The sequence below is a fragment of the Jatropha curcas genome, chromosome 9, assembly GCF_041381405.1.
Source record: "Jatropha curcas cultivar XTBG-Jc1 chromosome 9, XTBG_Jcur_1.0, whole genome shotgun sequence".
Classification (NCBI taxonomy): Eukaryota; Viridiplantae; Streptophyta; class Magnoliopsida; order Malpighiales; family Euphorbiaceae; genus Jatropha; species Jatropha curcas.
In genome coordinates this window covers 3,979,454-4,188,448 of record NC_143159.1, presented here as the reverse complement: position 1 = coordinate 4,188,448, position 208,995 = coordinate 3,979,454, and the positions used below count along the sequence as shown (strand labels likewise).

The window sequence follows — 208,995 nt, the reverse complement described above, 5'->3', positions numbered from 1 at the left end:
ATTTGAACCTCACCTCACTCCTCTTTAATTTGTAATCTCATTGAAGAATACTAAATTTCTCGCAAACATAATTGAGAAATGTTGCAACCAAATATAGAAAATCAACATATTGATAGAAGAGTATTAAATTTCTTATAATCTAATAGATAAATGTTGTAATCAAATATGGAAAAATCAATTTGTACTTGATAACTCTAGAGGAAAAAATCAACTATATCAATTAATTCTCATATTTACCATAAACAATATGTTGCATCCATTAAGTGATGGCACTTTTCCTTCCGCAGATTGCAAAGCAATGGCAAATCAACGTATTGATCAAAGAGTATTAAATTTCTTATAATCTAATAGATAAATATTGTAATCAAATATGGAAAAATCAATTTGTACTTGACAACTCTAGAGGAAAAAAATCAACTATATCAATTAATTCTCGTATTTACCATAAATAATATGTTACATCATAAGTGATGGCACTTTTCCTTCCGCAGAGTGCAAAGCAATGGCAAATCTAAAACTCCATTTATTTCTTTACAATAAATATTTTTTATATGTCTGTAATATACTCAATCTGTTCTAAAATATAAGTCATTTTTTGTATTTATTTTGTCTTAAAATATAAATTGTTTTTAGTATTTTTTTTTTTTTGAGTAGTAAATGACATTTTTCCACTATTAACCTTATTTACATTAAATACAATAACTATCTTTACAAAGTAACTCTTGTTTGAGATATAGGATAATTTGGTCAAATTAATCTTGATTTTGTCATAATTTAGGAGAATTAATTATTTTCTTAATCTCGGTGTAAAAATCTTAAACGACTTATATTTTAGGACAGAGTGAATACATAAAAGTGAAATTGGTAGGAAGAAAATTGGAGCTAGTAAAAATACATTTACTAAGTTTATGGATCAATAAAAATATCGTTAATATTTTTAATTTGATTGATTTGAAAAAAATAAATATAATTCAATTTTGATTGTTATATAAATTTTCTATTTAAATCTAAATTCTATTGAATAAACTAATAAATTATATTATATACTAAATAATGTTATATTAAATATGGTAAGAATATAACATCTTTAAGGATTTAATTTTATTGGTTGGAAAAACAAAGATATTTAATTTTAATTGGTTTTATTATACTATTATATGATGAGAATATAATATATTTAATTATTATTTTAATAAATCTTTAATTTGATTGGTTATAATTATTTTCTACAATAAGTAACTTATTCTACAAAAAATAAATACAATTTATTAATATTTATAAAAAATATATTATAAAATTTATTGTTTGATTGAAAATAGAAAATAAAACTCCCCGAAAATATATATAAAATATAGAATTACGTAGAGCCAGGAACGGTTTGATGTTTAACAAATGAAATCTGCAAATGCAAAGATATGATTGTACTCCTACTTATTATAAATAGCCATCATGCTTTATATTATTATCATCAAATGCATTCTTCAAAAAAATTTTTTGAGAAGAAAACAAACAAAATGGTGATGGCTTTTATCTTCATGTTGCTAGGGCTTTCTTCCACAAAACCAAATGTAGAAGCAGCAACTCCTTTGCAACAAGCTCATGCCACCTTCTACGGTGAAGGTAGTGGCGGTGCTTGTGGATATGCAAATCTTAATACCGATGGGTATGGATTCCAAAACGCAGCTTTGAGCACAGTTTTGTTCAAGAATGGCGCGGCATGCGGTGGGTGCTATGAGATTACTTGTGATTCTGCGAAAGACCCTCAATGGTGCATCAAAGGGAAATACATTACAGTTACTGCTACAAATTTCTGCCCACCAAATTCCAGTCTTCCCAATAATAATGGAGGATGGTGCAATCCTCCACTCCAACACTTTGACATGTCTACAGCTGCCTTTGAGACTATTGCCTATTACAAGGCGGGAATAGTACCTGTTCTCTATAGAAAGTGAGTTCGTTCTAAATAACTCATTATCATTATTTTTAATTAAAGGAAGAGAAATCTCTGCAAATAACTCTATCTTTGATTTGGCGAATAGGGTTCCATGCACTAGAAGTGGAGGCATAAGATTTACCATAACTGGAAAGAGCAACTTTGAGCTAGTGCTAATATCAAATGTAGGAGGACCTGGAGAGATCTCACAGGTATGGATGAAAGCGTCAGGATCAAACAAATGGGAATCCCTGACGAGGAATTGGGGGGCTAATTGGCAGAGCCTAAGCAATCTGCAAGGGCAGAGCTTGTCGTTCACAGTCCATGCAAGCGACGGGCGTTCCGTCACAGCTCTTAACGTGATACCTGCTAATTGGGCGTCTGGCCAGTCCTTCAAAAGCAATGTTAATTTCTAGAATTATATATATATATATATATATATATATATATATATATATATATAAATAATTTCCTTTTTCAGGAAAGCCTGATGGTTGGATGTAGTTCCTAGTGTTGTGGAGTTTTTCCTACCCTTTCTCTTAATCTTCACTAATAAAATCTTATTTTCTTTGCTGTTCTAAAAAAAAAAAAAAATCGTTTTCTCGAATCCATAAACCATTTGTATGTCAAAAATTAATTGACGCTTAATACAAGTAATAATGTGTTTGTTTGAGTAGAATTTTTTTATTTATTCATTTTGCACACGAACACAAAAGCAGGAAATTAAGCTCCAATTTGAATTTGCTAATGCAGGCAAAATTAAACCTTGCACTTTAATCAAAAGTTAATGCTTTGAATCTCTTACAAAAAAAAGTTAATGCTTTGGATTATTGAGGTTGTTAAATTTAAAACCTGATTTTTCGAGAATTAAAGTTTAAAAATATTGTAAATAAATTATTCACAATCATGTAACATCTCGATTTGGAGAGCGCCAAGAATGAAAGGTTGGAAATTATTTTCATTTAAGATTTTCTATTTATTTAATATTGTTTGTATTGAATTTAAACATGCTATGAAACTAGCACTTTATTAAAACTTTTTATCATGATGGGAATCAAGAAAATTTGAGTAAGACTATTAATATAATTTTGTAACTACAACTAGTTGGTGCATTCGAGTAATCAGAAGAATCTCTATATGAATATAAATAGAAGTTCTGTTCGAATTTACAAATTTCACAAATGAATATATTCATGATATTACTACACAATGAGTGTAACGATCTATAAAATAAAAATTTTAGAATCTCATGAATAAATATATTCATGATATTGTTACAAAATGAGTGTACCAATCTATAAAAATAACTTCTATGTTTAATGTTTAATATTTTGTAACGAGTGTAACTATCTTTAATGTTTCTTAAAAATAACTTCTAGTTTTTTTTTTTTTTTTTTTTTTTTCTATAAGAGGAGAGAGATGGAAGATTAATGAAGGTGTAGAAAAAAAAAATTAGAAATTAATTTCTTACCTATCTAAAAAAAGCATTACTATCTTTAATTTTAAATCGATAAATTATAATTGCAAACAAACTTTTGAATTGAGATACATTCATTTGAATTTTTAAAATAAAACAGTAAAAAACATAAAATCTATTCAAACCCATCAATCCTTCAAAAAAAACTTATATAAGAAACTTCAATTTACATTTATAAAAATAGGATTAGAGTTACTTAGACTCGGTCTACGTCTATCTATAAATCGAACCAATGAAAATAAGGATTTTTTCATAATAATATTACTAAAAACAGTACAACCCTTTGGCAGATTTGGAGAGCCAGAAATGGTTTGGTGTTTAACAATGAAATCTTTAAATGGAATGATATTTTACTTAGGGTTAATCATCATAATTAAGGGAGAATTCCAGATGGCAAAGGAAGTTGGTTTACTGAACTGAATTATGATTTTGCAATAATTGAAAGGCTTGGTTGATCGCACTCCTTCTTATTATAAATAGCCATCATCTTTATATTATCATCATCATCATCAAATACACTGTTCAAAAAAATATTGTTACTGATCTTTTTTTGAGAAGAAATCAGACAAAATGGTGATGCCTTTTATCTTCATGTTGCTAGGGTTTTTTTCCACAAAACCAAATGTAGAAGCAGCACTTTCTTGGCAGCATGCCCATGCCACTTTCTATGGTCCAGGTACTGGCGGTGCTTGTGGATATGCAAATCTTAATACCGATGGGTATGGATTCAAAAACACAGCTTTAAGCACAGCTTTGTTCAAGAATGGTGCGGCCTGCGGTGGGTGCTATGAGATTACTTGTGATTCTGCCAAAGACCCTCAATGGTGCATCAAGGGGAGATACATTACAGTTACTGCTACAAATTTCTGCCCACCAAATTCCAGTCTTCCTAATGACAAGGGAGGATGGTGCAACCCTCCACTCCAACATTTTGACATGTCTACGCCTGCCTTTGAAGCTATTGCCCATTACAAAGCTGGGATTGTACCTGTTCACTATAGAAAGTGAGTTCGTTCTAAATAATTAATTTCTCTGCCAAATAACTCCATCACTAGTTTTAAATTAACTTGTGGTTGCTTTGATTTGGCGAATAGGATTCCATGCACCAGAAGTGGAGGCTTAAGATTTACGGTAACTGGAAAGAGCAACTTTGAGCTAGTGCTAATATCAAATGTAGGAGGAACTGGAGAGATCTCACAGGTATGGATGAAAGCGTCAGGATCAAACAAATGGGAATCCTTGACGAGGAATTGGGGGGCTAATTGGCAGAGCCTAAGCAATCTGCATGGGCAGAGCTTGTCGTTCGCAGTCCATGCAATCGACGGGCGTTCCGTCACAGCTCTTGACGTGATACCTGCTAACTGGGCGTTTGGCCAGTCCTTCAAAAGCAAAGTTAATTTCTAGAATATGATTTGTTTAATAATTTTTTTTTTTTTGAAAGGGATTTGTTTAATAATTTTATAAATTCCTTTTCCAATATCAATAAAATATTTGTATGATTAAAATTACATAAATGTCAAAAATTAATCGACGCCTAATACAAGTAATCCTTTGTTTGTTTGAGCAAATTATTTATTTATTTTGATGAGTTAAAGTATACAAACACAAAAGCAATAAATTTCAAGTTTCTTAAGAAAATCATTAAATTTGTCTAAGTTATAATAAATTATTGAGTAAATTCAATGTATTACTCTTAATTTAATACTACTAATTATCTAAAAAAACCATTAAATTGAAGTAATAATTATTGGTCATATACAAAGTATAAACATGAAAAAAAAAACATTTATTACTTCTTGAAATCATAAATATAACAAGTATTTTGGAACAAACTATTTTCTAAAATGTGATAAATATTGTGTAACAGATGTAGTATTATTCATAATAATAATAATAATAAAACATCTAGATTTGGAGAGTGAAGAATAAAAAGTTAGAAAAATATTTTCATTTAAAGTTTTCTATTTATTTAATATTGTTTGTATTGAACTTGAACATGCTATAAAAATATAACACTTCTATGAAACTTTTTATCCAGATAGAAATCGAGAAAATTTAATGTTATAAGTAGCAAAAATTTTGACATAACGGGTGTAAGAATTTTCAGAAATATTTGGAATATTTCATTTACGAGCAGAAAAGTTATTCATTTGTATCGATATAAGAATGCATTTGCTAAATTAGTTATATTACTTTAAATAAAATTAATGTTATAAGTAGAATAGTATTTTGGTTTAAAAAAACCATTTATAATAACTTAAAAGTCATAAATAGAGTATCTATTACATTGGATTATTCATTTAATTTAAAACTATTTTTAACCTGGGAAAAAGATCATATTATACTGTTTCCTCCATCGCATAAAAATAGATTATTTTTTTCATTTGACTGAAACTATAATCCCATTTTAATTTTTTAAAAGAGGACAATCTTTATTGATACATCGTGAATTTATTAATCTTTTCACTTTATATAATCAACTAGAAATTTCGAGTTTGAATTTTATCAACCACAAAAATTTTACCGAATTAGTGGATCAAACCAGATTTGTTCCTATTATTTATCTTATAATTTTGTTCTAGCACGTTAAGCCTCTCAATAAATCAAGAAAAGGACAATCTTTGTGATCAAATCTCGAATAAATAACTAATTAAAACATATAACTTCCATTTTCTAAATTAGGGGGAAAAATCATAATTTCAGCTTTTTTCCCCCTATATTACATCTAAATTCAACTCTAAAAATAAAAAAAAATTCAGTTTCCGTCTTATATTTACTTTTCCAAGTTCTACTAGCAACCAAACAAAGTTTAACTCAATTGTGGCTCTCATCTTTGTTGGAATCTCATAATTTCTTCACAGTGTTCAGTCTTATAGAACTTAGATCAAATTCCACTCAAAAAAAAAAATAGAACTTGGATCGAATTATTTCCATATTCAGCAACATCAACTATTTGAAGAAATCGAGAGTAACTGTTTCGGTTATACTGCTCGATCTTGCAAAGAATACCTGTGCAGCTTAACCGAGTTAGTGCCGCATCTGTATGGAAGCATTCACTACCTTAAACAGAATAACTGTAATCAACTGCCCAATTTTAATTAGCATGCCACCACTTGCTTTCCCATCTCTTTGGTATTTTGAACAGGGAGCCAGTTCCTGAGCTTAAACATACAACTAAAAGAACAGATTTCTGGTTGAGAAGGAAAATATTGTAAGGATTGTGGCTGCAAAGGAAAATATTGTAAAGATTGTGGCTGCATTTCAAAACTATGAATGTCATTTATGTGAAACTTATTTTTAGTTTCTAGTTACTGCAGATAAATTGTATGTAAATAAACATCCTGTTAATGGCACACTTTTGCCTCAGGCTTATTTTCTCTGACCAGGCTAACAACTCTGAAACTGCTGCATCATTTTACAGCCAGGATGTTGTATAACATGATTATGATTCACTGGCTGAAGCAGCATCATCTTTGTGCTTAATCATGCCAGAGTCGACCAGAATTGGAACCTCTGCTGCTAGCCATGGAGCAAGACCCAAGCAAAGCGCATGTGCTATGCCAAACCTAGGACTGCCAAATCAGGCAAGATCCAAAATATTGTTGTTACGTAATTTTATTAGAGAAAAGCAAAGATTCAACCAAATGAAAAATATAAACAACATTTCAAAAAGAAAGCACAAGCAGTGAAGCAAAATTGTTAATCATCAAATGAAATTGGAGAGTTTCATTCTTCAAATTGTATAATGAGTTACACATATAAAGTCATAATGCAAAATTCAATTTGAGATCTAGGAAGAGGGTGACTATGGCACCTAGATCAGAACTTTATAATTGGCCAGTACACCTGCGAAAACACTGTGGAGGGAAGCACAAGCAAGCACACCCGACACACTGATACATGCTAGAGAAGCACTAAAGAATTGACGAATACAACCTAAAAGTGACGATGATCTAAAATTCATTGACATAATAAATTCTCAAAAAATCAAATGTGCAAATGAAGATAAACACAGTATCAAATGAAACAAGTAATGCAATATTTCGAATAGCCGCTATTATAAACAAGTGAAAGAAAAAATAATAAAAGCTCTCTCACACTACCATGCTCTATATTTCACATTCCACACACACAAAAATAAAAACATAAGTCAATTATGCCAGTCAGTTGGATTATGCATATAGAGGTTAAGGAGGTAGATATTCTGCGTATCCCTATCAAAAAAGAAGCTATCATTCACATTGCCAAAATTTTGTTCCTTTCAACCTCTTTTTAACACCTGAAAATATCATAACTTTCAAAAAATATCCAATTAACCAATTTGACATACATTTCAAACATAAAAATTAACAAATAATCATACCAATTTTTGGCCCAAAGTGGCTTGAAATGAACAGTCAAGCAAATCTTTCCTCCTCTATACATCTATAAACGCCACAAAAATAAACTAAATTAAAAAAATAGCCAAATTAAACACCTAAAAAAGGAAAGGAAAGGAACATCATCATAAAACCAGAAAAAAAATGACCTTTTGGGTCTTGCCATCGAGCTCAGGCAACTCGATCTCCGGAGCAGTAGATGGATAAGTAACCGGTATATCGAACTGGAGATCAAACTCGTATTTAAGGAGGTTGTGTACATACCAGCACTTGCCGGTCCAACGTGTTCCCTCGGGATTGGCTGCGGAGATACGGAACCAATCATTGTCGTTGGACTTGTTCATTTGAGTATAGGCGATCAAAGCCTTGTACTCTTCTTTCAGCCTCTGTGTCCATGCAGCTCCGTCTCTTGGCCCGGCTTTGGTTGTCAGTAGCGGGATCTGTGTTAATGTGGATTTAGTGTTTGGATCCCATCCCTCCATTTTACCCCTCTTTTATGAACCCTAACCCTAATTTTGATTTTAATTTTGATTTAGCAGTTTGCCTTTGCAAGGGTCAAGGTTGCGAAGGAGGGCCGCGGAAGCAAGGAGAGGAATCAAAGGGCTTTTTTAATTTTATGGCAAAGTCGCCGTTTTATCAGTTGACGACAACTTTTAGAGGAAACAAAGCTGTCTGTCGCAGGAGAATTTATCTGTTTGAATTATCGTCTCGTTTGAGTTCTGACGATAATTTATCTGCATAAAACGGCAGTTGTGCTGGTGAACGACCACGTGAAGAGCTTATATCACGTCGCATAATTAGAACCCCTTGTTTAGGTGACGAGTTTTTGTTCGCACAAAATGTCGGTCGTGTGTCGTTCTTGCGAAAAGGCAAAGAGATTACTATTGGCCATTAAAAACGGCCTCCTGCGTGTAGCTCCACAACTGAAATGGCCTGGTCTCGATTAACTTTAAATGGCTTTCCTTTGTAGTTTAGAACTTTAGATGAAAAAAGAAAAAACATTATATACACCAAAAAATCATTGAACTTAATTTATAATTATTTTGTAGTATTTTTTATTTTTTTAATAGAAGGAATAGGAACAATCTTTAAAACCAAAAAAATAAAGTAAAATAAAATATTAAGATGTACACATAATTGGCAGATTATTAATCACTGAGGAGATTGCTTATTCTAATAAGGCATTAGTGGTTGATTCCAAGCTTACATAACATCTAATTTCTGTTCATTTTTGCAAAGTTAACCATAAAATACATAATACTACAACAAACTGGATCAAAACAAGAGCATAATATCAGTTAGCTTAATTCTCAATATTCTCTTTTAACCATTAATTAAAGATTAATTTCTTTTCAATTTTTCCCAAGAAAAAGCTCCTTAATCAACCCATGCAGTATCTTCGCTCAATTATTTTAGTTATTCCATCCGCTCTGCACGAGAGTGGAAGTGGCCCAAAGTCTATATAACGACTTCGCATCACTTTCCCCTGCAAGATATTGCCAAACAATGAAGAGAAATATTATCAACAAAAGACTGCGGTAGAGACTGTAGCTAATCAAAGATTCAATCTTTAATTAGATCCCAGTTCCTTCTCAAACTTATTTTGCCTTTATATGGCAGACATAATTTTATCTCCACTTTTCCAAGTGGTTTTTGACAAATTAAGCACTCCACTGCTGGAAGAAATAGCCAATCGGTCTGGTCTTGGAAGAGAGGTCACTGCACTTCGCCATAAGTTGAAGACCATTAGAGCAGTTCTTGAAGATGCAGAAGAGCAGCAATTAGCTACCAGAGCTTTTAGGATTTGGTCTGCAGAGCTTAAACAAGTTGCTTTTGATGTAGAGGATTTCCTTGACGAGTTCTCTCCAGAAGCCATTCAAGCTGGAAACTATGATGGTTTTATTGGACAGGTACGAAACTTGCACCCTTCTTTGGGACAATTTGTTAATCGCATTGATATGTTTCCTAGAATAACCCAGATTAGAGAAAATTTAGAAACTCTGGTAGAAGAGAGGTCTAGTTTTCATTTAAGAGAGCGAGTTGTTAGACCAAGTAGTAGAAGTAGAAGACACACTGGGCCTTCTATAATTGAATCAGAAGTTTTAGGGAGAGAAGAGGATAAAGAGAAGATAGTTAAGCTTTTACTCTCTGCTGATAATGGGTTTAGTCCAGGTGGTATTTCAGTTTTGTCCATTGTTGGTTTGGGTGGTATTGGTAAAACTACACTTGCTCAGATAGTTTACAATGATGAGAGGTTAAAAAGACATTTTGATCTGAAAATATGGGCATGTGTAAATGATGATTTTGATGTGGAAAAAATTATGTTGTCTATATTAGAATCTGGTAGAAAGGTTAAGTGTGACTTCTCCGAAATGGATGCACTGCAATTTCGGCTTCAGGAACTATTGATTGGAAAGAGATACTTGCTTTTTCTAGATGACGTGTGGAATGAGGATGTGAATGAGTGGGATAAACTGAGAACTTCATTAATAGGTGGTGTGGAAGGTAGTGTAATCATTGTCACTACTCGGAGCGAAAAGGTTGCATCTATAATGGGCAGTGCTTATATTCATTATTTGGAAGGTTTGTCTGATGATTGTTGTTGGGGTTTGTTCAAGAAACGAGCTTTTGGTCAGGATGAAGACAAGCATAGAAACTTATTCCCAATTGGCATGCAAATAGTGAAGAAGTGCGGAGGTGTACCTTTAGCTGCAAGGACTCTAGGAGGTCTGATGCGCTTCAAAAAAGATGAAAGAGAATGGCTTCTAGTGCAGGATAGTAACCTTTGGGATCTATATCAAAATGAAACTGACATTTTACCTGCGTTAAGGTTAAGTTACAGTCACTTGCCATCCCATTTGAAAGCATGCTTTGCATTTTGCTCAATATTTCCTAGAAATTACGTAATCAAAAAGGAAAAGTTAATCCAACTTTGGATAGCAGCAGGCTTGATTCAATCACCTGAAGGGAGAAAAACATTTGAGTTTATTGGGAATGAGTACTTCAATGATTTGGTGTGGATGTTTTTCTTTCAAGATATACACAGAGGCGAAAATGGCAGCATTCTTGAGTGCCAAATGCATGATCTCATTCATGATCTGGCACAATCTATTGCAGGAAGTGAATATGTATGGGTGGAAATTGACAGGATGCCACAAAATTTCTCCCAAATCCGCCATTGTTCCATGATTTGTAATTTCAGCTCACATAGGATTCCAGAAGCTCTGTATGAAGCAAAGAAGTTGCGAACCCTAATCTTATTGTTGCCAAAAGGAGACCTCGGAGAGCTACCTCCTAATGTGTTTTCAAATTTCAGATATTTGAGGGTCTTAGATGTAAGTGGTAGCGGCATTAAAAGACTAAGTGAATCAATTTCCTCTTTCTTATTTTTGAGGTATCTCGACATCTCTAACACACATGTTAAGAACTTACCTGAAAGTGTTTGCAAGCTTCGAAATTTACAAGTGATGAACCTTTCTGGTTGCTATGATCTTGTTGAGTTGCCAAGAGACATAACCAAGTTATATAAGCTACGGCATCTAATCCTACATGGTTGTGACAGGCTCAGCAGAACACCAGCATCAATTGGAAAACTTGTATATCTCCGAACATTGTCAATGTTTATTGTGGGAAGGGAGAGAGGTGAAAGCATTAGCGAGCTAGGAAATCTGAACCTTGGAGGGCAACTGAATATTCTTCATTTGGAGCATGTGAAGGAGCCAGAACAAGCAATAAAAGCTGACTTAGTTGGAAAGAGAAACCTCCAGTCATTGGATCTATCTTGGGGAAGCGATCGCAATGGTATGGTCAGGAACAATGCTAATGATGGCAGAGTAGAGGAAGTGCTCAATTGCCTACAACCACATAAATATCTAAGGAAGTTGAGTGTTAAAGAGTACCAAGGAATGCAGTTTCCAGGGTGGATATCTTTTTCTAAAATCCCAAATATAACTGAGCTTATCTTGGTTAACTGTAGAAGATGCGAAAATCTTCCTACACTGGGCGAACTTCCCTTCCTTAAGGTCCTTTACTTGCAAGGAATGGATGCGGTGAAAAGCATTGGCAGTCAGTTCTATGGTCAAAAAGAGGGAGCATTCCCATCATTGGTGGAGCTAACCCTTCTAGATTTCCCCAATTTAGAAACTTGGTGGAGTTTTAATAGGAGAGAGGACTTTCCTTCTCTTGCCAAATTGATCATCAATAGATGTTTGAAGCTAAGAAGCATGCCATGTTTCCCCTTTCTTCAACATCTGGAGCTACGAAATTGTGACGATATGGTACTAAAGTCAGCATCAAATCTAACCTCCCTCACTGTTCTTGTCATTGATGAAATTGCTGAGTTGGTTTTTTTGGAGAACTTGCTAGAAAGCAATACTCTTCTCGTGTCTTTAGTGATTAGCTCTTGCCCAAAGCTCAGTTCCATGTCTCCGAGTTTAGTAAACCTGATAAATCTGAAATCCTTGGCAGTTCGCTGGTGCAAGGAGCTCCATTCTTTGCCACATGGATTGCAAAATTTCACTTCTTTGGAGTCACTGGAGATTGTTGAGTGCCATAGTCTTGTCTCTTTGCCAGAGGACATTCAAGGTCTGAGATCTCTTCGGTCTCTATCCATTGAGAATTGCAATAGCCTCACATCTCTGCCACCAGAACTTCAATTCCTCACATCACTCGAGCATCTAACCATCATGTACTGTCCAAAACTGGCTAATTTGCCTGATAATATGCAGCATTTATCTGCTCTTAGAAGTTTATCCATTTTAAACCTTCCAGAGCTGTCATCTCTTCCACAGGGCCTGCAATATGTCACTAACTTGCAAAATTTGGAAATTCGTGGCTGTCCTGGTCTAGAAGCATTGCCAAATTGGATATCCAACCTTACCTCGCTTCGATCATTGGCATTGTCAGAATGTCAAAATTTAACATTTCTACCCGAAGGACTACAACATTTAAATTCCCTTCAACATCTATCTATTCAAGATTGTCCTATCCTGGAGGAACGATGCAGAAGGGATATTGGTGAGGATTGGCCAAAAATAATACACATAGCTTATGTCTATATTGGATCACAGGAAAGCAAGGATCACAGTGCAGCAAGCAGCTCAAGAGCTCATTGAATTGGTCATGCTTCATCATTCAGGTATGTAATTCTACTCAAATAACTCGTTTGAATTTGGACTTCCTTTCTTTCTTTTAATAATGACATTTAGTTAATATAGTCCTTTTAGCAAAATCTACAATTAAGGAGATGCTTCGGAAACAATTATAACAATTGTATTGTAAATCAAACTACACAAAATTGCAGGTGCAAGCAGTACATATAGACAGTTGCTTGTGATGGAGTTACTTGTTTCCCAGCCTTGTCTTCAATTTGTGTTTGGATTTGCAGTGTAAAGATTTTGTCTTCTTTTACTCTGCTTTGAAGTAAACGACAGGTGCATTTACCTAATTAATGCGTTTCTCATGGTTTGTACTAATGGCTTGCAAAGTGATGGCACAGAGTGCTCCTCTCACTGATGTTATAAACGCAGCAACTTTGAGTTAAAACGATAATAATAAATTTTAATTATGGATTAATTTGCAATATTATCAACTAATTATTACTTATGTCCCTTTTCAGTAAATTTGTTTTTAATTGCATTTCAAAGTAGCAATTTTAACTAAACATACAGACACTGCATAATTATTATATAGCAGATCTTGAATTTCTTTATCAATTTTTGAATTCAACAATTTTGGTTTTGATTTGCTGTGGGAGACAAATATAAATAAGAAATCACGATATTGAAAACCTTAATTCAGATATTGAAAATTTAAAATTTTTTAATTAATTTTGTTGTGAATTTTTTAAAATATAGATAAACACTCTACTACTAGACTCTATTATTTAAATACAATGAAATTAAAATAAAATTTTTAAATATATTGGAGATGATGGTGTGCACTTATTTGGAATATTTATACATTGTTTTATTTGACTAATATCATATAAAAAAGTTTTTCTTTTTTTAATCTAATGAAATATTATTTAAAAATACGCTATAAAAAATTGAATTCATGAAAAAATGGCTATTTAGGCATATTTGTTATCTTTTTCATTTTTATTTTTTCTATATTAAAGATGAAATGATGAAGAAATTCAAGAGCTCTCTTATTATTCAATATTTCATTTTTTAATTTATGGAATTTCATTTATTTATATGGTTTAATTGGATGTATTTTTTAAAAATATTTTTTAAAATATATATAAAGATAATTAGACCTTTGATATTTTAATTTGTTTTAAAATAAATATACAGCTTTGAAAATTTTTTAGTTTAACCTCATATATATCTATTTATAAATTTTGGATGATTTTCCATTACCAATATTATTGCTTTTGCATTGATTTTTAAGTTACATATTAACATTTATTTATGTCATTTTGAAGTCATTTTTAGTAAAGAAAAAATATTTAAACAATTGGAATAAAGGCATTACATGTTAAATATAAAATTAGATATTGTAAAATTTTTAGTTTCCTTTAAATATGCTTTTAATTTAATGAGTAAAAATACTCTTTTTTTCAACGAGTTTAAATTTTTAGCACTCTTTTTGAAATAATAGTCTTTTATTTTTTATTTTATAAAGTATATTTATTAAAAGAGAGAAAAATAGTTTATATCGTTAATTTTAAACGAGTAAAAATACATCTTAATTTTTATTATTTTTAATCAAAATAAATAATAATGTAAAATAATGAGTACAATATTAAATATTACTTATTATATTTAAAGTATGTATTTTAAATAAAATCAAACTCAAAAGCAAATATAAATTAAATAGATAAAAATCTCCTAAGCATTTATACTACATTAACTCAACTTGAATAACTAAAAAAAAAAAAACACAAATCTAATTTAGATAATGATTATTAATATAATGTTTGTTAGGATTAGTGCTTTAAAAAGAATACATATGAAAAATGCTATTTTAAAATGGAGAAATATAAATTTCAGTTTCTTTTCAATTAGATGTTAGAGTACAAGACATGTAGCAAAAAAAAAAAAAATTTCATTGCGTAGATAAAATGCAATATAAATTAATCATTGTATTTATTATAATATAAATAAGAACTTGTACTTTAATATTATGTAAATAAAAAATTAAACGAGTTAAAATAAGTATAACGAGTAAAGTCAACGTGCAGTGCACGTCATGAAAGAAAAATTAATTTTATAAAAATGTACAAAAGTGAATTTATGCGAATAATAAAAAGAATAATTTTAGACCTTAACGCTAAAGAGCCTATTCGGCAGTTTTTAGTATTTTGACTGTAGTTAAAAATATATGTAACAACTGTTACAGGTTAGGGGTTAAATCCTTTAAAGTTTAGCCTTTTAAATTTTATTATTTACACTCTTATCTATGTTTTCTTGAATTTGGTACTCTTATTATTTATTTAATTTTTCTTTTTCAAATCTCAAAGAAATGTATGCCATTTTAATTATTTAAATATTTTATTTCTATTGTCTTAAAACAAGGATAAGAGCATATCTTAAAAAAAAAAAAAAAAAGAGTATGTTGTCAAAATTAAATGAAAATTAGAAAAGAATTTTTTTCCTCATATTTTCATTTTAATTTTATAAGAAATAATTTTTTGTTATAGAAGAAATTGAAATAAAAAAGATAATAATTTAGAAAAGAAAAAAAAAAACGCTTGTTATTTTTTATTAATTACTCAATTTCAATTCTATGGCCAATATTCTAAATTTTTTGGCATTTTAATTCAGACAATTAATCAAACGTCTATTTTTACTAAACAATTTTACTTTAAACCATACATAAATAGCTAACAACTAACAATTAATATCTAACAACTACTAAAACAGTTAAAAATTATTAAAACAATTAACAGCTATTGAAATAATTAATATTGCTCAACATACTCTGTCTTCTCTTAATAAATCAAAATGACGTAGGAATATTCATGAAATTAATTATGATCTCCGTCTTACTGCGGTTATCCGTTTTATTAAATCACAATTATTTCCTCCAAGAATTGAGGTTAATGATGTCAAGCCACGTGGCGACGGGTTTCTATTCACACAGGGATTATAGAGGTGGGTATCTAGCAAATTCAACCCATTTGAATAATACTTTTAATTAAATAAATAAATTGATTTATTTTGAATTAACCAAATATAATTGAATAATTTTGGTTGAAATAATTTTAATTATTAACTGCACTGAAATTAAAAAAATTAAAACATAATTAATCGATGTATTTAATCCAAATTTGTGATAAACTGATTTTAAACGAAATAAAAACAATCAAAATTACTAAAATAAAAAAGAAAATTCAGTTTGATTAATTTTTAACGGATGATTACAAATCTAATTTTCTTTAACTTAAGATTAGCCCAATATATATTTACGAATCAAATTGGTCAAATTGAGTAAATTAAACTATCTTCAGCAATAATTTTTAAACTATCATTTACTATTTTGATCAAATTAAAATTTTATTTCTATTAACTGTAGTATTCGATTTTTAGAGAATGAGAGAACTTTTTGTGCAATGTTAACAGTTATATAGCTAACAATTACTACAACTAGCTATGTAGCTATTAGATAAAAATAAATAGCTAACAGTTAAATATTAAAACTAATAAATAACAGCTAACAACTATTAATGGGTAATGGTTGTGTTCGGCAACAATAATTCTCTAAGTAGCTTTTAACATTTATCTATTATAGTGTTTGGTAACATAACGTTCGATTTTAACTTTAGGAAGTTAATATAATGTTTTATAGTTAATTATAACAGTTACTAAAAACAATTAATATTACCGAATAGACCATTAATAGAATTTGGTTTGTTCACCCCTAAGGAGCAGCGGTATTACTGATAAGAATATAAATACAGCAAGGATAATGATTTTCCTCTTAAATTATTATTTTATCTTTAGATATTGTTACAAACAATAACCACAACCAGCGCACGTTAGCGCGGAGCCTTTAAAATTTCTGTAAACTACGGTTCATCCACAAAACTGAAACCCGTGTCGATCCATCTATATATATTAATGACTGACAAAGCCCTACCTTCGGAAACGAAGTCATCACTAAAAATCACTATTTTATGAAAAATCCCGCTGTTTTTCAATCTCTGATTTCCACGCTCATGTTGTTTCCGGTGAAAGCTCACCACTCTTCTTCAAAACCCTAAAACTGTCTCTGTAGATTGTTGACCAATTTATAATCAGACATGGCTTTGAGGGACCAAGCGCTATCTCTTCTCACTGCAGCGAACAACCATGGCGATTTGGCGGTTAAGCTCTCTTCTTTAAGACAGGCAAAGGACATTCTATTGTCAGTCGAGCCGTCTTCAGCTGCCGAGCTTTTCCCTTACTTGACCGAACTCCAATTCTCACATGAGAGTCTCGTTCGAAAAATGCTTGTCGAGTCAGTTCAAACCCTAATTTATACTTTTATCGAATTCCTTGTGGATATTTTTTTTTTCTGTTTTAAGTGTGGAATTTGGGTACTCATTGTGTGATTTAACATTGCATGCTCTTTATTTTTTATTTGTTCTCTGATTTCTTGCAATTTGCTAATTCTTTTTAAATGCTGTTTAGTTTTGTTCCTCTCAAATAGCTAGCATTTAATGCACAGGCGCCCTTTTCTGTTCAAATTAAGCTTTTGATTTAATACTGTCGGTAAATTAAATCAATTTGTGAGATATATTGTTTTAATACCGATTACTGTAGATAAATTTAATTGATGTTGCTTTGGAAATTTCCTGGCATGCTTTGAGTTTTATTAAGCTCTGTTTCTCTTGGCTGGCAGGATAATTGAAGAAATTGGCTTGAAAGGAATGGAGCACTGTTCTATATTCATGCCTGTCTTAGTGGCTTTTTTGAAAGATACTGATCCTGATATTGCTAAGCAGTCTATTGTTAGTGGCACACATTTCTTTTGTGGTGTTCTAGAGGAAATGGCATTGCAGGTCTCCGCTCTCTCTCTCCCCTTCCCTTCCCTCCTCCTCTCACCCCCCCCCCCCCCAAAAAAAAAAAAAAAAAACAAAAAAAAAAAGGAAAAACTCTCTTCCTGGAATGGAACTGAAAATATGAACCACCTTCGGTTTATTTTGATCTTGGTTTTGGATTATAAGTGAATTGATTTTTGGGTATTAGTTTTAGTTTTACTTACAATGCCTGCTTTTTAAATGTAGGTTTGATTTAATTAAATGGTGTTGCAATAATGTGCAAATTTTCTTTCTTTTTTTAATTTGGTCATTTGTAATATATGCTATTGGAAACACATTTTGCTCATTTTTTTTTCATCCTTATCAAACTTAGCTTTATATATTTTGACTGGATTCCCTCATTATTATCCTCCTTTAATCTTGCATTTGTAAATAATTTCAGTATCATCGGCGGGGTAAAGTGGATCGATGGCTAGAAGAACTATGGCTATGGATGCTTAAGTTCAAGGATGCAGTGTTTGCAGTTGCAGTGGAGGTATATAATACTCTTCGCAAAATTAACTTAATGCAATTTTCCCCCTTTGAAATAATGCCTGGTCCTGGTGATTATAAGTCATCTTCTTTGCCCCCCACTTCCTTTTCAGAAGATGTGGTTCTTCATTACAGTAAATTTGTGTTACAAATTATCAATTCATTAATCTGTACATCCTGAAAGCTGTATAAGCAATATATTTGTGTGATAATTCTACATATTAACAGATTGTATAGTAGAAAGTTCTTCCTTTTTGTGTGATTAGATGAAGAAGCTGTTGATGAGAAAAATTCTAGATTTACTTTTGAAACTGGAATTCTCTTGATCAAGAACAGCTACTATAGTTTTCTTGTTGACATCCATGTTTAATGGCTTCTGGGGAAGGCATTTATTAGACTTTCTAAAAAACTGGTTCAGTTTGGACACTGGAAGATATCTGGGCTTGTAGAACTGTATAATCTGATCACTAAGCATTTGAAATCTTTTGCTAATCTTTTCTATTTATATTTTTTAACTTCCCTGCAGCCTGGTTCTGTTGGTACAAAGTTGCTGTCATTGAAATTTTTGGAAACATATATATTGCTTTTTACAGCTGACACCAGTGATTCTGAAAAACTTGTTACTGAAGGTATTGGATTCTGACCTTTAAGAGTTTAGATAGAAGTTTTATATGAGATGATATCACAATTGCATGTCCTTTTTGAGTTCTGTATTTTACTTTTAACAAATAACTGTCATTGCCTGCTGATTTGGCTCTACTTATCACAGGAAGTAGGCGCTTATTTAATGTTTCTTGGCTGGCTGGTGGCCATCCTGTTTTGGATCCAGTCGCACTTATGTCAGATGCAGACCGGACTCTTGGCATTCTATTAGACTTATTACAGATTCCCAGCAGTTGTCCTGGTCCATTGACTATTGCTGTTGTCAATTGGTGAGGCTTCACATACTAATCCTTAAATTATCTCGATACTTGCATTTATACTTTCTGATTAGTTTTTCCATAGATTCCTTCCTATTTCCTTTTTCAATTTGAAATCATTTTATAGGAGTTAGAGCGTTTGTTTTGTGTTTCTCTAACTTATAATGCATATCTAGGCTACATTTTACTATTTATACATACATCAGATATATTTAAGCTTCCACAAATTATAGATGCTTTTAAGCACACAAATGATTCTTTATTGTTCCATTTATGTGTTTCTGGTCATTTTTGCAAGGTCTTGAGTTGCTATCAAACTCAGATATGTAAGAGTTGAGCTGTGTTTCTGTTTTTCTCTAGCTTTTGCTTTCTATTTCCTTAAACCTTCAAACCGATATTTTATTTCTCTCATTTTCATAAGTTTGTGAACGCTCATTATCTGATCCTTAATTCAGCATACATGGTTGCTAAAAACCTTAGCTAAATTTTCAGTAGTCTTAAGAAATTTTGGTATGGGTTGACCTTCCAAGTTTTTGTATTATCACATTTCTTTACTCAGAGCTGCAAGTTTGAATAACTATTTTTGCTATTAAATTGTTAGGTTTGTTAATGAACAGTCATTTGTGTTTAAAGTCTGGCCTGCATTTTATCCATCTTACCTTTTGGGACATCACAAAGTTCTTGCCTCCTTAATTTTTAAAATTGAACAATAAATACTTGAATAGGATGTGGTAATTTTCAAATTGATGCTATCTTTTCTTTTTGCATATTTTATTGTTTGATTTGCCTTATTAGTTCCTTGACATTTTCTTCTGTGGTCAACGGCCATAACTTCGAATTGAATCCCTTTGTTCAGCTATGCTGAGACATGGTCTGCCATCCGCTGTTTTACTCTATTAGTCTTTGTTATTTGTTTTCATTTGGGCTAACTGACTTAATATTTGGTTTCTATTTAATAGATGATTTAAATGGTTTAAAAAGTACATTTTCTAGTGAAGCTATTATATTGTTGTCTTATGGAAGAAACTTATGAAATCTATATAGCTGTTTCTGGTCTTATATTTACAGTGTTATATGACTTTAGAGTTGCTAACATATTAAAAATACCATCACCTTGCACACTTTACCTCAAAGATTAATAGTGATTAACTGCAAAGGAGAGCGAAGAGAGAATTGGCAGAGCTAAGCATATGGTAGAAATCTCACCTGGTCATTTATCCACCTAGCATGCATTATTTTATTCCAAAGGTCATATGCTATGTTTTGTTGAAGATGTAAGTGTTTGTAATATGCCTAGATTTTTTATGCATGCTTACGTTTATAGTGTACTTATTATGCATATTATACCATATATCATGTGATAATGTAGTCACTTTGGAACTTTCTTTTGGTCTGGTTATGACATTAATATGGCTGTATAATTTTGTTTTGTGGTTTTCTGTACCCAATAAATATTCTGATACTTGTGGATTGGTATGCCATTTTGTTTCCCCTTTCACCCACCCCTTACACCTGTTGTCCCCTGGCGGGGAAAAAGTGAAGAAAGGAACAAGAATAGATTGTGGAAGGTCTATATGCTCTGAGTAAATGTGCTTTTGTTTACTCATCTGAAATCTTTTCAGCCAAATTGTTTTTTAGATCTTGTCTTAATTCCAAGCAGGATATGAACTACTTACTTACATTTCTAGTGTTTCATATGCAGACTTGAAATTTGATTTCAATAACTGTAAACATGCCTTGTATATTCCTGTTACTGATTTGTCAAGCATCATCCGATTAATCAAGGCCTTAAAATTTTCTACATATTGATATAGGGAGTAAACTACATGTTGCCTTAAACTTACACTATGTTGAAAATTTTGGAGGGATAACTGAAGCTTGGAAACAGGTTGTAGTACAAGTTCAACTGCTTGTTTGTGGTGTGATTGCAGCATGCTGACCAGCTCTCCTATGAGGAATCAGGGCTTGGATACTGCTGAATGATGGTTCAGATAATGGGAGTTACAGGGCTAGACAATTTTCTCATTGTTTGGGTACTTTTCAGCACAAGTGGCCAGTGATACTTATGGTTAACTGATGGTAAAATTGTCATCCCAGGTGCTGAGAGAGACTGGGTTGTCAAGCAAGACAGTTTATGCTTTGTAAACTGTTAAAGGGCCATTTACTTTACTGTTGTTTGAGTTTTGGCACTATATGTGCATACAGCTGATAATATCCAAATTGAAAATGTATTATTGTTCTGTTACATTTGATACACATTTAATCCTTAAGAAATTAAAAGTTCTTTTAACTGGGGATTACCTTCTATAATTCTCTTCTCCATTTGTTATGGTTTGAACTGGCCATCTTACTTGTCTTACTAGCCTTGCATTCTTTTTGGGAAGTTTTATCTATTTACTTACCAATGAAATCTCAGCCTATATACTGGATGGTTCTCCTCTTTTAGACTATTAGCTAAATATGAAGTTGATTACCATGCTTTGGGAGTTTGCAAGGTAGAGTTTGGCTTTCATAGACCTTGCTCCATCCACAAAGCCTTGATATATAGTATAATAAAGAGCACTTGCATTTTTATAGTTATTATTCAAATCAAGGTTCTTTTAAGTATAATAAATTTATAATAAAATAAGCACTTGCATTCCTACTGATCTGTCAGGAGCTTGAAGAAATAATTTAAGCTATGATGTGCTTGTAACAGGAAAAAGAAGTTTCTAGAAATGAGGCCACTAAGCAAATTCTCATTGCAACTCTATAAATTGCCATGTAAATTTGGTTGCAATTTTTAAAATAATTGAAGTTATGAACTATGTGAAGCAAAAATTCAACCTTTTTGAGTACCAAATGTCTTTTTGAGGTTCAATGTAAGGACTTGTGTCGAGTTTTCAGCAGCACATAATCACATGGAGAACATAGAACATTGTGCAGTTATAATATGTTTCTGAAACAAGGGACAAGAATGGAAGCCATGTTGTCGATTGATTGCCAAGAAAATTAACTAAAATTGATATTGATGTTTTCTTTTTTTTTTTTTTTTTTTTTTTCTAATTATGTATATGTTTTTTCTTGCTATTGGTAGCCATGATGTCTTTTTGTGGTACATTAGATGACAAAAAGGTGTTGTCTCACTTGCAAAGATATGTCACTGAGTTTATCATAGGTAGTTACACTATGCAAGTAAAAGTGTATGCTTCATTAGTTGTTTAATATTTTACATGAAGTAGAAGCACCCTTTTAGGCATGGCATTGCGTTTCATCATCATAGATGTTTTTGTTACTTTTACTAAAAATTTGGAACTTTGATGAGGTTTTGGTTTGTTGAGTTGAAAGATGAATGATTATGAATTTTTTATTCTACTTTTCTTTTGTTGATTGATTTTACTATGATACTGTATTGCTATGAACTTGCAATGGATGTTCTGATGCTTGATGTCTAGCTCATTTACCTTTAAAAAATAATTTCAGTTGGGATGTCAAGGTGACATATCCATTTAGGCGCTTTATATTTCAGCTTTCAACTGCTGTTGTTTACCGGGATTATATTGCACTAGGAATGGTATTTAATAGTTCTCCTTAAGTAGGCCTATGGCAAAACAGGCTTCTGTGCAACATTTACTTGTCTATTTGCATCTTTTTGGTTCCTTGTTGGGGAGGATGATAAGTAACGACATCTTCTTTGAATGGAACTTAATAGAAATTAAGCATGCTTTCGACGGTTGGTTATACAGACTTCGGCTCATTTCTGAGGATTTTGGTATCCATATATTCTGCTGTGTAACATGTATATGCTATTTTCAGTTTGTGTTGGCTTCTTTGCTTTGAGATTCCATTTTTTGGTAATGGTTTCAAGGGTCCATGAGATTGCTTGCTTTCTAAGTCTATTATTTTATATTGACTGTAGTTTAGCAGTACACAGGACTTTATTTATGTACTACAAGTCTCAAGTCTGTTGATTATGGTCTGTATGTTGATCAGTTATGTCAATATTCTATTCCCAGAATCTTTGTGAGTTGTTTAATGTTACCAGAAGGGCTCCTTCCTAGATGGGCTAGAACAGCTCATACATTGTGATTTCTTGAGATAGTATGAAGAGCGCAGTGATGATCAATACAAATAGAGTCTTGAATTTGGATCTTTCAGTTTTGAAGCCTTGACAGGCATACCAGGTCAGATTTTCTGAAAGTGAAAGATGGGAAACTTTGGAGGAAGATGATATTTGTAGCAGTGATTTTACACCTATAAATCTAGATTTACAGAGGACTGTCGAGAATGTTAAACTTTCTTGACCAATAAATTGTGCTCATGAATTTTATTCTCTAAGTTATAGATAAGAGAAGAATTGCTCAAGATTTTATGCTGTAATTCTCTAAGAAGGAGATAATGATTATGGCAATGATAAATATGTTTTTATAAAGCGTTCCAGGGTCATTGTGAAATCTAAATTGTTTTCTTCAAGATTTATTATTTTTGATATTGGATGTGCTGGCAGTTGTACTAGAGTTGAGGTTTTAAATTGTGGTTGTGCATGCAGACATGCGCGGTGGAGACATGTAACTCTGTCATGGCTTATGTGTACTAAGTTATTTGAAGTATATCGACTTCTGCTGTTAGGATTTTATTGATGTACTAAGTTATGGCTGATATTTAAAATCATGACTAGGGTGATTGCAGTGAGTTGATTATTGTCCTGTAAATAAAGAAGTTAGAATGCAGCACACGATGGAAGTTGTTGTTTTTGAAGACTTGGTGCACCATGGACTGCATATCATTGGGTGTGATAACTTTTTGATTCCTTTGGGTAATTATTGTAATGGTGTTCCTGGTAGCACCTTTCGAGTTGGAAATAAATGAATGTGTCACCGACCTTCGGGGATATTACATGTTATTTTTTTCTTTTATTTCAAAATTGCACGCCTTTGTAGCATAAAATATCCGTGCTCCAAATATTTGAACCACTATGGGATCTTCCTGCTAATGGGCCTTGTATTAGATAATGTGGACGGATGCTATTACTGAACTGTTGAATGTAGAAGCATGGTTATCATGTTGTAGCAGTTTATTGAGAGCTATGAGAAAGTTTGGGATGCCATGGGGCATTACGAGATATTTATAAGTATTAAGTATGGGGAATTGGGAGTCAGTTGTCATCTCATCTGTACTACATGTTCCATGTATCTTGTTTCAAGCACTGTTGTTGGATACCTTGTCCTGATACTTAGATAATTGGAAAAATGAATCCTGTATCTAGTACATTTTTCCTAACAAATATATAGTTTATCTTAATCTTGTTGCTTCGTTCAAACCTCATAAGCCCGAGTGTGAATGTGTGTTATGTTAATTCTTCCTTTTAATTTAATTTGTTGTCGTTTTGGTCTCCTGCTCTGTTCTTTTGTCTGTGATTAATCTCTAGTTACAATGTATAGTTATATTTCTATCATTTTCTTTTTCGTCTAATGACATACTTATCTATTAACAGTCTTGCAGCTATAGCAAGGAAGAGGCCAGTCCACTATGGCACTGTTCTTTCTGCATTGCTTGATTTTAACCCAAAATTTGAGATGTCGAATGGGTGTCATACTGCCAGCATCCAGTATTCCTTGAGAACTGCCTTTTTGGGATTCCTGCGGTGTACACATCCGGTCATATTTGAGGTAAAGTACCTTCAGTTTGCATTGCTCATGTTTTGAATTGGGTTCATATCTGTTTCCTACCTACTGATTTTGCTAAATTGAACTATTTTAAAACTACTTCTTGCAAGTTGTATTTTAAATGAATGGGGCTGTAAATATTCAAATCAGCTCGTGTTACTCAATATGGCCCTTGAATGTGAAATGTCTGCTTCATGTATTACTGGGCCATCATAACTCCTCGTTATGCAAACAGCCAAAAGAAACGCAATATCAGCGAGGAGAGTTATGAGGATGAGAAATTGATGTAGAAAAGGAAGCCTTGGGATTCTAGGAGAGTTGGGATAAAAGAAAAGAGTGGGCTCACTGAAAATTTCTGGATTCTACTTCCTAGTTAGTTTAGAATTTTGTTTGCTATTTCTATTAGTACTTATTTTAGAATTGCATACAATTTAAATAGACTTTTTATCTTTATTTTAAGCAGACTGGAAATTTAATAAACAGTATTTTCGTCAAAATTGTTTGAGTTTTGAAATTTGTTTCAGGTTATAGTCGCTTGCCATTTCCTCACATTTGCTGCATTATCAATTGCAAAAAGTAATAGGAGAACCATAATGTTCATTCTGAAGATCTTTGTTAGAAATCAACTTCTCTTTCTTACTTGAATGGTATCATCTCCTTTTTGTTTTAATAAGTAAATGACCACTTCTCTTCTCTCATTCATTGAATAAATGTAGTAAGTGAAAATCCAAAGAAGGTCCTTCTTAAGCAAAAAGTTCCTTAAACCCAAAGGGTGATATGAAGTTTTGTTAATACAGCTCTTTTGGGAACATTTCTTTATCGTAAAAAGTTAGAGGAATTGATGCATTAGGTCATTAATTATTAAGTTTAGTGGCTTCATAGTTGTGGTGCTGTATACATGGCCTTGTGAGTGGCAATTTATAATTTTCGTTTGGTTTCTTTCAGTCAAGAGATAGATTGCTTCGGGCTTTACGAAGTATGAATGCTGGGGATGCTGCTGACCAAGTTATCCGTCAAGTAGATAAAATGATTAAAAATAGTGAGCGTGCATCACGTGAATCCAGGTTCAGCAGGGTAATTTCTTGAATACGGCCTCACAATTTTTATTTGATTGTTTGAATCCAGTAGCTATTGTAGCAGAATTCCTATTTTTCCACTGAATTTAACTTCTCCTATATAGGATGATCAAGTATCAAACCAGCTGCCAGTTTTGGGAGATCAGCTAAGAAAAAGGTCCATGCCTCTGGATAATGAAGAGCTAGCTAATGGTCATGAGGTGTCATCCAAGAGAATTCGTTATGTTTCTAACATCTCGTCAACAATACCCGTGCCAAATGATTCTGAGGATGATTCTGTAGCAACCAATGGAGTATCCTCTAGTGCTGCTTTATTAGATAGTGATTTGACTCCTGCAGAACAAATGATAGCTATGATTGGTGCATTGCTTGCTGAAGGAGAGAGAGGAGCTGAATCACTTGAAATTCTCATTTCAAATATTCATCCTGATCTGCTTGCTGATATTGTCATCACTAATATGAAGCATTTGCCTAAGAACCCCCCACCTTTGACGAGGTCTGGAAACTCGCCAGTAATTCGTCAAATTGGTTCTCTAAGCAGTCCAGCTCAAGTTGTGGCACCATCTGCTCCTACAAATTCTTTTTCTTCAGTTTCCAGTGCACACTTAACATTTTCTGCAGTAGTCACAAACAATTTGTCACTTTCTGATACATCCACTATCAATAATTTTCCTGTCGATTCTAAACGTGATCCAAGAAGGGTAAAGCACAAATCCTTGTGATACTTTCTTTTCTGTGTAATTTCAGTTTATCAGAATAACTTATAGATCCGTTGTATATTATTACTTGTGATTATTATAACTTGTTTACTTTGAAATAACTTGCTTGTAATTGTTTCCAGGATCCACGTCGCCTGGATCCACGACGTACAGCAACAGCTGCTGGAATAGCATCCATGCCTGTTGCAGATGATACTGTTGCCACAGAACCTGAATTTGATGGTTCTGTTTCTTTGAGTAATGCTCTTTCACTGGCTGCAACATCTGTTGAGAACCCTCCTGCGGTTCTGATATCAAAAAGTGAAAATGATGACAAACCTCTAGAAAGTAAACTGGTGCCTGACAATCAATTAAGTTTGAAAGAGGAGATTTCCAGCAAACCTGAGGAAATTTTCCCCACTTCAGAAGTCAAGGCTTCTTCAGATCATACTATTTCTCCTCCCCACAATGTTGAGGAGGACTTTGTTGCCTCGAAGTTATCAGATATTGAAGTGGCACATGGGGCTGATTCTGCATCTTTGATGGAATTAGATCCACATTCTCCAACTGTTTCAAATGCATCTATGCCTGAAGAAACCTGTCAGGAGTTACCTCAGCTTCCACTTTACATTGAACTAACTGAAGAACAACAAAGAAATTTGAGAAAATTGGCTGTTGAACGAATTGTTGAATCTCACAAGCATCTGCCTGGATCTGATTGTAGCATGACACGCATGGCTTTACTTGCTCGATTGGTTGCTCAGGTAGGGGCAACATTTTTTTTGATTGTTGAACGCTTTTTAAACGTATCATTCTCTGACTGTTCATTGTTCTTATGCAATTATCCTTCTCTTGGATTCTTGTGATGTGAGAGTTGGTTTTATCAAGTTTTGTAAATTAGTTCACTTGTTTCATGTAATGAATGAGACCTAGTATAATAATTGAATTTGGATTCTTGATATTGTGTGATTCTAATGATTTAAGGTTTGTTGTTCCCACTTCTTTTGTAGCTATTGTTTCATAATATCTTCATCAGAAATAAAATGTTACAACTGATTGCAGCCTTAGTGCATGATGGTACAGTGCTGAAAAAAAGCTGAACCAAGAATATTTAGAATAAAATCCTGGGATGAATCTAAAAAGCAAGTCTATTAGCAGAACGCAAAATAAAATTGATGGACACATAATTCCTTAAGAAAGCCATAGAATGTCCAATGTCATCAAAAGCCTGCTATTTCTCCTTGCCCCAATAGCATTGAGAATCCTTACCAGATCAAGGTCTTCACAATCTAGCACTCAAACTTAACCTTGTCAATCTTGTATAACTCAGAAGACCATTTACTGCATGCTGTGGCTCGTGGATGATGAATGAGGAGACTGCAAACCAATCCTGTATTGTTTGCACAAGTTACACTGACAAACAACCTAAGTGTTTTTCTTGACTTGTAGAAAGTTCAATGGTACTAGGAAAGTGGTGAAGTAAAAATTTATACATTTTGAAGTTGATGCTGGAGATTTATTGATAATAAGGACAAGGAAAAACATGTTTACAAATAAGTTATACGTAGTTATATATGTTTTCTCTGTAGATTTTAGTTCCTTTTAGAATGAGACCTTTTTTGCTTATCTTTTATTGCTGTATACAATTGCATTTGCAAATTATATGTCCTTTTTTTTTTTGCTTCTTTCAGATTGATGTAGATGATGATGTTGTTGTGATGCTGCAAAACCATATTACTGTGGATTACCGACAGCAGAAGGTAAATGATTTTATTAACCTTGCAGTTCAATTATTTGTTACATATCTTCTGCAACACTTTTTATTTGCTGTACTGGTGACTCCTCTGAAATTTATTGGGTAAAATATTTCAAGTGTAATAGTCTCTACAGTGGGACTGAAACATGTAATGTGGCATTTTCTGTCTAACCGCTTTCTGGGTTGGTCTGGTAAATGATTATTAAAGCAGGCACTGGAACCTTTTGCCACCATTAACACGTCTTATGACTTCCCTAGGGTCTGTGTGAATTATTTTTATTTGTCTATTGAATTTCTTCGATTACAAATCATGTTTATCTGAAACTTGTGTTTTAATAGCATGTAACAGTTTATGGCATAGCAAGGTTACAAGTTATTTTACACAATTTTAAGATTTGGGAAAATTGCAAGAAAGATTTCTCTGCAAATCTTCTTCACAATTTTCAAAATACCATGAGTTTCTTTTCCTCATTCTATTCTTTATAACAAAATATTTAGAAACATGCTAGAGGATCCCTAAAATGATGGTCTTGTATATCATTTATGTGGAACAACGTGAATAATTTTTCTGTATTGAGTATATACCAAAACTGCTTCTGAATAGCCAGAAGGTGCTAGAACAATGCCCCCATGCTGCTATTCAATTTATGTAAGTCTGTATGATGTTCTCATTTCCCTTTCCAACATATTTTACAATTATATTTTCTTCTCAAGTTTAAATTCATAAAAATAACATATCTGCCTTTTTTTTTTGCATGGAATATTTATAGGAACATGCGTTTTGGTTTGTTGCATCAAGCTTAGCTGGTGTGTTAATTGATTCCAAACAATGTGATAGATAACGTTGTCTTTGCAATTAGAGATCTACAGATTGTTGGTTTTTGATTTGTCATTATGATTCTCTCTCTATAGGCATTACTGTTAGAGGTTCATGGAACGAGATCATATAGCCTTTGCGTTTGTTTCTTTAAATATACTATTTGTATCATGATTCTTTTCATGTTTATTATTGCCATCTTCTGTTTAATGTAACTAAAGCAAGGTGCTATGGTGCTTAGATGAAAACTTAATGCACTGTTGGAGTTTTAAGCTTTGTATTTAGTGTTTCTATACTTCTATATGTTGATGATCTATGGAGTAACAAATGGTTGTTTTGACAATAGAAATGGTTGAACTTTTTTGTCATTTTTTAAAAAATATCTTTTACAAATCGTTTCTTTTCTAACTTGTTCTTTTTTATGGTCAGGGGCATGAGCTTGTATTGCACATCTTGTACCATCTGCATTCTCTCATGATTGTAGATTCAGTTGGAAATTCCTCATATGCTTCTGTTGTGTATGAGAAATTCCTCTTGGGAGTGGTATGTAGCTTTTTAAATGGTTGAACCTTATCTTATTTGCCTGAGAAATAGATTTACATTACTCTCTCATTGTAGGCCAAATCTCTATTAGATGCTTTTCCTGCTTCAGACAAGTCCTTTAGTAGACTTCTTGGAGAAGTTCCACTTTTGCCAGAGTCAGCTTTGAAATTGTTAGATAATCTCTGTTATAGTGATGTTTTGGATTCCCATGGAAAAGAGGTCCGTGATGGTGAGCGTGTTACTCAAGGCCTTGGAGCTGTGTGGGGTTTGATTTTGGGCCGTCCAAATAATCGGCAAGCATGCTTAGATATAGCTTTGAAGGTAACTTGGCCGTGCAAAATCGCATAGCACTAATCTACATAGTTTGATTCTTATGTATGAATATGAAATATTCACTTCAAGTCAGTCGTACTCCTTTCTGAGATACAGTACTATATTTTAATTGTAAATTATTGACTATTGAAACAACAGCAATTGCGAAGGCGCTTTTTCAGTTGCGTTAAAACATATGGGCAGATTTCGCTTATTCAGGAAAAAGAAAAAAAAAAAAAAAAAAAAAGAAAAGGTGAAAGAAATTGAGACAAGAAAACCCTAACCGGTCTCCGGCTTAATACATAAACTAGTAAAGATTAGGAATGAGAAAAAGAGGTAAAAAAAGTGAAAACTATCTTCCCCTTTAGTCCATCTGTCAATGAGTTATCACTTTTTTTTTTATGCTATTTACTGGACAGATGTTTTTTGGCATGTTAATTTCTGAATTGTGAGACCTCTATATCATGGAAAATTACTTACTGTCAAAATTTTTTTTTTAGATTATTAATTACCTTATTCTTTCGTGTTCCTATTGCGGGGTCCGCTAACATTGGGATCAAGCATGGTACTTCATTTAATATTCAACACAAAGTTGGTAACATCCTGAAAATGCATTAGCCTTTTCTCATGTGAAAAAGGAAAAAGGAGAAACTGGTGAAGCCTTCATGAAACATATTATGGTAGTTTGCAGGGTTATTTAAGCATGTATGAATTTATAAATCACATTTTTTCCTTTTGTATTTCTGTCCCAATCGCAGTGTGCTATTCATTCACAAGACGACATTCGAGCAAAAGCTATCCGGCTGGTATGGTTTTTTTACCCATCAAAACTCTCCACACATAGTTGGTTTGGCTTTTTGTTCGAAAATAAATTCAGTTTCTTCCTTCCTGTGACAATTATGCTATTTCCTATTGTGTGTTCCAATAACCCTGCATCTTTCTATGTTCTGGACAGGTAGCAAACAAACTTTATCAACTGAACTATATAGCAGAAAATATTGAGCAATTTGCAACAAAAATGTTGCTGTCAGCTGTGGATCAACATACTTCAAATACAGAGCTTTCACAGTCAGGTTCCACTGACCAAAGAGAAGGGGAGGTATTTATAATTTACTTCTCTTATCATATTTATCCATCTGTGTAATTTATGTCAAATGTTCAATTCCTTAATTGTCGGTTGACTCCTTTGTGGAGTGAGGTGAATGTGGGATCATACAAGGAGTTGCTGTGGGCCTTTTACTAGAGAGATGGATAAGCTTTCCTCTATATCTAACAGCCGGCATCATGGCTGTCATTCAAATGATACTTCTGATCCCTTCATTCTTATAAGATTGACCTAATTGTATGGTAGCTTACACCTAATACGGACTAGTAATTAAAAAAAATAAAAATAAAAAAGTGCAGTCAGATAGAATGTACACATATTGTGCCTGTTGGAAACTTGGGGACAAATGTTTTGATCTATCAATTTACCTTGATCACTTATCCTCTCCTTTTTTTTCCCTCTGGAAAATGCTCAGGTTGGAAGCCAGGAGACATCAGTCAGTGGTTCTCAAGTCTCAGATACTGTAAACTGTGAAAATAACTCCATGAGGAGTGCACAACCAGCTGTCCAAAATATGTCCATGATATCATTATCTGAAGCTCATCGACTAATTTCTTTATTTTTTGCTTTGTGTACACAGGTTTGTGGTTTTCTGAAAAGTCATTGCAAACTTGATTTTCTGCTTTTTCTTTTATGAAATATGCTGACAAAGCCTTTACCCTGCCAGAGACCTATTCTTCTTCAACTTGTTTTTGACATATATGGGCGAGCACCAAAAACAGTAAAGCAGGTTTCTATTTATTTTTAGTAATTTCTTTTGCAACTCCAGTGATAGAAATGAATGCTTGCTTAGATTTTAGGTTTTCATGTGGAATGATAGTTTAACAGTATCTAACATGAGGCTTAAGTATTCCCCAGTCTTTCCCCAGGATACCTGTCCTCTTTTGGAGTAGATTTGATCTTGTGCCTTGCATACTTCTGGTAGTAAATGTAACTACAAATTCTGTTCATTGACTTCCCTATTTTAACTTGACTTTTGGAATACAGGCTGTTCATCGCCATATCCCTATTCTTATCAGGGCCCTGGGATCTTCTTATTCTGAACTGCTTCGGATAATATCTGATCCACCGGAAGGATGTGAAAATCTTCTGATGCTTGTAGTTTCCTTTTCTGGATTTACTTTGAAATTCTGTTTAATCCTTGAAATTTCTTGCTATTAGGCTCTATTTCTATTCATGGACGATATTGAAATTGGTTTTATTTTCTCTCAAGGTGCTGCAAAAATTGACCCAAGAGACAACGCCATCTGCTGATCTGATTTCTACTGTGAAACATTTATACGAAACTAAGCTAAAGGTTCTATTAGCAACCATATTTTTAATCTTTCCTCTTTCAAATAATTGTCATCTTGATCTTACTGTGGCATATTGTTCTGTTGCAGGATGCTACTATACTTATTCCAATTTTATCTTCACTCTCCAAGAATGAGGTCTGCTTCACTTTTTTTTTTTATTCCTTTCCTATTAATGATGTTGAATGACATATAATTCGCACGTGCTCATTTAGTGGCTAAACCTTTGGAAGTGGGGAGGATGTGACTGGACACTGCAACTAACTTTTTGGTTGATCAAACCAAAGAGAGTGGTATAATTTGGTTTACCAAGACTTAAACCCAGTGGATTTATCTTGTCCTCTAGTTAGTGTAAGATTTAGTGTAAGATCGAGAAATCACTGTCAAAAAGAATCCTGAATTTTGGATAGCTCCTTGAATTTGGCAAATTATTTTAGTTTTCGTAATTTAACACAGAATGAGTGTTGCAAGGAGGGTTCCATTTCAAATTGAGGCTAAAAAGTTAATGTGCTCATTTAGTGTAATTGTTGACCTGGGCATGACATGGAGTAGGATTAGACTATATAATATCAGAAAGTGATGTAGGAGCTCAATTACATGAATTTTGTATGGTTCTTTTGCATTGGGATTCATGTCAATTTCCACATGTTCAGTTCAGTTACTCTTTATATGGCACTCCAGATGATCTCTGAATCTCATGTCCACAACTTCTTTTTAGTTGTAAAATGTGCCTTTTTATTTTTGTATTATTGTTTCTTTTTGCCGCTATAGAGTTGTGTTTTAAATCATTTTTTGATTTCAGGTTTTACCCATATTCCCTCGGTTAGTTGGCCTTCCAATAGAGAAATTCCAAATGGCACTTGCTCACATTTTACAGGTATGTGTGAATGCTTAATGCTTTATATGGTTTTATGTTTTATGAGCTAAGCTACGCTGTTCTGTTATTTAAGCTTTTTCTTTTTCCCTTGTAAATGAAAATTTGCTAACAGTTCATGATTATTTATGGCAGGGTTCAGCTCATACAGGTCCAGCTTTAACACCTGCAGAAGTTTTGGTTGCCATCCATGACATCAGTCCTGAGAAAGATGGCCTTGCACTAAAAAAGGTAATGCATTTTTCTTTGTTCATTTCTAAATTTTGGTAGTTCTGCTCGTAACTTGCAATATTCTTGTTAGCGACTATTGATTCTTTTTTCCCTTTTTTTTTTTTTTAAAAAAAAAAGAATGATTCCTCCTGTTGTCATGTGAAGCCTTCTTTTGGTTACATGTGGCGTTATCTAAGTATTAAATCATCAATTCATACTGATCATTGATCAGTTTGCCAAACCATAGTAGACTTAGGTCAGACCCAGTTCAACCCATCAAATACGGGATATTCTAATGTAGGACCTTCTCAGCCTTTGCTGCTTGTAGATTACTTTGATGGGTCATAAAAGTTTTTTGGGCTATCAGTTAGTTTCTCATTCAATTTAATGTGTTTCTTCAGATAACAGATGCCTGCTCAGCTTGTTTTGAACAACGTACAGTTTTCACACAGCAGGTTTTGGCAAAGGCCCTAAATCAGATGGTATGTAAAAAAGATCATATTCTGGATGATGGACAATATTTAGCTCAATATTTTGTACTGACTATTTTTGTTGCCAGGTTGATCAAACTCCTTTGCCTCTACTCTTCATGCGAACAGTAATTCAGGCAATCGATGCATTTCCTACCCTGGTAACTTTAATGCTTCAATTTCTATATTTATGTTTAAATAGTTATTTTTTTGCTAATTCACGTTTGAGAGAGAGGGAGATACCTCATTAGTGCCTTGCAGCGAAATATTTAAGCCGTTTCAATTTAGAATATAGGGATATATGCCCCACTATCCAATGATAATAAAGATCCTTTAGGGCCCCAACTGTTTGATGCATCATGGAAAATAATATAGTTCTATAAGAAGATTTTCACCCTTTTTATTGACACCATATCTATGTTTTTATGGCCACGAGTTTCAGTTTCAGGTGGAATTTGTAAGATTTTTCATTTTGAGTTGATCTGTTAAGAACCAGGCTGGGTTTCTGCATGGCCCTTCCCTGTTTGTGGTTATGTAGGACATTTCTCTGTTTCTATATAAAGAGTTTTTACTATAGCGCGTGATATTCACAATAGTGAGTATTAAATGATGTGAAAGATCAACTACTAATCATGATAATTTTGCTTGATCTCCAGGTTGATTTTGTTATGGAGATACTCTCCAAACTTGTGAGTAGACAGGTAAGCTGGTTCTCTATTCTACTTAAATTGATAGAAAGGAAATTTGACCATCTTGCTTGCTCAATTATTCTTTTAGAACCCTCATCTTTTGAATATTTGGTATTCAGATCTGGAAAATGCCAAAGTTGTGGGTTGGATTCTTGAAATGTGTCTCTCAAACCAGGCCACATTCTTTCCGTGTATTATTGCAGGTATTACATGGTTTGTGTTTACCATAGATTCCTGTTACTCTTATTTATGTGTTCAAATTACATCTTTGCATGCTACTCACAGTTACCACCTCCAGTACTTGAAAGTGCCCTGAACAAGCACTCTAGTCTCAGAAGCCCCTTAGCTGCTTATGCCAGCCAACCAAGTATCAAAACTTCACTACCTAGGTATGGTTGTCGTGGAGCTTATCTATGAGTCTTTTACTCCTCGGATATCTTTTTGAGGAATTTATTTTAATTATGAAGTGGTTTTTGTTATGGTTTTTTTTCATTTGTGATACTCTTTTGATAAACTATGCAAGTTATTATAGCATTATCAGTTGAATCATGCAATCATTTTGGTTTTTTCCTCCCCTGCTTATTGGCTATCTGCATAGAGGAGTTGATTGCTTGTTCTGTTGGGATAAGCCTGTATTTTGCAGCATATTTGCTGCTAATATCCTGTTTAGTGTAAATGGAGACATTCATTTTGCTTTGCTCCTATGAATTAAATTTTATGTAATTCAACATTGCTAAATCAAAAATTTATCATTTGTAAATGAGTTCTATTCTTCAAAAGTTCATTTATGCTAAACAGGTGTAGAAGTGTGTTTGGAATTGAGTTTTGGTCATAGCTATACTCTTGTGGATGGTGGCACTTAATTTGTGTGGTTCATTTTTTTGACACTTAATTTTGCAGATCAACATTAGTGGTACTTGGACTTGTCAATGAATCGCAAATGCAGCAACCTCATGTGGCTTCTTTACACCCTTCTGACACAAGTTCATCTGTTCGTGGAGCAAATCTTACCTGAGAATAAAGTAGAGAAGAATCAGAAATTGACTAATTGTTCAGCAGGGCACTGTAAAGACCATTCTAGATGTTGGTCTTCATCCATTGGATTGCCCCTATCAAAGGGGAATACCAATTGACTTCTTCAACGGATACTTGACCGCTGACAAATGATACCTGATGTTTGGAAGTCAGCCCTGCAATTGTTCCCTTTTTGGTGAAGAAATTGCCTTAGAAGAATGCTAACCTTCCCCTTACCCTGCTCCTGCAAATGTACCATAGTTCTAGTCTCATTTTTTCTATCAGTTCTTAGTGTAATCTATTCTTTAAAATTTTGATCTTCAATTCCAGCCCTTCTATGGTGCAATGTTGGTTGGCATGTAGAACACGTAGGTGGAGGCATCGACTGTTCTTGTGCTCGGGTTGAAGGGATTAACAAGTGTGGTTCGTAGCTTTAGGTCAGAGCACCATGTAAATTGAAGGATGTCAATATGAAAGCACTGCTGGGTGTATAATCGGAGGGATTTGGATTTGGCCATATTTAAAATAGTAATACCATTTCCTTTTCCTTGTAAAACTGTCTAGTTTCTGTGGCGGCTCAGATACTAAGGATGTTTGGTCTTATTGTCAAGCCTTTGCAAAGGAGTTTTTAACTGGAATGAAAAATGAATTTTACACTGGAGATGCTTCAAGTTCATCTTGTAAATGATTAAATATAATTCAGTGATATTAGAAGTTATTTTTAAGAATAAATAAATACCAGTTTTATTCATACATCTCAACTTAGAATGGCTTCCAGTTTTATTTTTCGCGCAAACCAAATTAGTACCAGTACCACTCGTCCATTAAATCGAGTAATTGGCGAGTACGGAATTTCCATTGATATTCAAATATACAACTGGTAATAGACCAGCGGATTACAGCTGTCAAGACATGTTCAAAGCCAGTTTTATGGACGCGGATTTGCTACCAAGTATTGTACAGGAACGACACGCCCGCGAAGATGGGAAAGTATTATCTGAACCTCCGTAAAGAAACATATAAAAGACAATGGCTCAAATAACATCCCGCCGCCGCTTATTTTTGGCAATCAAAATGTAGAAACAAAAACACTGGCATTGAGATTAAAACTTCTTTTCCCTGAACTTGTTAAAAAAAAAAAAAAAAAAAAAATTATGAGATCAACATAATATCTTCCTTAATTTTCAAACCATAACACCCTATCAATGCTTGTATTACGATGACAGTGCCAGGAGAAGAAAAATCAAAATACAATTTCAAGTACAAGATACTATCAAACAAGTTACCCTTTCTTTGTTACTCGATTCTGATAAGAAACTACACTCAACATATAAAGAATATGTATCTTCAGCAAATATCCTCCTACACAGTACAACCACCTCCAATTTTGGAGGCCAGGTAAATTTCCAAAAATTAAGCAATTATATTCCCACCCACACTGCCAACCAGCAATCTACAACAGGACTGCATTTCTGTTGAAGAATAATATGCCAGGAAAATTCCGCAAACAAAAGTAAAGAGGAAAAAAAAAAAAAAATTCTTTTTGCTTCTTTGTCAATGTCTGCTTGGCATCTTTTGATGTTTGCTTGACACTGATAGTTGCATGTGAAGCCACACTAAGGACTACCCACAGTAAACATGGGCACAGCTGTTAAATGAGGAAAAATTGGGTGAGTGACTACATTTATTGCAGGTGAAAATATTATATTGTAGACAAAAAACAACTTTAGACTTGTACTTTTCTATTTGTCTCTACTTCTTTCAAAAGGCTAAAAATCATTCATCCACAAAATGTTTCCCCAATACTAACTGGTGAAACAGACCAAACTTTTCCCTTAAGGAGGTTGAGGCGTGATTGTCAAAATTAAAAAGTAAATTCATCATAGAAAGAAGCCAAACCTACCCGTCTTGAGAACAAAAATTGCAATTCAACACCTCCATCATTTGATGGGGAGAATAACATCAAGGTTCTTCTGAAATAGCCAGCCTCTCGGATAGACAAGATGATGGGCATCTAAATGGAGATGCCAATTCAGTATCCTTGAACATCCAGGAGGAACACTTTCTATTTGACTTTCATCTTCTATCACTTGCTCAATGAATGTGGTCTCCTGTGAAAAAGCACAAAGTCAGTGTGCATTACACAACTGTAGGAGTGTTGAATTCTTGGAAAAGAGCATCCAGAAAATACAGTAGGATGATGCATACTTGGAAACCCTCTTTCACTGTGTCTAACTGTCGAATTGCACTAGAAAATGGGCGCCGCCATCTCTTAGGATCCCACAAGATAGTGCTGTTGAAAGCAAATCCTGACATATCAACATGAAACCTTCGGAGTCTTTTACTTTTTTCGTTGGTGTGCCATCCAATTACATGACTTCCATTGCATACGGGACCTTCCAAAATAGCTTTGTTTTTGCTTTGGGCAAGCATCGCAACAGGCCAAGCACCAAATCGGCTATAAAACAAGTAGGGTAATATAAAGAACTTGCCAATGCAGGACAATAAATAACATAATAGCTATAATGTTTAAGAAAAAGCCTGAAGACAAAAAATCCACTTAAAGAGAGATTGGCTATAATTATATCTAGCAAACTCTAATGATACAACACTATATGTTTCCCATTGCTTTAAAGGAGAATAACAAAGTCATCTTTATCTTTACTAAACGAAAATTGCTTCACCTCAATGATTATGCAGCATATATTTTAAGGGAAAATACTATACATTGCAGCAAACAGAAACAACTCCACTTAGATATCAGAACTATGTTACATTGATGCCAAGTGATTTCACTCAGACAAAATACAATACATGGGAATTCGATCGACCAACTCAATTCAAAGCAAAGAAAATGACAGAAGCAAATAATGAAGAAAGTTGCAAACTACCATAGATCAATTAACAGACTGGAACTAACAACAATGATTCAAATATTTTCAGATTCCAATATAGAGGTGTTAATTACCTGATATCTCTTAAGCTCTCGAACAACTCAAGCGAATAAACATTATCATCATCGGCAAAGTAAGCAATACCATCAAGCCTATGCCTCTCTATGTGCTCCAAAGCCACATTCCTCTGGTGGACTCCTCTGTCTTTAACATTAGTCGAATTTCTCTCGCAAACCAAATGCCTATACATAGCTCCCGTCTTCCTCAAAATTTCTGCCGTCTCCACAGAGGCGGTTTTCATTTCCACCACAATCCACAGTAACGGAGGCTGCACTAGCCTTAGAACTTGCCCTAATCTATTCAGAAAGAAGGCCTGCAAAGCACGATTATATGTTGGCGTAATCACGATTAATTGCTTCCTCGGAACATAATCAAATCTCGAAATGTAATTAACTTGCGTATCAACCCCCAAACTCACAGAATTTAGGGCAAAAACGTCTCGCTTAATACCGCGATTATCGCCGCCGCCGTCATCCAATTGAACATTGACATGCGGCGGCTTGATCTCGAAGGAGAAGTCGTGATTCTGGACATCATTTTCCAAAGGACCAAACAAGAACAAACCCAAAAAGAACCCTACAGCAAAGAAAATCAAGCATCTATATAAAGATCTACGAAATCCTTTCCGTTTTTGAAAGAACGCGGCGGTGAGAAACCAGCGGAGGGGAAAGACGTTAAAACTAAACAAGGAGGAGGCAAACGGAGTGGAGTACTTAGTGCCGCTATTGGTGAAAAACTTATGAGACGGTGAAGAAACTGATAATGGAGAGTTGACGCCAGAACTGCCGTTTTGATATGTACGGTCGTGATAGGCGGGTGACAGCGTTCGACGAATAGAAGCCATTTTGATCGACTGACTAATTACATGATCGACGGCGTAGATTCATCGGAATCCTCGGCGAAACCCTAGAATAGGAAGGAATCTATAGGGAGATTCGCTTGAAATCAAGTAAAACCAAAATGGATATGACAGAAAAGATATGGAAATTGAATATTATGCCAAAATTTCAATGGGAATAATTTGCCAATTTTGGGTTCTTCTTCTAAATTCAAAGAGAGATTTGATTTTGGAAATGAAGAGATAAAAATGGAAATGGAGGAGCTGTGACTGGCGTAAGATAAGATCTGTAAAGGGGTGGGGCGGTTCTGTTTTCAGTTTTCGAGTTTTTTGGGTGATTTTACCGCGTAGAGGCAATGGTAGGAGTACGGAATACGCGCCAGCTGGCTACGGCGAGAACTAAAGTATGACGTAAAATGCTAAATAAAACGGTGCCCTCCATTGACAGACTTACGTATGCCACTTGCAGTGGAAAGTCGACGCGTCGTTGCTCATCTATTATTTTTCTTAATAATTATTCTTTGTGCTAAAGAAATTAATACTATTTAGCAAGAGACAGCTTAATCATTTGGTAATAATACTTATTTGTTTAATCTTACCTATTGGTATATTAAAAAAAAGTGCATTTAGCATGCTAAATACGACTATACGACAATAGCTACGATGGACATATAGACGCAAACGTAGCAATATGTGTTGCCTCACGTGGAAGCAAGGTAAATTTATTTTGACCCCAAAAAATAGACAACCTTATGAGGGAATTATAATTGACAGTTTTGCTTAATTGTTTCGTTTTGACCTTTCAATTGGTTCATTTTTGTGCTTTTCTGGAAACTGAATTAAATATACATGAAACAGAAAATTGGTAAGGCATGATCTTGCATACGGAAATTTGCTACACTCATTAACTATTGCAGTTTAGCTAAAAAAAAGATATAAACTAATTAAGTAACAGAATAGGTAGGCAAGCAAACCAACTTGGTTAAAAAAACATATAACAAATTTGGCAAAACTACCTCACTTGCTGCCGTATTGCCAAAATCAAACTTTTTTTCTGGCTTTCCATCTGAAGCTTTAAACTCTCTTAACCAACTTTATAAATTCAAGCCCAAATCCAAGAAGAACTATCGACTCAATCCAATTGATTACATTTCGATCAAAAGGAAGCCCAAATTCGCTGGACTTATTGAACCACAGGAACCGAACGATGATACAAACGTGGAGTATCATTGGGCCGGTTCATGATCAAGTGATTTAAATCTCAGCCCAACCCATTCTATAATGAGATTGGATCCACTTTCAGTCTAAATCTAACTAATTTCTCACTGTTATATAAATGGAAAGAGATTTCTAGTTTTGATGCAACTATTCATCATCTCTGGTTCCATTTCTTCACTTGCATTGCATGCAGAGCTAGTTAGCTTTGAAAGTTTCATTCATGGTTTATCTATGTCTTCAATAATAGAGAGAGAAAGTGAATAAGTGTTTTAGGTCTTACAAGGTTCGCGTCCCCTAAAATATTGAATCTGACAGGGTTCTTTCGTTTTCATATCATCTCAAAATCCAGCTAACAAGATTCGAAATCAAGAACTCATAATAGAGGATTCAAATTTCTAGGGCTAGAATGTCGTCTTAGGACATGAAGAATGAACAGATAATTAAAAGGATTGTACCATACCCTAATGTATTGGTCCAGCCCTGCGCAGTGTAGCCTTTTTCTTTTCTGAATTTTATAGGCATGTGTTGGTATAGCACAGAAACTTTCTGTAAATGATCAGGCGATTAAGATAGAGTCTATGGGTTGTAAAGTGTAGGTGAAGGTGAAATGTTTCTACCAGTTAAATATCCATACAATAATGATAGGTTGAAGTTGAATCAAGAATGTAGAGTGGTTAGGACATCATTGAGGCTTTGAGCTCCAGGTTGATATCCAATTCATTATCTGCACTTAGTTCCTATTTTCTTCCCTTTGTTAGTTGAAGACCACCTATTCCTTCACATAGTGTCCTGCCCTAACTAAATTAGTTAATCAAACTGCAATTACAGTACTTCTACTCTCCACTTTTTTGCAAGATTAGGGTAAATTCAGTTTATATGCTAGCTAGGAGCCTAGGATGCATTATTGTAATGCTGATATCTCTTTTTTTTTTTTTTTTGCAAATTACAAAATGGGATTTTGTGGGATCTATTTGGGATTTCTGTTTAAACTATTTGAAAAATGGGATTACATGGGATTTATTTTGTATTTTTTTTGTTTAGGTTACTATGATGAAGTTATTATTGATTAGATCATCAAAGTTTATTTTCAAAAAGTTGATATATTTTATCTAAGAAAATGGACGCCAAGAATATGGTTACTAAGCTCATCAATCCAGCAACTTGAGTTGACCATGACTAACTAGCTCTTTTCTAGTTTTCTACCAAAGGGACCACCCGGTCCTAGGTTGTAATTAAATGAATGAGATGGGCTTTTCATTGCGTGTAGCTTATGGACACAATAATATCTAATGTTTTTTTCTTAAAATTAAACGATGTTCGTATTTTTTTGGCCGCAATATCAATTTTTAGTGTTTGAGTGGTCAGTTACGTAGAATTCCATTCCCAGTTTGACTGGTCTTGTACATCCTCTTTTTGCAAAGAAAAGGAACCAATTAATTAGATTTCGCTCCATCTTTTAACTCATTTAAAAATAATCGAGCTTGGCTTGTTTGAATTGTGACTGAATTCAAAATCAGTTTATTTGATAATTTCATGAATTAAAAAAAAAAAAAAAAAACTCATTTATATATTAAGTTGATTTCAAGCTTGAGCTTATTTAAACGCTTTTTAGCTTGTCGAGACTCTAACTCGCAAGCTAGCTTATCTCGTGAGTCTCATTTTAAAGTTTAAATTCGGCTTATTTATGAAATAAGTTTAATAAATTGGTTAAAATCAGGCTTTTGAAATTTATCAAGCGAATTTTTTTAAAAAAGTCTCAAAAAGTTTACAAATGATTTGACCCGTTTAACTCTCTAATTACTAAATGCTACACCATAAATTCGTTTTTTTCATAAATTAATACAGATAATTTTCAGATTAAAAACCTATGATATTTATTCTTTTAGAAAATATCAATGATAGAAGAAATAACTAACGTGCACTTTTTTTTTTTTTTTTTTAAGTTTTCTTATATGCAACTACTGACAAGCCTTGTAATGTCATTGTTGAGGAAATAAATGGACGTTGGTTTCTAAGACGCAAACTTGGACTTGCATAAAAGGTTTTCCTTCGATGAGTGCTCATTGGTAAGACCACAATAATAATAATAATAATAATATAATAATAATAATAATAATGGCATACTCATTTTGTACATTATCACATAAAACAAGACAAAAGGTTATTATGATTTATGATGATCATATTATCATTAAACGTGAGAAAATTTCTCTTGTCGTTTCTATTTATATTTATAATAAAATGGAAACCAAACATCATATGTCATATGGGGTAAGAATTGCACTTTCAGTGACTTGTGTTAATCACAAACAAGCACATTTATATATATGTATGTATACATGTGGTTAATGGGTTTCGTATGACATAGTCTGTGTGCTTGAAAGCCTTTCAAAAAAAAAAAAAAAAAAAAAAAAAAGTCTGTGTGCTTGAAAGACCCAAAATCTTTGTCGTTCTCTTAAGACCAACAAGTGTCTCTTTTGACTCGGTCTCTTCAGTCTTGAGTAATTAACCATAATTTGACCGTGGAAAATATTGCCAACCCCACCACAACAAGGCATGTTGCTTCTTTAAGGATCTTCCTTCCATAAAACAAATAAATAAAAAAAAAGGACGTCGCCAAGGATGGATTACATTTCTAAACGAAATTAACTTATAAAGTCAAGAATTCAATATCAAAATTGAAATTTTTGGATGCATCGAGCCGAGGTAATGTACCATCAAATCATGTTGAAAAATAATCTAATTATTAAAAAACAAAAAAATAAAAATAAAAATGTGCTATACAACACCAATGATTGAGCTAAAATCAAGAAATGGATTAATTAGAAGAAAAGTCAATAATTTTAACCAATTTTTACTTGACTTTCAAATTCAATTTCATATAGAGTCAATAGCTTCTTGGACTCCTATTCCCACTAGCTTTACAAATATTCTAATTGGTTATGTGCTTCGTTCTTTTTTTTTATTAGAAGAAATGTCGATGTAGTTGAAGACCAGCTAAGCTAGCAATATATATATATATACAATGGTCAAACCCACCAATTGAAAAAAAAATAAAAGGGTCAAACACTAAAAATCATAAACAAACAAACAAAACAAAATGTCAAACATCACTACTAAGTGTTGAAGGAAGAGTTTTTTTAGTCATGTTTATATATATATATATGCTTCCCTTTCACTTCCAAGCAAAGGTACTCTGCTATCAAGCATCAATACATATGAAACTTAGTTATTTAACCCGTTTTAGCCCTAGCTATATGGTACACGTGTATTAGCATAAAAAGGACAAGTACTCTTACCATATGTCTTTACATATTTTCTTCCCGATATAAAAAAATTAATCTAAGAAATATTTATTTATTTCTTTTTGGTTATTGTGTGCTAGTGGCAAAAGGCGTGGCTCATCTTCCATCATTAAGGGTGGTTAGTTATCATCGTATTATTGTACATTGACCTTTTAGGTTTTTTAATTAGAATAATTAACTTGTTTTTATTACTATTTTTGCTTCAAACTATAATCAATTAAAAGTAAAAAGTATTGGATTAATATAATTATTAAGTGGACTGATATATTTATATTCGAAAAATAAAACCCGGAAATAGTAGACACGTCTGAATTTAGCGGATGATTTTTTCAAGATTAAGTATTAAATTTGTGAAAAAAAACTTACGAAGAAGAAGTGCACGGAGAATTTAAAAAAAAAAATTAGAAAACTGAAGAAAATAGTCAAAACAAACCCAAAAAAAAAAAAAAAAAGAGTCCCCCAAAATTCACTACCTCCTACCCAACAAATAACAACAGTTGTTCCCTCTAATGTGTTACCCAGAGCCCCCACTACAAGGTGACACTAAAAAAAAAGGGGGGCTTCAGAACGTGTCCGTCACTTAGTACACGTGCCATTAACAAGAATAAATTAAATAAAAAAATATACTATTATTTTATTTATGTATTTATTTATTTTTCTTTAGAAATGGTCCAACAATTCCACCATGCATTCTCTATCAATCTATAATCTATTATAGGGGACCCTTTTAGAAAGCCATTACGGAACTCACCGTGTCCTTCATATTATATACCATACGATTGGCATCTTTGAATGGTACAATACGTATATGTTATGAATAACTAAATTATATAAAACAGTTCCATCATCCATTTTCGTTGAACTAACCCTACAGCCCCTCCCTCTTTGAAAGTATATGATCGTTATGAATTGGGCTACAATTTAATTTAATTAGTCGATGAATTTTATTAAGGTAATTAAATAATTAAGTTGAAACATTGAAAATAAAAATGTGGTAATCAAATCTTGATTTCATTTTATGTGTAAAATTGCAATTTGCATGCATGTTTTTGTAACGGAGTACACAATAATGCATAAAGGCAATGGCTGCGGGAGACATGGGTCGTACGATGCACTAAAGGGGCAATAATTTTAGGGATGCTACTGTGCAGGCCAGGCATATATATATATTAAATTTAGAAACCGCACATCCAACATTTGGAAAATTTTCTAATTTTGAATCAAAGGGTATTATTTAATTGGCTGTATGTGTGGTTATTGTTGTAGTAGGATTAATTATTGTTAATTAAGTAATTAAATATAGGCTTTATAGAGCTTGAAGGTGGGACTTTCGGCCATGGAAGGAATCCAAAGAAGAATAGGCAAAGTTGTTCTTTTTTTGCGAAGATGAGGAGGTCGTCCTCCAACACTTGTTATGGTAAAACATGTAGTGGCCACAGCCTCCTTTCACTTATGAAGGTGATAAGGTGCACTTATAATTGCTCTCAATAAAAGAATTATGTGTTGGCTTTTGAAAAGACATTTTTAGGGAAAAGGGACATATCCCCGATACCAGTTTTAGGTATATGATTAGAGCTTCTTTTTTTTTTTTAATATGTCAATTTACTAAAAGAAATTCTCTATTAACTAAACTAGGTTTTTCTTTTTTGAATAAATATTAATTAAGCTAGTTAAAGCAATTCCTTTTAAGTATTTTCTATTCTTTTTTTTAGGGTTTCTTTTTGCTGAATTGAAGCCAACCACTATTCTCCACCAATTGGGAATTTGAATGGGGCGGTTTGATTGTGTTTTGTTTCTATTAAAAAAACCCTAATTGCAAAAAAGGGTTTTTTTATTATTTTTTTTAGTTTATCTTTTCTGTGGCACATAGAATGATGCTATTGGGTAGACTACTAAGTTTAAGAAAAAGTTGGATTGAGTTGGAAAACACATGTCGTATTATGATCAACTATTTTATCGAATAATAGACGATTGACAAATATTGTTCGTGCCACGTGGCCTAAACTTATTCGATTCAAAGTTTAACATTGATGTGCTGGACAATGATGGATATATCCGATATTAGAAGATTCCAACCATAAAGAGATCACCATAAATTATTCCAAGCTTAACAATAAGCGCACAAGATTTTTGTTCCTTTTCATCTTCTGCCCCATGCTGCCCTACATACATATATCAGCTTTTTTTCCTCTTTTCTTTTCTTTTTTTTTTTTTTCATAGAAAATTGTAGAATCCATTTCATTAATTTGATGGAAAATCATATATAAAAGAAATTATTACCTCAATCAATTTTATAATGTAATTATACAATGTTAAATGAAAAACCAATAAGGGCAGGGGGCCCATATAAATATGTATATATACAGTAGAAATGAAATTGGACTTTATATGAAAAAGAAAAAAAAAAAAAAAAAAAAAAAAAGAGTAGGACCGATATATATAATTCTTAATAGTACAAAAATTAAATTTGAAAGGAAGGGAGTTGTCCTGTTAGAAGGGGGACTGAGGCTGGAGGGGCTCCCTATTTATCCAAACTGCGCACATCTGTACCGATGTGCACGAACACTGACCAACCAACCCAACACTGTCTACTAGTTTCAACTTGCGAACAAATTAAAGCATCTCTCTTTCATGTTTATTATGTAGGGGAGCAAACACCCAACAAGTTCTTTTGTTGTCATCCTCATCTCCATTTCTCCATCAAAGGAACAATCACGAGGAATTACGATTATACATCATTAACTATGGTATTATACATAGAATGCCTGAATAGAATTTAACATCTGTTGCCATAATATTTTCAATTCGGAAATTAAATTGAAATTTCTAATTTAATAGAGTTGATTCTGCACTCGAAATAGAAGTTAACCCTTTTTTTTTTTTTTTAAAGTTAAATCGGTTCTGAAAACTGATTGAATTGAAAGATGATACAGTAAGACTTGATATCACACCAATCACCATTCATTACAACGACAATTCCATGCCACAATTACATATGGGCATACATGGAGTTATATACAAAGATATAGTTAGCTAGCTAGCAAGATAGAGACTGAGAATATATATATATACACACATATGCACATTGGCAAAGAAGATAAGGGAAGTGGATCGTATAGCACTGCCTTCACATACATACATAAGTATAGATATAAAATAAACAAATAATAATAAATGGGATGGCCCAGCCAAGCCTTAATTTGTTATCCCTCTCTCTGTGTGTTCTGATTTGTATGTGTATATATATAAATAAAAAGAGAGAAAATGAAGGTGGTGGGGTGTGGGGAAGTGGGTAACTCAGAGGCATCGGTAGTAAATTTGTCATCTGAGAAGTAGACAGAGGCAATAATGGCTGGATTTTGTTTCTTGAGTTAGAAGCAGGGCCCCCCCTCTCCTCCATATATCCATGGCCCCCTTCAGTAGATACTTCTCTACTGCTCCTTCTGCTTCTGCTGCAACAACATGCCCATTATCTTCTTATTTTACTTTTTTCTTTATTTTGTCCACTACCCTCATTCACTCTTCCCTATATTTTTACATTTACTCTCCCTCTTTTACTTTGTTGCTTAAATTAATATATTTACACCATCTTAAATTTGTAATTTACCTTAATTAATTCTGTTTTTCTCAATTTATATAAATGCTGTGGCTATAGAAGTAGATGCAGTAATCAATTACAAAATAATATCTTCCCTGTACAAATAAAACGACATTATATAATTTGGCCTGAAAATTCAACATAAATTAAATAAGAGTGTGACAGTAGCGAAAGGGTCGTCTCTATTTTTTCTATGTGTCATAAGATATATATATATATATATATATATAATAATAATAATAATATCAAGAGAAAATTGAAAAAGACATCCATTTTGTGGTTATAAAAGTAATGGAAGCAGGTTAAAGTGTGGCCAATATATCAAAACCAATAAAATATTGGCTTGCTAAGCTAATAAATTCCAAAAGAGAGTCTTTTCTTTCTTTTTTTTTTTTTTTTTTTTTTTTTCTGTTTTTGCCCCTATATGTGCAAGATATTAAAAGAAAGTGTAAAGTATAATGGCCCTTAATGTTGAACTATATGCATATTCTTTTAACAAAATGGAGGTCCATCAAAAGAAGAATCCACTGTAGTTTTTGTATATAAGGGGAATGTATTGCTTAAATTAAAAGATTACTGACGGTACTGGATTCCGCACTCATGTGTTGGAAATGGGGATGAGCAAATTTTAGGAAAATTTCCAAAATTGAATTATTTTCGGTTATTTAATTTCGATTTGAATTTTAGATTTGTTATTACAAAACACTTATTTTAAGTAAAATCGAGCGAATCAACGTGTACCAAATCGACCGGTTTGATTCAATTTTCAAATTTACTTCAATTTGATTTAGTTTCAAGCACAAACTATTATCGATTTTTGTAGAACTGAACTGCCTCTTTGTCCACCTCCGGTTAGAAGAACAAAACTTTATGCTTATATATTATAATTATTAATAATAATTAAGAGGCTATTGTTGAATAGGGTAGCTAGAGGAAGAGATTTTGGCAAAGTTTAGAAGGTATTATGCTAATTTTCCATTTTAGGTAGTCAAGGTTGTTACCCAATAGGGAAGGGAACAACAAGAAAGTTTAAGCTTTAAAAACAACCGACAGCTTAACCCTTTTTTTCTTTTCTTTCTCTCTCTCCATCTCTTATTCTTTCTCTCTTCTCAATGCCAATATGGAGAACTCCAAAAAGATAATGAAAAAGTATATTACTCTATTCTACAATGTTATTAATACAAACAAAGAGGAAGAAAATTAGAAAATCAAAGAAACAAAAAAGCCCCCATCTTCCAAAAAAGATAGAAAAAAAAAAAAGAAAGAAAAGGTTTTTAATTCTAGAGTACAAGTGGAATTTAATAGTGAACTCTAACAATAAATAAAAATTCACATCAGTTCCTCAAGAGTGGGGCAAAAATGGTGGTGGGGATCGAGTGGACTTTTAATTAACATTGCACAGTAGTTGTTGAAGATATCAGAAGAGGATCTGTTTCAAGTGAAGTTGACTTCACAAGCTCATCATCAATGCACAATATCTCTTCCCGATTACCCTTCTTCTTATAGTTACTAATTATACCCTCTTGTGGTTTTGAATCTTTTGACGACATTGGTAAAATTGAAGTAGAAGAAGAAGAAGAAGAAGTAGTAGTAGTAGTAGTAGTAGTAGTTTGTGTAAGCTCTTTTGCTCTTTCTGCTTGAACCTTCCAGTCAGTTTTCCATAAAACATACAGCATAAATGTAGCACAAGAGGCTTGAGCAGCAAGTAACCCAAGCCATAGCCCTGCGAACCCCAGTTTAGCTACGAAACCCATGAAAATTGCAACCGGAAAACCCACTAAGTAAAAAGAACCCAAATTGATATTAGCCCCAATGGTAGGCCTAGCACTTGCTCTTAAAGCCCCACAACCGGTTGTTTGCGGGCAATTTCCAAGTTCACATAACCCTGCAATTGGCAATGCTATTGCAGTAAGTTGAAGAATCTCGGAGTCGCTTGTGAAAAACCTTCCCCATTGATGCCTCATAAAAGTTGTGAATAACATAGCTAAAAGGCCTAAACAAACAGCACATGCTAAAGAAACGATCATTGAAATGCGGGCTTTCGCTGGACGATTAGCCCCTAATTCATTTCCAACTCTTGTTGAGACTCCAAGGCTTAGCGATGATGGGAAGACATAGACTAAGGAAGTTGTTTGGATAAGAATACCCATTGAAGCAACAGTGGCTTTTGGATTAACAAGAAGACCGCATAGCATTATCATAAATTCATACCACCACCATTCAAGACAAACAGAAACGCAAGTTGGCACTGCAAGAGCAAGCAAAGAAGACCATCCTTTAAGGCAATCCAAGCTTGGAGAAACCCATGAATCTTTATATACACCAGAGAAGTAAACAAAGGAAAAAAGAAGGAGAAAGACATTTAAATTAGTCCAGACCATGGCAATAGCAACTCCAGCAATACCCAATTTAAAATGGACAACAAGAAGGAAATTTAAAGGAACATGAAGAAGAACAGAGATAGCAGAACAGTAAGTTAATGGTAATGTAATGCTTTGAGTCCTAAGGTAAATTCGAAGAGGATGAAGAAGAGAAAGAAAGAAAAGGTCAGGAACTGAAAAAAGAATAAAAGTATGAGCCACTGAAGATATTTCTTGATCTTGACCGCACCATAAAAGAATCCTTTTCATGTTAATCCACATGAAAGAAATGGGAATAGAAGTGGAAAGAAGAAGAAGAACAGTTCTTTGAAGAGTTAATCCAAGAATCTTCCATTGTTTAGCACCATAAGCTTGTCCACAAATGGGTTCCATTCCCATGGCAAGTCCAGAGATAACAGAGTAACCAGTTATGTTAGCGAATCCGATAGAGAGGGAACCACCAGCGAGCTCAAGTTCGCCAAGATAGCCAAGAAAGATCATGGAGATCATAGCTCTTGAATAAAGAATAAGACCTGTAATTGCTGTTGGGCCTGAGATTTTCCCTAAAGCTTTGATTTCTTCTAAGACCTGAATAATGCAAACAAAGCAACAACATGAAAAAAAAGTAAGTATTAATTAATGTCCTCTATATTTTGACACTCATATATGCGTGTTGATGAAAAATAATTTACTACTATGAGTTTTTCTTTTCTTTTCTTTTTATTTTTTATTTACCTCGGAAGGGGTAGGCCATCTATGTAGTTCACCATCATCAGAATAAAGATCCATACTTTTGTTGTTGGGTTTAGAAAAAGAGGTTTCACAAAAGAAATGAGGAAGGAGATGATGATTTTGGGTTGCACATATAGAACAAGAACAAGGACAGAACAAGAAAAGGTAGACTATATCTTCTTGTGGATATATAAATAATACATAAAAACTAAGATAATGCTATGCTTATAAATATAAACCTTTTATACTCTGAAAGCTTTAATTTGGTGCGGTCTGTTTGTTTTAGAGGGAAGAGCTGTTGTGAATATGGATACTTGGGAAGAAGAAGAGGAGAAGTGGCTATATATAGTTGAAAGGAATGGGTCCTACTGTTGGGTTCCAAGAAACGTGTCGAGATTTTGAAGAGAATGCTATGAAAAAGTGCCTACTGAATAGAGAAAAATGCACGAGAGGTTGATAGAAGAGAAGGCGAGGAAGAGAGAGAGAGAGAGAGAGAGAGAGAGAGAGAGAAGGGAAAGGAGAGGGGAGGGGTCCTCTCCTTTCTGTCTTTCTAACAAGAAGTAAATTAGAGGTTAGTCACTTCATATAAAATTCTTGTTGCTTTTATGTTTTAGTGCAGAAGAGAAGAAGAAGCTCTAGGCCTTATCTTTAACAAGAGTGATTGAGTTATTCGATATATAATTTCAATTTTTTTTTTTTTTCCTATTTTTTTACCGCCATTACATGTATGACCATGAAACTTGTTTAATGGAGGTTCCTATTGGCATTTTCTTAATCTATTAATATTAATATTATTTATTATTATTAATTAACTTTGAAAAATTAGACAAAGTCTGGATAATTTAATTAATAAACCATAATTAGGTCTTAATTAATTAATTTGGTATGAAAAAGATTAAAAAAGTTTATCTTTTGGAGTAGTAGTGGCAAGTGGGAGAAGCAAATTCCATATCCTAGTTGTGAAATGACAGGAGCACATCAGCCCAATATAAATATAAATAGTGTGCTTGTATATATATATAAATTAATGGGTATATAAAGTTTTTTTTTTTTTTTTTTTTTAAGAATGGCATGTTATATAGATATTCTTTTGTGGGCAGAGAGATGTTTGCATGTCTAAGGCAGAAGGCATGCATGCCAAAAAAATTCTTTCTATAGCCACAGCCCATGTGATGAAACCCTCATAATCCTCAAAACATAAAAACATACCCTTCACAATTTGCCCAATTTCAGAGGTGACAAAGCTTGTGTTAATTTCTGCTTTTAAGGCCCCATCTCTTTTTGGCTTATTATTATATATACATATATTTCCTTCATTTCATTTTTGCTGTTGTTTTCAAGCTTATCAATTTTAAAGGGGAAAAGGGTAATTAAATTATAATACAACTCGTGGTGGAGTTTCTTTCTTCAGAAAGTGGAAATCGGATGGCTGACCACAGGATTGTTAAAAGAGATCCCCTTATTACTATAATATGTATATAAATGAATGACTAAATTAGTTAATTCATATAAAATTCATTAATTACGAAACACTGAACTTTCTGTACATGTTATGTAAGAAGACGATGAAAGAAAGATCCTTTTCCAACAGTAAATTCTGCTCGCCATTTTAATGTGATGTTCATTATTAGGACCATCCATGTAAGTGTAACTATCAGTTCATGAGAAAGGTGAAATAGGTAAATAATATTAGCATATCAGATGTACTTTATGGTATAAAAGGACACCTTGGGAATTAGGTCCCCTTCCTGCTATTTTTGTAAAAAAATAAAATAAAAAAAAAAATTAAACTTAAATTAGTTCAAAATGTTGGTTTTCCATATATTTCCCTGCCATGTTATGGCATTGAGGGAACATTATCATGTATAATATTTTTCCTGTAAAATAATTTATAGCAAAATAATTTGCTGAATAATAAAATTTTTTTAAATGACTCCCATCATTTGATTATAATATTAAAAATTAATTAAAAATATTAAAATTTTTATCTCATAAGACCATAAATAATAATAATAATAGAACTTTAAAAATTTTTATTGTTAAATAAGAGAAAAATACAAAAAAAAAAAAAGTAAATTATGAAAGTCACCGGTGGAAGATGGTGATGATCAATCGTAAATAGTGATTGGTGGCAATAACTATAATGATTAATAAATTAAAAAAAAATATGAATTTATAAGATTTCTTAATATCTGAAAAATATTTTACGCTCTTAGAAATAAAGAGTTGTTTTCTCAAAAAAATAACTTAATTTTCCTTTGACTAGAAAAATATTTTCTATTGATTTATTTTTCTAAATGCGCCAAACAACAAAAATTGTAAAAAATATTTTCCTGCAAGTTATTTTATAGAAACAAACAGAGGCCAAGTGAAACTTGTAATTTTGTTTTTTTTTTTTTTCCCTTTAATTTTATATAAAAGAAATAAAAAATGTTAAATTGATGTTTATAAGTATTAAAAAAGGTTATCTTGAAGTGAGAATGTGGAGTTAGGTGCTAGGAATATATAAATTAGTGAGAGAAAAAGGGACCACTAAAAGGAGAAGAAGAAAAGAAGTGTTAAATGTTAAACGATAATAGGTGGGTGATGGAAGAGGCTGTGACAGACAGAAGATGGCCGTATAGAGAAGAGGCAGATGGAAGAAAAGGAACACTGAAAGACAATTACGTGCTCCAATTGCAACCATTTACTTTGTATCCCTTTTTTCACAACAGAGATGAGTCTGTCTCTCTGTAGGGAGAGAGAGCTTTGGCTTTGTCTGGCTGGCGAGGCAACGGCAATACCATCATCACCTTCACCAAAAATAATACAAAAAATAAAATAAAAAATGGAATAAACAGTTAAAAAAAAATGTATTTTTGAGCAACAGGGTCAGGACTGAGCAAGTTGAAGACATCGTTGGTTATACTGTGTATAATATTTGCTACTCTGAAGTCCATACCGACGCATGTCAGATTTCCTGTGTCTCCAGCTCAATAAGTTGCTGTAGATGAGAGGTACGTATCATGAAATGGAAAATCCAATAGACAAAATATTTCATTAAATAATAATAATAATAATAATAATAATAATTAGTGTAATATAACAAAAATTAATGATAAATAAAAGAACAAATTTCGAATTTATATTCTAACTATAACAAAATGTAAAGATTCCACTACATTGTAGTAAAAGAAAATGACAAGTTTTAGGATCACAGGTCGATGCCATTCATTTCACTTATCAATACAACTGCTTCTGTCAATCAGAAAATCATTTTACAAGGATCAAGTTGTTGTTGTAGTGGAGATTTTAATATACAGGGGGAATTTTTTTTTTTTTTTTTTTCTCTTTCTTTTTTTTTGACATAAAATGATATCCAATGGTAAAATGCAAGTTTCAATGGAGGAAAAGGATATTGGAAAAGCGACAAGACCTTAGAGGATTTGACATTAATAAAAGATTATACTTTCTCCAGAAAAACAAGAACAAATTCTACAGATTCCATCCTCCTCATTCTACCTCTTTCTTTCTTTCTGCTTTCTTTTTTTCCTGAAAAAGCTTGAGAAAGTAGCAGTAGAGTCACTAGTAGGGGATACCAACAGCACATCTCTCTCTATAACCACACATGTCAACATGCTATTAAGTTTGCAGCTGGATTCGACCTGTCTACTAAAATTCATGCCATATGGGTTACCTACAAAACTGTATACATGTCCCCAATTCCCACTTCTTTTCCCAAGATTTCTGACATAGCAAAAAATATAATCTACATGCACTCTAAGCATATGACAATACAGCAACAGCACCAAAACTGTTATCATCAAAAATCATGACTGTGAGAAAAGAAAATTTCGATTATTCTGCCAGTTTGGTCTACACTTTCGAGATTGAACCAAAACAAGAAGTTCCTGCAATTTGCACCGCAGACTAGCCTTTTTTCTAGTGATTCTCAATTCCTCTACAGAAAAGCACTGCATGGAGGCATTGAAAGCAAAACAGGCTTTCTAGATACTGATAAGTGCATAAACACAAGAATTTATTCCAAGGTTCAGACACAAGCAATATACATATTATATATATTAATAAAAAAATTTATTATATATGAATACAAATAATAAAGGAGACCTTACATAAAAATCAATTGAACTTTTTGAAAAATCAGAGCACAAAAGAGATGTCTCCATCAAGGTTTCCATCAGCACAACTCATATACATGTTAGCTGATGGCACCAAGCACAGTTCACCACATTCATATAGCAAATTATGGCACAAAAAAATGCACACGATTCGTCCAATGCGTCATGACTGGACCACCGACTGGAAATCAAACATTTCGTATCTTTTTCTTTTATTTTTTTTTTCTATTTTTTGGGATAGTTTTTTTTTTATATATATATAAAATAATTCATAATGAGCAGCAACTTATCTTGTTGGAAAGAAAGTAGTCTAGTCTAGCTTGGCAGCAATCCTGAACATCACTTCTCCACTGCAGCAGGCTGGCAGGCTTATTTTCATTGGAGGAAATTCTTCACTCAACTTAATAAATTGTTTTACCCATCATTCAGTAACAGCTACGATACTCTTTCTCGCAATACACGATCGAGTTGCCATACAGTGTAAACAGTGTTTACATATGAGCTTGTTTTCTACCTTTCCTAATAATATATAGATTGTAGGGTGTATTGCAAGCACAAGACCTACACCTTGAATCTGGACTCTTCTTACTAGTTTTAACTACAGCTGACAATGCAGTTGGCCTCTCTGAATTTTTAACCAGTTCCCAAACCTTCAAAAACTTCCATGACTTCTCACATTCTCGAGAAACTCAGGCTTTTATTTTCTAGATGAAAGCACCTTCTGCTCAGAGTCAGCTCAAACACTATGCTGACGACCAAATGGATGATATTGCAACGGTTCTTCCACTAATTTGTATAACAGAGAAGGAGAAAAAATAAATAAATCCATAAAAGCAAACATAAAATATGAATCCATTTATTAATTAATAGATATTAAAAAGGGTAATTACAAGCTCTTGCCTCTTTTTTGACATTTTGCATAATCTGTGTAATAGATTACCGTCCCAAAAAATAAGCACAAAACATTACCTCATGGGAGGGGGAGGACCCTTGGCTTCTGAGGAGTAGATCGAGGAATACCCAAGATGGCAATAAGTCCACCAGAAAGGGCTGCCAGAGCTCCAACAGCAAAGGCTGGTGAGTTTCCACCACCAAATAGTTGATCCCATGGTCCACTTCCAAGGGACACAATCACCTGATTGCATCACAGATTTAATACCAGAATGGCTGAAAGGAAAATGAACTGTTTTCCAATAGAATTTTCAATCAAATTAAGATTATGCCACTGGGAAATTTACTCGACAAAGTTGCTTAAAATTATGCATCAGTGATAAGAACTCAGTGGAGGAAAAACGAAATCAAAGATCACATTTATTGCACAAACACAACCATAAATAAAATTATTATAAATTTTATTTGGCAACTAAAATACTCGTTTGTATTAGTTTCCCAGAGAGTTCAATATCTTAGTAATAAGTGACATAGAAAATCTAAAAGTTCTGCTGATCATGGTATTACAGTTGGTGTTGATTTATTTTGGACACAATGAAATTTACATATTCATAATCTACCCTGATGTAACAGTTCTTAAAACCAGGTCATTCAATGAATCAGAAGACAATTAAAATAAGCCAATTTCTCATACTGCCAGTTCAATTGGGGAAAAAAAAAAAAGATTAACCTTTGGTTTAACTTCACAATTATTGAAATGAAAACATGAACTTAAATTTCGTAACTTTACAAAAGTTTCAGCAAAAGATTCTGAATTTTAATGTCACGCTGCTTAATGATAACATGAGCTTGTACATTTGATAGAGGAAATCCTGCTTGCTTTAAATGAACTGAAATTAAAACGAGCAAGATTCACTGTTTTGGCAGATTTCAACACAGTGTTGAATACACTGGCAGGTCTCATTTAATGGAACTTAAAAGAGAAGACACAAGTGGTAGAGAACAATTTGCAAAATAACATTTAATTATTTTTGTAAAATTAAACTCCATTTTCTAGAGGAAAAAGCAGTTCTTCAGCATATCTCTATACTTCATATTAAATGATGTTTCTAACTGCTTAAGTAATTATTTGCAATAAGCATCCACTATTACAGTAATTACACTATAACCCCATTTATGATAGTCTATGGTTGTTTCCAATAAAATCATAGAAAGTTAGAAACAGTGTATTCAAATATTAACTAGCAATACAAGGTGGATTCAAATACTACAATTTAAGATGGATTCACTTTGCCCAAATATTTAAATATAAATTCACAACTTAATGTATTCCTGCATGGAAACACCCATGAACTATAGAACAGCAGGTCAAACATAAACTTGATTTAAAAAATCACTCTCCTGCACCAGAGACGACCATAATTTGGCCAAATGGCAGTCAAATGGATTGAGACATCATTTGGTGCACCAGATTTGGAGTGAAAATCAATTAAAATGAAACTTGAAGCTAAAATGCAAATCTCCAGTATCTATCGTGAGTTGTTTCGTTGCATATCTCTTATTTCTTTTTCATACATAACTGATAGGGTTATCTTACAAATGAAGTAATCTGATCATCTTAAATGTAAAATACTTTATGTATGCCCCATACATGCAAAGTACAACAATATAATGAAGCCGCAAATAGATGGCCATTAGTCAGAGGTGGGGCGAGACTCTCTAGGGTTAGACATTTAAAAATCTAATCGTTTGAGGCCATTCCAGCAGCTCAATATCAAGAAGATGAAGATTCTAGGGGATAATCTTTGTTACTTATCTACAGGAATACATGTACCAGATAGCTGCCTCCATGCATGCAATTAAACGGCATGACTTACTGATATTCCACAACTTTCAACTTGATTGTTTTTGTTTTTTGGTACATGTGGTGAATTCTAAGGTTCAAATCTAGGAATTTTTACCCAAATCTTCATCTCTTCTCACCAACCTCTTACCTAGCCCCAATTGGCAATGTAGTTCTAGAATTTAATCGCACATTCCCTCATGCTTCAGGTGAAAGTAAAAGCAATTCTTTTGCTGGTAAATTTACTAATTATGTATTTCATAAATATACCATGATGACAAGGACTTGTACTTTGAAATTAATGGTCACTAATGGAAATGTGCCACGATTCACACGTGCACAATTACATCTATCAAGAAACTGAAATATTTTTCCATTTCGATTCCATTTTCCTGAAGCAAAAAGATAACCATTTTGTCTAATATCACACTGGAAAAGAGTAAATACATAAATTCACAAAGGAATATGGAAGGGAAAAGAGAAACCTGTGGGACCACAATTGCCAAATTTAAAACACCCATTGATAAACCTGCAAGAAACAGTCACCAGGACAAGCAGGTCAACTTCCAAAAGAGAAAAGAGAAGCAAAATAAGATTAAGATTTTTTTTTTCCAATGTCAAAAAAAAAAAAAAAAAAAAAAAAAAAAAAAGAAAAGAAATAGATAAGGAATGGATAATCAAGATGTGTACTAAGAAAAAAAAGACAAGGGAAATAAAAAAAAACCAAGAAGATTCTCACCTTGGCCAAGTCCCAAAGGCTCAATACGTGAGGAAATCAATGCATATGGAACACTGTAAGTGATCTGCAATGAAGTAATTTGTGACATCAGTTTTCTTATGGTAAGAAGCCAGAGGAAATGCTTGGACAAGTATGCAAACAAAACCAACGAGTCTCAACCACTCTTGCTTGTAAACCATGTTTGCAAGCCACATGCCACTCCATAATTTAAACTTTCAGCTAGGGAGATCAACAACATTAATATCAAATTCCTTAAAAGTTGTGTCTATTAGCATGTGAAGGCCAGTTATGTATCTGATAATGCAGACTTTAGGTCTCAAACTTTCCTTTATTAATGTTTCTCTGTATTTATTATTTATTCATCTATTTATCTTTGCCTGCTTGATTCTTGAGCACATAACTACTTATGGCTATAAAAGTTTAATAAGACACCAGAAAAGCTTGGAGTTCAAAAGAAAATTAGGAACGTACTGCCAATGGAACACCAAGAATTGCAAAAATCACTACTGCTGCCGTTACAATGCCAGCTGGTGGTAGATCATGACCCATGTAGCCAATATGGGTTGCCACATAAGATATTGTAAGCATTGCAAGAAAGCAAAGAGCCATAACGATATTCGAAATTCCCCATATAAAACCAGCTCCCCACTTCCTGCAGAGCTTCTCCATCAGTACAGATGTTATTCCAAGAATAACTGAATTCAACATCAGAGCAAAAGCACCCGTTCTGACTCCTATATTATAATTCTCTCCTTCGTTTGGTTTGCCACCGTAGATTTCTCGACCCATCCAATCGGTGTCAAAGAGAAGAAATGGAAACCAACCAATCCAATTTAGAGCAGTAACTAACAATATTGTCCACACAGGCCATGGGAAATATCTAAATGTTCCAAATAGCTCCCAAAGAAAAGCCTCTTCCACATGGCTCGACTGTCCCAACACATCTTCAGCAATGCGTGCGGATCTATCAGACAAACCTGGAGTTGATTCTTGAGCTGCCGTGATGCTTGCATATGCAGTAATTACCATAAAAACAATGTCAAGATAGAAAGCAGACTTGAGATTGGCACAGTCAACGTTACATGCAGGGGTAACAGTAAACGGGAAAACCTTGACCCAATTACTGAATGCTCCAGTGGCAAAGCCAAGAACATTACCAACTGCCATGAATAGTGAGAAATAAGCATTTGCCACTCGAGTCCTACGGTGATCCTTTCCTAACATCACAGAAAATTACCAGAAGATAAATGTCAAATTGCTGCTGATTTTCTGGTTAATATTTTCTTTTCATGTAATATTATATCAAATTTGCAAGAAGAGGTAACAGCTGTTGTTTTGCAAAAGAAGGAACCATAATCAATGTATACTGTCATTTTATTGAAAGATTATATTTATTTGTGCGGTAAAACGCACGAGAAAATAATGAAGCTTATAAGAAAGTGGTAGATGAAAGTTTTGAAGTCTCTCATAAGAAATTCACCAGAAGGATTACATCTACTAGAATCTGGTAAATGGGGTCTCCTGCCTTAGATGATTGGTGTCTTTTACATTAAACAGAATAAAATCAAACGATTAATTCTTCCATTTTCATTCCTTCTCTCTGTTTGGGAAAAGCTGGGAATAGAGAACATTAGACCTTTGCGAACAGGAATCAATTCAGCCTTTCACCAAAGGAGTTTATACCCTACTATTTGCAAGTAGTCACTATTCTTGAATGAAATTAACTTTTGACCTATCTTGGTGAAAGATACATTATCAATATGGAGAAAATTCTAAATTAGTTGGATCTAAAGAGCATCCATGCGATACAAATTTGTGTCCTTCACAAGTTTTACAAGTTTAATCATGCAGTAACCTTACAATTAACATGGCAAAGATTTTTTTTTTTCTTTTTAAATGAAACTAACACATTCATTTCATGAACTGACATCTAAAGCTCCAACTTCTCATAGAATTTCACAACACTAAGCCATTTTATAATACAATCATTAGTTAAAGCATGGTTTCTAGATATAATATCTAGATATAATACATGGTTTCTTCTATCTACATAGCAAAAGCATGGGTCAGTTTTGCACTAGAACAAGGAATAATTTTTTTTTGGATATTGTGGTTAGGTGCCATGGGTCAGTTTTTGTAAATCATATAAGAATACTTCCAAACTCCTGTTAAAGACAAACCATCCATGTTAAAAACTAGATAATTCACAAGGAAGAGAAATATCTCCTTTGTGATCTCACCCAAATAATAGAACCCTATTCATTAATATGAAGAGCACAGACACTTGCCAACAAACTATAGTAAGGACTATAAATAATACCTGTCTTACATTCAGGGTTCCGTCACCTCACAAATTATGCTTCAACATTGAAATGTGAAATTCTAATAGAAAGTCTCAAAGGTGCCACTAGAAAATCCTAGTATGTGACTAATGTGAACTCAACTATATCACAATTGAATGGAAAATAAGAATATTTGAGTATTGAATAGTTCTCACTCAAAAGCCGTTGGCACTTGTAATTAAATAAATTTGTCATTCATTGCAAGAAGTTGTGACCAATCAACTTGAGAATTGCTTCTTTCTTTCTTTTCTTTATTTTCTTTTCCCAGTTCGATCCAATATATAAACAGCTCTCTACTTGTTATTCTCGTATTAGTGCCAATTGCTAGCTATTATTTAGCAGGCCTAATCATGAAGACCATCATGCCAACGGATACAAAAATCAAACCAATTGATATTACATATGAATTCATCCCTGCCTTATATCAAAGAATTGAACTAGATCCATGATATGGACAAGGACCTCTACTCCCAGTCACATAAGCAGCATGTAGCTTAGCAATGAAGTGCTTTATTTTTAAAATGCCCTAAAAACATTCACCTTAAAACCCATTCAACAACCAAATATACTATCTACCCAAACATCTTGAGAAAAAGGCTATAAATGCAAGATAATTTTTTATTATCGATTTATCATTACAGGTCCCTGTAAAGGATACATTGACATGGAAAAATCTTGTCCTGCACGGCTTTTCTAACTGCTCCATTATTCAATCAGTTAATAAAAATTTCCAATTCAGGATTCCAAAACCTTCTGATCGATACAGGGAGAATTCTTAATGTATAGGAAAAAAGAGCAGCGGTGATCATTCTTTTTTCTTCTTTCTTCTTAAACTTATGAGGAGGTTGTTTTAATTGTTAAGATTAGTACGCATAATTCGTTATTATTTTTCATTAAAAACAATACTACCTTTTGAAAGAAAAGAAAAAAGAAGAAAAACATCACTAGCCAAAGACATGGTGGCATGTTATATTAAATGAATAAATAAAAATTCATGGCATTAAAACTAAATTTTTAATTAAATAAATTAACTACGAACATATTACAAATGGATCAGCTTAATGTATCAGAATATTTAGAAATTTGTTGCCTCTCCTCAATTTCGATTTTTTTGTAACAATAACACCTTTAATTGCTATAAGGATGGAATTACAAATGAAAAAGTATTTCTACCCCTTTTTAATAATTACTAATAAAAAATTTTAAAAATATCTTTTCAATATCAAATTATATTCACATCTAATGGGTGGCACATTTATAGATTTAGAAATATGATATTCGAGACATGTGCAATTAAAATAATTAAGATTTTTTGAGGAAAAAATAATTTAAAAGTTATTTTTTTTTTATTAAATGAATAATAATTTGACTCTGTTATAAAATTATAAACAATTAGGATTTTTCATCCTTAAAATATAGAAAATATGAAAACAAAATATGTAATTGAAAAGAATTATATTTTATTAATTTAATTTGTATGCAATGCTTCGGAATTTTTGATAACTAAAAAAAAAAAATTAATGTTATTAAACTATTAACTAATACATGTATTTCAAAAATTAAAATTTAATCTGTAGAACATTAATTGAGTAGACCAACGGAATCTTTTTTCAAAGTTTTATTTTTAAATTTTATAAGTGTCACGTGATAGATCTAAAAATGATTAAAATACTTCTTTTTATTTGCAATTACATCCTCATTTGCAATTAAAAGTGTTATTACTACAAAATGTCAAAATTGGCGTAAAATTGACACAGTTCAAGATAGGGTGAAACTACAAAAGCCTGCAAAATTTGGAATATTCTAATCCATTAAGCCAAATGGATTCATCTAAATTAAAACGCATTATTAACAGGTGGGTATTAGATTAACCTTACAGCGTAAACGACAATCAAAAGTCTAATAAATAGGCCAAACCCACCGCGACAGACAATGTGTGGTATGATGGTGACCCTAATCGATCGCCTACCGGTCTCGACCCCACCAACCACTCAAAAAGCAATACTCTTTGGCTCCAGGACAAATAATCCATCGGCCCCAAACTCATTTTAAACACTTAAAAATAATTGTCCGTTTAGCTGGAAAGCTTTCCTTCCGTCAAGCCACTAGTTAAGCAATACTATAAACTTAAAAAAGATCAAGTAACATCAATCAATTAAAATTTAAATGTAAATAATAATAACAAGATGATTCATTGAGTCATTGCCTTATCTTTAAAACATGATAATAAGATGCCTAGTAAAGTAATTAATTATAATTAACTATCTAATCATCACTGTTAGGGTTTGATCTTTATTGTTCTAAACGAAGTAAATCTAAAAATTGAACCAATCAAAACAGAATTAATTCACATCCATCAAATAACGCGAAAATTTAAATTAAATAAATTGGAGCTCTATAATTACCAGTAAGATCAGCAAGAAGAGCTCTGCAAGGACCTTGAGTCATGTTATTTGCCACATCCAGAATCCAAAATCCGAAAACAAAAACTCCAATTGCTCTTGGCCTGGTGTTTCCCCTGTCCCCCAATAGCCAACCGATATCGGCGGAGTGACCGATGATTAAAACTGCAAGACAAATTAAACCCGAGCCCACAAGAATAAACGGCCTGCGGCGGCCAAAACGGCTGGTGGAGCGATCACTCATGTGGCCGACTAGAGGCTGCACGACTAGGCCCGATAATGGTCCGCAAAGCCATATAATACTGGCCCACTTATGCGGAATTCCTAGCTCCTGCACGTAAGGTGTTAAGAGAGAGAGCTGTAAAGCCCATCCGAACTGTATGCCACCGGCGATTGAAGTCACACGTAGTAGTTGCCGCAACGGTACTCTGCGGATTACCGGTGGTCTAGCTCTGGCTCGATGTGACTCCGCTTGTGGGATTGCCATCCCTTTTCCTCGAAAGGAACACGCACAAGCCCCGAACACTCACTATCTATGGCAATCGAAGTAACTGTTTCTGAGTTTGTGCGCGTCTGCTTATCTCAGTCTTTACACACACTCTCTCTCTGTCAAGTGTTTTTCAGCTTTTAGAAATCAGAGGACTGAAGAAAGGAAGAACTTGAGTGAATTGGCGGTTTTGTCGATCGTTGCAATTATAGAACTACCCTTATCCATTATGTAATATTACAGATAGATCTCATCGAAATAAAACGAGAAAATATCGGAGAGGCCGTGGATGGTAAATGACAAAGAAAATGAGGGCAAATGTTTGAAAAGGAAATATATTGTTTTAGTCTTTTAGAGAGGTTTGGGGTAAGCTAAATTAAACAGCCAAGTCGCCTGCAAGTGACGTTTGGAATATTGGAATTCTGAATCTAAAATGACAGGAATACCCCTAAAAAGATACAAATAGCAAGTCTGTTTTTGTAATGCGAGGGCGTTTTTATTGTTACAAAAGGAAACGTGGAGAGTGATGGTTGGACCCTTAGGCTAGGCCATTTGATGTTTTAGGTACATGAACCAATGGGGCCAACCGTTGTTAATATTAGTATGTTTACTAACATCTCTCTCTCTTCATCATTTATTTCCTTCCAAATGAATACATAATTTAATCTATAAATTTTGACATACAAATTTCATGTTATTTTAAATTTTAAAAAATCAAGCTTGTGGTATTATAAATTTTATTTTTTATTATTATACTAAATTTTAAATCTTTTCACGTTAACGACAATAATTTTTAAAATTTTTATTTATATATATATATATATATATATATATATATATAATATTAGTTTAATATATAATTAGTATAAATTTTTTAATAATGACTTTTGTGTTTTTTAATTAACTAATAAATGTTTTATAACTTGAGATGTTCGATGGATAAAATTAAAATGAATAAATATAATTTTATAAAATTGAAATATATAATAAATTAAATTAAAAATTTAAAAATATCATAAAATTTTTAGTGAAAAGTACAAGTTGAATATTTTTCTTCATTAGTTGTTAAAATGCATGATAGAGACGGTAGTTGTTAAAGTGCATGATAGAGACGTGTTTGTTAAGTAAATATCTTGGAAGTGGAATAGTAGTTGATTTTTCATATATTTATAGTTCGTTTTATTGTTTTATAAGTTAAAGACATTTTTTTTTTCTTTGAAATGCTAAACATTTATATTATTAGTCAAAAATAAATTTCAACAACTTCACCGGAGCTTTTCCTCCTTCAAATTTTGTTTTGTTTTTTTTTTTTTTTTATTGGCGGGTTTTCTTTTTTACTTCAAAATTTGCAATTTGCTACAATTGAATCCTATTTTTTTTATCCTGCCATTTGAAATTGTGCTACTTTTAATAAGATAAACTATTATATTTTAGTTTGATAATTTTATTGCTATTATATAATCAAAACTAAAATATATATATATATATATATATATATTATTTATAAAGAATAAGGTTAAACTTACGCAATGAATTTTAGCATAATATACAGTTTGTTCAAAAATATTTTTTTGTATAATTATTACACAAAATTTATAATAAATGAGCGAAAAAAAGACCTAATTTTTGAGAAACATTAAAGTAATAATTTTAATATTTTTAGCTTATAAATTATTTTTATCCTTTAATAATAATAATATTCAAAATTAGTATTTTATTCATTGACTCCAAATTAGATGGTTCTAATTATTTGGTGTAAAATTAGGGCGGAAGGGGTATAAAAAGTTAATTTTTAAATAAATTATATATCTTTCCCAAAATAAATCGGGACGAGTTGAACCTTTTTCTAATTATAAATGAAAAAATTATTTTAATATTTTCTTTAGTTTCTCCCTCGGTTCTTTTTTATTTTTATTTTTTTTTTTTTTTGAAAATTTCATTTATCTATGATTAGATTTTCCGTAAATGATCCCTTTTAATTTCTAATGGATTTTAAATAAAAAATTCATCCATAATTAGATTTAAATAAATTCATAAATTCAATTCGATTATTTCCTTTTTATAGTCACAATAACTGTGCGAATTTTTTTATGATTTATCAATTAGAGCATATCGACTATTGAGTTTGTCCAAAGAGTGAAAATAGCATTTCAAATCAATAATAAATAATTGTATCAATTTATTGTTTTTCTTTTTTAAGTATTGAAGATTCAAATTTTAATTATTACATATCGTATATGTATTTATCACTAAATTTTATTTTAGTGTGCTATTGACTTATTATTTATTAAGTTGAATTTCAAAAAAATTATACAATGAAACAGTGATTTCAGGTAGTGATTATTTTTTAAAATGATCCTACAGTTAGTTAATATTATTGATTTACCGTTACATATAAACATCCTCCATTGAATTAGGGTTTCAATGTCTAATAATTCTCGATTTAAGGCAAGGAAATTCTCTAGCACCACGCTGGATGTCTTATTTGAATGAGCATCTTTTTCTGAATTTGGTGACGTGTTTTGCTGTAAACGTAAAATTAATATAGGATATAGTATCTTATCATGAGTTGATTTGGAACTGTCCAAGGATTTAATGTATTTTCTCCTTTGGATTGGGATAATAATAAAAAAATATATACATAAATCATAAGATTATATGTTATTTTTTTAAATGTTTAAGTATAACTAATTGTTAATATTAAATACTATATTTACATGTTCATGTCACTGTCAATTATTTATAGAATTTTCTGATTAAGTATTCCAAAAACACTTTCAAATTAATGGATGTGAAAGGAAAAAATAATGGATATTAAAGTATAATCTTCCTTTATTTAATGAATAATGAGATTATTGATTGCAAACTACGATAAAATTTCATAATACTTTTATATTATATATATTGTTCTAACTGAGTCGTCGCTGTCCGTGAATTACTCAAAGTTCGACTTAATAAAAGCTCGATTGAGCTCATTCGTAAGTTTATTGAGTCAAATTATTATTAAACTCAATTTATTAACTTGAGACAGGACTTTTATCTAGCCAAACATAAATAAAAATTAATTAAAACTTATATTAAACAATATCATTTAGATTTGGTAGATTTCAAGCTCAAGTTTGAATTCCGCTTATTTATGATTATTAATCCGAGTTTCAACTTGGTTATTTTTAAATTAGATGAGTTCGAACTATGACTTTTGAATTTAAAAAAAGATCGAGCTGAATTTGAGCTCAATAAAAATTAATTTAGCTCGATTCGTTTATATCCAATATAAATAAGTGAAAACTAATAAGGAACTACTTATTTTCAAATTTAACATTTTATTTTTAGTATATTAGATTTGAATTTTTTTAATAAATTCTCATATTTTCTTCAAATCTAAGCCTTGCATCTGTTAATTACTATACCATAATTTCTTTTCATGGTATACATCAAAAAATCTATCTCAATGAGCCAAGTGAAAATATTTTATTTAAAAAAAATTCAGAAAGTAATATATAAATTGTAAATTTTTAAATAATGATAAGCTATCATAGCTGACAAGCGACATTTAAGAATTCTTAAAAAATATATTTAATCGAATCTGTAATGCTACTACAGCAAGGTATGCGTTGAGATTTTACGTACCAAAAAAGAAAAAAAACTATATTTTGATTTTGATTTGCAATGTTAATAATGGGCTTTCGATATTTTATTTGGGCTTAAGTCTGCATTATCTTCATTTTGAAAGGCCCGTCCTGTCTAATATTCAGCTAACCGAGACTTAGCTGCGTGAAGGCTGTATAGTTGTTCATGGACCGGATTTGGTTAAAATTTTGACCCAAATTTCATAGGAAACGCATATATGAACTCTATACGTTTTGCCTACCAGTATTTGAATTTTTGTTCATCCTTAACTTTATTCCAATAAAGATTAAACTTTTTTATTTATTTATTGTGAGGCCTAATGGGCCGAATGCCAGCTAAACATTAGGAGAATTTAAAATATTTTATTTTTTACATAAGAGAAGACTAACAAAAAACATTTAATCGGTATATTAAACTTTATATCGATTAATGAAAAGTAACAAATCTAAATTATTAACTATAAAAAATAAGATTTTTCCTTAAATTACAAACGATACTGGACTATCCCAAAATGGGAAAGGATGACCTGAGGCCTGTTGAGAAATTTTTTATAAAAATTTATTTAAAATAAATTAGTGTAAATATATTTTTTAATTTTTATTTTTCTTCCTCCTTACCTATGGATCCCTTCCGGCTCCTCTGGAAGTGTCGTGATGGTATGGTAGGCTGATCCTCCGCGTACACTCCGTGTCTGCAGTAATGAGCTAAGCAAAAATCCGGAGGCCTATCCCCATGTTTGTCGATGCTTTAGACCTTCGTCAAGAAGCAAAAACCAGTGCAAGAAGGACAAGGTAACCATTCGCCAGGACGTCTGGCTCTCATCAGCGTCAGTTAGCGAAACCACTGAGAAATCAAAAAAGTCAATGTCAATGACCTTCGAGCATACATAGGTCAACATGCTAAGAAAAAGTAAAGGAAAGAATAAAAAAAACACATAGATTTCACTTTTTAATAAATTTTTACATATTTTCTTTTTATTATATTTTTCTTTCATTAAATCCTTTCCTTTTCTTTTTTTTTTTTTTTGGTAAATAAAGGAGGAAAAGACAAGCTAACTGGCAGTTAATCTAGAAACAGCAACTCCTCTCGTATCCTGATTTATCAAATATATTTAAATGAACAATCTCTCTCTTTTTTTGTCTATATTTTGCAGATTGAGAAAATTGTTCGCTTAAATTTAAAAGAATTTAAGATAATTAGATTTGTTTTTCTAACATATTAGGCCTTGGTTTTATCTTTTTTTATAATTGAATAATGAACCTTCTATAAAAATTTAATATTTTCATAAAACAATATATTTTTTTTTTTTTGGAAATCAATAAATCTTATCTTTTAACTTACATAATATTTAATTCTTCTACTTAATTTATTTCTCTTAAAATTAATTATTCTAATAATAGTAGTTTTATAATTTATATTAATATTTATGCCATACTTATCATAATAAATTATAAATGTAATTATAAATTTTCTCATTAAATAAATAATATAAAATAATTATATATAATAACTCTAAATTTGCATGAGATAAAGTAAATTTATAATCTTCATTTACTGCATATTTATTTAATATTAAAAATTTTAGATATACTAATTTAATGAAATTTTATGCAAAAAATAGAATGTTTAATTTTTTTACCAATTTTTAATTCATATTTATTTATTTTAACTTAATTTATATATTTACCTCTCATTTTTTTAAATTTTGTTGTCAAGTTATACATTTTTAAATTCTAAGTAAACCTCAATAATTAAGAAAACGATATTGACTAGTCGACATGCTATTGGCGGGAAAGAAACCGCCTAAATTGCTAACCATTGTAATCATTGTGGCCCAAAATCATCCACTTGGCCCAAAATTGCTTTTGTGAGTGCTAAGCCGGTTGCTCCCTGTTCTCCTTCCAACAGCTCGCACAGGTGTCAACGCCTATGCAGTTCTCTAATCTGACGTTTTCAGAACGTGAAGTTATTCAAAGAATTTGCCGTCACTGACAAAACATCAATCTTTCCCTTTATAACGAAGCAAAATCGACAACGATAAAATTCAAATTACCGAGATTGCCCTCTCTTTCCTTCACTGTTGACTCTATATAATGGAGGAGTTTTGCTTGACAATGTAGCTTGGAATTCAAGGTCTATGTCCTAGAGCTTCAATTGCAGCATCAATATGGCGAGACCCAGCGAGAACTTTGAAACCTTCTTCAATGGCTGGCTCGATCGCCTACAAGCTCTGTCAGAGCAACTTCGCATTGCAATTGAAGCAGAAAATGCACAAAGAACAGAGTACCGTAAGTACTTGATCGACCAGGTTTTGTCTCACTATAAGCTTTATTACCAGGTGAAAGTGAATGCCGCCAGAGAAGACCCGTTCCTCTTTTTGAATCCTCCTTGGCTTAGCTCTTTCGAGCGAACTCTGCTTTGGCTCGGCGATTTCAATCCATCCGTTATTTTCAAGCTAATTGACCGCTCCGTTACGGATTTGACGCCTGAACAGATTGAAAGAATAAAGGAGGTGAAATTGGCGATAAGGAGAGAAGAAAGAGTATTGTCAGACACAATGGCAAGCATTCAAGAGAGTCTGGCGTCTCCGCCTATTTTAAACTTGGCGAGGCGATTTGGACGATCTGGACGGCTGATTGACGGGGAAGTATCAGAGATTGAGGTAGCTGAGGACATGCTAAAAACGCAGGTGCATAATGTCTTGGAAAGCGCCGATGCACTTCGTGGATTAACGGTGGCGAAAGTGCTGGAGATTTTGAGTCCAGTTCAAAGTGTTACGTTCATGATAGCGGCGGCTGATTTCCAGTTAAGAATGAGGAGATTGGGCCAGCAGACGGATGCGCTTCGAGTTGCCTCGAATGATTGAAAATGCAGGAAGGTTACGCAATTGAGAAATTTTAAATTTAAGAGCAAATTTACTGTATTTTGAAGAATTCAGTTTCTCAGAAAATGAATTATGAAAAAGAAAAGGAAGTCCAGAACTCATCCTCTAGTAGAAAATTTCAATTCTGTGAAAACTCCATTGCCTATTGGATATAGTTAGCTATCCAATGGGCTTATAGAGCCCAAATATTGTATTGTCCAATTTGTAGCCCAAATTCAGTCCATTGGATATGGAAATGTAAGCCGTGGGCATGGCCCGAGGTTCGTTTTGTTACATGGTGAAACAGAATTTGACTAGGATAATAAGAAGAAAATAGACAGAAAGTTCTTGGCATTTACCAACAGGGGATTCTTACTTTATAATTATCCATTCTGGGTCCCCGGTTTGGTTTGGTTTGATTTATTATATTTAGAAGAATCTGCTATCTTCGAGGATCAGCCTTCTAGATGATTTTGGACTATGGGTAGATGAGGATTCAAGGTGATTTGGATTTATGTGGATCGGTAAACGACTACATCATCATTATGACCAATTTTTTCAACGAATGGCTAATCAATTAGTTCCTAATTAATTTTATTTGAAGCAAAGATGAACTTTTTCTCTTGAATATTAATTCTTTGACTCAAACACTATTGTTTCAATTTGAATAGAAAATATTGTTTGTACAGCATCATGGTTCCATTTATAAATTATTTTCGTAAAATAATACAAAAATTAGAGATACACAATTTTCTTAAAAATAGAAATATAAAACAAGAAATGGTATACATGAGTAAGCTTGTGGAAGATAGAAGTATCATCAACCACATAGCAGAGAAGAGGCATTGTATTTATTATTTGTTCATATTATAATTCAATGAAAGCAAGGTTGGTTCAATTACTCCTCAATTCATTAACTATGATAAAGTCAATTGATTCTTTGGTATATTTACACATCTATTAATAGCAATTGGTATCTATATATCATAGTTTTAATTAGCTCAATTTGATACTGATACAATTTTCACTGTAGTGTTAAAATATTTAAAAAACTTCACGTTTATATTGCGAAAAAAATTAACCGTCGTTAAACCTGTCGGACATTATGAACTATTTGATGAGATTGAATAAAAAAGATGAATAGGCACATCAATTATTTGAAAACTATCATTTCTAAAAACAATTGTAGACCAAATCCACAGGAACAAAAATCAATTATTTAGCTAGAAAGTGGAAATTTTTTGAATAAAGAAAAGTATTGAGTTGGAAAAGGATCAAAGATGAGGTGGTCAAAGTTGGGGCTTGGTAAGTGGAAATGTGACAAACAAATACTAATGAGATAGATACTCTGCACCATTACATAAAGGAGTGGGACCCTGAAACAAAATGACCCAATATGGTCAACACTCAATAGTTGGGAGAGAGACAGAGATGAAGAAATGTTGAGGATCTAATGGCTTAGGTTTCAGAAACAGATGAGAGTGTGCAAAATGTGAATGCGTAGACCAAAGAGCCTATGGGTGGATTATGAATGCTCATGTTTCGCTTTGGAAGGACAATGATTCAATTATTTGATGAATCTCCATAGATAATGTATATATCTTTGTATGTAGTGCTTTCTTTTCAAATCTTCCCCTTTTCCCCTTTCTATAACATGAGATAGATACAAAACTCTAACACCATGAGAGAATATTTGACTAATTTTTAAATATATATTAGGTGAAACCTTTCATATTTAAATTCTCTCCACGAAAAAAAGTTTTTATTAATTTAATAAATTAAGTAAAAGTTTTATTTTTTTTTTCTCTTTTTATAATATGAGAACTTTTCAGAATAAATACGGTATTTCAATATAAAAAACAAATTAAATATCATCTAATTGGTTGAATAAATAGTTGAATAACATCATGAACATCAAATTCAATCACGGCCTCTGTTATTTCCCATTATTTAAATAGATTTTTTTTTAATGGGCATTTGGCTAACTCATTTATAACACTATTCACATTACAATTTTTATCTTGTACTAATAAGTATAGCCATTCACATTAATTCTGTCAGCAGTGTTACAGGATGGAACATTAAGGTGGCATTTATTAAAGAATTATTGCAAAAGAAATTCTTTTGTTATACATATAGAAGGGACAGTAGCCCTTTTACCAACTATATTCCAAATATATAATTATAAATCTCACTCCAACCTCTCTTATATTACAAAGCCTTCCGCTCATCATGCCACCTTTTTGCCATCAAATGATTCCTCATTTAATCATTTGAATGTGTATTTTGAATTTTAAAAAAAAAAAAAAGAGTGAGACAAAAAAACACTAGTAGAATAATTTTTTTTTTTCAATTTGTTTTTTATTATGGATATTTCAACAAAAAAATTAATTTTTGTAGATCTGTATTTGATTTTTTTTAAGATATTAATTTCATTGCTAGAATAAACCACTAGATTAAATTATCTTAAGCGATTACAATAAAGTGTAGAAGTTAATTTTCAATTTATAATAATAATAATAATTATTATTATTATTAAAATGATTATAAAGAACCATGGAGGTTAGGTTTACGTGAATGGTACATGTTGGTTTGTTCTAATTAAATCAGTCAGAGTTGCCAAGTCAGTTGATTTCAAAAAGAAAACTTTTTCAGTTGGACAAAAAGCTAATTGGAAAAGAAGCCTTTGTTGTAACGATGCATATTATTTTTGTCTTTAGGACCACGAGGATGAGGATGAAGTTTAATCACTGTGCTCAAAATTGATAATGCTCACGTCAGCATAAAAATTGAATGTCATGAAGGCCATTGTAATAAGGAGTACAAGCCCTAGATCGAAAGAATCCAAGTTCAGTTTACATAAAATATGTTGGGCAAAATTTAATGTTTTTTGTATTTTTATTTTCTTAGCTGTCACTAATATTAATATATCCTCTCAAGTTAATGATTTTTCTCTTCTTTTTTTTTTTTAAATAATGGAGTATAATTTATAGATTAAATACAAAAGAAATTTGTTGTAATTGAAGATACCAAAAATGTCAATCTAAAAATTCTCCAGACGCACGAGGGTACTACACATTGCCTTTAGAGGTACTACTTACCTCTTTCAAATTTGGAAAAAAAAAAAAAAAGAATAAAAAATATATATTTTAATTCGAATTCAGCTTATTTATGATTTTTCAATAATTAGAAAAATTATTATTTTACATATTTAAATTTGATTAATTTATTAAATAAATTTAATAAATAAGCTCAAATTGAACTCATTTTGTTAAGTTCAAGAAATTTATCTTAAATAATTGCAAATTAAATTTCTAGCAGCTCAGCTTCACTGATTTAAATTTGGTTTAAGATGTTTTTGCATCTGCGGACTAGAAGTACTTGCAATTTGATTAATTAGGATATGCGAATGACTTCCAGCTGTGTTGCGATTCACGTGGAAACAAAAACCAGAACCAAAGTCTCGTTTGTATGCCCACCTCTCCATATACCTTTCCTTACCTCGACATTTGTACACTAATAATTTCCTCTGTTTAATATCAAATCATAAATATAAATTTCCTTTTATTTATGAATTATTTTGTCTCAGCATAAATAATTTATTTTTGATTAAACTAAAAAGATAAATTTTAAAAAATATATGGAAATTGATTTCCTATTCGCTCAAGGCCGCCTAATTAGGAAAAAAAATATATATATATCTAATAGAAAAGGAACCATGCATAAAGGTAGTACACATAAAATTTGCATGGTTATACTTGTACTTGTGTAACTTTCAATGGATTTACATGCATATGCATTTGGTTGTAATCTTTATGGTTATGCTTTCGGATCTTTGAATTGACACACACGATGCCATCCAAACCATCTTTTTCTCAAGATTTTAACCTCAGATTTTTCTCGCTTGTCATTTTTAACTTCTGTTTTTTTTTGTCGGTGATGTGGATATTAATTTGTCTAAATTTAACTTCTAATTTTATGTTTTTATTTATATAATTTGTAAAATCTAATATTAATATTTTTTTATAATTGAAAAGTTCAATGAGCCGAAATAACATCATGGACTACACAACAGGGTATAGCTCTCTCTTTTGAATAACATTCATCCAATTAGTGATAACTTTGTGGTGGAGAGGACATTAACCAGACCACACCTGATTGGCTGACATTAAGATTTTTATTGTTATATAAATTAATGTTGAATTTTGTTTTATGTTATAAATTTAAATTTAATTATGTAATATATACAGTAAGTAGAAATTTAGAGAGGAAAATGAAATTAAACGAATTCATATACCTATAATTATGTCACATCTCATTTATCATTCATGAACTTTTTTCACATGATTGATTGTGATCAAAAAAATAAAATTTAAGAGCGAAATATATATATATATATATTTATATGTGCTCATGACTTATACGGTAGTTGTTGTCTTTCTTTAAATTAAAGATGACATGGATAACAAGTTTTGGTACGTCTTCTTTTGTAAATGAATCTGCTTTTCCAATTTGTGGTGTTCAAAAAAAAAAAAAAAAAGAAAAAGAAAATTGCAAGCTTTTCATTTTCTCTCTCTTTTTTTTTTTTTTTTTTTTTTGAAGGAGCCAACGTGAGAAGCAACATGAACATAACATAATAATAACAATAGTAAATAAATAAATATCACTCCTAAAAATATTTTTTGAATAAACTATAATGATTAAAAAAAAAAAAAAAAAGGGATTCATGGGCTTTTGTCAACTAATGGGACTAACAACTATTAACTAATATCCAATGATAAAAGAAATGAATCTAGTTGGACCACAATATGCATAATTATATACCATTATCTATTTTCAATTACCTTATTAATTTTTAATCCATCAATAATAATATTTGGGAATACATTATTTTCATTTATCATATTTATATTTGGTCAATGCGGGGGTTAAGCATAAATTAGTAATATGATTGAACTGAATTGATTGGTTCCGTTTAATATAATTTTAAGAAATTTTTGGTTTCAAATTGATTTAATAGCAGAACGGTCAACAATTTTTTTTTTCAATTTGCTTTAGAACTTCATTTTTTTTTATAAAACCGAAAATCTTAAAATGAAAATCAAAAGTTAAATCAAATTGATTTAGTTGTTTTTCTTTATATAAAAGTTTAATAATTTTTTTAAAGTTTACACTGTCTGTCTGATCGATCACTCTTACTTCAAATAAAGTTTAATAATTTTTTTATTTCTTTATATAAAAGTTTAATGATTAGAAATTGAAATTTTCTAATTTTTTTTTTCTTTCAAATAAAGAAATTGATGACAGGCATGACAATTATTGCCAGCCATTTTTAAGCCTACAATTTGTTTTCACATTTTATGGGCTTTTATTTTATTAATTAAAATGAGGGATGGAGATACATATTTTAATTCAATGGGGAGGTTCAGATGAGCTGAATGTTTATAATAAAAAATAAATAAAAGAAATAAAATATAAACAAATCAAAATTCCCATAATTAAATATCTAATGATGTATGTAATTTAATGGTTTTTGAAGTCACCGATTTTATTAAACTTGGTTAAATTCCAATTTAGTTGAACAAAAACACACGGTTGGTCTTGGGATTATGCACTAATTACCTCCCCTAATTATTCTCTGCCAACTATAATTTACAAATGTTCTTTCGCTCAACAAAACGACAGACAAACCCAGCAGCAGCCCACTAGATTCAATCAATTATTATTATTTAAAAAAAAAAAAAGGAAAACAATTACTCCAGAAAGATCGTTCAGGCGCGTGAGATCAGTCTCTCTATTTCATTTTTCTAGATGGTGAACGTCCCCACTGAATCGCATCTTCTTGGAATACCGCAGATTGATTTTGTCAGGGACCGAGGAGGAGGAAGTGAGGCCACGCGCGTAAAGGAAGAGTTTTGGAGTTGTAAACTTTTTGTGGTGACAGTCTTCTAGATAACATTATCCACGTGCCTACTAAACTAGCGAAGCAGATTAAGAGTCAACGTCGGCGGCTTGACGCTTCGGTGCTTTACCCACTCTTTCCCTTTCATGATAATATAGAAAAAATGCACTCTAATAAACTGCTATTTCCAAACCTGGTTTGGATATTTGCAAGTAAGAATTTCCATTTTTTATTTCCTTGAACACAGTTTTTTTTTTTTTCCCTTTTTTTAGTGCCTTGAAATACAAAACATGAGACTTACAATAAGAGGGAAAAGGGGAAAAAACACACCTGATAAGATTTTTTTTTATTAAAACGTGATATTTAATATTAATATAAGAGTATATTAAAAAAATATAGCTAAAATTTATTATTCATTAATATTAATTATTTTGTATTGATCAGTATAAGATTAGAAACAATATTCCTTATGGGAGTTGAGAATAATATTTTATTAGATTATTATAAAAAAAAAGCTAAATACATATCCAACGAGAATAATTAAATTGATAAGATAAATATATCAGATGAAAAAAAAAAAAGAATATTGTGAATATAAAAAGAACCATTTAAATCAAATCAATATAAAATTTGATATTCTATACTTGGCTCACAATTTTCTTTCTTATTTTTTATTTTTTCAGAATATTCATTGAAAGCAAAAAAATGGTTCTTGGTTGTTTCTCAGTATTTATTGTATTGTATCCTTCTAATTTTAGAAATTTATCCCCTGAAAAATGACATTCTTGCATTCTACCTAACTCGTCAATGTCTCATTTCAATGGGCTATTGGCCTGTTGTTCGTGGCATTGAGATAATGGTGGGTGGGCCATTTCCCCAACAAGCAGAAACAATGTCATTGGTTCAGATCCAGTCTTCACTGGTCTTCCACTCAGTCTCTTTGACTAGGATTCCAATTCTACCGCAATCATTGTCATTTTTCTTTTCTGTACATTTTAGAAAATGTAGTAACTAATATAATGATAATTTATGTGTTTTTCTTTTTTTATCTTTATTCATATGATAAATTAACTCTAAATTTATAAATATAATTAAATATAATTATATTAAAAATGGAGCTTATTGAAGGGTAAAATAGAAAAAAAATTAAATACAACTATTAATAAAAAGATACTATTATTTTATAACATCTCAAAATGGAACTGGGCACAATTTATATGAAACGGAGGAAATGTTTAAATTTCAAAAATATAAAAAAGGGATTTTAGTTATCATACATATTACTCAAAATCACACTCATTAATCCCCGCAAATGAAAATATGCAAAATAAATAGTTTACACCATCGTCATGTTTATGAATTGCCCATGCCATTTATTACTATGAGAAGTTACTAAAAATCAACCATATGCTTTTTTTTTTATACTATTTAAAAAAAAAAATACACAATTTTTATTCTTCATAATATCATTAATGGAAAATCTAAGATTTTCGCTATGACATAGCAAACACTTTTCAAATATAAATCGTTCAAGATTTTTACCTAAAATTAAGAAAGTAGCTATTTACTCCAAATTATAATAAAATTAAAAATAATTTGATCAAATTACTATTTATTTCAAAATTAAAAATAATCTATGAAGATAGTTATATATCTAATACTTGTTAATATCGAGTATAAATAAGATGAAATAAAAAAAAATTATTCCTTAAAACATTGGTTGGGATGGAGTGGTTAGAACTCTTTAATCATTTAATCAAAGGTTTCAAGTTCGAGATTTGGATATATAAATTGTTTTGTCTATAGAGTCACTCCCTGTCTCTAATTACTTGTTCTTTAATTATTGTTTTGTGGTTTTGAGAAAATTAAGAAATAATTAATTTTTCAATTAAATAATTATGTGATTACTGGTTTTTAAATAATTGTTCTGTAGTTTTGAGAAAATTAAGAAATAATTAATTTTTAAATTAAATTAATTATGTGCAGTAGAATGCAATTTAGTTACTAAATTGAGGAGTATTTTATTTATAATTTAGTTGATTTAAAAAGTTGAAGTGGCAGGATATTTTTTATGACAGATTGATAACTGATAAACAAACCTTAATGACCGTTGCAAAAGAAGACATAGTTAGCCCTTAAATAGCCATCGTAAGCAATCACAGAGGCAAACATAGCAGACACTAATGTGAACCCCCGGCCGCCACCTTAGTTAAAAATGACGTCTTCTCACTCGCTCTCTCTCTCCTGCTCCCTTCCTTCCTTTCTTCTTCTTCCTCTTGTCTAATTAAAATTCAAAATCATTACGACTCTCTGTTTCTAATTCACTATCCATTATCCAACATGTCAACGCTCTTTTCTTCTCCGTTCCTGCTCTGTTTTCTCTGCCTTTTCTCTTTTGTTAAATCCGACGAGCTTCAGATACTTTTGAATGTCAAAACCGCACTTCAGAATTCAAACACCGATGCATTTGATTCATGGAGATCAAGTAATTCTGTTTGTAAATTTACTGGAATTACTTGCAATTCAGTTAATTCCGTCGCAGAAATCGAACTGTCTCATCAAAACTTAGTCGGCGCTGTTCCTCTGGATTCAATTTGCAATCTTCAATCTTTGGAAAAGCTTTCACTTGGTTTCAATTCCTTGTCGGGTAGAATCACTGCTGATTTGAATAAATGCACGAAATTACAATATTTGGACCTTGGAAACAATCATTTTAACGGTCCATTTCCAGAGTTTTCCTCTCTGTTTCACTTACAGCACCTGTTCTTGAATCGAAGTGGATTTTCGGGTGTTTTTCCATGGAAATCCCTGGAAAATATTTCAGGTCTTGTTACTCTGAGTGCAGGGGACAATCCATTTGATCCGACGCTGTTTCCATCTGAGATTGTGAAGCTAACAAAGTTGAATTGGCTTTATCTATCGAATTGCAGTATAGGAGGCACAATACCAGAAGATATTGGAAATCTTCCTGAGCTAATAAACTTGGAACTTTCCGATAATAACATTACCGGCGAGATTCCTTCGCAGATAGGAATGCTCAAGAACCTCTGGCAATTGGAGCTCTACAACAACAGCTTGACCGGAAAATTACCATTTGGGATGAGAAACCTAACTAAACTGGAGAAATTCGATGCGTCGATGAATTATCTGGAAGGCGACTTGTCTGAATTGAAATTCTTGACTAATCTGGTAACTCTGCAGCTATTCGAAAACGAGCTCTCCGGTGAAATTCCGGTTGAATTCGGCCTATTTAAGAAACTAGTGAATCTTTCTCTGTACCGAAACAAATTAACCGGTCCAATTCCTCAACAGCTTGGTTCTTGGGCCAATTTTGATTTCATTGACGTGTCAGAAAACAACTTGACCGGTCCAATTCCACCAGATATGTGCAAGCAAGGGACGATGGAGGCACTTCTAATGCTTCAAAACAATCTCACAGGAGAAATTCCAGCAAGTTATGCGAATTGCACTACGTTGAAGAGATTTAGAGTCAGTAAAAACTCGCTTTCCGGCAGCGTTCCCGCCGGAATTTGGGGATTGCCAAAAGTCAACATAATTGATATCGAGTTAAATCAGTTTGAAGGTCCGGTGACTTCTGATATCAAGAACGCCAAAGCCCTTTGGCAGTTGTTCCTCGGAAACAACCGATTATCGGGTGAATTGCCGGAGGAGATTTCGCAAGCAACATCTCTGAACTCAATCAAGTTAAACGATAATCAATTTTCAGGCAAGATACCGAGATCAATAGGAGAACTTAATCAACTGAGTACCCTTTATTTGCATAATAATACGTTCTCTGGTTCCGTACCGGACTCATTAGGCTCATGTGTTGCTCTCAATGATTTGAACATAGCCCATAATTTACTTTCCGGCGAAATTCCTTCTTCCTTAGGATCTCTCCCGAGTTTAAATTTTTTGAATTTGTCGGAGAATCAACTTTCAGGGCATATTCCAGACAGCTTGTCCTCTTTGAGGCTAAGCTTACTCGATCTTTCTCATAATAGGTTAACCGGTAGGATACCTCAATCTTTGTCAATTGAAGCTTACAATGGAAGTTTTAGCGGTAATCCTGGCCTTTGTAGCCAAACAGTGAGTACTTTTCAGCTATGCAAGCCAGAATCCGGCATGTTGAAAGATGTTCGTACAGTCATAGCTTGCTTTGCTGTAGGAGCAGCAATCTTGGTTCTTGCCCTTGTCTACTTCTTGTATTTAAAGAAGAAAGAAAAAGATCAAGACCATTCATTGAAGGAAGAATCTTGGGATGTGAAGTCTTTCCATGTGTTAAGCTTTGGTGAGGAAGAGATTCTTGATTCTATTAAAGAAGATAATTTAATAGGAAAAGGAGGATCTGGAAATGTGTACAAAGTACTGCTCGCCAATGGTAAAGAGCTTGCTGTCAAACATATTTGGAATACAGATTCGGGTGGCCGGAAAAAGAGCTGGAGCACAACCCCAATGCTCACCAAGCGCGGCGGAAAATCTAAAGAATTTGATGCTGAAGTGCAGACCTTAAGCTCAATTAGGCATGTCAACGTAGTGAAACTGTACTGTAGCATTACCAGCGAAGACTCGAGCCTTCTGGTTTACGAGTACTTGCCTAATGGAAGTTTATGGGACCGTCTGCATATTTCGAAAAAGATGGAGCTTGATTGGGAGACAAGGTATGAGATTGCCATAGGAGCAGCTAAGGGACTGGAGTACTTGCATCACGGATGCGACAGACCCATAATTCACAGAGATGTCAAGTCCAGTAACATTTTGTTGGATGAATTCTTGAAGCCAAGAATTGCAGATTTTGGACTCGCCAAGATTGTTCAAGCAAATAGTGCCAAAGATTCCACACATGTAATTGCCGGTACCCATGGTTATATAGCTCCCGGTAAGTTAATTATGTCGATCAGAAATTTTTTCTGTTTTGTTTGTTAATTGATGTAACGTTAGTTAATTTAGTTACTTATTTTTTGCAGAATATGGATACACATACAAAGTTAATGAGAAGAGTGATGTGTATAGTTTCGGAGTGGTATTAATGGAGCTAGTGAGTGGGAAGAAGCCAATAGAAGCAGAATATGGAGAAAACAAAGACATAGTGGATTGGGTTTCTAGCAACTTGAAGAGCAGAGAGAGCGTGTTTAGCATAGTGGACTCAAGAATTCCACAAGTTTTTAAAGAAGATGCAGTTAAGGTGCTAAGAATTGCAATTCTGTGTACTTCAAGGGTTCCAAGTTTAAGACCTACGATGCGAAGTGTAGTTCAAATGCTAGAACAAGCAGAACCGTGTAAGCTGGTAGGCATTGTCATTAGTAAAGATGGTGCTAACAAGAAAAAGGAAGGGTTCAATTCTGACATTTAAGCCAAGGTTGGAGATCTTATGCTAGCCATTTCCACTAGAAGATGTATAACATATAATGTAAAATGTTAGAGTTGAGATTGGTTGTAATATATATTAGTTAAGACTTTGCAATGTTCATTGGAGATGTAGAGAGCTAAAGCTTTCTTTTTGTTGTGTTAGTACAATTGAAGGGCAGAACAGCAGAAGCAGATGCCAAAAATCAAATAAAAATTAAAGGTCCTTTTTGTTGTCAAGCACAAATTTATAGCATATTTACTCATAATCAAATAAAATTGATATTGCCAATCATGTGTGGTCTGATTAGTCTTTTTACCTTTCGTAGAAGCTCTCCACCACAATAGTTATCGTCAATTTGGTGAATGTCATTCAAAAATGAGGGCTATCCCTGTGGTCTACAATGGTATTTCGTTCCATTGGACCTTTTATATTTTTATAAAAAAAAAAAAAAAATCTTGAATTAAAATAAATTGAATTTGTGAGAGTAATATTTCAATTGGTTATAACCATAACAATATCTAACATCAAAATAAAATTTAAAAATAATATATAGTAAAATTTTAAACTCTATAATTCATATTTTCTTGTTAGTTATAACCAATATGTTCGTCAATGGAAGCCAAGCCATGACCAGGTCAGGTGCAGGATAGGAGAGGAAAACATAAACATTTAAATTAACAAAGGCAACCATAATTGCGTATACTTCAATTCTGGAACAATAGTTAGGTGAATAGAAATGAGGTCAAAAGGGTTTTTCTGCAAGGAGCTGTAGCTGATCAATCAAGCCAGATATAAACAAATCCTTGGAAGCTAAGTTCATTCATTTCATTTGTTTTCTTTTATCTGTTTATTTATTCTTATAATATTTGACTAAGAATATTTATATGTTACGATTTGTAACCAACAGCAAAAATGGATTGCCTCTTAAACGAACGTGAAACGCAATATCTCTAAAGAAGATTTAAATACTGAAAATTATTAGCTTTGACCTTCATTATAATTTGTTTATAAAGAATTACAGAATTAGTTAATTTGACAAATATTATATGCTTCTTTAATATTTTAGTCATTTAATAAAATATTAAAGCTGGTAAGAAAAAGACAATAACTATCAGGAAGTGAAAGCCGGCCTATCAGCTTCAAACAAATTGTTAATTCGATTGAGAATATTTAAACTCATTAGGAATTCTAATATCCTAATATATAAAATTGACAAATATTTTAAATTAATTTGGAAAACCAATAATTAATTTATTGCTAAAAATTTTGAACAATAAAAATTAATATTTGAACTCAATTAGTAATCTTAATAATTTTGTACAATAAACAGGTAAATATAAAATAAATTATTATACAATCAAAAAATTATAATGAACAATCTATACAAAATTCGGCTACGCTAAGCATACCAATTAAGTGGCTTCCACAGCCCAGCATATTAAGCCCAATGGACTTGCGTACGAGCCCGAAGAAGAAAAAGTAGAAGATAATTCTGTTCTGCGGTAGGGCTATATAATAAAATTGAGTTTGGGCCCAATAAAAAACCCTGTGTATAGCTTATGAATTTTTTTCCGACAAACAATTATAGAATTTCATTACCCAAAATCCAATTAGTACAAATTAGCTAATGGAGGATGTAATCTCTCTCTTAAAGACCAGATATGGATTATTTATGAATTAAGTTTGGTGGGTTCAACATTGCTATTGATCCCACTATCTCATGTTGATGAAGCTTAATTTTCATTAACACTCGTTTGGATTAATGGTATTTTTTTTCCTCTTTCATTTTAACTTAACACAACAAAGACATTGTGAAATGCCTCTGGATATTTTCTGTATATGAATTATGAGGAGTACAATAGCGTACTTACCTCCATTTTAATATAATTAGGAAGTATAAATCAAGCCTTGCTCGATTCTTGCATCCCTCTCTTTAGTAAGTATGCCAATTAGGGCTATTTATATTCGACTATTTCGTCATTCATATCTAAACATGGTATTTACTATTTGTCATTGACTTATTACTTTCGTCGCTTGAAAGATTAAATAGTTTAATGAAACTAAATTTCAGGAACTACGTTGACCCATATACTTTTAGTCGTAAGTATTATAAGTTGACGGTAAATGATGCTAAATGAATAAGGTAAATCTAAAACTATATGGAGGGAAGTCCTCTCAAAAGGTCTAGTACTTTTATACAAACCTAATTACGAAGAGAGTAGAATATAAATAAAAGATTATATAATTGACACTCCGACAAGTTTAGAATTAAAGCTCAGCCATTGTTATTGTTGTTAAAACAACACAACAAATAAAAATGAATTAGCACAAGTTATTTTAAAAACAAGTTATTTTAAAAAAGAAAATGGAAAAAAGAAAATAAAAAGAATCATCATTGCGATATTTGACTATCAGCATCGTCATCAAGCAATTTAGTGAATGATGATAGTAATGAGAGTCTGAAAATAGTATGCCATATATAGATTAATAAACCAATAATAACAATGCTAATGTGAACAATACCTACAATATTATTATATGTTCCTACTTTAAATATGCTCCCTTTAAAAATTAGGTATCAAGACCAACCCTAATGTTAGCTTATAGGTGCTCTAATTACCTTTGCTATTGATCTGAATGTGTTAAATTGCCAACTTAGCTAATGGTGAAATGCTTATTTAATTAACTTTAACAGTATTTTATGCAAAATTATGATTATGAATTGAGACTCTACAAAGCAAACCCCACATATGCTATCCTATAGAAAGAGATAGTGATACAAAAATAAGATATCAAGAGAAGAATTGACTCTACAAAGCACACATCCTTATTCTTTCTCCCTTTATATAAAGATAATGAAGAGAATAAGAAGCAATATGCTGGGACGCGGCTCTCCGCAACATGATGAAATCATCTGATAACATGCTTATGGCCAATTTTCAGCCCTTGATCACAGCTTTGATCAGTATAGACTTTTTAAAAATAGGAATTAGCTAGTAACCCCATTTAATGAAATGCTTGTCAATTTGGCGGTCACTAAAAGGCAAAAAGCCATTGCCATTTTTATTTTGTCAGCTAAGCAACTTGCTATTGTGCGCCCGTGATTCAAGCGCTTGTTAGCACCTCCAAAAGAAGATGTCGGTAAAAGGAGAATGGCTAAAGCAGCCTATTAGAAATTGCCATCTCAGAAATAAGAAATTCATTGCTTGCCAAATCAACACCCAAATGCTTTTGAGAGTTGTGGGCATCTTTGCTTTGCGTTTTCATCATTGAGCACTTCTATCCTACAGAGATTCCCATTAATGAACTGGATGGGCTGGACAATCACTTGGGCTCTTATTCGAGGGCCCATTATCCTCTATCATTCTCTTGTGAAAGGTTGTGTGACATCTGGCAAAATGCGGGACCAAAATATTCAGTGACCCTTCGTTGTAAAAGGCTCCAACTTTGGAATGAAAAGAATCAAACTTATCTTACCCCTTATGCGTCAAAAAGTAGAAACGAAATTATCCATTGTAGCAATAAATTAAGAAAAAGAGAAGAAGTTAATTTACTAATGGAAATGTGAGAGTGAGAGCTTCCACTTCTTTGCAGAATGAAAGTAACAGCAACAGCTTGCCCTTCCTAATATCAGGGAGAGTAAAAACAAGTACAGCTCCAATAATTGGATTAATGTAAACAAGCCCCATACCTGCAAATTAAATTAAATGAAATGAGATTAGAACATTGAAAGATTTGACTGACATCAAGGAAAGTAGGAAACAGTTTGAAAATAGGTAGTTACTGAACTCTTCATTGTACCTTTGCTTATTGCCTTAATCTTTATCAAGAAAACAACTAATTTGGAATATAATGCAAATTCCACAAACAGATCATATATGATGGAATAGTATTCCCACTTATATTCCCCCACCGGATAAGGAATTTTATATTTTCCAAGAATTTGAAGGTAAGGAAAAAAAATAAAAAAAAGAGTAATCCCACAAAACTTAATATGAAAATTTAAACACGGGGTGCTTGTGGATGGTTGAACATAAAAATCTACATTGGCCTAAGCTAAGGTGGTCTAAACTAAGGAATTATTTGATACTGTTGCCTCATTTGTTGTATATTGCCATATTTTGTTGATTAGACAAGAGCTGTCTTATGCATTGGGAAATGAAACTACTAGTGAAAACTTGGCCAAGCCAAATATGCTATAATATAAGAAGTCATTGCTTAATTGTGTTTCAACTGTACACAATCAATTGGGTTTGTGTCTGGCTCTTTCCTAGACCTTCTAAACAAGGACAAAGAACTAATGGACAAATTAGAGTTCAGCTCATGTTGGATAGGAAGGAAATTAACAAATGACAACGATGGGCCCTTGACGATGGAAAAAGCGCCTTCTACAACAAATAAGAGAGAAAAGCTATCTTATTATGCACTTGACAGAGAATACATATTTTACATGCTAACACAAAAAAGAGCTCCTTAATTTTTTAAGTATCATACAAGAGACACAGCAGCATGGGAATAGGTGCACAGTAGTTGATGGTCAAAAGGCTAAACTTTGAGCTGTGGCCATCCAAGAGAAACACATTGATCAAAATAGGTCTGAGTCACAAGAACCTACGGTGATTAAGATGAGTTGCAGTTTATCCAGAACATCTTATCAGGATAAAGTACTTGCACTCATGTTATTCTGTAACATAAGTTAGTGGGGTATAAGCATAAAGTCTCTTTAAGCAAAGATATGCATACCTCTCTTTCTTTCTCAGAACAATTGCGTGCACCTACTTTTTCATCATCAAGGCTTTGCACTATTGCAACCAATGATCCCCTCAATCATCTCATTTATATACTTCTTTGCTTCCTCACCTTCTTCTCTGCAACAACTATCTTAACTACCTTTCCCTCTTTCTCTCTACATATCTTTTTATAATATGGCTCTTAAATTTATTTTCTTCATTTTTGTGTTACTTATTTCTCTAACCCACAGTTCGCAGGCCATCAGTGTGAACCAGTCTCAGTTCTTCAGTCTAATGAAAACTTCTTTGTCAGGAAATGCCTTGTTTGATTGGGAGGTCACTGGTGGGATATCATACTGCAACTTTACAGGAGTTAGCTGCAACACTCAAGGGTACGTTAAAAAAATTGACATGACTGGTTGGTCAATATCTGGCCGTTTTCCAGTCGGTATATGCTCTTACTTGCCTGAGTTAAGTGTTCTCCGCCTTGGCCACAACCAACTCCATGGTGATTTCCTGCACAGCATCATCAACTGCTCTCTCTTAGAAGAGCTCAATATGAGTTCTTTGTATCTCACTGGAACACTTCCTGATTTCTCACCATTGAGATCTCTCCGGATACTTGACATGTCCTACAACATCTTTAGAGGCGACTTTCCAATTTCAGTGACTAACCTCACCAATCTTGAGTTGCTTAACTTCAATGAAAATGTGGAACTGAACTTTTGGCAATTGCCAGAGAATATTTCCAGGCTAGCAAAGCTTAAATCAATGATCTTGACAACATGCATGCTCTATGGTCCAATCCCAGCATCACTTGGAAATATGACATCTCTTACAGATCTTGAATTAAGTGGAAATTTTCTCACAGGCCAGATTCCAGCTGAGATTGGATTGCTGAAGAACTTGCAACAGCTTGAGCTCTACTATAATTATCATCTTTCTGGAAATATACCGGAAGAACTTGGAAATTTGACAGAGCTAATAGATTTGGACATCTCAGTCAATAAGCTGACTGGAAAAATTCCAGAATCCATATGCCGCCTTCCAAAGCTTGAAGTCTTGCAGCTTTACAACAATAGCCTCTCAGGAGAAATCCCAAATGCTATTGGCAATTCAACAACTTTGCGCATTTTATCAGTCTATGACAACACTCTTATAGGAGAAGTTCCACAGAACTTGGGGCAACTGTCACCTATGATTGTCCTAGACCTGTCAGAGAATCGCCTATCGGGCCCACTACCGACAGAAGTTTGCAAAAGAGGTAAACTGTTATACTTTCTCGTCTTAGATAACATGTTTTCTGGAGAGATACCTGACAGTTATGGAAAATGTAAGACTCTTCTGCGATTTCGAGTCAATCAAAACCGTTTGGAGGGCTTAATACCAGAAGGACTTCTAGGTCTTCCCCATGTTTCAATAATTGATTTGAGTTACAATAATTTTAGCGGTTCAATTGCAAATACAATTGGAACTGCAAGAAACTTGTCTGAATTTTTCTTGCAAAGCAACAAGATTTCAGGAGTTCTACCTCCTGAAATTTCTGGAGCTGTTAATCTAGTAAAGATTGATGTCAGCAATAATCTCCTGTCTGGCCCCGTACCTTTTCAAATTGGCTTTCTTAAAAAGCTAAATTTATTGATGTTGCAAGGCAACATGCTGAATTCTTCAATCCCCAAATCACTATCATTGTTGAAATCTCTCAATGTTCTTGATCTTTCTAACAATCAATTGACCGGAAATGTACCAGAAAGTCTTAGTGTGTTGTTACCAAATTCTATCAATTTTTCTAACAACCGTTTGTCCGGTCCAATTCCTCTCTCTCTGATAAAAGGTGGGTTGCTAGAGAGCTTTTCAGGGAATACTGGTCTTTGTGTTCCAGTCTATGTTTCTGGGGATCAAAATTTCCCCATATGCTCACAAACTTATAATCGAAAGACACAAAGTTCTCTATGGGTTATCGGAATTTCTATAGCTATCATTATAGTTGGGGCTTTCTTCTTTCTAAAACGTAAACTCAGAAATGAAAAGTTCAAGGAAAATGATCAGAGCATGTCTTCATCATTCATTTCATCTGATATAAAGAGCTTCCATCGAATCAGTTTTGACCAACAAGAGATCCTTGATGGCTTGATTGATAAAAACATAGTGGGGCATGGAGGATCTGGGACAGTGTACAAAATTGAATTGAGAAGTGGGGAAGTTGTTGCAGTGAAGAGCCTGTGGAGTAAGGGAACGAAAGATTCAGCTTCGGAAGATCAACTGCTTTCAGACAAGAATTTGAAAGCTGAGGTTGGGACCCTGGGAAGTATAAGGCACAAAAACATAGTCAAATTATACTGTTATATCTCAAATTTGAATCGCAGCGTGCTGGTTTATGAGTACATGCCAAATGGAAACCTCTGGGATGCCCTTCACAAAAATAAAATCTGTCTAGATTGGCCCACCCGACATCAAATAGCAGTTGGAGTTGCACAGGGATTGGCTTATCTCCACCATGATCTTTTACTACCTATTATTCACAGAGACATAAAATCAACCAATATTCTGCTAGACGTTAACTACCGGCCTAAGGTTGCCGACTTTGGCATAGCCAAGGTTTTGCAAGCTAGGGGAGGAAAAGATTCCACCACCACTGTTATTGCAGGAACCTACGGTTACATGGCTCCAGGTTACTTCCCAATCCAACTTAATTACAATTATGTATTTACATTCATATTAAATGAAAACATACGAGTCCACATTAGTGTCCATAACGATAACTAAATTCTATGCTGCTTTAAAAAGTTATACACTGGTATATATTTAACAAAATGCAATTTCCTTTGTCTCTAAATGACATGTGAATTCTGAAAACAGCAACATAACTAGTTAAATTATGATAGACTGCAATAGAACATAATGGGATAAATGATTACATTGCATTTCTCACGTTAATTTTCGTTTATCTTTTCTTAGATCCTTCACCAGTTAACCAATATATCTTTAGTTATCACTTGTTCTTTTAGTATAATCTGTTGTGTCATTTGGTTTTAATTATTTATCAAGCCTTTACATTCAATTTCGTTGAAACATGTGACAGAATATGCATATTCATCTAAAGCAACGACCAAGTGTGATGTCTACAGTTTTGGGGTAGTGCTGATGGAATTAATAACTGGGAAGAAGCCAATACACACAGACTTTGGAGAGAACAAGAATATCATATACTGGGTTTCAGGGAAAGTGGACACTAAGGAAGGGGTTATGGAAGTATTAGACAAAAGATTATCAGGGTCTTTCAGGGATGAGATGATACAGGTTCTGCGAATTGCCATCCGCTGTACCTGCAGTACCCCAGCCCTTCGCCCAACAATGAGTGAGGTTGTCCAGATGCTGATTGAGGCAGATCCATGCAGATTTGATTCTTGCAAGTCGTCTACCAAGAGCAAAGAAATGTCAAATGACTTTAAGATAAACAGTACAAAAGAATTATAATTGCAATAGGAGTATATGGGTGGGATTCTAGGTGAAGAAATATACCATCTTAGAATAGTATATATGTCGCTAAGTAACTGGGAGACTTATCATTATGAGCAACTTACCCTTTTTTTTTTTTTTCTTTACGACTAAAGTAGCTTGTAGATTCTTCTCTCTTTTCTTTTTCTTTTTAAATTTTATACTTTTTCATTTTGTTTTCTTGCGCTTGTATTTGCCAAATTTAATCAAATATGACTGCTTTATATGCATAACGTATATATTTCAAAGAGCTACCAATGAAATCACTCCCAGGCTTTTGAGAATTTTGTTTTTTCTCTTTATCTTTGCCAATAGTTTTTTTTTCATAAAGAAAGCTATCAAAGAAAAGAAAATTCCACATAAAAGGCACAATTATTTGCTAAGGGTGGAGGGTTGTGGTTCGCGATGGGCAATTACTTTTTGCACAGAAGTGGAGTCCTGATTCTGATTTTAAAATCAAGACATGACTCATATGGGTAGGACCAGTTTCACCATTGTTTTCCACTGGAAAAAAGACCAATAAGGTGATTGATTGATTGATTGACTCATTGATTGGCATCTTTGTCTCCATTTAAGTGGGGACAGAAGAGAAAACAGAAATCTTTTATTTTTCGTATTTTCCCTGTTCCTTCTTTTTTTTCTAAATGAGCTTCATCTCCATCTTGTAATGGAGGTCTAAGAGTGGAATAGCCACCATATTGGCTTCACTGTAGATAGTGAGCCAAGAACCTCCACTCACAAGTTGGAACTCTCTTTATGCGTTAAAAGATATTCTCAGCAAGACAAAAGATTCTTCCACTGCTCTAAAATATATTTTCAAATTTTATGTGATGAGTACTGTGATTATCTAACGACTAGGTCATGTTATAGACATTATCATGTTCAACTAGAAATATTTCTAGCTATTTTCTGTCATTTTCCTGAAGCAAATCAGGATACTTCCATTTCTCATAATGACAACGATACTATATTGCAGATAATTCTGTGTTGCTAATAATAGAAAATATGACTTAGAGCCAGCATTGAAGTAAACTATTAATTATGATCATTGTGTGTGTTTGTACAAACATACATATGCAAAAGGAAGCAACTTGCAACAAGCATAAAGACAAATCAGAACATAACGTGCGCAGGTTTTTGCCACAGTACTGTATGCAAAAATGTCAGTGCACAACTACACGTGTGTCGTATTTCAACTTCAAGAATGGCTGTGGGGTCCTGTAAGAAGAATAAGATTCAAGGAAAAAAAATATTTCTTTTATCATGGTGGAGACTCCATAAACTAAAAGAAAGATACAGACCTTGAAAGAATAGTTCTCCAACTGAAAAGACAGGGCATCAAGACATGCTAGGCTATGATCATGAACTTCAACCCAGGATAGGCATGTCCCCTATAAGCAAAGGATCAAAAACACCCTCTAATCGAAGGATCAAAAACAGGCATGCACAGCAGAATAATAATTGGGATAAATTCTTTAAAATTTATAATCTCAAAAGTCATAACCAGGTTATGTTTTATTCTTTTCGAAATTGTCTTTGCAAGAAAGAAAAGAATGATAAATTTCAAATTGCCCAATCTTTACAATTGAAATAATGAAGATTTACAAGGGAAAAAAAAATGTCAGCTGTTCGTACCACTTGGATGCTAAAGGGAATGGAAATGCCACTTCAGTTCCTGAAATAATAAATTAGTAGCAAATTACACAAGTGCAAACAACTCAAATAATAACAAACAATAATAATCATTATCAGTACGAACAAAAATGTAATTAAAAAATCTTAAGGAACAGTAAATTCGAGTTGATAAATTATGATGCAGTAAGCACACTCTTTGCATCCCAAATAAATTGGCTAAAGTGCATTATTTAAACGCACATAATCATGTCATCAACATTGTTGAATCGGACTCAACTCAAGATGAATCTGAACACTGCCTAGATGAATTAGTTAACTGAATACTTTTACAACCTTCTGTCACAGCACGGCCTGAAAGAACATATAAACGGAGTATAGTTAACAATTAGATATTGGAATTAATTGAGAGATTATAGCAAACATGTGATATGCAATTGAAATTATAAACTAATGAAAACTGATTCGTATTTAATTTTAAGCCTCTGATTATGCACGTCAGTTAAAACATTTGATGGGCAAATGAAAAGAAAGCTTTACGTTGAGGCACCTGCTTCATTCAAGGATCCATTTGTTCTGGTGGAAATCAATGACAAGCTTAGGTTTCTGATACCTTTTCTGCAATTTGTTAGCAATTGGACACAATGATTAGTAATACTGAACTGTTATTGAAAATCCGTTCATCTGATGAAAAACCATCAAAAAATCATATTTACAGGTTGATATATAAACTGTTGTCGCCGGTAGCCCCATCTCGTCGTCGCCGTTTGTCTAAAATTTTCCTCTCGCAATTCCAAATTGTGTTCTCTCTAGGCTGGTCCATTTTCATTTCAGTTGTGCAGGTCGAATGAAAAACACCGGCATGCAATGGGCAAGTGAATTAAATTTTTGTGGGCCAAGCACACGTTGGTTCACGGCCCAGGTTTATATTAGATTACATTTTTGTCCTTACATTTAGAAAACGATGGCCGGCTGCGGCTGTTTGCCTACTCTTGAAAGTTTCACAATGTGCAGTGCAGGGTATGACTAGCGAGACTTTCTTGTTTTTTTATTTTTATTTTTATTTATTTTTTATTTTTTTGACTTATTATTAAAAATTGATGCTTTTGGTTAGTTTTTAAGTGATCACTGATCTAATCTCCTTCTTCCATTAGCAATTCGATATCATACTCATCTGAATGCCAATCCATACTTCCATTAGCTTCTTCTTGTTGTTTCAATTTCAATAAATAGTTCATCACAGTTAAATGTCCGCTTTTCTTCTAAAAAAGACGACGAATTAGCCTTCTACAGCAGCTGCTTTAACTACCTCTATCTGTCTCTAAATATTGCTTCTGGGTTTAATGAATGGCTCTTCACTGCATCATCTTCGTTTCTGTGTTAATTATTTCCAGTACCTGTCCTCTGCATGCTGTCACTGCTTATAACCAGTCTGAGTTCTTCAATCTCATGAAAACTTTTCTGTCAGGAAAGCCTCTGTCTGATTGGATGTCAATGGAGGAAAACCATTCTGCAATTTCACCGGCGTCGATTGTGACTGTCAAGGGTAAGTTGAAAAGATTTACATTGCAGGTTGGTCAATATCCGGCCGCTTTCCAGTTGGTATATGCTCTTACCTGGCAAAGTTGCGCATTCTCCGTGTCGGCTACAACAATTTGTATGGCGATATCCTTCACAGCATCGTCAACTGCTCTCAATTGGAACAGCTGAATATGACTTCTTTATATCTAGAAGGAATGTTTGCTGATTTCTCAAAGTTGAAATCTTTGAAGGTACTTGATATGTCATACAATCTTTTCAGAGGTGACTTTCCAATGTCAATTACTAACCTTACAAGCATTGAATTGCTTAATTTCAATCAAATTGGAGAACTAAAGCCATGGAAATTTCCCAAAACCATTCTGATGATGGATCTCAAAGTTTTAATCTTGACATGCTGCATGTTGTACGGTCCAGTGCCAACAATAACAGGAAACATGTCGTCTCTTGTGAATCTTCTATTAGACGGGAATTTCCTCGAGGGCAAAATTCCAGCAGATATTGGATTGTTGAAGAACCTCTGACAGCTTAGTCTTCACAACAATCGACTTTCAGGCAATATACCTGAGGAGCTAGGGAATTTGTGTTAAAGGCTACAGCTCCATTGAAGTAAAATTGATGCAAGTGTTGTTGACAGATATTTGATGTATTTTGCTGATGAAGATAGTGTAGCTGATTGGATATTATTTTGTTGAAGTCATTTAGATTTTATTGTACTTTGTTATCTTGTAATCTCCATCTCTTGTATTAGTTGAAGTCAAGTAGCAGTAGTTGAAAAAATCTGTGATGTATCTTGCTTTAAGCTTTAGTTTGGAAGACAAACTTCTTTGATTTATGGAGGTTTGGTGAATAAACTTTAGAATAGCTCTTATATAAATATTTTCACTATGCTATAATGGAGATTAGATCTTTTCTCTTCACATTTACATAATTCTCTGCAGAATTTCCCTTCTCTTTCTTAATTCTCTGATCTTCTAAACCAACAATTTGACACAGCTATTAATTTTAAACCTGTCAACAAATAAATTAGCAGGAAAAATTCCAGAATCCATATGTCGCCTTCGCAAGCTTTTAGCACTGAATCTTTAGAACAACAGTCTTACAGGAGAAATCCCAAGTTCTATTGCCAATTCAACAGCTTTGCAGCTGTTATCAGCTTATAAACACTTCCTTACAGGAGAAGTTCCATTGAACTTGGGGCATCTGCACCTATGCTTGCCCTAGACTTATCAGAAAACAGCCTTTCAGGCCCATTACCAACGGAAATTTGCAAGGGAGGTAAACTGTCGTTCTTTCTTGTCTTAGATAACATGTTGTCTGGAAAGATACCGAATAGTTATGCAACATGCAAGACTCTTATGCGGTTTCGAGTCAGTCATAACTGTTTGGAGGGTCCAATACCAGAAATACTTTTAGGTCTTCCCAACATTTCAATACTTGATCTGGGTTACAACAATTTTAGTGGTTCAATTGCAAATACAATTCGAACTGCTAGAAACTTGTTAGTGTTGTTCTTGCAAAGCAATAAGATTTTGGGAATTGTACCTCCTGAAATCTTTGGGGCTATCAACCTAGTAAAACTTGATGCTGGAGATAACCTGTTATCAGGTCCAATACCTTTCCAAATTGGTTACCTTAAAAGGCTAAATCTACTTGTCTTAAAAGACAACAACTTAAATTCTTCAATTCCTGAATCAATTTCCTTGTTGAAATCTCTTAGTGTTCTAGACCTTTCCGATAACTTATTAACTGGAAATATCCCAGAAAGTCTCAGTATGTTGTTACCAAATTCCATGAACTTTTCTAACAACGGCCTTTCAGGTCCAATTCCTATATCTCTAATAAAAGATGGGTTTTCAGAGTGCTTTTTCGGGAACCCGGTTCTTTGTGTTCCAGTCTGTGTTTCATCGTATAAAAATTTCTCCATATGCTCACAAACTTATTATTATAATCCAAATATTATCATTTGGGTAGTTGGAGTATCAGCAATAATAATTATAATCGGGACTCTCTTGTTTCTGAAAAAGAAACTCAATAAAGAAGGATTGATGATAAAGGAACATGGTAAGATCAAGTCTCCAAACCTGTATTCATACAATATAAGAGCTTCAATGAAATAAGCTTTGAAAATCAAGAGATTATTCAAGGTATCAATATTGATGATAACATTGTGGGCCGTGGAGGGTTTGGGACAGTGTACAAAGTTAAATTGAGAAATAAATCTGTTATTGCAGTTAAGAAGCTATCCAGTAAGAGAAGGGAGCGTTCTGCTATAGAAAGTCCATTGCTTTTAGACAAACAACTGGAAAGTGAGATTGAGACTTTAGGAAAAATAACACTCAGGAATATAGTCAAATTGTACTGTATCTTGTGTACTCCTAGCAACAGCCTGCTCGTTTATGAGTATATGCCAAATGGAAACTTTTGGGACGCACTTCATGGTGAAAAAAAGAGGGTTGATTTAAATTGGCCTAACCGTCACAAAATAGCACTTGGGGTGGCACAAGCCTTGGCCTATCTCCACTACGACCTAACCTATCATACACAGAGACATCAAATCAACCAACATATTACTAGATGGTGAATATCAACCTAGAGTTGCAGATTTTGGCATAGCCAAGGTTTTGCATTCTGGAGGAAGAAATGATTCTAACACTACCGTTGTTGCAGGAATTTATGGTTACTTGGCTCCAGGTATGTATTAATGATTAATCTTGAATTAATCTTGCATGGTTTCCAACTGTTATTTAATTTAATCATTTGATTTAATGATTCTTGAAACTGAAAATGCATATTCATCGAAAGCAACAATAAAATGTGAACTGTATAGTTACGGGTTGGTGTTGATGGAACTTGTTACTGAGAAGAAGCCAGTAGAGGAAGAGTTTGGAGAGGGTCATAATATAATACATTGGGTCACAAGAAAGCTGGAAACTAAGGAAGGAACTATGGAGGCATTGGACCAACGATTATCAGCTTCTTTTAGAGATGAAATGGCACAGGTTCTTTGCATTGCAGCTCGCTGTACCCTAAAAACCCGAGCTCTTCGCCCATCTATGAAACTTGTTATCAGGTTGCTCATTAAATTATAACCTTGCATGGCCTAATCTTTCTTTTCTTTTGCTTTTTACTTTTTTGGAGTCATCCTTCTATTTACCAATATATATATATATATATATATATATATATATATATATCTGAAAAATACTGCAAAATATTAATTAAAAATACTTCTCCTCGGAAAAAAAATTGTCTCTTTTATCTTTCTCTTTGCGTCCCTGTTATAAATGCAACGGTAGATGTATAATTTACATTACAAAGGGCATCAAGACATGCTAGGCTATTATCATAAACTTCAACCCAGGATAGGCATGTCCCCTGTAAGCGAAGGATCAAAAACAGTCATTCCCATTAGAACAATAATTGGGATTTCTTTAAAATTTGTAATTTATAATCTCAAAAGTCAAAACCAGGCTATGTTATATTGTTTCTGAAAAATTGTCTTTGCAAGAAAGGAAAGAATGATAAATTTCAGTGAATTACACAATCTTCACAATTGAAATTACGGAGATTTACAAATGAAAAAAAACAAAAAAAAAGATCAGCTGTTCGTACCACATGACTGCCAAAAATATTATGACGTATTTTAAAAATACTGCAAAACATTAATCAAATTATAATTTGAGTGTTTATTGTATATTTGCTTGTAAGTTGTAAATCATGTAAATTACTACTTTTTTCATCATACATTTTATAAAAATCATTAGAAATATGTCGGAAAATAGGATAGGAAGTTGGGTTTTAGTTTTCTCAAAGCTTTCTCAGACACATATAAAAGCAAGAAAAGGTCAAGATGGACCCTTTTTATAGTGACAATAGTGCTATCTATCAATTTAACTGTTTATAGTATTCGTTTTTGGCTGCTCACTCTTTAGTCCTTTCTAATCATACTCCTCCGAATTCCAATCCATCCATTAATTAGCCTTTTTTGTGAATCGTTAGATCGTAACAGTCAGAAAGTATGGTTTTTTTTTTTAAAAAAAAAAAAAAAAGAAAAGAAAAAGATGGCTTAGAAAGTACATGTCACCCAACTGGCACTTTGACTCGTTTGTTTCCTTTGCCTACTTGTATATGCAAACCCTTAACTCTCTCTTGCCTGTTACTGCAACTAATGGCTTCCCATTCAATTCTCTTATTTTTCGTGTCAATTATTTCCACAACCTATTCTCTAGATGCTACCACCACTAATCAATCTCATTTCTTTAATCTAATGAAAACTTCTCCGTTAGGAAAAGCTTTATCCGGTTGGGATGTCGTTGAAGGGAAACCATTTTGCGATTTTAAAGGAGTCAATTGTAACAATAAGGGGTATGTTGAAAAGATTGACATGTCTGGTTGGTCCGTCTCAGGCAATTTCCCAACTGGTATTTGCTCTTACATGCCAGAGTTGCGGCCACAATATTCTTCATGGCGATTTCCTTCACAGCATCATCAATTGCACTCTCATGGAAGAGTTGAACATGAGTTCTGTGTTTCTCACTGGAACACTTCCTGATTTCTCGCAGTTGAAATCTCTGAAAATACTTGACATGTCATTCAATCGTTTCAAAGGCGATTTTCCAATGTCAGTGACAAATCTTACCGACCTTGAGTTGCTTTACTTCTATGAAAATAGTGAACTGAACTTATGGCGACTGCCTCGGAATATTTCCAGGCTAACAAAGCTTAAATGAATGAGCTTGGCAAATTGCAATCTGCACGATCCAATACCAGCATCAATAGGAAACCTAACATTCCTTGTTGTCGTTGATCTTGAATTAAGTCCAAGTTATTCTTTCAAAGGCCAGATTCCATCGGAGATTGGATTGCTGAAGAACTTGCAGCAGCTTGAGCTCCGCTATTATTCTGGAAACATACCTGAAGAACTTGGAAATTTGACAGAACTAATAGGTTTGGACATCTCAGGCGGTTTGACTGGAAATATTCCAGAATCCATATGCCGCCTTCCAAAGCTGGAATTCTTGCAACTTGACTACAACAAACTCTCATGAGAAATCCCAAGTGCTATTGGCAATTCAACAACTTTGCACATTTTATCAGTTCAAAGCAACATTCTCACAGAATTTCCACAGAACTTGGGGCAGCTGTCACCTATGATTGTCCTAGACTTGTCAGAGAATCACCTGTCGGGCCCATTACCAACAGAAGTTTGCAATAGAGGTAAATTGTTACACTTTAATGTCAAGTATAACATGTTTTCTGTAGAGCTACCAGATAGTCATGCAAAATGCAAGACTCTTGTGGAGTATCGAGTCAATGACAACCATTTGGAGGCTTAATTGCAAAAGGATTTCTAGGTCTTCCCCATGTTTCAGCCATTGATTTGAGTTACAATAATTTTAGCGGTTCAATTGCAAATACAATCCCCAACTCACTATCATTGTGGAAATTCTCTCGATGATCTTGATCTCTCCCACAATCGATTTAATGGAAATATCCCGGAAAGTCTCAGCGGGTTGTTACGCTATCGTTCTATCAATTTTCGTAACAATAGTCTTTCTGGTTCAATTCCTCAAATCTCTTCTTGGGTTTCCAGAGAGCTTTTCAGGGAACCCGGGTCTCTGTGTTCCAATCCATGTTTACTCAAATCTAGAATTTCCCATGTGCTCACAAACTCATAATCGAAAGATTATCATCATAGTTTCAGTAGTTATCATTATAATTATGGCTCTCCTGTTTCTAAAACGTAAACTCAGCAATCGAGAGGTCATGGAACATGATGAAGAGACCATGTCTTCATCATTATTTTCATACGACATAAAGAGCTTTCATGAAATAAGGTTTGACCAAAAAGAGATCATTGACGGTATCGTCGATGACAATATTGTAGGCCGTGGAGGGTCTGGTTCAGTGTACAGAATTGAATTGAGAAATAGGAAGGTAATTGCAGTGAAAAAGCTATCAAGTTACAGAGCTTTACAAAATCCATTGCTTTTGGAAAAAGAACTAGAAACTGAGATTGAGACTGTAGGAAAAGTAAGACACAGGAATATAATCAAATTGTATTGTATCATGTCCAGTCGCAGAAATCACCTATTGGTTTATGAGTATATGCCAAAAGGAGACCTTTGGGACGCACTTGACAATAACAGTAGGAGGATTGATTTGAATTGGCCAGACCGTTACAAAATAGCACTTGGGGTGGCACAAGCCTTGGCCTATGACGACCTAACACAACCTATCGTACACAGAGACATCAAATCAACAAACATGTTACTAGATGATGAGTATGAGCCTAAGGTTGCAGATTTAGGCATAGCCAAGGTTTTGCAATCTGGAGGTAGAAATGATTCCACCACTACTGTTGTTGCAGGAACTTATGGTTACTTGGCCCCAGGTACGTACTAATGATTCTTGAATTAAACTTGCATGATTTCCGACCCAAAAATTAATTTAATTATTTGATATTCTTGAAACAGAATATGCATATTCATCGAAAGCAACAACAAAATGTGATGTGTATAGCTTTGGGGTGGTGTTGATGGAACTTGTTACTGGGAAGAAGCCAGTAGAGGAAGAGTTTGAAGAGGGCCACAATATAATAGATTGGGTTGGAACAAAACTGGAAACTGATGAAGGAATAATGGAGGCATTGGACCAGAGATTATCAGCTTCTTTTAGTGATAACATGGCTAAGGTTCTTCTCATTGTGGCTCGCTGTACACTTGAAAATGCAGCTCTTCGCCCATCTATGAAACTTGTTGTCAGGTTGCTGATGATGTTACAACCTTGAATGGCCTAATCTCCTTTTGTTTCCCCTTTTCTCTTGGAGTCACGTGTCGAGACTTTTATTTTACAAAAGTATTGTATAATTTAATTGAAAAATACTACAAAGCATTAATTAAAATTTAATTAATTGTGATGTAGCAGAAATGCAAGTATAAAAGCCTTTTGACAATTTCCCTTCCCTTTATCTCTCTCTGTGTCCCAACTCTAAATGCAACAATGAATGTGCTTCCCAATGGTGAAAGACTTGACTTTGCAAAATGTGAGGTGAACTTAATTCAACTATATATTATCCTAGCCACTACAAGTATAATTAACACTTTGTCAAAATAATAATAATAATAATAATAATCTCCTTTTCTATAAGAAAGTTTTTACACTCTCTAAAAAAAAAGTTTTTAAAAGAAAAGTAAATTTCCAAAATTTTATTTAATTATAAATCTCTTTGTATAATGAAATAAGTTAACCACACCTTTGATATATATATATATATATATATATTAATTTTAAATATTTGCTTGAAAATTTTCTCGAATTGCAAACTATTGATATAACTTCAATTTGAAATTATCTCATCAACAAAGTAAGACATATTTACGCAAAAAGAATCATAAATACACTAATTTATAAAGATTAGTGAAGGTGATGGAGAGTTCTTACATATATACAAACTTAAATTCTTAATATTCACTATTATCACGTGCAGTTATACTTCCAGTTGAAGATTTAATTGACAAAACAAAAACTAAGATGTCATAAATTGAATTGACCGAAATTAAAGTAAGAGAATGCAACTGATTTGAATGTCAAAATTGCGGGGCAAATGAGAATTTCCCCTCAGATTCAAGAATTAGAAAGTAGAAAATAGAAACAACACCATCATTCTTCTCAGTCAAAAAGTTATGCTGGCTATCATGACTTTTGAGGCCCACTGTTTAGTCTTTTCTAATCATATTCCTCCGAATTCCCATTCATCCATTTATCAGCTCTTTTTGTGAATCATTAGTTCATTACAGTAAAAAAAAGTTTAGTTTTTTTGGGGGTAAAAAATGTTGGCTTAGAAAATACCATGCCTACTTGTATTATATATATGCAACACAGCTGTATCTCGCCTGCTACTGCCACTAATGGCTTTCTCTTCAATTATCTTACTTTTCGTGTCAATTATTTCCAATGCCTGTTCTCTGTATGCTACAACCAATAATCAATCTTACTTCTTCAATCTAATGAGAACTTCCCTGTCAGGGAAAGCTTTATCCGAGTGGGATGTTACTGGAGGGAAACCAGTTTGCAATTTTACAGGAGTTGATTGTAACAATAACGGGTGCGTGGAAAAGATTGACATGACCGGTTGGTCTATATCGGGCAAATTCCCAACTGGTATTTGTTCTTACCTGCCAGAGTTGCAAATTCTTCGTCTTGGCCACAACCAACTCCATGGCGAGTTCCTTCACAGCATCCTCAACTGCTCTCTCTTAGAAGAACTCAATCTGAGTTCTTTGTACCTCACTGGAACACTTCCTGATTTCTCATCTTTGAGAGCTCTCCAGATTCTTGACGTATCGTACAACAGCTTTAGGGGTGACTTTCCAATGTCAGTGACTAACCTCACCAACCTGGAGTTGCTTAACTTCAATGAAAATTTGGAATTGAACTTCTGGCAATTTCCAGAGAACATTTCCAGACTAACAAAGCTTAAGTCAATGATCTTGACAGCGTGCATGCTGAATGGTCCAATCCCAGCATCACTTGGAAATATGACATCTCTTACCGATCTTGAATTAAGTGGAAATTTTCTCATAGGTCAGATTCCAGCTGAGATTGGGTTGCTGAAGAACTTGCAACAGCTTGAGCTCTACTATAATTATCATCTTTCTGGAAATATACCGGAAGAACTTGGAAATTTGACAGAGCTAATAGATTTGGACATCTCAGTCAATAAGCTGACTGGAAAAATTCCAGAATCCATATGCCGCCTTCCAAAGCTTGAAGTCTTGGAGCTTTACAACAACAGCCTCTCAGGAGATATCCCAAGTGCTATTGGCAATTCAACAACTTTGCGCATTTTATCAGCCTATGAAAACACTCTTACAGGAGAAGTTCCACAGAACTTGGGGCAACTGTCACCTATGATTGTCCTAGACCTGTCAGAGAATCGCCTATCGGGCCCACTACCGACAGAAGTTTGCAAAAGAGGTAAACTGTTATACTTTCTCGTCTTAGATAACATGTTTTCTGGAGAGATACCTGACAGTTATGGAAAATGTAAGACTCTTCTGCGATTTCGAGTCAATCAAAACCGTTTGGAGGGCTTAATACCAGAAGGACTTCTAGGTCTTCCCCATGTTTCAATAATTGATTTGAGTTACAATAATTTTAGTGGTTCAATTGCAAATACAATTGGAACTGCAAGAAACTTGTCTGAATTTTTCTTGCAAAGCAACAAGATTTCAGGAGTTCTACCTCCTGAAATTTCTGGGGCTGTCAATCTAGTAAAGATTGATGTCAGCAATAATCTCCTGTCGGGCCCCATACCTTTTCAAATTGGCTTTCTGAAAAAGCTAAATCTACTGATGCTGCAAGGCAACATGCTGAATTCTTCAATCCCCAAATCACTATCATTGCTGAAATCTCTCGATGTTCTTGATCTTTCCAACAATCAATTGACCGGAGATGTACCAGAAAGTCTTGGTGTTGTGTTACCAAATTCTATTAATTTTTCTAACAATCGCCTTTCTGGTCCAATTCCTCTCTCTCTCATAGAAGGTGGGTTGCTGGAAAGCTTTTTGGGGAACACAGATCTTTGTGTTCCAGTCTATGTTTCTGCAGATCAAAATTTCCCCATATGCTCACAAAATTATAATCGAAAGAACAAAAGTTCTTTATGGGTGATTGGAATTTCTGTAGCTATCATTATAGTTGGAGCTCTCTAGTTGCCAAAATGTAAACTCAGAAATTGAAAAGTTTATGGAACATGATCAGAGTTTACCTTCACCATTACTTTCATATGATAAAAGAGTGACAGTGATTTTTTATAAGTGTATGAAAATCCCAACAAATAATATAGAATGAGTAGTATCATTTCCACAGATATTGTATATCAAATATCAAAATTATGTTAATCTATTATTTTTTAAATCGCAATAAGGGGAATTATTTTAAGAAATTAAATTAAACAAATAAAAAAAATACCAAAAACAAATCAAGCAACAATATTTGATGAAAAGAAAAATCAAGGATTTAAAACTACTAGAGATTTTGACTTCACTTAATTCTATCTAATTTATTTTATTAGTTTGATAATCAATTTTAATTGTTTAAGTAGGAAAAACAACCCTAAAACTCCCGACGTATTGTTAGCTATTTTAACTCGGTCTAATTACCTATCTTCCAATAGCACAATCAAACATGAATTAAATTATTAAGTTTTATGGTTTGTTTATGAATTCATAACCTAAGGTCATTAACTTATGAAAACCCCTCATGAGTCAAACCATATAGCTTCCGCATCAAGTTTTTATTCTCATGTACTTTATTACCATATTCATATCAAAAACCCTTCTCCCGATATCGATTAATGAAATAAGTCAATTAAATTCAATAATAAATTATATCATGAATAAGAAAAAACAAATCTAATATTATAAATTGTAATCAAAATTAAGCTATATCAAATCCCTAGTATTAGAGTTTTAGTTCAACATAGTAATTAAATAAAACTCAATTAAACTTGTAAGTATTCTCATAATCAACATAAATATTGAAAATAAAATAAGAAAAGAGTTTAGAAATAAAAACTAGTTAATGATTGGCTTGGGCAGCTTCTTGAATCTTGACACAAATCTTGAATACTTGAAATCTTGGAAAAAGAGAGAAAACAATAGAACAAAAGATAGAATATATAATGAATGGCTCCTTATGACTAGTCTCTCTATTTATATAGACTTTATGGAGTATCTTCGTGTTCGTTTAAGAAAGTGAATCTTTATTGAATAAGAATCTTTTGGAGATAGAAAACTGTTCAGGCTTTATATTTGTTCCCAATTAGAACTCTCCCAGCATCTAAATAGGATTAAAACTTGATTTTTACGTCAGGAAATCATCTCACGTGGGTCCATACAAGTGGTGCAGGATGGGCCGACGTTTTAGGCCTAAGGCAAAACCGGAACTTTGGCACGGGCGTGCTGTGAGGCACGGGTAGGGCGTGCCAGCCTCTGAAAGTTTTGCTTACTTTGCTCTTTTCTGTGTCAAAATCCTACAAATTTCCTTAACATCAAGTAAATTATGATTCAAGAAAATTTTAAACAAAAACATAAATAAAACTAAATAAAAATTAATTAAAGTAATTAAAACTACTAAAATCCTAATAAAAACTATATTAAAAATACTATAAAAATAACACCAAAGAGCTTCCTTTCCTTGGAATCACTTTTAACCAACAAGAGATTATTAATGGCTTGATTGATAAAAACATAGTGGCAATGGAGGATCTGGGACAGTGTACAAAATTGAATTGAGCAGTGGGGAAGTTGTTGCTGTGAAGATGCTGTGGATTAAGGGAATGAAAGATTCAGCTTCAGAAGATCAGCTGCTCGCAGACAAGAATTGGAAACCTAAGGTTGGGACCCTGGGAAGTATAAGGCACAAAAACATAGTAAAATTGTAATGTTATTTCTCAAATTTGAATTGCAGCCTGCTGGTTTATGAGTACGTGCCGAATGGAAACCTCTGGGATGCCCTTCACAAAAATAAGATCTGTCTAGATTGGTCCACGCAACATCAAATAGCCATTGAAGTTGCAAAGGGATTGGCTCGTCTCCACCATGATCTGTTTTTTTCAATAGGAGTATATATTTTCAGCAACTTACTCTTTTTTTCCTCTTTCCGACTAAAGTAGCTTGTAGATTCTTCTATGTTTTCTTTTTTCTTTTTACATTTTATACTTTTTCATTTTGTTTTCTTGCCCTTGTATTTGAGAAATTTAATCAAATAGGGCTGCTTTATATGCGTAGCATACATATTTCAAAGACCCACCAACGAAAGCACTCCCTGGCTTTTGAAAATTTTGTTTATTCTCTTTATCTTTGCCAATCTTTTTTTATTTCACAAGGAAAGCTACCAAAGAAAAGAAAATTCCATAAACAAAGGCACAATTATTTGCTAAGGATGGAGGGTTGAGATTCGCAATGGGCAATTCCTTTTTGCACAGAAGTGGAGTCCTCAATTCTGATTTTAAAATCAAATATGACTCACATGGGTCGACCAGTTTCACCATCTGGAAAAAAGACCAACAAGGTGATTGATTGCATGACATGTTTGTCTCCATTTAAGTAGAACAGAGGAGAAAGAAGAAATCTTTTATTTTTCATATTTTTCCTGTTACTTTTTTTCTAAATGAACTTCATTTCCATGTTGTAATGGAGATCTAAGAGTGGAATAGCCACCATATTGGCTTCACCGCAGATAGTGAGCCAAGAACCTCCACTCACAAGCTGGAACTCTCTTTGTTTGTTAAAAGGTATTCTCAGTAAGACAAAAGATTCTTTCACTGCTCTAAAATATTGTATATGATGAGTACTGTTATTATCTAATGACTAGGTCATGTTATTTACCTTATGATATTCAACTAGAAATATTTGTAGCAAGTTACTGTCATTTCCTGTAGCAGATCAGGATACTTCCATTTCATAATGAAAAACAATACTATAATGCAGATAATTCTGTGTTGCTAATAATAGAAAATATGACTTAGAACCAGCATTGAAGTAAATTATTAATTCGATCATTGTGTGTATTTGTACAAACATATACAAAATGAAGCAACTTGCAACAAGTATAAATACAAATCAGAGCCACAGTACTGTATGCAAAAATGTCAGTGCACAACTACACGTGTGTCATATTTCAACTTCAAGAATGGCTGTGGGGTCCTCTAAGAAGAATAAGATTCATGGAAACTAATATTTCTTTTATCATGGTGGAGACTCCATAAACTAAAAGAAAGATACAAACCTTGAAAGAATAGTTCTCCAACTGAAAAGACAGGGCATCAAGACATGCTAGGCTATGATCATGAACTTCAACCCAGGATAGGCATGTCCCCTATAAGCAAAGGATCAAAAATATGCATGCACAGCAGAATAATAATTGGGATATATTTCTACCAAAAAAAAAAAAAAATTGGGATATATTCTTTAAATTTTATAATTTATAATCTCAAAAGGCGTAACCAGGTTATGTTTTATTGATTTTTAAACAATGTCTTTGCAAGAAAGAAAAGAATGAAAAATGTCAGTGAATTGCACAACCTTTAAAATTGAAATAATGGAGATATAAAAAAAATTAAAAAAAAAAAAAAAGAAGTCTGCTCTTCGTACCAATTGGATGCTAATGAGAATGGAAATGCCAACTTCAGTGCCTGAAATAATAAATTAGTAGCAAATTACACAAGTGCAAACAACTCGGATAACAATAAACAACAGACAACAATAATCATTACTTGTACGAACAAAAATGTAATTGAAAAATCTTAAGAAACAGTAAATTGAAGTTGATAAGTTATGATGCAGTAAGCACACTCTCCATCCAAATGAGTTGGCTAAATTGCGTTGCTTCAACGCACACAATCATGTCACCAACATTGCTGAATCGGACTCAACTCAAAATGAATTGTAACACTACCTAGATGAATTAGCTAAATGAATATTTTAGCAACCTTCTGCTACAGAACAAGCGTGGGCTAAAATAAAAGAACGTATAAAAGAAGCATAGTTAACGATTAGATATTGGAATTCGTGGAGACATTGTCGCAAACATGTAATATGCAATTGAATGATAAACTAATGAAAATTTCACGTGAAGTGCAAACTGCTTTGCATTTAATTTTAAGCCATCCTGTGATTATGCAGGTCAGTTAAAACAGTTGGTGGGTAAATGAAAAGAAAGCTTTACGTTGAGGCACCTGCTTCATTCAAGGATCCATTTAGTCTTGTCAAAATCAATGATAAGCTTAGCTTTCTGATATCTATTATGCAATTTGTAGCAATTGGACACTATGACTAGTAATACTGAGTTGTGGATTAGCATTATAACTGTTGATGCAAGTTTTTGAAACTGACAAGAATGTTTCATGGTAGAACGCCCTAATGGTTGGGCTGATAAATTTCATTTCAACAGGTTGATAAATTAAACGGTTGTGAAAATCAATTCACCTGATGAAAAACCATCAAAAAAATCATATCTGCAGGTTGATATATAAACTGTCGTCGGCGGTAGCCTCATTCCCTCGTAGCCGTTTCTCTAAAATTTTCCGCTCGCAATTCCAAACTGTGTTCTCTGTAGGCCTGGTCCATTTTCATTTCAGCTCTACAGGTCCAGTAAAAAACACCGGAATGCAATGGGCAAGTAAATTAAATTTTTGTGGGCCAAGCATACATTAGTTCCCGCCATATAGGGCCCATTGATATCCACGAACCCATATGCTTATTCATGGCCCAGGTTTTTATTAGATTACATTTCTGCCCTTACAAAACTGGAAAGTAATGGAGTTACGAAGGCACTGGACCAGCGATTATCAGCTTCTTTTAGGGATGACATCGCTGAGGTTCTTCTCATTACGGCTGGATGTACAGTTAGATCTCCAGCTCTTCGCCAATCTACGAAAGATGTTATAAGGTTGCTGATCAAGTTCCAGCCTTGTACGGTATTCACTTCATTCAACTTTAGGTGTGGTTTGAGGTAATTACACAAAGGATTGAGACTTTTATTTTATAAAAATATTAAGATTAATAGAAAATTACTAAAGAGCAGTAACTTAATCGTAATGTAATGTAAGCATAATGAAGTTCATCCGCCGAATAATGCTCTCACTTTTGACTTTTTCCCCTTCTTTATCTTTTCTTTGTACCTGCTAGTCATAAATGCAATAAATGTGCTTCCGAATGTCAAATGACAAAACGCAGAGGATTCCCAATTGGATTATGAATTTATGACTTTGCTTACTAATTCATTTTGGCTTAATGACCCAAAAAAGCATCCACTTCGGTATTTTTCCAATTTTTTCCTTTTTTTTTTTTTTCATTTTGTCAATTATAAAATAAATTTAATTTTTTATAACAATTACAAGCCACAGTCCAAAAACCATTAAAAGTTCATCAATGTGATTGTTAATGAACTCTATACACCGCCACTTCAATACGACATTGTCTTATTTTTTGAAAACACGACATTTTCTTATTAAAAAAGCTTAATGACAAAAATCTTCAATTTTAACTTCATTTTCGGTTTTTGCTAATAGTACCTTGTTTCTGTTAATCTATACATTAAATTTATAAGCGGCTTTAAATATTTTGGATTCCATTTAAAGCCCGCAAAAGATTAACCAGTAAATGATGATAATAAAATGTGAGCTATGAATGAATGGAGGGACATGCATGTCACCGGCACTAAAAGTATTGCGATCGACTCGTACACAAAGTCTTGTTGAAGTAGAGAGAATTATATTACTTACAGTAATATATATATATATAGGGACAAAAACAAAAAATTACATTTAAATTTAATGATTTTAATTCTTAAAAATTCATGAATGTGTATATGTATTTTTTTATTATAAAATTTTATATTCTCATTAAATTTTAACTAGTTTAATTTAAAGTTTGGATCATTTTAAAAGTAAATTGTATTTCATTTTATTAAACACAAATACATTTTATATTCAGGCTCTTATTTTCTTAATAAGTGTAATTAATGAATAAAATTAAAAGTATCAGTTAAAAATAAAAAAATATTGAAGTTTCAACTTTTTATCATTAATTTTTTTTAAATCACGATTTGACTTGTTTATGCATTGAGATGGCAATATGTGGAACCATTAAAGATCGCATCAATGAGCTTCTAAAAATTTTTGAATGAAAGCTATAATTGCTAAAAAAAATTAAAAAAAAAATCCAAGTATTAATGTATTAAACCAAAAAAAAAAGAAAAAAAACAAAATAAGGTAGCAAAAACTCCACGATAGGATCAACAATTAGGAACAAAAATTCAAAATAAAAACAAGAAGCTTATTATTAGTATGTATGTGCATTGACAAAACTCCAGACAGAGTCCACAAATCTTATTCTCAACGGTCAACAAACATAATTATAAAATTAAATTAATTTCTCTGTTTTATTTCAAGTGGAAAATAAAAATGTTAGAAATATTACATAATTATAAAGGGTATGTGGCAGAGACCCTTTTGTCGGGTTACATGTCCCTATTTGTGTAAGTCCTAACCGCTGGAGTTTCTAGAAAGAGGGCCGTCCCTCCCTTTTTGGTTGATAGGGAAAAAGTCCCCCTGAATATGGCTTCTTTTAATGTAACCAACCAGTGACGTTTAAAGCACAACAGACCCCTTTCCTTTTAGGCACTTGTCCCTTTACTCTCTGTCCGTCTCTCTGTCAACGCAACAGAGGCCAAAGGGGGCGGCTCTTACGACTAAACATTTACTGGTATTTAACACCTAATTAATTACGCTCATCTACCTATTTAAGTACTCTGTAATTGTATTACTTACTTTCTTTCTTTCAAGTTTCAACCTATGGCTATCTATGTGTGTTGCTGTTGTTTACAGGCATAGAGTTGGTGATAAAGAGTGATTAATTTTTCTGACAATCCAGCCAATCCATATTGGTTGTGAGCTGTGACAGAAACAAACGAACCAAACCCCATTCTCCAATTTTTTACTATCAAACAATAACTCTTCGTCCTCTGTTTATTTATTTTTCATTTTGATAATAAACATTTTGTTTAGTTTCAAATTGCATGCTTAAATGTTACAAAATTCATAAAAGCTGAGAATCCTAAAAATGTGACAAACTAGTAAAATGTGACTAAAGCTTGCCGACACAAAGGAAAATTAGAAAACGCATTTTCTTTTTTTCCTTTCAGCGAGGAAATTATAATGTTTGTCTCTTTTATATAGTTAGAGTCTCAGCGAGGAAATTATAATTTATCTTGAAATCTAATAAAAGTAATTTTATGCAGTGAAATTGAGTTATCAATGCTAAAATTAAATTAGAAAAAATAGTATCAACCACTGAGTAAAGAATGTCTTCCCTCATTAAATTTCAAAAATATTGAAAAGTTAGTTAGAGCAAAAGAAATTGGACAATGTGGTCATTTACATAGTACAAATCATTAAAAATCAGACTGTATCATCATCATTAACAGAACCATAAGTGACAATGACGTACATGCTGTATTTTTTTGAGACTGACTAGGCCTTTGCTTCTTTGCAATAAAGATTAAAATAACTTAGAAATTACAACGGTAAAAATAATAATATTTTATTATTTTATTATTTTAATCAATTCATATAAAATGATTTAAAAATGATACTTTAATTATAAAAATACTAGAGTGTTATGTTTATGTGATCAAAATTATATGTACACCTCGTTTTATATTTGATTCAAATTAAATCAAAATGTTTCTAAAATTAAAATTTCATGATGTTATGATATATATCTAATTTTTAAATATAACAAAAAATAATTTAATTCAATTACACATTATGAGATTACTACTTCGATATTTTATACTATATCTAATAATTATATATGTCATATATACTTTTTGCTTCGTAGAATTATTACATATTATGGTAATATATAGATGATTACTCTTGGTAACTGTATGATAGACTACTTATTATATTGGCGACTCACTGGTAATTTATTTGTAATGCTCTAGAGATTTTTATGTAATATGGCTAGGAGAAATATGTAAAATATTGAAAAATGTCATACTATATTATGTGATATTATAAAACTAGTATGTGATATTCCTTACTTCATAAAGCTAGTATGTGATATTTTACTATATTATTAAATATAAATATATTTTTTTTTTCTTATGATTCAATTAGTACTTTTTAGTACTTTATAAATAACCATATCTTATAATTTTGTATGTGATACGTATGGTTCTTCTTTCTTTTTTGATTACTTTCCTCGCGTATGTATAAGACTGAATTCATTCGATTTCTAGCATTTCGAAGAAGTAATTGATTGAATAGTTGGCAGATTGTCTAAGAAAGGGAGTTTTATACAAATTTTTTAAGATTTCAACGAAAAGGATTAGTAAATCCCAAAAAGTTTGTTAGATATATATTAACAATTAAATAATTATATTTTCATTTTATATAATATTAATCTATAATTAAATCATACGGATAATTATCACATACACATATATTTTATAGTGCTATGTATAAGTTTTAAGTAGTAAATCAATAAATTTATTTTGTGAAATTAAAGTATGCATGAATATAAAATATTAATCAAATTATAAAGAGCGACCATATCTTATTAATTTTATAAAAAAATTTTCTAGAATTTGGAGAAATTATTTCTATGAATTAAGAGTAAATTTTGCAAGAAAGTTTTTGATGAGGAGGGAATCGACTAAGACAGAAGGGAGGGGCAAAGAGTAGCTCGATCGAAAGCGAGAGGAGGGCTCGACCAAGCAGTCGTTTCACTCAACTAAACCAGTATTAGTAGTAGCCTATACTATAATCTTGCCCCATCCCCATGGGCTGTAGGAGAGGTTTCTAGCTTGACTTCGATTTTCTTATAATTTGAGATTTCTATTTTAATGATTAATTATAAGTCTTTTAAAATAACAAATTATATAGGCACAGATAATGGAACTTATGACCATCCATCTTGTGATCAATCAAAACTCATTTGTAATTTATTTTGTAGCTGTATTTTAATAACCTCAGTTAAATAAAATAATCTTAAAAAAAAAAAAGAAAACTTATTTTTTTATTTTAATCAATGAAATCAATCTGGCAGTAGTGGAAAAACAAAATAAAAGGGACGAGGAGCAGTGACCAATTCGAGTCACCTCTTCTTCATGACAGCCACTTTGAATAGTTAAGGGACTTGTTAACTAAGATGATAGAAAAAAAAGGTGTTTTTTTTAAAAAAATTAGGTATAGATTAGAGACCTAATTTAGAGATGCAATAAATTATTTATAGATCACAATGGAGGGATGGTTGTAGAAGAGAGAGAATGAGTGAAATAAATTAAAATGCATTGGACATTAATAATATATTGAATTTTTTAATACCATTAATTCTTTCATCTATTAAGATTAAATTAATGGAGGATGAAATTGTCTAATTAATTAATTAAATTGTTTTGTTAAAATATTAAAAAATTGAAACTACTATTTTAACCCTGTTTGAGCCTGCTCAAGCCGCAAAATAGCATCACCCAAATTATAGTTTAGAAATTATAAAAGCAAATGACAAAAAAAAAAAAAAATAGTAAGAAATAAATAAATAAATAAAATAATTAAAAATAGTACAGGCAAATGCAGAAGGTGTCTTTCCAGTCTCATCTCAGCCTCAGGCATTGATTTGTGCAGAGCGTACTCGGTCAGACCTTACGTCACTTTAAAGTCCAAAAAAAACCAGCTGTGACTGTGAGGCTCTATTTGTAGCAAGTAACACTAGCAGAATTTCCTATTTTCTCTTTTAATGATACACATTTACGAATATTATTAAGATTATAATTATTATTTGGTTGTTCAATATCTCGAAATACAGGATTACATAAGAGAGAGATGGCGGACACAAAACGGTGTGTTATAGCAGGAGAAGAACAAAAAGAAAGTTGAAAATGGCTTTTCACCGACCTCTCCAAATCCGAAAAACCAATGCTTCTTTCTTCTGTCAAAACTGCCTCTCTTTTCCAATCCAATTCCTTTTTTAGATACAAAAGAAAACAAACCCATCTCTCCATTTTCTCTCTTCTTTCGTTTTCTCTGTTATTGTTCTCTCTCTGTTTCTAAACCCCCTAAAAACTAGACAGACCCAGAAGAAAGGAGACTCTGTGTTTCTTGGGCTTAGCTGGGCTACACTGTTCTGCAATGGCTGTTTTTGCTGTCGTTCAAGGCTTGTTTTTCTCTTCCGTTTTGTGGAATGACCGACCTGCCCTTGGTCACCATGAGGCACTCTCTCGCCAGGCCTTTGTAAATCGAAGGTTATTTTGGTGTATTCACAGATAAGAGAAGCGACCCAGTACAATGTAGGTGCTTAAAAGGCAGACAGGATGGAGCCAGGCAAATATATACATAGTTTCACTCCCAAGAAAAGAAAAAAGAAAAAAAAAAAAAAAGGAGAAGAAGAAGAAGAAAGTCTCACATTCCTCTTTTTACTGTTCTAGTTGTTGTTGTTTTATTTTATTTTTGCCTATCTTTTTCTTTTATATTTTAAAGGAGGAGGAAGAGGATGAGGAGGAGCAGAGCATTTGATTCGTCATCCATAATGGGTATTTTTATTCCACATTGAAACGGTGAGAGGCTGTTTATGAAGCATTTCAATGATGGGTTTTTGACATGTATGTATGCCAAAATGTTTGTACCCATTTTCAGTATTATACTTAAATGGCCATTATTGGTGATGATGTATGCGTTTCCCCAATTTTCCATACATTCCATTTCTTCTACAAATATAATCATATAATTTTACACTTGACTTTACCTTTTCTTTTCCTTTTAATAATTCCTTCTTTTATTCCCTCCTGGTTCGTGCGATATGACTTTGAATATCTTAGTTGCTCGATGGAAAATCATTAATGTGTAGCTGATTTTCATTTATTCTCTGTCCTTTCCAATTGAAGAAAGTAACTATTTTGGGGTTTTAAGAAATTGGAGCGAACCGAGAGTAGAACTATTTACATTTGCCTTTTTATGGCATTTGAAACTTGCGTATCTGGGTTCTCGAGTGTTGAGTTGATTGCACCGGTGATTATGGTATACGTGATCAGAATTCAGAAGGAGGAACCATTTCGTTTTGTGCGGTCCCTTTTTCTTCCTTTAAATTTTTTAAATTTTGATCATTTTCGACTTTGTTTTATCCTTAGTCATTGTTTTATATGTTTTCCAGCAATGCATGTTTCTTATGGCTTACATTATTAGTTTTAGAGGTCATAATTTGGTAGACCGTTTCTTGCATGACATGGTATTTCTGTTTGTCAATTTAAATAAGTGATTTTTCTTAATGCATTCTGTGAAATTTTTAATTTGAGTATCTTCTTCTTAGTCTCATATTTTGTCTATAAGTTTGATAACATTTGATCTTAAGGAATCAGATTGAAAACTTTTACAACTGCGACTATAGTGATCAGCTTCTCCATGTTGTATTAGACTAGCACAGTTTCTTTTGTTTGGTTTTAGTTTTAAACTAATGAAAGTCTCTATAGAGGAGGATCTAGCATGATACGAACTTGTGATAAGGAAAAACCCCGACATAGTTGATCAACGAAAACTCATAGCTGATCAAGGATCAATTAATGATGATACCGCAGTTTATGTATCATTGGATACAATTCAATCTTCAGTTTTGTTTTTTATACTTGTCGCAGAGTAGTTACTGGACTATATATTCTTATATAAGTCAATAACCAGTTTCAGTTGGAATATTGGAAGTACTTTAACCCAGTCATGGTTAGAAGCTTGTGTTAGTTGAACTGCATTTTGTTGAAAGTCCTACAAACTCTTATCCTAAGCAATTATATGCGCGAAATAAGGATGCCTTAAGACTGGACTTTATTCCTCACTTTCCTTCACATGGATGAAAAGGCTGAGAAAAGTTTTGCTTGTAGCACATGTGTGTAAAGGCCATTTCTATATTTGAGTAATGATGACCTGGTATGCCATTTTTATCGTCTCTTATGCATTTGGCTAGAAAAACCCATATTCTTTTGTATTACAGTTGTTTTAATTTTCACATAATTTGTTTTCCTTGTTGCAAGGTGAAATAGAACCCAATATAGATAGCTATATTTCCACTTTGTGCTTCAGCTTTCCTTGTTGTCTATCTCTACTGACTGTTATGAATGGTTACTGTGGAGAGAAGGCTTGCTGCTGCCATTTCTTTTGGCTTTTTTTGGGGGTGTGGTGCTGGGGTTAATGCTTCACAGTGGTTTTATTATTTGTTATGACAACTTCATAAGTATTTAGTTGGGGGTCCTTATGTTGGTTCTGTTTGTTCTACGGTCATTAACTTTGAGTTTTTACATGTCAAGTTGTCTGTCAAGCAACCATACACAACTGATTCCATCTCTTCCTAGTTACTAAGGTGCAGATACATTGATATTATTCTTCTGTTGGCAAGTGATTGCTTCCCATTTACTCCATGTCCTCTAGATATGCTCCTGTTACATTCCAACTATTAAATGTACCAAATTATTGTTTTATTAAAATTTTTTTTACGAGTTTGAGTTTTTATTGATCTAAACTTTGTTGATAATTTTCCATCTTTTTCTTTCATTAGCAATTTATGGTTGCTGAACAGTAACTTGCTGAATTTTTAAAGTGTCAGAAACAGATACATGCTTTTCTTTGATAGCTTAAGCCTTTGAAATGAATGTTCATTGGGTTTCATAGCAGGATCCTTAAAACCATGCACATACATTTTCTAAACTATTAATTCATATGCATGGGCATTCATTATATTGTTGTGCCTCTACTCGAAGGTTTAAGGTTTAGACTTTCCATAGAAGTTATGTAACAAGTCATTTCCTGTTTGCAACTTTTTCCTGTTTCCTTGCTTGGTGTGCACTGTGCTTTGTCCATGGCTATGTAAATAAGTTTATTTTGTCGTTCTCAATTTGCTCTTTCTTTAGTCTTGTTGACTTTTGTCAAATTAGTATCATTAGTTGATTATACTGAATAAAGTTTCTTACTCAATTACATTACATCTACAGGGGATTTAGACCACACAAAGGCTACATTTTGGTTTGTCGAGAAAATGAAAACCGAATGCAATTTCTAGAACACAATTATATTTTCTTATTTGGTAGACAAGGGATTTAAATTTTTTATAGTTTTATTTTTAAGTTAAATCGAATTTGTACTTTCTTGATATTACCTTTAAATTATATTTAATATCTGAAAGTGAATTTGAAATGGGAGATATCTATTTCCAATTGCATTTCATTTCCAAACCTCTATAATGCTTTGGCATTTCTAGTTTGATCTTTCAGTTTAAGTTGTAATTGTACTTTTGCAGGTCAGATTATGATTCTGTTTTATCGTCCGGAATCTGCTCATATAACTTTCAATGCTTTCATTTTGCTATGACATGTAGGCTCCACTATGAATATTTGCCCTTAAAAACATTTGTTTAATATTTGCATACTTTTGCTTGGAATCATTGATAGAGCTCTTTGTTCCACAGATGATGGATCTTGCACCTGCTGATTTGGTCTGACATGGTTTCAGAAACATGTTTTTATTTATGTCAGATGACATTTTATAATTTTCATACTTCTGTTTATTATCTTATAAAGGTCATGATATCAGGATGGTGTTGTTCTTAGTTAAAATTTGAGTTTGAAAGTACTATATAATTTTATCAGATATTATACAAAAACCTATATTGATATGGTCATAGCGTTCTCTAAATAGGATAATATATATATATATATATATATATATATATATATATATATATATATATATATATATATATATATATATATATATATATATATATATATATATATATATATATTTTTTTTTTTTTCTGATTGTTGCACGGTTAGATAACTAGCCCTTTCTGTAGGACATGCGTGTCCTCCAGAGAAGGCGGCAGAAACACAACAAGATGTGGACTGCCTGTACGTGTTCTTTATTTCAAGTGGCTGTCTCTTTTGTACTGGCACCATGACCAGCTTGCTTCTTGGATATATGGGCTAGACTTTGCAGTTGGAAACTTGAGTGTTAGGTCCATTATTTAATGCTCTGCCAAATAAAATCAAGTTCATTTTACTTCTTTGCTTGGCTTCTCTTGCTATGATTTGTTTTTTTTCATCATTTATTGACATTTTCAGCGCGTAAATCTGTTGATCCTCTAAAGAGATTTTAGCTTCTCAAGTCTCAATTTATTTGATGCGCACCAGTTTGTGAAACAGCAACTTGTTGCTACTGATGAGCATTATTATTAGCTCAGCCCTACCCTACTATAATTGTTCTCAAATTAAACCTGTGAGATTTGTTGTTCAAATACCAATTGGAACTAAAATACAATCTTTTGTCGTGTGAGAAGTCGCCCAACTGGGGATAACCATTTCTGTATCAGCAAAGTGGTTGTGCTGCTCATTCTTGGGCACAATGTCATACCGCAAAATGGGCCCATTGATTGAAACGTAGGATCTACTCTCCATTGATAGCCCAGCTGGCATACCAACTGCCGACACAGTACTAAACAGCTTGTTTTGCCCCTTTCTCCTTCCTATTATGCCTCTCTCAAATGACATTATTATCCTTTTCACAGTTATAAATCTGGTATGGCATTACTGCAATTTCTTCGAACCTCAAGCCTATTTCTGTTATGAAATCAAAAATCAAAATTGAGCGGGCAATTACCCATTTTCAACGGTTAGTTCGGCCAGCCTGGATTAATTAGCCAATAATTTCGCTGACGCTTTTTTAACCACGGTTAACTAACTAACCCGTGGTTCAGAAACCATTCACCCTTCGTCATCCTACATAAAACCCGAAACCGAATGCTAAGATATCTCACCACTAGTCACTAGAAGGCGTCTTGATAAACGCCGTTCTTACCAGCTGAGCTTTTGAATTCTCCATCTCCAAATCTTTGTACTTAGCTTTTGACGTTCAATTCTCTGTGCAATTTTTTTTGAATCAGAGAAAAAAATGAGAGAGTGCATTTCGATTCACATTGGTCAGGCCGGTATTCAGGTCGGAAATGCTTGCTGGGAACTTTACTGCCTCGAGCATGGGATTCAGGTAACTTCCATCTCCATTTTGTTCTTTTTTTTTCTCCTTAGGTCTGGATCTAGTACTATTCATTGATAATTTTTTGAAAATTTTGGTCTAGATTTTACTTCATCTATGATTGTGGAGTTTAATTGCGCATTTGATATGATATATGACGATCAGATTGAATGTTTGCCTTTGTAGCATTAATTCTATGTGGATCCACTTTTTTGTTCGGATATTTCCACGATTTGTAATATCTATCGTCATTTTCTGGATCATAGGAAATATCGAAGGATAATTAGTTGACCTCTTGTATGCTTATTTGTTTTATTTTAATGTGAAAGTTTAAGCACTTATTTGGGAAATTTGTGTCTGTTATAGTCCTGGATTTCTAGTTACAAATCACTTCGATAGATCCACTGCTTGAAGGGCCTCATTCTTTTGAATCATTTCTGTTTACTGTTTATCTTCTAGTGCATTATTGTTTGTTGGTGAAATGTTGATTCTCTAGATTGTTTCTTTTTTTTTTTTTCTTAAACTGAATTTGATTTTCTTTCTCAGCTGTTTTTATGACATTTTTGTTTTCTTTTTGAAATATATGTAATGTTAAATGGCTGAAATTCTCCTTTCTCTTAGCCTGATGGCCAGATGCCAAGTGACAAGACTATTGGTGGAGGAGACGATGCTTTCAACACCTTTTTCAGTGAAACTGGTGCAGGGAAGCATGTCCCTCGTGCTGTGTTTGTTGACCTGGAGCCAACTGTTATTGATGAAGTAAGGACTGGACCTTATCGCCAGCTCTTCCATCCTGAGCAACTCATCAGTGGCAAAGAAGATGCCGCCAACAACTTTGCCCGTGGCCATTATACCAGTAATTATCAACAGTTTTTCTTTATGCTTGTATCGCTTCAATGTTTAGTCATTCGTTTATGGTTGCTTTTGTGCTGTATCAGTTGGGAAAGAGATTGTTGATCTCTGCTTGGACCGCATCAGAAAGCTTGCTGACAATTGCACTGGTCTCCAAGGGTTCTTGGTGTTCAATGCTGTTGGAGGTGGAACTGGTTCTGGTCTCGGTTCACTCCTCTTGGAGCGTCTTTCTGTTGACTATGGCAAAAAGTCAAAACTCGGTTTCACAGTTTATCCTTCGCCTCAGGTTTCCACATCTGTTGTAGAGCCATATAACAGTGTCCTTTCAACTCACTCTCTCCTTGAGCACACAGATGTGGCTGTGCTCCTTGACAATGAGGCCATCTATGACATTTGCCGGCGTTCTCTAGACATTGAGCGTCCAACTTACACCAATCTTAACCGCCTTGTATCTCAGGTAAAATGCATCTTCCATGTCCATCAATTATTTAATTTAAGGCTATATCAAGTGGTTGATATTGATGTTGAATCTTTATTGAATGCTTCAGGTCATCTCATCCCTCACTGCCTCTTTGAGGTTTGATGGTGCTCTTAATGTGGATGTCACTGAGTTCCAGACCAACTTGGTTCCCTATCCCAGGATCCATTTCATGCTTTCCTCTTATGCCCCCGTGATATCAGCTGAGAAGGCATATCACGAGCAACTATCTGTTGCTGAGATTACAAATAGTGCCTTTGAGCCTTCATCCATGATGGCCAAGTGTGACCCACGCCATGGCAAGTACATGGCTTGCTGCCTGATGTACCGTGGTGATGTTGTGCCCAAGGATGTGAATGCAGCTGTGGCCACCATCAAGACTAAGCGGACTATCCAGTTTGTTGATTGGTGCCCTACTGGATTCAAGTGTGGCATCAACTACCAGCCACCAACTGTTGTTCCAGGAGGTGACCTTGCCAAGGTGCAGAGGGCTGTATGTATGATCTCCAATTCTACAAGCGTTGCAGAAGTCTTCTCCCGTATTGACCACAAGTTCGATCTCATGTATGCTAAGCGTGCCTTTGTCCATTGGTATGTTGGTGAGGGCATGGAAGAAGGAGAGTTCTCAGAGGCCCGTGAGGATCTTGCTGCTCTGGAGAAGGATTATGAGGAGGTTGGTGCTGAATCTGCCGAAGGAGAGGATGGTGATGAAGGAGATGAGTACTAATGGAAGCACTTATTTTGTGTTTGATATGACTCTGCCGTTTAGTGAGCAATTTGTTTGCCTTGTACCTTATTTTGTAAGTTTCCTACATTGTGATTTGCGATTTGAAAATCTTAAAAATAAAATAAGGTTTAAATGAGGTTTAGAATTGTTGTCGTTTTCTTATTTACTTGCATTTGGAACAAAGAGTGAGATTTTTATCAAGCATTCTGCAAAATACTCCAATAAATAACTTGGAGGATTACAGCAGTGATATAAAATTTTATGTTATCCAGTTCTTTGTTATATATAAATAACTTGCAAATTGTATTGGATATGGTGGGATCCACTAAACACTGCAACATATTAAATTTCACAAATTGATTACACAACCAACGAAACAAACCATCACAAGGAAGCATTTCCAAGAATACTTCAACCCCAATTCATTCTTCCTCGTCAATTTTTCATCTTAAACTTATCGTATAGTATTGTATATTTTCATCCTAATATGAAATTAATGGTAGTGTTACCTTATTCCTTAATTTGAAAAATGGACCCTCAATTAAAACCTAACATTTTTTAATAATTACAGATTTAACACTAATATGTACTTTATAACTGACAAACCGAACAGAATCACGGTTAGCCGTCCGATATAAAAGCTTATTATTCTTTTTCCTCCCTTCAGCCATAACCATGAAGATAATGGTATGTGCCGCGTCTCATCGTTTGAACAGGGGAAGACAATAATCGCGTATGGGAAGAAGATCAAGAGGACCATTAACGATGAGTCTGATGTGTCTAGTACTTCGGAGAAGTCTCTGGTCCTCCAGCCTTGGGATGTTCCTCTTTTAATGCTAGGTATCGGTGAATTAACAGATGCAGAGATCGACAAACTGCAGTAGTGTAAGGGGAGTTACCAGACTATGATTTCAGATAGCGAGCGACTACTGGGCTCAAATAAAAAATGAGAACCCTTTTGTTAGCTATTGATTTTGTCAAAAGAATTTTGAATCAGAACAGTTAATGCCAAGGGAATTATTAGAAACATTCAAATCCTCCCTTGCAACGGAATCTGAGTTCATGTTTCTTCGATAAACCACATATTCTGCGTTCGAGGGCATTTCTATTTTTTTTAATTGTTGCAAAACTAGAATTGAATTAATCATCAAGTTCTATACAGTTCTACTGGCCGTTTTTCTATTTTCATTTTTGTAGATGACATCTGGAGAAGTTTTCTAATAATCTCTTCAATCTTAGCTGTCATTATTTTTATAAGATCAAAAGAACTACAAAAGCCATCCATCCAATTGAGACTTCTTTTAAGCTGCAGATTAAAATCTCAGTTGAGTACAAATCAACTATAAGCTGCACGATTGCTCTGCAATAGTTTAAACATATGACAAATTGGGTATCTTCGAGGAAAAAATATTTTTGCCCAACAGGAAAAATTATACTCCCTTGTTCGAATGAGTTCTAAAGCCAAACAGTCACTAGAAAATTGCAAAAAAAGTTCTAAAAGCCAATACTTTTTATTACTATGTGCAAAGGATAATCACAAGGAAGCATTTCTTTGAATGCAAAGGAAATATGTTACTTTTTGTTAGTAGTCAAATACTTCAGCACCGTCCCAACTTTTCGACAAGGCGATTTTCTATTTCCATTCTTTTCTTCATCAACAATGCATATTTGGAAACCAATTCTTGATTTCCAGCACTAACTGAAAGTTTGCAGCTGAGAGCTGACTTCTCCAACTTGTACTTGTACAAGCATGCAATTGGTACAAAACTTCCTTTTTTATTGCAAAGCCAACCATGAGCAGCCCTCAATGCAGCTCCCAGGGAGGCTGAATCTGTTGAGCAAGTAGTAAAAGGGTTTCAAAACATACATTTTATATATTGTGAAATTACTTCTAACAAAACAAAACTGCATACCAGGTCTTTCAACAGTGTGGACATCACACCCAAATATTGACGCTATTGAGTTCAAAATGCTTTGATTTGCTGATGCTCCGCCAGTAGCTATAATTCGTTTCGGAGGGATAGGCATGCCAAATCTTTCTGCATGAGCTCGCATTGACAGGAACTGGCCCTCAATCAATGCTCGGACCTGCAAAATAATTTTTCTTTTTTAAAAAAGTCATCAGGTACACGTAGGCACGCCCTAAAAGGTACCAACCTCAGAAGCAGGATCAAATTCCTGCACTTCCTGTTCATTCACTCCCTCCAGACTCTCACCCATGAAATTTTGGAGTATATAGCGATGGAAGCCAACTGGTTATATAAATATTTGTTAGAGGCATGTTTAGAAAATCAACATACAAAAAAAAAAAAAAAAAAAAAAAAAAAAAAAAAAAAGAAAAGAAGGAAGGAAAAAACAGGGAAGGTGTAGGACATACAGACAACAAATGATTATGATGGATTACTTTGACAACTTAAAAACCAATGTAAGGTGTGAAAAGCAGTTTCTTTTTATCCTAAGAGTTCTCAGGCTGTATATAAACTTTATGACAGATTATGGTTGTCCACAGCTAAATGTGTATGTCCAGTTAAGAAATTGTCACAGGAAAGCGTGCAGAAAGAAGTTAAAATTTGGAAAGTCAATGAAATGCAGAGGCCTGAACCAAACACACATCATAAAGAAAGACACCATCGGATATGATAGGAGAAGAAGTGAAAGACAGGACCTGGTAGTGGAGGAAGAATTTCGTGGTCCTTGTAATAGAAGCCAAGCTTTCCGTCTGTTGCAGAGACTAGAATTAGAAGATAGAGCAAAAATAAATCATATCAAGAAAAAGCAAACACTTAGGTATGAACCACAAACCATTAAGAGGGGGTGTTTGTTCCAGAAACTTGTTGAACACCTCCCAAGATTTCTCAGCATAGCAGTTACGAACATCTAGTTCATGATTGTTGTCAGATTGAGAAACTAAAAATGGGATTGCAAGAATGCATAGAAATAAGAGTAGTACCTTCACGAGTTAAAGATCCATTCTTGTAAACTAACATTACCATGTAACCTTCCGTATCCACAGGATTAGGCAGAACATGCCCCTCTAATCTGGGTTGAGGATCAGTAGCAATTCCGAATACCTATATGACAAGTATGAGAAGGTCACCAATCAAACAAGTGTGCGAGAATCTAATAGTAGGACCAACCCTTAGCAAACATGGAAAAATCATCAAGATTTTGCTAAACAGCACAAACAGCACAAATCCCCTAAAAGGATTTATCAGTGGTGGATCAAATGTGAACAATTCAAAACACTGCTCTTACAACCAATTAGCAAAGCAACAGCAGGCAGGAGCTTCGCGCAGATGCTTAAAAAACCAAGATTTTGCAATTTCAAACATCATGAATGATTAGGCATTCATCTTTGTAGCTATGGTGCAAAAATCATAGACAAAGCAACCAGAAAAGTTGGATACATGCCTATCATAGACAAAGCAATAACCCTCACTGAGACTTTAAGGCTCTAACTCTTTAACCCAAATGACTATTATAACAAAGACTGAAAAAAAAAAAAGTGATGCCCAGCTGAGATAAGACCAGAACACAAGCTAAATTAGGCTCATGAAATGAGCCATGTTATGAAAATGTAAGGAGCTGTGTTTTCATATTACAACTTACAGTGTCACTGGTGCCAAGGCTGATTGCCAGATCCCCTGGGATACTAAGAGTTAAACCTGCAGTTTCATTTTGGTTTTGGTTAAGAAAATGAGCAATGATTTAAAACAGAAATGGATAATTTTTACAAAAAAAAAAAAAAGGGTAAAAGCACTGACCGGCTAAACTGTTGGGGTTATCTCCAGACCACTGAACAACCACACAGTTCTTATTAAATTTGTACCTGCATATCCATAGAAGAAGTTTTGAAGACACTCAACTAAATTCACCTAACTTGACATCCTAAGCATATGGCAGAGGGAGAAGTGAATTTTCTTAGCTCACAGCCCAATATTTTATCAACTAGTTAAAGAAATATCCATGACCTTATCATCCAAGAATCCGTTTGTACATAAAACAGCAAAAACATTCACATATACTATATACTTCTAATCACAAGTGTATATGGAATAAATCAAATATTACTTTACAAACTTGTATAGACAGTTGTAAGAATAAACAAGGTTTGGGAACATGTCCAAGCATGGTAATGGAGCGACTAAAATCACTTAGATACAGATATTTTCTCCAAGGTCAAATGCATTGGCATGCTAACCCTTTTTCCTTTATTAATATATTGTTCCTTGATTTTGCTATCTTTTGCACATTATCAGATTATTTACAGTTTGCAGGAAATAAAATGCAGAAAGATAAAATATCACAAGTATGCTACTACCTCTCAACAAAATAAGGAGCAATATGTCCAGCAACATCATAGGCAGGGGCTAATTCTCCAACTTTTTCCTTCAAACCAGGTGCCGTGGCCTACAATTGACATTAAAATTCAAAAATCATAAACCACAACAACTTAATATACAAAGGTTAATTTGTTAACCATAAAGCATAGACCCAAACATACAGGGGACAAACCTCTAAAGCTATTTCAGACCAGACTTTCTGTTTAATATCCATCAAATTCATCCCAGCACCATCGGTGTGATCAATACAAGCATATGCTCCAATTAAAAGAGAAGCCATGAATGAGCTAACAAGGGAAATCCTCTCAGTATCATTATAAGTTTCTGGCTGTGTCTGAAATATCTTCCTAATCTGTGGTCCTGTGAATCTTTCATATCCGCGTGAACCTGTTAGTTTTGAGAGCTCCAAGGCTCCACCAACAGCTTTTTCTATCTCTCTACATTGTGTGGTAGTGCTGCTATCCATCCATATTGGAGACTCCTTGATGGAAAAGGCATTGCCTAATTGATCCACCAATGCCTTACTGGAGTCTAATGAAGATAATATTGCAGAACTGCCTTTCTTCCAATAAACACTACCATGTTGCTGTCCACTACCAGAAAGTGCAGCAATTTTCCCAAAATCAAAACCAGAGTTCTGGAGCCTTTGAAGAATGAGATCAAGAGCTTCTACCCACATCAATGTGGGTGAAACAATTTTGCCATTATCAGAGGGGTCTCTATAGACTCCATCTTTGGTCTTATAATGGGGTAGGTCGGTGTCAAAATGAACTAGCTCTGATTTGACAATATTGAGATTGGAATCCAGAACAGTTGCCTTCAAGGACCTTGAAACAATCAAAAGTTTCACAAAAAATTCAGACTTTTATATGTAATTCGCACCAAACAATAAAATAGCACAGAGCGCAAAAACAAAATTATAATCATTGCTAAACTAACTGAGGGATCATAATAGTTTTAAGTCCAATCACATTAAAGATCAGAATCCTAGTGAAAAAGATAAGAACCCATTAACCAAATATGAATCAGAACTCGATCCAGCTATCTGGGTTGCTTTGGTTTTCTGCACAAGCTAGAAATGAACCAAAGGGAAAGTATACAAGTGTAGACTTACTGGGTAGAGCTATCGAATCCGAGAAACAGGGAGTCATGAGGAAGAGATGAATTCTCCATTGATAAAAACACCAATTCTCAGAAGAATTAAATTATTTCGATAATTAAAAACAGAGAGAACCTGCAGAAGCAGAGGCTGAAAGACGAGAGTGGTTTGATTAATATAGTATTAGTAGGTAAGTGAAAAAAACGGGTTTAGTGTTAAATTATGGATAACAACAGGAGATTTTGCTGGATGGGATAAATGGGTAAGGCTGAATCATCCATTTTCTCCGCGCTTTCAACTTTAACAAATTGGATATGGTAATATCTTGTCCGTGGTCTGGTCAACATTCAAGTAATCTCCTACTGCGGAACGACCGATATCATCGTGATTATGGAGATCAGGAAAAGACTTGCATCGTTTGTGCGAACCAACTGGAAACTAAATTAATTAAAACATGATTTTTCTAATGAAAGTATTTTTGATAATTTATTGAAAAAAAAAAAGAATAAGACGGTAATAATATTTTTTTAAAAAAATCCTCTTTTAATTAGCTTGATATATTCTTTAATTCTTTTTAGTGTAATTGAATTATGTCAAAACTATCATAATAGTGATTATGTATTTATTTTTTACTTTTTATTGTGCTTTTAATTATTATGTTACCTAAATAAGATTTTATTTCATGAATAAAAAAAATGTGACTCTTTTAAATTCAATTCATTCATAATTTTAGGGAGCGTATTGGATTAGAATTGTGTTAGATTTTAAAAGAATTATTGAATTTAACGGAATTGAATGATTTTCTAAGATTTCTAAGATTTCATTAGAATTTTACGTAGAGTTTTATGAAATTGATGAGACTTCTTTTAGAGATTTTGATTGACTTTGATAGAATTATAATGATTTTAACATATTCGATCAAAATTAATTTCAAGACCTAATTGAACAAAATAAAAGATTTTAGAGCCAAATGAAAACTAAAAAACAATGAGGGACTAAAAAGCAAAATGCGTCATCTTCTCTAAAATTATTTTTTTCTTCGTTAAAAACTTATCCCACATTAAGTTTATTTTTTTCTAGCATCGGCAGTAGTCATCCTGCTCTCGTTAACTGCTGTATTAAACAGGTTCGGTAATGGATACTCTATCTATTATTATTTTAAATGAGTTTGAAATTTAAATAGTTAAAAATTCACAGGACCTTACCATTTAAGAGGTACTTTCAAAGGGTTTTTGTACGAATACAGGTAGTAAATATTTAAACGGCTTTGAATATGGGTACTTAGATAGGTATTTAAATGAGTTTAGAATAGACACAGATAGTAAAATTTTAAACGGATAACTATACAGATAGTTTAAAATTCGCAGGTACTCGCTCCGTTTTCGTTCTATTAAAGGATATATTGAATTAAGACTCTGCTAAATTTTAAAAAAATTTTGAAATCTTGGAGTTGGAGGATGGATTTGTGAATGACTCTTTATTCATACATAATAATCTAAAATCCAATGAAATTAATAATTTTATAAAATCATTCCATATCAGCAATTTTTTAAATATCATCAAATTTGTACAGACTTTTATTTATGAATTTTATAAGAATCTGAATTGAATATCACAAAATTTTAATGCACTCTAAAAGTCTAGATTGAATAAAAATCTTTTAAAATCTAACGGACTCTTAATCCAATATACCTTCCTCAGGGAATTAGATTTCTGACAAATCCCGAAGTGTATATTGGTATTTTTTTTTTTAAGTAATATTGTATTGCAATTCCAATTCCAAAACAATAACAATATATCTATTCGTATACAAAGTTAACAGGAATCTGTCCCCAAGAAAAAAATTACATCACTAGTTCTCATGAAATCCCTCAGTCAACTAGGCTGAAACCTAAACCCCAACCACAACTAATGCTTATATACAAGACAGGCTAGGTAAAGCTGGGAGAGCAGAGATAATGGTTCAGTGTGTCCCCTGCCTGTCAACGAAATAGTTCCTGGAAAGACCACATTATGAACCTTGCAAAAATATCAGACTCTAGGAACTCAATGTGAGCAGTTCGCCCAATGAAAGAGTTAAAGTTTCTCCCGTGGTTAGAGGTATCAAAGTTGACATCACAGCGCATGAACACCCGTGGCTGGGAGGTCGGAGCCCGTATCTGATCCAAGCAATTATTCAACATCTCCAGGAATATTCTGCCCTTTCTTGAATAATCCAACGAAGCAGCTCGGCATAATTCAATTCTGGCAGAATGATATGGCACATAACCGTCCTGAGAGAAATATAATTACCTAAGCATATTTGGTTGGATAAAGTACCTTCTTCACATTTTCTGTTTTGTTGTATCATTACTCTACAATTACATAGTTTTTTGTATAACATTTGCAAGAATTTCAAAAAATTGAATTTAGTGCAGATATAGGATGATAAAGAAATACCTGGGGTGAAGAAATCAATATTATGTGCCTGAAATTCTCTAGTGTCTTCTGCTGAAAGAACAAAAGGCACAACTTTAGAATTTCATTAGGAAAGTAAACAAATAGCGTTTGCCTTTCTTGCACTAATGCTCACACTTCTTGGCCAATTTATATTTTTATATCACAGAATCATCATTGCATTTACTTGCTGAAAAGACAGAAAAGGCAGGTTCATCTGGTCCTGCTTTTCATGAGTGGAGGTATACAGTCAGAAAGCACCTTGCATTGCCACGTCTTCATCTCTCTCAAGTAAAAGGAAAAACCATGACAAGAAACTCGTCCTAGACAAGTTTAATGGATAACAAAATTTTACTTTCATACCTCACAAAGCCTGTAAAAGAAAGTGTTTTTGAGATTTGGATCATCTGTGAAAGTGAGTTGATGAATGCACTGTGTTCCTCTGAACTTTTTCATAAACCACATCCCGGAGTTGAATAAAGAATTAGAACTGTAAAGATACCCCAACTGTGGACCAGATAGAGAAATGTAAGTGTAGAGGTGTCTACGGAATGGCTCCATGATGCTTTCTGCAGTAACATAAATAAAGATCTCGTGTCAGTTTACTGACAATGGGAACATCTGTCATAGTGATGCAATGAATAAATTATACCTGCTAATGCTGTTCTTATAATTACATTTCCAATGGAATGCCCAACAAAGCTAAGCTTGATATCTCTCAGACCACCAGATCTTGAATATTTGTCAGATTTCTTTTTAAGAAAAGAGATCACCTCCTGAGCAAGCCTTAGTCCCATTTCTCTGAAGTCTCCTGATGTTTTTTCTTCATTTGCCTCCGACATGAGAATTTCTATCTTGGGGTCTATCAAAAGCCATTGATTTCGAATAAGACGTAAATCCAGATGATGTCCCTAATTGTGGAGTCACAGCAATAAAGTCAATCTACCAATATAAGATTTAATACAGCCAGAATTTACGAAAATATTTTCCCAACAAATAGAGTTTCAAAGAAAAACAGTGGGCAGAAGAAAATAAAAAAGGAAACAAAATCAGATTACAGCCCCCAAAAGAATTAAATTCCCTGAACAGAAAACTGAATTTAGGCAAAGAACACAAAAACATATTTCTCTAAAACTGAATCAAACAGTCAGACATTTTACTAAAACTGAATCAAACAGACAGCTTACTTCTCTTCAAGTTTAATAACTTGAGGAACCACTAACTGAAAATAAAAGGCAACTCAACTGAATATTCAATATGACCTGTAGAAGAGAGAGACGGACCTGAAACCCATGCACAAACACAACAATCTTCAACTCACGGCTTTTTTTATGTGAGTTACCACCAGGAAGCTTCTTCAAAGTTCCAGGGCCCGGTCCAGCAAGTAAGCTAGGAGAATCTATCAGGTCCAAATTTCTAAAATAAGAATTTTCACTAAAAGTACGGCGTGGTGCATTTATGACACGCTCAACATATATAATAGGAACTCGCAGAGGGTCTCCGAATATATACATGTCTTGGATTGAACTAGCATTTATCTGCAAAGAAAAAAAAAAAAACCTGCTCTGTAGAACCCCATAGTACAAGGAAGATGAGGGCAACAAATCATTCAAATGGGATAGTAATTCACCCTCATTTGGGCAATACTTCGCCGATGAAGTTCAGCACGTGTAGCAGCAGTCTGGGCAGGCTGTAAAGAAGATGAAAGATGGAAGAAGAAGGAAAAAAAATTGAAGAACAAGAACGGAAGAATATATTTTATGGTTGAAAAATCCAAACCAAGAGTAAAATTATACCGACAAAACCAACAAGAAGACTGTAGAAAAAGGACACTTACATCATCAGCTAACTTCCAGAAACTTGAAACTCTTTTATCAACCACAATATGAGAAGCATCATGAGTTCCACTGCTTATGTAATGATGAGGCATCTCAACCTTAGAGTATACCATCCATATTGACCACTCAGTTCTGCGATCCTTAGCCCATGCATCACGCAGAAACCTTAGTATCTTCTTTTTATTTGTCCTAAAATTTAGCAAAAAAGTAAGCTGAGTATATGGCTAAAATTACATTGACAGCAGTTAAACTCCTTGTCCTATTAACTGGCAGCCAAGGATACGAGAATTAATTAAGTCCACATTGAAGGATTCTCCAAGTACGTCATATCAAGTTGAAAATATCAATTGCATTGGATTATGATAAGGTGTTAAACGAGACCATTAACCCTATCTAAACTATATAACTTGAGCCAAGCATTGTATATAGCCAAATTTTAAGTTTGAAACTGTTTAACAAGAAGCAGGATTTATATGGAACTGAAAAAAGTACGAAAGATATCGGCATATACTATTTAAAAGATAAGTGGAGAATTGATACAAAAAAGGTTACAATGTAAATGTTAGCAAGCATATTAAGTTTGCTGACAGTTTGTGGTCCAATAACATAAAGGTTGGATAAAGATGGAAAAAAGAGAGTAAACGTAGTTTGAATTAATAACAAGTGCTACTGCTATGCAACCATCCAGCTACAAAGGCACATAAGATCTAGATGGAAGAGTTCCAGTAATAAGAGAATATAAAGTGGAGATGGATAAGGACAGATCAAAGAGGTGAAGAGAGAAGGAAAACAGAGAGGAGAAAAAAGTGAAGGAAATGAGAGAGATATTGGGGCAGCAGCCATCCTTTTTCTAAAGTTTTCAACCTGTCCCATCAAAAATAGAGCTTATAATCTTTGAATATCACCATGCTGGCAAAAATAAAAACTCAACACCTAAATGAGGATATAGACAGCTCCCATGTCAGAGGAATAAAGATTCCAAAAAAGAAGACAATGTCTTTTTCTCCAAACTGAAAACAGTAGCAGAAAAATCATCATAACCTCAAGTTCATCAGTTGACTAAAACAAAGTTCTTTTGATTTGAGGCCCCTGAAGCATTTTTTTACAAATCTCCCCATTGTTCCAACTACCATTGAACCAATATTGTCGAGTAACCTTCCTCAAAAAGGAAAAAAATATTGTTAATAAAAACGAATGAGCATTTTAATAATAACGAGAAATAATAGTTACTCGTCCGTGCATTTTAAAGTGCCAAATAAATCCATGAAACATTTAAACTATACCACAAGTTATTTTTTGAACATCCTTAAACTAACAAATTATATAACAAGTACATATGCATTTGATTATTTCTAAAATTACCTGGCTCACTTTTTACGCAACTAAAAGAAGCTCAGTGCAGTGTGCTAACTAGAAAAGCAAACCTGTGGAACTGCAGAAAAGTGCTCCACAAGTATGATAGTTGAGTTCCCAGCAAATGAAAAATGTTCTCCAGAGCATCATTAGATAAAATGTATTGCAGCTTATCACCTTCAAAATCTGGAATGCCATTTGCTTTCTGGTTCAAGACAAGAAGAAAATATTAGGTAAAAAACAAATAGCTATTGATATATAATCAAGAATTGTTTGCTAAGAAAATGAAGCAAGGACCTCAAGACCATTTTGTAAACTGCCTCGCCCGCCAACTTCACCTTTTGCAGTACCAAGATCCGCTCTCCGGATAGAATCAAGCATATTTATATCATTCATTTTGGATGTAAAATCAGTAAAATCAATTACTTGGGCAATGGCTTTGCTAAGTCTTTGTAGCTCTTCAAGTAAAGTGTCACGGGCAACTAACAATGTTTTAATAAGCATTATCTTGTTCATTGCTACAAAAGATACTGAAGCCAATGCCTGATCAATAACAAAATTAATTTCAATACATGGAGAACGAGTTTTAAGGAACTGATGGTCACAAAACCTGAATAAACATGAAAAAACAATCATCTTTGTACTTGTGAGTTGCATGTTTTAGATTCAGGAAAGCGAACTTATATCTAATTAGTAGGCTTCTGACACAGAGAAAAAAGTTTTCTCCTTTCAAAAATTATTTTCTTCTTTAGACCAGATGCTGCTGAAAGTTTTAGTAAATTATTGCCCACAATTGGTCATCCATCAATGTTCTTTGGCAACTAAGATATAAAGTTCTAGCCCTCCATTTGGACAAAATCTGGAGACTTCTAAATTTTAAAAGGAGCTTCTCTCTTGGCACTCATATCCTGCATCTCTTTTTGCTTTAAATAAAACCAAAAACTTTAGAAATCATATTTGTGAACATAAATAAGAATTATGTACAGGTTCGATTGCATAACATCAGATTTTACATGAAGCAATGCGTATCTCATTGTATTCTAAAAACTTAGGCCCTGAAAGTCAGAGCGCACACTATGATATGGAATCTTGAAATGGAAGTTCCTACAATCAAAACATTGCTTAAACAGACATTCCATCGGCACCCTGAAAATAGGATAAAGTCAACTAATTGACTGTAAGTTTTATACGCAAAACACATGCAAACATGTCGCATGGGAAAAAAAGGAAAGCCTAGAAGCACAAATATAAACATTTACATGCAGGAACATAAACATTAGTCACCAGTGTATATATTATCATCGGCATAGAATTCACCAAAAACAAAATGCAATCAACAAAGTAAGCAAGTTAAATTATATAAAATGTACAGTTATCAAGAGCAAGATAGAAGAAAGGAAGACAAAATCATGTTGGAGTAACATGTAAAATATTTATCTGTGCATACTTGATTGGGCCTCTCATCAATACTTTCACCAGGAACATCTTCAAGGTGGTAAGGATCACTGCAAAGATCCAATACAAACAGTTAATTGAACAAACCACAATTCACATGCAATCTGAACAAAGATTTTATTTTATTATTATTTTTTTTTTTGGAATAGTAGAAATGAAAAAACCTGGATTTATGTGCATGAGAACCAGCTTTTAGTAGACTGACATGGACGCTTGCTTCAACCAGCACAGCATGAAATATATCAAAATGGATAGGGCAGTATGAATGCAGTCCAAAAAGAGCTTTAGGAGGAATTCGAAATTCATGGACCGCAACAGAGGAAGCTTCCAGATATGCTAGCAACTCAAGTCTGTAAAGAGTGAAATAAATTCCGTTTTTCTTTTATGATGTGAAGAAATTTTCATATATTTATCTAGCACAATTTGTTACTATCATATTTATCTTCTAATAAAATCAAAATTCTAGAAAACTCCTTTAGGAACAAAAAATCAAAAGGCAAAAGTTTGAACTAAATGAAGCCTCAATTTGCCAATTTCAAGCACACAGGAAAGGAACATTACCAAAAAAAAGTGGTTCTCAACACACCTATTCTCTGTTATGGGAGCTTGCAGAAGCTCAAATTTTAAAATAACAGCAGATGTGGATGGGACCTGCAAATTATAAGACACATTAGCATAACTTCATAACCCTTCTTTTTTCCTTTTTGAGATAAGCAAAGACTCAATGAGTGATAAAGAAAAGAAGATAATCACATGAAAAAGGATAAATCATCCTTTTAATAAAAGTACAAGGTAAGAAAATAGAATAAACAAAGTAAGACCTTCAATCAAATTGATTGACAGATATAAAAGTCCCTATAAATCCCTAAAAGCTGAACTCTGCAGAGAAGCTAAGAAAATAATTTGTCATGTAATTACTACAAATGCCATTACCAAACCTTAAAAATATCTATCGTTTCTCTTTAACTAAATATCCCAAATAATTGCAACAAAATATAAAACCATCACTGGCTTCCTTTTTCCTTCGAAAATTTTGAACTAGGAATTACAATCTCAAGATCTTGTAGGCATAAACAGTGTACAATTGCTTACCAAAAATGCCAAAGAGTGCATATTTCATTTACCAAAAGGGATATATGTGTATGATTCTAAGAATCACTGCAGCAATAATGAATTAAAATCTGAAAAACAGATTTTGAAAATTACCACCCAGGTAGTGAAGAGTTTAGAAGTTGTGCTTCCACAGAAAAAGGCTCCCCCTTTTATTGCATCAGGGCCTTTTCACATTGGATTCTGATAGTCAATATAGCATCAAATTAACTAAGAGGAACCTGACCACCAAGTACATGTTGCATTGATATTATATGGTATCTCTGATTCCATTACGACCAATTTTCTAGAGTTGTTTGTTTCTGAATGCTTGTTTAGTTATTTTAATAATGTTTGAGATAGCATATTCAGAAAGACAACATCTTGCCAAACTTATCTACTACATTTTCTCCTTGTCTTAGTAAATCAATAAAATTTAAAAACTTATTATCTGAGAGATGTGCAAACACACACACATACACACTCACACACACACATATATATAGAGAGATTGAGAGAGTTACCTTATATTTACTAAGAGATAGATCAAACGAGATCATGACGGATAAATAAACATCTTGCCTCGCATATTTGATCCGAAAAGGCTGTGTTAAGAAACTATTGTCTGTATCATTGATTCTCCATGCCCCATAGATGCTGTCAGAATCCATATCATGTGCTGGAGCTCAAAAAAAAGTCATTATCTTCACTTTTACACTATCACATATAGGTCAAGTATGAAAAATACCAAAAAAATCTATCATTTAAGAGAAGCAAATTGTTTCTCTAAATATGAACAAGAATAAAAAAAAGTGAATTATATAATCAACTAATTATAGCATAGGCATCTTAAAACGTTCCTCCGAATTCCCAATACAAAACCTGAGTCAGGATAGTAACAACATTCAATGTTTAGCCTTCAAGATCCAAGGTTAAGATCTCATCAGGATTTTATAAGATCACCAGCCCCGGAGGGCAGGGGGTTGGTGTGGCGGGCAACCCGATCGTTTGTTCCAAGGCTCAATAGGCCTTCTAATGGACCCTAGAAACAATCAAAAAGCTCAACCATCTGCTCACACTCGTTTAAGAAAAGAAGTTATTTTTTCCCTTTTCTTTTACTTCAACAAATGTTATCTTCAAAACCACGCTAATAAACATCAATGCTTCACAAGAATGCTTTCACTTGAAACTACATCCCAGGAATGGTGGACATAAATCATCAACTTAACTTTGAAATTGAAAACAGAGAAAATTTTGTTTATCCCATGGCAAAGAAAAACACCTGATATTCAGCTATTATTTTACCTATCTCAAGTGATTAGCCAAATCATGATACAATTTATTTAAAAAAACTCAAAAAGAAGAAGTAGAAAGCTAAAAGAGAAGAAGACATTTGCATCAAAATAAGGAAATAATATGAAATTACCTTCATATTGAACAACTCTAGCAGGAGTACCAATACTAGCATATTCACTATCTTCCCATCTCATCGTAACCTTAATTTGATAGAATCTGAAAATAAAAAAGGAAAGGGGATAAATTCTTTGTTAAACTGAAAGATTGGAAGAATTTGATTCACAGTTTATGATCAATTAAATGCACATACCCTTGCTGAAAAAGGTCAAGGTTGTGAAACCTATGTATGTAAATGGCAATTTGTTGCACAGTATCCCACATGGCAGTCAGCTCAATTACATTCAGACGTGACTTTATATTGGGCAGCTTATTCTTTTGCCCAAGTTCAGGATTTATACCAGTTAACCATCTCAAATCCTTTGAAACATAGGATATCAAAAATCCCCAAAACTTGCACTCTTATTCTTGCTTTTCAACCCAAGCCTACGACACTAGTTAAATATTTCAATATCCTTCTTAATTCCAATAGTGATCGGACAAGTTCTTTGAAGCACATTAATTCATTTCAAGGAATGTGATAACTGAAAATAAACATGAGATCTCTAGATGATGTTATCTCGAAATGGTCCTCTCTTTGTACAACTCGGTTCCTAATGATCTCCCTCTTTGGTACATGACACTTGAAAGCTGCAGAAGAATGTTAAATTATATGAAGCAAGAGAATTTCACATGGAATGAAAAAAGATAAAAGGCTAAACTTAGGCAAAGAATTTGACATCAACAAGTTCATTTTAGTTTTTTTTTTTTTTTTAAAAAAAAAAATAGTGCATGTAACATTCAATCAATCGTTACCTTGCACTTTCTTAATCTTACTCAAAAATTTTAATTCCTACATTAAAAAAAATTATCACAAAAACACCATAGAGCCAGTCAATTTGACAATCAAGTTATAAGAGCATTATTCATCTCATAAAATATTTCAGTACCTATTTCCTCCTTCATAAACTTTTATTCACGGAATTAAACTGGCAAAGGAATTGACAAAAACACTAACATTCCATCAATGAAAATTTTATTTGCTGTACATTTAAAACATCACTATTCAAAATCAAACCAATCTAAAGCAAGGCAAAGTGAATTAAACCTTTCAATTTAAGGCAAGAACACGAACCGAAATAATGCATTTCTATTGAACTCGTGAAATGTGATAATTTCAAACTAATTATAAATGGAAAAAGAAATTGATGAACAATAGAGAACAAAAACCTTGTGTAGATCTACAAATTCTTTAGGTTTGTATAATTTCTTTTCTCTCTCTCTTGCTGCTTAAAGAAGAAGAGAAAGATCTCGAGGTCGTATTCATCCGTCTGTGCTTCCTTTCGACATTTTATCAAAGAAAAAGCTGCATGTGTGTTTTGCGCCAAAATAACAATAACGGTTCCATGTCAGGTGGCTAACTGTCTATTGGGTCGAGTTCCCGCCCGTTTTACCTATCTTTTTGGGCTAGAAAAGGACGGGCTACTCGGCCCAGACGGAAAAGGGTCCACTTGATCAGTAAATGGAAATAATCCAGACAATAAGATGGGCTTTATAACCCAAAAAGACGTACAAGGTGTTTTTAGGCCCGTCGTATCACATATTATTTTATTTACTCTTCCTTTAATACTGTTTTGTCATACAGTTTTACCACATATTGAGACAAAGAACTTCTACATTAAGTTAGATTATTTTACTTTTAGTAGTGAAGGAAAATTATTAAGTTAAACTTCTACATTAAGAAAATTTTTCGCATGGAATTTAATTAATGGCTATGATGATAATTAATTAAGCATGGTGTTGAGACTTTGTGAGAGGAATTGAGGAAGGGGAGAAGATGAAGGCATTGATATAGTTGACACCATGATCAGGCAAAGATCGAGGCATTGATGTAGTTACCATCATGATCAGGCAAAGATTGAGGCATTGATGTGGTAAATATCATTGATTATATAGATTAATCCATTTTAAGATGCGGGAGTAATCTTATTTTAAAATTCGTAATCCTATAAATAATTTTTATCAAGATCGACTTTCCGATCTTGTAAAAGTTTAAATACTATATATTTTTTTTTTAGTATTGGAGGAAAAGGGATTTGTATCTAAATATTTATTGTCGGATTATATATACATTTGTTACTAGACTATATCTTAATATGCTTAATTATTGAAACCGGATCAACAAGCATAACGAAACTATGGACCATCAATTATTGAAACTTAATTTCGTTTCCTTTGCTTTCCTATCTACAATGTATTATTGTTGTTTTATTAAAACAGAAACACGTCTTTAAAGCTTTAATTATTTTTGCTTGAAATTGTGAGGTTTGAACATTCAAAAGAAACCAGAATAATATGGCTTCAAATCCAATAGTAATCGGAAGTCAGCATCAATCATCTACATCGAACTAGTCATTATTGGAATTTGGGATGACAAAAAGAAGACACACAACAAACAATAATTCAATCAAAAAAGAAAATTAAAAAAATTGCAAACAAATAATAATTCACAAATTGAGACAAATAATTTAGAAAAAAAAATTATATATATTTTTTGGTCGCTTTCAAAAATCTAAAATAAAAACAAGAAAATAAACAAGCTGTCTTATATATGTTTTGGCTTTGAAAAATATGAGAAGGAGGTCGTTAGGGTTGGGGCTCGAGGTAAACTTGTGGCCTCAAAAATTAATTCAAGTCACAAACCAATAGAAAATAAGGACCCCATGCAAGGATTTGTCCATTTCTTTGTAAGGCCATAGAGAATGGGCAGTGATATATGTGATACTCTTAAAGTAAAATTCAGTTTTCATTTCATTTTCAAGAAATGGGTTTGCTTCGACCGACTGAAACAAGAATTCTTTTCCACATTAAATGTCGTTTATCATGTATCTGCCTATGCCTCTATCATCTCTGTCTCTTTCATAGGTACATTGCTCATTCAATTCATATTATTATTATTATTATTATTCATGACATGCATGCTTCCAAGTTCAAAGTTTGCCATCAAAGGCCCTCCATCCAATAATTTTAAGCATCATGACATTGTAGTACCAAATGATATGAGACATGCAATAATGGATATATGTTAATAAGGTTAAATTGGAAATTCATGACATTTACTTAAAACTTGCATCTCATGTTATTACCAAAATTTTTTTTAAATTTCTCATATAAAATCGAGTTTGTTTGCTTGCTTTAAAGCAAATTATTGAGAATATATAGAGCATTGACACCACTCTCTTCTCTCCAATTGGAGATGAAAAATAGGATCCTATGAACTCATATCCAAGTTTGCTACCTTTTGATGCATTGGTGTGGTTCTATATATCCCCAGATTGTGGACTTTCCAATATTCAATTTCAAATTGGCAATAACTCCTTTTTTTTTTAATGGAAAAAGAAAAATTTTAAAATATGTGCCATTAAAAATGGACAGAAACTAGTAGAGTAATACTTAGATTTGGAATAAATTGATTATATCTTCAAGAAATAGAGACTTAGAAAATTACGCAAACACACATTTGATTGCTAATCAACTTCTTCATATTGGTACGACTTGTCACATACCAGAATATAAACGAGGAACCACATATTCAACTGTAATAGGATGTTTTTAGCTAATATAAATTCCAATCTTTATCAGAAATTAAATGTATATATGCGGCTATTCGTTGGCTCTCAAGGTCATATAGACTATGATACTGATGCCAACCTGCAACGAATGAAGTCGTGTTTAATTAGGTGTTTGATTTGATAAAATAAGAGACCCATATGACTTAATTAATGTTTGAAAGACATTGTACGTATGAAATAAGTTGTCAATTGAAAAATGAGTTTGTACTAGTCCTAATAAGTCTAAAATGGCGGGCTGTCGTTTTCTGTAATTTTCAATACAGATATAGTCGTTTGGCACCGTTTCCTTATCCTTTTTTGCAGAAATATATTGCTATTTTCAGTGTCTAGACATGCCAAATGACATTTTATCTCCCTTACTATGTAAGAAATGATATTAATTTTATTTGTATATCTATATATCTACATTTGGTTTTCTGACCCGTTAAATATATATATATATATATATATTCTTTCATCCTCCATGGTTGGATGAGATTGGATGAAAGACTAATCTAAACAATTATTTTAAAGGTCTTTTCAAATTGTGGATTCCACAGCTCGATGCCTATAATCATCAGGTGGAGTTTGTTGTACTTCAACCACTAGCTAAACCAAATTTTCTTGGACCGTGTTTTAGCTAAATCAAATTATTTTAGATAATAAAATATACGTGTTTTAACTAAACCAAATTATTTTGAGTCATAAAATATGTATCAATTGATACGCTAATTAATTATTTTTGGGAACGTTGACTTATTGACGTGAGCCATATTTATGGATTTCCAAAAAATAAAAACACAACTTTTTAAGTCAGTGCAAACCAACCAATTAGAGCTATCAATATTTATAATTCTATGTAGTCTAATTTTGGTAATTCAATCACTTTTTTTTATATCAATATTTAAATTTTTATTTTGGGGGATTTATGACAACGAAAAATTTGGATTAAAACCCACATTTCTTTTTTCTTCAGTTTTGGCTTCATTCATATGTATTCATGCAGTTAAAACTTCAGTATGTACATATTAAAACAATATATTAAACGTTATGTATTGGACTGACATGAAAGGAGTGGTGGCGATATTTTCTGAATCAAACGAAGGGTTTATCTAAAAGAAGATACGAAACAAAATCCACCAATAATGAATGAAGGGTTGACTCTGAAAAATGCCAAAGACCATATATACATATATCGTCATCATCATTATTGTTTTCTTTCTTTTTCTAGGGACTAGAGTCATCATCCCTTCTTTTCCTCGCACTAGAAGTGGGAAAAAACAACTGAAAGAATTGCACTTTGTTATAATTCACTGACTTTCTACTGTGACTGTGAACTGAAAACAATAAAGAAAAATGAAAAAAAAAAAAGGAAATATATATATATATAGATATATAGAGTTTAGGAGATTGAAGAAGAAAAAGAAAATTTATCAACCCCAAAACTTTAGGCTTTGGGCCAATTTAAAGGTGTAAGGATGGTTTTACCCCAAGAAATCTACTTGTAAATTCATTGTATTTAGATATCTAAATATTTTTCTTGTAGTATTGTAAAATATTATTATATGAATTATATGTATCCACGTATGGAATATTACCGATAATATAAGAATAATATTTTTTTAAAAAATTATTCAGTATTTAAAATTTACTGTCGATTAATTTAGATTCGCTCGAATGGGTCTAGGAAGGGTTAAAGCGCTTGTCATCCTAATGAACATATAAAAGACTATTAATGAATAACAAACACCAAAATAGTATATCATTTGGATTGAGGTCCTTAAAGAGAAGTTAATAACAAGAATCCTTACGCTTAATTTCTGCTACTGTTTAGGGTTAACAACTACACTGCACCTATCCCCAACTTTTAACCGTTTTCTTGACCTTTTAATTCTTATCTGACAGGCTCGTATCTAATATAATCAAGTAATATTCAAGAAAATAAGCAAGAAAATAAAGAAAGACAAGGTCAAATGACCTTTTTTATCTTTTCCGAGTCTCGAAACGGCACTTTCATCTTTCTGGTATGTATCAGTCTCAATCTCTTGCAGATGCGTTTAAATGGAACCGAACCAAATAAAAATTAAGCAAAAGAGTAGGCCGAGAAAGTTCTATCGGTGATGTTGGGACATGTATCTATGTTATTTCACGTTCAATGGTTACCATAGAAAAGAGCTTTCTTCTAATTTAATGGTCCAAAACCAAAATTACACAGCACATCGATACAGGGTGGGGACCCTTTAGGGTTTTTTATAGGTTATTAAGACCACACCCTCTGCTCCACCATTAATGGTGCAGAGGATCCTCCTGTCACTACTACTCTCTATAGACCCTCTCCAGTCTTTTAGCTCTAGGAAAAGTATGTTTTTCTTTTCTTGAGTTTATAGATTCTGTTATATAGGCAGAAACACCATTAGTTGTTATCACTTTTCTTTATTTGATTTCAGTTGTTATCACTTTTCTTTAGTTGTTATCACCATTTGTTGTTATTTGATTTCACTTTTCTATAGACCCTTCCTTTCTTTTTCTGCTTTCGTCCACCGTTTCAACTTGCTATAAACATAAACAAATATACATAAAGAGGGAAAAAATGGCTAAAGAAATGCAACATAGCAGCATGTACTTAGAACAGGTAGACATAGAAGGCTATGAAAATGGTGGAATTCGCAAGAATCTTGACGATGATGGTCGAGCTAAAAGGACGGGTAATTTTTTTTTTTTCAATTTTAATTAGTTTTATAAAATACCAAAAGATTCTTCAGATGCTTGAATCTTTCAATCTTCTTTTTTCGTGCATATATTAAAAAGCCATTATTTCTTGAAAGATGAACTGATGTTCTTGTTCTTGACAGGTACATGGATAACTGCAAGTGCTCATATTATCACAGCAGTGATAGGGTCAGGAGTGCTATCTCTAGCATGGGCCATAGCCCAGTTAGGCTGGGTGGCTGGTCCGGTTATTCTCATGGCTTTCTCTTTTATCACCTTCTTCACTTCTACTCTGCTTGCCGATTGCTATAGATCACCTGATCCTGTCACTGGCAAGAGAAACTATACTTATATGGATGCTGTTAGAGCCAATTTAGGTCAGTACAAATATATTAATATAAATCTTGGATTATATTCATATACAACCTAAACAATAATTGTTCAACAGGAGGTTGGAAAGTTACGATGTGTGGGTTGGCTCAATATGCAAATCTGGTGGGAATCACAGTTGGTTATACTATTACAGCATCTATTAGCATGGTGTAAGTAATTTTAATTTTAATTTTAATTCTAATTCTAATTAATTATTAGTCTTAATATAATTAATCAGAAACATGTTGTGTTTTGTAGAGGAGTTTAATAAATTAATTAATGAATTAATATTTATCAGGGCTGTTAAGAGGTCGAATTGTTTCCATAACCATGGGCACCATGTGAAGTGCAACACATCGAACAATCCCTATATGATCATATTTGCATGCATCCAAATCGTCTTAAGCCAAATACCGAACTTCCACAAGCTCTCATGGCTTTCACTTGTTGCAGCAGTAATGTCTTTTGCCTATTCTTCAATAGGCCTTGGACTGTCCATAGCAAAAGTAGCAGGTGCTAAATTAAATTAAAAATAATTATCAGTTTTATGATTTGATATATGATTATTCTTCCCTAATCTAATAGTACATAGTAAAAATGAAAATGAAGGTGGGGGACATGCAAGGACAAGCTTAACAGGAACCACAGTTAGGGTGGACGTGACGCCAGCACAGAAGGTGTGGAGAGCATTCCAAGCTATTGGGGACATTGCCTTTGCTTATGCTTTCTCTACCGTTCTTATCGAGATACAGGTAAGTCAAAATGCTCTAGTCTTTTTTATTCTTTTTATTATATTTTTATGCGTTAGTATATATATAAGAAATTTTCGCAAAAGGAAGAAATGGGCCTAGTTAGAATTTTAACTAGAGAAATCAGGCAGAACTGGGAGTTGGAACTTAGGGGGTAAAAATATATTTTTTTTGAAATTGAAGGAAGGAGAAACGAGTAAGTTTTCAAAACTGAAGTAGTGATTTTTTTTTTTTTTTTAATCACGTCAATGCGCTTTTTTACCATGCCATGCTAGTGGATTAAATTTTGACTGGAGTAAGCATAATAATAATAATACTACATAATAGTTGACAATTGAAATGCGTGCCGTATAAAAAAATCTTGACACAAGTTGCTTGCTGCTTCTTTAGATCTCGACTATGTCGGCTTCGGCTTCGGCTTCAGTGCCTGCTGCTATTTCCTTAAAGGAACATTAATTGTGGTTTGGTTTTAAGCAGCCTCGTAAAAGAAATTCTTGATACAGCCATATAGACTAAGAAATCGAAAATTTTTATGAATTTCTAATAATTTAAGATGAGATATTTTCTCCCTCAGGCTGACAATTCATATTTTATTAGATTATTATGAAGAAAAAGAAAAGGTAAGCTTAAATTAGAACAAATGGTCTCAAGTGTAGTTAACGGGTTCTAAAGAGATTCCTTATCTTTAATGGACCATATTTAAAAGAGTGGACCACTCGTACAATCCAAAATTTGGGCCAATGGATATAATTGCCTTTTAGGAAAGAAGGAAAAGCCCATCTTGTACGCTTGCTGCTTCAGTGCTTGTCGCAATCTGACAATCTTGCATCATCTCCTGACCAATTAAATCATCAAACCCCTATTAAAGTTTGCTCATCTAAATGAATGAAGACACTCCGTCACTCTCATGGAGGTTGTCTTTACTGGAAAAGTTGGCACAGCCAATTTATTCTGGTTTGTCACGCTTTGGGTTAAAAAATTAGGACCACTTTACTTGTTAGTAAGCCAGTGGAAACCGTGTAAGACATACTAAGATTAGATCAAATCTAAAATTAGCCCAAGAACAATTTTGAAAACCAATTCAGTTAATTGATGACATGCCACTGTAATACATGAGATAACGATGAAATGAAATGCAGGACACAGTAAGATCAAGTCCTCCAGAGAACAAAGCTATGAAGAGGGCATCATTCATTGGCATCCTAACAACCACCCTGTTCTATGTCTTATGTGGTTGCCTCGGTTATGCAGCATTCGGAAATGATGCACCAGGCAATTTCCTGACTGGTTTTGGATTCTATGAACCTTTCTGGCTGATCGACTTGGCCAATGTATGTATCGCCATTCATCTTATCGGTGCCTATCAGGTAAGCTAAGCATTTCCAAGGGCATGCTCTAGTTCTACTCATTGTAAAACACTTTTATGGTCAGTCTAAAATGATTCAAATGTGCAGGTCTTCTGTCAGCCAATCTTCAGCTTTGTAGAGAGGTATTGCCACCAAAGGTGGTCGGAGAACAAGTTCATAACAAGCGAACATGCCATTAACATTCCATATTATGGCGTGTATTACCTTAACTCATTCAGATTGGTATGGAGAACTATATACGTAATAGTTACAGCAGTACTAGCCATGATCTTACCGTTCTTCAACGACTTTCTGGGTCTAATAGGAGCAGCAGCGTTCTGGCCATTGACAGTTTATTTTCCAATAGAGATGTACATTGCGCGCACAAGAATGCCAAAGTTTTCAGTCACCTGGACATGGCTGAAAATATTGAGTTTGGCTTGCTTGATAGTATCACTTGTTGCTGCGGCTGGATCCATTGAGGGTCTCATCAACTCTCTCAAGACCTACAAGCCTTTTCAATCTGAGCAATAATTTATTACCATTGTTTTTACTCAAGCAACAAGGTAAAAGTTTTCAGTAGCAGATAAGTCTGTATTTTTATTCCTACAGTAACAAATCACTTGTACTCATCTATCAATTAAAACTGGAGAAGCAATGCTTTCTTCATTTTCTCCATCAAAATTACTCAGACTCTGATAAAAATGGGGCAAGAGTTAATACAACCAACAGAACATTATGTGAATGCTTAACTGCAAACAAAAGTGTTAAGCAGTAGAAAGGCCTTAACCTAGCAACGTTGATTCAGTCAGCACAGGAACATGTCTCAAAAACAAGAAAAATTTCAGTTGGCAAGCAACAGCATCTGGAATCAAAGTATCATGTCAAAACCTGCAATAAACCCTCAGTTAACCATTGCTCCTCAACCCAAAGACTATAGTGTACAAAGATTTCAATTGAGAAAGTTATTAACGTTATTGTTGAAAGCCAGTGGATTATGTGTTGAACTAGTTTGTACTTGCTTGCAAGCAATGATATCTACACCCATTTTCATACATTCCCATGCAAAGGAATTAAAATAGTAACAAGAACATCTATACTACTGTTCCACTCACTCATCATGAGATATCAAAATTTTGGCCACTCAAGGATCAAATTTGCTAAACATACTCAAAAATTAAAAATATTTGCTTTTTCAAATCAGTCCAAAAAGTTTAAACTTGAGTCAGGGGGGCTGAAATCTATAAAGATCACACTTGCTGAAAGGTAGCATTTTGCTGTCTCAAGTTGAGTCTCCGGAATGGTTTGATACTACAAGCACTTTTTGACTTTATCCATCCCTTACTCTTCCCTAAACATTCTTTTTCTACTTATCGACAACTTCTAATGCATCCTCAGGGGTCAAACAGACATGCACAAATTAGAATTTCAACTTTTTCCTAACCAAACTGATTCAAGACTCCAAAGTTGACTTCAATAATGTCTAACAATAAATGAAGTGTGGAATTCTCTAAATTCGTTTTTGAGCTCCATGACTCAATTTGGCAGACATTCAGACTTCTGACTACAGAAAATAAGACACGATTTAGAAAGCAAGCTTACCAATATATTTAGAAAAAGGACTAAAAATATAAAAAACCAGAGAATCTCTGAGCAAGAAATATGAAGCAAAAGCAAACAAAAAAAATATTTCATTATAAATCAGGTATAAAAATATAAAGAAACAAAAGAAAGATACCTAGTCAATCATGTCAGCCATTTTAGCATTCACGCTTAAACTGTAGTCAGCCAATAAAATATATTCATCAAAGGACAGTATCATGATTGTTGAAGACAAAACTGCCACAAACAATTATAAAACATAAGTTATTTTGTGATGATGAACAATTATATTTTATTCAAAGATCCAAGGATAAAAAAAGTTCTCTTCTATTTTCATGATTTGAATTGATATAACACAAACATAGACACGGATCTCAGCAGCATAAGCTTGTCACCAAGTAGGACATTAAGATCATTGATTGTTAGAAAAAAGATGAGAAATCAAAAAAATGGAGAGCGAGCAAGTTCAGAAACAAGTGTTCAGCCCTATGTACTGGTCAAGCAATATGAAACCAATGTATTATGCACAAAGTAAACTAGATGCATCGTAGGGTCCTGCTGCCTCATGGATCAAACGTAAGCATTCTTAGGTTAGGGCCTTGCTGCCTTGAACGTAAGCATTCTTCGGTTACCACTTCTGTTGTAAAACAACTTTGATGACAACATTCTCCGTATCAATAATATATGACTCTTTTGGCCCTAATCATATATTGGAAGGAAAAAGCATTCAGGTCTAGAATCCTATTTATTTTGGAACAAAAAGTAATTTGAACAGTCTATCTTTTCATGAGACTACTGCATGACACTGCCTTCACATAATTATAATTCAAATGATTTTAGTTCTAATTACTAGTGTTTATCGACTCTTCTAAAATATCCATACATGGCTTGTAGGCCATATAATGGATGATACCATAAGAAAGTAAGCAAACATACCTGGGAAGAACAAAGGTAATTCCAAATATTCTGAAAACATTAAAAAAATGAAAACATTACAAAAAAAGAAACATAGCCTGTGGAAGCATTATACCAGAAACAAACTAGCACAAAATAAGTCCTTGGTATGACAGTTCTCAAGGAGATGGTCAAATGATCCATTCAATTCATCATTGTTACTTATTTTTCTTTTTCTTTTTTTTTTTAATATTTTCTTTCACAAAAACCCTTGCTATTCAGCATTATGGTTGGGGTAATGATAGCAAGGATAACACATTCATATACCAGAATAGACTGCCAATGAAAAAAAAAAGTCATTGAACAAACAAAAGTTGTTAAATCTTGTGGGAATCCTAATTCGATATAACAGTAGGAGACATCTAGGAAATACGAAATTTGGCACGATAGTTTCATCAAACGTGCAAAGAATTCTGACAAGTTAATCTAATGTGGTGAAAAATGTTCTGCTAAACAAATGCATGTATGTAGATAGGGGAATGAGTCATCATTATTCATACACTTTCTCTTGCAGTCTACTAATAATTCATCATCCAACACAATTCAAAATGAAAGTTTAGTTCAACAACTCTTTTGAGTGCCAAAGGTACAATTTGATCACTTGTGTCTCTTCATATGAAATTGAAAATGTATGCCGCCATCCATCAAGATACTAAACTATCTGTTAAGTATTTCGTGTTTTCACCAGTAAATTCAGATGGTTTTTCACTTTACTCACAAAAACAGCCAAAATATATTCGTGGCAAGCTCCAATCTTCAGAATCTTCAGTAAGATATCAAATTTCAACAGTTACTAATTTAGATCCTTCCATGAACTGTAAAATAAATAGAGGATAAAATAACGAGAATTAATAATCAATAGAATATCCAATCCATACAATACAAAAAGAGCATGTGAAGATAATCATTTTAATTGTCAGTCTAGAACAAGGAAAAGGAGTTTACGAATATTACCTTCTTATTATAAAGATGAAGCGGACTCTCTTTCACTCATCACAAATGCTTGAATAAGACTCTGAGCTGCATGGGTCTGTTCAGGCGTCCCTGATATTATAACCACAGTTTCTGCTGCTCCAGGCTTGGGCTCAGTAATTGTAATTTTTGCATCTGAAATCTGAAACAGAGTTGAACAAATTGAAATGTTTAAAGCCATATAAAGCCTCCTGCAATTAATAGAAACATTTGGTAGAGACAGTAACCACTAATTCAAATTATATCTAATGCTGTAATTGTGTATTGCCTTTTCAAAAAGCTAGAAATTTCTGAAAGCCTTTCAAGTATCTTTCTTCCTGCATATGTGCAGGACATATAATGTTTATTAATGGAAACTAACAATTCAACTGACAGATGAATGCATGTGTGCATTGAGGTTAAAGGGACCAATCAAACATAAGCTGACCAGGTCTGACTATTGTCACAACACATCCATCAAGCAGACAGTATGCAGAATGAATAAACAGTAGATTGAAATACCAAGTCAGGGCAACTGAAAAAAGTGCTTCGAGAAAATACAGATGCGTGGCTCAATGAATAAGCCGTGCAAAAATTCTATTTACAATATCTTTAACAAATAAAAATTGTTCTGAGGTATCCACAAGAACCTGGACAGAATACAAAGTTTAATTTTCATAAGATTACTCTTAATCAAAAAGTCCCAGGCTTTTGAGTGGACTTTATCTCCAAAAATATCTGGGACTGTTTACATGCAAAGGATGTACTAATTTTATGTATCTTTTACAAATGATTTAAAGTTGGATGGCATTATTTCCTCACCAACAACATATCTGACATCAATGAAAAAAAGGAATTTTCTGGTCATATAAGATTGCACAAAAAATAAATAAAAAGTATAAAACCATTACTCCCAATTCAACACAAATGGATAAACACTTATTGATGTACTAAAGATATGATATGAAAGCACCACTGCAAGTTTAATTACTTTGAACAGAAATCACAATCGACTCCATAATAATCTTCTCTTGGAAAATTTCAAGTCAAACCTACTATGTTGTTTCCCATGAGAAACTGAATTTATCAATGGCATAGCAAATAACAAATCAATTCAAATGTGGAAACCTACACTTCTAGGGAAACAAATAAAGTGGATTTTGATCCTTGATTACTCTGATGAACTATCACTATTGCTACTAGTATGTACTTCTTTTTAAATTGATTAGACAGGAGATTCATATTTCCAGTTCGGATTTTGCAACCACAAAATTTATCTCATGATTCACCAAGGTGCAAGCAGGCGCATGTTGATGCACACACTGATGAAACTTCTTAAGGTGATCCTTTATTTGCATATTCATTTTGCATAATCTGTAAATAGAGTACCAACCAATAACATACCTGGCGAATTTGTTTTAAGCACGTACCGTCTTCTCCATATATTGCAGGGACCACAGAACGGGGAACAACTACTTCAACAGTAGTGCTTGTAATAACAGCTGGATGGTTTACCCTACAAAATATAAATACAAGCACATAAGAAAAGAATTCACGGTAACATCATGGATAAATAATTCACCTTGAATCATAATAAAAGAAGAATTTCAAGGAATAAAAATATACGTACCCTCCAAAACCTGATATTCTTCTTTGAGCAGGTCCTCCAAAGTCTGGCAAACCCATTGGGGCACCGCCTTCCATAAGTCCCTGAAAGCCAGTTCAGAAAGACAGAGTAAAGTCACAGAACTGTTGCAAAATTTACCTTGTCTAAAAGTAGTCTGAACGGTAAAATTTGCTTCGTCAAAGAATTTTCAACATTTGGTCCTAAATGCTAAAGATGGAAATGGGTAATGAAAAGCATAGCCAGCATACACCTAAAAGTTTAGGCAGCAGCTTTAAAAATAACCTGAAAAGCAAAGATGACGATTTTATACCTGAGGACCCCAAGGTTTTCTTTCAGATATATGCAGAGGCATGCCTGATCTATGTATATTGTGCATAAAAGGATCATCATGTGGATGGAAACCAGTATGTGGAGGCGGACCACCCATGCCATCAAAGTTGTGAAATCCATGGAAGGAAGGTGAGAGTTCCCTTCTCCCCATATATGGAGGAAATGGAGGCACTTGATCCAGAAAGGTAGAATTGGAAGGATGGTCTATTGTAGGAAATACATCACGAAAGAAATGATTGCGCAACCTGGTCGTTATCTGCACAAGAGCTTCTTGAACTACTTCATATTCCCCATTAATCTGTCCAAAAAAGAAAATTTAACTTAAATACCACAAATGTTAAAAAGTGTTATTAACCCAAAAATTAAGAAAATGTAAGTGAATTCTTGTGTCAATTATGATAGTCTTTTTTTTCACATCAATTATATGCACCTATTTCAACATTGTTTCAGTTATCACCAGCCTAGGTGTGACATGCACCAGAGTACCTCAAATGCTGAAATGGACTATGATTTATGCATAAAATACCAAAAGGCCTAGCTAATGTAACATTTTGATTATTATAATATTTAAGCACCAGTATCATTTAAGATTTTCAAGCATTGACTTTCAAAAGGAAAAGGAAGAAAGTATTCTTCACTTTCTCACTTGTGTGTATAGCCTCACTTGCTGTATGATATAGACCATACTAGCACTAGGGTGCTTGGAGACTTGGACTCACACCTCCTGTCCTCCTTAAGGCTCACCATAAATAACACTATGATGAAGTAGATGAACAAAGTTAGAACAAAAAAGACAAAGCTCTTCTTGATACTTGGACCAAAATTTTGGATTTCTCGGTTATCAGCACTTTTAGAAAATTGATAATTAAAAATACTATAAAAATACATCAGCAAAAATAGGTCAGATGGTACACTTAAAATGCCAAACCAGGTCAAGTTAGAAAATCACAAAAAGGACACACCTGAACCACTTCATCATTTTCTGAAGCACATTTTGGAATTTGATCTTTCCCCAATATCCGAATGTATGCACCAGTTGATTTCCTCATTTCTGCCATGATGGCACCACCCTTGCCAAGGAGACAACCAATTTGATTAGATGAGACAAGAATCCTTGCAATCACAGGCTTATCTTTACCCTCAGGTAAAGGTAAAGCCCTTGCAATCCTGGTTTGCACACGAAGAACTGCATCTTGTGCAGCTGATACCCTATCCTCTGGGTGCTGTAATAGTTGAACTATTGTTAGGAAAAAAATAAAAGACTCAGAAGGAGAAAGGCAAAAACTAAAAACTTATCACTTCCAAGATGTTAGAGAGGCAAACCATACCGCTGGACCAGATATGAGAATAATGCGGTCCTCTGAATCAGAAACCCCTTCCAAAACTTTGATGTCACAGCCTGTTTCTTGCTGAAGGGTTTTTATAATGTTTCCTCCTTTTCCAATGACACCTCCTACCTTCTCATCAAGACACAATAAGCGAAAGGTTATTATATCTGGAGCAGGCTTCATTCGACCAGGAATACCACTTTCATGAAAATCCCGAGGTCCAGCACCATAAGTTGTTCCCCGAGTATTAAAAGAATGGTATGGTGGGGGATATGCTTCTGACCTAGGAGGAGGATGGCCAAATGAATGAGATGAAGGCCATGTAGAACTGGCAGGGAAAGAGTCATGTTCCCTGGGCGGATTCTCGAAAAGCTGTTGAGCAACAGATTGAAGAGCTTTCCTAACTGCTCCAACCTCTCCTGTGATCTGCAGCATAAACATGGAACAAAATAGAAAAATTAGAATTTTTGGAGACACCAAAAATATGCACCATAGAAAATTTCATATATGGACTCATTCCATTTTTCCAAGACAGAAATCAGGACCCACTGCTGTTAAGACTGCAATTTAATGTTAAAACAGCTATCCGATGTGTGAGAATTTAGTACCAGAACACAACACCTAACAAAAGTTTGCAGGAGACTAGTGACTAACGCTTCATGTGCAAATCTACCCTGAGACCAACAAATCATATATATTTTATGCATACACAAAGTTTCTTCCTCTATCTAATCAGGACAGTCTCGTTAGTTCCCACCAAATGTGAGTTAGCATGTGCAACCCCACCCCCCAACCCCTTCTCTGCTCAAAAAAAAAAAAAAAAAAAAAAAAAAAAAAAAAAAAAAAAAAAAACATTAAAACCTCCAACCTCCTCCAAATGTTTTTTTTCCCTTTGTACAAATGAACAGTGAACATGGTTTCCCCTGACCTAATAAGAAACTTTAAAGCAGATTTAACAAAAAGATCGCATAAGGGAAGAAGCAGTAGACGAAAATCAGATATGACTGGAGTTTCATCCAATCTTGTCATTAAGATATATACCATGCTAAAAAAGATCTCTAAGCGAGAAAGAGAGATAAAAAAGATGTAGGTTACAAAGTTAGTACTGTTTAATATTCTCCCAAAAAAAAAAAAAATCACAGTATTCGAACTTCTAAAGGAATCAGCATCACAGGCTACATATATGCCTACCTTTAATGTTTCACCTTTTACACTAACTGCAACTCCACATTACTATTTTCACTCAATGTATGATAGAATAGCAACCCCTTTACATATGTGGTGACTGAGAAGTGTGAGATGGTATCAATCGCCATTAAAGATGCAGTAGATAAAATCCAATACTTAATTACCTGAACTAGTTCATCAGAAGGTGATGCACATGTAGGAAGTTTATCTCTAGGAAGAATTCGAATCTGTGCCCCACTTTCTGCTGACATTTGCTTGATTACACTGCCACCCTTTCCCAAAAGGCAGCCAACTTGACTGGAAAGCACAAGCAACCTCAAAATGAACATAGAAGGCTTGTTGTTTTCCTCATCCCTTCCATCTATCTCTGGCTCTGCTTCAACTATTCTTTCAAAGACAAGTACCAAAGCTTTCTGCAGGGATGAGGTTTCCTTTACAGACTTTGACGAGTCAACTGCAGGAACAGTTTCTTCACTTTCATCATTTTCACCACCATCCTTTTTATCATCACCCTCTTCAGCTACATTAGCCTCTTTATCACCATTCTTCTCATTTGGTTCAGCATTGACTTCCATCTCCTTATCAGAACCCATAATAACAACTACCCTCTCATCACATCCAGGGACAGTTTCCTCAACTCTAACCTTTGCACCAGTTTCTTGACGGATTTGTGATATGATGGAACCACCTTTCCCAATAACACTGCCAGTTTTGGAAGCGGGACAGAGTATTCGGAAAACAACGCCACCAGAAGAGAATTTCCCTGGTTGGTTGGGGGAATTAAGTCCTGCTGTCTTTTGCCACTTTCCTTTTCCATTTGTCTCTGCAGCGTTCCGTTCATGTGGCCTCTTAGAAGGTGTTAGTGCTGTAGACATACTATTAGTTTACCTGCAATATGCACAGCATTAAGAATACAACAAACCCAAAAGAGCAACATCAAACAAGAAAGAAATCAGCATCAAGAATCAGAAAATAGAAGAATGTGAAATGAATTGAAACCTATAAAAAAATAGAAAGGCAACATGAATTTGTCAATTTAATATTATAATAAATGACTTCTCCACGATGATATTTTATGCAATAAAGCTATGAATGTGTTTTGTTTTCAACTAGTACGGACAAGGAGACAACTCCTGCACCTGCTTGTCCTATCTTTGATAAGCTTTAACACCCCCACCCCCACCCCCCCACCCCCCTCTTTTCTCAGCAAATTTTAAACATTAGCAGAATTCAGCTCCCTTATGGGTGCGAAGGAAAATATCAGACTATCTATAAAGCTGGCGAGTATACGAGTATCTATGGAATTAATCAACAGTACTGCAAAAGCTTATGGGACGTGTCTGCATTTGGCATATTAGGAGAAGTCAGTTGTTAAAAAAGAGATGGGTTTGGAAACAAGGAAGATCCTTATATGGAAATGGAGTAATTAAAAAAATTAAAACATAAAAAGCAGCTCTGGTCTAAAGTAAGATGAAGGAACCGCAAGGAGCTAGTATAAGAGTAAAGTCTAATGCCCTAACTATGGATGTTTTGGAGATTAACGATTTTACGATGTACTGCAAGCTGGATTTAGAAACAAAAACCTTCAGTATTTCAGAGTCAACAATCCACCTAATTGAACCGTAAAAATCCAAATATGTCTTCGCTACCACTAGTAAGTACTTTCAACTTGAGACAAAATACTTTAGCAGAATACTCTCGTTATCGCCTAACAACTTTACAGGCAAAACACAAATTTCCAGAATCAAAACCAATGTGAGTTTGAAGGAGCCGTTAAGTTCTGTTTGCTTTCTGAGAAAATGTGATGGAGGAAAGATGATCTTAGAGCTCCTTTTTTTCCAGAGAAAATTTCCAATTTTTCAATTGCTTGAATTCAGTGGAAAGCTAGTTCTTCAATTTATCAATTAAAATTTGATATATATACATATATGTATCAGTGTAAATACGTTGATGATTCTGCAAAATTTAGGATACTTACAGTGACTTCGAAACAGCAAATCAATTCTCGTGCTTGAGCAGAAATTTTCTTGTAGCTTGCCCGCACGATTTCCGCTGCAACTAGGTTTCTATACACACTCTGATATTGCGTCGTCGGAGATAAAAGACATTACGTGGGCTCCGACTCAGTGATAAAGCTGGGAACCGGTTCACTATGTGATCCCGGTTCCAATTCGAAACGGGAGACCATAATAAACAAATGAAAGTCGTTTGCCCGTTTTAGGATAAAAACGACAAGTCGGCCCAGTTTGCGGGTCACTCGCAGTATAACCCAAATACAGAGCGTCAAATCCAAATACATGCCTTTTCTTTCTTTTCAGTATTTATATTAATTTTATATATTTAAATTAAAGAAAACAATTTTATATAATATATATATATATATATATATATATATAATTATATTATAATCTAGGTGATATAATTATACCACGATAACATTTTAATCATCTCTCACTTATATTTTATACTTTCTATGATGTCGCTATAATATTTTGCAAATCAACAAGTAAAATTGAATAGAGGTTTTAGGCTAAGCTTGAATGAAATACACACTTCATAGAATATATGAATATACATCTTTATAGAATGAAATAAAAAATATAGAATAGAATGTAAATTTTTTATTCTATTTTTTCTTATCTGGATGGGACGAAAACAACCAAATAAGATAGTATAAGCACGAAATAATAAGGGTATATTTATAACATATATTTGCATTTTTTTTCTGAAAAAGTACAAATGGTAACCAAACGTTCCAACACAAGAAATTGAGATGTTTAACGCACAACTGTTTCAGTAAAATATAATAAAGTCGTATTAATAATATGGTAAGAAGCATTAAAAGCTTTTAACCACTTTTGCGAGTCAAAAATTATATCCTAGAAAAGAATTGCTTGCATAATTAACACCCATTAGGTAATCCTACCCATATCGCCGCTATGCAATCGCCCTATGTTATCGACGGTTATAAAAATTGGCACGCAAACGGTAAAGATAGTATAGCAAACGGTGTCCGAGAGGTGACCGCCCTAGGATTGTTTTGTTATAGTTATAGGGAAAACAACTACCGTTTTTGGTTCATATGTATGTTGATTTTACGCCTCAAATTAATCGTACCCTAAATTTGTTACACACCAAACAAATCAAACACGGCAGTTAACCAAAAACCCTTATAGACGATGAATCACGAAGTAATACGATCAGATCAAGAAAAAATATTTATGGCAAAAGACAAACAAAGTGTGAAATATGAGCATGGACCAAGACTCTACAAGATATCTAATTTCTTAATTGTTTCTTTCTGGAAACAAAACTTCCCAGAATAAGCAAATGAAAATTTCTGCCAGGCAAAGTAGCCCGTCAAACCGCTTCTTCTCTGTTTTCGCCGGAACTGAAAGATTTATTTAATTCTTATCTAAAAATTCAAGATTTTCTTTGGGCCGAAGAAAGGGAAACCGATGCAGCCCAATTGAATTCAATGCAGCCGTCATTAAACTGCAACTACTTAACCCATAAGTTTGAAGATGCTTTCATTCTCCATTTGTCGAAAATACCCTTCCGCCGACTTAACTCATGACCAAAGAGCCAAGGCTGTTTTAGTGAAATAAGAAACCGCTATTATAAATATCGGCTTTGAAAAACTTTACTGTTGGTTCTACCGGTTCTTCTTGATTTCATAGACCCTAACAACAGCAAGTGGCAAGCTAATGGCTCATGAAGGAAAGAACATGGTGGAATCCATTAGGGGGGTTGTACCTTCCAAATCAACTTCAGCATCATCTTCCTCTTCTTCGGCGCCGAGGCCTCTCAATTGTTGCGCGAATCTTGCGGGGAATTGCTGTTCCACGAAGTTCATGATGCAGAAGTACAGCAACTTCGAGCGCAGTGCTGCGCCGGTTCGCTTCATGTACTTCAATCACGACGGCTCCTGGATGGATTTCTCGCTAGAAGTGTTTGGCTCTCTGAAATCTGTTTTCTTGGAAGGCAAGCCCATGGTTGACTTGCATGTTGATGGCTCCAAGTATGTCTTTGATTTCTTGCGCATGTTGCAGACTGAATTCGAGAACGGGCGTCAACGATCAATTGCGTGGATTGATGAGAAAGGCAAGTGCTTTTTCCCTAAAGTGTTCGTTGGTGAGGATTTTGATTGTAAATTGAAGGAATCCCAGAACAAGAACATTGAAATAAATATCCGGATTGATAACAATCCGATTAAGCGAAAGAGGGAGGGATTGGATGAGGAAGAGCCTGAGGTGAATTCGTCAATAAAGCTGGAGCAAGAGAATGGTTCGAAACGGCAGCGTTTGAATTTGCCCCAGGGAGAAACATCTAGATGGCCAAATTCCAGATTATTAAGATATAGCGAAAAACCGTATTCACTGGTTAGGGATTCCTTTTTATCTGGGATAAGGAAAGTTGATCCCAGTGCTAGAATTACCGCCATTCATCAGTGGACGCGCGAGGGTCATTTGGAGAAGGCGCGTTATGAGGTGTTCCAAAATCAAATGGCGATCACAAAGGCTGCGCGTGGTGTGTCTAATATGATATACGCTTGGCACGGCGCATCAGCGAAAGCTGTGGAGAGTATTTTAGCTCATGGTTTTGGGGTACCTAGCAAGGTTTCTGGGCCTGATTGTTATGGGATTGGTGCGTATCTCTCTCCCGTGGGATTGCCACATATAAGGTAATGTCGTTCATTTGAATTTTAGAAGCAATCTCCACCGTAATCTTATGCAATTTGGGTTTTGGAGATTTTAAATTTTTATCTGTGAATTATGATGATTGTATCATTGGTGTTTTCAGTGCCAGGTTATCGGAGTTGGATGATAACGGCGAAAAACATATTATATTGTGTAGACTTATATTGGGTAATGTTGAGAAAGTGGAAGCAGGGTCCCAACAGTCCTATCCTTCTAATGTCAATTTTGACACCGGTGTTGATAATCTTCATCATACTAAGTGGTATATTGTCTGGTCAAGCAATATGAATAGTCATATTATCCCGGAGTTCGTTGTGAGCTACAAATCTTCAAATCACGTGCCAGGTAAATATAGGTTCACTTTGAAATTTGTGTTTGCTATTTGGTGGTTCATTTGGGATGGCTGTTTTACTGGTGTCGTTTGTTAGGCCAAATGAAAGGTTCGACTTGCATGAAATATTCGCTTGAGAAATTGATTTTGAAGATGAGGAGTTTACTCCCTCCCCCCAAAATTCGGGAAGTGGTGACATTATATGATACATACAGGGTAAGTACGGTGATCAGATTGTCCAATTGTTTTTTATTTTTTTGTTGTTTCTGACCAAGTGAAATATTGGAAGAAGGATTATGTTTTTATTAATTCTTTTTGGCTTATTACAGGAGGGTAGGTTGGGCAGGGATATGTTCATAAAGCAGTTACGATTGATTGCTGGCGATCAGGTGCTATCGTCCAGTATTAGGGAGATTTGTGACCAAGAATGAGGTTTTTTTCGGGGTTTTTTTTGTTTTTCATGTGTAACAGCAAAACTATTCTATCGTATTCCCCAAACCAAACTGGAAAAGAAAAAAAATAAAAGAAAAGAAAAGAAAAGAAATCCCCAAAAGGGAGAATGTAGTAGACTAGACACAGAAAAAGCCTTTTCATTTTTTACTCAGTATAATGTAGCAGCCTTGGTTTTAATCAATGGGAAAAATATTCACAAGTCTTTGGTCATTATTCTTTGATTACATTTTTTTTTTTTTTTTTGTCGTTTGCTGTTTGAGAACCCAGTGAGTGGATAAATTGATTTATGTTTATGGTTTCAGCCAGTTTAGTTTCAATCTATGTTGCACGGAAACTTTCTTTGGCTGCCGTTTTTGCATTTCAGAAAGGTTTCCTGCATGGAAATGCTCGGAAACTCCTTGGAAATGTTTCGAGACTGTTTTCGTAAACCGAATAATTTAGAAATAGGTTTCCCCTCTCTTAAATACGTTTATGTAAATTGAAAACTCTCAACAACTCATTTCTCTAATTAAAATAAATACATAAATAAATAGAAATGCACAAATATGTATTTTTTTATAACTATGGAACTTGTATTTCTTTTGGATATGATTAAATATTGATTGGACTTGACTTGTTGTTGAATATATTTAATGATTTATAATAATCTATTTTTTTATATTGTAAATATAATCCTATTTTTTTCATATTTACGCGTTTTCCCCATGTTTTCGTTTGCTGTGTTTTTAAAAATACCGTTTCCTTGTGTTCATTTCCGTGCAATATAGGTTTCAATTGTTGGGGTGCACTGTTTAATGAAATTTTGAACTGCTTGAACATTAGATTTGTTTTAAATGTGATACTACTTAAGATTCTGTTTTGCTCATGATGTTATAAACATTATATTATTGCAAGTTCTTTTACTTGTATGGTTAGCCTTGAGATATTAAATTTAGCAATTACTTGGAAAAGAAAAAATCTCACACTTGATTTGATTATTGATGAGTTTGCGACTCTGTAGCAATAAAGGAAGTGAGATTGAATGTTTTGGAACTGGATCATCTCTGCTTCAAAGAAGCAAAAATATGGGAGACACTTGACAGCTGGTTCAGTGAATTCACAAAGGTGATTCTATTATTAGTTTACTTTTATTTTGACATTTGAGGTTATGGTTTGCATCATGTTTTTTGGTGAGAGTAGTGGGTTGGAAATAAATTTTATTGGTATTTGAAGAAGCAGAAAGATACTGCGTGAGCTTATAAATGTAAGCAACAGAGGGCGCTCTTTCTGTGGTTAAAAATTATCTAAACTGTATAATAGAATACTGGCATATATTCAATACTGTGTTTGATGTCTGGAACCTAGGAAGGGTAATAGTTTTGGAGTCAATTGTTTGGTATATACTTTCTGGTTGTATTCTTTGCATATATGTACTGTGATTCTATATTATGATATGTATCTTGGAGTTCAGTTGCATTATTTTGCCTGTTGCATTTCTAGTCAATTTTAGAAGAAGTATTACATTAACATGTGCCTAATTCTCACGGAATTCCTCTTGCCCTAAGGAAAGTCAAAGTAAGTGAAATCCGCGCTGGGGAAGGGGGAGGAAAGGCTACTAAGGCAAGTGGGGAAGAAAATCACATATAGAATAGAAAGAATAGGCATCTAATATTGCCAAACTCTATTGAGCCTGTAGGCTGTAAGTCGAAGGAAAGCAGATTTTTAAAAATTTCTTCTGAATTTCCAAATTTTAGTTCTGTTTTGGTTGATTCTATCAAAATAAATGCATTAGGTATTAGTGCATATGTAACTGTAAAATTTCTTCTCTGTTCTCTTTGGTGACTTCTACTTTTGTCATACAATCTTATTCAGTACCCCAATTTTCTGTTATGGTATATTAGGTTGCTTGTAGCACACATTGAAAGCTATCATCCTATCCAAGTATCCATGTTTTAAGTTTATATATTGTTGCTCTGTCATGGGTACCCTAGTACATAGCAATTATGCTTATTGACACAGGTGCATTTTGATGAATTGTGGTTTAGGGCACAAAGGAGCTGCAAAGTTGCATGGTTTCATCTCTGTTACTTGTTTTTATCCTAAGTTTTGGACATCCTTGAGCTTGTGCTGATGTGTGATGTGTTGGGACCTATGAATGAGACTTTTATAGTGGGAAAGCTGATATGTTTGGTGGAACTTCTTGTGGCTTGCTACATTCTGTTCAGTTCACCCAAAAACAAAGTAAGCAAATTGGAGAAAAGATGCTAAGCCACAAATACTGAGACTTGGAGATGTGGAAAAAGGTTTCTCTTGTTATTTATTTATTTATTTGGTGGTATTTTGAACTAGATTATTGTGACATGTGATGTTACTCTTTCGGTTGAAGTAGGTTGTAATTAATAAAACGTGCCGAATTTCATTTAAGAATGATAGTTTCTGCATTTTAATGCTGTTGTTTCCTTGTTCTAATGCTTATGTTGGGTGTTGTACTTGGGAGGAGATGATGGTGCTGCTGTGATGGGCTTGGTTCTTTAGGCCCAAATAGAATTCAAGCTCTCTGGATATGCTTTGTATATTTTATAAGTTAATTTTTTGTTTTGCCCTTGCTCCTAATACCAAAAGGAAGGGTAAAGGGGAGATTAGAATTCAGATATTTATTTTCAAGTCGCAAGCGGTAATTAGGAATTTACTGGATCAGAATGGTTAATTATGGAAGTGTCGAGAGTTTCACATTGATTACATAATTAAATTTAATAACAAATTACCTAACTAATTGGTTAATATTAATTTTTTAGCATTTGTGAGTTCAAATCGAAGTTTAATGATATATTTTCAATTCACGGTTTTTAATTTCTCAATCAATTTATTTTTACTCATTCAACTTCTAATGTAGTATAAGAGCAAGTTTTAACTTTTAATATGGTATTGGATCTGGTAAACTCACTCGATGTGACATAGTCCTATCCCACGAAGCATCAATGGCGGCACAACGTTCTCTTGAGAAAGGCATCATGTGATTTTCCTTTTTGCGTGCATTATAGAAGAAAAAGCTTTTTCCAGGAGATACTGGAGACTGGCTCGTGAAATGCATGTGCTAGCAAAATGCCAAACTCATATTATGTTTTCGGTTTATACTAAAGCTTAGATTACATACCTTAAATCAATCTCAGTTATCTGATTGAAAAATCCTGTTCATATTTTGATTAAAAACTCAAATTTGGATAGACTAGCATCATTCCTTTTATTAAATTGAAAGCTATGACATAAATATATAGTGGAAGACACCTGCTTTACAAATTCCCACTATGTGGATGGACCAACCAGGACAACAATAAGATTGCCAAAAGCTATCACAACAGACAAATGTTCAGTGTGCAACAACAAGGGTACAATTCATTGACTTAAGAGATGATATATTTCTAAGAATCCATCATTTTTTTTTTTATGCTCTATATCTACATGTAAAACAACAATCACGTCATTAATTGTTTATTCCTTTTCATTTTTGTTTTGGGTTTATGATCTAATAGCAGTGATGGGCACTAAGGCAAGTGATGGCTGAGATCACTATCCATGCACGTTTTTCATAACCCCACAGAAGTTGGAAAATTGTCTGAATCCAATGGCACCCCCACTCTTCTGGCCCCTAGTGTTTGCCATTGTTGGGAGTGGTGCTCATCATCGGTTCTCTAACCCTACCACGGGCACACTGTTCCAAGCGTGCCAAGGAACTTTCCAATTTCAATTTCAGATTTGACGAAGATGTTTTAAAATTCACTCCGTAAAATTAAATGTTTTGACAGTTAAATGCTATAAAAGGTCGAAACATCAAATGCTTCTTGAAAAAAACCATCGCCAAACATGGTTTACAGTCTATTTGAGCAAATTTCAAACTTCAATTTCTGTAAATGTGAGAACACTGAATTTGATGAAGATGTTTTAGAGTTTATTTCAACACTAACGAGACGTTGATCGGATAATATTTAGTGAAATGAAAAAAAACATTACACTTTATGATTAGAAATGAGATTATTATTTATTGATTCTACTAAAAAAACTACTTCAATATTGGGTTTGAAATTTTTTCTTTAAAAAACAAATCCTAAATATGGTTGAGAAAATTAATTTTCAATTTAAAATAAGTTTTTTAATAGTCTCTAACCATTATATTAATATTTTGTTAAATATTTAAACAAATCTTAATCAAAAAGTAGATTCGAAAATACTAGAATCAAATGAAAGTCCACATGTGACTTTATCTGAACGAGTAAAGCATGAGAATAATTCCATCCATCCACATATAAAGTATCGAACCACTTAAATTTTGTAGTCACAAAAAACGACATATATTATTATATTTCTTGGAGATTTTTTAAAATGTGCTAATAACTCAATCTATGCTTTTGTTAATCAATCCATTTCAAAATCAAACCTAATCCACTAAAACCTATTCTTTTATGTTTTACCTTTTGGACATATTGCACAAAGTTGTATTAAGATAATTATGAAAAAAAAGAATATCATCCTTGTCACATTTAACATATTGGTTACAGCCAACATCTTCATATTCAAATTTGAAATTTACAACTTATCATGTATTTAATTTACATTATCAATTATTTTTTTTGAAAAATAAATCATCAAACTTTCTTCGTATAAGGGAGATAAATTTCTTAGAGAAGAGTAAAGGTAAAAATAAAAAAATATTATCATAATTTGATAGTAATTTATTTGTCAGGAAGTTGATTTATACACTAAATACAATTGAATTATACTTTTTAAAAAATAATTTATTTAGAAGTGTAATTTCTGATATTTCTCAAGGAATAGGCAATTACTGTTACGCTGAATTTAAATTGTATTTGCAATTTCTATCTTCATAAAAATAATCTTAAACTAAATTGTATAATATTAGTTGTTCATTATTTGTTTGTAATTAGACTATGACCCAGTAATCTACTACCTCATAAGCTTCCAATAGAAGATATGATCACAGAGAAAACGACATCAACATTTATAATGATAAAGTGGATTTAATTTACCACAGAAATAAATAAATATTATTTAAGTTAATATAAATGTTTTTTCATAGAATAATATATATTTTTCTATATTTGCACACCAATTTGAGAATGGTGTAAAATCCTTATTCAATTGTACATAAATGAAAAAAATAATTATATCTTTATATATATGTATAATTTAACAATATTTGAATCTTTTTCTTAATTAAAAAAAAAAACAATTATACCAATAGTTGGATAAAAAGAGAAGGAAAAAGAAACTAAAAAGTAAAATTATTAGGAAACGCTGCATTTTTATAAAGCTGGTTAGTACGTATAACTAAAAGTGCCCAGAAAAAAAAATCTCGATGCACATGCACGTCGTGTTCAAATGGACATCTATTGGGCTTCTTTTGAAAATATTATTGTGCAAACGTTTAATTTTAAATCAACTGTTTTAGTATAATTAAATTCAATTTTTGTTTAAAAGTTATTTTCAATATCATATAAATTAATATTAAATTTTTATTTTATTATTTTAATTAATTATCTCAATTTATTTAAAAATAAATCTTTCCAAAATTGTGATATAAATTATAAGAATATTTATGTAATTTAAATTTGGGTCCAATTTAATTAAATTAACTTTAGGAATACCAAATTTAAACAACATGATATTTAAATATTTAAAAACCATTTTTTATGAATAATCACATCCTGTAATATAAAAATTAATAAAAAATAAGATTTATTTCATTTAAATCGTTGTAAATTTTGATTTTCTAAATAGGATAATAAAAATATATTAAAATTGGCTTATAGTGGCAATTTGTTATCAGAAAGTATACTGATATATATGGGGAAAAAAGAAATATAAGCAACATGATGAGAAAAATAAAAATTTTAATGTTTTTATATAACAAGGAGGTGCAATCCCTTCGGACTATAAAGTGTAAATATAACTTCTTAAAAAAATACACTTTTTATAAATCAAATTTATATTCTCATCCTTACAGGACTATTTACCATCTCAACCAACACCTTATTGATAAAAATTTTAATATTTTAATATAACCTCTATTTCAACTTGAGTAAAGAAAAAAAAAAAAAACATATATTTACATATACATAAGGGATACAAAATGAACATGCATACATATACATACACACTCTAAGACAGTAACACCCATTAATGAACAGTGAAGTTTTAAAAGGCAAGTAGATATAGTAGCTAGCTCTCCAGCTAACTAGTTAATGCCCCAGTTGTCCAGGATAAGGTTTTATTATCCCTGGCAGGACCATATCCACCTTAAGAACTAAAATGATTACAGGTTTTTTTTTTTTTTTTTTTTTTTCTGTATAATGAAAGAAAAATAAAAAAAGAGAGAAAATATACCGTCAAGAAAATCATTTTAATTTATATCTGGCGTATATTATGATTTTACGAGATAGTTAATAATTGAAATTGAAAAAAAGCATGGTTTAAGAAATTAATTTTATATTTAAAATTTAAAAGCGAGAAAAATATAAATTAATCTTTACTAAAATTAACTTCGCGGAAAATATAATAATAATGTAAAATTATCAAATATGACGTTGGATGTAAAATAATAAGAAAAAAAAATAATTTTATTGATCATATATAAGTATAGATTGTAACCATTATAAAAATATTTCAATGAAGAAACTTCTGCATGCCATGCTTGTCCAATTGGATGTGTTGGTGCATTTGCGTTCTATCTACCAACATAGAGCCATAGGCTGATAGCGATATGTTCATATATTTAATTTTTTTAGTTATAAAAAATAGATTATAATTGAAAGAAGAAGTTAAAAAATTTTATAAAAAAGGAATATATTTTCTATTTATTTTTATAAACAACTGAGATATAAAAAATTATAGTTATTTTTTGAAATCAAATGGAGCTCAGCTGGGTATTGCTTTATTAAGTTGTTTCTTTTTTTTATTTTTCTTTTACTCCTCAAACTGTCTTTTTAAGTTTTTCTGACAAGTGGTGGCCAGACAATGGCAGTGTTCTATTAGAATAGAAACGTTTCTAATTGATCTAAGGAAGAGTGGATGAGTGATGAACTGTCAACCTAATCCACAAAAGGGTATTTTATATTTTTGTAAAAGGTATAAAACTACCTTTTATAACATATTCTTCTCATTCAAATTTCTAATTACGTTTCTTATTCCGTTTTCCTTTTCTTTTTACTGGCATTTCTGATATGGTAAAACTATGGATACCAAGTATCAGTCTTTTAATTCAAATACCTTTTTTTTTTTTTTTTTGATTCTTTACTGAGTTTGATGCAACAACGTTATTCAAATGAAACCATATCGTATTTCAAATAATTTATTTCATTTTGATTATTAATTAAAAATTTGTTATTCTAGTAGTATTTTTCATTTTTTTAAAACTTATTTTTTGTTCAGATTTTTATCAGGCTGATATCTGAAATGGTATTTAATGAGAAGTTTAATAAGTAGTTCATAGCTTATAAAAGTTCTAAAGTGACAACCTCTACAATAAGGTTTTGAATAATCAAGACCAGAATTTTTTATTTAAGATGACCCAATCCTTTCAATCAAAACACTTTATATTTTATAATTAATATTTCACATAATCACTTTATTTATAAATATTTAAAAATAAAAAAATATTTTATTAAATTTTATAGATCAGAACTTAATTATTATTTATTTAATATATAAAATAATAAATTCCTTTAATACTCATTGTCTCTTAGTTTTCATATATTAAACAATTGTTATGAACTATCGGTTAATATGAATAATTAAAGTGAATAGGTATTATTTAATAATTTTTTAAAATCATAATCCAGGCAATTTGACACGAGAGGAAAATATTTATGGAAAATTATTTATATTATTTGTAGATAATATAAACTTTTTATAATTATATCAACCAATAAAAATATTCGAAATCAATAGCAAAAGGTGGGTGGAAGACATTTTTTTATTTATCATTTTCTAGGTGCAAATGGTGCATTATTTTTGCGTGTAAATTATATGGTTTTGCGGTATGACAACAAGAACCAATGCACACAGGTGCTGCTGCTGCCCACAAGCGCGTCTGCTTTTCCATTTATTTTATTTTATTTTTCTGAACAATAGAATTTCTTTCTTTTTTTAAAAAAAAAAAAAACGCAAAGCCAAATGCAAATCCTCCACCTGCTGGGCACGTATATATAAAGCCACCACTCTCCCATTTCTCTCTCATACTCGCACACACGCTTATATCGTGATCCCACATCTCCGTTATTTTTCTCTCTCTTTCCAAAACGGACTTTTCCTTCTCTTCTCCGCCAAATCTTCTTCTCCTCCTCCGTCGTATAGCGTCGCGTCTTCTCAATCAAGCCCTATCCCACGCTCTTCTTTCTTCCTGAAGCGAAATTCATTCTCCTTAGCTCCTTCCGCTCTGTTGCTTGGTAACAGCATTCCCTGTTTGGTAGAAGGACACCTTGAAATTGAAAATTAGGGTTTCTGTTTAACCATGAGGCTGCAAGAGGAGATAGTACCCTTTCATAGAAATGGAAAAACAAGAGAAGACGATGTTGAGGGAGAAGAGGAGGATATTTCATCTATAGACGCTGGGTTTCTTCCTCGTTCTCTCCAGAGGAAACTCGTTGTTGTTGGTTACGCTCTTACCTCCAAGAAAATTAAGAGCTTCTTGCAGCCCAAGCTCGAGGGTTTAGCTAGGTAAATTTAAATAACATTTAAGGAAAAAATATAAAATCAAAGTTATGCCTAATATTTTCAAAGTTCGGAACGATTGGAAGGGACTACGCGTTCGTTTGTGTATCTGAATAACTTCTTTTTGGGTTTACAGATTTATTTCGGAAGTTTTTGCGCCTTGTTTCCTTGATTTTTTTTTTTTTTTTTTTTTTTTTTTTTTTTTTCTATTTGGCTTCTGTTTTAGATTCCTTTTGGTGTTCTGGGACTGGAATATTCTGCTATGCATGTCCTTTTCGTTTGGCCGTCGAGAAAATGAAGTAAATCAAAATAAATTTAATGGAGTTGTCTAAATGGCCGAAAAAGTCAAAAAATTTCTATTAAATTTTCGAAAATAATTGTCAGTCGTTTTCTGTATTAATCACTGGGACTTCTGTGTCTGGAAATTAAATCTGAAATATGATATTCATTTGACACAAATACTGATTTTCTTTTTTTGCCGACAATTTTTTGTGGCTTAATAAATCTGGAGTACATCTCCATGAACTTTTCTTCAACTTATTGTCCATGGATGGGCTTGATATCATCAGTAAATCCTGTTTGCTACATCAGCTACTCACTGATTGATTTTGCTTTTATGCAAACTTATCTGTATATATATGTTAAATTGCCAGTGGGTTGTCATCCACTGTTAAATCCTCTGCTCTGTTTTGTGATTCTGCTTCTCTGGATGTAATGATTGCATGAATAAACTAAATATATTAATTGATTGATTTATGTGCGTTCTCCTGATTATGTGATAGTGAAGAGAGGTAGCAATGTTTTATTTTTTTGGTTTGTGGAACTCGTATCTTTTGGTCATTTTAGACTCTCTCATTTGTTGTATTTATCTTTTGGGTTACTCATGTATAAAATGTTGTGTTGGAGCAGGAATAAAGGGATCTTATTTGTTGCAATTGATCAAAGCAGGCCCCTTACAGATCAAGGTCCTTTTGACATTGTGTTGCATAAGGTTAGGTTTTCTTTGTTTTTGTAAATTCTGCCATTGTACGTTATTGAATTCGTACAAGTGGTAAATGCTTTTAGAATTGCATAATTATCTTTTGTGTTCCTCAGCGAGTTTGTTGGACAGATCGGTTTTTAAAGAAATTTCCAGTGGGGAAATTTTTTAAAGGAGGAACTGACGCACTTATGCGAATTTATTGTTTATCTGTCTTTGCTTGTATTTATACAAACTATCTGTACTTTGCCATTTATAATGACTCTTATCTGACACAATATGTTTTCTTTTTCTGATTTCTAATGCAGCTGACTGGAAAGGAGTGGGGGCAAATTCTCGAGGTTGGTCCTTTTTTTGATTTCATAATCTCTCCATTAACATCATAAGCATCTGAATATTGGGGAAATAGATAAGTACGCTATCATGTTTGCTTGATGACTTAGATTTGATGTGACAAACAATATCTATCAACGCAGAGGATCAAATATCACCAACTTTTAAATGCTTAAATCTCATTCCTGTCTAACGTAATTTGCAGAGTTCTTGCTCCTTCCTCCTCCATGCTTCATGACTTGATAGTTGAGGTCGAGGCAGCAAGTGAGGGTTTTTTCTACTTCCATGACCATCTAGCTGATTCTTTCAGGTTTTCCTAAGCATTATTTCTGAATGTGAGATGGCTGCTGTGTTATGCCCTTTTATCGGCTGAATCTGAGATGGCATTCTCAATCCTAGTTCAAAATCTTTTGCACCCGTATTTTAGTCTTAGCTATTTCACCTTCTAGGATCAAACTTTCTGAAAAATTCTTCCTTATGATTCTTTCTTTGATTGCTGAAATCAGTCAGTACTTAAATGTGGTAGAAATACAAAGTTTCCTGCTTCAGCTGGATTGTGGTTTTGTGTTCTTAAATAAATGGCTAATTAACAAACGATTTTAATGCATTTTGGTCTAACTCGTAATATTGATCAAATGAATGGGTGGTATAATGTTTCCATGACTATACATGAATGGTATTTCAAGGTTGCTTCTTGCTCTAACCACGGTTGTCCATATTGTCATGCTTGAAATCTGCGTCATTTGCGAATATTTACATTTTTAAGGAAAATATGACTGTTTGACTACTATTATTCATTTTTGTATTTTCACTCTCTTGGCTATGTGGGTTCCTAAATAATTATCTGCTTGGCAATGTGCCAAGGTGAATGGGTTTCTTATTGAGAGAAAATGACCATTGTATGGAAGTTTCAATATTTACTAAACTAATTTTAATCATTTCCTGTTAATTAGAGTTTTATTAGGGGCAATGACTAGTGTTTGAACTTTTTTTCTCTTAATTCTAACTGGATATTTTTCACTTTCTAAATGTTGAAAATCGGCATTTCATCTGTGACGGGAAGTGCCAGTTATAAATATATGTTTCCTAATATTGATTTGTAAAGATTTTGTACCATTTTACTTAAAATAAGATTGTTAATGTGAAACAGAAGTGCCAGTTATAAATGTTGAAAATCGGCATTTCTTCTGTGACGGAAAGTGCCAGTTATAAATATATGTTTCCTAATATCGATTTGTAAAGATTCTGTACCATTTTACTTAAAATAAGATTGTTAATGTGAAACGGAAGTATGGTTCGTCGAAAACCGCATCCAAGTTGAGGGGTTGTTTAATATATCTATATTGGGGCTTGCAGCAGTACTTAGGGTCCCTCCGACATCCCCTCTTAGAGCAGTTTTCTTTAAGGGCTTTTATGGTCCAAACATGTCAAAAAATCTTGAAATTAATTTTAATTGCCTTTTAATCAACATGCTTTTAGTGGGTGCTTTTTTGAATAGCAACTGCAAAGACGCCAAACAAATCCTTTGTCTAGCTGGTGAGAACTGTTTTATGTTATGTTTACACTATCAATAATCTCCAGTGTTGAATAAAAATTTCTTATGGTCATATATTACATATACCCCCTGCCCCGGGTAAAAAGGGAAGAGATCAACCTAGAACTCTTTGTAGGGGAAATTGTTGCGAAGGATTTACGATCTCTGGATATTAGTGAGGATATAGCTATGAACAAAACAGAATAGAGATAAGATTCACGTAGTAGACCATAGTTAAAATATCTAATATCCATTGTTGCCTATTTTGTGTTTTGTTCTATCTATTAATATATCAAATGATTTTATAAATTTTCCTCCAAACATCTTTCTACAGAAACTATTTGATTTTTTTTTAACTGAACTTTACTTTGCATTGAGATTGATCCAAACGGTTATTGGAAAACAAAGAATTCATATAGCCGACCCCAACTAGTTTAGGACTATGGCTTAGTAGTTGTTATTGTTGTTGAGTAAGAATTTATGATGGTTGTACAAAACAAGTCAATGATACCTCCATTTGGTGAAATTACACGAGAACTAAGCAGAAATCTATGATTTTCTATTGGAGCTTCATATTTATAAAATTTCTGCATGGATAAGAGTTGTTCTGAGAATTGAAACACCAAGGCATAGATACTCAGTGTTCCATTTTGCTTACGGATTCTGTTACACTAGTCAAATCATCTCTGATATTTCTGATGTCATCCTGTTTCCAAGAATTATGAATCAGTTGCATCAAGCATAATGTTTCCCAGGCTATGCCTAGTAATGCCTTTGGAATTTAATGTTACAATCCTGTTTATATAATTAGGGATTTTCTTTAACCATGTCTATACTGCAAATTATTGCTGTCTTACAAGGTAACCTTAACTTTTCATTTTCATTGCCTTAAATTGTAGGACTACAGAAGGACGCATCCAGAAGTCACTGTTCTTGATCCTCCAGATGCTATTCAACATTTACACAATCGCCAGTCCATGCTTCAGTGTGTTGCTGATATGAATTTGTCAAACCCTTATGGTAATTTCTGATGTGATTTTCACAGATAATAATTGAGAAAGATTTTTCTGGAAATAGGCAGCATAGTCCTTGTGTCACTGCCCTTCCTTTCCTCTTTTCTTTTTTCACACCTCTAAAATGACTTAATAAATTATTATGCAGGGAGAGTTGATATTCCCAGGCAATTAGTTATAAAAAAAGATGCAGCATCCATCCCTGATGCAGTCATGAAAGCGGGGCTGATGCTACCCATTGGTGGGTATCTCTTGCACATTAATTTTGCTTGAGCACTACCCTTTTTGTGTTTTGCTATAGCTATGCATCTGTTTCTCTGGAATTCTTATTTGAGATTATGATCCTATTTATTAATGCCAGAATTATATTTCAGCAAAGCTGTTAAATGTAGAAAATTATTAGTGGGTAATTCATGTGATTTCTTTTGCATTTCCTAGTAATTCATGCTTATTGCCCTTGAATTTTTCAGTTGCAAAGCCACTAGTTGCAGATGGGAGTGCAAAGTCGCATGAGCTGTCTCTTGCCTACGATCAACTCTCACTTCAGAAACTTGAACCTCCTCTTGTTCTTCAAGAGTTTGTCAACCACGGTATAGTGTTATCAGTTACTGTTTACCTTATTAATCTTACAATTACCATGGGCTTAACATGACTCTGTAAGTGCTCTCTCTCTCTCTCTCTCTCTCTCTCTCTCTCTCTCTCTCTCTCTCTCTTTTTTTTTTTTTTTCTGTAGGAGGTGTTATGTTCAAAGTGTATATTGTTGGGGAGGCTATAAAGGTGGTCCGGCGCTTCTCTTTACCTGATGTGTGTAAAAGAGAACTTGCCAATAATGCTGGTGTCTTCCGCTTTCCACGGGTTTCTTGTGCAGCAGCTTCTGCAGACAATGCGGATCTTGATCCTGGTGTTGCTGGTGAGTTATCCAGTCTTGCTTTTTCAGAGATTGTTGTGTTAGCTTTTGAAACAGGTGGCAGTGCAGGATATAGGTCTTAATTGGTTGATCATTATAGGAGAAAGGAGGCATACATTGTTGGGTGGGGGTGGTTTGATGCATTGGTTCAACCTTTGTGCCCCTTTCACTAATGAGTTGTCTTGGAATTCATGAGCATGGACTGCTATTCCTAGAGGATATGCTGTTCGTCAGTATTGGGCGAATGCCAGGATAAATTCCTAGGCCTGAACTTCATTAGTCTATTCTGCCCTTGTTGAGGTTTTCTTTTTCCCAACTTCAGCTATCCAAAAGTGGATTTTCGCTAGGAGTCTTGTTAAACTGTTTTGAGCTGTTGATACCTGCACTAAGGCCAAGGCTGTAAAATTTTGGCAAAATTTCTCTAACATGGTTCTTTCCTCTTGCAGAGCTTCCTCCGCAGCCCTTGCTTGAGAAACTTGCAAAGGAACTTCGTCGCCGATTGGTAGTTTTTTATCCTCGTTTCTGTTAGTTTTTTGACAACATATATCTATTTAATCTTTAATTGTCATGTGCAGGGTCTCCGGCTGTTCAATTTAGATATAATTCGAGAGCATGGGACGAGAGATCAATTTTTTGTCATAGACATTAATTATTTTCCAGGCAAGTAAAAATTTAGTGGGATCAATTTTTTTGTCATAGATATCAATTACTTTCTGAACAAGAGAAAATTTTATTCATGTTTAACATGTTGCCACTTCCCATGAGAACCTTTTTGAGTTATATAAAAAATGTCTAATTGAAATTGTTCCAAGGTCGTTAAGCCCTTTACATTACTTTGCTCTGATGAGTCTAGGACATGTTTGATGGGGCGCTGTCTTAAATATGGCAGGGTATGGGAAAATGCCGGAATATGAGCATATATTCACAGACTTCCTTTTGAGCCTGGGCCAGAGTCAATACAAGAAAAGATCCTCTTATTAGCAACTACCGCTGGGACTGCTGAATGACTTGCAAAAAAAAGTGCAGTACATCAAAAATCATGATGTTGCCTGAATAAGTATTTGCGGGATGGGAGCCTTGTGCTTTGCTAAAACCATGTACAGCATAATGTTAATTCCTGCCAGCGGATGGAGTGAGAGGAGATGTTCAGAAACGCAGAATGCTCCAAACCTTCATCTTCTGTAACTACTGACTTGCTGGTAGGATAAGTGTCTGCTTGCTTCTGAAGGATCCTTGACACTCATAGCTCCCTGGAATTCTGCTGGATTTGCTTAATTTGTTTATCTTACACAATTATTTTGTTGTTCCAAGGAGTTCTATGAGCAGTTGGTGAATTGTAAACAGATCCCCTCCACCTTTTTATTGTCGGTATAGGCATTTCTTTTGGGAGAGCATCCCGCTGACATGTATTTAGCACTTGTACAACAATACATCTCACATGTTTCGTCTAATTCAAGTTTTGCCTTCATAAAGATATACTATCCTAACAGCAATCATATTGTAAAGAAGAAAAGTTAGTTTGGAATTCTCTTCTGATTACATGTAGTCTTTTGTAGACAAGAGTTCAGATAACCAAAAGTAGTCCACTAATGAATTTTGGATCACCAATAAATGACACATTCAAGTGTTCCATCACATGCAATACATTTGGCTCTAATACTTTACATTTCATAATGTTGTCTTACCTATTTTATATAGTTTGAAGATGCTACGCATGAGCAGTTGGAGTTGCTGAATATACAGCTTGTGTGCATTGTTGGCATAGGATTAGGATCGTTTCCCTCTTCCAATAATATTATATTATTGTTTTATACGTTTCTTGCGCATAAATAAGACAAGAAAGCTTCAAGTAACTCAGAATTTCAAAGCTCGTTGATTTTGTTTTGTACAAGTACAGCCACCGGCCCTCTGCAAAATATGCTCCAAACTAATTGCTCAAAGCCTCATAGTGATCTCAAAATCATATTGCATATTATGCTATTATTATATTGTTGTTTACTGTTGATTTTCCATGTACATCATAAAAGGAATTGGAGTTAAATTAAGTTACAAATAGGTTGAAAATTGCAATCTTGCGGGTCTTCCTATGGAGAGCTCCAATACCACTCATGGGTTTATTGATGCGTAGAGAAGGATTCTTAGGTGCAGAGAATGGTTGTCAGAACAACTTAAACAACAGTGAGAAAGAATTAGAAGAGCAGTACATAGAGTGAAAATGCCCACCAGAAATCTCGAATAACAAAGAAAGAGATGATAAAACCACAAATAGCCAACTACCCACTTGTAACTGATGCTTGTAAGGCTGGAGAAGAACGAAAAGCAGCCTCAGTAGCAGCACCACCATCATAGCCACCATTATCACCAGAAAAAAAAATAATAATAATAAAAGGGAGCTCAATAGGGGGTCTTAGCTTACAAATTGGGGATGGACTAGATCAAAAAAGAATGGATGGGTCTGAAATGAGGAAAAAGCAAACACATAAGAATATTAGAACAGCAAAAGAAAAAACTAAAAACAGTAGAAGTAAAACATACCAAGAGTGTTTCAACTTTCAATGGAGTTTTATAGAGTTTTTAGTTCATCGAAAAGTAGAATTAATAATGTAAACTAAATATAAGCACTTTATATCTCTCCAGAAGTTACACTTACATTTCCCTAGTCTATTTATTCCCAACCAAACATCATTGAAAAAAGTCTTTTTTTTTTTTTTTTTTTTATTTCTTTTTTCTCACTCTGTAATTAACAAATCAATTAGGTCAACATGTATTTCTTCGATTAACAAGTAGTAATCATCAGTTATTGATATTAATGTTGAATGGGGTTCTCCTAATCCGAGATGCAATAAACATAAAAAGCCTTTTTTTTTTTTTTTTTTCCAACACTGTAAAAAGACTGTTGCTGCTCATCTTAACAAGGAGCCAACAGAGTTCCATTTCAGCTGCTTCCCTATAGATTTTGAATGTTAAACATGTTCTGTGTATAAAATCATATGTCAAGAAATGACTAAACGCATGGATAGCAATTCATGTGATTTGTCTTATTCTTTAATCCCCTTTTTTTAGGGAGCTCGTTCTTTAACCTTCAGGCAATTAAGAATTTTAACTTTCCTCCTCTTAAAGAAGATGATTGTCTTTCCTTTAGCCAAAGATTTTTCATTTTAATAGGAATTTGATTCAAAGTTGAAAATCCCCACCATGCGAGTATTCCTACAAAAATCTCATTCTAATTTCAAGGTTTCAACTTACCTGTAATTTTGTTTTATTTTCACCAAGGCCCTTTCTTAAGATTCAAAGAGATGAATCTTTTTGTTTTTTGGATTGAATTGGCTTATGACTTATCAAAATTGAGTAAACAATTTGAATACAAGAAATCACAACATATAACGAAAATCAGCCAATTAAATAAATTCTTTTGGCATAAAAAGTATATCTGAAATATTGAATGAAAAAATTAATTAAACCAAATTTGCGGTGGCAGATTCTATTGAAAGTCCAAAATCCAGATATGCGAGAAACAAGTTTTGAAAAACTAACTGAGTAGAATTTCTCTCTCGGTAACATCATCGAACAGGTAATAGGCATGAAAAACCGCAGGAGAAGTATAGACACATTTATCAGTTTTAGCAATTAAAATACGGAAGAAAAAGTACATAAAGCGAAAATACCCAACTCAATGTCTCAAATAGAAAGTTAACACATGCTAAAAGAACAAACATCCAACTACCCACTTGTAACTGGAGCCTGTAAGGCAGGAGCAGAAGGCAAAGCAGCCTCAGTAACACAACCACCGTCACCATCCCCGTCAGCAGCAGAGGAAACAAGAGTCCAATCAGGAGGAAGAGGAGGTAGAGGAGGATAAACAGTGGGTTTTCTTTTTATATCCCAAGGCTGACTCTTTCTTGGCCTTGTCTTCATGTGATGTGAAGTTGCTTTCTTCTTTGGCCTTGAAGAGCATTCAATCAACAACCCGCCGCCATAACCAACGGTGGTTATCATAGGTGATTGAATCTGAGCATTCTGTGGCTTAAACGACGACGATTTGGGTAACAAGAGAACTGGAGAACCAAATATAGACGAAGAGACCGACATTTTTCCTGTTTCTTTTAATCTTCCCTTTGCTTCTCTGTAATCAGTTTCAGTTCTACACAAAGCGAGTAATGGATGGATAGATTCTTCTGGACCACACGATGAGGATTACGGTTCAGAATTTTGTATTAATTCTCTCCTCCCAATATCCACAAGTTTTATTGGGCCTAATTATAATATTTAACTCTGTTAAGCCCAAATAATCCCGGCCCATATGTTTCATGTATTTATCCATTTTCTTTTGCGTTTGGATTTGGTTTTAACATTGACTAAGTTGGGCCTTGCTATGATTTTGTTGTTTGGGTTTTGTTTGAGCACATTGAAAATTTTCTTTTAATTTGTCAAAAATATTTCAAGGAGATTGGACGCTAAGATTTGAAAAAAAAAAAAAAAATTGATGTACCGTACGAGATAGGAATGCTAAATGTTTTTGAATCATTAGAAGGCTCAAACACGCGGAAAGAGCATTGTAACTGCATAATAAGAATAATATTTCATTTTATTCACTAAATTGGTAAAAATTATTGTAGACGAAATATATCAAATCTAATAAGATCTTTTCCTCTTATCCGAATAAGATGACTAATCAGACATTAAAATTTGAATTCGTAAAGCAATGACATCTAATTTTATTTTTGTTGAAAAATTTTCTTTAACTGTTTTTGATTGATATAGCAATACTTTGGACACACATATCATATGTTATTTTTTTTGTGTAAATAATTGTATTGATATATTTATGTTATATTAATGATCGTAAATTATATTGGTGTTCATATTTGTACCTATATGAATTATCAATTTCCTATGCTGTGATGTAAGAGCTCAATCATTGAAATAATAGCCGAATAATGTACATTGATACATTTAAAAAGAAAAAGAGACTGATGTTCTATTATTCAGTTTTTTTAAGCTCAAATGACAAGATTTCTGTTAGATTGGCACCGCAAATATCCTTTTTTGGGTGGTTGCGCAAGTGTTGCATTCAGTGGAATATGGAGGTGTAAACCAACCGAGCCATTCTGTCGGACTCAAAGTTCGGCTTGAAATTTAACGAGCCTTAATATTTAGACTTGTATTCGGCTCGAGCTCGACTCAAGTTCGATTTGAAAAATTTAAGCTCGAGTTCAGATAGAAACTCGAGGCTCGAGTAACCTAAAATAAGATTATATATATATATACGTATAAAAACTCGATAAGGTCGATGAACTTTTGAGCTGAATATCATTAGACTCGATAAGCTTTTGAGCTGAAAATTATTAGGCTCAATTGCTAAACGAGCAAGTTCAAGTTCGAGTTTGAGCCGAACTGTTTCAAACTTTTTTCGAACCGACCTCAAACAATTCACGCGCCGGCTCAGCTCATTTAGACCCATAGTGAAATATATATAAGCAATGAGCTTTGAATAGGGAATGTTAAAAAAATGTAAAATTTTAACGTTAATTTTTTTTGAACTAAATTATTAATAAAGTAATATTTTTATTAATTCCTCCACTAACACGTATTACCTCTATTTCATAATACTTGTTCTATATGGAATATCACATTCCTTAAAAAAATTATTAAATTTATGTAAGCTATAATAAATTATTGAGTAAATTGACTATATTATCCATAATTTAATATTAATTATCTAAAAAAACTATTAAATTGAAATAATAATTATTGGTTATATATAAAGAATAAACATGAAAAAAAAAAAATTTATTACTTTCTGGATCATATATATGACAAATATTTTGAAATAAATTATTTTATGAAATGTGATAAATATTAAAGAAGATGTAGTTAAAAAAAATACTGAAAATGATTTTGTATTTTCATTTATTTGATGACGTTAATATGACGTGATAAAAAGAAAATTGCTTGATTCCTCTCACGGGTGATAATATCCATTACCACGTGTCTACCCTTTCCATCCTTCACATTGTTATCCATGTCGAAATTAAAAATAAAATTCAACTGTATTTAATTAATTAATTTGTTTTTTGAAAGGGAACTGTATTTAATTTATGTTAAAGGGAGTTAGTAACAGATAGGTTTGTAAGAAAATTATATCCTTAATTAAAATTTTGTTAATGGAATAATTACTAGTGAGCTGGCTCAAGGGTAAGTTTGTCATTATAAGAATCACACTAACTGAAAAGTATATTAAAAAAATTGAAGCCTACAATGCAAATGCAGTTAGTCAGATGAGAGTGTCTCTCTCTCTCTCTCTCTCTCTCTCTCTCTCAGATGGCGTCAACTTCTGTCCGACTGGCGCGGCATTAATCGCCAGGCTGTCCACAGCTGTACTCCAAAATCTGTGTGCAACAAATGCTCGTCCTTCTTTCTCCGTACTGCCCCTAGAGAGAGAAACCTTATATAGAGAGGGAAAGAGAGGAGATTTTGTTACGGTTAACACCAGTCAGAATCCTAAGAGCAAAACCTACAATATGAGAAAGATAGCACTGGGAGTGTTTGGGAATGCTGCTACTAGTACTGATGCGCATTGCGCACCGTTTCTATGCCCATTCTCCTCCTCTTCCACCTCCCACACGCATCCCCATGTTCTCCAGCCTGTTTCTGTTACACCTCTCTCATCTTCGTCTTCTTGTTAACAGACTTTAAAGTCTCACTCTCTCTCTCTCTCTTTTACTTTGTCTAAAACGCACAGTGATTGTTGGTCTCTCGCTTTTCAAAAAACCTAACTGAGTAGAAAGGGGCTCAGAGACAGAGTTAATGGATCCCTGCCTTTTCGTGCGCCTTACCGTCGGCAATCTCGCTGTTAAAATCCCCGTTGCTACTAAGCCGGCTCGCTCCGTTGTTCATCCGTCTTCGTCGCCTTGTTTTTGCAAAATTAAGCTCAAGAATTTCCCGCTCCAAACGGCCGTCGTACCCTACATTCTTCCTGAGAACAACCAGTTCCCCGAAGGGCAGGCTCAAACCATTGCCGCCACCTTCCACCTCAGCAAGTCTGATCTCGATCGCCTAGTTGCAAAATCTATTTTCGCTGGGAAACTCTACATCAAAATCTCTATCTATACTGGACGCCGTGGCACCACCTGCGGCGTTAACTCGGGGAGACTGCTTGGGAAGGTCTCCGTTCCGTTGGATCTGGCAGGAACAGATTCTAGGGCTTGTGTTTTTCACAATGGGTGCATTTCTGTTGGGAAAGAAACTACCAAAGGATCCTCTGCTCAGTTTCATTTGAACGTAAAGGCAGAACCGGACCCAAGATTTGTGTTTCAGTTTGATGGCGAGCCTGAATGCAGTCCTCAAGTATTTCAGATTCAAGGGAATATTAGGCAACCGGTTTTCACTTGCAAGTTTAGTCTCAGAAATACTGGCGACCGGAATCAACGATCTAGGTTAGTATAAGCTTCAAATCGGATTATTTTTATTTTTTATTTATTTCTTTTTTACAAGCTACCTCTAGGGTTTAAGCGATTCTTCTTGTTTGATTCTTGCTTTCTTTTTTATTTTACACGATTCCATGGATCTGAATGCAATCAGTTTTTAATTTGAATTTCATATAAAGAGTAAAGCTAGCTAAACTGTACGGTAAAGCTACTGCTAAATCACATTTTGCTATATTTGATTTATTTATAGCTTTACTCTTTCAAAAAGAGACTCAAAGCAAACGACACTAGATTGTTTTCTTAATTGAAACTGTAAATTCCTTCAGAGGATAAAAGATTAATGCCACTTAAACTGACACAAATCCCGTTAAAGCTAGATCCTAACCTTCCTTTTTTTTCAAACAGCTGATTTGTTTTGGAAACTTTCTTCTTTGCTTTCTAATTAGTCTATTTCTCTGTTGATTTACAGGTCATTACAATATGAGCCAGGCAGCTCAAGAAGCTGGCTCAGTTCGTTTGGAAGCGAAAGGGAGAGACCAGGCAAAGAACGAAAGGGATGGTCATTAACTGTACATGATCTCTCCGGCTCACCTGTAGCTACGGCTTCAATGGTGACGCCTTTCGTTGCTTCTCCTGGCTCTGACCGAGTGAGCCGTTCTAATCCTGGCTCGTGGCTTATACTGCGCCCTGGGGATGGCACCTGGAAACCTTGGGGTCGGCTTGAGGCTTGGCGCGAGCGCGGCGCCTCCGATGGTCTCGGTTATCGCTTTGAGCTGATTCCAGACACCAACGGCGGGATGAGCGCGGCCGGCATTGTGCTAGCGGAGTCTACTATGAGGTCGAACAAAGGTGGGGAATTCATTATTGATTTGGGCGCGAACTCCAATGGACGGTCAACGCCAGTGAATTCGATGTCGCCGGTGTGTAGCCCAAGGAGCAGCGGCGATTTTGGGTACGGGCTATGGCCTTTCTGCATGTACAGAGGGTTTGTAATGTCGGCTAGCGTGGAAGGAGAGGGCAAGTGCAGTAAGCCTAGCGTGCAAGTTAGTGTGCAGCACGTGAACTGCACAGAGGATGCAGCCGCTTTCGTCGCATTGGCTGCAGCCATCGATTTAAGCATGGACGCTTGTAGGCTTTTCTCTCAACGGCTGAGGAAGGAGCTGTGTCAAGACCGTGATTTACTTGGCTGATTCTGCCCTGCCCCGCCCTTCTTACGTTGTCGTTTTATGTTAATTTCTTCTTTTGTTCTTTTTTATGTTAATCTGGGTGGATGGATTTTGTGTTCCATCGCAGTGAGTTTTTACTTTTTACTATCTAACAAATTTGTGTACAGTGAGAGAGCTTAGACAGGCACGCTCTGTTTTTACCTGTGTGGCTTGTATTAGTTTTCTTTTTCCCCTGTAGTCTATTGGAAGAAGAAAAGGCTTGTTTTTGAAGTACTGTAGTTGCTGACGAGGAAAAAAACGAATCTTTTTATTTTTCAATCTGCTATGTTAGAAGGGATGATGTATGAGCTGGAAATATTATGGCCTGTAGACCGTCTGTTTAATATTATGGTCCCTTTTCAACTTTATAGCCAAACCGGCTGAATTTTTCTGAATTTAAAAGGCTTGGTGTGTGTATTTTTAAAATTTTGAAACAGCATAGAACAGCAAGAGTAGGTGGTTGTTGGGGATTGGATGGAAGTGTAAACAATATTGATTATGTAATAATATTAATATAATAATAGTATACAAAAAATATTGATGATAGCTGTAATGCACTTGTTGACTTGTTGTAAGTCCGTGGTCTGTAAATAGCATACTTGGCGAAGAATCATGGTTTGGTAGGACTTTATGGATCTAGTTATTACAATTTGCTTAGATTATTAAGGAAAGATTAGCTGACTTCCACTTGCACAAGAAGAAGAGGGTAATGTTCTCTCTGCTCAAAATTCAACAACTTAATTATTTAATAAATATTTTAGTAGTTTAAATTAAACAGAAATAGAAAAGTGAGTGGTAGGACCCTAAGTTGTGAGTGTGTGTGTGTGTGTGTGGTAGGGGCAATTAGAGGGACACAAAGGGTTTGTGGAGGTGGTGCCAAGCATCCAGCTGAATTCGTACTTACAATGTTTTTGAAGGGACCATTTTTCAGATTCTAACAAAATAAGTTTAATTTATTAGAAACCAAAGAAAAGAGAGAGGAAGGTACAGAAACGCATGTGGCAATGGAGAAGGTAGAAAGAGGGTATAGGAAATGTGGAAAATTTTAGGTACAGCGTACAGTTGTGAAAAAATGGGACCAAGGCTGCAGTTTGCAGACTCATTTTAGGTTTGAAGTGTTGTTGTGGCTAATAGTAGAGTGGTCCGTTATTGTTGGGACACCAAAATTAGGAGTCACGTTAACGTCTTTGAACCAGGGAAGGGAAGGGTCTTTCTTCTCAAGCAAAAACATCACGAAACTTTTGTTGGAAAATGAATGAGGGTGAATCGTACAGTGTGACGTCGTTTAATGAGGGGCAAAAATTACTAACCAATTAGCAATTGGAATTGGAGCTTGTGGCTTTCAGTTGTTTCACGACCTTTTACCTGGTCCCATTCATTCCATTGACACAAAAGTGCAAATAGTCACTTATTTTGTTTCTTGCAAGTGATTTCCTGGATTTTGGATATTGGATAATATTGAAAATATTTTTTTTTTATTAAAACGGAATATTTGTAATCATATATTCAAAAAAATAGAAATAATTATGAATAATTATTATTATTTTAATTGCAATAACTGAACTCTTCTAATTATTAATATGTAAATCCATTTTAAATGAGTTGATTAGACGTAATATCTAAACAAACTTATCTTATTTAGCACCTTTACACAAATGGTTAATGTATTAACCCTTTTAAGATTAGTAATTGAATCACTTTCCTCATATCATTAGTTCACAATTGTCTGGCATTACAATGTAAATACATATTTGCAATTCTGAAGTGGTTATTTCCCAAGTCCAAATTTTTTAGATAAGTAAAATTGAAGACTCCTTCATGCAGCCTCAAACTATTTTATTATTTCATAATTTTTATATTATATTTTAATTAAAGATTTTAACTAATGAATAAATAACAAAAACAATTTTTAAAAAATACGATATATATATATATATATATATATATATATATATATATATATATATATATATATATATATATATATATATATATATATATATATATATATATATATATATATATTTGGAGAAAAAAGAAAGCGTAGGCAAAGGTCCTTTCGGATGTCAAACCTAGGTCGCTGGATTTAAAGTCCAGAGTGCTAACTACTACACCATAGAACCTTTGATTAACAACATAAAAATATATTTTTTTAATAAATATTAAATTCATGATTTAAATTGAGACGAACGAATGTCGAAATCTTTAATTGGATCAATTGAAAAACCTTTGGGCCAATTCGTCCCATATGTTTTTCAGATGGGCCTAAAGTTCGTCCTGCGTAAAAACCCGCGAATAAGATAAAACGGTGCAGTTTCGTTCCGTTGACCCATTTTATGGGTGAATCGTAGGCAGACACGGCGGAGCCGAGCCGAGAAAGCAGGAAGAGGAGAAAATGAAGGCGTTAGGATGGTGGCTGATGCTGGTTGGTTCTCTTCGATTAGCCTCCGTATGGTTCGGTTTCTTCGACATTTGGGCCCTTAGACTCGCTGTCTTCTCCAGTACCACAAGTAAGCTCTCTCTCTTTACTCAAAAAAATCTCTGCGAAGAAGGAAACGATCTCAAGTTGAGATCCCAATGTTGCTTATGCTTTGGTCAAGTCCAAGAAGTTAGGTCTCTTATGGATTGCAATTGATAATGGTGCATTATTTGTCAGTGGTTGATAGTTTCTGATTATTTTTTTAAATAGTTGAATTTTATATTTTCGATTTGCCTTTTTGTCTATGCCTTGAATCTGTTAATGGAGTTCGATATTTTTTGATATAATGTTTTCCTTAAGGTGGAGGTTGGAAGATTTGCCTTTTAAGTTTTAACAAATCTTGGATACAGAGTAATCATGTGGGGTTGAAAGGACGTGAGATTTAAGACTTCATCCAGAATTTTTTTTGCAAAAGTGTTCAAACCAAGAATGATGAACAAATACTGGTTTTGAATAGAATTAATTAATAACTTGGACAATGTGGATCTTGATCCAAGGAGAAGGTCTAAAATATGGAGTAACACTTCCAAGACAATAATAATGTAGGGATGAAATTGAGAAGAACTTAGTGGATATTGAGTCCATTGGTGGAGAAATACTCGTATAATGGATTTTTAAATTTAATTAAAAAATACCAAAGTTTGATGAACAATGTCGATTTGTTTCGAGATACTTGCAACACAATTCTTTTGCATTCATATATATGTTTGATTGTGTTCTCTGAAATATAAAGTGAAAGATTGTGTTAGGATTACTCAGAGCAACTGTGAATCTCTAGATTCAATAATTTAATGATATCGAAATGTAATTTTATTTATAGTGAGAAAACTGTACATATGCATAGAATGGGGCAAATCAAGTACTTTATGAAGGAATGAATTCATCAATTAGGCGGTTTTGGTTAACTGTTAAGAACGACCTGGATTGTTAAAATTTGAGTGTAAAGTGAGTTCACCTAGCACTATGCAGATTTGTCCCAGGATTTGCAAGATGGTTCTTTTGGGCGCATGCATGAGCAGTTGTGTATTGCAAGCGAAGTATTGCTAGAAGTAAAGGGAACAGGGGAAGAATGGTTTGTGGATTTCAAAATATCGAATTTTTTATTCTGTGCTCAATAATGGTCAATACCTAACTGTTAAACTTGTCTGCTTCCTGTATGCTTGCTGCTTGTGTTACCTTTGGAACAATTTGTTTTCAATCTGCTTGATTTTTAAATTAACTATGCAGTTGAAGAATTTTATATGTTCTGGTATGTCCATGATTACCTGAATTTTGGATAGTTGAGGTTGACATTTAATTATGGACAAAATTTTTCCTGACAGAATAAGCAGAAACTGTTTATTACTTTCTATCATGAATCTTAAAGAAATTTCGTATAATTAGTTTCCTGGCTGTTACTAGATCTTTAGTTCTGGGTGTCTTCTACTATAACTTTGTTTCTGGGCAGTTTCGTTCCAGTTTTCTTTTTAGCCATACGATCAAAATTTCAAATTTTGGAGGGTTGTAATTGTTAAATAAGATTAACTTTGTTAAAAAAAATTGTGATCGGATCATCCTTCAACAGAAAGCTGCTAATACAAAGGGAAAGAAGAGGAAATGCAAATGCTTTATTCATGGTGAAATTTGTAATATTGAAAGTTGAAACTATTTTGAACCATTTTTAAATATAGAAAGTCCTTTTCATTTGGTGTAATTTTCAATGATTCTGATCCTATTTATTCTTTACTTTTCCATTTTGCCTTACCTCTCTCTCCCTTCCTTTGCTAACCGTCATGCAGTGACTGAAGTTCATGGGAGGACTTTTGGAGTTTGGACACTTCTGACTTGCACTCTTTGCTTTCTTTGTGCATTCAACCTTGATAACAAGCCACTTTATCTGGCTACCTTTCTATCTTTTGTTTATGCTTTTGGTCACTTCCTGACTGAATATCTAATATATCAAACTATGGCCATTGGAAATTTGACAACGGTGGGCATTTTTGCAGGTACTTGTCTTTTCTATTAGATCTCGCAAATCATTGTGAGTTTGGTTTGTTTTTATTGCTAACTTTTGAATTTGGATTGATGTTGCTATGTTTCTTTTCCTAGTTTATCTTATTAAAAGTCCATTTCTGATTTGAACTAGGATTTGATTGATTTAGTTCATGAAAGCTTTTGTAAAAACAAGAACTTGAAATTTGGTGTGTTTGTTCTTTTGTTTTTAAAGGACGCTATATGGTCCTTGAATTTTAAATTGACTTGCAGTTAATCCTCAAAAGCACATTTGTCAATTGTTAACAGATTTCTCAACTAAAGCAACTCTATTCCAATTTTCTTGGGTTCTTAAACAGAGCAATTGTTTAGTCCATGATATTTCACCCATCACATCTCTACCTTTAATGTTTTTTACAGAACAGTAATAATGTGAGATATGTAAACCAAATAGTAGTGCTAGTTCTATTTTAACATCCAGGGGTTGCAGTAATTCTTTTTAATAACTATGTCAACAGTTAAGATAATAGAAGGATTCATGTCAAGTGCAAACAATTTTAAGTTTCATAGAATATTTAAGGTTATGAAAATGAGGACTGAAATGTATATTATTGCTTAATCTAAACTCTCAAGGAGGTGCTTTTGTAATATACCCTTTTCTTTAAAGGGTTATAAATTTTTTTTTGCACTGTAAATCCTAATTTTCATTCAGATATGTTGTTCAAGTTCACGTTAATTGTTTTAAATTGTCATGAATTATCCTACAACTTTATGAAGACACATCTTTATTCATATCCATTCTTTTTCAATTAGGTACCTCAATAGTTTGGATGCTCATTCAGTGGAATGCACATCAAAAGAGCCACACCAAGCATTCTTGAAAATGATCTGTTTCCAAATGCCTGGTTCACTTTCTTCCCAGCTAATCCCTGAGGATTTTCTTTTCTAGCTTGCAGCTTCTAATTCAGATTTTGTTGTACTGCATGCACTTGAAACCTGCTGTTAACATTTCAAGAACTTTTGGAAAATTTTTAGAAAATGATATTCCTCTCAATTTCTTCCAGTCTCCTGTGCTTGATTTTTTCGTGTTTGTTGCTGACTGTGTTTTCCTGTAAACTATGACACAAAATTAGCTGAAGTTATAAATGGTGAGTTAGAGATTTAAAATTTTCGCAAAGTTTACGAGTTTACTGCTGTATTGCTTAAACTTCCTCGTTAACTCTTGAACTCAGGTGGTTATTTTGGTTCATATCGACAAATTAAGCTCTTGACAATTTTCCGTGCATTTATTATTGCCAGGAACATTCTATGACTATGTAGCAACAATTTTGCCAGTTCGGTTGAACAAAAAGCAAAATTTTTAAAAATTGGACTTAAATGGTAGGTAGAAATTTGAGTCAAGACAGGCCTTGGCTCTAAAGAAAGCTCATGATTAATCCTACCCAGTAGTAATTTCTCGTGCTATGCTACCAATCTGCTCCCTCAGGCCTGCAATACCAAAGGGTACACAGAAGAAATGGAAAAACTGATTTTCCAATTTTTTTTTTTCAGTAATACAACAGGACGTTTGATTACCAACTTCTAGAAGTGATCAGAACCAGTTTTGATGCATTTTAATCTAGGCATTAATTAATTTGACGCATAAAAGAGAGGCATATATATTAGAGATATATGTACAATTGCAAAACTACAAGATAATTGTAAAAATGTGGGAGTATTTTAAATCCCCCAATCTAAAAGGGGTGAACCTGAACCTATATGGCGTAATTATCAAGATGTATCACTCTTTTGCATTTTGCATTTGCATTTGTTAATAGCTCTCATCATCTCTAGTTAAGTAAATCTTCTCTATCTTCTGGTTTTATGTTGGATTAGGGCATAAGCGAGCATTTGGTGTAGCCTATATCTTCACTAATTCACTGCAGTCTCTGCTATTACATTTGCAACAGATTCAGAACCTTTACTGTTTGCTGTATAATTATTCTCATTGATGGCTGCAAAAGTTATCTTTCCCTCTGATAAAGCAGCGGCGCCAAGCTTCATAATCTGTTCTGTTACCATAGACCTAGAGACAGTTGCTATCCCAGAATCAACTGCATCTAAATTAGGAGACATAGTGGAAATTGTTGAGTTAATATTTGGTTGCCTACTTTTTATGGCTTCATTGGAGCTTCTATATTGCTGCCTAGAAACAGCTTGCAGGAATCTGTGTTTTCCAATAGCTGTTCCTTTTGAGTTGGGAATTTTCTCTGGAAGTGTATCTTTTTCATTCAGCAAATGAGATTTATCCATAAGCATTAATCTGGAATTGAGCATAACTTGGGGTTTCTCATTGGCTGAATCAATTTCACCATTATCACCAATTTCAGTGCTTAGAGTCCGCGTGTTGTGTTGCACAGAACTGGAAGCATCATCACCCTTATAATGTTCCTCTAGTGAATTTCTCACTCCTTTATTTTGCGTTTGATCATTTACCGAACTTACTTCCTCAACTCGATTGCTTTTCTCTTCACTTTCTTGCTCTTCACCTCCCACATCCCTCTCCCGATCATCTACATCAATCAAATCTTCTACTTCATCAGATTCTTCCTCTTCTGCTCGATCTTGATCATGTCCATCAATCTCATCATCTCCACCGCCTCTTCCATCATCTTCAACATCTTCGGGCTTAATCTCTTCAATCTCTTCTTCAAATTCTGCTTTATCCCCTTGGCTTTCTGCCAAAGAAGTTGCTTCATCAACTCGAGGATGCAGGCCTTTCCTCCCAAGTTTTATATTTTCATGCCCATTTTGCTCCATTTCTGATATATTTCCAGTGCTATCCTCATATTCCTTTTTCGCATTGTACGAGTTCTTGAGTTGGTTAAGCAACCAGAAGCAAATTGCAAGCAACAGACATATCTGAAGAAAATGTTTCACCTTAAAGCCTCTGGACCTCAGATTTCTAGTAGGTTGTAGCTTCAACATACTCGCCTGCTAAAATCTGTGTAAGTCCTTCCAAACTATGAATGCAAACAAAAACCAGAACAAACTAAATCAAAACAAAATAAACCAGAACAATCAACATAACTAAGGCAAGATTATTGTTTGTTTGGTCCCAAATGACAAAACAAGGAACGGATATTGCACATGGGCAATACCTGAATACCATATAACCCTGCATCATTAAGTTTGGAGGGCGAAAAAACAGATAAACTCCAGCTTCTTCGCCTACTCAGTGGGCAAGAAAGAACTTGGCTACGTGTTTGGTGATTATTCAATAACATTATATCATCATGAAATATAGATTGAGATCTTTCATTATACGCATCCAATTATATAAGCACCATAATTAAGTTGAAAGGCATTTGGAGCTGAATTAGAATACTGGAAGCAAGGGACAAGTATTACCTTTCCAACTTCCAAGCACAAAAACTAGAAACTTGGCTCAATCCCAGGTTCATTTATAGACAAACAGACAAAGTGCACAAAGCCATAATTGGAAAAACAGGAACTAAGGATAGAGAAAAAGGCAAAGTAAGTAAGATTACAAAATTAATCAGACAGATACCGAAATGATTAGAACGAGCAATCCAATTAAAAGATCATAAAATGCAGCAAAATCGCAAAACTCAAACAAGATCATTGAAAAGAAAAGAAATACAGGTGAGAGAGAAAAGAGGGTACCAGTAAGAAAACTGAACTTCAGATCCGTGAAAATGAAATGGAAAGCGGAAAGAATCAATCTTTAAGCCTTTAAACGAAATGGGTGTTTGTGTCTGTGCCGTGTACGATACAATTGCCAAAAACGGAAAAGAAAGTAATATTAGTCGTCCGGAGCGACGCAATATATAAGGTATGTACTCCAAAGAATTATTGTTTGCGCTTATGCTCCAAAGAAATGGCAAAGAAAAACGACATGGCTGAAAATAGAAATGGAAGGGATGAAGGGAAGGAGGAGGTGGTTAAGGGGTGCGAGTGAGCATTGTTTCTCTTTCTTTCTCTAACAGGCAGATGCAGAGTGTGAGAGTAGCTCCAAAAACGCCCACCACAAGAAGCTCAGTGTACGTGTGTCTGGGACACAATTGTCGGCATTGATTTCTGTACTGCTTGGCATGGAATTAATGCCTTCTTTGGTTATAGTGAAACGACTTCGTTTTTAGCATGCATTTTTCCCTAAAAAATGTTATATTTATGGAACAAAGCAGAGTGTTTCAAAAAGTTTTTGTTTTGTAAATTATCCTACTGAGGTAAAGATGGGCTTTCCAGATTCTAGTTTTTTTTTTTTTTTTTAACGATTAAATACCTTTTAATCATTGACTAGTTGGTATTTCACATTTAATACAATGTTAATGTTAAGTCTCTTGCATTCACTATTGAATTATTGTTTAAGTTTTCAAGTTTAACACTAAAAATGATATCTTTTGAAAAAAAGAAAACTAGAGTTTAATATGTGAAATCTCATATATAATTATGAACTAAAATTTATGAACTAAATAGGTAATTATTCATAGTTTAACACTATTACTATGCGATTTTACATCTAATAATTATTTTTAAAGGGATTTGCTGACTCTTTTTCAGTAATATTAAAAATAAAATTCTCCTCCTCCAAAAGTAAATAAATAAAATTCTCCATTGGATTCACGCGTCTGAAACTGTAGTGGAATTCTTTTTGTGGAAATCGACTGCTGCCATTCGTTGAAATGGAATGGGCCTTGGCATCGTTGATAGATGGGCCATAGGATGGGCCGTGGCCTATGTTCGAGATTTAACTAAACTTTGTTTCGGCATTCTGAAGGTTTTGGTCCGAAACCTGTTTCAGCCCCATGATCCCTCTTTTTTGTTATTAAATATTTTAGATTACTTAGTAAAATCACTTCTTCGTCTTTGAAATTTAGCACTATAAACTACTTGATTCTTTTTGTCTAAAACGTTCTTTTTTTTATTTTTAAATATCTTATTATATTTAATTATTTATATTTAATATAATAGAACTTTCTAATTCCTTACATGCATTATTAGATTACTATTTAGTTCTCATTTAATGACAAAAAATGACATTTTTAAGATAGAGAAATTTACCGGGGTTAACCTGGACAACAATAATTTTACCAAACAATAGAAATGTGATAGTAATTTTGGCTAAGAATTAGTGATTAAGTAGTTAATTACCTTTTTTTAATACTTAGTGAATGTATGGAAACAATTATTAACAATTCAAAGTATTCATTTATTTATTGTGGAAAAGAAGGGAAAAAAAAAAAGAAAAAAAAGAAACACATGAAAATAGTTTCACATGGACATGCAATGCAATGGCAGCCAAGATGATAAAATTTTTGGGTTTTTGTTGCAACTGAGTGTCGGCATTGAAGTGATATGGACTTTGTTATTACAAACAAAAAGAGCATCAGAATCAGATGAGATGAGATGATGAAAATAGACACAGCAAAGAGAAACAAAACCATCACATCATTTAGATTACAGGAGCGGAGGTTATTACTACAACTTACTAGAATGGAAGGGATAAACTGGGGAAGGAAGGAAGGAACTACCCAGAACCACCGCATTTATTGCATATATTAATTGAGCGTTCTATCCCTATATCTTTTTCAGACCCACAACAATCAAAATGACTAATCTATTTATCATTTCCAATTTCAGCTCCGAAGCTCCCCTGATCTCTAGCTAGAACAGAATAAAATGAAGATGAAGAATTTATAATAATAAAGTCTGGTGGTGCAGTCAATTCTTGATTTTAGATGTAGCAAATTCGTTCTAAATGAACAGAGTTATAAACAATTATGCTACCTGTTATTGTTAATCATAATCTTGTGTTAATAGTATCTATTAAGATCTGAGACGGGGACTATTAACAAAAAATTTCCAAGAAAGAGGATGCATGTTCATTTTCAGCAGATTCCCAAAACCACATTAATAATAAATGATAGGATTACATTAACCAAAGTAAGTTTGCAGTTGCAGAAACTTGAAAGGGAAGTATGAGATGATAATGAGGTGGACATATGTGTGTTTAGGTTTTCTTTATAGGTTATGTGTGTGTGTACATATATATTTATCCCTTCGAGGTGGGCAGGCTTTATGGTGTATAAGTCTTGTAAGATACGTAAACAGAGCCTTTCCTGACAGTATACATGCTTGATGATTCACTCACACATACAAATATATATATCTTAAATTTTATTAATTAATTGAACATCCAACGCGTACACATTTGAATAAAAATTAAAAAAAATCCCACTAAATTTCATGTTCCTGTCACTCTGCAATTTGAATGATGTAGAATTTGCACAGAAAAGAAAAATATTTTATAAGGGGAAAACAATTTATTACAGGCACAGCAAAATAAAAGAGAACACTCTGCAAATTCATATTTGATATTTCCATCTAGTTGAAGTCAGTTACATATATCCACAATTCAAAAAGATGATTTTTCTCTTTGTCAATTTTCTTACCAGGCACACATGCTATTATTAGTTAATTGATTAATTTGCTTAATTTGAATTAATTAAGGATTGAGAATCAAGTTGCCACACTTGCATTTCCAGCTCATAGGCTTGTAATTGGAGGCATCATCACCTCTAGAGTAAGCAATGGAAGAGATTGCAGTAGATAAGTGATTTCTCCTATGGCTTTGAAATTGTGGTGTTACTGGAACTTGAACTGCCTCACAATGCCCGCAAGAATTGCATCTTCTTTCACACCTCGGCGGCGTTGACCCTATCACTTGAGTTCTCATCAAAACCTTCTCATCATCTTCTACTCTCTGTTTATATATATATATATATATGCATAGTGTCAAAATTATTTCAATTCCAATCAAATTAGTATAATATATATCAGAAGTTAGAATTTATATATAAAATTAATATGATTTCTTCACCTGAGCAGAAGCAACCTCCAGTAGCTTGGTAATTGCTCTTCCTGCAACAAAAGAAAGTGAGTTAGAGTGACTATCAATATATGGAGTTAATTGCTTCGTTTTGAGCTAATTTCTTGAAACTTAAATTACCTTCTACTGAAAATCTCAAGAGGGTAAATGTGGCAAGCAAGAAAAGCAGCAAGGAAATGGTCAATTTTCTATTTCTGTTTGAACAGTAGCAAATTTGAGCACTGCCCATTTCTTTAGAGAGAGAAAGAGAGGAAGATCAGGCTGTCGTTTTGAGTGCAGAAGATTAGAATTAGAAGAGAGGAGATTTTAATAGCAGACGGAGTAAATTACATCAATCAATAGATATATAGAAAAAAGAAAAGGAATGGAAATGGCAGGCAGTTGTAGTACAGTACAGAATCTGAATCCTGAAAGAAAACTGAAAAAGTAATAGCAAGAAAGGTTAAGGTCTTGATTGCCACCTCTATAATACAAAAAAGGGACTCTCCTTTCTTTCTCTCTCTAAAAAGTGGAAGATTGAACGTGTAAGGCAAAAAGAGAATTGGAGACAGGCAAAACATTAAAAGGTGGAGGACCTCAAACGAAAAGGGAAGGACCTTAACCTCGTTTTTGGAGCCAACAGAGAACCAAGACTATAGCACTAAAATTAGATACTCTCTTCTATATCAGCAGAGATGAGGGAGCGAGAAATGAATCAGCGAAAACAATACAATACGAACACAGAGACAAAACCCCAAAAACCTTGAAAGAACAAACAAATGCCAAATGAAATATTCAAAAAGAAAAAAGATAAAGACATGCAAGAATCAAGAAAATCAGGAGGAGTTTCCTTTTCTGGTTTTCTTTCATTTCTTGGCTTTCATTTTGTCTATTTATATAAAGTGGCTTCTTTTGAAGTTAAGCTGGACACGCTAAGTCCTTATCCTTCTTCTATCTTGGAAAGAGGATGAATCAATATATTAGTTCCCCAGAAGGATACTGTTTGATGGGTAGGCATGTAGACTAGTATGGAGTTTGCTTGAGAAACCATGCATATATGTTTAGGAACTGCAAATTTCTGAGTATGGACATGGCTGTGGGCGTGGGTTTTACCTGCAATACACAACCCCTTTTGGAAAGAGAGCCGCAAACCGTTTGATCCGTACTCTGTGTCCTAACACTAATTCTAATTATTAACTTGTAATAAATTTTTAATAATGCAGGAAATTAAGGTCGCATTGAGCTTGAAGGGATTTTTTTTAAATGTATTTAAATATTGCAGAGACTAAATATTATTAAGTTAAATTACAGAATCAACGAAGATGAATTATATTTTCCAGATAAGTTTTATAAATAAAGTCAAAAGAGTTGAGTTTATTGACTATTTAGTGTAATTTTAGTATTAAGTAGTAAATAAATAGTACGATCATCAATTTGGTTTCCTCCCCACTTGTTATGGTATGGCATGCAATTTGAAATAAGAATTAAAGAACTAAAAAAAAAAAAATTAAAGACTTAAACATAATTCAAGTGCATGGCAAGTGTCCCCTTGTTTGGTTTCCATAACCCAAAATGGGTCCAGAGTTCAGATTCGGCACAGCACAGCGCATAGAGGACCTGTTTGCAGTGACTAGGAAATACCGCAACCAGCCAAAAAGGGACCAAACAGCAGAGATTGGACTCAGATGCACATGCCTAAACAGGGATTTGATCCCATTAAAATTAAATGAAAATCTCGAGGTACTATCATAAAAGAAACTGGACTGGGCCGACTTGGGCTGTTATAATAATGTGCAACAGGCTTCTGTCAAAATTTTGCAGGCCTCACCTCACATGTTCTTGAATTTAAGTTGCTCCAATTCCATACTTTATGAATTTGACAGCTCATTTCTTCATATTACAAGTAAAATTGACATGCACAATACAAGGAATAAAATGTTAGATGGATTTTTATTTTTTATTTTTTATTTTTTTGAATATGACATGAATTTTGCTAATAAACAATTCCTGCAAACTCCTCTCTCATTTTTCTCTCCCTTTCTATCCTGCAAGTTTACACTGGAGGAAGGACTTGTACAATAGACCTGTTTACAAGGGCTTCCACTCTGCTCTGTCTCATTTTAGCTTCTTACCACACAATGAGATCATCAAGAAGTACCCTTTTCAGGATTCAATTAATGGGTCGTCGCAAAAGCACTAACTAATTTATATAATACAACAAATTTGCACCTTTATAGAAGAAAGTTGTCAATCATGTGTTGGACCACGTCAGCTCCAGAAGAATACAGACAGTACCTCGCTACCTGAATATGAAAGACAAGATAAATAGTCGGTGAAGAGGCAAAATTTGATCTTCTATAAAAACACGACCAAATTAGAGACTAATATTGAACCCCTTAAACTTAAGTTCTTAATGGCGTAGGAAATGCTAAGAAGAAAACTACTCTACCAGAATAGTATTATGTGCAAGAAATCTTTGTTTGTATCCGTTGAATTTAACATCAACTCGTTCCCAGTTCAGTTTCGTCAATGCTTGGATCATTTGTTCTGCAGGTATTGCAAAAACTGATAAGAAGACCGATAACCAGTAATCAAGATTGGTTTTAACTTCAGTTAAGTTTACATGGGAGTGAAAGGATAGAAATTGTTTGTCAAATTGATCTTTTGATTCATCAAGCAACAGCTACTAACAGCAGTGCATTTAATAACGGTAGATTTTCCATTGTAAGGGTGAAAACAGAACCCCTGTAGTTATTTTCTCAATCTTATTATTTCACTTGCTAGTACTAGGACTCTTGATGTTCTGAAGGCAATATAGATGGATCCAAATAAAATTTAGATCAAGGTTTTTGTTACAGTAGGGAATCTCCTCCTCTACAGCTCCATTTCATCACAAAAACAGTTGATAAATTTACCCTACAGATAATAAAATTTCACTTGCTCATTTTATCCTGATACGTAACAAACTTGCAATTCCTTGAAGTAACTACCAAGTAAAACACAGAATTGAACTTACTGGTGCCTTCCAATTCTTGATAAGGAAGTGATTTAAGTAGTTAATTTGAAGAGGCAACTAAGTAGCTAACCTTCCATGTCGATAGATTTGTGTTCATCAACTTTGGCGTCCAAAGGTAATTCTTGTTGGGGGCTAGAACTTTTTGCTGTTTCCATATGTACTATATGGCGATATTTCTCATCTCTTGAAAGATTCTTTTTCTGATAAGAGGAAAACATTCAAACAAATCAGACCAAATTTTTAAAATATAGTTTGCAACTTACTCAAGAAACTGCAACGTACCTTTGGAAGTTCATTCTGATGCCGTAAAGATGATGTGCTCCATCCCACAAGACATATGAGGTGTTAAGTTCATCACATGGACAGGGTAAAATTAAAGAATCTTTTCAGTGCTTAAAAGGTCATATCTACTGAACAAATTATGTAATTAACACTATCTAAGCCTTGTAAGTCTTGCATGTCCCAAGTATTGGCTAGTTACCATAATTGGGCATCCAAAACTGAGGAGTTACAGTCAATAAGTATAATAGTAAAGTAATAATAGGATACTGTCAAAACGTATATTTGCATAGGCAACATGACGCTTGAAAGATTGCAAAGCAGACCTGCAGGGACAAGACAGGTTATAAATTATCTTCCTGGGATGTTTGCTAACACAGTATCTGAATTTCAAAAGATAAATCATAAATAGTTGCAACTCACATAAATTTAAGATCTTCACAATCGCTAACCATTTGAAGAAGAAGAGGAGGTTTTCCATTGTCCCCATCAGTCAAGAACAAATGCTTTCCAGTTTTACCAAGAAACCATGAAATATGAGAAGCTGCTTTTTCCAGAGTGTGAAAGCCACAAAACATGGGGACCTGATAATAGGAAACATAAAGTTTCTATAACAGGAATACTAAAGAAACTGTATTCACACTTTGGACTTTTCATAGCTAGGGTAGAGCAAAAACCATAGTCTGAAATAAACAGTAAATTTATTCTGTCACCAGAACATTCCCTGGTAAGTAAAAGCTTCTACCCATGAACTATTGCAAAAGGATATTTATATCTTACAAACAATCAATATACTAAAAGCGCAATGCAAACTGAATGAAAGTATTTAATAATGAAATCCAAAGAAACCAATATTTCTCACAAAAAACATCAGAAAAGTACTCTCCACTGTAAAAGCAACTGCAAAGAATCTTATGAATTACCTGTTTATGCCCCCTTGAACCAAGATGTGGAGTAGCAAAGGTTATGAAATTCATAGGCTCCAATCCAGCAATTCTGCTTTTATCCTGCTCCATATCTCTATCTCCATACACCTCCCCTTTACAATCTCCATTTCCTTGAGAATGTGCCTTTGCAGGATATCGTCCATAGAGCTTAGCGATGGCATATCTTGCTACCAACCCACCTAAAGAATGGCCTATGAATGATATCTTCTTTACAGAGGGGTGACGCTCTATCACTGATATAACCTGAAAAAATAATAAAAGTAATATACTGTTATGTTGCTACCTTTGTTAGAGAAATTCAAATGGAAGGAACAATTTTATTAAATTGATAACAGATAATATTAATCCCAAATTGAAACAGAGGGAATGATATTTTAAGAATTAAGATTTGTGGTTCAATCAGAAGAAGTGCAGAAAAGAAACATGATAACCACATTCAGCAAGGAAGGTTTAATGATGAAGCCATACAATGTACCTCTTCTGCTAATCTCTCCCCCATTACATCAACACCATCAAATGTCAATGTTAACGAATTAGCTTTGCTGCCTGCGGGAAAGTTAATCTAATCAACTCATTTTACAACAAAACCAGCGTTTGTATTCTGTAATAGTTTTCCATCAAAGACAGCCTAAAGATATGGATATACAAGTAAAAGCATGCATCTGTTGGCAACAAATATAGCAAAATCAAATAAAACATTTGATTAATTTCTAAGCTTCTGCATAATCAACAAGCCAGCCAACAGAGTCATCCAATGAGCTGAATGGAAACTTTGCAGGTTTTACATTGTGAAAGTCAGCCACGCAAATGAAGGATAATTTCTTCCAAGTTCAATCAAATTATTCTAAACACCAGCTTATGGCTCAGATGAAATAACAAATGTTACGCGCCTGAGTTAAGATTTTGTGCTAACAACTTACAGGCTGTAGTTACAGTTGTATTCAAGATAGTAGCAGAATCAAGTCTTCACATTGAACTATTTTGTTAATTGAAAGCATTTTAATTTCTTTCCATATCAAAGTTATATATAGATTTCTCATCGTAATTAGCCATACTCATATCTGTTTGTTTAAGCATATAGATGATATATCAAACATAACAAACATTCGCATTCATCTTTTTGAATTTTTATTTGCATTGTCGCTCACGTGATCCAATCCGAAACAAATCAAAGCAATCCAACTTTAAGTAGTAAATGCAAAATCTACCTAGATACCTCGTGCGTTAGAAGCATTTTCAACCCTCTTAATCACTAGGGGATTAGAAAGTATAAATTATACTAAAATTACCCAATAATTGTAAGACATGACAAAGTTAATCAGACTCACAGTGAACAATAATATCTCGGGGATAGTGTATCAGAAACCGCTTGGCAGCAAATTTCCAATTCTGAGCGCTGCAGATAACACATAATTAGATTATTAATCAAAGACTAATAAAACAGCGACAACATAATTAATTGACTACTAATCTAATTAATTTCACTTTTTGTCCCTATCATAAGTGTGATAATGAAAATTATAAAGCATGAAAACTGAATCTTTCAAGCAACAAAAATTACAAAAATTGAAGGAATCGACCAGAGGAATAAATTATTAATCAACATTTCTCCTAATCATGAGAAAAACCAAGAACAGCCTAGTAAATGAGCATGAAATCAAGAATGGCTAAACCTGCCCATCAAGCCGTTGACCATAACTACCAAGTGAACCGGATTGGCAGGCTCTCCGACATTTTCCACCTCCGCATCAAAATTCCCTTCCTCATCTTCTTCTATTCTCAAGCATCCAATTCTTGGCAAATAAGAATATTTTCTCTTCCACTTCTTATTCCTCTTCTTCTTCACTTCCTTGTTTGTCTGAGTCAACTCCATCTCCGATCTTCCATTCGGCGGAAAAGTAGTACAAGCAACAGCAGCATCCTCTACTGCTCTAGAACCAGTACCTTCTTCTTCAACCTTGAGAGAATCCATGGACAATAAATTGAAACGCGAGCTTAGATGTAAGCGTATGCATGTGATTAGTCTGATAATGTTATATATATATATATATCTAATTCGTCAATGGTCAAAATGCGCGTGCCTATGAGTCTGAAATCTGAAAACGGATCTAAATGAACAGAGAAGCTATGGATTTTTAAATTAAAAATGGGCGATGTCTGGTTCCAGAGAGGGAGGGACGAGACTACGATTTGTAGAAGAGGCAGCCACGGGCTACGATTTGTACCGTAGCTACTTTCTTTTGACCCACTAGACTTCCTGCAAGGTTTGTTAGAAACAGGTAGACCGAATTAGATAATGACACTTGGATTTGGTTGTAACTACGAGTTTAAAGGAGAGGGACAAATGTGTAAATTGGAAAGAAGTCTCTTTAACTTCAGAGATATGAGGTGGATTTCAAAGTAGAAGAACTTCTAGAAATAGACGGCCGCAGTTGACGCGCAATTCTTCTTGGAGCAGAAGAATTTCTTTACCGCGCCGGCGCATAGCTAATTATTTATTATTAACTTACTATTTGAAAATGTAAATTTCAACGTCACAGATTAGAGTTTCCGTTTATGTTTGTTGATAATGAAGGAGCAGAAACTTGTGGAGCTCTCTAGAAACCCAAAGCCTGTGTAAATTTCAAATTTCAAATGACCAATTAATGCCAATTTTCAACTTTTCTAGAAACTAATAAGATGTTTAAAGCTTAACCCTTTTATGGTAACTTATGGATTCCTTGTACCAACACAATGGGTCCTTTTCCAATCTGCTGAAAATTCGTTCTTTTATTATCAGAAGATGGGAAAAACTATCGGAGAATAGTCAAAGACATACGCTTTCTATTTAAAAAAAAACAAAGGCAGAGTGCCTTTTAGCTTTTTGTTTTTTCGTTTTTTTGTCTTTTCAAGGAAATATTTGCTATTATTCTAGTAAAATTTTCGTGGCCTTAATTCTAATCACTGTACTAAAGTTCTAAAGTAATGGTTTATGATTAGGTATTTGAATTATCCGCTACTCCTTACTAGCCCTCCAATTTGCTATACGCTAGTGGCAGCACTTGTGATAGTGGATAAGTGTACAGAGCTGCAAAGCCGGCTCGCTGACATGGAATCATTGCACTCTAACATGTTCACCATTCAAGTTTGCTACAGCTAAAAACCATCTCTTAGCCAGTTTTTAAACTCTCCTTCCATGAAACAATGCTCCTCTCGTGACCCTTTCTCTGTAATTTTTAATTTAATCACGATTCTCTTCTTGGCGTTTTCCGCCTCCCCATTTTCCTCCACCGCCCACTAAACGATGAAAAATCTTTGATTGAAAATTTTTATTGCAGCTTTCCCTCCTTTTTCTTCCCTTTTTTACTCTGAAAAATGGAGTCTCTGGCAAGTCACGGTTTCACTTCTCATGGAGCAATTACTTTCCTTTCGAACCATCCTTTCTATTCTGATTTTGCTTTTGGGTACTTCTGCTGAATCAGTTCTGGTGCCAAATCAACTTCACCAGGTAAAAACCACATTTTTATTCAATTTCAATTTATTTTTTAGATATTACATTTGCAGCTATACAGACCAAATGTTTGGCATTAATTTTTGCTTTTTTATGATTCTGTTGTTGTCTGGTTATGGCCCGTTTTAAAAGAACGGTTGAAGGGAAGAAAAAGTTAAGCAATGTAGTTTCTTATCGGTTACCTGATGGTTGGTTGTTTGTCTGTTTGTTTTTTTTTTATTTTTTTTGGCTATGTCAGCATAATCATCGCGTTTCCTTGGCAATGCAGTTAGCTGATGCTACAGTAACATTCTTGCTATTCTAGTTACACAGTGGGCTTTAACTTTTAACCCTTCGCTTTAACTTTTAACGAAATTGTTCTAGTGGTATTTTCTTGCCCTTGCTTCCCTAGCCTTTGTAAGTGGTCTTGTTTCAGATTCCGTTTTGTGATCATGGCCTTTCCTTTCTGTTGCTATGAGAATTTGAAGGCTTATATATCTTAGTAGTAAACTGGAGTTGCTAGGCAATAATTAAAACCTGAAACTTTCACTGCAACATGTCTGTTGTGGTGAGAGTATGAAAAGTAATATTGTAGTGTTCCATAAGGAGGTTTAGGATTCATTCATGCTAGATCTCAGTTAAGTTTGGTATGAACCAATTCTGAACATAGTCACTTTAGTTTCCTTGAGCTAAGATTTTTTTATTTTTTTATTTTTTTTTATTTGGTGTTTTCTCTTAAAAGCCCATTTTGAGAAGTGCATTACTGTTAATCTTTACTTACACTTCCCTTCTTTCATAAAGACTGCAAGAAAAGGCCATATTGCTGCTGAGGAGGATAACGTCATATTGAACCCTAGGTTTGAGGATGGCCTTAATAATTGGTCTGCCAAAGGCTGTAAGATTGAACTTCATGAATCTATGGGAGATGGAAAAATAATTCCACAATCAGGAAAGTTCTTTGCTTCTGCAACAGAACGCACAGAAAAGTGGAATGGAATTGAACAGGAGATCACTGGAAGAGTTCAGCAACGTGTTGCTTATGAGGCGATTGCACTAGTTCGAGTATATAGTGACAATGTCACCAGTGCTGATGTGCAGCTCACCCTGTGGGTTCAAGAACAAGATCTTCGTGAAGAATACATAGCTATTGCCAAGTTAGTCTTTTCATCTCTTCTCATTTGCTAAAGACACTACTGACTGAAATTAATGTATAATTCTGGACAATTTCTGAGTGCTGTCTTCCCACAATGCCACTTCTTTTTATCATTGGTTCTCTCATTTACAAATTTTATGTGGTGTCAAGATTTGCATTTTTTTTATTTTGTTGGTTTTACCAATACAGTAGCTGATTTGTGTGCTGTAGTTCACAGGCAACGGATGAAGATTGGGTTGCATTGAAGGGGGAGTTCCTTCTTAATGGTTTCCCATCAAGAGCAGTAATATATTTAGAAGGTCCACTTCCAGGAACTGATATTCTAGTAAATAGTCTAATTGTAAAGCACGCAGAGAAGATCCCTTCATCAGCTCGACCCGTATCCAAGGTTGGTCATATTATGCTCTCACATATATATATGCACATTTTCAACACATGATTATGAATATCTAATTAGGAGCTTCTGATATGTGGTATATGTTGCATGCTATGCGTAGTGTTGGATTCTAAGATTTTAGGAATAAAATGTGAATTTCTTTTTTCCTTTTCTAGAATGCCACTTTTGGGTTGAATATAATTGAGAACAGCGATCTTGATGATGGCACCAATCAGTGGTTTGCTCTTGGTAACTGTGCCTTGAGTGTTGAAACTGGTTCACCACACATACTCCCTCCAATGGCGAAAGACTCTCTTGGACCTTATAACTCTCTAAGTGGCCACTATATCCGAGTAACCAACCGCATAGATTCATGGATGGGTCCTGCACAGATGTTAACTGAAAAATTGAGAGTGTATCTGACATATCAAGTATCTGCTTGGGTTCGAGTTGGTGCTGGAGCAACTGAACCTCAAATTTTGAACGTTGCACTCAGTGTGGATGGCCAGTGGATCAATGGAGGAGAAATTGAGTCTAATGATGCCAAGTGGCATGAGGTTGGTGGGTCCTTTAGAATTGAGAACCAATCATCCAACGTAATGGTTTATGTCCAAGGTCCTGCTCCAGGTGTTGATTTAATGGTTGCAGGACTTCATATTTTCCCTGTAAATCGGAAAGCAAGATTTAAGTATTTGAAGAAGCAAACAGATAAGGTATCTGCAAACAGAACTTTTTTGGCATTTGTTTTTCATTGCTTCTGCCTATGATGCAAAAGTGAAACCTAGATGCTGACATTGAATGAGTTGCTTTCTTCAACTTTAGTGCATATTGCCTTCAATTCTGGAAATGAGTTTGCATGTGGTCTCGCTGTTGGCCTATGCTATTATGCATTCTGCCACGTCTGTTTTATTCTGCCATTACGGCAACTAGTTATATTATACACTGTCTAAATAGCCATGGCTTCTTGCATTCTTACCTGATTCTCTACATTAAATGCAATTCTAAGATGTAATTTTGTGATAATGATTGTTTCTTTGCTAAAATTAAATTTAGTAGATTTTATTTTGTTGAATAACTGATAGCTTATATTCTATGGTTAGATGATGTGAAAACTATTTTTTGGTAAGGATATATAGATAAATGTTCTGAAACGTTGAAACAAATAGAATATAGGTTAAACATGGACATATTTTAAATCCTGTAGGCTGAAATAATGACGCACTGCAAATTTTCTTAAAAGCAGCTTTTACAATTAGATTCAATTATTCAAAATTAAAAGGTTACTCCTAGAATGTCTAAACTTTACCTAAGACCTGCCTCTTACGATCCCCATTTTGCAATAAAATGTAATCACGCAAATTTTTAAGATGTGAATCAATCTAATTTCAACTAATAATGAATTTTTCTGATTACAGCTTTATTGCCTTGCAGATACGTAAGCGAGATATCATCCTACAATTTTCTGGATCCGACACTAGCAATATAGTTGGCAACCTTGTTAAAGTTGTACAGACACAAAACAGTTTTCCTTTGGGATCATGCATAACCAGAACAAGCCTGGACAATGAAGGATTTGTTAAATTTTTTATTAAAAATTTTAACTGGGCTGTGTTTGAAAATGAAATGAAGTGGTCCTGGACAGAACCACAAGAGGGTAAATTCAATTACAAGGAAGCTGATGAGCTCGTGGAATGGTGCAAGAGCCACAACGTAAAAATTCGTGGTCATTGTATCTTCTGGGATATGGAGTATGCAATTCAACCATGGGTTCGATCTTTGAATGGAAATGACTTGATGACTGCTGTTCAGAACCGCCTGACAGACCTTCTCTCTCGTTACAAGGGAAAGTTCAGCCACTTTGATGTGAACAATGAGATGCTGCATGGTTCATTTTATCAAGATCGACTGGATAAAGATATCCGAGTCAACATGTTCAAAACTGCCCAACAACTAGATCCTTCTGCTACTCTCTTTGTTAATGATTATCACATAGAGGATGGAAGTGACATTAGATCATCACCAGAGAAATACATACAACAAATTCTTGACCTACAGGGGCAAGGTGCTCCAGTCGGAGGAGTCGGTATTCAAGGACATATTGATGTTCCAGTTGGACCCATTGTTTCTTCTGCACTGGATAAATTAGGAACTCTTGGTCTACCAATATGGTTTACGGAACTTGATGTTTCTTCAGCTAACGAGTACGTTAGAGCAGATGACTTGGAAGTAATGCTTCGAGAGGCTTATGCACATCCTGCAGTGGAAGGTGTGATGCTTTGGGGATTTTGGGAGTTGTACATGTCCCGGAAATATGCTCATCTAGTGAATGCAGATGGTAAAATCAATGTAGCTGGTAAGAGATTCCTTGCTCTTAAGAAAGAGTGGCTGTCTGATGCTAATGGGAGTATTAATGATCAACTAGAGTTCCGATTTAGAGGTTTCCATGGGACTTACAATGTAGAAATTGATTCCTCTTCAAAGAAAGTTAACAAGACATTTATTGTTGACCAGGGTGAATCGCCTCTTGTAGTTTCCATTGACTTGTAAACATTTAGGCATTTGGTGTTCATAGAGAGTTCTCAAACTAGCAGTGAACATTAGGAATCATTGACCTGCTTTTATTTGCTTAATGCAATTATAGAAGGATATCAAAGTAATGTCTTTTTTGGTTACAGTGTATTAGTTATCTACCGTCTACAGTAACATTTTGTTCAGGATTTGATGGTTTCTCCACTATCACGTCCAGACATAGTAGCTGAGATGATGTTTTCAAATATTTTGCGTTTTCTTCTGCCTTCTACGTAGATTCTTTTGCTTGCCAAAATCAGATTCCAGAAACCACTACAAATTTATTATGTTGAAGTAAAATATAGCCTTAAAGCAATGGCACCATCTGTAGATAAGAACTCAATTTTAGTCACCAGGACCGGCCTGAGCTTGGAATTGGATTTTTTTGTGTTTCTTTTGAAACTTTCTGCAGCTCAACTTGTTGCAGCACAGTAACAGATATTTATAGCCATAGAGCATATAACTTTCACGCCTGGTTTTTCCAATTAGGCTTTGTTAAAACAGTGAAAGCCCATCCTTACCTAACGTCACTGAGAAAACAGACAATTTTTGCCTTGTAATCAAAGGATTGATGAAAAAGGATCAGAAATCGTGTTCAAATCAAGAAATGGAGCAAATCCAAATCTCTAAACCTTCTTTTCCAATTCAAGCATTCAAGAGCCACACGGGGTTGGTTTACCCCAATCTGCAAGACAAAGCAATTGTAGTAGAAGAGAAGCCTCGACTCTCAAGAAGAGCCTTAGCCTTGAAGAGACGGATTGATTAAAAAAAATAAAAGTGCATATTTTCTTAAATTTAGAAAAGAACGTGCTAATTCTTTAGGTTTGATAAACCCCGACAAAAGGACAAAAGAAGTTCAGTGGACTTTGCTGGAAAGGGAAATTGATGGACTGTTTGGTGTGGTAGGCATCGGGCTTTTCGTAGACTGCACTTGAAAATCTCCAAAACGGTGCGTATAAAATGAGGAGGTTCTCTGCTTTCTGCTTCAACGGTCAAGCATTCAAGAGAAATCGCAGGCATAAACATTCTCGGGTACTCGTTTCTGTTCTCGATCTACGAGAATTGAGATGCTGTCATGTTTATATAATTTTATGATCAAAATTAAAAAGCCATTGTTACTCTGATTTGCTTGTTTTTTGTTTCTGTAGAGATCCACAGCAACAATGGAGAATCCTCAGGTGAATAATGGCAATGAGAAATTAGAGGTACATTTTTTATCTGCCTTCGGCTTTTAGGTTTCTCAATTTTTTCCGTAATGTGTTGGGTTTTCTTCTTGAAGTTCTGATGCTTGTATTATTTTCTCGTAGCTCATGGGTATCTTTTGTTTGTCAATAGTCACCTTTGGAGTGTATTTTTCTCTGTATATTATTCTGTGCTGAACCTTGGAAAAAAAAACATGTTTGAAGAATCCCAAAAACTCTAAACTCGTTGTTCAGGAAATCTTTTGTTTATTGATTGGATGATGATAGAGTTATTAATTTATATATTTCTAGGTTTTTTACACACTTAAACACATGCCTTAAATACAAACATATTTTTTCTAGGCAGTTAAATTCATTCACCGAATTTACTAAGTCCATTTTCTAACTTCGGAACAAAATCCATGAAGCAATGCATATGGATGAAACATACACTGGATTAAGTGCATCTTTGCACACTTCTAGGATCTCTTTGTTACAAATGATACATCATACGTTTTGCATTTGAGTGAATTAAGCAGCCCAGACTGTTTGGTTTTCATGTGTCCATGGTCACATTCTGTGTCAAAGGATAGTGATGAACTGAATGAACATAACTAAATTGTGTTTTTCCCTTTTTGTTTAAGAGACCAAATAAATTCATTTAAATAAATACGCATGTGTTTCTTGTAAACTGAGGTTTTGCTCTATTCTATTTATTTGTTTTCTACTTACAAAGAAATTTCTGTCTGGGATTTGAATTTGAAAATCTAACTATGAGAAGAACACAGGTGTGGCTCTGGGAAGCTGATTATTTAAAGTATATACTTCTGCTTTACTTGACAGATTGTAAACCAAAGTATGGCTAGTTCAAGTGGCAATGGTGCTACCAATGTCATAATAAACCATGACTTCTCTGGAGGACTGCACTCATGGCACCCAAATTGCTGTGATGGCTTTGTGGTTTCAGCCGAGTCAGGTCGTCCAGGATTTTTACCAAAGTCAGGTGGTAATTATGCAGTTGTTTCAAATCGAAAAGAATGTTGGCAGGGGTTGGAGCAAGATATCACAAGCAGGGTTGCTACAGGGTCCACTTATTCAGTTTCTGCATCTGTTGGTGTATCTGGACTTATTCAGGGTTTTGCTGATGTCCTTGCAACTTTGAAACTGGAATGCCGAGATTCACCTACTCGTTATTTGTTCATTGGAAAGTAATGAATTTGTAGCTTCACATTATTCTTTTTATTCTTTGATGAAATATACAAATCCTGTTAACAGAAGTTACTACTGCAGAACTTCTGTGTCAAAGGAGAGGTGGGAAAAGTTGGAAGGCACATTCTCCCTGTCAACCATGCCTGAGAGGGTCATTTTTTACTTGGAAGGCCCTTCTCCTGGAGTGGACTTACTTATAGAATCAGTTTTTATTACCTGCTCCAGTCCAAGCGAGTTCGGGGTAATTATTCATTCTATTTTCTCTCCAATTCATTGAACAGATATAACCTTTGATATTTTGAAAATTAACAAGGTTTGCAGGCTATCTATTCCAAATTTTCTTTTCATATGTATCCTTGAAAATTAATTTTATTTGTAAATATTTATTTTTTATTTTGTGATGATAAATATGAAATATTTTCCTTTCTCTTTTTATGGAAAGCATGCAAGCAATAGATGTGACAACGCTGGAGATGCAGATGAGAACATCATCATAAATCCTAGATTTGAGGATGGCCTGAATAACTGGTCTGGAAGAGGCTGCAAGGTTATCTTACATGATTCTATGGAAGATGGGAAAATTGTCCCCCAGTCTGGAAAAGTTTTTGCTTCTGCAACTGAACGCACCCAGAGCTGGAATGGAATTCAGCAGGAGATAACTGGAAGAGTGCAGAGAAAGCTTGCTTATGAAGCCATTGCCGTAGTTCGGATATTTGGTAACAATGTTACTAGTGCTGATGTACGGACTACACTATGGGTCCAAACACCAGATCTCCGTGAACAATATATTGGCATTGCCAAGTTAGTACTTTTTTCCTCTTTTGAATCTCCACAATTATTAGCTTCTATAACCTGGAATATCTGTAAACACTATTTTTTCAGTTTCTCCTACATTGATTTGGCTTTATAAATGATTCTGCTGTGGTAAACTAAATCATGTATACATGCATGGTTTTATGTTTTTCCTATTGTAGCGTTTTATCATTTTCACCAATCAAATCAAACTAACTAAAATTCATACTACATTTGATCAGTGATATAATCAGCATTCGCATTTTGGATCGCTTTCATGATAGCTTGTTTTTGTCTGTAGTCTGCAGGCAACAGATAAGGAGTGGGTACAGTTGCAGGGGAAGTTCTTGCTCAATGGTTCCCCTAAAAGAGTAGTGATTTACATAGAAGGTCCGCCTCCAGGCACTGATATTCTTGTCAATAGTTTTGTTTTAAAGCATGCTGAGAAAATCCCACCCTCACCTCCTCCAGTAATTGAGGTTGGTAGATCCAAGTAATTTAAACATTTCAACTTCACTGAAGTTTTGTTGTCTGCAATATTCTGTTGAATCCCAAGGGTTTAAAGCACTCAAGTTTGGAATTTATGTTGCAGAATCCTGCCTATGGAGTTAACATAATTCAGAATAGCAATCTGAGTGATGGAACCAATGGGTGGTTTCCTCTTGGTAATTGCACTCTTACTGTTGCAACTGGTTCACCGCATATACTTCCTCCAATGGCGAGGGAGTCCCTTGGACCTCATGAGCCATTAAGCGGTCGTTACATCTTAGTCGCTAAACGCACTCAGACATGGATGGGCCCTGCACAGATGATCACAGATAAAATCAAGCTTTTTTTGACATACCAGGTATCTGCTTGGGTTAAGATTGGTTCTGGATCAACTGGTCCTCAAAATGTGAATGTTGCACTGGGAGTGGACAGCCAGTGGGTCAATGGGGGACAAGTTGAGATTAACGACGATAGATGGCATGAAATTGGTGGGTCTTTCAGGATTGAAAAGCAGCCATCTAAGGTCATGGTTTATGTCCAAGGTCCTGCTCCTGGTGTTGACTTAATGGTTGCTGGGGTTCAGATTTTCCCTGTTGACCGAGAGGCACGGTTCAAGCATTTGAGGAGGCAGAGTGACAAGGTAATCTGGTGGTTATGATTGCCATGGTATTTGATTAATTATATTCCTTAATAACATATCAAATTAAACAAATAGTAGCTGAATATTTTCCTGGATCTGCGCTGCAGAATTCAATCTGGTTAGCTGTTTTTCTAAAAATTGTTAAACACAGCCAAATATGTAACATTTAAAACACTACTTTGTCTGCAGGAAGTAATCCTGCTTTCAATCATAGGATAGCTTTCATTTGCTTCATCATTTCAGTATTTGATATTGGTCATGTAAAGCTGCATTTAGCGCCTAGGCATGCGTAATTCGAGTGGCCTTTTCAAATCGGATATTTTGTTTACATGACCAAGCAAATTCCTTTATTTAGTATCCCATCTTTGATTTTGAATTTCCTTACTTTTCTGCATTGCAGATCCGTAAACGTGATGTCACCCTAAAATTCTCTGGTGTGGATTCAAGCAGTTTACATGGTACTTTCATTAAAGTAAAACAAACACACAACAGTTTTCCTTTCGGTTCATGCATAAGCAGGACAAACATAGATAATGAAGATTTTGTTAATTTCTTTGTGAAAAATTTCAATTGGGCTGTGTTTGGAAATGAGTTGAAATGGTACTGGACTGAGGCACAGCAAGGAAACCTTAACTACAAGGATGCTGATGAGATGTTGGATATGTGTAACAAAAATAACATAGAAACCCGGGGTCATTGTATCTTTTGGGAAGTGGAAGGCACAGTCCAGCCATGGATTAAAGCTCTAAACAAAAATGACTTGGCAACAGCTGTTCAAAATCGTCTAACAGGTCTTCTCACTCGGTACAAAGGAAAGTTTCGGCACTATGATGTGAACAATGAGATGCTGCACGGATCATTCTATCAAGATCGGTTGGGTAAAGATATCCGAGTAAACATGTTCAAGACTGCCAATCAGCTTGATCCATCTGCTATTCTGTTTGTGAATGATTATCACATCGAGGATGGAAATGACACCAGATCATCTCCAGAAAAGTACATAGAACAGATTCTTGATTTGCAAGAACAAGGTGCTCCTGTTGGAGGAATTGGAATTCAAGGACATATAGATAGTCCAGTTGGGCCTATTGTAAGTTCTGCTTTGGATAGATTGGGTATTCTTGGTCTTCCAATCTGGTTTACAGAGCTTGATGTGTCTTCCTCTAATGAATATGTTAGAGGTGATGATTTGGAAGTTATGCTGCGAGAAGCTTTTGCTCATCCTGCGGTGGACGGCATTATGCTCTGGGGATTCTGGGAGTTATTTATGAGCCGAGACAACGCTCACTTGGTTAATGCAGAAGGTGAACTCAATGAAGCTGGTAAAAGATATCTTGTTCTTAAAGACGAATGGTTGACTCGTGCTCACGGACATGTGGATGAGCAAGGAGAATTTGCATTTAGAGGCTTTCAGGGTAGATACACTCTGGAAATTGTTACTCTTTCAAAGAAAATTACAAAAACATTTACTGTTGATAAGGGAGACTCTCCACTTGTGGTATCCATAGACTTGAAGTAAGTTCTCCACAGCTTGCCGTTTAACCAATAAAGATTTGATGATTCCTTGTGTTTATACTCGTTAAAAACTTCTGTAAATAAATTTATTCTCTTTCTGAATTTGTGATTTTAATATTGTTTATTTACATTGTGTACACAAATATTTTACCTAAAGGACAAAAAGAAAGAAAGAGAGACAGAGAGAGAGAGAGAGAGAGAAAGAAAGATAGAAATCCCATTTGTTATCTTTGTTGTATAATTGATATACATGGAATAAAATTGTATTCTCATATTTGGTTATGAGATTATACTTTGTTTTGCTTCTATCATTTAGTATCTTATTTTGAACAATTGGAATTCTTTTCCAAAGAAGAGCAAGCCCATCAACTTTTGTGGGGCAAACACATGAGGGCCCAAAAGACTACTACTGAGCCCAAAAAAAAGACCATATTGAGCCTCAAAGAATTATTATCAGCTACTACTGAATAGATGACAAGAAATGAAACACACAACATTCCTGAGGTAGGACTGCCTTAGCCCAGAGAAAGCTAGCTAGTAAAATAGGCCTATAATAGCTTATGACATTGTACTTGAGCCCTCTACTAAATGAGAATGAATGGCCCATTTCTCTTATTTTCAAGTCTCCAAGAAGTGGACATTAGAGACTCAAACAGACTCTTGTCAATTTCTAAATGCTGTTACAGCACAAGAAAAGTAATTGTTACGGTAGAGAAAAAGTGCAATGAAACAGAAACTGGGAATTGAAAGCAGTCCAATTATATTGACGTTAAGAGTAAAGTTAGGTGTGGCATATACAAGTTCTTGACAAAATGGGACCATTTTGATATGTTTAAGATTCTACTATCATATCAATCAAACCCATCTTGCCTAACACTTGTAAATAGTCTTTTTCTTACTTTAAACAGTACCCCATCATATAATTACCTTCCCTTACCCTAAACAGTAAGTACCCCCATCATAAATAAAACAAAAAACGTGAAAAAGAATATATAATATATGGTGTGGGCGATCGCAGAGAAGTGCTTACGCCAAGTTGAGTGGGATTATGGAGATAAAATAATGTGCTTAAGCATCTAAATCTATTCATTTAACATGTAGACTGATGTGTAGAGATCAACATCACGTCAATCTTCTTTTTTTTTTTTTTTTTTTTTAAGGGGTTGGAAATATAAATTTATAATTTATTAGAGCTTTTACTAAAATACAGTGCATGTATATTAATGGGTGAGTTCCCCACAAGGAACATATATAATAAATAATGTAATATTACCATCCCATACAATATTAAATCACAGCCGTCCATCCAAAATATCTAAGGGTCCCTCCTTCACTCCATCAATCGCTCATCTATTAATCCTATC

General features: G+C 33.7%; 27 protein-coding genes, 3 long non-coding RNA genes and 2 pseudogenes across 52 annotated transcripts; 19 read left to right on the top strand and 13 right to left on the bottom strand.

Moving 5' to 3' along the window:
• Window positions 1-1,514: 1,514 nt before the first annotated feature.
• Window positions 1,515-2,349, top strand: LOC105630762 (putative expansin-A17). The gene is made up of 2 exons (XM_012212706.1): window positions 1,515-1,948; window positions 2,040-2,349. Exons 1-2 carry the CDS (start codon window positions 1,515-1,517, stop codon window positions 2,347-2,349), a joined length of 744 nt encoding a protein of 247 aa, XP_012068096.1.
• Window positions 2,350-3,932: 1,583 nt separating this feature from the next.
• LOC105630763 (putative expansin-A17) lies at window positions 3,933-4,924 on the top strand. Its single transcript, XM_012212707.4, has 2 exons — window positions 3,933-4,414; window positions 4,505-4,924. The coding sequence occupies exons 1-2, from the start codon at window positions 3,981-3,983 to the stop codon at window positions 4,812-4,814; spliced, it is 744 nt and encodes a 247-aa protein (XP_012068097.1). The 5' UTR covers window positions 3,933-3,980; the 3' UTR covers window positions 4,815-4,924.
• A 1,723-nt stretch (window positions 4,925-6,647) lies between these two features.
• Window positions 6,648-8,443, bottom strand: LOC105630764 (ubiquitin-fold modifier-conjugating enzyme). The gene is made up of 3 exons (XM_012212709.4): window positions 7,939-8,443; window positions 7,774-7,835; window positions 6,648-6,982 (listed from the first exon to the last, which is right to left on the bottom strand). The coding sequence occupies exons 1-3, from the start codon at window positions 8,269-8,271 to the stop codon at window positions 6,853-6,855; spliced, it is 525 nt and encodes a 174-aa protein (XP_012068099.1). The 5' UTR covers window positions 8,272-8,443; the 3' UTR covers window positions 6,648-6,852.
• Window positions 8,444-9,193: 750 nt separating this feature from the next.
• Window positions 9,194-13,410, top strand: LOC105630766 (disease resistance protein RGA2). The gene is made up of 2 exons (XM_012212711.3): window positions 9,194-12,926; window positions 13,092-13,410. The coding sequence occupies exon 1, from the start codon at window positions 9,403-9,405 to the stop codon at window positions 12,901-12,903; it is 3,501 nt and encodes a 1,166-aa protein (XP_012068101.1). The 5' UTR covers window positions 9,194-9,402; the 3' UTR covers window positions 12,904-12,926; window positions 13,092-13,410.
• A 3,358-nt stretch (window positions 13,411-16,768) lies between these two features.
• LOC105630767 (symplekin) lies at window positions 16,769-36,369 on the top strand. Its single transcript, XM_089726238.1, has 27 exons — window positions 16,769-17,233; window positions 17,618-17,777; window positions 18,199-18,291; window positions 18,814-18,916; window positions 19,057-19,219; window positions 24,681-24,855; window positions 25,798-25,926; window positions 26,033-26,629; window positions 26,770-27,390; window positions 28,318-28,386; window positions 29,629-29,742; window positions 29,818-30,063; window positions 30,813-30,860; window positions 31,010-31,153; window positions 31,575-31,739; window positions 31,827-31,889; window positions 32,147-32,257; window positions 32,373-32,456; window positions 32,542-32,589; window positions 33,254-33,328; window positions 33,461-33,556; window positions 33,937-34,017; window positions 34,095-34,166; window positions 34,662-34,706; window positions 34,814-34,897; window positions 34,980-35,083; window positions 35,595-36,369. The coding sequence occupies exons 1-27, from the start codon at window positions 17,037-17,039 to the stop codon at window positions 35,707-35,709; spliced, it is 4,002 nt and encodes a 1,333-aa protein (XP_089582364.1). The 5' UTR covers window positions 16,769-17,036; the 3' UTR covers window positions 35,710-36,369.
• A 163-nt stretch (window positions 36,370-36,532) lies between these two features.
• Window positions 36,533-39,835, bottom strand: IRX9-L (Nucleotide-diphospho-sugar transferases superfamily protein). Of its 3 annotated transcripts, XM_089726241.1 has the most exons (5): window positions 39,081-39,835; window positions 38,677-38,975; window positions 37,917-38,166; window positions 37,612-37,819; window positions 36,943-37,356 (listed from the first exon to the last, which is right to left on the bottom strand). In XM_089726241.1, exons 1-4 carry the CDS (start codon window positions 39,504-39,506, stop codon window positions 37,649-37,651), a joined length of 1,146 nt encoding a protein of 381 aa, XP_089582367.1. In that variant the 5' UTR covers window positions 39,507-39,835; the 3' UTR covers window positions 36,943-37,356; window positions 37,612-37,648. The 3 variants fall into 3 exon arrangements, with proteins under 3 accessions (XP_089582366.1, XP_089582367.1, XP_089582365.1); XM_089726240.1 differs by lacking the exon at window positions 36,943-37,356 and adding an exon at window positions 36,533-36,827 and having other exon boundaries at window positions 38,677-39,834; XM_089726239.1 differs by having other exon boundaries at window positions 38,677-39,833.
• An 8,923-nt stretch (window positions 39,836-48,758) lies between these two features.
• Window positions 48,759-51,205, bottom strand: ZF14 (MATE efflux family protein). The gene is made up of 2 exons (XM_012212719.4): window positions 50,717-51,205; window positions 48,759-50,569 (listed from the first exon to the last, which is right to left on the bottom strand). The coding sequence occupies exons 1-2, from the start codon at window positions 50,768-50,770 to the stop codon at window positions 49,010-49,012; spliced, it is 1,614 nt and encodes a 537-aa protein (XP_012068109.1). The 5' UTR covers window positions 50,771-51,205; the 3' UTR covers window positions 48,759-49,009.
• Window positions 51,206-55,466: 4,261 nt separating this feature from the next.
• On the bottom strand, window positions 55,467-63,899 carry SUT4 (sucrose transporter 4). Its single transcript, NM_001318706.1, has 6 exons — window positions 63,052-63,899; window positions 58,776-59,521; window positions 58,305-58,368; window positions 58,051-58,094; window positions 55,801-55,966; window positions 55,467-55,617 (listed from the first exon to the last, which is right to left on the bottom strand). Exons 1-5 carry the CDS (start codon window positions 63,533-63,535, stop codon window positions 55,802-55,804), a joined length of 1,503 nt encoding a protein of 500 aa, NP_001305635.1. The 5' UTR covers window positions 63,536-63,899; the 3' UTR covers window positions 55,467-55,617; window position 55,801.
• A 5,122-nt stretch (window positions 63,900-69,021) lies between these two features.
• Window positions 69,022-70,386, top strand: LOC105630771 (protein ZW2). The gene has a single exon (XM_012212721.4). The coding sequence runs from the start codon at window positions 69,333-69,335 to the stop codon at window positions 70,029-70,031; it is 699 nt and encodes a 232-aa protein (XP_012068111.1). The 5' UTR covers window positions 69,022-69,332; the 3' UTR covers window positions 70,032-70,386.
• Window positions 70,387-78,068: 7,682 nt separating this feature from the next.
• On the top strand, window positions 78,069-81,571 carry LOC105630772 (Leucine-rich receptor-like protein kinase family protein). The gene is made up of 2 exons (XM_012212722.4): window positions 78,069-80,809; window positions 80,898-81,571. The coding sequence occupies exons 1-2, from the start codon at window positions 78,271-78,273 to the stop codon at window positions 81,281-81,283; spliced, it is 2,925 nt and encodes a 974-aa protein (XP_012068112.1). The 5' UTR covers window positions 78,069-78,270; the 3' UTR covers window positions 81,284-81,571.
• A 2,283-nt stretch (window positions 81,572-83,854) lies between these two features.
• On the bottom strand, window positions 83,855-92,145 carry LOC149493477 (uncharacterized). 9 transcript variants are annotated; one of them, XR_016322553.1, is made up of 7 exons: window positions 91,857-92,132; window positions 91,691-91,758; window positions 91,477-91,494; window positions 91,144-91,183; window positions 90,810-90,899; window positions 84,758-84,971; window positions 83,859-84,670 (listed from the first exon to the last, which is right to left on the bottom strand). It is a non-coding gene; the product is annotated as an uncharacterized LOC149493477 (long non-coding RNA). The 9 variants fall into 9 exon arrangements; XR_016322555.1 differs by having other exon boundaries at window positions 83,860-84,670; window positions 84,835-84,971; XR_016322560.1 differs by having other exon boundaries at window positions 83,855-84,971; window positions 91,421-91,494; window positions 91,681-91,758; window positions 91,857-92,145.
• On the top strand, window positions 86,058-89,741 carry XIP1 (Leucine-rich repeat transmembrane protein kinase family protein). Its single transcript, XM_089725950.1, has 2 exons — window positions 86,058-88,681; window positions 89,093-89,741. The coding sequence occupies exons 1-2, from the start codon at window positions 86,206-86,208 to the stop codon at window positions 89,485-89,487; spliced, it is 2,871 nt and encodes a 956-aa protein (XP_089582076.1). The 5' UTR covers window positions 86,058-86,205; the 3' UTR covers window positions 89,488-89,741.
• A 21-nt stretch (window positions 92,146-92,166) lies between the features above and the next one.
• LOC105630999 (uncharacterized) lies at window positions 92,167-95,786 on the top strand (annotated as a pseudogene).
• Window positions 95,787-96,515: 729 nt separating this feature from the next.
• On the top strand, window positions 96,516-99,637 carry LOC105631000 (receptor protein-tyrosine kinase CEPR1-like; annotated as a pseudogene). The gene is made up of 2 exons (XR_016322602.1): window positions 96,516-99,076; window positions 99,159-99,637. The product of XR_016322602.1 is annotated as a receptor protein-tyrosine kinase CEPR1-like (transcript).
• Window positions 99,638-100,547: 910 nt separating this feature from the next.
• On the top strand, window positions 100,548-102,459 carry LOC105631002 (uncharacterized). The gene has a single exon (XM_089725668.1). The coding sequence runs from the start codon at window positions 100,593-100,595 to the stop codon at window positions 102,396-102,398; it is 1,806 nt and encodes a 601-aa protein (XP_089581794.1). The 5' UTR covers window positions 100,548-100,592; the 3' UTR covers window positions 102,399-102,459.
• Window positions 102,460-105,268: 2,809 nt separating this feature from the next.
• Window positions 105,269-106,828, bottom strand: LOC119370121 (uncharacterized). Its single transcript, XR_016322435.1, has 3 exons — window positions 106,677-106,828; window positions 105,843-105,883; window positions 105,269-105,567 (listed from the first exon to the last, which is right to left on the bottom strand). It is a non-coding gene; the product is annotated as an uncharacterized LOC119370121 (long non-coding RNA).
• A 5,159-nt stretch (window positions 106,829-111,987) lies between these two features.
• Window positions 111,988-115,925, top strand: LOC110009153 (uncharacterized). Its single transcript, XR_016322434.1, has 3 exons — window positions 111,988-112,812; window positions 115,533-115,606; window positions 115,701-115,925. It is a non-coding gene; the product is annotated as an uncharacterized LOC110009153 (long non-coding RNA).
• A 1,104-nt stretch (window positions 115,926-117,029) lies between these two features.
• Window positions 117,030-119,464, top strand: LOC105630774 (tubulin alpha-3 chain). Its single transcript, XM_012212725.4, has 4 exons — window positions 117,030-117,274; window positions 117,884-118,118; window positions 118,201-118,571; window positions 118,663-119,464. Exons 1-4 carry the CDS (start codon window positions 117,182-117,184, stop codon window positions 119,317-119,319), a joined length of 1,356 nt encoding a protein of 451 aa, XP_012068115.1. The 5' UTR covers window positions 117,030-117,181; the 3' UTR covers window positions 119,320-119,464.
• Window positions 119,465-120,588: 1,124 nt separating this feature from the next.
• On the bottom strand, window positions 120,589-125,218 carry XK-2 (xylulose kinase-2). Its single transcript, XM_012212726.4, has 11 exons — window positions 124,777-125,218; window positions 123,835-124,489; window positions 123,641-123,729; window positions 123,084-123,148; window positions 122,929-122,984; window positions 122,270-122,390; window positions 122,122-122,196; window positions 121,985-122,038; window positions 121,477-121,571; window positions 121,233-121,407; window positions 120,589-121,150 (listed from the first exon to the last, which is right to left on the bottom strand). Exons 1-11 carry the CDS (start codon window positions 124,833-124,835, stop codon window positions 120,918-120,920), a joined length of 1,677 nt encoding a protein of 558 aa, XP_012068116.1. The 5' UTR covers window positions 124,836-125,218; the 3' UTR covers window positions 120,589-120,917.
• A 1,320-nt stretch (window positions 125,219-126,538) lies between these two features.
• On the bottom strand, window positions 126,539-135,704 carry LOC105631003 (Putative serine esterase family protein). 4 transcript variants are annotated; one of them, XM_020677959.3, is made up of 16 exons: window positions 135,555-135,704; window positions 134,539-134,975; window positions 134,359-134,444; window positions 133,457-133,611; window positions 132,430-132,494; window positions 132,008-132,193; window positions 131,836-131,893; window positions 130,686-130,931; window positions 130,460-130,593; window positions 129,035-129,224; window positions 128,828-128,887; window positions 128,481-128,735; window positions 127,850-128,108; window positions 127,561-127,766; window positions 127,201-127,251; window positions 126,539-127,034 (listed from the first exon to the last, which is right to left on the bottom strand). In XM_020677959.3, exons 2-16 carry the CDS (start codon window positions 134,607-134,609, stop codon window positions 126,744-126,746), a joined length of 2,313 nt encoding a protein of 770 aa, XP_020533618.1. In that variant the 5' UTR covers window positions 134,610-134,975; window positions 135,555-135,704; the 3' UTR covers window positions 126,539-126,743. The 4 variants fall into 4 exon arrangements, with proteins under 4 accessions (XP_020533618.1, XP_037493387.1, XP_037493388.1 ...); XM_037637459.2 differs by having other exon boundaries at window positions 127,201-127,248; XM_089725667.1 differs by having other exon boundaries at window positions 126,869-127,005.
• Window positions 135,705-139,908: 4,204 nt separating this feature from the next.
• LOC105630777 (amino acid permease 6) lies at window positions 139,909-143,795 on the top strand. Its single transcript, XM_012212727.4, has 7 exons — window positions 139,909-140,640; window positions 140,788-141,021; window positions 141,093-141,186; window positions 141,315-141,529; window positions 141,626-141,768; window positions 142,905-143,132; window positions 143,220-143,795. Exons 1-7 carry the CDS (start codon window positions 140,526-140,528, stop codon window positions 143,643-143,645), a joined length of 1,455 nt encoding a protein of 484 aa, XP_012068117.1. The 5' UTR covers window positions 139,909-140,525; the 3' UTR covers window positions 143,646-143,795.
• LOC105630778 (RNA-binding KH domain-containing protein RCF3) lies at window positions 143,752-153,225 on the bottom strand. Of its 3 annotated transcripts, XR_002284045.2 has the most exons (12): window positions 153,070-153,225; window positions 151,256-151,979; window positions 149,904-150,329; window positions 149,538-149,798; window positions 148,556-148,873; window positions 148,249-148,328; window positions 148,023-148,134; window positions 146,622-146,781; window positions 146,386-146,482; window positions 145,650-145,679; window positions 144,850-144,950; window positions 143,752-144,002 (listed from the first exon to the last, which is right to left on the bottom strand). XR_002284045.2 is itself a non-coding variant. In XM_012212729.4 (9 exons), exons 2-8 carry the CDS (start codon window positions 151,964-151,966, stop codon window positions 146,629-146,631), a joined length of 2,061 nt encoding a protein of 686 aa, XP_012068119.1. In that variant the 5' UTR covers window positions 151,967-151,979; window positions 153,070-153,225; the 3' UTR covers window positions 146,100-146,482; window positions 146,622-146,628. The 3 variants fall into 3 exon arrangements, 1 of the variants encoding a protein (XP_012068119.1); XR_002284044.2 differs by lacking the exon at window positions 145,650-145,679; XM_012212729.4 differs by lacking the exons at window positions 143,752-144,002; window positions 144,850-144,950; window positions 145,650-145,679 and having other exon boundaries at window positions 146,100-146,482.
• A 1,484-nt stretch (window positions 153,226-154,709) lies between these two features.
• Window positions 154,710-156,774, top strand: LOC105630779 (putative inactive poly [ADP-ribose] polymerase SRO3). Its single transcript, XM_012212730.4, has 4 exons — window positions 154,710-155,775; window positions 155,895-156,136; window positions 156,220-156,338; window positions 156,452-156,774. The coding sequence occupies exons 1-4, from the start codon at window positions 154,799-154,801 to the stop codon at window positions 156,551-156,553; spliced, it is 1,440 nt and encodes a 479-aa protein (XP_012068120.1). The 5' UTR covers window positions 154,710-154,798; the 3' UTR covers window positions 156,554-156,774.
• An 8,016-nt stretch (window positions 156,775-164,790) lies between these two features.
• Window positions 164,791-171,516, top strand: LOC105630780 (Inositol 1,3,4-trisphosphate 5/6-kinase family protein). The gene is made up of 10 exons (XM_012212732.4): window positions 164,791-165,284; window positions 166,188-166,269; window positions 166,566-166,598; window positions 169,024-169,144; window positions 169,286-169,378; window positions 169,608-169,727; window positions 169,871-170,047; window positions 170,491-170,546; window positions 170,620-170,704; window positions 170,934-171,516. The coding sequence occupies exons 1-10, from the start codon at window positions 165,079-165,081 to the stop codon at window positions 171,023-171,025; spliced, it is 1,065 nt and encodes a 354-aa protein (XP_012068122.1). The 5' UTR covers window positions 164,791-165,078; the 3' UTR covers window positions 171,026-171,516.
• A 2,047-nt stretch (window positions 171,517-173,563) lies between these two features.
• Window positions 173,564-174,239, bottom strand: PSRP6 (plastid-specific 50S ribosomal protein 6). The gene has a single exon (XM_020677942.3). It carries the CDS (start codon window positions 174,131-174,133, stop codon window positions 173,765-173,767), a length of 369 nt encoding a protein of 122 aa, XP_020533601.1. The 5' UTR covers window positions 174,134-174,239; the 3' UTR covers window positions 173,564-173,764.
• Window positions 174,240-176,316: 2,077 nt separating this feature from the next.
• On the top strand, window positions 176,317-179,052 carry LOC105630783 (formin-like protein (DUF1005)). Its single transcript, XM_012212737.4, has 2 exons — window positions 176,317-177,480; window positions 177,941-179,052. The coding sequence occupies exons 1-2, from the start codon at window positions 176,852-176,854 to the stop codon at window positions 178,659-178,661; spliced, it is 1,350 nt and encodes a 449-aa protein (XP_012068127.1). The 5' UTR covers window positions 176,317-176,851; the 3' UTR covers window positions 178,662-179,052.
• Window positions 179,053-181,071: 2,019 nt separating this feature from the next.
• On the top strand, window positions 181,072-184,007 carry ERG28 (ergosterol biosynthesis protein). The gene is made up of 3 exons (NM_001308716.1): window positions 181,072-181,186; window positions 182,934-183,140; window positions 183,940-184,007. Exons 1-3 carry the CDS (start codon window positions 181,072-181,074, stop codon window positions 184,005-184,007), a joined length of 390 nt encoding a protein of 129 aa, NP_001295645.1.
• Window positions 184,008-184,759: 752 nt separating this feature from the next.
• Window positions 184,760-187,204, bottom strand: LOC105630785 (uncharacterized). Of its 3 annotated transcripts, none has more exons than XM_020678070.3 (2): window positions 186,793-187,204; window positions 184,760-186,102 (listed from the first exon to the last, which is right to left on the bottom strand). In XM_020678070.3, exon 2 carries the CDS (start codon window positions 186,091-186,093, stop codon window positions 185,038-185,040), a length of 1,056 nt encoding a protein of 351 aa, XP_020533729.1. In that variant the 5' UTR covers window positions 186,094-186,102; window positions 186,793-187,204; the 3' UTR covers window positions 184,760-185,037. The 3 variants fall into 3 exon arrangements, with proteins under 3 accessions (XP_020533729.1, XP_012068132.1, XP_012068130.1); XM_012212742.4 differs by having other exon boundaries at window positions 184,760-186,099; XM_012212740.4 differs by having other exon boundaries at window positions 184,760-186,128; window positions 186,793-187,203.
• Window positions 187,205-189,411: 2,207 nt separating this feature from the next.
• LOC105630787 (EPIDERMAL PATTERNING FACTOR-like protein 2) lies at window positions 189,412-191,427 on the bottom strand. Its single transcript, XM_012212746.4, has 3 exons — window positions 190,139-191,427; window positions 190,010-190,050; window positions 189,412-189,892 (listed from the first exon to the last, which is right to left on the bottom strand). The coding sequence occupies exons 1-3, from the start codon at window positions 190,245-190,247 to the stop codon at window positions 189,635-189,637; spliced, it is 408 nt and encodes a 135-aa protein (XP_012068136.1). The 5' UTR covers window positions 190,248-191,427; the 3' UTR covers window positions 189,412-189,634.
• Window positions 189,795-196,726, bottom strand: LOC105630786 (alpha/beta-Hydrolases superfamily protein). Of its 5 annotated transcripts, XM_089725546.1 has the most exons (12): window positions 195,913-196,726; window positions 195,568-195,635; window positions 194,715-194,785; window positions 194,216-194,482; window positions 193,716-193,876; window positions 193,563-193,618; window positions 193,296-193,348; window positions 193,084-193,213; window positions 192,447-192,562; window positions 192,227-192,300; window positions 190,010-190,050; window positions 189,795-189,892 (listed from the first exon to the last, which is right to left on the bottom strand). In XM_089725546.1, the coding sequence occupies exons 1-10, from the start codon at window positions 196,209-196,211 to the stop codon at window positions 192,229-192,231; spliced, it is 1,293 nt and encodes a 430-aa protein (XP_089581672.1). In that variant the 5' UTR covers window positions 196,212-196,726; the 3' UTR covers window positions 189,795-189,892; window positions 190,010-190,050; window positions 192,227-192,228. The 5 variants fall into 5 exon arrangements, 4 of the variants coding, with proteins under 4 accessions (XP_089581672.1, XP_089581673.1, XP_089581671.1 ...); XM_089725547.1 differs by lacking the exons at window positions 189,795-189,892; window positions 190,010-190,050 and adding an exon at window positions 191,520-191,887; XM_089725545.1 differs by lacking the exons at window positions 189,795-189,892; window positions 190,010-190,050 and having other exon boundaries at window positions 191,926-192,300; window positions 195,913-196,716.
• A 428-nt stretch (window positions 196,727-197,154) lies between these two features.
• On the top strand, window positions 197,155-202,011 carry LOC105630789 (endo-1,4-beta-xylanase 1). The gene is made up of 5 exons (XM_012212747.4): window positions 197,155-197,726; window positions 198,510-198,862; window positions 199,072-199,249; window positions 199,414-199,950; window positions 200,669-202,011. Exons 1-5 carry the CDS (start codon window positions 197,628-197,630, stop codon window positions 201,782-201,784), a joined length of 2,283 nt encoding a protein of 760 aa, XP_012068137.1. The 5' UTR covers window positions 197,155-197,627; the 3' UTR covers window positions 201,785-202,011.
• Window positions 202,012-202,153: 142 nt separating this feature from the next.
• Window positions 202,154-207,921, top strand: LOC105630790 (endo-1,4-beta-xylanase 1). Its single transcript, XM_012212748.4, has 8 exons — window positions 202,154-202,837; window positions 202,954-203,010; window positions 203,830-204,194; window positions 204,277-204,436; window positions 204,638-204,996; window positions 205,289-205,466; window positions 205,580-206,116; window positions 206,517-207,921. The coding sequence occupies exons 1-8, from the start codon at window positions 202,766-202,768 to the stop codon at window positions 207,633-207,635; spliced, it is 2,847 nt and encodes a 948-aa protein (XP_012068138.1). The 5' UTR covers window positions 202,154-202,765; the 3' UTR covers window positions 207,636-207,921.
• Window positions 207,922-208,995: the final 1,074 nt, after the last annotated feature.

Bases quoted from the DNA above. Each gene is read 5' to 3' on its own strand.
- PSRP6 (XM_020677942.3), bottom strand. From the start codon at position 174,133: ATGTCGGTCTCTTCGTCTATATTTGGTTCTCCAGTTCTCTTGTTACCC.
- LOC105630771 (XM_012212721.4), top strand. From the start codon at position 69,333: ATGGCGAGACCCAGCGAGAACTTTGAAACCTTCTTCAATGGCTGGCTC.
- LOC105630786 (XM_089725546.1), bottom strand. From the start codon at position 196,211: ATGGATTCTCTCAAGGTTGAAGAAGAAGGTACTGGTTCTAGAGCAGTA. The intron at 193,349-193,562 runs GTATCCTATTAT...AACACCTCATAT, and splicing joins TGCAAATATACGTTTTGACA to GTCTTGTGGGATGGAGCACA. The intron at 192,301-192,446 runs GTAGAGTAGTTT...TTTCATATTCAG, and splicing joins TTGCACATAATACTATTCTG to GTAGCGAGGTACTGTCTGTA.
- LOC105630789 (XM_012212747.4), top strand. From the start codon at position 197,628: ATGGAGCAATTACTTTCCTTTCGAACCATCCTTTCTATTCTGATTTTG. The intron at 197,727-198,509 runs GTAAAAACCACA...TCTTTCATAAAG, and splicing joins TGCCAAATCAACTTCACCAG to ACTGCAAGAAAAGGCCATAT. The intron at 199,951-200,668 runs GTATCTGCAAAC...ATTGCCTTGCAG, and splicing joins TGAAGAAGCAAACAGATAAG to ATACGTAAGCGAGATATCAT.
- LOC105630783 (XM_012212737.4), top strand. From the start codon at position 176,852: ATGGATCCCTGCCTTTTCGTGCGCCTTACCGTCGGCAATCTCGCTGTT. The intron at 177,481-177,940 runs GTTAGTATAAGC...GTTGATTTACAG, and splicing joins GACCGGAATCAACGATCTAG to GTCATTACAATATGAGCCAG.
- LOC105630772 (XM_012212722.4), top strand. From the start codon at position 78,271: ATGTCAACGCTCTTTTCTTCTCCGTTCCTGCTCTGTTTTCTCTGCCTT. The intron at 80,810-80,897 runs GTAAGTTAATTA...TATTTTTTGCAG, and splicing joins CCATGGTTATATAGCTCCCG to AATATGGATACACATACAAA.
- XK-2 (XM_012212726.4), bottom strand. From the start codon at position 124,835: ATGGAGAATTCATCTCTTCCTCATGACTCCCTGTTTCTCGGATTCGAT. The intron at 122,197-122,269 runs GTACTACTCTTA...ATCATGAACTAG, and splicing joins TGGATCTTTAACTCGTGAAG to ATGTTCGTAACTGCTATGCT. The intron at 121,572-121,984 runs GTCCTGTCTTTC...TTATATAACCAG, and splicing joins AATTCTTCCTCCACTACCAG to TTGGCTTCCATCGCTATATA.
- ZF14 (XM_012212719.4), bottom strand. From the start codon at position 50,770: ATGGATCTTTATTCTGATGATGGTGAACTACATAGATGGCCTACCCCT. The intron at 50,570-50,716 runs GTAAATAAAAAA...TGCATTATTCAG, and splicing joins GATGGCCTACCCCTTCCGAG to GTCTTAGAAGAAATCAAAGC.
- LOC105630787 (XM_012212746.4), bottom strand. From the start codon at position 190,247: ATGGGCAGTGCTCAAATTTGCTACTGTTCAAACAGAAATAGAAAATTG. The intron at 190,051-190,138 runs GTAATTTAAGTT...CTTTTGTTGCAG, and splicing joins CTTGAGATTTTCAGTAGAAG to GAAGAGCAATTACCAAGCTA. The intron at 189,893-190,009 runs GTGAAGAAATCA...ATATATAAACAG, and splicing joins TGGAGGTTGCTTCTGCTCAG to AGAGTAGAAGATGATGAGAA.
- LOC105630777 (XM_012212727.4), top strand. From the start codon at position 140,526: ATGGCTAAAGAAATGCAACATAGCAGCATGTACTTAGAACAGGTAGAC. The intron at 140,641-140,787 runs GTAATTTTTTTT...TGTTCTTGACAG, and splicing joins TGGTCGAGCTAAAAGGACGG to GTACATGGATAACTGCAAGT. The intron at 141,530-141,625 runs GTGCTAAATTAA...ATGAAAATGAAG, and splicing joins GTCCATAGCAAAAGTAGCAG to GTGGGGGACATGCAAGGACA.
- SUT4 (NM_001318706.1), bottom strand. From the start codon at position 63,535: ATGGCAATCCCACAAGCGGAGTCACATCGAGCCAGAGCTAGACCACCG. The intron at 58,095-58,304 runs GTGAGAATCTTC...TGTTTCTTGCAG, and splicing joins GCCTTTGGGACTTGGCCAAG to GTTTATCAATGGGTGTTTTA. The intron at 55,967-58,050 runs GTTTCTCTTTTC...TGATGCAATCAG, and splicing joins TGGCAATTGTGGTCCCACAG to GTGATTGTGTCCCTTGGAAG.
- LOC105630766 (XM_012212711.3), top strand. From the start codon at position 9,403: ATGGCAGACATAATTTTATCTCCACTTTTCCAAGTGGTTTTTGACAAA.
- LOC105630778 (XM_012212729.4), bottom strand. From the start codon at position 151,966: ATGTCTACAGCACTAACACCTTCTAAGAGGCCACATGAACGGAACGCT. The intron at 148,874-149,537 runs GTGTGTCCTTTT...TTTTTTGGACAG, and splicing joins AAAATGATGAAGTGGTTCAG to ATTAATGGGGAATATGAAGT. The intron at 148,135-148,248 runs GTACGTATATTT...TATATTTTGTAG, and splicing joins AGAATATCAGGTTTTGGAGG to GGTAAACCATCCAGCTGTTA.
- XIP1 (XM_089725950.1), top strand. From the start codon at position 86,206: ATGGCTCTTAAATTTATTTTCTTCATTTTTGTGTTACTTATTTCTCTA. The intron at 88,682-89,092 runs GTTACTTCCCAA...AACATGTGACAG, and splicing joins CTACGGTTACATGGCTCCAG to AATATGCATATTCATCTAAA.
- LOC105631003 (XM_020677959.3), bottom strand. From the start codon at position 134,609: ATGTGGGATACTGTGCAACAAATTGCCATTTACATACATAGGTTTCAC. The intron at 130,594-130,685 runs GTCCTTGCTTCA...GTCTTGAACCAG, and splicing joins GTTTACAAAATGGTCTTGAG to AAAGCAAATGGCATTCCAGA. The intron at 127,767-127,849 runs GTATAATTTATT...ATGTTACTGCAG, and splicing joins TATAAGAACAGCATTAGCAG to AAAGCATCATGGAGCCATTC.
- LOC105630774 (XM_012212725.4), top strand. From the start codon at position 117,182: ATGAGAGAGTGCATTTCGATTCACATTGGTCAGGCCGGTATTCAGGTC. The intron at 117,275-117,883 runs GTAACTTCCATC...CCTTTCTCTTAG, and splicing joins GCCTCGAGCATGGGATTCAG to CCTGATGGCCAGATGCCAAG. The intron at 118,119-118,200 runs GTAATTATCAAC...GTGCTGTATCAG, and splicing joins TGCCCGTGGCCATTATACCA to TTGGGAAAGAGATTGTTGAT.
- LOC105630762 (XM_012212706.1), top strand. From the start codon at position 1,515: ATGGTGATGGCTTTTATCTTCATGTTGCTAGGGCTTTCTTCCACAAAA. The intron at 1,949-2,039 runs GTGAGTTCGTTC...TTTGGCGAATAG, and splicing joins GTACCTGTTCTCTATAGAAA to GGTTCCATGCACTAGAAGTG.
- LOC105630780 (XM_012212732.4), top strand. From the start codon at position 165,079: ATGAGGCTGCAAGAGGAGATAGTACCCTTTCATAGAAATGGAAAAACA. The intron at 165,285-166,187 runs GTAAATTTAAAT...GTGTTGGAGCAG, and splicing joins AAGCTCGAGGGTTTAGCTAG to GAATAAAGGGATCTTATTTG. The intron at 170,048-170,490 runs GTGAGTTATCCA...TTCCTCTTGCAG, and splicing joins TCTTGATCCTGGTGTTGCTG to AGCTTCCTCCGCAGCCCTTG.
- IRX9-L (XM_089726240.1), bottom strand. From the start codon at position 39,506: ATGGCTTCTATTCGTCGAACGCTGTCACCCGCCTATCACGACCGTACA. The intron at 38,167-38,676 runs GTAATTAACACC...CTTGTTTTATAG, and splicing joins GAGAGCTTAAGAGATATCAG to CCGATTTGGTGCTTGGCCTG. The intron at 37,820-37,916 runs GTATGCATCATC...GCTTTTTCACAG, and splicing joins CAGTGAAAGAGGGTTTCCAA to GAGACCACATTCATTGAGCA.
- LOC105630767 (XM_089726238.1), top strand. From the start codon at position 17,037: ATGGCTTTGAGGGACCAAGCGCTATCTCTTCTCACTGCAGCGAACAAC. The intron at 17,778-18,198 runs GTCTCCGCTCTC...AAATAATTTCAG, and splicing joins TAGAGGAAATGGCATTGCAG to TATCATCGGCGGGGTAAAGT. The intron at 26,630-26,769 runs GTAAAGCACAAA...AATTGTTTCCAG, and splicing joins CTAAACGTGATCCAAGAAGG to GATCCACGTCGCCTGGATCC.
- LOC105630763 (XM_012212707.4), top strand. From the start codon at position 3,981: ATGGTGATGCCTTTTATCTTCATGTTGCTAGGGTTTTTTTCCACAAAA. The intron at 4,415-4,504 runs GTGAGTTCGTTC...TTTGGCGAATAG, and splicing joins GTACCTGTTCACTATAGAAA to GATTCCATGCACCAGAAGTG.
- LOC105630790 (XM_012212748.4), top strand. From the start codon at position 202,766: ATGAGGAGGTTCTCTGCTTTCTGCTTCAACGGTCAAGCATTCAAGAGA. The intron at 203,011-203,829 runs GTACATTTTTTA...TTTACTTGACAG, and splicing joins ATGGCAATGAGAAATTAGAG to ATTGTAAACCAAAGTATGGC. The intron at 205,467-205,579 runs GTTGGTAGATCC...TTTATGTTGCAG, and splicing joins CACCTCCTCCAGTAATTGAG to AATCCTGCCTATGGAGTTAA.
- LOC105630779 (XM_012212730.4), top strand. From the start codon at position 154,799: ATGGCTCATGAAGGAAAGAACATGGTGGAATCCATTAGGGGGGTTGTA. The intron at 156,137-156,219 runs GTAAATATAGGT...GTCGTTTGTTAG, and splicing joins ATCTTCAAATCACGTGCCAG to GCCAAATGAAAGGTTCGACT. The intron at 156,339-156,451 runs GTAAGTACGGTG...GGCTTATTACAG, and splicing joins CATTATATGATACATACAGG to GAGGGTAGGTTGGGCAGGGA.
- LOC105631002 (XM_089725668.1), top strand. From the start codon at position 100,593: ATGGCTTTCTCTTCAATTATCTTACTTTTCGTGTCAATTATTTCCAAT.
- ERG28 (NM_001308716.1), top strand. From the start codon at position 181,072: ATGAAGGCGTTAGGATGGTGGCTGATGCTGGTTGGTTCTCTTCGATTA. The intron at 181,187-182,933 runs GTAAGCTCTCTC...ACCGTCATGCAG, and splicing joins TGTCTTCTCCAGTACCACAA to TGACTGAAGTTCATGGGAGG. The intron at 183,141-183,939 runs GTACTTGTCTTT...TTTTTCAATTAG, and splicing joins AACGGTGGGCATTTTTGCAG to GTACCTCAATAGTTTGGATG.
- LOC105630785 (XM_020678070.3), bottom strand. From the start codon at position 186,093: ATGTTGAAGCTACAACCTACTAGAAATCTGAGGTCCAGAGGCTTTAAG.
- LOC105630764 (XM_012212709.4), bottom strand. From the start codon at position 8,271: ATGGAGGGATGGGATCCAAACACTAAATCCACATTAACACAGATCCCG. The intron at 7,836-7,938 runs GTCATTTTTTTT...TGGCGTTTATAG, and splicing joins TCGATGGCAAGACCCAAAAG to ATGTATAGAGGAGGAAAGAT. The intron at 6,983-7,773 runs GTATGATTATTT...CTGATTTGGCAG, and splicing joins CCACTTTGGGCCAAAAATTG to TCCTAGGTTTGGCATAGCAC.